We start from the raw sequence: 288,358 nt of genomic DNA, 5'->3' as shown, positions 1-288,358 counted from the left end.
GCACTTTATTTTATGTAACAGATTTATCTATTCCATAGAGAGTTTGGTATACATTTCCTAAATATGTTTATTGAATCTTATTTGTCTTATAATCATGATAAAATTTGATATGTATTTCTATTTAAAAATATTGTTTCCAATAAATCAACCTCAGAACAACAAACCACTTAAATAACTTAATGAAATGCCTATCTGACAAAATAGTGTTCAAATCAAACACTTTATTATAAAATATTGGAAAAAAGTGTTTTCAGTTAAAACTAGTCTTAAATCTTAAAGGGAAACTAAACACCTCACAGAAAAGAATTGAATCCTGAATTGAAGCCCTGCAGCTTCTGTTAAAACATCTTCCTAATATTTTACTACTCCAAACTCCCTTCAGGCTTGCATCTCACTAAGATTTTCACTAAAAAGGATATTTTTCTTCTTTCTTTCTCTTCTTTCTTTCTTTCTTTCTTTCTTTCTTTCTTTCTTTCTTTCTTTCTTTCTTTCTTTCCTCTCTCTCTCTCTCTCTCTCTCTTTCTTTCTTTCTTTCTTTCTTTCTTTCTTTCTTTTCTTTCTTTCCTTCTTTCTCTTTCTAGTGATACTTCTATTTTTTTTTAAGGATTTATTTATTTTAGACAAAGAAGTGGGTGGAGGAGCAGAGGAGAGGGAGAAGGAGAAAAGCAGACTCCCCCCCGAGGGTGGAGCCAGATGTGGATTTCATCTCACCACCCTGAGGCCATGACCTGGGCTGAAATCAAGACTCCAACACTCAACTGACTGAGGCACCCAGAATCCCCCAAAGGCAACACTTTTAGAAGTAGACGAATGAATTCAGACTAAATTCACAAATGATAAAAACATACCATGTGTCCAAACTGAAAATGCTCAAGCAAATATGCTTCATGTTTACAAAAAAAGAATGTGAAAATTCTGCATTCAGATAAATATGTAGTACAAAAGTTGTTTGGTTCATGGGGGCACCTGGGTGGCTCAGTGGTTGGGCGTCTACCTTTGGCTCAGGGCATGATTCCAGGGTTTGGGGATCAAATCCTGCATCAGGCTCCTTGTGGGGAGCCTGCTTCTCTCTCTGCCTCTATATTTCTGTATCTCTCATGAATAAATAAATGAAATCTTTAAAAAAAAAGTTCCTTGATTCATTTATCCAACTTAAAAAATAAAAAAATTAAAATTAATGGAAAAAATTACCCAAAATAAATGGTTTAAAACAAAATAAAATAAAGGAATGTTCAATAATATGGATTGATTTAGTTATTAATTTTTAAATGCTTTAATATCCATGAATTCTATATTATGAACACTCTAAAGAATTTCAATCTGTACTTTATGGTATTTATTAATGCTTACTTTAATTAAAATATGGCTAGAAGCTTTCTGTGATGAAAACTATCAAAATAAATAAAACAAGTGTTAGAATTTCTAAATATATTTTTTATACACATAGGATATTTCTTTTTATCTGGAATTTCTTTTATCTGAAGGATCTGTAGTCTGTATCTGAAATAAATTATAATTTTAAAATTGAGATAAGTGTACAGATTTGCTGTTTTGATTTTCGATGCTTCATGTTTTCATTTCAGCAGACAGAGAGAATATTTTCCACGTATCATGTATGCCAAGAAAAAGCACTATACGCTCCATGCAGAAACTAAAATTTCAGCTAAAGAGCTAGAAATCTGTAACTATTGTGAGCAAAAGTAGAACAAGAAATATCTGTCCAGTTAAACAACTCTCTTCAGAAAGGACTGTACAGATAAAGAAATTACCTTTTGGAATTAGCTTCAGAATCTGGGGAAGGATTATGTGTTTGGTGATTCATACTTTTCCTCTTTTCTTTAGGAGATCTGGGAAGAGGAATCTCAGTATCTTATTTTTGACATAACAGGTATTTTCACATGCACAGAAATGGAGGTCTTGTGTTCTCACAAGCATAGAAAGCTTATTTGATTTTTGGGTTCTGTGTCTGGATTCTAGATCAGAATGTAGGGGCTAAAATAGATCTTAGATATTGTACAAGTTAGTCTTTCCATTGTACTATCATTAAACTTCATTAAACTATCAGAATGATATGGCTATGTCCAATATGGCTCTGATTTGTGCAGGGTACAACCCACAAACAAAGGATACATTCTAGGGAATTCATTTCAGAAATAATACTGAAAAATGTCTCTACTTCTTTGTTGTTCCACTGGAAACCTTATTGTGACCCTAAAAATTTAATATAATATGGTTTTATCATCTCTCATCTCTCCTCTCTCATCCTACAATCTAGACAATTTTCACAACTGAAATGATTGTGAATGATGATTGATATTGAATACTTAGCAAGCTATTTTAAAATTTTTTTTTTTAAATTTTATTTATTTATGATAGTCACATAGAGAGAGAGAGAGAGGCAGAGACATAGGCAGAGGGAGAAGCAGGCTCCATGCACCGGGAGCCTGACGTGGGATTCGATCCGGGGTCTCCAGGATCGCGCCCTGGGCCAAAGGCAGGCGCCAAACCGCTGCGCCACCCAGGGATCCCAGCAAGCTATTTTAAATTAGGAGACTATAGTTCAACCAAAGTTTGTTGTAATAAAAACAAGTGGCTTACATGACTGATGGAACTCTTTATGTAAATTATAATTTCATAATTCAAAATATGCTTCACTCTTATTTGATGTAACGGAAAAGCTTAAGACTAAAAATCTTGTCTATTATTGGTTTCCCTAAATGAAGAAATTCACCTTCTACCAATTCATCATAACTGCATGTGACGTTAGTGACTTAGAATATTCAAGTTGGCCTTTTCAGCACATATATATCAGGTGTCTCCTTATCAATGATAGTTCATAGTTTACAAAAGTCATGTGTACATACATATTTATCTTAAGCACATCAGTATCTATGTTCTTCTCTGACCAGAGCTGGAGTCTAAGAAAGGCTGCTCTTTCTTCATGACCCCCAAAGGCTGAATTTATGGTGCTTGTTCATAAATACGAAATATCTTATCAAGTATATTTAAGCTTACTTCTCTATTTGCTTTTAGGTTTGGGTGATTGCTTACTTATTTAAGAAAGCCCAGGATCTAGATGAAAGAAAATACTCATAACATTTCTTTTTTTCTAAATTTTTATTTATCTATGATAGTCACAGAGAGAAAGAGAGAGAGAGAGAGAGAGAGAGAGAGAGGCAGAGACACAGGCAGAGGGAGAAACAGGCTCCATGCACTGGGAGCCCGACATAGGATTCGATTCCGGGTCTCCAGGATCACACCCTGGGCCAAAGGCAGGTGCTAAACCGCTGTGCCACTCAGGGATCCCACTCACAACATTTCTAACATTCTCTTCATTTAACTCATTTTTTTTTATGTCCAAAATCTGAATATCCAGACTTGTCATGAATTAGGCCAACCCAGTTACTCCAACCTGCTCACTGACACCAGGAAATGACTGAGGAGAAGGAAAGCCCTGGGTTTGCTGCTCAGCAGTCCATCCATCAGTCAAGAGCCGTGTAACTCAAGGGTGTGAGGGTGAACATTCCAGCATCTGTGCTGATCAATAGAAATAGTGCATAAAAGCTCACACTCTTGTCCAGAACATGATTGCAGAGTACATTTTATGAAATTGGATTTAAATTCAATAACACATTACATGTGCCTATGTAATCTTTTTCATTATTTATATGTGAAATATACATTTTATAAATAAAATGTCATTATTACTTTATCATTATTATGTTGTCATATTTATATTTGAGAATACTATATTGGGATTTATAAAGAAAAGTGTTCAATTTGTTTTCTTTCTATTTTTTCATTTCTTCACGTGTGTGTCCTACTATATAAATTACTCATTATTTAATGTTAATATTAATCTAATTTAATTAGTAATTTATGTACATGCATTTAGCTTTTGTGTCATGATGATCAAAGCAAGAAGCACTTTAATATGTAATATGAAGATAGGAGACAAAGTAACTGAGATATTACATTTCCGATCCATCACTATGCATAATAAGGAAGCCGGGTGAAATATAAAAAGCCTTTAGTGTCTGCTCCTTCTTTTGATTTTTAATTTAAGGAAATACAATCTAAGAATAAGTCACCAAATGCCAGATTCACTCTTTCCCCTGAAAAATTATATATTGTAGGTAATCATTCATAACCCAGATTTTGAACAAAATTCTAGTTGAACATTGACAATCTGTAAGACGTACATTTTAAATATTTCAGTTTCTTTTATCCTATTGTTTTTTTTTTAAGATTTTATTTATTTATTCATGAGAAACACAGAGAGAGGCAGAGACACAGGCAAAGAGAGAAGCAGGATCATGCAGGGAGCCTGATATGGGACTCGATGCTGGTTCTCCAGGATCACGCCCGGAGCTAAAGGCAGACGCTCAACCACTGAGCCGCCCAGGAATCCCTATCCTATTGTTTTAACAAAAAATATCAGTGTAAGACAACCAATTGTCTTTTTTTGTTGTTCTTTTGCATGTTAGATTTGCCCAACCTTTCCATAATATTTTTCATAATTCAATCCTAATTTAACTTTTGGTTTTTAAGATAGAAATACATTAAGGCATACTTCCTTAATTTTCTTTTCAAATATTTTTATGGGAAAATTATAGGGTAGTGTACATGTATGCATGTGTTTATTTATATCCATGGTTAATAGAAATGGATAGCACAATAAAGATTATCTTGATTATCTTTCTAATTTGATATATAAAGAAAGTAAAACTCAGCAGTATTAAATGAAATGTATATGTTTTTAAAGCACTGTTACATATATAATTAGAATGTCAGTTTCCAAATGTCCCCTTTCCTGGCAAATAATTGTGAAGAATCCAAAGGCACCTAATTGAAATACCTACCAGTCAACCACAATGACTGGGATTACGCCAGAGATTTTCAAGAACCTTCCTTAGTATTAGAAAATGGCTCTCCATCGAATTATTTTGATGTTTGTGTTGGGTAGCATAAAAAATATCAATTTTTTTTAAAGTTTCATCATTAAGTCTCTAATACTGCAGCACCTCGTAAAATGCATCCAAGTGCTAAACTCACCATCCATTAATCTAAGGTTCTGTAGGCACTTAACTCAAAGTTGTAGAGATCATGCCTAATAGCCTACTTGTATGCTCAGCTGATGCACTATAGATTATAGGAGTTCTGTGGGTAGTTCTCTAGGAATGTTATGCTTGGCTGCCTTTTATCTGAATTTATTATGTCTACCAGTACTGTGCAGAAGTCCATAAAGTAGTAGATAACTATTACACTTCTGAAATATATATGTCTCATGGGGTATCCACCAGCTGGATTTTTTCCAGATTTTATTTTGACACAAAATGGCCTCAATTGCTTGGGCCCGGCCTCTGAATTGTGGCTGTCTTGGCAGCCTAGAAAGTTTTGCAATTTGGTGAACAAATCATGTACATGGGAAGTTTTAAATGGTATTGAATTAAAACAGGATTAATATTAGTATAAAGGCAGTTGAGGGGAGTGGGGCTAAAAGGTCCTTCAGATTTTTCACTTTAACAACCTATTTTCAAGGATGGCAAGCCAACCTGATAAACTTGTCTCTAAACTAAAAGCAGGAGAGTTATTACTGGTGTCAGACTGGAAGCGACATTTACTGGCTGCCTCTGAAAATACCAACTTGATCTCTTTAATGGTGAAAGAGTCTAGTGCACAGAGTTGGTAGGTCTTAGAAGTTAAAAAAAAATAGTGTGTAGATTTAGTTTGCTGATGAAATTCTGAGATTTAGAGTTAAAGATAGTAGAGGTTCCTAGTTTATTACAAAATAATAATAAATAAGTGTATATAAGTATATTGTAGAATGAGGGGTCACAGAATTTTATGTCTTTACTGTGCATTGGTAGGCTGGTGGGTTTGTATATATGTATAATATGTATTTAATGTTAATAGATCTAAATGAAAATAATATTAAAATGATTCCAAGGATCCGTGATATACTTTTTGACAAGTCTGTGATGTAAACCTTCTATTAACCTAAACTTTAGAACATAAATATCCTGAGCCAGAAAGAATATAAATAGGGGATGGTTCAAGGAGGCAGTGTAGGAAGATCTTGAACTCACCTCCTCCCAGGAACACAAACCTACTGCAACCTATGAAATAAATCCTTGAAAAATGACCTGAAAACTAACTGAAGAGCAGCTCCACCACAAAGGATGAAAGGATCATGTTGAGATGGGTAGGAGAGGCAGAAACATGTCTCACCAAAAACCCACACCCTGCACAGTGACCCACCAACTGGGAGGAATCTTACAGAGTTTCTCCCTGATGAACAGAGTTTATGTCCCACACCAGGCACCTCAACCCTTGGGACCTACTCCAGAGTGAAAAGCCACCCAAACCTCTGGTCTGGAGAATCAACAGCGCTTATGTCCAGGAGATCCATACCTTTTGGGAATGGACAAACCACAGACTCACTTGCCTGGGACCCAGCACCAAAAGGAGCGGTTTGAAAAGTGCCTCGACCATATGTGAGGAAGATACATTTACTAATCTTAAAGCATTTGCTGAAGGGGCAGGAGCCTGCTGGGACCCTCTCTGGGAAATAAGGCACTGGCAGGCATCATTTTTGTGTTCTCCGTCTACCTTACTAGCAGCCTTGCTGGTGGGCCCCATTTTTCACCCTCCCCCTGACCTACTAGTGGCAGCTCCTGGGTGGTTGTTCTGAGCTTCTGCCCCATCCTAGGAGATAAGCTCTCTCATGCTGATTCTATGTCCAGAAACCAAGTCCACTTTGTCTGGTCAATAAACAAAAAGCAACACCCTAGCAGAGGTTCAGGGAGAGTGTCAACATCTGTCCACAACTGGGCTCTGGGGGTTCCCATAGCTGCTCCTCTCTGAAATGCTTTCTACACAAAGGCAGCTCAGGCAAGGGTCTGTTTGTCACTCACATTGTGTGGGCCCTCTGAGATGTGACGCTATTCTCCCCAGACCCCCTTCTCCTGGAGCTGCTTTCCCAGGAAGTTCTCTCTCCCCTCCTCACTACCTCCTGCTTACAACCTTTGTCTGCAGTCTTTTGGCTCTACCCAACTCCATGCTGACTCCTTCTGTCCCTAACTTTATTGCCCATCAATGGAGGATCAACTGGGTCCCTGTGCAGTGAGAGACATCCTGATTGAAAACCACTCAGGTCACTCTAAAGGCTACAGGACAGACTACAGAGCTACACATTGATGTCTCTGCATAATGCCTGGTACCCCAGTTCAGTGGGCTGAAAACAACAACAAACCCTGTGTTACCTTTGTGGCCCCGTCAGAGTCAGGCAGCCAAGTGCCCATCCCTGAGCCACCTTCATGGCCTCACCAAAGTCAATGGGCATATGGAGTTCACACAAGTGATGTCTCTTGAATGTCTGGCGCTGGTGGCCAGGGAGGATTGCAATCTGGGACCCATGGAATTGAAACAATTGGAGAGACATTTCTTGGCAGGTTACCATTCCCTGAGCATTGCCTAGATAGGAGAGGGAAACACACTCTCAGTATTGTGAAAGAGGCCTATTTATTTCAGGGTTTTAGCCTAGGGGTACTCCTCAAGATTACCATACACCTAGAGGCAACAGAAGTGATCTCAAGGACTATAGGCCAGAGGACACCATTTTTGTGCTTTCCCTTGACCTCACTATAGCTCATTTCCTCCCAGAAAGGAGTACATACACTTCTCTGGGCCCCTGATTTTTACAACTGTCACCAAGGGGACACCTCCAGATCACCTGGACTGGAGACCAGCAGGCTTTACAATTAGAGTTGTCCAGGACTATATATATTTGAATACCTTAAAAGCTCCTGCCTCAGGTTCCAGTTTTCAATCAGTCTGAAACTAGGAGCTGACTAAAATCTTTCCCTCTGGAACATTCATAGGACTTGGCACGGCCTAAAAAATTGGTCCCTATTAATAATAAATTAGGCCACTTAGACAATCACACAGGTTCAAGAGAAAACCAGAAGCTAGGACAAGATCAAATGATAAGTTTTATCTCCTACACAAGGGCACTCATTCAGGACGGGGAGAGATAGCTGTTTCACCTCACATGCAGAAACAAACACAGGAAGTCAAGCAAAATGAGGAGACAAAGGAATATGTTCCAAATGAAAGAATAAGATAAAACACCAGGAAAAAAAAATTAATGAAATGGAGATAAGTAATTTACCTGAGAAAGAGTAATGGTCATAAAGATGCTCACTGAACTTAAAAGAATAATGGATGAACACAGCAAGAGCTTCAACAAAGAGATAAAAAGTAAAGAAAGTACCAAACAGAAGCACAGAGCTGAAGAATATAAACTGAACTAAAAAAAAACAAAAAACAAAAAACGAAGGGTTCAACAGCAGACTGGATGAAGAAGAAGAACGGGTCAGTGACTTCACAGGGCAGTAGAACTCACCCAAGTAGCAACCAAAAGAAAAGATATATATATATATATATATATATATATATATTTTAAGATTTTACTTATGTATTCATGAGAGACACAGAGAGAGGCAGAGACACAGGCAGAGGGAGAAGCAAGTTCCATGCAGGGAGCCCAAGATGGGACTCGATCCCAGATCCTGGGATTACGCCTGGGTCGAAGGCAGATGCTCAATCACTGAGCCACCCAGGCATCCCCGAAAAGAAATAATTTTAAAAACTGAAGAAAACAAAAACACTAACTTATAAAGATATATGCACTTTTATGTTTATTACAGCATTGTTTACAAGAGCCAAGATGTACACACACACACACACACACACACACACACACACACACACACACTGTATCTTCTTTATCCATTCACCTATCAATTGTACTCTTAGTTTTCATATCTTGGGTGATATATCTATATCTATAGATATAATGGAATACCACTAACCATAAAAAAAGAATGAAATCTTGCCATTTGTGACAACATGGATAGCCCTTAAAGGCCAAGTGAAATAAGGTCAGACAGAGAAAGGCAAATACCCATATGATTTCACTTATATATACAATATAAAAAAAGAAAACAAATGAACAAAGTCATAATTATAATAAACAGATTGGTGGTTGTCAGAGGGGAGAGAGTGTAGGAGTAGATAAAATAAAGGAAGGATTTTCAAAAGGTAGAAACTTCCAGTTATAAAACAAGTAAGAGATGGCATAATGCTCAACATGATGTCTCTAGTCAATAACATTTTATTGTAAATGTGAAGAATTTAAGAAAGTAGATCTTAAAAGTTACCATTACATGGGAAACATTTGTTTTTGTAACTATGTGGTGACAGATGGTAATAGACTTATGAATATTTTGTAACATATACAAAGGTCTAATCATCATGTTGTACACCTGAAACTAATGCAATTGTATGTCAATTATACTTTAAAAGATAATATAGTCAGTGGATTTCACAAGAAAGTCTCATGAAACTTAGACTAAATATATTTTCTAGAGTTTCTTTCTTTCTTTCTTTCTTTCTTTCTTTCTTTCTTTCTTTCTTTCTTTCTTTCTTTCTTTCTTTCTTTCTTTCTTTTTCTTTTTTTTTTTTTAGATTTTATTTATTTATTCATGAGAGACACAGAGAGAAGCAGAGACATAGGCAGAGGGAGAAGCAGGCTCCCTGTGGGGGATCCCTATGCGGGACTCTATTCCAGGACCCCAGGATTACGACCTGAGCCAAAGGAAGACACCCAACCGCTAAGCCACTCAGGTGTCCCTGGAGTTGCTTCTTTCAAAATCAGGCCCTCGCAATCCTGTGCAGCAATGATTGTTAGAAAATTCTTTATGTTCAGTTGAAATTGTATTCTTAGTCCTGCTTGCCCCAGGAGTAGTACAAAAGGGCTTTGATTGTCCCCTACCACCATTTTGTTATTGCTCTTTTTCAAGTTTGATATCTACTGGTTCTTCTTCTAATAAAGGTGAGTTGGAGGAAAAATTGAAACTTGCAGTTTTTTGAGAGCTGATACCTGATACTGTGAGCATTTAGTTTGGAATTCTGAGTTTAAACTCAGGGGAAAGTCACAAAACTTTAAAATGACCATGTTATCTTAGTAAACAGATCCTGTTTAGAACTGCCACTCTTTTGTATATTAACATCTCACTCTTGCTTAGACTATTTAACTGCAACCTCTATATGCTTATCTGTGAAATGAAATTTCTCATCATTCATAACAAAGGTTTTGTGAGGCCAAATTAAATAACGAATGCACACTTTTAGCAGAGAAGCTTACAAAATATGAGCCTGATACAAGTTAACAGTGAACTATGATTTTTATTCTGAAACAATTGTTTAAATTCCTGTGAATACTGTTATGGATAAAATTGCGTGAAAAATATAAACACTGCTACTGGTTTAACTACTTTTTTTTGAGAAAAGTTTGATATTTTCCATTGAGATTAGACATAAACCACATTGAAGTGTATTTAATTAATTTTTTTTAAGATTTATTTATCTTAGAGAAAGCACGAGAGTGCACTTTTGAGTGGGGAGGAAGGACAGAAGGAGAGAATCTTCAAGCAGACTCTCCACTGAGCACGGAGCCCTCTGAGGGGCTTGATCTCATGACCCATGAGATCATGACCTGAGCCAAAACCAAAAGCTGGATGCTCAACTGATTGAGCCACCCAGACGCCCCTGAGTTAGCTTTTATTTTTTAAAAAAATAACATTTAACTAAAAGAAATTGTATTTAGGTTGTTAGGTGAAAAACTAAGGAAATGCATAAAAGAATGCCTTTGTTGATTCAGATGACCTTCAAATAGACTGAGGAATTTGTAAATCAATACAGATTCAAATACCGGTTAAAGTCTTGCTGGGTACTATATCTGGAGCCATAGGAGGTAAGTATTGATTTTACTAAAGCCCAGAGAACTATGTTGACTCATTCAAAGTCATTACACACCTATTATGTGTGAAGTGAAATTTCAACTAACTTTAGAACCCATGCATTCCAGTTGCTGAGGCTGCATAGAAAGCACCCCAACATTTTGGTAGCTTGAAAGAACAGTCACATTTCTTTTCCTCATGAGTCTGCAGCTTGGGCATGTTGTGGCAGATAGAGCTTGTCTCTGCTCTAGATGGGGCAGCTTGAAGGCTAGGTCAACTCAGAGTCAGCTGGGACAGCTGGAATCAACTGAAGCCTCATTTATTTTTAGCCCTAATCCCAGCACTGTGAAGACACAGGCAGCTGGAGCCCTCAGACATGTCTTTCTATCTCTAGACATAGGATGACTCTCCATGTGTAAATGTTGTAAATGTTGGTGCTCCTGCACTACAGTGAATTGCTTTCAGCTTATACTTCACCACGGCCGGTTGAGTCAGGGGTGTAAGTCTGTTCCCATTGCCTCAAGGGAGCTAACTCGGCAATATGGTTTATGTTCCAGAGCTCTCCTTCCGAGAACCAGGTCATGGGTGGACCACAGTTGAGAATACATTGTTGCTTGTTCACCTCCTCCTTTCCTAGCTGACTTTACTTCCTTACAGGTTTCTGCAAACGAGCACCTCCTCAGTTAGTCACATGCTCCTGACCCCCTGTCTTCAGCTCTTCCTTCGTAAACCCATCCTAAAACAGAACTTATACTAAACTCATACCCTCATAAGGTATAACCTCATAAGGTTTTCATGTGAAAAGATCATAAAAAATCCCTTAGAATGAATAAAGCAACAGACATTTTTTTTCATTGCTAACTTTTTTGAAAATACTATATTGACTCTTCTCTGATATTAATTAATTTGGTCTTGAGATACCAAGTTCTTGGGACTTTCTAATATCTCTTAGAACCTACTTTTTTCACAATGTTTGACAGTGCTTTTGTTGAGATCTGTGTACAAGATATCTCAGCGCCTATCTATTGCACAATTCATCTGTGTAAATTTGATTTTTATTCGAGCCTCCCTTTTAAGACACAAAGCACAGGGCATAATTTTTAAAAGAGATTTATGTATTTATTTGAGAGAGAGAGAGACAGACAGACAGACAGACAGCATGTAAGCAAGGAAAGGGGCAAAGAGAGAAAGGAAAAGAATCCTCAAGCAGACTCCTGGCTGAGCGTAAAGCCCGACACGGGGGCTTGATCCCAGGACCCTGAGATCATGACCTGAGCTGAAATCAAGAGTCAGACGCTTAGCCCACTGAGCCACCCAGGTGCCCCCACAGGACACACTTTTAAGGAAAAACTATCTTACCCATCTCAACATCATTAATAGTGGTTATAAGATATTCACACTAAGCATATATTTAGACAGCTTTCTGTGGACTCTGTGCCTTTACTTTCAAAGTCGAAGCTAAATATATCAATTGTAAATATTTTCTCCCATTTGGTAGGTAGGTTGTGTTTTTTTTTGTTTGTTTGTTTTGTTTTGTTGATGGTTTCCTTTGCTGTCTAAAAGCTTTTTATTTTGATGGAGTGGAATCTAAATAACAGCAACAACAAATGAATAAACAAAATGCAGGATGAGACCTATAAATCAGAGAACAAATTGATGGTTGTCAGAGGGGAGGAGGTAAGGGTTTGGCAAAGTGAGTGAAGGGCATAAGAAGATACAGACTTCTAATTATGGAATAAATAAGTCATGGTGGTAAAAGCATAAGGAATACAGTCAATGATACTATAATAGTATTGGGACAGATGGTAACTGCACTTGTGGTGTACATAGCAGAATGTATAAACTTGTTGAATCACTATATTGTACACCTGAAACTAATGTAAGACTGTGTGTCAACTATACTCAAAAAAAAAAAAAAAACAGTAGAGACTAAATTTACATTATTGCACAATATCACATAATACCGGATGATTCAAATGGAACTTTAAACAAAAACTTAAGAATTTAGAAAGTTTTGGGACACCTGGGTGGCTCAGTGGTTGAGCATCTGCCTTTGACTCAGGTCATGATCCCGGGATCCTGGGATCGAGTCCTGCATCGGGCTCTCTGCAGGGAACCTACTTCTCCCTCTGCCTATGTCTCTGCCTCTCTCTCTCTATGTCTCTCATGAATAAATAAATAAAATCTCAATAAAAGGATTTATAGTTTTCTAATTCTCTGTATTTATAGAATTTAGAAAATATTTCTCAGAAAGAACAGAAGAAAAGCCAAGTTGAGAGCATAGATAGATATAATAGCATATACTTCCACTTACATTTTATTATGGGAAAATTTTAGGTAGAGTAATCCCTTCAAAGATCTCTTAATACCTCCCTCCTTTTATGCTCTACCTCATTCTCTCACTTACATTTATGAGGGCCAGGAAACCAGTCATTCCTCCCACCCCTGGGTGCTGTTGCACACACTCGCAGCAAAAACCCCAAGAAGGCACTAGCCCACTAAATCCCCTTTTTGTAATCCAGCATCATTGTTTCAACTCTTTCCTGCCAATTGCTAGGAATAAAAAGCATTTTGTGTAAAATGTATTTTAAACCTCACTTTTCTTAAGAGAATGGGAGCAGAGGAAGGAAGCTGATGATTAATGACACCCATAAAAACTGAATGACAGTATTTTAATCTTTTAGGTTATACTCACATTCTGAAGCAATAATTTCTTAACTCACAAAATGAATTTCGTCAATGACATTATTTTAAACCTCCCAGTTGAGTTTGCACTTTGAAAGAATATTTTCTTAAACTATAAAGTAGACTGTATCGGGAAAATCATTAATTTATGAAATAATTCCTACTTTTTTTTAAAGTTAAGTTTTCTGGGAAAATGTGGTATGGAAATCACAGAGGTCTGAAACTATTTTACTGTTTAAAATAGCACAATAAACAAAAATAAGTGAACATAGGAAAGATTAAACCTATAAACCTCTGAAATAAAAAGAATAGATTTAATGTTAACAGCATAGTTTCAGAACAGAAGTTTTGGCAATTAATGAAAGGCTCTTATTCACTGCTCCAAAAATAATCTATGAATGGACAATATTCCAGTAATTAGAAATAAAAGGGCTAGGGGTAGGTTAGAGAAGCCAAATAAAAAGACACAGCATGTTTCTCTGGCCCAGCCGAGGAGTGGGATTTGCTCCATAGCAAATCTGAAGCAATTTGGCAATTCTGGAGATGATTTTGAGTGTCACAACTAGGAACAGGGACATTAGTTAATTTAGTGGGGAGAGACTAGGGACGCAGTTAAATATCCTGTAATGTACAGAACAGTCTCTTCCAACACAGAATTATCTGGCCCAACATATCAATAGTGCCAATGTTGAGAAAGTTGTTCTAAGCTAGGGCCTCTCTTTCCCACCAATGGAAAATGATGACCAAGGAAAGTGATTATATTGAGAAAAATGGCATTAACGTTGCCTTCTGTTTTTGTTTTGTTAATTTAGCCATATATCTAAGTAGATCCTGAACCGAGTACATTTATTTATGTGATCCTCAAAGTGGACCCATTTTTTTCCAAAATGGACATAATTGTATTATATATGTGGCCCATTATATACCTATTCATCATGATATTGCTGTTTCAGTGGGGGATGACTTGCCACAGCATTTCTGTTCTAGGGAAAACTTTTCTGGGCAGCCAGTTGTATAGCTATCATAGCCTCAGGGTGGCTCCTTGGCGTGCCATCGTGACTACACCAATACTTTTCCTCCCAGGTTAGCTTTGCCTCCAGGCTTTTCATTACTGTTTCTATCTCCTGTAAGGTAGAGTGTGTATATTTTTTTAAGGATCCTCCTGAAGAGTAACATTCAGTGGCAATTTCTCGTGTTTATTTTCCATATTTTTTATTAATGATCTTGATAGGATAAGAAAATTCTGAATAGCTGTAAATAATCAGTGGTCAATTTGAGCAGAGAAACCCATGCAGAGAGTGGCTTGATTTCCCTATATGACCAGATATATTTTTCAGAAGAACTGTCTTTGTTTTAATAATATCCAAGAGCTATGACTGTTTATTGCAGGCAGGCAGTGTTGGAATTGTTGTAAAGCCCGCTCCCATAGAGGATTACGTAAAACTTGCAATTGGTGTTGTGAGAAGGCTAGGCTAGTGAAGCATTCCTACGATGGTTGTAGTCCCTGTATTTTTCAGACATGCCTTGGGCCAGGTGATATTATGTTGTATACATTGCCTTCCTTGCATATATTAATAAGTGCCTGAGGAGGAGGTCCATGGTAAGATGCCCTCAGCCACTCGGTTAATGCAGTGTCTTTCCATCCAAATAAATGAGGTTTATACTGGAGGGGAAGAGAGATCATTATATTAGTAGGAAAAGAGGTCAATACTTGTAAAGGTATATATTGTTGGCAGGGTTTATATTTATAATCATCCTGGGATGAGGAAAAGCTATGATTCTGTCTCTATAATCCTATATGGTTTGTTGGCCTTGACGCTGGATTATAAAATTTTTAATGTGATTGCACCAATCATGAACATCCTGTTTGCAATATTAGGTGCATAGTATCTCTGAGCAGTGTCTTTTAATGATACTCGATAGGTCATGACCCACTGCTCTATTTGTTTGATGGCACTAAGTAATAGTAGTGGGCTATGTATGATTTTAAGTAAAAGTTAGCCCATACAGTTTAGAAAGCACTTCAAAGCCATGCATGACAACTGAGTCTGGCTCTGTAGGAATAGCTATTGCTAGCAGTGGTAGACATAGGAGGAAGAGTTCTACTCTCAGTGCTGATAGATGTGGTTATGTGTAGGATAAAGCAACACAATTAGCCAACAACACAGTTCCCATTATCCCCAGTATGACCCATGTTGTGTGTCTCCCTGTGGTATACATACATGTACTGCATTGTTTTTATACATTACTTGTCAACAGGAGGATCCAAATGATCAGGACTAGAGCGATCCACCAATGGACCCATAATAGCACTGATGAGAATGAGATCTCCTCAGATTATGAAGCAACAGCGTAGAGGTGAAAGTCAGAGATTGTTTGTGGTCAGCAATAGAAGAGCTAATTGTCCTCTGGGTATTGCCAAAATACTGTCAGGGGTGATTAGTTCCACTTCCTGGGTGTTGGGAGCAGGTTCAGAGTTGTTCCACAATACTCCTGTTGAGCAAAGTACATGGGCAGCAGTTGAAGATTTTTCTCTCTCTAGGTAATGTCACTGGCTTGTTTGGTTTATGTTGCTCATGATGAGGCTGAGGATGATCCATCATCAGTGGTTTACACCAGGTCCTTATTAGGCCTAAGGAGGAGCCTGCTTCCCCTCTGCCTGTGTGTCTCTTTTCTCTGTGTGTCTCTCATGAATAAATAAATAAAATCTTAAAAAAAAAGAACCTCAAACCTTAAAAATCCATATCAAAAAGGTTTATGCAGACAGGTATCCACAACCTCCTTTGGTGGCCGTTCCCATCTCACACACTAATTATATAGTATCCTTTACTAAGGACACCAGTTTTTCATCTTGTACTATGGCAGCCAATTGTCTAATTCTAGCCAGAATTAAAATTATTAGGATAAGGAAAAGTGTCAGGTTGAAAATAATAGCTAAGGTGGCAAACACTAGCATCGTTCATGTTAGCAAAATGACCCCCCAAAATTTAGTAAATCTGAAACCATGTTAAAAACTTAGAAAGTTGTCATCAAACTATCTGCCAAAGAAATGAACCCAGATGGCTTACCAGATGAATTATTTGAAGCATATAAGGAAAAGATCTCAGAGAAGAAAAACTTTCAGCTTCCGTTTTTATAAAGCCATCACAATCCGGAGGAAAAAATCTGCCAAAGATAATGCAATGATATAGTTATCTAGGTAGACTACTCTTATTTATGAATATCATTGGAAAATTATTTGATAAAACTTTATAAGTAGAATTCCATAGCATCTTAATAATCGACTGTGATGTATAATATGACAACCATGCAGGGATGGTTCAATATTATGAAATCTACAAATATAAGTCGACCATGTTATTAACTCAAAGGGCAAAAATATCTGACTAGTTTAATAAATGCCAACATCAGAAAAAGAAAGTAAAGGGCACCTGGGTGGCTCAGTCAGCTAAGCATCTGCCTTCAGCTCAGGTCATGATCCTGAGGTCCTGGGATTGAGCCCCACATCAGGGGCTAAGCAGGAAGCCTACTTCTCCCTCTCCCTCTGCTACTGCACCTGCTTGTGTTCTCTCTCTATCTCTCTCTCTAATAAATAAATAAAATCTTAAAAAAAGAAAGGGAAAGTAAGGTTAGTTATCTTTGTTTGCAGATGATGTGATGGTAGTGTTAAATAGAACAAGAGAATTAAATTTAAAAAAATGATACAATGAGAACATTTACTGGTTTACTGATTATAAATTAGTGCATTAAATTCAATAACTTGTCCTAAATAAAGAATAATCACTTAGGATATACATTATAGAAAATGAGAAGCAACAGAAGGAAAGATGTGAAAAAATGAAAAGCTGTACTTTATTTTTCCTAAGAAGTTTCAGTATTTAAAGAAAAATCAGGGCAGCCCCGGTGGCGCAGTGGTTTAGCACTGCCTGCAGCCCAGGGCGTGATCCTGGAGACCTTGGATCGAGTCCCACGTCAGGCTCTCTGCATGGAGCCTGCTTCTCCCTCTGCCTGTGTCTCTGCCTCTCTCTCTCTCTCTGAATAAATAAATAAAATCTCTTTTATGAATTTTGAATAATAAATATGAATAAATTATGAATAATAAATATGAATATTTTAATATGAATAATAAATAAATAATTTATTAAATAAATGAATAATGAATTATATAATTCATTATATATAATGATATATATCATTAATATATATATCATTTATATATATTAATGATATATATCATTAATGATATATATTAATATATATATAATGAATAAATAAATTCATTAAATAAATGAATAAATAAAATCTTTAAAAAAATAAAAAATTAAATTAAAAAAATAAAATAAAAATAGAAAAATAAAGAAAACTCATGCTATCTGAAATATTAGATGAATTAATATGCTCATGATCAAACCAGCTAAAAAATTTTTGCGGGGCTTTAATTCTAATACAATGATTCTTAATTTTATCTGAATGTAAATATACTAAAGTATTAAAAGAAAAGTGATAAAAACAGCTTAAAGCTGCAAAAAGGGACAAGCATTCTCTGAAAGAAAAAAAAAAAAAGAATAGGAGTTAACTAGGTGGATAGGAGCAGTGCAAAAAAGAACAGGACTAATCAGTGGCTCAAGTGTAGGGAATGTGGCTGAACAGGTGGGGACCAGAGTATGCAGCACCTGTGGGCACTGCCCAAAGTCTTTTCCCAAGAAAAATGCGAGGTCACAGATATTTTAACCAACAAGAGGATAGGGACAGAATTTGCTCTGAAAAGATCATAGCTGTAAGTATTACTTAACAAAACAAGTAAACACAGATAAATTAAGGGAAAAAAAGACATGAGGAAGTCCTAGAAGTTTGAAAAGATAGTATGTTTTTGAATAATTGTTTGAGAAAAGTCTTGTTATTATGTTCAAATAAGGAATTTAAGTTAATTGGACAAAAATCTTTTATTTCTCAATGCTTTTTGGAAGTTGCTCTGTTGTTTTTTGGCATTTGATATAGAGGAAAAATTTTGAAATATATAGATTTTGTTCATATGTTTGTTGATAAAAATGTGTTGTTCTTTTCAACTTGAATGCTTGTAATATTTGATTTCAAAGTCATAATATAAAATTCTTATCAAAGTACATATCTGGTATAGATATTTTTCTTGTAGTTTTCTAAACACCCATTAAATACTCTTGGTTTTCACATTTAGACTTACTTTTAGATTAGAAAACTTCTATTAATTTGCAATAATATTTCTTTTCTATAGTGTGTTTTGTGTTTCCTAAATCTATGGTCAGTCTGCTTTTAAAATTACTAAATATAATTTGTTTTGGTATTTTATTTGTTTTATATTTTTCTTGTTTTCCTACTTTTTGGCTTCTTACTATTTGGCTTTCTACCTATTTATAACTTGCTAATTTACTATCAAAACTGATTTAATTTGTTTACTTTGGTTTTCATTTTAATGGGCTCATTCCTTGACTTAGTTTTTTTTTTTTAAGATTTTATTTATTTATTCATGAGAGACACAGAGAGAGAAGCAGAGACACAGGCAGAGGGAGAAGCAGGCTCCCTGTGGGGAGCCTGAAGTGGGACTGGATCCCAGGACCCCAGGATCAGGAACCGAGCCAAAAGCAGGTGCTGAACCACTGAGCCACCCAGGTGCCCTTGACTTAATTTGTTACACGTTTATATTTTTCTCCTTTATGGACAATGCGAAACATTTTAGACAATGTCTCTTTAGGAAAGTGTTTTTAGGCAAGAATAGTTAATTCCAAATATTTTGTTCATCATTGCTCTTTTCCCCCTGATCCCTATGTTAAATACTGTCTATTTCTCTATTTCTATTACCTATATGTAGGATTATTATACTTGAAATTTCTGAAACACTACTTACTCAGTAAACCCTTAACCACATCAAATTAAATGAATGGATACCAGAATTAATCACATGTTTAAAGGCAAAAGAGAACAATCAATGATTGTATGAAATGGTCACAAATTATATATAAAATCTCTATTTAAAATAATATAAAGGAATCATTACCTTGCCCGGTAGAAGTAGTTATTGAAGAAAACAACATAAATACTGACAGATGCTCTCCTCAACCAAACTTTATTCTGGCTCCTCTGAGCCCTCTTCTTGGCTCCCATTTTCACTGTGGCTGCATAGCCCAGATTTAGCAAAAATCCCATTAAATGAGTTTAGCAGGACTCCCCCACCACTGATGTTTTGTTTTACGATCTTTCCATCCACCAACCCCATCCCTGCTCCTTGCCTGTAAATCTCCATTTATCCTTGCTGTATCAGGAATGGAGCCGAGTTCTATAATGAGGTCTCTCTTTCCCTGTTGCAATGGTTTCTGAATAAAGTCTATTTTTATCACTAACTACCGTCCAGCTTTAGTTTTCTTTAAAAGCACACTTTAATAACATATACAAAAATACACTGAAACTAGAGACAAAATGCTAAAATAACAGGAAATAAAAGTAGAGATTTTTTTTTTTTTTTGATAAAGGGAATTCTGTATGCTTCTCTCACAGGGAAAATAAAAACCAAAACAAACAAACAAACACAAAACTAGGACCAAATAGTTAAGGAAAAGCCAGCTCAAGCTGCAGCATCCTCCAGAAAATCTTGCCTTATTAAGCTAATTGGTTTCTGTTTGCTTCCTCTCTAGCCCCAGGTGCTCTGTGCTCTACTCTGTAGGCAGTCCCAGTTTTTTCAGGAGGGTGTGAGTGTATTACTCAGTGTGCAGTAAATACTCAGTAAAAGCTAACTTCCTAACTGCCAGGAGCTGAACTGACTTGCACAAAGCTTGTAGAATTGCTAAGTAGAGAGTACAGCCAGGTGGACCACCGGCTACTCGTTCTAGCCTTGATCTTTTAGTGACTATACGTGCAAGAGTGGGCAATCCAAATCAACACAAGGAAATGAGGAATGTCCTATTTTATATTAAGGGCATTAAAACCAAACAAATTTCCCAGGGTGTTTTTCACATACTTCTACCAAGGTATGCACTACCTTCATTATACAAACAGAATTTTAATAATAACAAAGAATGGATGAATATGTATTGTATTATAATTATAAACTATTTTTAAAAAATGAACATTACACTGAACTTCATGACTTAAAAAAGAACGTTGTTTCAGAGAATTCACTGGTACACTAAAAAAATACAGCCTCCGTGGAATTAGTTTTGTGAACAGGATTGCTTTAAGCTTAATTTTCTGATGCAACAAAAATATGTGAGTTTTCACAATCTTTGTTGTTATACGTAGACTTTAGGGCATAGAATCAAAATTATACAAAAGTGTGATTTTTGAGAGTGAGAGTCACAAATAAGAAAATTTTAACTTCGTTTTATCTGGGTATCTGGAATATCTTCCTAAAACTGTTGATTTTTTTCTACCTTCTTGGGAACATGTATAGCAACTTTAACTGCAGTTACGCGCTTAAGTGCCTAAGAGCTCATTTTATGTGGTTAGGCACTATCTCTAGTCTCTGTCAAAACACATACTTTAATCATGAATGTCTTTCATTTTTATTTTTTATTTTTATTGTGGCTGAGATTAGAAAATAATTTATGATTGAAATTTTTATGCAATGGATTTTTAGTTCGCCTAGATATCTTACTTGATATTCCAAAAATGTTATTCTATATTTGAGTACTGTAAACACCATCTAGATAGAAGTCTTCTTAGAATAGAAACAGATTGTTTGACATTTGGTTGTTCTTTATTTCGATAAAAGTGATGCATAGAAAAAAGTTTATCTTTAAAAAAAATTTGGCAAGTGAGCTTAGGAAAGAAGTTGATTTTGATCAAGGGTTTGTCCAAGCTTTAGTATTAGGCAAAAAAGCTGGAATTGATAATGGAAATAGAATGAGGTTACTTTCTTCATTTCATCAGTGCTTATAAAAAGATCAACTTCACACTAATACTTACTGAACAAAAATTAATAATTTCACACACTCTTTTTACCACAGGAAGGAATGATAAGATCCCAGTGTTTCTGAAAGTGGGATCCTAATGGCTCTGTACTATTTAATAATAAGATAGCAAATAGATTTCAGTGCGAGTTCAATTTTTGGCTATGCCAAAGAAACTAGAGTTAACAGCTAAATAAATAAATCATGTTCAATACCTTGGTTGAGTTCAACAAAATTTATTTAGCTGGTTGAAAAGATTGCTGGGGACATTGTAGGTAAGGATTCTAAATGAAATTGAGAATGTCAAAACGAATCATAATGAAATGTACAACTGTGCAGATTTCTGCTTTGTGCCAGGCATTCCTACTGCATGGTATAGTTACACACACAAAAAAGCCTTCGGTGTCAGTTATGGAATTGTATGATAGAGAAAAATTCATTTTTCTTTCCTTTATGATAACACTTTTTAATGGTGCTAGCTATATGAAAGCATTTTTAATACAAAGGCCATGAATTATATGAACCATGCATGAGAATTGAGTGGGAAAAAAGTAATTTTCAATATGCTAATGCCATGCTATATTGCTTGGAACAGTGCGGTCCAAGAGAAACATAATGTAAGTCTTACATTCAGTGTAAAATTTTCTAGCATCCACATATAAAGGAGTAAAGAGAAACAGGTAAAAGTAATTCTATGTTATCTAATCCCAAATGTCCAAAATGTTACATCTCAACTTTAGCATGTAATCAGTATAAAAGTTATTGATATATTTTACATTATTTTCTATACTTGTAACCCTGGTGTCTATTTTATACCTATGGCACATTTTGATTTAGATTAGCCGCACTTCAAACACATATTGGACAGTACAAGCTTAGACAGAAATACCTACATTTCTTCTTCATTTCATTTTAGTACTATGATTGTCCTCATAAATTTATATGCATCTGTTATCATAGGAAATAGTGATTAAAAGTAAAAATTCAATCATGGCTGAAATATTTATTTGTATTACTTAAAAGATTGACTCATAAAGTTAACACTTTTTTTTTCTAATGGAAATGCTTTACTTGTTTATAATAGTTGAGAACTGAAAGGCATAGCCTCCAAACATCCTTTTTATAATAATGGATTATCCTAATACTATAAACGTTTTTCTCTCTTGCATATAGCCAGTGTCTTAACATTTCTTTAATGTATAAAATGGATATACAGTCAAATCATTTCACGGTAGATATGCTTATAATTGAAATTTCATGTATCTTCTCTATTTTCAAAGGATTGAAAGATTCATACTCTCATGAGCACCAAAAAGCTATTTAATTTACCTGCCCATTTTCTGTCACAGTATCTTATCTTACTGAATGACACTCTAATTCCTCACCTTGTCTGTCACCACTCATGAGCTGACCCTTCTCTGAATGCCTAGCCTAGAGATAACACTGAATATTTGTTGGTGAGAAAAGTGGATAATAGGTATGTTTAAGAGATGGGCAATACCTGGACAGGGACAAAATAAATGGTGGGTGGTCTATGAGGATAATACTGCCAGTTCAGACAGGCTATAAAGGGAAGATGGAGAATAAAATCGTAAGAACAACTACTTGTATCACCTTTAAAAAAGCACTAACCAACTGATGTGGTATTACAAAAAAAAAAAAAAAAAAAGCCCGAAACACTAGTTACCCTTGATACAAGTAAAGAAAACTTGAGGTGGTTAATAGCAAACACTTCATCTCACACTTAAGGTTCATAGTCAAATTTATTTATTTATTTTTTGGTTTTATTATTTATTTGAGAGAGAGAACCACCAGGAGGGGCAGAGGGAGAGAACGTCAAGCAGGCTCCCTGCTGAGTGCAGAGCCCACCTCTACCTCGGGACTGGATCTCATGACTCTGAGATCACCACCTGAGGAGAAGCCAAAAGTCGGTCACTTGACCTACTGCCCCATCCAGGTGCCCTCCCAGTCAAATTTATTAAGTTAATTCAACTGATAACAATAGTTAAGTTCTTGAATTTAACAGTTCAAAATCACCATAAACTCATTGCCTTTTTATATAATATCAACATGTTCATTTTATCCCAACAGTGTAGTTACATCTGCTGCTAACAATTTTAATTGCCATTTTAGGTTTTAAATGTCATAATAATGGGCCACATTATTTGAAAATTTAAGCCTTCTATTCTTTCAAGGTTCATTAAACACAAACACTTCAAGTCATAATCATAACACACAGGTCAAGAATTGGTACTCTTATTTTGAAAATAGTAATTATTCTTCTCTGTTCTGTATTGCCAAAGCAGAATGGAATGAGAGCTAGTGTCAGCCCTTGAAAAATAAGTATGATGACTTGAAAAAAGTAATAGATAATATTCTGCCTAAAGAAGAAAAATATATGGTGACATTCTAAACTGTACATTGAAGGAATGTAAACACTATCTTATCTTAGGAATTATAATTAGTAAAATTAAAATATGAAACATAGATTAAATGTAATCTTATCATGAAACACTGTATTCTTTCAAAATTTAATAATATCCTTGACACAAATTTTTGATACACATTTTTAATGAGTTGCGTGTACCAAAACTCCCATGTGAAGAAATAAGAAAAATCAACTAATAGCCATGGTCACTAGATGAATGGTATATGCATAAAAGTCCATACTAATTTATCCACCTGATAATTTGAAAACTGCAGCTTAGCTTCTACATGGAACCAAAACAAAGCAAACAGACTAAAATCCTTCAGAATGATTGTTTTAACTAGATTGTAGTGTTTTAACCTTTTTAACCTTGTGTTTATATAATGTTCCCAATTTCAACAGGAGCCCCATGAGTCTTCCCTCTGAAGGGGATCCAGAGGCTTACAACGTGAAATAACAGAGACTCACAGAAAACATTGATCTCGAAGAGATGTTTGAAATCATCTACTATTATTTATGTTATAGATAAAGAATATCTGGAGATTTTGTTTGCTAAATAACTTTACACTCGTAAGTTCTACATTCACATTTTTTATTAAAAGAGAATTCTAGACTTCCTTCTGGGGCATTTGCCTCCTTTTATCAAGACATGTGTGTTTGGTGTCTAGGGTCTACCTCTCCTCTAGAAATGGGAGCTAACTGACTTAAGTCATCTTCCTGGCCAGAGTGATTGAATGAGGCAGAAGCGCCATTTGTGACAGCATGAGCCAACGTCAGGACCATTGTCCAACTTACTGTTGAGGGGGAAATGCTCTCTCTTTTTCCCCTGAGCTTGCAATTACAAAGATCTGCGATCTGAAGTTTTCATGGTCATCTTTTCAAAATTGCAAGGGAGAACTAGTTTAAGAAGCAAGATAACACTGAGTTATGGTAACTACTAGTCATCATTTGTCCAACTACTGCTCCATGAGAAGCCTCTGTTCCTGCTGTCCCTGAGGCCAATTCTACACCTAGACTTTTTAATTAGGGAAGAAAATTAATTCTTTTTTTAATAATACAGTTCTGATTTGGTTTTTCATTACTTCCAGTTGCAGGAAACTTAGATGATAAAGATATTAAAAATGACAAATCTTATCAAGGTCTTAAAATGGCCCACAATTAACTTGTGCAGTAAAGGTTAGTGTAGAGACCAGAGTCTTGTTTGCTGGCTTTCAGTTTATTGTCCTTGCGTCCATAAAATGTCATATCTCTCAATTATTCAAGATGATTCTGGAATGTGGGATGTTGACTACATAAGGAGTCTCCTTATGGCATCTGCCTGCCGAAATTTAGTTTATTTACTGACAGTACCTTCGCTAAATGGGGAAGACATTCATGTCACTCTGTAATGATATACAAAGTGTGGTTTTTGGATCTTCTTGAATAAAAATACAGAATATTAAAAAAGCAGTAGCATACTAAGGAAGAAAAAACAAATAATAAGTTTAAAAAGTATAACAGATTTTATCAGAGTTTGAACTTTCCCTTTCCGCCTGTGAGGTACCCCTGCCCCACAATTCCTCTCTGCAAAAAGATTATACACCCTTGCTCTGCACAGTTTAGTGGTGGTGGTCGTGTGACCTGATCTGATTGGTGAAAAGTGAGAAGTTATTTACATCAGTGTGATGGTAAAGTTTAGAGACCACTTGGCTGGGCTACACTTAGTGGAGAATTCAAACACAGATTTGGTGTTCTTGCGAAGGGGTTTTGTAGACATGATTGACAGCTGCAATCAGCTGACTTTCTGTAAAGAAATTATCCTGAATAATCTGAATGGCATAAACCAATCAGTTAAAAGGCCTTAAAAACAGAACTGGGGGTTCACTAAAAAAAAAGAAGAAATTTTGCCTGTAGACTGCAGTGCCAGCTCTTGAAAGAAATTCCAAGTTTTCCAGCCTGACCCACTTCCCCTTTGGGTTTCAGACTTGCCTAACCAGGGCAATAAATCTCTCTCTGTCTCTCCCCTACTGATTCTGTTTCTCTGGAGAAAACCTTGAAGCTTTGTCAAAGCTTCAGGTAGAAGTTTTAAGGACCAGCAACAAGTGGTACTCATCTCTCTTGTCTATCTCTCACAGCTTCAGCAATGTTGCAAAAAAAAAAAAAAAAAAAAAAAAAGAAAAAAAGAAAAGAAAAGAAAAAACCCCACAACAACCACAAAACAAGAGCCAGCCAGCCAACAAAACAGCATGAGCCAGAGATTCAGAGATTCAAGTGTGTAATGGTATGCAGTATTAGAAAAAAAATACGTTTTAATCTTTGCAAACTACTGAGATTATGAGGTTGCTTATTACAGCATACTTTAGCTTAAGCACACTCAGGAAATGAGGTAGAGTAAGTACAAAACTGAACTCCTCTATCTTTTCTGCAAAATCTTTTATACTTATAGTCTGTTTTACATCAGTTAATATTAACCTGAGTCGGCCTCCTGGCCAAAAACTTATGTGTGATCTTTCAGACCCCAGGATAGACAGTTTACAGAGGCTTGACCTGGCCAGACTAATGGGGGAGAACTGCCCTCCATTCCCCAGACTTGGGGCACTGCCTTTGCACTGAACTATCTGAAGGGAGTTGCAGTCAAGCACTCAGCCTCCCCCATGGCCCATGCACTTCCACATATTCCTAACTTGGGTGTCTCCAACCAGAGGGTCCTCAGTGCAGCCTTCCCCCTGTGCCCTGCCAAGATCTCTGTAGTGGGAGGAGGGGAGAAAACCTTAAAGATCTGTTTCCACACTCCTACTCAATACTTAGTACTTCACTTGTGGTCCTACCTCCTCTCTTCCCAGCCCCTGGGCTCCTTAAAATGACAAGAGCTTTTGTGTGGGGCAACTTTAGCAACACTGTTGCTGTCTCTCCAGGAGAGAATGAGACATTGAGGAACAGCATCTACTGCCCTTTAGCCTCTTGCTCATGTTCTTGTGGTATTTAAAGACTTGATGATTGCTTTCATTTTGGCTTCTTGTCCTGGCAGACTACTCCGACACCTGGCATCTCAGCTCCCTCCAGCTCCGTACAACTCGTAATAGTCACAACTGTCTACAAATGCCATTAAGTCACTTTTGACTCCTTTATATTTCTCATTCTCACATCCAACCCACCAGGGAATAATATTGGATTATATGTGAAAGAGATTGTGATGATTTTCACCATTTCTGCTACTGTGCCCATGGTCCCGGGCAACATAATCTCTCAACTGCATTTGTATTAATATAATTGTAGCCCGACCATTCTCTTGATTCCTACTGTTGTCTAACCGCAGCCTATTCTCAAAACAATAGCCAAAGTGATCCTGTGAAAATAGAAGTCAGATAATGTTACTTCTTAGATAAAATCCTGCAGTAGCTCTTATTTCCCTAAGAGTAAGAGCTGACTCCTTACAATGATTGACAAAGTCCACATGCTGTGTCCATCATTTCTCTGACCTTGTCCATTACTTCTCCTTCCATGTTCCCTGCTAGATTCTTTTCTGCACTCCCTTGTTAGATTAAATTCTGGCAGTTTTTTATTCTTTTTCCAGAAAGCCATACTACATTGCAGAATAATTTGATAAACCAATCACAAACAATGGCTTAGTAAGGCATAATGTATCACCTGTAATAGATCATGTTTAATTTTCACAAATGCTTTTATTTCTAACTCAAAGGTTGTCTTGTACAGCAATCTTAGTCAGTGATATAGGGCCAGATAGGGTATGTTATGAAGAACGAAGGCCTCTTAGGTCATGTTTCTACTCATAATTCATAAGGAAATTATACATAAAAAAAGCTATGAATAAGCAAATATCATGGATGAGTTTCTTTTTCTCAAATTATAGGAACATATTTGACGTTGGTTTACTTTTCGCTGAACCAGTTTACACAACCCGATGGATATATCAACAGGAGTATATGAATGCCAGGGGATTGTAACCATGTCTGGAGTCTATTTAATATTACATTCATAATGTATATGTACATATACATGCATATATGCACATACACATAGTAAGTTATATAAAATAAAAGGATAAAAGGATGTAAATACTCTTTTAATTATTAAGTGACAGCAGTTTGACCAAGTTTAGAAAAATCAATTGGGCCAAAGGAAAGATAGAGAAAACTAAGATGAAATTAACCCCATATTTCTACTTCCAATTAAAAAAAATTCATTACTTTTAATTTAATCACTTGTGATTTAAATTAGTATATTTTAAATTTTGGCAACTTGAAAAAATTATCATTTCTATTAAAATTGTGAGGACCTGTAGAATGAATGACCTGGACAATCAGATTGGAGCATGTCTGCTGAATTGTAATCCACAGTAAATGAAGAGATTAAAAATGCAGTCCAACATCTCTTTCAAAAATAAGAAAAGGATTTAGTTTACCCAGACTCTTTACTTTGTCCCATATCTAAGTGTTTATACAGATGTTAAACATTAGATTTTCCATTAGGTTGATTGATTCTAGTCATCTTAAGAATATTCCTCTTCATAGATGTCAGCACAATAGGTTTTTAAAAAGCTGTTGTTCTGAGTGATGATCATCAAGGGAAGGAATACGACATTTCTAGAAGATTTTTAGCATTTCTATAAAATGTAGGATTCACTCATGGTGGTGAACAGAAATGTATAATAACATCAAGCATATGAATTCTTATGATGAGATCTCAAGTAGTTGATCATAGGGGAAAAAACCTAAAGAGAAATTCAGAGTATTTTATGTATTTAAGGAAAAAAAAAGTTTCTCAGTGCTGTTGTAGTCCTCAAAACACAGTGAAGGTCACTGCAGTAGGAAATGTCTCTGCTGATTTAGATAAATGTGGCCTCATTCCAATATACTCTGTTTTTCCTTTTATCCAATTGAAAACCTACCACAGATTTTTACTGTAGGCTGTCAGAGAGAACAGAAATATTTCATAAAGCATAATGGGCTTATTAAGTTGGCCCCAATTTTAGCCTTTAGGGCAGTTGACTTCATGATTTAAAATGCTTACCCCCCTCCTTTCTTTGTTATGGAACAACAATACAGATGTTGCTGTTTTGACAACCTAATGTTGATGCTACTTTCCAATGCATGTGCTGCTATTAGTATACCAACCTGAGCTTATAGACCATATTGCAGGAATGAAAGATATGGAGATGTGCCGTTGATGAGTAATTTACAATTAAAAATACCTAAGATAAATTAGCCTTTTAAAAATTTGATGATTCTAATGTTTAATTTATGTCTATACTGTCTGCTTGTCATAATTAAATAAATATGGGAAAGTCAGAAATAAAAATCAATCATGTAATGAAAAAACTTTGGAGCCTAAAATTCCTTTTTTTGAAGGTTACTCCAAGCCATACACCTTTAGATAAACCTAAAATATACTCAGATCTTTAATTTGTATATATAAAAAAATCCTGTAGGTGAGGGATTATTATTGTTAACCATTTGACGGACAGGAAAATTGGGTTAGTTCCCCAAAGCCTCAGATCTACTGAGTATCAAGGGAGGACTTAAACCTGGATACAGAGATTCCAGAGGCTAAAAACTCTTAACTGCTGTATCATGATAAATTTGGATGAGGCATAAATGAAGCGGTAAAAAGAATTAGCAATAGATGAAAGAAAGTTGGAGGTAAAGGACTAAAGAAGCATTGATCAATAAAAAGTAGAAAAAATATAAAACGAGTTTAAGAATAATAAAATAAGACAGTTCATAACAAAGGTGTTAACATTTTATTTGAATTAGATACACACATACAAAAGACTGTTAAGAGAATGAAACCTGTGTTAAAAGAAAAAAATATAGTAAGGTAACAACAGAAAGTGTATGTCTAAACGCAGTGACCTAATTCAAAAGCCAAAAAGATTATACTGTGGCCAGGATTCCGGGTCTCTACCCGGTTCCTTCATTCTCTCCTGCATGCGCTCATTCCTTAAATATATCTCAAGTGCTTTCCACGCCATAGGTACTGATGCAAGCACTGGAGATCCAGGATAAACAACAGACCCAGGGCTCTTCCCACCGCTCCCCCACCCCCATTGAGTTTATGTTTTCATTGTTATGAAGGGAGACAGATCATATCCACATTTGTAAGTGACACGAAGTGTATTAAGTGCTATGGAGAGAAGTAAAGAGGACAGGAGTGCTGGGGATTGCAGTGTTGGACACAGTGATCAGGTGAGTGGCACTTCAGGAAAGAACTGGAGAGGCCATTTGGATATCTGGGAGAAGAATATTTCAATCAGAAAGAACTAGAGATGTAACTTTCCTGGGCCTGGAGTGTGTCTAGAGTCCTTCAAAGAGAGCAAAGAGGCCATATGACTAAAGCAGCAGTATTAGTCTCCTGGGTGCTGTCACAAATGATCACAGATATGATGGCTTAAAATAACAGGGATTAATTTTCTCACAGTCTGGAGGCTGGAATTCTGAAATAAAGGTGCTGGACACACTCTTTCTGAAGACTCCAGGGGAGATTCTACTTCTTGCCTTTTCTAGATTCCGGTGGCCACAGGGTTCCTTGGTTTATGCCCAGAACTCTCCAAACTCTGTCTCTGCCTTCACATGGCCTTTTCTTTGATGATATGTCTGCCTCTCTGATAAGGATACAGATAACTGCATTCATGGCCTTCCCAGATAATCCAGGATAAGCAGGTCCTCCTATGACCCTCAACTGAATCACTTCTTTTGCCTTATAAGGTAAAATGCACAAGTTCTGATTATTTGAGGTGCATAACTTTTGGGAGGGGGGATATTTTTCAGCCTGCCACAAAGGTCAATGGGACTAAAAGCTGAATGAGTGAGGGGAAAGCAGGGGGATAGTGGGGTGGGAGCAGAGGCTGTAGATGACATGATTACATTGGCCTTAACTCTTCATCTGAGTGAGAAGACACTGGACACTTTGAGTGGATAATTGACATCATCTGACTTCTATTTTTAAAGGAAAACTCTTGCTTCTGTGGTGAGAACAGGTTGGGGAGGACAGGAGTGGAAGCAGGTGACCAGTTTGAAGTTTTATTGCAATTAGCTGGGTGAAAGATGTATGCTGGGGTAGAGGAGGCTGGGCAGTGGTGGAAATAGTGAGATGGCTCTATTCTAGATATTATTTGAAAGAGTTCTGACTTCTCAAGGACTCTGGCTCTGCTTTCAAACTGGAGCACCATTTTGCAGGAAGTCCCTGAGAGAACTGGTTCCTGGGAAAATATCCTCACCGTGGAGAGTTTGCAAGACCAGAGAAGTTTTGGTCTTTCCCTAATGGTGCCAACAACATCTGACATCTTACAGCTAATAATGTATGTGAAGCTCTTCAACTCAAACCTGGCAGCTGACTTCTCTCTCGAGAATCTCAAAACAGTGTGTACTCCCTCACGTTTATAGACTGAGCTAGTAAATGAAGATTTACCACTGAGTGAACTTAACAGATCCAGACTTCCAAGTCATTTGTGAAAATAAAAAAAAAGATAATAATAATGAACAATTCTGTGATCATGAGGAATGGTGTCGAATAGATTTAATAAAATAAAATGAATGAATTAGCAATGGGTATGGAACATCTATCATCTGAGCCTTTCTTTTTGGCATAAAACACTGCCAGATCTGGAAAAAAAAAGGAGTGCTGTAGAGCAAAGCTGTAAACTGGTGGCATGTTGGTGGAATTCAGCCCACAGATTTGTCATGTTTATACAATAAAATGCTTGAATTTGTCAACATTTAAAAATTGGGCATTTCCACATAAAAATCAAAGTTCTCACTCTATTTCCAGCTTGAGAAATGGAAAAACTGAGCCCATGCTCCTATATAACACTATTGCGTTGGAATCTTGCTTTTTAGAAAACGCCCCCAGTCTCCTCCCTGCCTTCTTTTCTGTAACAAAGTTATGGGGCTCTCTGCCCTCCTCTTCTAATCTGGCTGCTTACAAAGACTTTCTCTGCACATCTGCCATCATGGGACGTCTCTTCTTTGTCATCCTCAGATTTTCACTCACTTTTATTATACCCTTCATTTCTAGGATCCCAACACGTACTGTTTCCCAATTTATATCTTCATTCAGTGGAGCATATTTGCAATAGAAAACTAACTAGAAAGTTTAGTGGGATCATAGTCTACCACCCTCACTTCTCACCCCAATTACAGGTGTGGCAGTTTTTCGAAACCACCTTAGTTTTGATAATTTGCTCTCAGGACTCAAAAAAATCATAGGAAGCTCTCTTACTCATGGCTATGATTTATTACAGGGAAAGAAACAGAGATTAGCCAAGGGGAAAAACACATAGGGGAGTTCAGGGAAGTACCAGAACTTCCTTGTCCTCTCCCCGTGGAGTCAGGATGCATTAGTTTCCAAGCATCCGTGTGTGACAATACATATGAAGTATTGCTGGCCAGGGACGCTGCCCTGAGCTTTGGTGTTCTGCTTGGCAAGATTGATGGATTGATCACATGCATGGTTGATCACAGTCTCCACGTTGATTGATATGTGACCCCAAATCCTCACCCTACATTGCATTATTTGTCTTTCTGGTATGGCCAGCCCTCACCCTAATTCACACTGCTAGCCTGTCTGACACGACCCACCGCCAGCAGGTAAACACAGATAATCCTGTTTAGGCACAAAATTCCAAGGACAGAAGCCAGAGCATCTCTTTGAACAAGACCAAATTTTCTACTATTCTAAGTTCCTTCTTAAGAATGGTACTGGGGAGTCAAAAATATGGAGAAAATCATTGAAATGTACAATGATCGCTAATTGGGCAGGATAAAGAATTCTACTTTCTCCCTCCACCTGGTTCAAACCAACATACACTTTGTACTTAGAAGGCATTGGGTTAGCTTTTAATGATGTTGTAAGAATTCCGATACCATTCTGACTCTTGATCAATTTTCAATGACTTTCTTTTGCTCTCTGATGTTCTTAGAATTTCCTCTGTATCCCTAGCATTCTGACATTTCAAAGTTAGGGGCCTGGGGGTGAGTCCTTTATCATTCATTAATTTAGGATTTGCTTGGCCTTTTTAACACGGAGCCTCATGTTCTTAAGGTCTGGAACATTTATTTGCATTATTTCTGTGATAATTCTACCTTGTGATATTCTTTTTCCCTCCTTCTTTTTGGGATTCTTGTTATTCAGGAAATGAAATCCTTGGATTGATTCATTAATGTCAGCTTTTTTCCTTACATTTTCATCTCTTTGTCTATTATGCCTTTCGGGGGGGGGGGTTTCATTCAATTCTCCCATTGAAAGGTTTTTTTTTTTTTTTTAACTCTACTATCATAGGTTTAATTCAAGAGTGTTTTGTTTGTTTTCTGAATGTTCCTTTTATAGTCTCCCAGTTTTATTTTACTGGCACACTGTCTTCTCTTCACATTTAAAGATATTTAAATTTAGAATTTTTGAAGTTTTATTTTTTTTTTCTTGCTCTTTATATTATCCTTTAAGCTTTTTATGTTCTTGTTAGTTTGTTTTGGCTTTATGATTTCTGTAAGTGGCTTTCCTCAAATTTGGGATATTTCTTATAGTTTATTCATTTTTGTTATCAAAGCAGTAGCATGATTATTGGAAATTCTATATGAATAGATGGTATTTGTTGACAGGTGGATCTCCCTGCAAGTGTGATCAGAGGAGACTCTGGCTTTTTCATTAGGAAACCTCTAGTCTTCCACAGGCTTTTGTTTTGGGCAGATCAGTTGCAAAAGGTTGGGAGTCCTTCAAACTCCTATTAGGATTACAGGCCTGGTTTTTTAATCATTTAGTGGAGGGGGGTGTCTACAATTCAGCTTAAATTTTAATGTTTTCTGGATAAAAACATCTGGATGCTACCACCCTTGATGATACCAAAGCTCTCTAAGATTATAAACTGTGTGGTTTAATATTTCTAGGAAGTAAATTTCCAGTCCTTTACCAAAGTGGAAAGAGATTTTTGCCTGTTTACTCATACTGGGGGTGGGGGGAGGGGGCGAGGAGGAGCATCTGAGAATCTAATTGTTTATCATACAAACTTTCCAACAATCTTTCCTACAACAAGTTCCATACAGACTTCTTACCCTGTGAGGTGTCTGATTTCCCCAGAAGCTGACTGCTGCATTACTCTGCAGGAAAAGAGTCAGCCTGCTTTTGTTGCCCTCCCCATTGCAGACCAGTTTCAGGTTTTCTCATGTAACTAGTCTAATTCTTTATCAACTTTTCAGTTTACAAAATACAGTCGGCATCTTTTATCTGCTATAGTATCCTATCTTGTTCTCTTTCCATTATATTTGCACTAGTTTTTTAGCTTCTTTCCTGCTATTTTAATGGGGTTTCAAAAACTTCTTGAGAAAACCTTGTATGTTCATCCTGCCATGTGTAAAGTCAGAAGTCAAAATTGGCTATTGAGCAATGTAATGAGCAATCCCTAACTAAAATGTGACTGTAGTAGAACCACTTCTGAGTTTATTCCTTCTATTCTAAGAGTGTATTAATAAATTACATTTAAATTGTATACTGTAGGACTATGTATGTAATATGAAATAATTCCATACAGATGGATTTTGTTATGACAGATTTATTCTGCATAATCTGGGGGTATTTATTTTAGAGGTACTTATACTTGTATATTTATTTTAGAGCCTTATACACATATATCTTCTTATACATATCCACTTACACATAGGCTTATCCAATTGCTGTTACAAATCACATTTATTGAGTGTCTCCAAAGACTCACATTTGGCACTGCAGCCCGGGAGTGCAGAGATTAACAAAATATAATTTTACCTTCAAGGAGCTCACAATTTATCAGAGTTCCTAAGTGTGCAAAAATAATTCAGATACTAGAAACTCGGGTATCAAACAAGCTTTACATATCAGAACACAGCAATCAACAAGTAAGTAATGAAAAGCTTTTGTAAACTAAAATAATCCTCCTATTGTTCATAAATTAAAGCTTGAATGCTGTATCCGTAGGAGTATCTCTAAGTCTTACATGGATTGTATTTGCCCACATTATAGATTTAATTCTAACAAGTTAAGTTTTTATTTCCCAGAGTGTATAATATTTAAAGTAGCAAATAACAAATGGAGTCTACAGCTAAGAGGGGTGGAACATGGCATTAAGCTGAAATGATGCCTGGCTCCTACATCAAGCAGTATCATGATGTGGAGTTTAAAGGCCAGATGTAATCCTGGTTCTGCGACCTGCTAACAAGATAGTCTTGGACAAGTTACAGTAACTTTCTACATCTCAGTTTCTTGGTTTGTGAGCTAGGAAAATGATCCTGCTGATCTTCTAGAGTTCTTGAAAGGATTAAATAAAATAATACATGTAAAATACATGGAAGTTAATTCACAATTGATGTTAAGCATTTATCATTGTTATCATAGTATAATTGACTGGGATGATTAAGGGTAAATGAAAATGTCTCAACACAGCCCTGAAGTCTCTACAATTCAACTCTTGAGTGTGGTATAGTATGCAGGAAACATGGCCGTCAGGGTTGAATCTACAAATCAGAAACTACTCTGAGTATTTAAAACCCAGTAAATTGTATGCAAAGGTTGGTTTCCACACTTCCACTTCCACCACTCAGCCCCCAATGATCTCAGAACCTAGGAAAACCAGTAACAAGTTGTCCCACACTAGAGAACAGAGCAGGAGCTGGCCAGGAATGGAGATGTGGCCAAAGAGGACCAGACATTCACAACGGATCCTGGTACTCACATTAAGTGGATGACCACTGAAGTGAGAGAAACTTCAGACTCAAAAGTGCCCACAAAATCAGTGCTTTAAACAATAATTTTTAAATTCTGCAGGAATCTTGCCAATAGAAGTTTTCAGTATTCCTTAGAGAGCCGATGTGTGTGTGTGTGTGTGTGTGTGTGTGTGTGTGTGCAAGGAGAGGGGCAGTGAGAGAGAGGAAAGAGAGGGAGAGGAAGAGGAAGGGGGGGGAGAGGACAGAGTGAGAGGGTGAGAGAGGGGGTGGAGAGAGAGAGAGAGAGAGAGAGAGAGAGAGAGAGAGAGAGAGAGAGAAAATGAGATTACTTCCAGGCTGTATTGAGAGTCTCTTCTCCAGGCTGCTAGAGCACAACATACCCTTCTGTTTGTGCCCAAATCCTTGTATTGCACTTACGCTATTTGTGTCTGTGTCTCTTCCCTTGCCTTCCCCTAGAATTAAGCTAGAATGGGAGAGTTGGAATCATTTGTTCTTAATTCCATTACTATACTGTGTCAGGCAGTATAGTAATGGAAATTACTATAGTAATGACATTAGCAGATGTTTAAAAAATATTTGTTAAACTGAACTGAGATTCCCCAACCAACCAGACCCTCTCTTCAACTTTTTTGTTCAAAAGTTGTTAGTGAACAAAAAAAAATGATACAGCATCAGACTGCCAGTTCTTGGGGAGTAGGAAAAGCAAGTTTGAAAATTAGGTAACCAATTTGCTTTAATAATATTGGGTATTTTATTATTACCACTTAATGGGGGGATTTTGGAATGAATTCTTAAACTGTCATGAAAACTTAAATGGGTTTTTCTTCCTTCTATTAAGATTAAATAGATCCTTTGTTATCCTAAATTTTGGTTTGTGGTGCTTTTTTCTGTTTTTAAAAAATACATATTTTTTAGAAATATTTACATAGTTATATCTTTTTTACAAATATAAAAATATATATATGACAATGCAAACAAACCAGATCATCAATTAATGTAATCTCCCCTATATTTAAAGAAATCTTATCTTCCAGTATAAGCCAGTAGATATGGGCTGTGGTGTGCGCATGTTCCAGCTGTGACATGTGCCACCACACCAATTGCCAGGTTGTAGCGCCAGGTTGGAGTCAATGGCTCTGAGTGACTCAAGAGGATATTTATTTTCCTCACTAATGCACACATGTCTCCCTAGAAGGTGTAGTCCCTGAAAAGAAGCTGCAGTAAAGAAAAGGATTTTTCTATAAATGAGGGATGCACTTAGGACAATGTATTACACAGAAATGTGCTTTCTTTCGCAGAAATGTGCTTGTTCTGTTAGGATGGCCCTATGTAATATGCATTAATTTCTTTGACCAATAAGAAAACAGAAATAAATGTTAAAACTTTGCCAAATTTGAAATCACTTTTGAACCAGGTTGCTTTAAGCATGCTGGTAGGAGTGTCCGTATTTTTTATATTTCTATATTTCTGTTGTCAAATACAAGCTCAACTCCTGGGGGAAGTGCTGTAGCTCCCACTTGCTTCAATAATGGACACTGAGAAGAACAGGTGAAAACCATCTCTGAGGCCTGTGTCTGGTCTCAGTTTCCAATTTTTCTCTTCAAACAACTCACAGTCCACAGTCAGCGTGAAGGTAGAAGGCACAGTGGGGGCGTCGACTTTCAGTTCTTTTTACCTTTTACAACTATACTGCTGACTGTGCATTTTTAAAAAGGTCTTAAACTGGTACCTGACAAAGTTATTTATAAAATAGTAAGACTTTGATGTTCTTATTTTCTTCCCTCTGAAGTGTGCAGTGGCAGTGAAAGATCGTGTAGGCTGAATGACCTTCCCAAGGGTAACTTTTATTAGGAACCAAATGAGTCTTGCCTTTCACAGATGTTTTTTCTAGGTTTTATATGTGCAGGTAACTCCAGAGACAAGCTTCCTGTAAATAGACATTCCTTTGTGGCCACATACTCATAATTCTTGCAAAATGAAATCAATGAAAGGTGGCTTAAAAGATCACCACCTCTTTGCTATGAAATAGCTTTCTTTATTTAATTATATCAACACCCCGATCAGTAATTAATGACTAAAAGTAATTTATATCTGCTGATAACAATAAGAATGTCTGTCATAGAGTTCTTCATGGGAAATTTCAGCTTTTAATTACCTTTGATGGAAAATAAAAAAAAAAAAAAAAAAAAAAAAAAAAAAAAAATAATTACCTTTGATGGAAACCAAACAAAGTGACCATATAAGAGTGACCATAAAATGAGCCAGGCATTTTTGAAATTTGAGAATGAACATTTATCAAAAACCAAAGTGTTTCTGGAATCTTTAGGGGATATTTCTTTGTCCCCAAATTTTCCTGCACGTTGATTTCTTTTTTCTGGCTTTGGACTTCTGGACATCAGTTACTTTTCTTTCCAGGGGGACTGGCCCTGCAGTTCCTGACCTGGCTTTTCCTTTTCCTCTTTCATCCTTAGTGTAGACAAAAGTCCTCTGCTAATTCCTCTGAGAGCAAGCTCTAATTTTGACAATAATTTACTGAAGATTTGGAAATGATGGAAGTTTAATGCAATATTTAGGATCTCACATGCCATCTTCATGGGTTAAACCTAAGAAGAGAGGCAACTCAAATGTAAGATATCATACTTACCCTGGGTATCAGACTGACATATCTTTGTTTTTGTGTATTTTATTTTATTTTTTAAAAGATTTTATTTATTTATTCATGAGAGACACGGAGAGAGGCAGAGACATAGGCAGAGGGAGAAGCAGGCTCCCTGTGGGGAGCCTTATGCAGAACTCGATTCCAGGATCCTGGGGTCACATCCTGAGCCGACGGCACACTCAACCACTGAGTCACCCAGGCGCCATCCTGTTTTATTTTTTTAAAGAAAAACTAACTTGCTAAAGAGATTAACTGAAAAACCAGTTTGCTTTTACCCTTACCCCCAAACAGATGTGCCAGCTTGTTGCCTTTATTGGCTGCTTTAGCCTCCTGTAGACACCACCTTGGAACTTTCCATTTCAACTGTAAGATGCATAAGGCAGGGCTTCATTCTGCACTGAACACTTTCCATTTCTTTTCTATGCTACATAAAACTAGGAAACAAGTTTTTTCTAGAAACATACTGATTTTATGTGCGAAACTGACCAAACTCAGGAACAACAAATACGGCCCAAAAAGATTATTATTATTATTATTATTATTATTATTATTATATTATTCCCATGGCTTTTTTGATAGTAAATACTATTTATAAAGTCAAGTTTCTGTTTTGTAGTGATTACCAGTTTTTTGGCCATTTGTTAAAATATTTTAAAATAATCGAACTCCAAAAAACATGTATATATAAAATAAAATAAAATAATTTATTTAAACAGTGATTTTTTCACATATTGTCTATTTAGTTTAAAGACTTAAAAGGAAATATAACAAGCATAATAAATTCACACCTGATTTGCAATTTATTGGTATTCTGTTGTATACTGTTATTCCCAGGAATTCTTTTTTTTTTTTAATTTTTATTTATTTAAGATAGTCACAGAGAGAGAGAGAGAGAGGCGCAGAGACACAGGCAGAGGGAGAAGCAGGCTCCATGCACCGGGAGCCCGACGTGGGATTCGATCCCGGGTCTCCAGGATCACGCCCTGGGCCAAAGGCAGGCGCCAAACTGCTGCACCACCCAGGGATCCCTTTTTTTTTTTTTTTAATTGAGCCTTGGTCATAAATATAAGAAGAGAAAGTTACAATAGAGAAAATAAAAAATAAAAATATCATAATTCCTTATTTAAATATATTAAATTAAAAAAAAGAACAGATATACACATACATATACAATTTAACATTTATCTGAAATTTACCCAAACATATCTATACTAATAGTGCTTGCCATTTGAGTTTTCTTTTAAAAAAGGATCAATATTTCCCTTTTAAAAAATTGCCTTAGTGGTTGTTTTTATATAATGTATTCAGGATGATTTCTAATAATTAATTTTATCATACATATTTAAATTGTGGACATATAAAATATGTACTTTAAAATAAAGGTAATATAGGAATTTTATTCTTGAATTTTAGTTGGCCACCATTCAAGAAATAGTGGAAATTTTAAAAAGGAGTAATTGCAAAAAACACATTACAGAAATTGAGTATGACTATACAAAGCAAATTCAAACAGAATTTAGCATTCTATCTGGAATACCATGCCAAAGAATACTATGTCAACATTTTATTTCAACTTAACTAAATACATTTATATGATTACCATCAAAGGTCATTTTAAGAAAAAAAGATTTAGAATCTCAATTCAGATTTCTAATCCCTTATGCCTCGCACAGAGTTCCATCAAATGACAAGGATCTGAAAGAAGGATATTTTAAAATTACCATTTGAATTCCTAACAATATTAATTCCTGGGTTAGGAGTGCATCCCTGTGTATTATTTAATAACAGCTGTGCTCAATTATCCAATATGTATCGAGTATCTACAATGCATACTGCATGCCAAAATCAATCCCACCCACAATGCACTTGCTGACAAATGGTAAAGGTCATCAAAACGTTCTAAGAGCTTGCCAAAATTGTAAGTTCATATTGGAGATGAAAATTAATAGTGACTAGCTGGCTCCTATGTGTTCTTGAAAAAGTAATTATCCATAATTAAATACACAATTTCCTTTTGCATGCATCCTGAGAACTCATCATAAAGTTATGTGTGTGGGTAGTAGCAGAAGTTTCAGGCAAGGTATGGTTGCTCTCTCTCTCTCTCTTTTTTTTTTTTTTTTGAAGATTTATGTATTTATTTTAGAGAGAGAATCTAAAGCAGACTCCATGCTGCTTTAAGACCCTGAGATCATGAGTTGAAACAAGAGTCAAGACACTTAACCAACTGTGCCATCCAGATACCCCTAGTTATCTACTCTGAACTTCTCACTATCCCTTGATCCCAAGTGAATTTCATATGTTTTAGTTAGCCTATTTTTGACTATTTAAAAAATGTTTTTCAAATTTAATAGTTTTCATACAGCATGGTAAAATAGTAATAAACATTATAAACAATTCATTTGCAAATTTTAATTATTTTTTAAAAGATTTTATTTATTTATTCATGAGAGACAGAGAAAGAGAGAGAGAGAGAAAGACAGAGAGGGAGAGAATGCAGAGACACAGGCAGAGGGAGAAGCAGGCTCCATGTAGGGAGCCCAATGCGGGACTCAATCCTGGGACCCCAGGATCACACCCTGGGCCAAAGGCAGGTGCTAAACCACTGAGTCACCCAGGGTTCCCATCTTTTATTATTATTAAACAATATATTTATTCCAATACCTTTTCTGACTTCATTATATCAAATTTTAATAGGATATCTGTGCACATTTGAGTTTTATTTCATACTCTAACAATGTATGGTGTTATACAGTATAATAAATATCAGCATTAAAACTTCATTATTTTTAAATGCACTTAATCAACATGTGTATGCTTGTTTATATCTATATCTATCTTTATCTATATATTAAATAATATTCCTAAAATAATTATCATCTAAATTCTATTCCAGATTCAATACCAAAGTTAAAAAAAAATTTAAACTGTCCAATTCTTTAATAGAGATCCTCATTATAAAATACTTTGTCTATTGAGTGGTTATTGATAAAGGAGGGAGTAGTTACACAATGTCAAAATATAAGAATAATAATTATAGCACAACTCGCTGATAGATTTCCTGTAGCTTTTGTGTCCTCACTCTGTAAAAGAGACCTGAAAAATTAGCAGTGCTTTTTTTTTTAAGCAGTTGTACGAACTCTAAAAGTGCAAAAATTATGATTATGGAAATGCAACTTTGGAAACATGCATGTATTTAAAGCTTTATGTACACAAACACATATATCTGACTTTTTGCTCTTTCACTGTATGAGAATTAAGAAAGAAAATCTAAGATTGTAGAGTGCAAGCATTCCTACCTGGGAAGAAAAGCAATCAGGAAAAAGTGTCAAATGCTAGGATATTGTCTATGACAGTGATTCTACATTAGCGCTTCTTTTGTTCAGCTACTTATTTATTAAAGGACACAGACATCCAGTACATTTTCAAGGGTTCATGTGAGCATCCACATCCATAGTTAACCTATGTTGTCAACAGTATTTGACAAGATTAATTTTTTACTTTCCCAGAAGCCCTTGGGACTCATGGAAATTGAACATATTTGCCAACAAATTTTCCTCAGAGTAGGTTCTGTTGTCTATATTCTCACCAGAAACCACAAATTGAACTTCATGGTACTAATACCAAACAATTGGACACAAACAGGAGTAGAAGAAAAACACCCTATATTCAGCAGAATACTATTTTAGGACAGAGGATTCAGGGAAACTTTGAGTCCAGTTGAAATTGCAGGGAGGATTAAAATGGCAATAAGTGCATATAATTAACCAAGCTGGAATTTGTTCAGAACATCAGGGCCAAGTGCTCTTTTAATTATTCAGTTAATGGGCCTGTTCATGCCAAAATAGCCACCCTACACTGAGTCTGGCAGCGTGTTTTGTAGAAGTATGCCTTCATTTGTGCACTCTAAAACCACACAGAAGCTAATTGCTTATCTAATGCCTTCCTATCTGTGCCAAGATTCCAGTTGCACTCATGAAGTTAGGTACATGAGTAGCTCATTCTTGGTATTTGGAAGATTACTTTACAGTAGATAAAATGGTTCTGCTTCATCAAAATGGTTTGTGTAGATAGATTCCAGAATGTGGAATCTTCATTTATATGGACATGTCTGACTTTAAACCTCACATAAAAGCTACATCTGACCTAACTAAAGGAGTCTCGAACAGAGGGTGAACATTATTATTTTTTATTTTTATTTTTATATTTTTTAGTAATCTACCCAGTGACGACGTCATGATGAAGTTAACTCTTCATAACTTTTCTCCCTCAGAAGATGATTTAGGTTGTTTTATTAGTTGGTCATTCAAATGTTCCCGCATATGCTTGGCTTCAATTTCTAGTCAATTTGCTGAATTTTTCACATTTTTTTATGTCTTGATATCCTTTAACTGAGTGAAATTCTTCTACTCAGATATCTCCTCCTGAAAGAAAGATTTACATGAATTATGAAATGCTTCCACTTTCCTGTAAGTCACTAATGCCCCCAAACATTAAAGACTCATATAAATTTTACTGAAGCCCTGCAGTACAAACAAATGTGTGTCGAGTATAGACTCCTCCAGGGAATTATGGGAAGTATAAGGCAGTTTGTTTCAATTTCTCCTTATTATTGCACTGGCTCTGAAGTGACTGATGCAGACGAGTGTTCAATTCTTCACTTGTGTTTCTCCTTCCCTCTAGCACTGCCTCCTCTCCTCTCTCTTTTCTACAATCTGTCTCTAACTTCCACTACAGACTCAGGAAAGTATTTCTACATTTATTGAAACAAGTTGCCTTCCTTAAAACACACCATAAACACAAGTTATGTAACTGCAACTAGAAGTCTTACGGCTAACACAGCTAGGAGACTTAAACTCTGATTGATTAATGGATTTCTTTAATATTGGCTAAGGTATTTAATTCCATTATGAGACATTTCTTTTGAGGATTAAAATGCCTACTTTATGTACCTTTTTCCCTTTAACTGACTTTAAATGTGATACAATCTATGAATACCTATACAGCTAACAGAAAATAGTTAAAATGTGCTTTTTTTTTCATTTCTGGATTTGACATTTAAGAGGACCATTGATAAGTTTCAAAGTCTTCAAACTGACGTGACAGAGATGGTGAGGCTCTAAAAACAATATTATATTAATCAAGTGTTTTTCTACATTTATTTTTCTGAGATTAAAAAAAAAACACTGTTTTTACCTACTTTATCTTTCTTAATCTTCAGAATCACCATTTGAATGAGAAAGGGGATCTTAAAAAGCTGGGAAGAGTGATACTCAGATGATATCACATGCATTAATAAGTGCCAGAACCAGAACTTAATAACAGATTTGTCAGACTAGCAATTTTCAGATTCTAATCTTTTCAAGATACCAATATAAGTCTGTAGGAGAACATACCAGTCTATTTTTATTCACTTTGGGAAGCTGAACTGGAATAAGTTAGTTAGTCCACAACATAAAGTCAGATTTGGGGTACATGCACAGAACTGTGAACTGAGGAGCTATGGTGACAATAAAATAAGAGATAAAGTCAAGAATCCTGATTTTTACAAAAGTTTTCGTAATAGCCCAAATCCGATGACATCAATACTTACCAAGCAAAATTCCCGAAGCAATTTTCCAGAATACATTAATGAATAAGTAAGGCGCACATAGAGAGGAACGAAACAAAACAACATAAAACATTTCATTGGGTACAATTATCAGAGGAATTTTAATTCATAAGGTGCCAAACTAAATTTCAAGAAAACTAATGGTTGTGCAGGTGTTTTGGACTCGCTAGGAAATGCTGCATTCCAAGTCGCCCTCCCTGGTTGATTAGTGCTAGTCCTCTCTGAAGACTAGTGATATTAGCATAACTTTTTCTCTTGGCAAAAACATGGTCTTTCAGATGTAAGAAAACTAATACTGCCATATTGTCTAATATAAAATTTATTGCTGCACAAAACCATGAGAATGGGTTGGCAAAGGAAAAAAACATTAAGTTGTGTATTTTGCTTTAGCACTTTTAAGAGTGCCACAATTCAACACATTTGTTTTCCAAATCTCCAGGGAATATTTATTTTCTGGGAAGACCCCGTGTGCTTATTTATGGTTTTATATGTATTTGTCATCATGGTAGGTGCCCAGAGGGGAGCATACCCTCATGTCAGAAGAACAGCTGCAAAATTTAGTAGTAGCGAGGGGTTTTATTGGTCCTTATAGTTGAAGGTAGGCTGTATTTTCAGTTATCTTTATCATTTTGACTTTCTAATAAAACGAAGTAGACACATGACAAAGGACCAGCCTTCCTTCACGGCAAATCTTTGAGAGCTAAGGCCTTGATGTCAGAAAAGGGAGAATTAGGGACGCCCAGGTGGCTCAGCGGTTTAGTGCCGCCTTCAGACCAGGGCATGATCCTGGGGTCCCAGGATGCAGTCCCACGTTGGGCTCCCTGCATGGAGCCTGCTTCTCCCTCTGCCTGTGTCTCTGCCTCTCTCTCTCTCTCTATGTGTCTCATGAATAAATAAGTAAAATATTTAAAAAAAGAAAAAGAAAAGGTAGAATTAAGAGCATGTTTAGTGGGCCATTATCAATGATTATCAATTGGCCATAAGTAAACCAATATTTTGAACTATTATACTCAGTTCAAAAAGTTTGAGAAGTTGGAAGAAAAGATGATAGGACATCTAAATTCCTCAAATATCTTTAACCAGGGTCACAAAATTAGTATCTCAAATTTCACTCACAAAGAGAACGGGCTTTGTTTCAGTGTTAATAGAAAATCCTTTCCCATAGAAGTTTACCTTCATTATATAAATAAAATGCCCATGACAATGATGATGATAATTTGAATTATTCCGAAGCTAGTGTGTTGTTAACACAATCGAGGGGACACAATTTTAACCAACGTATTGCTTAAATTAAATAATAAGAAGTAAAGGCACAGTGTGGGGTTCAATTTTCAAACATGTACTTGAGAATAATAAATAAATTATTTTTCTACTTAGAATATTTCTGTACCAGTTTTCTATTTACATTATTCATTTTTTGAGGACAGGGATGATTTCTTATTCATTGTCATATCTCTAGCCTCTACAATTTACTGGAAAATGTTTGTTGAAAGCATTTTTTATTTCAGCTACAAAATGTGCCATTGCTTTGGGGCACCTGGATGGCTCAGTTGGTTAAGCTTCTGCCTTCTGCTCAGGTCATATTCCCAGGGTTCTGGGATGGAGCCCCACATTGGGCTTCCTGCTCAGCGGGAAGTTTGCTTCTGCTTCTCCTGCCTGCTGCTCCCCCTGCTTGTGCTTCCTCTCACTCTCTCTCTCTCTCTGTCAAATAAGTAAATGAAATCTTTAAAAATATATATACCATTTCCTTTACAGTTTATAAGTCCATTTCCTTGTTAAATTGTTGCTTTCATTTCAGCAGTAATTGCAGGAAACAAATTGAATCAACAAAAATTCCTACAAATTTACCGATTTCAATTCTCTAATGTTAAAATCTGAATTTGCTTTATGCACATTTAAAAAAACTTGGGTTCATAATATGAAAAATGATGTCTTGCAAACACTAATTACATAGTTTTCTTGATACAAATGCTAGTTACCAACCTATTAAAAATTAAGTGCATAAACGTAAGCAGAGATACAAAAACATAGGACCTAGGTATTTATAGTCATATAAAAGTCTGAAAAGTCTTAAAACTCCTTTAACATATCTTCCAACTTCAAATTTCTACCTTCAACATAATATCCCCACAGAAAATCCAAACCCACAACCTTAAATAGTTTTTAACTTGGAGATAATGAAGAGGTTGAGGATAGCAGTGTTCAGGAATTGTGAATTTGTGAGGCTGACTTACATGAGAGCAACCTAACCTGTTGCAGTTTCATGGTCATCAGCAGAAGACAGGAGGCTACTGGGTCAGAGACAAAGGACATTGTAACTCACCACACACCAGTTCCTTTTGTCTTACAGATTCCATGGGACATTGCAGAGCGGGGCCTGGTTGGATGTTGCATACACAGTGAGGTTGTGTCATAGGTGAGATCCCAAGCTAAGGAAGTCCTAATCTTTTAAATGTGGCTTCTAGCAAACCTGCCCAAGCTTTGTCTGGAGGAAGACTACTAGTATTAAAAAATCTGCAGTCTTCCTAGGTGGCCCGCACTGTGTGTTCTGAGTCTTGTTCCTATACAGACATCCATGCAAACGTAGTCTGGAACAGAAGACATGCAGACATATGAGAGCCCCACGGAGAGTTAGATTTCAACAGTGTGGTTGATATGCATATCTGGATTTTGTTACTTTTCTCAACACCACAGACACCCCGCCCCCACTTGTTGGATCAAACAAGAAAATGGGGTCTTTCGCTTGACTTCCATATCTTTTTCTCTTCGCTCATCTACTCATCAATCCTGTTGATATATCAAGTGTTTTTCAATGCTGTTCACTTTTGTCTTTTTTCTGTTATTATTAGTTGAATTTAGTTCACCATGATTAGTAATTTGGTTTCTCGCAAGAGTCATTTTACAGGTTTGCCAGACCCAAGTCCTGTTCAGCACTAATGCTTTCTTCATAAATGCAGCCAGGATGATCTTTCTAAGATGCAAATCTGATGAGGTCATTTTCTTGCAGAAAAGACTTAGAACTTGACCTTGCCTTCAAGAAAGAGCCCATATTGCTTTAAATGTCTCACAGTGTACTGAGTTTATTTTTCTCTTCAATGTCTTCTCTGAACCCTGCACAATGTTGCAGCTCTATTGAAGTATTCAACATTCCAGGGTTAGGCACATCCCATCTTTCCTTCCTGGGATAAACTACCCAGACCTTCATTCCTTTTGCAAGGCTGATTAATGTCTGCTCTTTTTTTGTAAGACTCAACTTAGATGTCATTTCCTTCCAAAACCCATTTAGCACTTCCTGGTTCAGATTATACAACTCTATATTTCGCCTTTAGCATCTCTTATCACACAGTAATTAAATTTCCTATTAAACTCATTTTTACTGTTTCATCAGGCAATAAATTCTATGATGATAGATACCCAGGACCCACCCAAACTGGCATATGGCATTCATTCATAAATGTTTATTGAATATATAAATGAATGAAAGAATGAATAAATGAATGAATGAATACATAATGAGATAAATACTTTAATAGGAGGTATTAGAAATAAAAATGTATTCCAGGAATGATGGGAACCTATTGGCTATTACTTTTAATTTCTTTCTTTTTTATTTTTCTCCTGTGATCTCTACACACGACATTGTTTCGACCTTACTGGTATACACAACTATGTCACTTTGCAAAGAGGATTTTAAATGTCAGCCAACTCTGACTTCTTAGAATTTTATTCACTAAAAAGAAGCAGTGGGAAAATACGACAGGTGGATATGTGTTGAGGATTAGAGTACACCGGGGACTGAAATGGAGCTACCAATCTCATTAGCTGTCTTCTGAGCTGCTGATTTCTACCTAGGTCCCCAAGGTGAAAGGCTAATAATTAATTCAATTTACTATCTATTCTGTGGAAAGCTCCAAAGGTTAAGATTATGGAGGACCAATGAGGGCAATCTTTTATACTGTTTAAATTGCTATTTAAATTTGAATTAGATTCTAATGGTGGCAGTTTGAAACCGACACAGTTTAATTCATTTATCACATTCCAAAACCTGCCTACCTGAACTCACTTTAAAGTATGTCTTAAATAAGCAGTCCATCAGTGAACTTACTTGGCCATTTATATTATTTGCTTGGAATTTAAATATGAACAGCAATTGCTAGCCTTGTCAACTTTTTTGTTCACTTTCCATTGTTTTAGCTTTCTCTGTTCCAGGATCCCCACCTGCCATGATAAAAAAGAAAAATCGATAACATAACTCATACTTCCTGGGACACAGCATTCTAGGGGTAAATACTAAAAACAGCAGCAACTAACATTTGTATAGTGTTTATGATTTATATATATATATATACACACATATATATACATACATACACACATGTATATGTATATGCTGATTTAATCCCCCGACAATCCTACTCATTAATTATTATTATCACTCATTGTATTTATTTTTTTAAATATTTTATTTATTTGAGAGAGCTAGCGAGAGAAAGAGCAAGATCGAGGGGGGTGAGGCATAGGGAGGGGAGAAGCAGACTCCCTCCTGAATAGGAAGCCCTACACAGAGCTCTATCCCAGGACCCTGAGATCATGACCTGAGCCAGAAAGAAAAGAAACAAATTAAAAGCAATAGCCAACAATAGGCCAAAGGTCATCGTTTAAGCAGCTGAGCCACTCAGGTACCCCATCACTCATATTTTATTTTATTTTTTTATTATAAATTTATTTTTTATTGGTGTTCAATTTGCCAACATATAGAATAACACCCAGTGCTCATCCGTCAAGTGCTCCCCTCAGTGCCTGTCACCCAGTCACCCCCACCCCCCGCCCACCTCCCTTTCCACCACCCCTCATGAATGAACTTTACCTGGCTTGTTCATTTCCCAGAGTTAGGAGTCTTTCATGTTCTGTCTCCCTTTCTGATATTTCCCACTCATTTTTTTCTCCTTTCCCCTTTATTCCCTTTCACTATTTTTTATATTCCCCAAATGAATGAGACCATATAATGTTTGTCCTTCTCCGATTGACTTATTTCACTCAGCATAATACCCTCCAGTTCCATCCATGTCAAAGCAAATGGTGGGTATTTGTCTTTTCTAATGGCTGCCATCACTCATATTTTAGAGATGAATAAACTGAAGCCAAGACCACAACATTCTCCAAGATTATATAACTAGTGAATGACACAACTGCTGTTCAAAACCAGTAACAGGACTATTTGCCCACATTCACCCATATTTGCTTCATTGGGATTCTAACACTCTACAGATTGCTCCAAATCATTCTGTAAATTCTGAGGCAATCTGGTATTTAGCCCATAGACTTGACCTTAGATACTGTATGGCAGTTGCCATTTCTCCTCTATGCTGGTCCTCTGGTGATGCCTGTTGCTATGCCATGGCTGTTCCTCAAAAGCAGAAGGTGTGCAGGTACCTGCTTCCTCCATCATATATCTGCCATAGCCTGTGCCTGCCAAATACCAGCCTAAGTCCGCCATGGGCATCAGTATGATGGCAAGGACACTGGGGACTGCTTGCAAGCAGATTTTCTGCTGTTGCCAGAAAGTACTCAGACTGATCTTGCTAACCAGGATTAACAGCCTCCCAGTTTTTGGTTATCATTCAAGATAATCTTGCAGGTCATGATATTTGGGTTTAGCAAGGGCCCCCAAACACAGAGATTAAGTATGTGAGAAAAAATATTGGAATCTTGAATCCTCTATTCCTTTGACAAAGTAAAATCATCTGAAAGAAAATGTGTTTAATCTCAAATCTCATGATTAATATATAAAACAATTTTAGTCAAATGTTCTGGATATAGTCTTAGTAATTGAATTCTTTTTTAATAGATAATCACAGTGAGATACTAAGATTAAGCTGAATATTTTTTAAAACTTTATTTGCTCAGAACTTAGAATAATTGATAAGAACTTTTTTGCTAAATAAATGACCATGTTATTTTTTAGTTGTTATTTAGTAATATTTAGTTAATGTTGAACACTATTTGCAAAAGTACAGTGGTCTCATATTCCTCAAAGAGTAAGCCAATATTTTCATTAATAAAAGATCTGATATGTCACATTATTATCTCTGGGTTGTTGAATCAAGTAAAGATTAGCCTCACCTGGCAAGATCTATTCAAGGAAATAAACTCTATATGTTATTTTAGCTAAAAAGGTTAAATGAAATGTCAGTTATTAGGGAATTTCAGTACTTGGTTGATTTTTAAGGCTCCAATACAATAAATAACACTTGCACTGAACTTTCAGAATGGCAATATTTTGCAGAACATAAATTAAATCTTTGTAATGGCTCTGAAAAGTTCAGTGATGATATCATTCCCAGGTCCATGAACATGAGTGATTGTAGTAGAAAGATAATGTTTTTGTTAATCTATTTTTCTCTTTAAAAAAATAACTCATATTTTGAATATCATATGTATTATTATAGCTTCTGTTGGATTAAGATTCTGAGAATCCATATATACATATTTAAATATAATTTTTGAATATGTTGAATATTTGAAATTCTTACATTACTTATGTTAAAAGTAAATATTAATACGAATATTTTAAATATACAAATAAATGTGGAGAACATTGAATAATAAAGAAGATAATTAAGTGCAGTACCGTACAACTTAATTTCTAGTTCTCATTTCCTTTCATTACATCAATATGGTTTTAGAGATGTCACATGACTTTCCAAAAATAATTTGGCTTATACCAATTTTATTATTTTTTTTTTGGCTTATACCAATTTTAATAAAAATTCATAAACTGCATTTTATTTTTACTTATTCTTTCTTGAGGTATAATTGTATCTACATATAAAATCACTTTTACCTATTTAACTTCATACACACAAAAATAAAGCCAAAGTTATGAAGAAACTAGTTCAAAGATATTCTAATTTTCTATTCCTCTGGATCCTGGGAAATTTACCTGATGCTTTTATGGCATGAAATACAAGTAGGTTTTTGTATCTGTTCTTTTTTTTTTTTTTTTTTTTTTTTGGAACCTATTTGTAACAAATTTTAAAAAAATCAAGACTTTATTTTGTCACATAATCATTTTCTTTCACCCACTGCAAATATAATAATCAATTTTCCCCACTTAAAAAAATCAACATTTTGTATCGGAATCAGTGTTATGATCAGAGATCAGAGAGGCACAAACACTATTAGCAAGTATTCAGATGCTTGGACACTTCTTTCAGTAGTATATAATAATGTACCATCTGTTAAGTTATAGAAAATACAAGAACAAACTTAAAAATGAACCTGGCCTAATTAATTGGTATTTATTTATTCATCAATTTAAGAGTTGTTTGTTGATTTGAAATTTTAAGCAAATAGAAAATTAAAAATTCTACAGAGCAGCCATGTATCTTTTTCCTTCTTCTTGGTCCCCTAGTTATCTGACTCTCCTCAGAGCACACTTCAGATAGAAGTATTATCATCCATCTTTTATCTTGGAATTAATGTTTAAAATGCACCCCATTATGACAATAGAAAATAGATATGAATTTCTGTACTTGACTTTGAGCTCTTTGAAAAGCAGAATTTATTGACATCTTAAGTCTTTTATGCGTATCACCTAGGATGACTGCTGTATGTACTTTGTTCTGCAGATGCATAAATAAAAGTTATATTATACAGTCATAGATTTCACAAGACACAGAGATCCTAGAGATCATCTAATAAGAGCTAAAAATTTCCTTATCAAAGATAGGTACGATCTAAGACTGTGCTATTCATTGATAGAAGTTTGTTGATAGAGTCATCCTAGATATTTTGATTTGGGTTTACAAGTCTTTTCTATGAAATTACATATAAGATGAACTTTTAACATACTTTCATCATAGGACATTCAGCTCTATGGAAGTTGACAGAACTCTTGGCATATTTACATACAAAATCATACAATAATTACAACCTCATCATCCTTTATCAGTTTTCTATTGCTCAGTAGAGCGATAGTTTCCCTTCCCTCCCCCCAAATTCTCATTGGCAGTTTGCCCTTTGCTGTGTTCTTGTCTTTTCAGAATGTGATATGGAGTTGAAGTTCATTGTTTGTTCTGTTTAGTCCCCCTATCGGGGACAGATTTTCTTCACGTATGTTTGGCACTTGGTGTACATTTTCCGTATGGTGTCTAATATATATGGCTCTACAATTGGAAAACTATCCTCTGTAACCCAGGTGGTATTGTACAGAATGATTTCGCCAGTATTGATTTAAGCAGTTGATGGTTGCTTTGGAGAGGGAAAGTCATTCAATTGTATCAAAGGGCTTTCAGTAAAAAGCAATTGGTTAAGCTTGTACTAAATGACATTTTCAAAAGATGTCTTGAGTAATAAACTTAAATTTAATTCTAAGGTTTCCTCTATTTATTGCATTTTGCCTTCTCATTCATTTAAAACATTTTTAAAGAAAACAAAACAAAACAAAAAAGGGTTTTGCCACGGGTGCTTACTAAGCATTAAATTCACTAAGAAATATCTTTTTTTCTACTAACAAATTTTCTCAGCTGGCATGTGAATTTGGTGGATATAATAGTAGTCAGCTTTCGTAGAGAAATAGCACAGCAGTCTGTTCTTAGGTTCCTATTTTGGGGACAGTTTAGAATAGTCTCTTGCTACAATTTTCTTATAGAAAAAAAAAAAAAACCTTTATATTCTGGAAGCCTGTCTCAGTTTTTACACTTAAAATTATTCACATTAGTTTAAAGCCATTGTTTCAGCTATTATTTCTTTATTTCTCTGGATTCTAAGGTAACCAAAATCTGGGAAGTTTTATGTTTTAACCAAAATCTGGGAAGTTTTATATATACCACATTTGGACAGCTATAATACATGGCAAAAACTTCCTCATTGCCCATTGTTGATTGACCTTACATGAGAGGTCTCTCCTTTTTCTCTTTGTTCAGAATGGCCTTTGAATTGCCCTGGTTTGTCTTTTTTTTTTTTTTTTTTCATTAGGCTTAGTACATTTTAACTTAATTTTGCTTACTCTTTATGATTATTATTAACTGTCTAGCTTTCCCATCGAAATTTAAGTTCCATTAAAGCAGGAATCATCATACATTCAATTTAATCGTATATCGCAAACGAGCAGATGGATCTGTTCATTCACCCAAGTGTGAAAAATGATGGCATTCTTCTGAAGAGCATCATTTATTAAGCAACAACTAAATGAATATCTGTACACTATTTCTGAGGAAGAAACAATGATTATAGATGCTCTTATTGTAGAAGTTTACTAGGGTGAATACTAAATGAAAAAAATAAATAATCATAATATAGTTCAAGAAGAAAGTCAAGAAAGTTTCAATTTCTTCTGACAGAGATGTCAGGAAGAGTTTTATGGTGAGGCACCCAAGTGCAGCCCTGTGGTGAAGGTACAATTGTCATACTTTTTCCGTAGAGCTTTCTTCATCAACAGTATCTGTGGGAGGTTTAGTAATCCTCAGAGTCCTGGGGTCTCTTCTTGAGGGTAATGATCTTCCCAGTCTATTTTTGTGTGGCCAGCATACAAGAATAGTGATCATTTTAAAATTTCCTTTTAGGGGACACCTGGGTGGTTCAGTGGTTGAAAGTCTGCCTTTAGCTCAGGGCAAAATCCCGGGGTCCTGATATGGAGTTCTGCATCAGGTTCCCCACAGGGAGCCTGCTCCTCCCTCTGCCTATGTCTCCTTCTTTCTCTGTGTCTCGCATGAATAAATAAATAAAATATTTTTTGAACATTTCCTTTTGGTTTACTTTTTCATTTGTTACAATGGACATGACAGTTTATCTGTAGCTCATTGGATGTTTTAATATTGTGATGTTTACAAATGTGAATCTTTCTTGTCGTTAAGCACACTTCTAGATTTCTTGAGCATTTTCGTAAGGTTTTGCTTAATGGACTATATCTACTTCTAATTTATATGTCCATGCACTTATATTTACTTATATACACATATATAAATCTATACATTTACATATATATTATATGCATATATCATACATGTGTATCCATATTTGCATTTATAAAATTATATACTATTTATGAAAATATATTATTTATGAGATATATATTTGCACAAAAATACCATATGTATTTATAAAAGGGAGAGAGAAAGAGAAATGGAGTGGGAGGAGAGAGAAATCAGGAATCTCCAACCTTGCCCTTTAAAAACACCTACTCCTGGGGGGTCAAAGAGCTATTCTCATGAACAATATGCCAGGGCTATAAAGACCGCACAGCTAGAGTGTGAGGTAAATTGGATCACATGAAAAACTCTTTTTTTCTATGTTAGAAATAAGCCAGGGCCTAGAACAGATGAAGTGTTTTGATTGAGGCTAGCCAATCCTCTAAATTGATGACCTAAAATAACATGGAGTATGTGACTCTAGTAGGAAAGAAAGACTGTACAAATGTACTGAGAAAAGTCAAAGCACAAGAGACCCAGGAAGCCAGAGAGAGTGCCTCCATGCCCAGAGCTCTTGCCAAGCATTCTTGCCTAGGCATCTCCCGAGCAGAAGTGCAGTCCAGCTGTCCCTTGACTGTCCTGGTACATGGGAGGGACAGCGAGCAGAGGGAGGGAATATGCACCACAAAAAAAGACATAAAGACAGTAGATGATTGTGCTTTCATTAAGTAGCAGTTGTCCCCGGTCCCATTTATGTCTCCAGATCTCAGAGAAGAGGAAGGTCAAATGGAAACCATCATCCCTTAAATTCTGGATCCTAATCTATGTCCTTGAACTTGATCTGTAAAGGGCTGTCCTTTTCCTGGAAGGCAAGAAAGGAACCCGGAGAAGAGGATGGCAAAGAAGGCGTGTTTCACTGGACCCCGTTACTGACAATAAAAACGGAAAAAAATATGAATATATAATAGAATTCCAACTTATAAGATAAAATGCAGGGGGAAAGGTTGATGTTAAATCTTCAAAGAGAAAAGCCTCAAAGGGAACAAATAAAGAATGAAAATTAAGTTGTAAAGTCCTTTGTTCCGTTTTTAGGCAACAAAAATTCCATTTACATTGTAAACAAACACAAAGCTATTCTATATCTTTTTCATGTTGCAGAAGTAAATTTTATAATAGCAAACAGTGTATCTTTGTACATTAACAGCTTATGTGTTTTAGTTTATGTTGAAGAAAACAATTTCATTACTTCATGAGTCTGCTAATCTGCAAACTCCAGAATGTGTTCGGCTAAGTGCAGAGAAAAGTTAGGGCTTTAAAAATACATGGGAGGAAAATGAGCACTGGAGGATCATCCTCTTTGACTAGCTTTTTCTTTCATGCTCTTTCACCTGTTTTCTTCCTTTTGCATTGGCTTTTTTGTTGTTGTTGTTCTTGGAATGGCAAGATCTGAACACGGATTTCCTCCATAGAGGAAATTCACAAAAAAAAAAATTCACAGAAAACACGTTATGAACTTTCCTCAAGTAACTGTGGCTTTAACCTCTATATGCTAACACATTAACAGCAACAAATGACTGGTAATGACCAAATGACAGGTAATGACCTGTTACTTAATATTTTTTTACCTTACATTTATTTTTTTAACATCAAGTGGATTTTATCAGCTATTTTGTACATTTGGAGCTTCATAGTTCAAAAGATCTATAGATAATTTGCACACATCATCTTTAGTATTTCATTCACTGTTGATAACTCATTGTACTGAATCCATTTCTGATCTATCATTTATATAAACTAAAAAGAAATCGAAGTATACTATTTGTTTTCTTAGTGAGGTGTACTAATTAATGTTTTACTAACTCAAAAAAGTATGCATATTTTAAAGATTTATAATCTTATTATCAGAAATTGAATCATGGATATTGGGAATTAGGGTTCAGTTTTCCCTTATCTACTATATTGAGTGAGAAAAAAGTTCAGAATAGGTGCAGTAAAAGTGTGCGTTGTTCATCACTATTTAACATTTTTGGTTACTTCTTCTGTGGCTTATTTTATCTTCAGTGTGATAGAATAGCTTTTCCTTAAAATATGCTTCAATTTCTAATGAAAAAGGAATAATTTTTGCACTGCCCTTCCGGATTTAGCTCTGATATAAGTAGGCAAAGAAGTGTTGCCTAGGGAAAGTGTATTTTTAATAAAGGACAAAGTATTGTTTAAAGATTGTGGATTTTAGGGCAGCCTGGGTGGCACAGCGGTTTAGCACGGCCTTCAGCCCAGGGCCTGATCCTGGAGACATGGGATCGAGTCCCATGTCGGGCTCACTGCATGGAGCCTGCTTCTCCTTCTGCCTGTGTCTCTGCCTCTCTCTCTCTCTTTGTCTCATGAATAAATAAATAAAATCTTTTTAAAAATTTTGGATTTTATATAGTTATGTGGGTTCTGATTCATTTTTGAATGTGATAGGCAGCCTCTAAGATGACCCTACTAATCTCTTCCTGGTATTATGGCCTTTGGTGATCTCTTCCCCTTGAGGAACGGCTTCTAACCAATAGAATACAACACCAAGAAGATGTCATTTCCATAAGTAGACTACAAAGGATTGTGATTTCCATCTTGCCAGCTGAATCTCTTCATTGCCGCCTTGGTTTGAATGCTTTGAAGTGAAGAGCTGTGCTTTGGAGAACTTCATGTGGCAAAGAACTGAGGCCCGAGGTCCAATAGTTTGTGAGGAACTGTGTCCTGCCAAAAACTTTATGAACTTTGAGGACGATATTTCCCAGTCAAAACTCAAGACGACGACAGTTCAGGAACACTTTGAAGCCCTGTAATAAAAGATTCAAGTAAACTGGGCCTGGATTCCTACTCCACAAAAACTGTTGGTTTAAGCTATTAAATTCTGAGGTAATTTGCTGGGCAATAATAGATAATCAGTATGCTGAGATATAAATGTTTCCTTATTTTGCCTGTAAGGTATGTGAGATAATAGAATACTTCATTATAGTTTAACTAAAATCATTTTTTTAGAACCTATAATTCATAGGAAGATAAACATGGAAGTTTGTGATATATTTAAATAGTACAATTCCATGCTTAGCATGTGCTTTATGTGTGTGCTCACATTCTGATGTAATTTGCATTATTTAAGATGCATCATTATATATGACAATTGAAATGTGCACATTATTTTAGAATCATCCCATCTTATCTCTATTTGGTAGAAGTTGTTTAATAGTGCATAATATTTGAAGAAAGGCTATTATAAACCTTGCATTTATAAACGTTCTTAATTTCAAATTTCATACCATGTAGTTTAAAAAGAATTAGCATGGATTAATGGCTAGCTTCCAAAATAAACCAAAGATCAATTTATTTTAAGGTAACAACTCTCCCTCTATGTAAGAATGTTTTGCTTAGTTCCAAGATAATTCACTCACATTCTGAACACAAATTTGAAGGCTTTAAACCATTGTCATGACATGCAATGAATCCTAACATGTGCTTATTGCTTTGCTGAAACACAAGAAACAGCATATGTAGCAAGAGTATTTAAAATGCACAGCTTATGTTTGACTCTGGGTGACAAGCAAGTGACAATGATAGATCCAAATGCAATCCTGACTTAGAGCGTCAATTAGGAAGATGGCAAAGGCCTTTCCAACATTATAAATTACTCTGCGAATGCTAGTAACAAAAGCTCTTACTGCCAGTAATTTTGCATGATTACAGTTTGGACAAAAGATAGCTGATGAGGGTGAAGCCTTATTATTTATGATGCTGAAACATATTTCTTACCAGATGTATGACTCGAGCATGATCACAACAATTTCTATGACTCTAAAACACACCTATGTGAAACAAATTGCAGATTTAAGCCACACTTTGTCATGTCTTTAAATTACAGCACAAGTGATTTTTGAGATATTAATATCCAAGTTCTTAACATTCACATAACAGGTTCTTTTCTATGAAAAGACATATATGCATACCTTGATTATCAGTTACATCAATTACAGACTCTGACAAATGAATCATTATAAGATTAGCCGCCTCTTCAGAATGCCTTAGAATAAGTGTCAGTACCATATTCTATTAGCTTTAGATTTTCAGGAAAAAATGCACAGCTTACATTTTATTTTGTGTGACAAACAAGTGTGTGATTTCTTATGATTGAACTTGTAAACTACTTTATGTTACCCTTAAAACATAGTGCATTTCTGGACTCCCTATGGCTCTTGGCATGATATATTGTTTGCTGGTACACATGCTAACAGTACCAAGCATCTCCCAAATAATAGTGCTGTAAGTTCATCACTCTGACCTTTCCATCATTGGTCCTTGAGTCTCTCTTTAAACACGGAAAAATTTAAGGATTAATGAGGATCTAATAGCTCTTTGTTTAGGTTCATGAAATTTAAAGTTAAAAACTACCTTAAAGCTTATGAACTTCAAGCCCTGTGCTTTTCCACATAAGGAAGCAAGAGCTCAGAAAAGTTAACTGGCTTATTTAAGGTCAGTAAATTGGAAACTTCAAATAATGTCATGAAAAGTCAAGATCTATTAGTAAAGCAAAATGTCTTCTGGAAAGATAATTAACATCATAAATAATTGTTCTATCCTCTCTGAAGACTCAGTATCCAGTTAAAAAAAAAAAAAAAAAGGAGAAACCAGTCTACATATTTCAAACAGAAAGGGGTTTATCTCGGGGCATTGATTATGAAGACATTAGAAAGTGCTGGAAGGGCTATGATGAAGGAAGATACCACCAAACACAGAAAATAACTGGCTTTTCCTTTCCTTCTGTGCTTCCAAACCCCTATTAATTGTGCATTGCTGAAAGTTGAAGACAAAAGTCTTAGAAATGTGGTTTGTAGGCTTCAGTCCAAGAGGTACAAAAGGAATTATTAAATTGATTTGGAAGTGGATAGTCAACAGGCATGACATATTTGGAAACAGCTACTTCTGATTCCTGCAAAAGTAGTAGCTGTTCGGGATCCCTGGGTGGCGCAGCGGTTTGGCGCCTGCCTTTGGCCCAGGGCACGATCCTGGAGACCCGGGATCGAATCCCACGTCAGGCTCCCAGTGCATGGAGCCTGCTTCTCCCTCTGCCTGTGTCTCTGCCTCTCTCTCTCTCTCTCTCTCTCTCTCTGTGACTATCATAAATAAATAAAAAAAAAATTAAAAAAAAAAAAAGTAGTTGCTGTTCTGTGTTCTCTGTTCTATGGCATTTCCAAAGAAATATCTACATTTTAATGATTTTTCTCAGTGGTCAAGTTTGAAAAGAGAAAAGAAGACAGGATTAATTTTCAGTTCATATCTAAATTGAGAAATCATGTTTTCCAAATGAAGCACACATCAATATTCCTTCTACTTATGAAGGTCACCAGAGCCTATCTCTTACATACTGTAGACAGATGCTCAGCATAGAGAGGAATGGAGAGTTTTTTCTGTGCCATCAGGATTTGGCTTTGCCCCCATGGAGAGCTTCTCTTTCGTCTGTATGATTGCCTTGAAACGGGTCTCTGATATTTAGATTTCTACCAGATAGAATCTATTCAGCAAGGGATCAAATTAGCAATAGTGCTTTAAGCAAAAATAACCTAAGAAAGACTAAGGAGAGGTCTCCTTCAAAATTTAAATTACATATTTCTTTTAAGATTTTCTTCTTACTGGAAAGCCTGGGTAGCTTAGTTGGCTAAGTGATTGATCCTTGATTTTGATTTTTGTTTTTTTTTTTTGTTTTTTTTTCTGACCTTTGATTTTGGCTCAGGTCATGACCTCATGGGTTGTGAGATGGAGCTCCACTTGCACACATGCAGTCTCTCTCTCTCTTTCTCTCTGTCTCTAAATAAATAAATATTAAGTCTTTCTTCTTATTGTTTAAGAAAAGGTCTTCCTCTTTTCAATACAGCCTCTAATATCTCTTTCCTATCTTGTTGGAAAAATTTAGATCTTACTTCAAATCTTCAAATTATATTCATTAGCAGACACATAGGCCCTGCAGGTCCAGCTTTTTCCCAAGATACATGTTACAGTTCAGGTTTCCCAGGAAGAAGAGTTCAAAAACTAGATTTTTGTGTAGGAAGTTTACTGCAGAATGCATGTAGGATCAACATTTGCAAGGGGCAAAAAAGGCAGGAGTAGCAAGAGGTAGAAGGTGAACTCAGATGCAGTCACAAAGGCTTCAGTCTGTTTCAGAGGGAGCTCTGGACTTAGCACAGTCCTTCCTGAATTGGTGTAAAGCAGCTAAGCCTTTATACCTCTCACATGGACCAGTCTTGGATATGGCTGCCACATGATAGGGGGTGACTTTGGATAAAGATTTCTTCAGCCAAGGGCAACCACACACTGAGGAGGTACTTGGCTGTGAGCTGCCAGCCATTAACACTACCAGTGTCTGGGGAGAGGAGATGTTCTGAAGGAGAGTTCTGGGCTTGCACCCCAGTGTCCACTCCTAGAGGGTTGGTAGAGTCTCTATATGCTGGTTTTTTTAAAAAATGGGGGTTTTAGTCAATTGTTTGGACTTTCAGTGAGTAAATATTTTTACCTTTTGCAAAATCTACCAAAGTTTCTCTTAAGATGGTGCTAATGAGAAGACTTAAAACAACAATTACATTTGCCCCTGTCCACACTTCCCGCCTCCTGGCCCTCTTCCCTAACTCCTTATTTTGTGAACTTGGGCATAACTCATCATTCAGCTACCCCTTTGGAAGGCACATTACTTAACTCATTTCACTTATAAATACTGCTTAAATTCCTTGCTCTTCTCTCTGGGATGCTTTCTCTACCCCTTCATAGCAGGGTGGGGGTGCTCTTCTGTATCAGTGAAGGCTTCAGAGTTTTCCCTGGAACTTAAAGAATAATTCTTGATGGCTAGAGTCAACAGCATTAGAATGTAAAGATACCTCAGCGTACTGGAGAAATTCACAGTCTTGTTTTCTTCCACAGGTCCCTCAAATAAGAACTAGGGTTCACCCCTATGTCCCTGACTCAAAAAGAGAGACACAACATTGGTGCTAGAGTGTATTGCGTCTCTGACCTCTGGAAAGGTGAAAAAGAACTCACCTGCTGCCCTCCTCCGTGCTCCCTCCCCAACAACTCACGAAGCCAAGGCGATTCAACATACATGCTTCAACTCTTAGTTATCTCCTCCCCGGGGTATCAGGATAAAGATCCCCTCACAATCTCATCTGAAATATATTGCGAAATGCTCATCTCTGTATTGGGAAAAACAAACTGAGTGTTGGATATCTGTTTCACATATATTTTTTTTTTCTGAATCTCGGATGCCCCTGAAGCCTTTTATAGGCTTATTGGTAGGTGTAGCTTCCAGACATTATTTGGGGTAAAGTTATTCACACCAAAAGTGAATCCATGATCCTTAGCTTTGCATGACCCCAAGTTGCCAGCCTTCTCATTAGAAGTGGGGAAGCTGACTGCCCTGAGTTGATAGGATCTTACCTAGGTGGAAAACAGCCTCACTTGCCCTCTCATATGAAATGATACATCCAGTTCAAATTTTTCCACTAAGTTTTGCTGTCTGAGAGTAGCCAACGTTGTCTTCTACTTTTGAACCTCCAAAATAGCTCTGCTAACACTAAGAATGTGAGGGCTCAGTTTTGTCGTGGGAAAATCTAGGTTTCTTCAGAAAGACTTTGCTATGCATCAGTGTCAGAGAAGCTTGGGCAGCCTGCCCTGATTTTCCACATCCTGCCCCACTTTGCCTATCACATTTCTCCCTGTAAAAAACCTCTCAGGACTTAACATATATGTGCAAGTCTTTTCTCCTCGATGCTGATATCTGGTAAGAAACTTGACATACAAGTGCCTATAACGGTCCTCATTACCAGAAACACATTCAAGTGCTGTCAGCCACAGTGACAGACACATTTGTGAATTTGAGAGCATAGATAATCCTAATGGTGACCTCTAAAAAATGTATCAGATGTCATTGCTTCTCCCTCTGAGACCCAACACCTTTCTCATGCAGTGGCGAGTTCTTAGAACTTAGTCTTTCTAATCTCTGGCACATGTCTTTTTTACATTTTTGATATAGCACATAGTTTCAATCATTGGTCCCGCAATCTTAAAGGCTAACCACACAATTCTGTTTTAGCAGATAAAGAAAGCACAGGTCCTAGAATCAACCAAGGCATCACTGCCTTTGAGGAGAATACTCAAAAGTCTTCAGAAACAATGAGTCTTTCAAAACAGAGTTGAAGATCCGTTTACAGCCTGTGACTTGAAGGAGCTTTGTGGATACTATCAAGTTAAGTCACAAAATGTTCTGCAAACATATTGTGCTTAAACAGTGCACTTCCCTGGCCTCCAAAGCAGGAATGTGCCAATTCCATTTCTTCCTCCTCTTTTTTATGACATTGAAACCAAATATAATGCACCACTGTTCAAACTCTCAGCTGAGATTTAGCAGTCATTCTAAGAGATGCATCCTCATCAGTTATAGTGATCTAAAGCAAAAGGCTGCTAAATGCTGCATCTTCATTTGTGGATTTTAGTTGTGACCTTAAGTAGTCCAAGTATGCCTGTCACTTAAAGGCAGCTGCGATTTTTGCTCCATTCTAACTCTGAAGCTCAACCACGATGTTCTTGGATTATCCCCTAAAGCAAATTTCTGTCCAAGCCAATTTGTGAGCTGCATGGTTTCTACCAAAGTGTATCATAGAGAAAACTTAGGTAGTTTGCACTTAGCAGCACCTAAGATTTAATTCCTAAACACGCATGTGTGCACGCACACACACACACACACACACTCGAAATCAGGCTTCTTTCTAAATATTGTATCAAAGGTTTCTAAGAGCAGAGCCATTCTCTTTCCACTTTCCACCAAATTGTCCACCACTAAAATCTTTCCTTTCTTATGCAGTGCAATTTAACTCAATCTCAAACTGACAATACTATTCCCTATCTACCTTTTTCTGAAAATCCGGCTTCCCAACCCCCAAGAAGGCTTTTTAAAAATATTATTAAATACCTATTGATTTACCTATTATTAAAAGAAGCTTATACAATCATCACCCAACATGAGTAGATCTAATTCCAGGAAGTGAAGTAGGGATTATCCTGCCCGTAACCAGGAAGAGTAAAACTGTGTTTATAACATTATATCAAAAGTAAGCAACAACAGACATTGTACAAACAGACATTCTTTGTTGTAAAGAAAGAAAGTGTCCTTTAGCAATAAAGAGAAGGTTTATAAACAAACCTTGAGAAATTGCAGATTAAAGATGAAAAACCTTTACTATCTATATGTAGGAGGGGCTAGAGGATGAACATTAGAGAAGTCTGGATCAGTTACCACCTGTGACAAAAAAGAGACAAGAGGAGGAGAAGAAGCTGTAGCAATCCAAAACAGACACCACTCCCATAGCAGCACCTGCATAAGCATTCTTGTAGTTAACTCCAGACAATTATGCATTTAATAACTGCTTGGCAATATAGATCTTGTTTTCGTTTTATAAGTGAGGATTCTCAATTTTTATTTCAGTTTTATAGATCCATGGATTTTTTTTTTTTTTTAGATTAGTGTATAAACTAAATGGATTCCACATGACTATTGTAGTCAAGATTTGGAGTCTAGAGTGAAAAAACAGCATCTCGATGGAACAATTCCTGAACATGGCATATTTTTACACACAAGTATGTTACCTGTTACACAAACAAAGGGGATGCTTTTCACTCTTGGGACATGTTCTCTTACACATCCTTTCCTCCTCCTTTCTTTTTTAAATATTTATTCTATTCTATTTTATTTTATTTTTAAAAATATTTTACTTATTTATTCATGACAGAGAGAGAGAGACAAGCAGAGGGAGAAGCAGGCTCCATGCAGGGAGCCCGATGTGGGACTTGATTCCAGGTCTCCAGGGTCACGCCCTGGGCTGAAGGCCTCGCTTAACCGCTGAGCCACCGGGGCTGCCCCTCCTCCTCCTTTCTATTCACTTATTCAAAAACAATTTTACGAATTATTCAACCATAACTTGTTAATTGACATTGAGCACATTGGTTTTATAGGCAGGAAAGTTTGAGAGGCCACTATATAAAGAGAGAGGGAAAGTGCAAGAAATGATGAAACAGCCACAAAACCCATTAGTGACTTCAGGAAGTTTATAAATAAGATTATTCAATTACAAGTCATTTGGCTGTTGAAATAAGTTTCCTACATTAATTAATACTAAATTTCAGAGATCTTTGCTTTTACTCTATTATAGACTGTAATCCTAATTACCCTTACCTTAAGATGGCAGAAAGAGATAAAAGTTATGAGTATATGTTTAAAGCAGTGTCACGAACAAAGGAGAAATATAGGGAATAGGTGTTAAAATTCATTTTAAATGCATATACAATTAGATTGAACAACCAGAAAGAATGTTTTATCCAACTCTGTAGGACTATCCGTTTGTATTTTGTAAGAATTTGAACTTATTTGCCTTTTAGGAGGCAGTAAAATTTTTCTTTTTTACAAACTACCTATCAAAATGGGAGTTCTCTTTTTTAAAAATATGGACAGTTTGCAATTTTTAATTTTTCCTTTTTTTAAGGTTTTATTTATTTATTCATGAGAGACAGAGAGAGAGAGACAGAGAGAGAGAGAGGCAGAGACACAGGCAGAGGGAAAAGCAGGCTCCCCGCGGGGAACCTGATGTGGGACTTGATTCCAGGACCCCAGGATTACATCCTGAGCCTAAGACAGGTGGTCTACCACTGAGCTACCCAGGTGCCCCAGTTTTTCTATTAATAATGAGGCAGTATAGAGTGTGTAACTGACTATTATAAACCAATGATTTTAAATTTTGGTGTCTTGATTATATTTCACATCCTTTTGCTTCTCAGTTCACTTTTCCTTTAAATGCATTTCTAATGTGATCAACAGATATCTAAATTATATTATTTAAAATCACTTTTTGGTACTATTTTATTGAATTGCCTGTTGTATCAGCTCTGTCCTCCATTTTTATCAATCAAAACGTGAAACTTGAGAAGTTGTTAATGATGTCAGATTACTAAGGCTCATAATAATGAAATGGAGTGTGTGTGTGTGTGTGTGTGTGTGCAATATATCGGTGATATATATATGTATATGACCTGTATGTTTATATCTATCTATCTATCTATCTATCTATCTATCTATCTATCTATCTATCATCTATCTATCCATCCATCCATCTTTATATATTTTATCCCAAGAAATTTGTACCTTAAAGATAACTTCTATGTATGAGGAAATGGGATGTCATCTATGAGAATACATTTGTCATATATTCCTATTTTAAGGAAATTTCAGTTCCATCTTTCTTGGTTTGTCCTTACTTGAGTCTTGACAGTTTACAATCCATTTCTACCATGTTATCACAGAGATTTTTCTAAAGTGCAAAGGTTCTATGTGTCCCCTTTATGTCCCAAATCCTATGGGATAGAAATCCAAACTTTGTAGTGAATCCATAAAGGAGGAATCTGCTGTTTTCATAGGATCAACATTAGTCTTCCCGTATTGGATAACAGTGTTTCCATTTTTCCTCTGATTTGTAAAGCAATCTGTCTTGTTGGAATGCAAATCCCATGAGATATTAAATCAAATGTTATGTTGTATCCCCAAAGGAGAGAATCTGGTATTTACACCAGAATGATATCGATCCCCACTTATCCAGTTACCAGTACCTCAGCTGTTCTTTTGTGATTGTTTCTCCCACAATGCATGCAACATCCTAGGGGCAGGAACTAGGTTGAACATGAGACTCAGACTTGTCAAACCACTCTCTACCGTCTGGGCATTTAAGTTTTGAGATAAATGAGTGGAAAAAGTTTGAAGTATTGCATTCAGACTCCCAGACTATTCTTCAGTTCTGGTCACCTCTTACTTCTGGTTAAATCCTTTCATCATATCTTAAATATTTTTCTAAGGATTAGGTCTTCAGCTTGTACTTTGATTCTAAGGATGTAGCAGATGGTTCCAATTAGCTTTCTTGTTGTTGCTTTGACATAAGTAAGAGAGTCTTGTCTATTGTCTATAATCAAAAGACCTTAATTATTTTTTTAAAAGGACCCTAATTAATCCAGGGTTCAGGATGAGCACTCTGTCTACCTCTTCGGTTCTATTTCTAATTACTCAAAATAAGCTCTTATTGTAGTTCTTACTCATCTCTATACCTTTTTATTGGCTAATCCATTTGCCTGGAATGTCTTTTCTGGCTCCCTTCCTCTTTATGAGCCTACCTATTCTTATCTTTTCCTCTCAGTTGTTTCCCTTGGGAAGCCGTTCTTATAGTTCTTAACTACTCATGTTAGAATAGGTTCCTCTTCTGTATATTCCAATCGCAAGCAATGTGTGCAAACTTTAATCACAACATTGATGCTGTAGGTAATTGCTTATTTTTTTTATCAGTCTCCTTCACCAGAAATAGATGCTCCAGAGGAGGTTCTGTGCCTAAATCTTTGTGCCTTCAGGACTCACCACCTAATCTCTTTATGCAAAATATAATAAAATGTTTGTTGAATAATTAATGACTGGGTGATGTCTAGTTTATTAAAAATACAGAAAGTTCTAGATATTATAATAATTATATATTAGAAAGCTCTGATATGCATTTGCTTTAATCTCAGAGTTGTCCTTCACATTCCCATAAAATTTTAACATTGACATGCCAATGCAAATCATGGGATGTTGGATGATACCCTGTGTTTGAAAATAGTAAATAAGTCTGCGTATTCATCATAACTAGAGGGATCATGGCATTATTGTCCAAATTGTGATACTTAAAAATATGTTTATTTATTTATTTATTTATTTATTTATTTATTTATTTGAGAGAGAGCACTGCTGAGGGAGGAGTAGAAGGGGAGGAAGAAGCCGACTCCCTGCTGAGCAGGGAGCCCAACTTAGGACTCCATCCCAACTTAGGACCGTGAAATCATGACCTGAGTCAATGGCAGATGCTTAAGTGACTGAGCCACCCAGGCACCCTGACACTTTTTAAAAAAAAATATATTTATTTATTTATTTTATTGAGGAGGGGATAGGGAAAGGGAGAGCATTTGTGTAAGCCAGGGGGCAGGCAGAGAGGGAATCTCAAGCAGACTCTGTATTGAGTATGGAGCTGAAATGAGGTTCAGTCTCACTACCTTGAGACCAAACCTGAACCAAAATCAAGAGTCTGATGCTTACCTGACTGAGCCACCCAGGTGTCCCCAAACTATGACATTTTTGAAAGAAAAAGAGGATCTATTGTTCCAGGATAACTGTGATAAACTGAAACTGTTACGGCTAAACTAAAATACATAGCCATATTAGTTACAATTAACTGACTAGGCAGGGAGAGATCCAGCAAGGTACATATTTCTATGATCACTATTTTGATGGTTATGTGTGCCCTGAAGCAGTATTTTTTACCCAACATCTTCAGTCTGACTATGAAATAGATACTTAGCAATTTTTTTTAAATTAATTGCAGGTTAAAGAAAGTATAATTTTTGCTTTATTTTCCTTTTTAGGCTAACATCTATATAAATTATTTGAAAGACAGGAATCAACCCTTCTTCCCACTACCTTTTCTTCAGGCCTAACTTGCTGATGACAGATATTTTAATGGTGTTTCTTAGGGAAACTTTTGTTTATTCAAAGACGTTAAGAACATTAGTCTGTAATATCTCTACGTTCAGGCTATTTTACTTCCTTGGAAATACAGAAAATTCTTAAATTTAGAAAAGGCATCTTTTAATTTCACTTGGCTTACAGCCCCATTTTCAGTGAGCTGAATAAAAAATTTGTCCTAAAATCCAGCACTACTTAATCTATTATTAATGTGCAAGTGAGGGGTCCTTAGGGTGAAAAGCCAAGGATTCATACTACCAAGTGCTCAAGCAAAAATGCTTTAAGCATCCCTTGCCCGCCAGTCTCCTCTATTTCTTTCCTTATTATACATTCCTGCCCCAGTTTTGAATGAAGTCTGTGAAAAAAAAGACATTTGACATTGACTTTACCTTCTGTCCAAATTCAGAGCTTGAAGAAACATGTCGGAGACTATTCTGGTGAACTTTCCACTGACATTTAAAATCTGCTAGACACTACACTATTCCCAAGAGGAGCTCTGCCATTGGGGCTAAAGTCTAATTTGTCTGTCACAAAATGTGGAATAAATTTGGAGATTAAAAAAGGAGAGATCTTTAACTCTCTGGTTAGCAATAATATTGCCTCCAAATAGCAATCATCCTTTTTCAGGCATACGCAATAGGGCCCTGGAGGAAATCCATGTAATCTTTGAAAGAAATAAATGTTACCAGTCCAATAATACAGGAAAGAAATATAGAGTGCTATGAAGTTGGATAACAGAGTGGGTATATATGTCTTTGGAGAGCCAATGGAGCATAAAAACAAGAGTGTGAACCTTGTAAGAATAGTTTCCATTCTTCTGGGGATGTCAGAGAGGCTAAAAAGCCTCATGTATGTCCTTTATGGAAAGGAAATAAGATTGACATAGTCATCTACATGGTATGTGGTTCCTGAATATTGGAAGCAAAAAGAGACAGAACCACTGGTTTGCAGGAGGAGGGGGCAGGCCCAGAAATGATACAAAGAAGAGATAGTGGCTGTGTAGGAAGAACTGAGAGTTGATCTAGATACTCTGAAGGTTCAGCACATATCATGCTGGCCTGGGAAACCGGGAGACTGAAAATCAAGGCATGTAACCCCAAAACTTTACAAAGTTGAGAAAAAGTAATTTTGCTGCCATGATTGTTATGTGTGCATAGGTTTTGAATGAACAGAACTTCCAACAATTCTGTGACTACCTCCTTCAATTTTAGTAGATATGATATTGATATTTAAATATTGATCTTGTTAATTAAGTTTTGTAATTTCTTGCCATGATGGCATATTCTAAAAATAATATATAAAATATATTTTAAAATTATAGGATATTGTTTGTTTTTTCTAATGAAAACTTTCCCATAGAGTAGAATGTTTCCAAGTTTAAAATTCTGTGAAATCTTAATTCATTAGAATTTTCAGCATGCCCTATCTGACCATAAGAGAAAGCACTAGGAGGAAAGGACCATCTGTACTTCTATCTGCCTTTGCTACAATGAACAAATTAATATACTTTTGAGCATATCAGACACTCTTCATAAGTATTTGGTAAGCTGAGCACTATTAAAAGGATTGGAATAGGAAAATGGAACAATATCTCAGCTTAAAAATTAAATTCATTCATGTATTTTAACTATGTACAATAACCTAGGCACTTTGGTAAATGCCAGGAAGTGAAATATAAAACAGAATTTCCCCTAAAAAAACTAATTTCTCACCATCTATTAGGGAAGGTAGATGTAAGAAAGAACGAATAACAATAATTTGCCAAATACAATTAAAAATATGTCTAAGAGAATAGATTGTATAGAGGAAGTCTGAGTTAGGGAAAGATGAGGTCAGAAGTCTGTATTGGGAAAGATGAGGGAGTTACTCTTTACAAAGTAAGTGAGCGTTATGAAGAAATAACGATCAAGAACAGAAGAAGGGCATTTTTTTGAAGATTCTATTTATTTATTCATGAGACACACACAGAGAGAGAGAGAGAGAGAGAGAGAGAGAGAAAGAGAGGCAGAGACACAGGCAGAGGGAGAAGCAGGCTCCATGCAGGGAGCCTGACGTGGGACTCGATCCCAGGACCCTGGGATCAGGCCCTGGGCCGAAGGCAGACGCTCAACCACTGAGCCACCCAGGCGCCCAAGAGGAAAGGAATTTTGAATAGAAAGAAAGATTTATTTGAAAACAAATGAGCAAAATTACAATGTGAATCTCTGCAAGAATAATTAAATCATTCTTGCAATGAATCTAAAGATTATCCTCAAGGAGAGAGAAAGAAGCAGATCATGAAGACTCTTTGAGGCTGTGATAAGGATTGATGCCATTCACAATGGAAAGCTATTAAAATGTAGATATTTTGAAGGCACACAAGGCTGTTTTTTACTTTTTTAATCCCCAGAATCCAAAAAGTGTGTAGCACATAGATGAGCTACAGATTTTTGTTTATTCATTTTTTGTTATTTGTTTTCAGTGACTGAAAAAAATGGATAGGTGGCTAGATCAAGTGCTTTTACTGGAGTGAATACTATTAATTAGGTATGTACCTTAATTCAATCTATTAGACTGTAAGGTATAATATATAGTAGGAAATTTTAAGCCTGAGAATATGGAAAAAGCAGATTAAAAAGCTTAAAAAACAGAGTCCTTGTGAGATGTAAGATTGTGGATTAAGGTAACACCAGTGAAGGGGCCCAAAGAGCATGGGTATGTGACATGTTAGACAAATAAAGAAATGATATTTGGTAATTTGTTGGAAATGAGGTCGTGGGGAGAAAGGGAAGCAGAAGGTAATTCTCATTTTCTGATCCAAATGGCCTAAGAACATCACCACCCGAATTAGGGATTCCAAAAGAAAACTTTGGAGGCTCATGGAGAAAGAAAAGTTCAGTTTGGTTTGCGTGTTGACGCAAGTCATGCTTATTCTGTATCTGAACCCAAATTGAAGTATTTATTTCACCTGTCTGAATAGAAGTCAGAAATGGTAATTTATTCTGTTAGCACCAGGAAAGCCCAGCCTGTGTTTGAACGTGCCAATATGCAAGTGGCAACATGGCCACTTTGAGTCCCCCCTTGGATTTGTGACTTAACTCCTCAGCTTCATGTACATTGTGCTTGCTGTCTTTCTGCGGAGATAAAGCTGGGTTTCCCCAAACTTGGCACAAACACCGCACCAGGTCAAGAACTGTGGGCTCCAAACTCTTATAAATAGATTAATCGAACAGCCACTTTCTGAAGATGCTAGATTAGGTATTACTAATTCTGTGCACTAATTTCTGATTTGTGCATTTACTTGTTCATTCAAGGCAGTTCCTTTAGGAGTTCAACAATTCTGTGGCAGTTATGCTCCTTGGACAGTTGTCTCTGTGCTGCATCTCTGGGCTTAGAGCTGCTTTGTAATTTCAGTGAAGATAAAAGCCTATAAACAACTTTAGACTTCTTCTGTCAAGAGTTTGAAACCATTGTGAGAATTCAAGGAGAGGATGAGGAAAGGACACAAAAGATTCAATAAAAGGATTAGAAGACAAAGTCTAGTACAAAAAAATGTTAAGTACTCTGAACAGACAGAAGTAACTTCAGATAACTCGGAAATGCATTGCCGGGGAATCAGAAGTGTTATTCAGACAATACGAGAAAGAGGCTGCCACTAAAGCTCTGGCAGTTATTTTCCTTACTTTCACAAGGATTTGCTTGGATTCTTTTTTTGTACTAACATTATAATATCACATTAAAAACATTAGTCACACTTTATGGAGGCATTTATGGATAAAATATAGAGAAATTATTCTAATTTATGTAGACATTTATAGCAAAAAACAACAAAAAAAAGCACCCAGTTACTAAAGAAGCACAATGCAGAGCTGCATAACTTAAATTTGCATTATAATTTTCAATAAACACGAATTTTTGCATAGGAATAACTTTGAATCAGTAGCAATTATATTTTATTTTTGCATATTTCTATGAAAAATAGCATAATAAACTTAGATCTTAAAATTTCCACGAATAACAACTCAAGTTTGTGTGCTATACCAGAATAGTAATAATCATATCAATGACAACAAAAAACAAAATTTGAAATCTAGCAATAAACTTACTACAATGAGCTTGCTATGTTCAGGAGATATACTTTTGAGACTCAGGGAGTCCCATTGTAGTCAAAGTGCTAAGTATTTGTAAAAATGACACCATTATCCTTCCTACCTCACACAATTCCACAGATTTATGTAAGTGATTATAAAATGTACAAGCATAAGGGGGAAAGAAACTTCATCTTAGATTTTGTGTTGGGGTTGGCTGGGTGACTCAGTGGTTGAGCATCTGCCTTCAGCTTGGGGTGTGATCCTGGAGTTCTGGGATCAAGTGCCCCATGGGGAGCCTGCTTTTCCCTCTGCCTATGTCTCTGCCTCTCTCTCTGTGTCTCTCATGAATAAATAAATAAAATCTTTTAAAAAAAAGATTTTGTCTTTATATAGCTTTCTCTCTCTCTCTCTCTCTCTGTCTCTCTGTCTCTCTCCCTCCCTCCCTCTTTCTCTCTCTTTTTCTTAAAACGTTTTTTGGGGAATTTTGTTAGCTTATTGTTTGTTTGCAGTTCAGGCCCATTTGTATATCTAGTGGATATTAAGGATACTGCCCCTTTGGAAAATGTTAATATTTACCATATTTAGCTCAAGATTTAAAAGCAATTATAAAATCTCCTGAGCCCTATATAGAGAGCTCAGGTCAAGAATTTTTAAATTGCAGATTTTCCTTTGTGGGTTAGAACCTTCCTCCCCAACCCAGCAGCTTATTTCTCTTTTCTCAGTTAGTTTTCAACTATCTCATCTAGAAGTCTTCTTTTATAGTCACGCTGTTGAGGTGTTTATCCAAGTGGGATTTGGAATTGTATGTCCAATCTTGATGTTTTAGCTCATATCATTCCATAGAATCCTCTGAGATGGAACTAAGTTTTGAAGATGATAGGAGTTAAAATCTTCCACACAGTCAATGTGGACATGTCTGAGAATTAAAGACTTCATGAAGTCCTAGTTATAGGATGATCTCCTTAATGTGTGAGATTTACCTCCAGGAGCTTGATCCAGTCCTCACAGTAAACATCAGAGAAAAATTCTTCACACTTCTGAGAGGGGGAGAAGACAGGAAGATTTTGAAATATAGCAGAGCATATCATTCTTCTTAACAAAACCTGCCTTCAGGAGAAACCATTTAATCAGAGTCTAACATTCTGGGGTATTACCAGAGCCTAACTGTTCTAAGGGAGGAGAAATACTATAGCCATTCTTTCCCACTTAAGCAGGGAGAAAAAACCTGAGAAAAACTTGTGAAGTTCGTAATCCAGAGACATAGGCTCACTGAAACACTGAAACCCAGTCCTAGATCTGTGGAGTGCTTCTCCTCCCTTAATACCTCACACTACATTAATAAAGGCCTATTTCATCCAGTCCATCAAATCCAGGTATCAAGAGAGAATTACAAGACCTGTCGAAAGGCAAAACCACTATTTGAAGAGACAAAGCTAGCATCAGCATCAGATATGACAGGGGTACTGGAATTATCAGAGTAGGAATTTAAAATAACTATGATTAATATGCTAAAGCTCTAATGGATAAAGTAAAGAACAGGTGAACAATGTTAGAAAAGAGATGGAAATCTGAAAAAGGAACCAAAAAGATACACTAGAGATAGATAAAAGAAACAAAACAAAACAAAACAAAAACTCTATAGTAGAAGTGAAGAAGACCTTTGATGAGCTTATTAGAACACTGGACATGGCTGAGGGAAAAACATCTGAGCTAGAAGATATATCAGTACAAATCTCCAAGACTGAAAAGTAAAGAGAACAATAACTGAAAAGAAAAACAGAATTGAATATATAAGGGCTGTGGTAAAACATGGCAAATGGACTTTGCAGATGTGATTGACTTAAGGATCTTGAAGAAGGGAGATTATCCTGAGTTATAGGGGAGGGCCTAATAGAGGGAGGCAGTGAGTGAGGGAGTGAAAGAAAGAGGGGATGTGAGTATGGAAGCAGAGGTCTTGTGTGTGTGTGTGTGTGTGTGTGTGAGAGAGAGAGAGAGAGAGAGAGACAGAGAGAGAGACAGAGAGAGACAGAGAGAGAGGAATTGGAAGATGCTACACTATTAGGTTTGAAAGATGGATGGAGGAAGAAGCCACTAACCTACTAACCAAAGAATGTAATGGTTTCTAGAAGCCAAACAAGGCAGAGAATGGATTCTTCTTTCAAAATCTTCAGAAAGTACCATCCCCGTCAACACCTTGACTTTAGCCCAGTAAGAATGGTTTTGGACTCCAGATTTTAAGTGAATAAATTTAGGTTGTTTAGACTACCAAGTTTGTGTTGATTTATTACAGCAGCAAAAGGATTCTAACACACTCTCTCAGTATGTCACAGCATGATGAGGAGCAGCATGGAAGGGCATGGAATACATATTTGCACATATATAGCAATCATGAGACGTTGTGAAAACAAGATAAAATAAACTACAAATAATGCTTGTGGCATTAGTATGAGACTAATTGCCTGCAAGACTAAGAAAAAGCCCAAAGAGGCAATGACATTTGAATTTATTCTTAAGGAGTATCTAATAAATATGTGGTAAAGCATTCTGAGTAAATGAGATAGCTTAATTAAAGAATGGGCCCATAAAAGCATCTAGAAGACATGAAAGAAAGTAAAAGTTATTAGAAATATTTTTAAAAAGCGTGTGTGTGTGTCAGTGTGTGTGTGCGTGCCCACACACGTGTGTAGTGTGATAGAAAGCAGAAGAGTGGGAGTGGTTGGATCAAAACCAGAGTTAGATTCCTAAGGACTTTGGGTTATATGTCAGGAGATTGAACATTATTTCTTAGTCAATAAGAAAAAAATCAAGTTTCTTAATTTACTATTTTTTAAACAAATTATCCTCTGTCCACCGTCTGAAATGAGAATAATGAAAATTAATGTCCCATTGCTCTACTCTTTGCCATCACTGAGTCCTGCTTCTCGAGGTCAATCACTTCTGCTCTTTCGTGTTTCTTTCAATATTTAACTCAATCATTCTGGATAACGTATTAATGGTGCTGATCTATATTTTTCAGTATCGATTTTCATAGCTTCCTAAAAAAGGTATATGAAGAGGAAGCTCTCTTACATATATGCCTCCTCCAGCAATACTTCCACTCTAACTAAATTATAATTTCTTAGAATTAATAGTCACTTGTGATTATATCACATGACTGTACATATCCTCTATAGCTGAACCACTGTACTCCGATTACATGTCCTTTCTTTTTTGAAAGCTTTTCTTTTTTTTTTTTTTTTTTTTTTGTCTCAATAGGCTCTCTACCTGATTGAACAACAAGAAAAAAATTATAAAACTTCTCTTGAAAGGGCAGCACATCAGTTTCTCTCTCTCTCTCTCTCTCTCTTTTATTTTTTCTCCTGGGAGATATCCTACCTGAAGGCCTCTAACTTTCTGCTCCAATCTGGACTGGCTGAGCTTTTCTTGTAATACCTTTGTGATTTTATATTTTATCATATAAACTAGGACATACTTGAGAGTGACAATGTTTTATTAAAATTATATCAGAACAAGTGTAAACCCGAACTGCCTGGAACTAGCTAGATTCCCTCTGTGTCTTGCTTTTTTATTCTCCTGTTTCTTGTGTTGTGTCACTTCCTTTTTCTTGGTATTTTCATTTGTTTTTATTTGGTTGTACTCCAGGGTCCTCTGAGAATAGTGCATGGGAAAGTATTTCATACTTCAAATTGTGGTTTGCCTTGGTATGAAATAATTTCTATCAGAATTCTGAAGACATCTTTTCCTACATTTCAGTGTTGATGGGGAGAAGTCTGAGCCATGCGGATACCTTAGTCTTTGTAGTATCTACTTCTCTCTTTCAGGAAGATTTCTGTATCTTTTACCTCTGATATTGTCAAGTATTATTCCTTATAAAATATATATTTTTTTCTCTGAAGGCTTTACGAATTTTTCTACTTATATATGGTATTCATGTAAGTCATTTTGGTAAGGTTTGATGTAAGTTTTTCTTTTTTAAATTAATTATAGAAGGTAGGGTCATACAGTAACAAATACTGTACCATTTATTGCACTCCTCATATAATTCTGTTTCCTCCAGCCACATCAAATTACCTCTTCCTGTTTGTTTTTGACCTACCAATATTTTGATTGGTTGCCATATACCAACATTTTGCTTTCAACTTTTTGCTATTATCATCTCTCCATAGAGGTGGTTATACATTTTTTAAACTCACTTGACGCCTGTATAGAAGTTTTTTTTTTTTTTTTTTTTTTTTTTTGTATAGAAGATTTTGAGTGAAGAATAGAGCTTAACAATTGAGTTCAAGCCACCGTTTTAAGCAAAAGCTATTATTATTATTTTAGAAAATTATCTTTGGGACATCATGAAGACAGATAAATTAGGGAAAGAGTAGAACCAGAAAAATTATTTGACCAGCACAGGAAGAAAGTGATGAGAACCTGTGATGGCAATTGTGATAAAAGATTGATTTAGAAACTGTTCCACTATAGTTGACTGGAGGGAGCTGAAGCTAATCCTAACTCTGCAGTAGAATGAAGGATGTTCGTCCTTGATGAGAAACTGATAATGATTTTTTAAAGTTCCTAATCTCTCTCCCTTCTACGTTTCCTTTCTAATTAAGAGGATAATTCTACAGTACCCAATCATAATTGCATTTATATAGTTTGTGAAAATATAGGACAACTGATATCACTGTCAATTCATTTGCTAATAAGATCCCTATAATATACTATAAGCGACTTTAGAAAAGTTTCTGTATATCTCAGGATCATTTCTTCTCCATTTTCTTAAATTAAAACCTTGTGCTCAATTCAGCAGCATACCTACTAAAATTGGAACTATGCAGAAAAGATTAGCCTGGCCCCTGCGTAAGGATGACATGCAAATTCATGAAGCGTTCTGTATTTTTGATCTAAGACCAAGGAGGCACACAAGCACTGTGAAGAGTAGCTCCAGGCCAAGAAGGAAGAAATCATCAAGACTCTGTCCAAGGAGGAAGAGGCCAAGAAATAAACTCTCTCTCTTTTGTCAGTACATAGTGACCTCAGCAAAAACACAGATCAGTTGTTCCATAAAACAGACTTTTATCTGCCAAAGAATTATTAAGGATTAACTATTGAAGAGTGCAAAAATTGAGAGATGTCCCTTAGGTGATGTCAGTTTGCCTACTTAGAATATTTTGAAGAGATTTTTGAAAAGATGTTAATCTCCCATTAGTGTCCCAGTGGACTTAACTGGAGACCAGAGATCCGTGACCCACACATCCCATAACAATCTCTCTCCCTTCCTCCATGTCACTTCTCTCTCTCCTCTTCATTTGTCTTCTTTGTGGCTTTTCTTTATAAAGCATTATGAACAGATGGAGTCATAAAGAGGTAAAATAGAGATAAAACACATTTGTTTACATGGGGGAATTTTTTACTTGAATTTATTATGAAAAATGGTATGGTTTTGACAAGTTGGTTACATTCATCAGAACTCACTTTCCTTAAGGTCTTGGGTTAGAAGTTGGCCTACATTTGGAGGCAAAGTGATACAACAGCAGTTAATCTCGAATGATCTTCTAGATAGGTTTATAAAAGATGGGCATGGAAGTGCCCAGCACGGCAAAGCTTGTTTTTGCTTTCTTTTGTTTTGCCTTCTGGTCTTCCTCCTGTCTTCTAGCCTCACTGACCAACAGCCACCTCAGTGACACCATCGCGCTCTTGGCTTGGACCCACAGAGGCAGTAGCCACACAGAAACGACAGTTTTCCATAGACTTTTCTGCCACTCTCCTTAACATGCCTTGTATCCCAGATTTCTCTTCAAGGTCTCACTTAACCACATAGACTTTGAGAGGGCTGGTTTTAACTTTTGTTATCTATCTTCCTTTTGCCACAATGTATAGTGCCTTGTTTCTATTGTAAATTCTTCTTTTATATTAATCAATATACTTTTGCTTCTCTGATTTACACTGAAATAATACCTTCACCCAACTTCATTCTTAAATTCTTTTAAATTATTAAGGTTTTAGCTGGGCATGTAATTGCCTGCTAGAAATTATATTTTTTTCATAGCCTCACTTACAACTAGACCCTACAACTAAATTTTGCTATGGCAAAACATGTATAAAATTTCTATTTCATTTACTTAAAAGCAGTTAACTTGGTCTCCACATTCTGGAGATTATGACATTCGGATTATGTCATAAGGTGACATATGGTGTCACAAATCTTACCATGTACATGAGTTCCATTTTTACCCCATGGCAGAGCAACAAGAAAGAATGCACCCAGGTCACTGAATGCTGTCTGGAACCAAGGTATCCTCCCACCAGGTCCCTCACCTCTAGTATGTTATGTGAGCATTAATAAAATTATATCCTACTTAAGTGTATTATGGATTCCCTTAGCGAAAGAAACATAGCCATACACTAAATATTACAGGCAATACCACAAAACTCTAGTGACTTTTATGGCTTTTCTGTGGAGCTGTTCAAACATTCTCACGCTGATACTTTTCTTCCACTAGTCCTTCCTCTGTGAGCACCCAGGCATGCGGCCACACATGAATGGATAAAGACCAACTTACAGATGAACACATATGTCAACTACAGAGAGATAGGCAAAAAGTCAGGGACCAAGGCAGAGGTTATATTAGAACCAGGTAGGCATGGACCAGACATTTAGCCCAACGCTTTGGCTAGTCTTTCCCGATGAAATAAGCTATTTTTTACCAAGGACTGTTAAGTTTCTCCAAGAAAGCTCATTCTGCATAGATTTCCTTGATCACACCGGAGCTAGGCTAGTATCATGATCAAAGTATTTTTTTAAATAGTGTCCTTTCAATAGATATGCATTTATTACTTAGTTTTCATAGCCTTGGTTATACAAATACTCACTGTTCATTTGTATTTGGTTTAAAGTTTAGAAGAGACTTGTTTTCAAGGAAGAAAGAATGTCAATTCGAGTTTGAGTTAAAGCCAAGTTTTCCAAGTGACAAACTTGCTGGCAGCAAATTCAGCAGCAGAAAGTATATCCTAGAGCAGGAGAAAGCCTCCCTCTCTGTCTTTAGGATGAACACCCAGTGCCTGTGCTGTCTATACATAAAGCAGTAAGGAAAACAAAATAGAGGATATGATCTTAAAAATAAAGAGCGAAGTAGTGCAGGAGACCCGGATTTCTATTACACAAATCTTTGACCACACATGAGTTGAAGTCATATGCAAAAAAATCTAGATTATTAGAAATTGTGGCAAGAGCTGCAGAGTCATCAAGCACGCCTGCAGATAGCGGCAAAACCATGGGTAACATAGGATTGACGCTCGTGAAGAGACAAGAAAGATAAGCCATTGAAGCGAGTCCACCAAGCATGAGATGCGTATACTTCACATTAAATAGACTTGAAACACTAGAATGCACCGAGTGGCTAAAATAATTAAAAAGAAGCAATTGAGATGTAAAGACGAAGGTGAATGCTCTCAGTGAAAGCAGTGCAGCATTCATTCTCGCAGCCAAGGATGCACAGAAGGTTCTGTCCTGAGAGAAGGAGCTTTGCGCCAGGCCTTCACTCAGGGCTGCCTAGCAACCAGCTCTTCTAGGAGGGCAGTGCATAAGTTAATCTCTTTGGTAAGCATTTGTAGCTATTAATTTAATTAGCAAAAGCAGCGTAGCATGAATGATCCTGGTGCAATAGCAAAATATTAATGAAGATTTTGAAATTCTAACCTTGAATAGGCACATTGGAGACTGTTCCCTAGTCACACTGGGCCAAGGGAAACTCATTTAAAAATAAAAGTATTGCAGAAAACTTTTTCCTTCCGAGTTAGGTTCTATGGGCTTCCAGAAAGAGACTACAATTTAAATTTTCTTCTCTCTTCTCGTTGTGCAGACACTTACCGTCTGGCTTTGAAAATGAGACTCAACGAGGTTTTTCTAACTCTAAAATTCTTTTTTTTTTAAGTTAGTTTAAAATTTTATTTTTTTTTATTTTTTTAAAAAACTCTAAAATTCTTTGAATCCCAAATGCCTCTCCCACAATATCCTGGTTTTAATTGTACTATTCCTTAGAAGACCCGTGGTTTTACCAACATAACTGTCTTCAAGGCAATCTGTGTTGGGTACCTTTCAAAGGCTATTAATGCTCCTCTTGTTAGCTGGCTAGAAGGGCAACTGTTCAGTGATAACAAGAAATGTTTTAGGGCTTTGACTCTAAGGCTGAGTCTTCTGTCCCCACAAGACTCCTGCCCAGACCTCTTCATTTCAGTTTAATAAAAGACAGTTGTGTTTCAGATGTTTCAGAAAGTCAAGTTCCATTAAAAGCAGATCACCTAGCATTTTATGTACTTTCTAACAACTTTTTCTTCTGGCAAAATGCTTTAATGGGATACTGGATCTTGACCTTGCAAAAAAAAAGAGAGAAAAAAAATGTGTGATAAAGCTTAAATGTTGTCTCAGGCTTTAAGGAAGATACACTGGAAAAAAAAATTAAAACCTCCAAAATCCTTCTTTGGCTCCTCTTTCATCTTTTTCTAATGGAAGAGTGGAATTCAGTAATATTCTAGTTTCTGCAAAGTAAACCAATAATCTGCTTATTTCTTCATTGTCTACTACTACAATAATGAGGCCCATTCCATTTTACAAGATGATCTAAGTTAAAAAATTAGTTGTGTAGGATACTTGTGAACTGCTTATGAACAGGGTCAAGGATGTTAAATGCCTGGAGAAAAATCTAAGTCAAAAAGAAAGGGAAAACAACCATTTCAGTAGCAGAGATGGTTCTTTAAAATCATAAGATCGATGCATTACCTCTGAAAATTTAGCTTTTCCAAAGACAGGAAGGAAATAGGTACGTGTGTTTATGTCTTCATGTGTGTATGTGTGCGTCCGAATTCCTAACTCTACGAGTATGTTTAGAATAGTTATTTAATTGGAACTCACCTGGCTTCAATTCTTTACTTACTAACAATATATATGAAAAGAAACAGAGGCATTGAGGCAAATAATTCAGTGTTTTTCAGGCACTCGTTCGGCCAAAAGGAAGAATCAAATGAATTGATTTTTTGAAATTGTGAATCCAAAGTAAAATTCTTATCAGGACATGGATCTGACCAGCCACTTAATGTCTTGCTCCTCTAACTGTGATGTTGGGTCAGTAACCTCAGCAACACATGGGAATAGTTGAAATGAAAATCACTGGCCCCTCTTGATATCTAAGGAATCAGAGATTCAAGGGGTAGGGTTTAGTAATCTGTATTCTAAGAAGTTATCCGGGTATTATGCTGAGGTTGAAAGCACTATTTTGATCTGTCATGTGATATATGCCATACATCTTTCCAATAAAAGTTTCTTAATCCCAATAGCCTGGTAACTATTATAATAATCTTGTTACTTCTGGTAGGTTATATTGAAAATATTTTTTAAAATCTTGTTCTTATTTTATTTTTCTATTAGTGAAATTAAAAAAAAAACTACAAAATTCCCACATATTCACAAGTTTAGAGAAAAAGAATTTTTTTTAAAGATTTTATTTATTTGAGAGAGAGAGAGACAGAGATAGAGAGAGCATGAGTGGTGAAGAGAGGGAGAAGCAAGCTCCCTACGGAGCAGGGAGCCCTACGTGGGGCTCCATCCCAGGACCCTGGGATCATGACCTGAGCCAAAGGCAGACACTTAACTGACTGAGTCACCCAAGCGCCCCAAGAAAACCTATTTTTAAAAATGGCAGAAATACTGACACTCAGATAACCAAAAAACTATATATATATTTTTTAAGAAATGGTCTCGATGCATCTCTATGTGTGAATAAATTTGCACGTATATAATCATGATCCATGGTGTTTGTCGGGGGGAAGTTTTTATTGATTTTTTTGTCAAAGTATGAATTAGAAACTCTTTTAGTGAACTTTTACTAGGCTATGTGTAAGCTAACGAAATCTCAAAATCTCTACAGCACATAATCATGAACATTCATATATTTGTTCCTTGATTTACATGAATGCTACAGGGTCTTTGTGGCTGGCCTGAGCCCCATGAACCTACTTATATTGGGACCCATGTTGAAGCACCAGGCCCTATCCAGAATGTTCTGTTTTTATGGTTAGGAGCAGTGACACAAAGTGAATCCTACAATCTGCAAAAACCTTTTGCTCAGAAGTGGTGGATGTCACATTCAATCCCTTTGCACTGACCAAAACAAGTGACAAGGCCACAGCAGGCAGTGCAGTCGGGAAGGTCTCTGCCCTGTGGAATAGTGCTGAAGTCATAGGGCAAGAGCTGGACTGTGCCACCCCTAGAAGAAGGGGGTGGATGCTTAGGGAAGAGAACACAATCCGCCATAGGCATTTGTCCTTTGTCCGTTCTTCCCCTCAGAGTTAATGTCACCATTGTCTTTGTTCTCTGCATTTCAGCTATTATACAAAAATTATTTCACTTTCTTCACAACCCTCTTTTCCCTGCTTTGGGACTTTTGCTCAAGCTGGCTCCACTGACCAAATTGCTTTTTCCTTCTCTTCACCATCATATCACTGCTCTTTTCTCAGAGAACTTCCCTATGCCAAAACCATGTCACATGCTCTAGTTACATGCTTTTAGACTTTACTTTCATTATTTAGCTGTTATCGTAGTCAATAGTGATAATAATTCAATAGTAACTATTGACTTAATATTTTACTCCAAAATGATTTCAAGATTCCAGAAAGATGGGGACATGTTGATTTTCCTCTCTATTGTATCTCTAAACAAGGTGTAGAAATAATAGTAACCTCATAAATATTCACTGAAAGGCTGAATAAATATTTTTATTTTTAATCTTTTGCAATATCTCTATTTCTTTTTTGTTATGATAATTTGGAAGATATACAACCTATTTGTTTTATTCTTTGTAACTTTAAATAAAACGATGGGATCAATATGTATTGATTGATTAGTGTCACACTGAAGCAAAATTGTTATTCCTTATTTGAAGGATAAAAGAAGTAGTATCTTCTACTTCCTCTTCCAATTATCTTTCCAGTTTTTTGTTAGTGTATTTTGTGATGTCTGTCTCAGTCCAGTTTATTTTTATACCATAATATTTTATTTACGAACTTTGAAATCTGCATTCTGTATTATATATGTAATTTCTAAAGAGTTTTAGATTTAGAGAAAATTAAAACTTGTTCTTTATCCTTTATCATCCATGTCCCCATTTGTGTATTCTTTATGTTGGGATATCTCTGGGTTAGTGCTGGGTTTCACTAAGAAATAGGGCTTTGTGAAAAGGGTATATATAGGGTTGGACTCCTGAGTCCTCACATTTATGAGAATGCCTTTATGTTGATATTGCAACTAAGCTCTAACATCATTGGTATGGAATAGAATTGAAGCATACTCCTTTTAACTCAAATTCTCTACACATTTATTGTTTATTTTTTATTTTTAAAAATCTGTCATTATTAAAATGCTTTGTATCTTTAGGACTAATACACAGGTCTTTATTTAAAATCCTAGGCATCTATTTCTAATGCATGACTGATTGCTATAGGATGAATTCCCATTGATTCATATTTGACCCAAAGCTTCCTTTCCATGTAATATGAGTTATAAATCATTTATAATTCCTCTTAGAATAAAGACAAAAACCTTTAAGATGGCCTACACATCATCTCATCCCAAACTGCCTCTTCTGCTCAAATTTGCCAAGAGCAAACATAAACATTTCAGTCCCCAGTTACTTAAACAAGAGGAGATATATTACTTTTAGCCAAAAGATTTCTCTAATAGAGATACTATTTTCATCAGACCAAATCTATGGCCTTAGACATTCAATAAGGTTGAAATTCCCTGAACTAATAATGCCTCATCTCTCATCTCCACTCTCTCAACATTTGTCTGGGTATGACCATCAGTATTCACGAGAGAAAGGGAATCAAAGGTTGTTGTTCTTGTTTTTGAGATGACATGTGAATGAAACCTTAACCTCAGTAGCTCCAACCAATCTCTTTCATGCATTCCTTTTATACTTTCTGTAAAACTAGAGATCAACACTCAAAATGGTTCTTCTGTCTTCTTACCTGTTGTACATTCTGGGGTCCTGTTGAATTACTTCACTAACTGGCAAGCAAGCAAAAAGCAGTGAAGTCACCTAGAGATGGGGCTTCAGACAACTTCAGAAAGCCTTGGGTTGGCTGCTAATGTTTCAGGATTAGTTAATGTTGCCCTGGTATTGGGAACTAGCAGAAGAACAGGAATTTGGGATGGCATGTATCCTCCAAGTATAGAGAGGCTAGAGAAATGGAAATATAGTCTTTCCTCTTAACTACTCCTAAAATAAATTCACGTCTTTCTATTTTAAAGCATATTTCTTTATTTATTAATATTCCTTCACTTATTTTTCTATAGGAATTGACAAAAAACTAGTTTTTTGTTTGCCATAGACCAGGAAAGAAGTTGATTTTTTTCTATTTTCTTTAATCAATATATATAGACTACTTTAAGCATTCCATTATAACTTGAGATGTGGACATAAGCACTCTTTTTCTGAATACAAAGGCACATTACTAAGGCCAAGGCCCGAGTAGATATGATGCCTTTGATATTCAATAACGTGAACATCATGTGGTGTACATGTGTTTGTGTGTATGAATGCACATGTGTGTCATCAAGGAAAATAGTTGTGCCAGTTAAGTATCAAAAAACTTGAATCAAATGGCTAAAACAAGGACACTTTTACCTCAACCTAAAGCCTGAAAGTAGGATAGTTCCAGCCTCTAGCTCCATTTGTTTGCTCTTCCCTCAACTCAACTCTTCCCTCACTGGTATGCAGGGTTTCTTGATTTCTTCAGACAGCCTATTCTCATCATCATAAGATGGCTATTAGCAGAAAACAAGGCAAGGCACTTCCTTGTTCACTTCTAGGACAAGAAAGAGAAGAGTCTGTCCCAGAGCCATAGAATATGAAATTTTTCTGTTCAGTCTGACTGGTCCAACTTAGACAAAGTGCTCATTCAACAACTGTCATCAAAAAATAATATTCACTGATTAGTATAAGCCAAGATTCTTTAACCAGTCCCTGGCAAAATAGCTGAGATGCCCATGATCAGCTTAAGCTAATATACACCCACCCGCACTCAGAGTTGGATATGGGATTAGCATCTTCTGAGTCATGTGAACTGCTTGGGAGTAGGTGGCTCCTGAAGAAAATTGGGGCTTTAGGGGAAATGGTCACTGTGAAGGCAATAGACTATGTCTCCTCAAAGGAAAGTGTATGTCTTATTTGGAGAGATTTATGAGACCAAACAGATGAGAAGTAAATGAATTTATTTCCTAATATCTTATAGAATACAGACGATTGCCAACTTAACAATGGTTGGGTATATGATTTTTTCGACTTGCCATTTTCGAATCAATACATATTCTATAGAAACTGTGCTTCAAATTTGAATTTTGTTCTTTTCCCAGGCTATCAATATACAGAATGGGGCAGAAGCAGTGAGCCACAAAACCCAGATGGCCAAGGAACCATAAGGGTAATACACTGGCAATCATCCTATACCCATATAATCATTCTGTTTCTCACTTTTAGTACAATATTTGATAAATTCTATGATAAATTCTAGTATTTAACATTTTACTAACAAACAGGCTTTGTATTAGATGATCTTGTCCAACTGTAGACTAATGTTAAGTGTTCTGAGCATGCTTAAGGTAGGCTAAGGTAAGGATGATGTTTGTCAGGTTAGGGCTTTAGATGCATTTTTGACTCCTGGTATTTTCGAGTTATGATGGGTTTATCGAGATGTGGCTTATCCTAAATCCAGGGAGATCTGTGTAGAATGGTGATTCCGAACTCAGCCTTTGTAGTGGCATGGTCCTGGATTCTAAATTTAAATCCATTGTTCAATTACTGAATGAGTTTGGTTAGGATATTCTTTTATAAAATAAGGAAACATTATCATATAGAATTTTTTGTTATTATCTAAGTGAGATAATTCATGGGTTTGGAAATAAATGCTGACTTTATTTTTACAATCAATTTTCCTTAAATTTCGGAATATCATTTGAATAAATTGTTTCTTTATCATTTTCTATTAAATTTCCTAGAAGACTCTTCTCTCATTTTAAGAAATACTTTTTTTAATCTTCTATTTTCTATTTGATTTTTAAAATTTCCTTAGTTTCTAATCATCTTTATGTTGTATTCATTCATATCTGCCATTTTGGTTCTAATAATCATTTTTATTTGCTTTCACCGTGGTTTTTTCAACCTTATTCTATACATAACTGATTAGGTTTTGTGTATTACCTACCAGTGTTTCATTCCTCATTGTTTCGAATGTGTCTCTTGGTTGATAAAAGGTATTGTTTCTCTATTTCTTTCCTCATAGCTTCTTTTAAATTTTCTTCCGTTGTCTTAGCATGTAATCTTTGAAACTTCAGTTCATTAAATCCATGTTATTCATTACTTCTTGATGTTGCTAAGTAGTAACTACATTTGTTTTTTTTTTTTTTTGGGAGCAAATCAATTCCCAAAATCGGTGCTTCATTGGCATTCTGCATAATAAGCCCTTATCCTTATTTATTTGTTATTTACTTACTGTTCTATATTCTTGAATTAAATAGGTTTCATTTCTTCCTCATTACATATTTATCTTTGACTGGGTGGGGGTAACCTAGGTCTGCTGTGGCTCCATAAATAACAGAAATTAATTATCTTTGCTGTCTGATTTTTAAACCCTGCTCTTGAGTTGAGGGATTAGGAGCTGGATGTGTGTAGTTGTCACTCTTGTCTTCATTCTGCACTGGGCACTGCCCTACCTACTTTAATGAATATCTAACCTTGCTCAGCTTTCCCTATAATGCACATTCAGGATGTACTAGTGGAAATTATAGTGGGAATTCCTCACGGAGAGATTTGTATTTCAAGTGGTTATCTTTTTAACTATTTACTAATTTTTATTTTGTATTTGTTTGCTGCTGCCATGTCACTGGATGCCATTACACTTTGGAAATTATTCCCTCTTCTAATCTCATCTTCTGCTGAGACAAAGTGGACAAGTGTCGTCTTTTAGTATTTCTTCTCATATGAGCATTAGGAGGTTATTCATTGGCAATAAAAACAAAGGATGATTTGGGAACATTTAGAGTTTCTCTCTGGAGTGCATTTATTTCATTTATTCCAAATTTATTTAAGGTGTGATATAGCAGTTAGGAATGTTTGGCAGGAAATAATAGTAACAACAGCACTAGAACACTTTCTTTCCCAAATTAGTAGAATAGTGTTTCATGGCCAAGCTTAAGAGGCATTGGGACAATAAGAGAATTAGCTTTTTCATCTTCTGTGCTGGAGCCCAGTGACAGAGAAAAAGGTTGGGTTGGCCTGAACTGAAGTACAGTGTCTAATACAGGGACCCATCTGATTTGCAAGTTACTTGCACTCCAAGTTATGAAGTCCGTGACCAAGCAAAAACAGATTTCTTAACATCTCCTGAATCTCTGTAAATTTTATTCCAGACCATGTCCTCACTAATTCTGTCTCTTTGCCTTGAATATCCTTCACAGCTATTTCTACTTAAGGAAATTGTACTCAACCTTGAAGGTCATGCTGACATGTCAGACCCTCCATGAACACTTCCTGATTTTACTCATTACTCTTGGTCAGTTTCTCTCTTTCTACGTTGAGCTATTATTGCATTTTAAAAACTGTCTTTCAAAATGTTGTATTATCTGGTATGTATTAAATGATTTCTCTATGCTTATTATTATTCCCCTGAGATTGTGAAATATGCAAAGTTCATATTTTCTTTCTGTTTATCTTCCTTAAAACACATTGCAAAGTGCTTGGCACATAGTAAATGCTCATTTTTTTGTTTGCTCATTACAAAAAAAAAAAAAAAAAAGCTTTCAATTGGATGCATCTTACTCAACCAGAAATTTCATTTATATTTAAAACCACTTCTTTGGGGGAAGAAATAAGGAATATTGTATATATTATAGTTTGTAATGCCTCTCTGAACACTTAGGCTAAATTTATTAATTTAGATACTTTTACTTATTTATTTTCTTTAAAAATATGAGTAAATGTCAATCCTTGCATAATTCTAAGCACTTCAGTTACTGAAGAGACTCTTTAGGAGAGTGGATGCTTTACAAGAGGAGACGTAAATTTCATTCATCTTTTTTTGTTCAGTCTCAGGGTAGCTGTGCTTTATCAGGTGGACGGCCTATTGAACAAGGTTTCAGAGTTCTCCACTGACACAGAAGTCAGTGATATTGTGTGGGGACTGTGTCTACCGATGATAAACAATGCCAGGCTCTGTGTTGCCTTTATACGTCTTTTTGGAGCATGGACTAACCTTTAAAGCTCTAAGTTACAATTTCCCACTCTCCGCTGTACTGCTAACAATGGGATGGGTCCCCTGTGTTCAGCTGAGCTAACCACATTCTAAAGTTCAGAGAGGAGAGAAATTGAGATTCCTGCTTTATTGCGGCATTCTACTTTCCCTCTGAAAATCTTATATGTAGTTACATCTTGGAGTTTACATATTGCTGAGCATTCAATGCCCTGGTTAAGGTAAGCAAAATCTATTATAATCCTTTCCCAATCCCTTCTGATTAAATACTGTTCCACGACTCTGTCTAAGTGAGAGCAGTGGGGCCAGTAAAGCTGCTTCAGCTTAATTGTTGTTGGCATTCTTTTTCACTTGGGGCTTAATGGGATGTTTCTCTTTGACGTTTTTTAGCAGTGAAACTGCCTGGAATTCCCATACACTTTGTAGGAATGCTTGCATTAGTGAGAGACAGGATTTCCTCCTAAATTAATTCCTAAAACGGAGATAAGAATCAGTCATGGGAATACGGGGTGAGGATCACAGAGCACTTGATGCTATTTTTATATGTTTTAATTTTTAAATGTTACTTCTGAGAATACATATACATTTCATATATATAAATTTATATATCCATATGAATTTATATATTATAAGGCAATATACAAATATAATAAATTATAATATACTTATATTTGCATAAGTAGTTTAAGTAGTTTGCATAAACTACTTTAAGTAGTTTAAAGATGTATATATAATACATTTATATGTGTATACTGGATAAGATAATATTTCAATATTTGTATTGAATTTAGATCTATAGTATCAAATATATAAGACCCAAGGTTTTCATTTTGTTTTGCTTTGTTTGAATCATTTTTTAAATTATTTTTTAAATATTTTATTTATTTATTCATGAGAAACACACAGAGAGACTGAGAGAGAGGCAGAGACACAGGCAGAGGGAGAAGCAGGCTCCATTCAGGGAGCCCCATGTGGGACTCAATCCCAGGTCTCCAGGACCAGGCCCTGGACTGAAGGTGGCACTAAACCGGGGAGCCACCTGGGGCTGCCCGTTTTGTTGGTTTGTATTCAGTAAGATAAATAATTTATTTGACAGTTAAAAAAATTTTTTTTCAACAAAATGGCTAAAAGACTTCATCTCAAATGTATGCACCTCACAAAAATAAGAAAATATTCCAGTAGCATGACTCAAAATTAAAGAACATGTCTTTCTACCAACTCAAGTTTCTGTTCAGTTCAGCCAGAAAATGCCACTGGACCAGCGCTTTCTAGATAATAGAGAATGCATTAAGGACGGGGTCTTTAGTCTACTTGACTATAAATTGTACTCACGATGGAAAAATGTTAGAAAATGTAGCTCTATTTTTTTTTAACATTTTGCTGGCAATTCTCATGCACTATACATATGAATGTTTTTGAAAATTTTTGCACCTGTTCTATTTAAAGGTGTAGTTTAGCTCCTAAAATATCCTATTATCCATTAACAGCATCAAATCAGTAGCAGTATAAAATTTTACTTACAAAAGTGATTCAAAATGCCTCCTGAATTAAGAAGCAACTTACATTGACAACTTCTAAGTAGGAGCTTCATTTATTTATTTATTTATTTATTTATTTATTTATTTATTTATTATTTATTTTTAGGAGCTTCTTTTATTCAGAATACTATACAAACTTGATATTCTCTACCTTATTTTTCCTACAAATCCAATTACCTAACACAAAAACAAAAGCAAAAACAAAAAAAAACAACAACGATATTCACTCATTCACTCACTCTTAGTCCACATTTTCAGCTTTGGTTAGAAACATATTTCTTCAAAACACATCAATGACTTCCTGAAGTGTATTTTTTAAAACAATTATCCATACGAATAAAAATATGCCCTGTTATACCAGTCTGTGAAAAGACCATCAGGTATATTTCTTTAAATACCTGAATTACTATGGTTGACTCCCATTGTCCACATCTTAGCATGCATGTCTACTTTCTTAACTACTTAAGCAGCCCTCTGCTGACATGTCAGCACTGTTACCAGAGCCTTTCCTGCAGGCTTTCCTAGTATCGCACTCAGTTTTTTAAGATCTAGCCATGCCCTTTCACCCTACAGCCTGAATAGCTTCAATAAGTTTAGCAGTAAGTTTTTCAATCCTTTTTGGAAGACTTCTCTGGGGTCCAAAGTTAATCCCAGGAGGAGTGGATGAGAGCTACTTTTGGATTTTGCCATCTCAAAGAACCTAAACTCTTCCTCACTGGGAATTTCTGGTGAGCCAAACTCCCAGGAGCTGGTAATTTTCTATGAAAAATGTGATGTAGTTTTTTTTTTTTTTTTTGGTTTAGGGGTTTTTGGGTTTTGTTTTTGTTTTATGATAACACCTGGTTTAAGAAGTCTCTAAAAATACTAATGTTGCAAAGATATCCCTAAAAATCAAAGATAACTTACACTTTTTGAAGCAAAATGGTAGACAGATAGTTTTATTAAAGTTTTGACCTTAAGATTTATTCCTTCACAATATCAGACCAATCAGGAAAAGTCAATATTGAAAAATGACATTAGAGCTACTAGAATGTATTCCAATACTGATGTAATGTAGATTACTTACCTTCACAAAAGAATTATTCATCCTGGCACTTTAAATGATAATCTTTACATCTTTTATCTTTGGATTATAATCCAAAGACTTTTAATTTTTTAATTTTTTAATTTTTTTAAGATTTTATTTATTTATTCATGAGAGACACACACACACACACACAGAGGCAGAGACACAGACAGAAGGAGAAGTAGGCTCCATGCAGAGAGTCTGACACGTGACTCAATTCAGGGACCCCAGGATCAGGTCCTGGGCTGAAGGCAGCACTAAACCGCTGAGCCACTCAGGCTGCTCCAAAGACTTTTTAAAACTGTAAATAATATATGTAATTTAAGAAATCTGCATGACAAAGTCAAGGAACTCAACTTAATTTAGGAGAAACTAAAATCATATTTCTTTCAAAGTGCAGTGTTAAATTGAAAAAACAAGTAAATTTGATGGAGTCCATATCTAAAGGTCATTAGTAATCATACAAATATGAAATACAAAAAAAAGGGATATCTTGGTATTTTTAACTTTTGTGGATTTTGGAAGTTGTGATTATATTTGTACATTTTATATTCATCATATTGATTGAAATCAAAATTACACAGTTTAAAACTTGATTTATTTAGGCAAATTTCCTTCATCTGTAGAAAATTATGTTGTTTGCAGATTGAATTTTATTTTCAATTAATTTTAAACCAACAGAAAAATTTTAAGATTGGTTATAGAACTGTATACTTTTCAACCAAATGTCCCAATTATTAAATTTCCCACATTTACTTTAGCATTCTCTCTCCCTGTCTTTCTCTCCTCTCCCTCTATCCCCACCTCCTGTCCCTCTATTTTTGTCTTCATCTCTTTCTCTCTTTCTTTCTCTCTCTCTCTCTTTCTTTTTTTCTTTTCTTTTCTTTTTTTTTTTTTTGGCATCCCTAAACTGTTTTTCAGCTATTTAGGCTATTGAGAGAAGAGCCAGAGAGAGGAAGTAAGATTTAGGAAGAAGAATAAAACACTGCAAATACTTTAGTGTATGTTTGATAAAGAATAAGGATATTTTCTTACATAATTATGGTGGAATTATCAATATTAGGAATTTAACATTCATATAACATTGTAGTCTACAAACTACATTTAGATTTCACCAATTATATCAGTCTTTCATAGCAAAAAATTAATAATAATAATAATAATTATTATTCTAGTATCCTTTATTTTGAAACAGGTCATTTATTAACAGAATGTCTAGTGCAAGTTTTGGTGTGGTAATATATTTTCAAACATGCTAGATAAATACCTCAGAGCATGATTGCTGGATCATATGGTAAGAGTATGTGTAGTTATGTGAGAAACTGTCAAACTGTCTTCGAGAGTGGCTATCCCATTTTATATTACCACCATCAATGACTGAGAGTTCATATTGTTCCACATTCTCACCAGCATTTGGTTTTGTCATTGTTTCTGATTTTGGCCCTTCTAATAGGTATGCAGGGATATCTTAATGTTTTGATTTTCATTTCCCTGATGACACATGATGTGGAGCATCCTTCACGTGCTTATTTGCTCTTTGTATGTTTTCTATGGTGTTGTGTCTTTTAAGGCTTTTTCACCATCTCTTAATTGGGTTGTTGATGTCCTTGTTGTTGGGTTTTAAGTTCTTTTGTATTTAGGTAACAATCCTTTATCTGATAAGTCTTTTGATAATATTTCCCCCCAGTCTATGCCTTGTCTTTTTATTCTTTTGAGAATATCTTTCACAGAAAGAGATTTCCATTTTACTGAAGTCCATATTAATTTTTCTTTCATAGATTGTGCTTTGGCATTGCAGGTGAAAAGTCACCACCATACCCAGGGTCATCTGGATTTTCTCCTGTTATTGTTCAGAACATTTACAGTTTTGCACTTTAATTTAGATCCATCATCCACTCTTAATTAATTTTGTGAAAGACATTAGATCTATGTCTAGATTTAACTTTTTTTGCATGTGGATGTCCAGTTGTTCCAGCAGACTATCTTTTTTCCATTGTATTATCTTTACTCTTTTTTCAAAAATCAGTTGACTAAATTTATGTGGGTATATGGGTTCTTCATTTTGTTCCATTAATCTATTTGTCTATTGTTTCTCCAATACCACACTGTGTTGATTACTAAAGCTTTAAAGTAAGCTCTGAAGTTAATTAGTGTCAGTCTCCAAATTTATTCTTCCCCTTCAACCTTTTATTTCTTCATATAAACTTTAGAATCAGTTTGTTAATACCACAAAACAACTTGCTGAGCTTTTGAATGGGATTGCACTGAAACTATAGATCAAGATGGAAATACATCTTTATAATATCAAGTTTTACTATCCATGAATATGAAATATCTCTTCATTTATTTCATTCTTCTTTGATTTCATTCATCCAAATTTTGTAGTTTCCCTCATTTATACCTTGTATGTATTATATTATATTTATAACCTAAGTATTTCATATTGAGGGATGGTAAAGTGATACTGTTTTTACTTTCAAATTCTCCTTTGTATGTTTCATATATTGTTGATATATAGGAAAACAACAGACTTTTCTATAGTAACTTATATCCTACAACCTTGCTATAATCAGTTATTCGTTTTAAGAGTTTGTCGAATTTTTTCAGACTTTCTATATAGGTGATCATATCATTTGTGAACAAAGACAGTTTTGTTTCTTCCTTTCCAATCTGTATATCTTTTATTTCCTTTTCTTATCTTATCACATTATCTAGGATTTCAGTACAATGTTGAAAAAGAGTGGTGAGAGCTGTCATCCTGTCTTATATCTGATTTCAGGGGGAAAGCTTTCAGCTTCCTACCATTAAGCACATTATTAGCTATAGACTTTTGCAAATATTCTTTATCAACTTGAAGAAGTTCTCAACTATTTTTAGTTTATGAGATTTTTTTAAAATCATGAGTTGGTGTTGGATTTTGTCAAATGCTTTTTCCACATCTATTGACATGGTCCTGGGATTTTTTCTTTTTCAGTTAGCTGTAATGCATTGTATTAATTGATTTGCAAATTTTGAACCTGAGATAACTCCTACTTGGTTGTGGTGCATAATTCTTTTTATACATTATTGGATTAAATTTTCTAATATTTTAAGAATATCATTTAATTTTAATCTCTTTTAAAAAATTTTCATGGGGCTAGGTTATGTATTTATATTGCTCCTGGATTTAAACTTGAGTAGGTCTTAGGTCTTTTATGGTTATTTTTAAATAATAAAGTTTATAATTACTTTAAGTCACAAGGCAGTCCCACTGCAGTACTTTATATATTTGTTACTATGTACTAATCATAGCTGTAAACATGGGTTAAAGAAGATCTTTTTATTCCCATGGGATGTCTGAAGTCAAGAAAGAGATAGGAAACTATGGCATGGTCCTTTTCTCCTTTCTAACTCAGCACTTCACTTCTCATTTCCATATTGCTAGCTGCAATATGACTTTACTATGCTTATATCAAGGAGAAGTTGCAATAAAGTTTGAACAGATTGAGGGGGACAAGCAACAAAGAAAAGGGCTTGTTCAATGGGTATTGTTGTAATGGTGTAGAACTGGTGCTTCCAATTCTTCAAAAATATTTGTAGCTCATTTATCAGTCCTGGATATTTTCATTAGTTCTTTGGATACAACCACTATAAAGATTCTCCATTAATGCTTTTATCAGTATAATCATAATTATTTAAAATTTTGTTTTTTTCTTCTAATGTCTGTGTCATACTTGAATCTGGTTCTATCCCTTGACAGTGTAATGTTTATTTTGATTTTTATATACCTTTTAAGTTGTTTTGAAGGCCAGACATCTAGGTAAGATAGTAGAGATGGAGATAAATAGCTTTAATGTCTAATTTATAGTTTTCAATTGATCTTGTCAAAATTTGCTATAATGCTAGTGCCCCTAGCCACCTGCATACATGAATGTTAACAGTTAATGGAGAAATATGGCATGATCACAGATATTGAAATACTTTTGTAATTTTTCAAATGCAATATTCTTGGCAATAGAGAAATTATCAAGTGAGGAGTAAGATCAAATGAATACCCCAAAGACGAAACAATATCTAATAAGACATCCCAAAAAGGACACTAAGTATTTTAACTATCATAGGATGCCTGGTGGCTCAGTAGTTCAGCATCTGCCTTCGACTCAGAGTGTGATCCTGGTCTGGGAATTGAGTCCTGCATGAGGTTCCCTGTGAGGAGCCTGCTTTTCCTTCTGTCTGTATCTCTGCTTCTCTCTGTGTGTCTCTCATGAATAAACAAATAAAATCTTTTAAAAAATTAAATATTTTAATTATCAGATAAAAATTTTAACTATATTTGCTCTGCTTGTAGATTTAAATATAATTTTGACAGAGGATTGGAAAACAAGGATAAAAGGAAGGAAGACAAAACTCATTTGAAAAATAAGTAATATAATAATTCCAAAAAATAAATAAATAAATAAATAACCCAAATCAAAAGTTAATGTAATACATGAGTAGCAATTAACACACCCAGTACCTAGATTTTGGTTTCTTCAGTAATAGGAAAAAGGGCACCAAGGAGATGTGACTGTTCTAGAACTGGAGCAGGCAATTTAAGGTGATGCTATAGCATCTGGTAATGCCAGGAAATGAGATTAAAAAAAAAATAGCAAACACAAAGATGGGATATGTGAAAGGGTCACAGGAGCCAACAATGACCATCACTGGAACAATTTGACCAACAAAAAATAAAATAGCATTTTATTAAAACTCAATGTATACTCAAATATGTGACCCCATATTAATATAAATATATAATGTAATAAATGAAGAGGAGGGAAGAGACATGTTTCCCATGCAGAATTCTGAATAATTCATGGAGATACTGTGCCCTAAAGGAACAGGAGAATCATTTCTCCATCCTTCAGTATGGGCTACACATAGTTACTTCCAAGGAGAATGAAATGGGAAGAGGGTAAAAGGAGTAACTCTACAGTGGAGAAACCTGTCAAAAATGATCTACTTCAGTGAGATCTTCAGCATCAACATTCATAATAAAAAATCTTGTTAACAGTATGTACCCTTGATATAATGAGATGAAAAATGGTATTTTACCCATGTGATATTCCTCACTAAAACCCACAACACCAGTCTAATCATGACAAATCCCCATCATCAGACAAATTTTGGAGGGGCTTGCTACCCTGAACAATAATCTTCAAAACTGTCAAGATCACCAAAAACAAAGAAAATCTGAGGAAATATCATAGCCAAGAATAACCTAAGGATATAAGATGATTAAATAAAATGTGGTTTCTTGCATGGTATCCTGGAAGAGAAAAGATAAAACTGAGGAAATCTGATTAAACAGAAGACTTTAGTTATTATGAATGCATCAATATTGGTTTATTAATTATAACAAATGTACCATGTAAATATAAAATATTATTAAAAGGAGGAAGCTCTGTAAATATAAAACTATTCTAACAAAGTCTATTAATTTTTTTCTAAGTCTTAATGAATAGAGGTAATAACAAATTTAATGTGTTTGAAAGAGAATAAATGAACTAGAAGGTAGAATTGAAGAAATACCAGGGTCAAGAACAGAGAGACAAAGGGTTGAAAATACAGAGGAGAACAGAAACAGATGTCTGACATAAATGGAATTACATAACCGAGGAGAAAGCAAAGAAAGGGAAAGGGAATAAAAGCAATGAGTGATAAGAAATGGTTAATGGGGCTCGGGTGCTCAATTGGTTGAGTTTCTGACTTTGATTTTGGCTCAGGTCATGATCTTGGGGTTGTGAGATCTAGCCTGGAAAGCTCTGTGGTGGTGATGAGGAAGTGTGGAGGGAGTCTACTTGACATTCTTTCCCTTTGCCCCTCCTCCTGCTTGCTCTCTCTCTTTCTCTCTCTCTCTCTCTCTCAAATAAATCTTTTAAAAATGGTTAAGAACCCCTTAAGTCTGATATAAAATATCAAAACAGAATTTTAAAAGATACTATTAGCCCAAAGTAGTTTAAATATTTTTAAAAATTACACCACAGAAAATCACAGTAAAACTACTGAAAAGCAAACACAAAATGAAAATATTAGAGACATTCGGAAAGACAAATAATAGGCAAACTACTTTGAAAGGAGTGATTTGATTGGAAAAGAAAACCAAAAGCAGACCTCTTAACAGAAATAACAGAAACCAAGGATAATGTATTGATGTCTTCTGTTTAAAACAATTAACCGAAAACATAGAATTTTATATCCAATAAAAAGTATCCTTTTAAGAATGAAAGCAAAATACAAATATTTTTTAAAACAAAAACTAAGAAAATTTGTTCTAGCAAATCCACCTAACGCAAATTTAAAGTATATTTCTTAGGCAAAAGGAATGTGATCCCAGATGAAAAATTTTAAAACAAATGAAATGAATATAGCAAAAATTAAGGTAAATAAAATGCACACTGACAGGAAGGTTGTCCCCACATTCTGAGTGCATTTTTAGGTTGTTTAAGCTATTTAAACTTATAGCTGCACTTAGACAAGTGGGACATTCTTGTGATTTAACAAAAATAACAATTAAGGGAAAGATATGGTTCTGGTGATGGCCCTAAAAATATCAACCAATGTTTGGCTTTGTAAGTGAAGATGGAATAACAATTCCGACATGATTTTTCATGTTTGATCATTGACAGGATTTAGACTTTCACTCTTTCCTCCTCTGTGACTACACAGCTGGTATTTTAGATAAGGAAACCCCTGTGCACCCTCTTGACCTCTCGACCTCTCTGCACCAGCAGGAAGTTTCAGGTCCACGGCCCTAACCTACATGCGTGGACTCTGCTCTAGCCCCACCCCTCAAACAGGCTCATGTGTAATTGGGTTGAAATATGAACACCATACTTCATTCCTTTTTTCAAATAGTAATACATTTTAGTCTTTTAAAAGGAAAATTTCATTATTTAAAAAAATAACTAAATCTAGGTAGTATAGGATCCTAGCGAGCGTGTGTATTCCTACTCAATCAAAGTGATTATACGACATGAAGGAGAGAAGCTCTGCTGAAGAATTACAAACTGCTGAAATCAAACAGATGAACAGTATTTAAGTTCTGAAGCTTAATGATTAATATACTATAAATAGTATTATTTAACTTTTAAGGTTAGACATTTGGTATCCTAAGAAGTAGAAAGGTCATAAAAATAAATATAAGCCATAGAAATAGACCCCCTTGTGCGTATGTGTGTGTGTGTGTGTGTGTGTGTGTGTGTGTGTGTTCAAATGAGTATTTCAAATGCCTTGGAAAAGTTTGAGTAATTGAGGGATGTCATTTCATACTAAAAAACAATACATATTATTAAATACAATTATGGCAACTTGAAAATCTCTTTGTTCTTTAAATACTCTACCAAGAGAAAAGTTGGGTGCCTGTCTCAGTTCCAACAATAGCTATATAGTGCTGGTAACCGCTTCATGTGCACCCATACGTGGGGAACTGTCAAAACCATCAACCCTGAAAAATTTTCACTCCTACTCATCCTATTATTCTGTTTAATCTTTTGTTTTAACTATTTTTCATTCTTATGAGAGTAATAAATGCACATAATTTAAAAAGTCAACTAGTACTACAAAGCTATAATAAAATATTAGAACTCATTCCTCACTTACCCATTCTCAGTCTGGCTTTCAAATGCCTCACCTCCCTGTAAGGAAGTTTTGTTTATTTCTGTATTTGAAAATTATATAATTTACTGCTATTTTTTACATACTAACTTCAGACATTTATGCTGTCTCCTAAAATGTAAAGATGATTACTTTTAATTATTATTCTTGCACCCTTCCTCCATCCTTCTAAATTAGTGTTAGGATTTTTTATTAAATCAATATTCTGGCATCATGATAAACACTGTAGAAATTGTATTTACCATCTTTGCATTTCCTTTCTGCTTTTCCTGTGGATAATAATTGCTTTAAAATATCACATATTTTTACATATATCTATCACATAGTTTCCTAAACTTAAGGCTGCTGCAGAGCTGTCATGCTGAGAATTCACTTCCATTCTGGGCTTCTTGTTGCCATTGCATATGTTGAACACACTATCTATTGGATCTCATGTCTTTTACATTTTTACAATTTTATTTATCACTCTTGGGAAACATATTTCTAGTTGCCTCTTGAGATGAGCTGTAAGGTAAATAAATTCTTCAAACCTTCTCTGTCATTTTGACAATCCCTTTCTTATGTGTTCTTGCCTGACATTTTGTCAAGTTTCAGAACTTTTTGGTTGAAGTTATTTCTCTCAGATTTTTGCTGACTTTGTTTTGTTGCCTTCAAACCTCCAGTGCTAGTAAATATTAATGTCATTTACATCCAAATTTATTTTTATGTGACTTGTTTTATTCTTTTACAACAGCTTTAGAATTTTTTGCTATCCTTGGTATTCTAAAATTGATTAAAATGTGGATTTTATGGGCCTATTCAAATTCATTTTTTCTAGGTGTTGGTGAGTCATCTCATTCAATTTCTAAAAATGATTTGAATTATTTCTTTGATAATTTCCTTTTTTAATTTATTCTTTTATGTGGATTGTTATTCATTGTATATTGAACTTCTTAGATTAACATTTCCTTCTCATTAGACATCTCTCTTTTCCTTCTGGTTCCGTTTTCTGGGAGGTTTTCTCAACTTTACCTTCCAATATTTATATGATTTTTTTTCTGTAAGTGTGTATTTTATTTCTGCAAATTCTTCTTCCTTGGCTTGATATTTTTAATGGCATCCTTTTATATTTCAGAGAATGTAACATCTACTTTGTGGTGGTAATAAACAAGTTAACGTCTTATTAGATCTTCCACTTCAGACATTCTGTCAATTATTCACTATCCACTTTAAAATAAAAAAGTGAACAGTGGCACCTGGTGGCTCAGTCAGTTAAACGAATGAGTCTTGATTTGGGCTCAAAGTCAGGATCTCAGGGTTGTGAGATCAAGTCCTGCACTCAGCTCCAGGTAGAGGAGTGAAACTTAAGATTCTCTCTCTCTTTCCTCCCTCTCTTTCTCTCTCTGTCTCTGCCCCTTTCCCCCTGCTCGCTCTCACTCTCTCTCTCCATAAATAAATAAATAAATAAATAAATAAATAAATAAATTCAACAGACTTTCTTCTTAAGAGCAATTTTAGGTTCACAGAAGAACAGAGTGAAAAGTACAGAGTTTTCAGATACTTGTTCCATCTCACAAATATTTTCTTATTAATTTCTTATTAATATACCTTACACTGGTATGGTACATTTGCTATAATTAATGAACCAACGTTGACACATCATTACCAACCGAAGCCTATAGCTTACATAGTATTGCAGCAAACGTCCATCTTTTTAGTATCATACAGAGCAGTTTCACTGTCCTAAAAGTCCCCTGTGTTCCATCTATTCATTCAAACCCCTAGCAACTGCTGACCTTTTAATTGCTCAATAGATAAAACTTATTCTTTCTAGAGTATTTATAAGTGGAATCAAATACTATGTAGTCCTTTAAGATTAGCTTTTTAAAAAAAAATATTTATTTATCATAATCACACACACACAGAGAGAGAGAGAGAGAGAGAGGCAGAGACATAGGCAGAGGGAGAAGCAGGCTCCATGCACCGGGAGCCCGACGTGGGATTTGATCCCGAGTCTCCGGGATCACGCCCTGGGCCAAAGGCAGGCGCTAAACCGCTGGGCCACCCAGGGATCCATTTTTTTTTTTAATTTTTATTTATTTATGATAGAGAGAGAGAGAGGCAGAGGCATAGGCAGAGGGAGAAGCAAAGATTAGCTTTTGTTTAGAAATATGCATGTAAGTTTGCTCCGTGTTTTTTTGAGGCTTAATCATTTATTTGGAGGACTGAATAATATTCCATTTTATGGATGTACTACAGTTTATTTATCCATTTGCCTATTGAAGGATATCTTGATTGCTTCTAAGTTTTGATAATTATTAATAAATCTTCTGTAAACATTTGTATGCAGGTTTTTGTGTGTATATAAGTTTTCAACTCATTTTAGTAAATAGCAAGGAATATGATTGTTGGACTATTTAGTAAGAGTCTGTTCATTTTTCTAAGAAACTGTTGAACTATCTTCTGAAGTTGCTGTACCATTTTTCATCATTGCTGACAGGCAACGGATGAAAGTTCCTGTTGCTCCACAACCTCCTTGGCATCTGATGCTGTCAGTATTCAGGATTTTAGTCATTCTAATAGTAGTATATCACTGCTTTTAAAGTTTGAATTTTCTAATGATACCTGATATTGAATATCATTTCGTATGCTCAGTTGCCAACTATATATTTTCTCTGATAAGTTGTCTGTTCAGATATTTTGAACATTTTTAGTTTAGTTCTTTTTTTCTTATCATTGAGTTTTAAGAGTTTTTATAGATTCTTAATAAAGATCCTTTATCAGATATGATTTCTGCAATAATATTTCTCAGTCTATGGCTTCTCATTTTCTTGACAGTTTCTTTTGCAGAGTAGCCATATCCACTTTTCATCATCAAAATGTATTGTCTTCCTCCATTTTCTTTGATATGATATACATCTGTAAAGCTATGGATATGTAGTATTCATTGTATATTTATGTATAAGTATATATATGCATATATATAATTTTTTTAAAAATGTTCAACATCACTAGACATCAGGGAAATACAAATCAAAACCACCATGAGATACCACCTTACACTGGTGAGAATGGCTAAAATTAACAAGTCAGGAAATGATAGATGTTGGTGAGGATACAGAGAAAAAGGAACGCTCTCACACTGCTGGTGTGCAAGCTTGAATGCAAGCTAGTGTGGCCACTCTAAAAAACAGTATGGAGGTTCCTAAAAAGTTGAAAATAACAACCCAGCAATTGCACTACTAGGTACCTGGCCCAAAGATACAAATTTAGCTATCTGAAGGGGCACCCGCACCCCAATGTTTCTAGCAGCAATGTCCACAATAGCCAAAATATGGAAAGAGCCCAGATGTCTATTGACAGATAAATGGATAAAGAAGTGGTATATAGATATATACAATGGGATACTACTTAGCTATCAAAAAATGAAATCTTGTCATTTCCAATAACGTGGATGGAACCTGAGGGTGTTATGCTAAGCAAAGTAAGTCAATCAGAGAAAGACAATTATTATATGGTTTCACTCAAGTGTGGCACTTAAACAAAACAGAGGAGCATAGAGAAGGGAGGGAAAAATAAAACAAGATGAAATCAGAGAGATAGACAAACATAACTCTTAATAATAGGAAACAAACTGAGGGTTGCTGGAGAGGAGGGGAGTGCGGAGATGGGATAACCAGGTAATGGACATTAGGAGGGCATGGTATGTAATATAAGACTGACGAATCACTGATCTCTACTTCTGAAACTAATATACTATATGTTAATTGAATTTAAATTTTAAAAAATGTAATTACCTGTGAAAATAAAACTGCAATAATAAAAATAAATAAATAAGCTTCTCCTCAGAAAAAGATTACAAATAATAAATGTTTTTTTTACAAATACTAAACTTTTATTGAAGAAATTAATTATTAGCACTTACTGAAAAAACATTCATAAAGAGGTATACTGGTAAGGAGACTTATAATGTAATCAAGCATATTATCTGTCATTAAGAAGCTCATAGATATAAACAAATATAATGTATACACATGAATATTGAGAATACAAGGCAAAACATTTGTATCAAAAGGGGTAATATGTAAAGTGTAATGGCATTCAGAAATAAAAGTCTTTGCTTCCATATGTGATTTGTGCTTGCTAAATTCCAAAAAAAAATTCTTGCTTGTTTAATAAATACATTGCACTCCATAGTTCTCACTGTTTCACTCTTTTAAATTTGAACACAAGGAAAAACTCTCAGTGGTTACCTAGATTGAAGAATTAAAATAACTTGAATTTTGATTCTTTGCATTTATAATAAGTGGGCTATTTCTTATTCTGAATCTGGTGTTCACATTCAGCAATATTACTATCGCTGTGCAAAACCAACCTTAACCATAATGGACAGTTACAAGAGTAACTCTACCAAGAGTTCATTGAAAATGAACAGATTTAGCTGAGTCCAGAGTTTCCTGGCTGTCTACATAACTGGGAATTATTCAAATTAACTTCTTTATAGGAAATGATGTTCATTACAGGATAAGTAAAAAGTGCTAATTTGAAGCTTACATATATATACTAAAACTCAACAATAATTTCAGCAACTGTTTAGAACTTAGACCAACAAAAGTTTTGATTAACCTTTTTTTATGGAGAAGTATTTTCTTTCAGGCATCATTTAGAATTGAGTATAGTGATAATAAGTAGCAGATGGATTTATTTTTAGTTTATTAATGCTTAATAATTGCCTATAAATAATACACCCACCAGTACTCCCCTTCCCTTTTCTCCCATTGCCTACATCCAAGGCAGACTGCTCCCATTGCCTGCCCTTAACATGTCATTGCCATTGAAACTAGTGTCAGTGAAGAGGAGAACAGGACAGATCATGTACATCTTTTGCGAACATTAATATATAGTAAGAAGAATGGTCATATTAAGGCATAAAGCACTGTAGTATTTTCAGAAGACATAGGAAGGTAATGAAAACTTTTGTGCAGGGCAGTCCATAGTTACATGGCTTTAAAAGATGTATCTCATAGGAGTATGTAGGCTCTTTATTAGATATGAAGATACTGTAGAAGATGTGGAATTTTAGGCAATTACAGTATGAGAGATGAATAGGTCTGAGGGCAAACTAAGCTGCTAATACGGAGTGGACAAAAACTAAAGTGTTGCATAGAAAACTAAAGAATGAATAGAAGATTATTAATATAAGGGCAAAAAGAGAGATATGGATTACATGCAAATAAATAATGACAGTTTATATAACATTACTTCATTTTTTAAACAGAGCTGTTTGATTAATTGATGAGTCAAATATGTCGAACTCTGAATTTGGACTTGAATGGGCCATTTGGCATTTCTCATGATAGCTTTCTGGATAAGATAGAAAACTGAAGTAAGGCCATTTCTGTGAACTAACTTTGAATATGAATAGCAATTATTTACTAAAATAGAAAGGATAGAAGTTTTCAGAAACAGTGGTACCAGAAAAATACTACTATAATCAAACTCCATCTTAGACTTTTAATAATAATATTATTCCAAGAAAAGGTGAGTAGACTTCCATACTATGAAATTTGCAAAAAACCTAATACTTTCTGATGTAAACCCAAATATTGCAGCTGTGGAATGAAAAGTACAGACAGCTAGAGAATCAGGGAGTTTTATCAATAAATTATCTAATAAGCTCATATAATTAAAATATATGGTATAGGGGACATGGGTGGCTCAGTCGGTTAAGGGACCAGCTCTTGATTTCAGGTCAGATTATGATCTCAGGGTCATGAGGATTCCACACTGGCTGTGAAGTCTGCTGGGGATTCTCTCCCTCTCCCTGTGCCCCTGCTCCCCCTATATGCTCTCTCTTTCTCAAAAATAAATAAATAAAATAAAATATATGGTATAGAAAAATCAAACCTAAATAACTTGTAAGAAGATTGGCATCAGTTGTAAAGCCAAAGATGAACCATGGTTTAACAAAATGATCATATCAAAAATGGATATTTTGACTTTTTTTTCCCTAACCTCATTCTTCCTCGTCTATAATCTTTGGGGCTATGTGTTTGTTCAGTAATGATCTAGTCTCTATGGCTGGGGAAAATGATTCCCTGCCAATGGACAAACACATCAATTAATGCTTATGACAGTTTTTAATAACTCCAGGGAAGAGTAAAGTTGCATGTTATTAACATTATCATTAGTCATTCAGAAATGGTTCAGTCAAGGGTGTCATTACCTACACAAATAGACCAGTGACCTGTGATCTTGTCCAAATCAAACTACATGTAACTCACTCTTCAAAATACCATGCCCTTCTGTTTTTATCCCCATCCTGACTGCTACAGTTGGCATATTTCATCTACTTAATTTGTTCGGTTACTTTCCATTTAGTGTTCATATATGTGGATTTAATGTGTTTGGAAATTTCTTTATTTTTGTCTTTTAATGTGTTCACTTATTTGTAGTATCAAGTGACTGTTAGATTTATTTCACACGTCTTGATTCTGTACTTTGGAATATGCAGATGAAAAATAATGGGCATCACCCTTAAGGAGATTTAAGTATATTTGAAACAAAAGAGTTGTATGGAGACTACCACAGGTAGGCAGTAATAAAATCCATCAGAAAAATAGAGAGAGAATGATATGGGAGTTCAGATGTACAAGACACAATTTCTGGAATATATAATACATGAGAATAAAAAGTTTTTTTACATCTTGACTTTTGCCTAGAAGATTAAAAAAAATTGATGATTGCCTCTTTATCACTTTTAAGCTTTTGACACAAAATATCTACTTTTTAAGAAAAAGCTTTTAAAAGTTATTAAGAAGTAGGGGAAGATAATCAATAAACAGATTGTAAAAAATTGTTTCGATGAAATGGAATCTTGATTTTTATACCTTTTAGGAATTTATTCATAGTAAAAGAAGCAATATGATTTATTTTGGAGGCATATTTATGATTTATTGACTTATGATTTAGTGATTTAGATCACTTTTTTATACATTGGTAATGTATTTTAAAAATCTCCAAAATTAGCAATTAACTTCTCATAGTGAACCCAGTGAGTTTATTCCTCAATTTTTGTGTGATTTATTTTTAAATTTTAATTATTTTAAACGTTTAATTATGTTTAAATGGTAATTATTTTCTTCTCAAGCTCTTTCCTATATTGATTTCTATTTTCACACTGTTTTATTTCTCTCCCATTTAACTTTCGGTATTGCTATTTGTCTATTGCTATTGTTCTTATGTTGTTATTCCTTGTTGCTACATTGTGCCGGAATTTCCATCTCTTTATATTATACATATAATTTTAATATATAAATATTTAATATATTAAAATATTGTAAATATACAAATAGTCCTGAGTTCCCTAGCCTCACACCCTATCCTTGCTCTTAACTCTCCTTGGACACTTGCATTGACATTTTATTTATAACTTCTGATGCTGATGACTCTTAAATCTTATATCCAAAATGGACTTTGCTCTTGAACTACAAGTCTATGTATCCAATTGTCTATTCAATTGTTCCTGTGGTACATCTCAAGCTCAAAATATCCAAAAGCAAAGCCACTTTTTATACTTTACAGATCTACTCCTCCCACAGAATTTCAACTCTCTACTGATGGTTTGCAACATCATCAATAGCCTAAACTAGAAAATAGGATGTAATCCAAAACATTATCTCCTGATTTTCCACATTTACTTGCTCAACAATTTCGGTGATATCATATCCCATCTATTTTTTAAATCAGTACTAACTTCTCTACCTCCAATGACACTATCTTTGCACTGTGATTCTTTCTCCTCTGGGTAGTAATGAGTTCTGTGCCACTTTTATAATCTATGAACAATCTCAATCTTTCTTTCGTGGTGGTAACAAAATAATCTCCTTAGACTACAAACCTTATTATGTCACATTCATACTCGTGCTTAACTTAAAGCCTTCAGGATGAGGATTAATTCTTTTTGCCTGGCGTACAGAGTCTTCCAGGATCTGAATGCAGGCATAATTTATGCCTTCTCATTCTTTATACTTTATGGCACATTTGTACTAAATTACAAGTGGGTACCTTGATGCACTGTTAAGATGCACTGCATTATGTTAGTGAGCTTCAGCTTTTGTCTGACACAATACCTTTTCTTCCTTATCAATCTAGCAAACTACTACTCATCATGGGAGAGCCTATTCCCTGAAGTCATCTCCCTTATCTTTCCAGGCAGATTTTGCTTCTTTCATTGCTTCCCTAACATAGTCTGCATACTATTTATATAGCATTTTTACTGTCCTACTGTGATTAGAGCTTTTCCCAGCATTTGTATCCCAGAGCTTAGCACTATGTCCAATGTACAGTAGGATCTCATTTATAGTTTCTTGAATGTATGAATGATTAATTCTACTGAATCATTTTTTTAAAATAAAATAAGCTAATAAAACAATCTCTGGATTTAATGGGGGCCATCTCCTCTGGAGTGAAAACTAAAGCATATGGCTAAGTTGACAGAAATGATTAAATAAAATTAGGATTCTCTTTAGAAAGGGGAAAGGTGGGGAAAAGAACGGTGAAAAGGCAATCAACAGTATCTGCCACAATGGCATTGTTTTGGTGGCAGTTTCTAAGTGATGTCAAATATTGAATATTTATGACATTGAGATTATAAGAAAAGTGGACCAACATATATTATACATATAGATATACATATGTGTGTTTTATATACATATATGCACAAAAGCATACATAATACACACCTTTGGGTGTTCCTATATTATAACATTATTATATCATATAAAAATGTTCTTTTTTGTTCAAATTTATGCCAGCTGTTTCTCACTACTAGAGAAAATAGACTTCTAAATAAAGAGAATGTGGGGAGGAGGGAGTCAATAATATTCTGCTGGTGATTCAGTGGCTGAGCCAGCTGATGCTCAGCTATTCAGCAAGAGAACAACTCTTGAAGAGAGTTGTGAATTAGGCTGGCTGAAGCTCAACAATTCTGGGGTGGGAAACACATTTAGCCAAGAGGAAGTAAAGGACCTAGCACTGTTAAAGACTTAATGAAACAGATGGCCCATTGTTTTGCAATGGAGCCACTACAATCAAGTCTGTTTTTAACCCGTTTTAATGACTTGTGTATAGATGTTTCGAAAAGTAGACTCTCATCCTAGAAAATCTATCAAGCAATAACATTTTTGTCCCGAGCAGCTGAGTGATAGTGATGAACTAAACAACTGCTCAGGAGAATGAATTTGCAAAGGACTCTGTTGTTACTGTTGTTTTATATGAGATATTTTCATTTCTCTTGGATTAATTTCTTAATAAAAGAATGGAAGAGCAGATTAGAAAATATAACGTTAATTATTGGTTATCAACTTTCAGGTTGGTAAAATTGAAATCACTACAAACTATGATATCCTTAATAATTGAGAATAAGATTATTCAATGACACACCATTTTATAACTCATTTATGATACAAAACTAACAAGAGTGTTTGGCTAGACCAAATTCTGACTTCTCCATTCACAGAGAGGAGGTATAGCCCTCAGTCTGGGAAAGAAAATCAGGCTGACATTTGCCTGCTGTGATTAGAAATATACTGACAGCTCATTATTGCTCCAGAATATTCTTGATATATGTTTTTAACCTTTCTTATCACCTGCCTTAAAATTTTAATTGTTTTTAAGACAAGTTTTATAATACTTAAATTACCTATTGTTGGATTATTGCGATTAAATATGCTATTTATTTATTCATTCAGCCATTTCTTTTCTTTCTGAAATGAGTAGTAGAGTCAAGCACTGACCTCTTCCTTTGCTGAGAATAAACACTATAGATTTTTCTCGGTTAATACTATAACATACAATAGTTGATTGTCACCTTTAATTAAAAAGAACAATGTCTTTAGGAAGTGAGCTACTGACACAGCGTTGATGATGGGATTGCTTCCCTATTCACTGTTCTATATCTCCTCTCTCCCCACCCAGCGTTTTCTTGAAAGGGCCATCTCTACTTATTATCTGCACTTGCGCAAGTGCCATTCTTTATTTTTAACTATCATGATTTTGTCTCAGCCACTGTTTTGAACTTATCTTATTTAGTTCTTCAATTTATTTAATTGCCCAAAACAAATGTTTCTTTTCAGACCTCTTCCTCTGGGAAATCTCTGCTGCATTTCTCTTAGTCCCTGGCTTTTTTGTGTCTTTTCAATTGGAAAGTGTTGTAGCCCATTTGAAGGATCAGCCCCTCATCTTCATTGAGCCAGCCATCTACCTCCAGGGCAGGCTATTTATCATCAGCTCCAGCTTTCCAGTCTTTGAGCTCCAGCCTTGCTTCTGCAGATCTATTTTTTGTTTGTTTGTTTGTTTGGCTTGTTATTGTTTTGTTTTGTTCAGGGTTTTTGTTTGTTTGTTTGTTTTGGTCTTGTTTTCTTTGTTTTGTTTCATATGAGGCCTAAGCAGTCATGCACCCACCAAGTTCCAGGTTTTTTGGAAATTTGTTACCTGTCTGAGAAGCTCAGATCCCTGTCCAGCTCTCCCTAGGTTGGGAGCTGTTGGGATTTGCATCCTAAATTTACCTCTTGCCTGCCTTAACTCTAATCTTCAGAAGAATTCTTTGGGGTGGTTTTCAAAATTCATGCCCCCCCCCAAAAAAATAAAATAAAATAAAATAAAATTCATGGACCCCTGTACATTGGGAGTCTGAAAGTGATAAAGCTGATAAATCTACATTTTGACAAGTATATTAAGGTAACTATGATTCTCTTATCTTGGAAGCTACTTAGACACTAAATAAGCTAGTGATAACACACTAACTAGGATGCTTTCTAAAACTATGGTGTTTGTGGCTGCTTCAATGTGAGCACCACCTACCATCTTTTTTTTCTTACTATTATCCCTCAAATTTGAAAGCATGTGCACTCTCATATTAAAACATGCCTAAATCAAATTTGCTGCCCTTTTGCTAGCTTTTTGTCCTGCTTTATTGCATCATGTACAGCACTTTGATTTGGAGGTTGTCTGACTAGAAGTATCTTGAACAATAAGGATATCTATTAACCCTCACATCAAAATGTTAAGGTATTAGGGTCAGATTGCTGGCTCATTAATGTTATCAAGGATTCATATTCATCCATCGTTTTTTGTTATTTCATCACAAATATGATGATAGTCATCTTCAGGTTTGAGCCTTTCGAGGTACAGACAGGAAGTTACACACAGCTGTCACAGCTTCAAGCATCATGTTTTCAAACAACTATGTCCAAAGGCAGGAAAGAGAAGAGGAGCCTTTTCATCATATTCCTTTCCTGTTTTATCTGGGAATGTTTTCCCCCAAGGCATCATAATTGACTTCTTTCTATGCCTGAATGTCCAAAACCATTCTATAAGATCACCCCGATGCAGTCAGTGTGGGGATATCAGGATCATTTTATGCCAGCGACTATAGGAAGATCCCAGTCTCTCTGAACAAAATTATCCACGAATTTAAAAAATCAACATTGTACTCGTTTATTTTTCAATATTATCTAAAAGCCTAGACCTTTTACAGTTAAGTTGGCCAGCAAAATTTTTAAAGGATCTTCTCTAATGGGAAAATGAGATTCACCTTATATTTGATATTGACAAATGATTGAGGTTGTTATATGTGTCATGTGTCATGTGTCATATGTCATATATATTGGAAGTCTTTTTGAGACTTGACATATTGGGCATACCTAGAAATTTATTGATAAAACTCTTTACAGGCATATCTTGTTTTATTGAACTTCACAGATACTGTGATTTTTACAAACTGAAGGTTTGTGGCAACCTTGCATTGAGCAAGTATATTGACCTAATTTTTCCAATAGCATCTGCTCACTGTCTCTGTGTCACATTTTGGTAACTCTCACATTTCAAACTTTTTCATCATTATTGTATTTGTTATGGTGATTTGTTGTCAGTGATTATAACTCATTGAAAGCTCAGATGATGGTAAAGTTTTTTAACAATAGTGTTTTCTACTCAAGATATATATATTGTGTTTTTAAATATAACACTATTGCACACTTATCTACACTCTAATATAAGCAAACCTTTTATATACATTGGGAAACCAAAATATTCATTTGACTTGCTTTATTATAATATTTGCTTCATTTCAGTGGTCTGGAATCAAACCACAATATCTCCGATATTGTACAGCTATACTTGTATGCATAACCCACCTTCTACTCTAGTTGTCTTCCTACTGATTCATATCTATTAATAATCTCACACATGTTGCAAATTTTCAAAGTGTGGGGGTTTTTTAGTCCTCTTTGCTTTCTGGTTATTCATTCTCCACTTAGGAATCTCATTTAATTACATTATTTAGACTAAACTATGGGGAGAATTCCAAAATCTGTTACTTTAGCTTTGATCTTTCTTCATATTTCCACTTACCAACAATACTAAACATATTCCCAGCTCAAATTTATCCAAAGCAGGACTATTGTTCTTTCCTGATGTTCTCACTTTAATCTGTTTCTTGTGTCACTTCTAACACCATGATGATGGTTCTTCAATCATTATTATCATCTAAAATAACATTCTTGAGTTTTCCATGTCTCAAAAAGGAGATAAGCTATTCTGGAAATTATAATAACATTTATTCAATTGTTGGATGTGATTATCGGTTCTTCTCTTTCTGTTGTATCCTGCATACAGTGAACTGACAAATACATTTGGCTTCATGCAAAAAATAAAATCCAGAAAAACACATTCCTCAGGACATTCCCCACTACCACTAGGTAGAAACTACCATCACCTGTGACAGGGTGTTGTCATTAGCTCCTAGCTAGTCTGGTTTTGTCACACACACACTTCTCTAAAGCAGCTAGAATGATCTTTTTACTCAAAGTCTAATGATTTCCATTTTTTCTCAGGGTAATAGCAAAAACCTTTACAGTGGCTTGAAGACTTTACATGAACTTGGCCTCCACTCTCTTCCCAAACTCAGTCCCTAAAAATTCAGCCTTGATCACTTTGGCCATACAGGCCAACTAGTTTTAGAGCCTTCCTATGGCTATTTTACCTGTGTTTCCTATTTTTCCTTTCCTCAAGGTTTTCTTCCTTCATTCCTTTAGGTGTTTGTTGAAAACATACCTACACAAGAAACCTTCTAAAACCTTTATCTTCAAAATAATACAACTCACTTCCATTACTTTCCAATTGTTTTAACCACTTGTATTTTGTCCTTTGTATTTATTAACATCTGGTGATTATCTATCTATCTATCTATCTATCTATCTATCTATCTATTCATCTATCATCTATCATCTATCATCTATCTAATGTCTCCCCATAGAGAATATAAAGAATGGAAGCTCCATAACAATGGCATTTTTTTTCTATTTCTTTCACTATCATATTTGTAGTGTGTAGCACAATGCTTAATATGTAAAAAGTACTCATTAAATATCTGTTGAGTAAATAAATGAATAAATAAATGTTATGGAATATACAGACAACTTCCAAAACTGGGTAAGGGAAAGAAAATGGAGTAAAGAGAATTTATATCTTATGAATTCCTCCTCAGGTACACATACTATTTTTTACATAGTGTTACATGAAATTAGAAGCATATGCCAATATTGACCATATGACATCAAATATAATATAATTTCTATCTTCCCATTGAAATGACTCACTAAGTTGTTTTTTATATATTAAATGTATAAATTCCATCATTGTGATAATATTGCATATATGTAATATTTAATTTGTTCATTTTTGTGTTAATTAAAGTAACAATGTATTAATTTTAAATTATTACTTTTTATTCTCACAACACGTGAAATAATTTTATTCAACTGCTCATGCTCCTTTTTGACATTAATTTCATCATCTAACACAGCCCTTGTTTCTTTTTCTTTCTCACCTAAATTGTTCAAGATGAATTCTCTATGTGTGATGCAAGACACTGTAACTCAAAATCACGAGTTCCCATAGTACTGAAATTAGAGCAATGATTTTCCTCTAACATCTATTTTCTTACACATATAACTGTGATCTTCCACAGCATAACAACTTATTGTATAGTTTTCAAATAATTATTTTTACAAATGTTTGCCTTCTTTCTCCCTTTCTTTTTCTCTTTAATGATTATAATGTACACTTCCAATTATGAGAGCATGTACCCAGTAGTGATGACAAAATATGTGTTGTCTATTATTTTTGTTATTATAGTTTGACTCTTGTTTTACTAATTATGTCAGGTTACCTCTCAAAGTATCCTGATCTAGCTATGACTGCTGTGCCATTTCTCTTAGAAAAAAAAAAAAAAGACACCCTATACAACAAGTTTGTAGGAGCCCACAATTAGGTGTTCCCTATTTCCTAAGGGTTAACTTCAAAGAAAAAACCTCCCATAATATTTGCACATACATAATAATTTATTTCATTCAATAGAAGTCCAGCATCTTTGATTGTGGTTCTATAAAATGCTTGCTTTTTGCCCATAGATCACATCATTTAATCTTTATAATAATCCTGAGAGACACACATTATTTTAATTTTACAGATGAGAAAAAGCCTATATAGAAACAAAATAATGTTCCCAAGTCACAGTGAAGTAGACCAGAAATACCTTCTCTATTTCAGGTTGTCTTCTGTCTCTGCCTTAACAAGACAACAGCATGCAGAGTAGTTCAGAGGGAGAAAGCTAAAGAGAAGCAAGGAAGGCTAGCTGAGAAGATACTGAGATAGCCTACGTTAGAGGGGATGGAGAATTTTAAGGCAAACTAAGGTGTGAGCCTGAGGGTATTTTATATCTGATCGCTAGAGGTGAACATTTATCTGCCGTTAAATTTGGTCGTGGAGAATATTGGAAAATAATTATGATAAGATATCTGATGATTTAATTTTAATCTTATGGGAAATGTGCAAGATATTTTACTCTAATATTAACCTCATTTAAAATTGTTAAATGTCCCTGCTATTTATCTCAGTCACATGAAATAACAATGTTAGGTAGAGTTTTATATTAAACTCTAATAAAAATGTGTATATTACCAGGTTCCTTTTTGTTGTTCACACACTAGAATCGTAGAACTAATTTTCATATAAATAATATTCTAAGATGTATTTTTCTGTCATCAGCAATGTAATAACATCTATAATCAGTTTATTTCAAAAGCTCCTTTCATCCAAAGAACTCAAAGTTATCATGAACATTAATTACATTTACAAGTCTCTGAGGGTTAGATTCATTTATGTAAGCTTCTCTGATAGAATCACTTACAGATAATGGTGTTAAATAACAATATTCCTGCTAATAAGACCTTTTGAAACATAAGATTAATAAGTCTTAATAAAACAGGATGCCGATAGAGAATTTTATTTTATGTTGACACTTTCTCATTGTCCACACGGTCTTCATAAACCTTCTCTAAATTACAGTGAAATTCTCAAAAAATACATACCATGAATCAGAGGCATATTTTCTCTGTAGCCAGTGAAATGCAAGCTTTTGGGCTCCTCACTTGCATATCCACTTCAATGGACCTAGGAGGTACCCTAGAAATCTATTGCTCACAAGGTCATAGGCAAATCATAGCCAAATCCATAAATTTATGTGAAGGATGAAACTCCTTTGATATTACAGCCTGACTAAATGAGTTTACATTTCTGGCCCTGATATAAAAAACAAAAAAACAAAACAAAAAAAAAACAAAACAAAAAAAACCGGTTACATTCCTTTCTTGTGTCATGAGAAATCATACATTCCAGTCAAAACTACCAAACAACAGGTTGTTCATTAGAGCAATTTCAGACATCATATAGGGAAGCAAAACAAGAGAATAATGGATTTCCAGTATAGGTGGAAAATATTTACCTTCCTGGAAAAGTAGTTTCAAGCTCTGTATGTGCTATTGTCAACCTCTTTATTTAATTTTGGAGTAAAAGTAATACAAGGAAAATATTGTGGACTTTTTCCAGCTAATATATATATATATATATATATTAGGTGTTAATTCCCAACCTAACATACAAACTTAATAAAAATGCTAGCAATAGGATTAAGAAGCAAGGCCTCTGTTCCTTTGAAAGGAAAAAAATGAACAGTAGTAGAGAAGTTATAATCCTGTGAAACTTGGACATTTTGAAATGGAGAAAAAAGCATTAGTCCTTGCTGCCCTACCCACATGCCATACAAAATTAAGCAAGAAATCTTTCTCTTCATCAAAGGTGACTGGACCAGGGGGATGGGCATCTGATTCTGGCAGGAAATAAAGAATTGCATGAAATGTCTCAGATTATTTGAGGAATCAAACAAGTAGGCATAGATATTACAAATAACACATGATGGGCAAAGAAGAATTGGAATAGTACTGTTCAATAGAACTTTCTGGAATGATGAAAATGTGGCTATTGAAAATCAGAATGTGGTTAATGTGAGAAAGAGGAACTAAATTTTGTATTTTATTTTCTCAAAAAGATTTTAGTTATTGATTTGAGGGAGAGGAACAGAGGGAGAGGGAGAGAGAGGAAGGGGGAAAAATTCTCAGGCAGACTCTACATGGAGCATGGAGCCTGATGTAGGACTCAATCTCAGGACCCTAAGATCATGATCTGAGCTGAAACCAAGAGCTAGACGCTTAACTGACTCAGCCACTTAAGTGCTGTATGTATTTTTATTAAATTTAATTAATCTGAATTTAAATGTAGCTAGCCACATATTTTAGACAGCAAAGATCTGGAAGGCCATTAGTAGTCAGATTCTGTAGCTCTGATGGGCTAGATATACATTAACTTAAGGGGGCCAATCGAAAGAGAATACTACTGACATAAAAAATGTTAGAAAAGAGAGAAATTATGTTGGAGAGAGAGATTATGATATTGATTTCTGCTTTTTAAAAAAGATTTTATTTATTTATTCATGAGAGACACATAGAGCAATGCAGAGACATAGTCAGAGGGAAAAGCAGGTTCCTAGTGCGAGTCCAATGCGGGACTCAATCCCAGGACCCCAGGATCACGCCCCAAGCTTAAGGCAGACACTCAACCTTTGAGCCATCCAGGCGTCCTGATTTCTGATGTTTAATTCCAGTTTGCATGGAATCTAGTTCTTCACACTTTCATTGAGTTTGGTATGAAATCTGTTCTCCTTCTCTGTAAATCTCACATATTTTGAATTAATTTATGTGAATTACTTTTAAAAAATCTAGACTTGGAGAAAGAATCATACAACAAATGGTAAAATGTCTCCAGAATGCCAGGGAAACCAGAGAAACAATGCCAGTCCTGCATTCTTCACATGGGTCTATGGAGTTTTGTGCTTTCCTTCCAGTATGAATTAGTAGGGAGAGCTTGAGTTTCTATGTTGTATAGATCTCAGCTCGTAGTTCAGCTCAGTCTCTCAGTTCTGTGAATTTGGAAAAATGCTTCCATGTCTGTAAGTATCACTTCACTATCTCTAAAATGGGATGAAGGACAGTTAATGACAATACCAGGTTCACAGAAATGTATTAGATACAATAATACATATGCAGAAATTGTGAAAGTGACTGGCACGCAGTAGCTAGTGTATGTTCTTGCTCTCACCTGCTGTCCATGTGCAGAGCCTGCCAGGCTAATCCGATAAGCCTGGAAGGTTCAGATGAGACCACTGGCCACAATTCTTATAAAATGTATTGTCATCTTTGTGAGATAAAAAGGGAGGGAGGTAGCATAATTGTATTCACATTGTAGAGAATAACTTAGAATTTGGAAGCTGTATATAAAAAATCTTCATTATGGACTGTGTTTTGTTGCCTAATTAATGGTGAAAGATCACTGATACATTGAAACGAGACATCATAATTAAGTTTAAATTATCTGAAAGTTTCCACAACAATCTTAAAAATATGTCTGTTTTTGATGCATTGCTATCTCCTTACCTAAATTTTGGCAAAGCTAAATAAATAAATTCATGAAAAAGAAATATCCATATAAAGAAACATATCTTTCTTGGGCAAGATACAATCTTTCTGAAAATGAAAAGAATCACATTAGAAATTATAATGTGTTACTTTCATTCCAATCTTAAGCATGTTTGAAACAACAACAAAAAAAATTCCAATTTCTACAAAAATGTTCTCTAGGCTATCATTTGCATACAATTGCAATGTATATGTGATATGTATAGGAAATAAATGTTTGACTGTCAAGATGGGAAATGGAAATTCTAAATATATTCCTGCTTCTACCTTGGTCATATTATCAATTAGATAAACGAAATGTGGTTTACATCTTTTTAGAGTTTTAGATAAGTATCCCACAATATCACAATCCATTTTTTTAACAACTGTAGCCTCTTGTGGATGGGGCTGTATCTATCACTTTTTCTCAAAACATGGCTGTCTCATCTTGATATGGAACATTAGGTTAGGTGTTTTAATGTTTGCTTAATTTAATAGAAGCAATTTCTCTACTTATTTGTTAAATGCATTTTAATATTTTCATATGCCTAGAGGCTAAACAAATCATACTTAAAAAGGCAAACTGAACATCATTTTTAATTGATTTTAAAACATCAGAGCTTATATTGCATGTAGACTTGTGTCTAGCTCTAAAATAACAGAACTAAATGAAAAGCATGTATCTAACAACCACCTGCACATCTCCCAGGAACGTCAAAATCCATGTGATTAAATGAAAATTGTTTTTTTTCCTCTAAACTTCCCTTCCTCCTACTAGGATGCTTCAGCTAGATAATAGAATGCCATCACTTGTCCCCAAGATCAAAAGTAGGCATCATCAAATTCTTTTACTTTTAACTTCTGTAACTTCTCTGCCTCTAACCCATAATCAACTCCAGCTTCTTTTCTTTTTAGTGTCTGTCAACTTGCTTTCTCTTCTCCATCACACCTGCTCTTCCTCTAGATTGGGCTCTCAGTATACCTCACTTTGGATATTATAATAATAACTTCAATCCATTCTCCACCTGCTGTCTAGAATAATTTTTATGAAACATAAATCCAGTGTTGTTACTGTTTAGCCCACAAACCAATCAAGTTCTGTCTCTACATACCATGGCTTCCCTACTCTTATAATGGAACAAATGTTACCTTCCATGTCTGATCCAAACCCCTCTCCCCCTGAACTCTGGGTCTCTTGCCATCTCAGAACATTACTTTCTTCCATCTGCAAAAATTGAAAGTTTTTTCTTGATTTAATTCTCCTCTGAATGCTCTTCTATTTGCATTGTTTTCCCTACTATACAACATTCTTTCGAAATTTGAGTATGAACTCATTGTCTCCACTTCTTCATGGATCACTCAATTTCTCTCTCTCTAACCAATCCACTGAAATTGCTTCTCTCAAGATCAAAAATTATTTTTGTGTTGCCAGGTCCAATGACATTTTTTTGATTATGTCCTATTTGACATCTCAGCAGCATTTTTCTTGCCTCCCTTTCCTTAGATTTTATGTGATCAACCAGTGCCGATTTTTTGGCTCACTGTTTCTTTGTCTCTTTCATAAGTTCCTTCTCCAGGAATATCCCTGGGACTCCTGCCCCCTTTTCGCTATATACACTTGTTTCTCAGGGGATCTCTTCCAAGACTACAGTTTTATATATTATGTACCCAAATTTAAATCCCCAATACTAACATTCCCATGAACATGAGTTGTATCCAAAGTAGGCAGATAAGGATCGTTTTAAACCTACCATCTTCAAAGTAGTATTTTGATTTGTCTCCTATTTCTACAGTTTTTACCATTACAGTAGATGATATCACTGATTAAATAAATGTACCAAAACCCCAGATGTTATTCTTGATTTTTCTTTCTTCATCTGCTACATCAATATACAACCCAGAATTATTCCTTTTCCTTTATTTACACTTCATGACCTTGAAATAGGCAAGGAAAACACTGAAAACCTTGTATTTCATTAAAATTGCAGATGTCTGTTCATTAAGGTACCTAATAAGAAAAAAACAAGCCACAGTGTGAGAAATTTTGGCCACATATATAACTGACAAAGCACTGATCCATTAGATGGAAAGAACTACTATCAAAAACATATAGACAGTGGTATAGAAGATATCTTTATTGCTTTTTAGACCAATTATAGCAACATAAAAGTATGATAAAAATAATTTTTACTGTTCATTTATTAGCACAAGACATTATTCTTGTGTATTACTTCAAGATTAAAAAAGACAATTTGTATTACTTCAAGATCATTTAATCCTCATGAAGTTTTAGTTGAAGTAGATGTCACTGTTGTTTCATTTTTACAGATGGAAAAACTGAGTTTCAGAGAACATTAATGAATTAACCAGAATCACACAGCTTGGAGCTTGGTTTTGGGTTTGGAGTGTTCTAACCATAGAACCGAAGGGATTGTTAGGTCATGATACTGTTTTGTTTGCTTTGAACTATTGTGACTATGTCTGATTCACAGAAGTGGTCTATCAAATTTCTTTTTCCTATTATTTTGTTCCTTTGAACTTTCATATTTTGGCAGAAATATTAATCAACACCCCCAGTGACAAGATGACTAGCTCGATTTTGAAACTATTAACTGGGTTTGATATTTAAATTAATGTCAGCCTCTGGCTAACTTCTGGATTAAGCATGGGAATATGACTTTTATTACACAGATGACTCACATTTCCTATTAATGTTGGGATGTTTTCCATATTGGATCTGCTGGGCTTTTGATTCAAATTTTCAATACATATCTAAGCTAGAGACTATCTGGGAGTACAACGTTAGGAAAATCATGTTATATTCTATATATGTTATATTTATATATTACATATATTGGAAACAAAACTAGCAATCATAGAGATTCCAGATTACCTTCGCATGAGGGAAATTAGACTAATGGAATAGACAGCCCTAGCATTTTGGGGAAGAATAATACTGAAAGGAGAAAAATTTTGGACAAAGTGTAGATAATCTACAAATATATAAATGAAATGAAATGAAATAATGAAATGAAATGAAATGAAATGAAATGAAATGAAATGAAATGAAATGAGCCTGGCCAGAGCGCCACCCATGCTACCTCTACAGCATGAACACACTCACAGAACCACATAAAACACTTCTATCTTATCTCTATCTCAATGAGTAGCATCACTCAGCTGCCAATAACAAATGTGGTCATGTCTGTAGATTCACTCCCACATTCAGATGGTCACTAAGTACTCTACTCTCTACTTTTTCAGTGTCTCTCATTAACGTTCTCTTTCACTTAGTTCAGGATTTAATTATTTTTTGTTGAATCCTTCCAATAGTCCTAACATCTCCTTGATGACAGAGTTTTTCTCGTTCAATTTCACTCACCAGAATCTAGCCTCACTGATTTATCTAAGATACTTATGTGGGAAGAAAGAGTCATAGGTAGTCACAGAGGATCAATAGATAGGGGCAGGATAAGTTCTACTAAAGAAATGTTTTCTAGAATATGGGGAGAGAACGTACTCACATTCAGAAATGTAGGAACTAAGCTTAGTTATGAAGAATGAATACAAAGTCAGAGTTTAAGACTAGTGATTGAGAGAGAGTTTATAATTGCTCTTGATTTTAAAAAATCCTATGACAATCCTGATTAAAATAGAAAAAAATGTCCTCACATTGAGGCATTAATAATAAGTTATATAATAGTTTCAGAATCAATAGCTGTAAGAATTATTTTGTTAAACTTATATCTAAATATTTAGTTATATTTCTCTTTAAATCTACTGCTGTTACAAAAAAATAAAATACATCTACTGCTATTTAGGTTTTGGTCTTGATAGTATTGCAAAGATTTTTAATAAAATTTTGCCTACTACATTTAAATATTTTACATTTAATTCTGTTACCTCACAGATAATGTGATTTTTTATGGAAACTTGCAATCATGCAAAGCATGACTTTATAAACATCATATATTTCAGAAAATGACTTAGAATGTTTTACTTGGACATTGCTTTAACCTACCGGGTGAGGTTGTTTTTTTTTTTTTTTTTTTTTTTTTTTTATATGAAATCACTTAAAGGGTTTTTTAATCAATAAAGTGTTACAATTGATAGAATTTTTAAACACAATAGTCTCTCTTTAAAGTTTTCTAACATTTTTAACTTAGAATAGACACTCTTACCCTCTAACATAAGGTCATCAATGCCTTAGCAATAACTTCTCCTGATTTTCAGAATGCATGTACATTAAGCAGACACAACAGGCCACTTTAAAGCATCTCTTCAGGGGATCCCTGGGTGGCTCAGTGGTTTAGCTCCTGCCTTTGGCCCAGGGAGTCATCCTGGAGTCCCAGGATTGAGTCCTGCATGGAGCCTGCTTCTCCCTCTCTCTCTCTCTCTCTCTCTCTCTCTCTCTATCTCTCATGAATGAATACATAAAATCTTAAAAAAAAAAAAATAAAGCATCTCTTCATACCTGAGAAGTAGTTGGCAGACTAATGGTTTAAAATTTTTCAACAGAATGATTGAGTTGCCTACTATGTTTTTATAGAATGGCGTTCAGGGTAGCTTGAAATTTTACAGGCTGCCAATTTCATTCTCCCTATAGGCCCTAGGCCCTTCATCTCTGAAAATTTAGTTTTGTGGTTGAAGCACTTTTTTTTCTTTGAGGTAAATGTGGCTTCCGATGAATGCAATATGCCTCCTTTCATACCATGGTCCCCTCCAGAGTGTAAACTTTGGTTCTATCTCAGAAGGAACTTGAGGGACAAACTTGTGCTTTAGGGCATCATGTAAGTGTGTGCTATATGTAATGTCCAGCACTCCAGCCTTCTATGTGATAAGCATCAGCCCTTTCATATAGTACATGCCAGTCAGAGCAGGGACAGCATTCATTGCTCTCATCTCAAAGTGCTGTTCTCTACCCTTGACTATTTCCCCCTAAGACCCCATTAGTATAATCTAAAAACTACAGGTTTTTAGCTCAAGTTATTTTTATTTCTTTAAAGAAATGGTTAATAAGTCTAATTCTTTCTCTTCCTTCTTTGACCCTTTCTAGCATTCAATATTTCTCTGCCCTGCTGACCTAATCTCTAGTTGCTATTACCTCTGACTCTAGTTCTCTGGTTCCAGACTCTCTGCACTTATGCACATGCATGTAGCAGGACCAAAGTACTGGGCAAAGGACATCCTTTTCAGGAGAGCTTTTAACCAATAGCTGGAGAGAGTTAATGAATAAATACCCTCAAAGAATAAAAATGTTTTCTCTGTCAGGTATAGTTTTCATTTCTACTTTGCTCTGTATATCTCTGAATCCTGCTTCTCTCTGCTGAACAGAGACTTCTCATTTTCGTAAGACTTCTCTTTCTCCTCCATAAGTATATCCTACATAATATGCAGGATTCTAAAGAGTCATAGCCTTGACTTCATCCTTGATTTTATATAACCATGAGATTCTAGTGCTCTTCACATTCTAACTGGCTAACTGGCTCAGTCAGGGTGTCCTAATTACAGATTTTCAAGAAAATTCAATATAATCAACTTAGCCTATGAATTAATACATTGGAGGTGCAATATCCACCCAGATCCAATCATTGAAGATCTGGCTGTTGTGGCCCTGTAATATGATCACAGTAAATGGATTATCTTTTTTACAGTAGATTAAAGAAGTGATATTCTTAGAAGCTGATTGGATCAGGAAGCAATAATTAGAATATCTAATACAGCCATGAAAAAATAATCTTTTGTAAGATAAACTTTAAAAAAAAAATACTTAGGCTTTCCCCAACCAACATCTGAATGTCACTGAAGGGCTAAGTCATTGGGTCTAAGGGTATATATATATATATATATACATATATATTATATGGTATGAATTTTCGTCAAGATGTACAAGAAAGAATATGTTTCCTTATTACTCTTTAAGTACCCTCTTCAGCAAATGTAAAGACACACACAGTCCACTGAAATAATAAAAAATGTTTAATCTCATTATTTCGAGTAATCCCCTAACAATTCTGTGTTCATGTTAACAAATTGCCAGGCAGATATTTTGGTTCTCTTTCCATGATCTTTCCCCAGTTTTCTGCTATTTCCATGCTATCCTTGGGGCACAGGACTCTTCCAAACCCGAAAATTCCAATGGCTAAAATCTCATTTCCTTAAACCTGAAATATCCATTTCTTTTTAAGATTCACTTCCTGTATACAGAGTATTGTTGGGCTTAGAACCTTTATCCAAACTTCTCTAGAGCACACAGAACTGTTTACCTCCCACAGCTCATGGATTCTCTTCCCACTCATGAAGGAAAGTCTTCCATATCTTCTCTATGCCTTTCTGCAAGCTATGTCTTATGAAATAAGCTTCGATTTTTGTAAAATCCAAACCAGGAAGGCTTAGAGTCTTTCCATCCTGCTATGAGATAAGTAAGGTATACTTCTTGGGCACAAAATTCAAGGGGCACCAAAAATCTCAGTAATGAAGATGAATGTTTAATGGAATTTTTAAAATTAAAAAAAGCAAAAATGCACGATAAACAAAGTTCTTAAATTTTAAATGCAGACAGGATTAGTATTACTGACTTTTCTTTTTGCTGCAGGTTCCAACATGGAGCAGAGTATTGCTGCTGTCCCTAAGTACTGAATATGCTATTTATTTACAGGAAGGAGAAAGGAAAGCAGGAACTGCATATGTTACCTCTCAAAATATTATACAGCAAAATATGGAGGAGATGCTCTTTGGAGAATAATCTGTCAAGAACAGCAGCCTGAACTCAAATATTTGGAATGTAATTTTCTTGAAATTCCATGTTAGGATGAATCACATGCTAAAATATTTGATACCAACTGTTGAAGCCTGGTGAGAAGCTTGAGACCTCACATTGTTTGGAAGAGACTACTCCTGGATGTCTTTATTTACAATGCCACAAGTGGCCTGGCAACACAGTGCCTTAGTCAGAGACTCATTACACCTTTGAGCCTACAAAGATGTCCACAGTCCCCAACTCTGTGGCAGAAGGTTGGGGAAAATAAGCTGACTCATGTACTTTTTTGCCGAGGTACTCATGTACCTTTTGGATACTCAGAATTTTCACCCATATAGCCCTTATTGTATGTTACAACATGAGCTAATGATGGCCTCTTCAGAAAGTTCCAGAGGACAGAGCCAGCTCTCTCACTCTCAAGCCACAAAAAATTGTTCCAGCTTTCCAAACTATTTTGGCATTGCTTCCTAGATAAGTCATTAAACAAACTAATAGATAAACAAAGAATCTCTTCTTTATCTTATAACCCACTAGAATGACTGAGTTTTCAATTTCTAAAAACAATTCAGTGCTGTTTACCTACTCTGCATTTTTCTTTTTCTGGAATAGATGTTTATTTACTTATCATTGAAAAAATGAAGGTGGCTAAAATAATCTAGTACCTTGCTATTCAAAATGTGGTTGTGAGACCAGAAGAATCAGTATTAACTATTAGAAATGTAGAATTTTAGGCCCCTTCCCATTGCTAGTGATTCAGAATTTGCACTTAACAAGAGACCCAGTTGATTTGTATGCACATCAAAGTCTTAGAAATGCTGATACAATGCAGACTTTTTCTTTAGTTTATATTTATCTTGTTCTACAGTCTCTAGTATGTGTTTTGGTGCCCAATTCTTGCTTTCAGTTTCTTATTATTTACTCCACATCTTTTCCTTGATTTTGTTCTAAGGAGAATATTGAAAAACAGATTTTCAGCATTTAAATTCTACAAAATACTATCTCTCCTCTCCACTATACTCTGCAAAATGCTTTTTAGATAATAAGACTAAATCTGAGCCATTTGTGTAACTGGTTACTCCAGAATTTGCAGACTTTGTGGAATCATGAATTTTTTTGTGGATGTTGTGGTGGGGAAGGGTTTTTGTTACCCCTAGGGAAAGTTACTTCACACAAGCTAAGAATCCTCTACTGGATAGAAAGTGATGTGTTGGAGCCAGTTTATAATGGCTTAAGAGCCAAATGAATGCATCTTTTTCCAATGCCATGTTCATTGACAGGATTATGGTTGCTTGAAATTACATTTGGTGTAGTTATTTATAATTTAAACCACAGAAATTGGCAAATGCCAAATCAGGGTTTGGTTTTTTTTGTGTTTTGGGGGGTTCTTTGTATTATATTGCTTGAGTATAAACATCCCAAGTTCTCCTAAGTAGTAAAAATAAACATTTTTCCTGTAACAGTAGTTTATTTCATTATTACTGACTTATTTCCTTTATAATATTCCCTGGAATTTATCTCCAAGCCACAAAAAATATCTCCAAAGGTGACAGAAGGTTATAGAAGTATAATCTCAAATAATAGTAAATGGTAGATACATAAATGTTTAAAACAAAGAAAAATGAGTCTTAGGCATGATAAGTAAATTGTTCAAAACAATATAACAAATAGTGAAATGAGTAATGACATATTTATCTCTATTTCTCCAAAACCTCTGCTGTTTTTCATATAAGTCAGTATATGACTTGAGACAGGTTCACAAGGGCTTTGATGTTTGAGTATTTTGCCAATCTACTCATGGCATGGAAAAATATTTGCCAGGACAAGTTCCTCAGCAATGCAAAGAAAATAATAGCTGATACTTGAAAAGTAAGTATCATGAGTCAGGTAATATCTTAAGTATGCCATAGGTATTCACTTATTGAAGCCTCAGGAGAACCCCAAAACGTGAATATCTGCACATTATAAACGTGACTGAGAAAACTTAACTAAGATCCAATAAGCAGTATGTGGTTGAATTGGGATTTGAATCCTGATCATTCCACATCACTGCCTTCAGTAACAGATCCTTGATTAGAGAGGCTCAGCCCCACAATGTTCTAATCAGGATGGCCATTTGTTTTGGCTAAATGAGATTTCAGAGATGCTTTTCTTCATAAAGCTTCAGTAGCTTTTACTTGTAAAATGTCAATTTTCTTAAATTAATCTATTATATGTTAATATAAAATTAATCTATAATTATGTCTGTTATAATCTATTAGATCTTAGTTTTTTCCTATTTCAAAAAATGAAAGCTCTCCCAATCCATAGCTTGAATATTCTCTTGTTCATTTTCATGTCATACAAAAGTATCTTAAATTTTTCTGAAAATTTGCTGAATTTTGAAATAAAAGCATGCCCATTACTCATAATTATTATCAATAATTTTAAAAGCTAAATTTTAATTTTATAGAATCACTCTGCCTCTTCTTCTTCTTCTTCTTTTTTTTTTTTTTTAAGCCTTTATCCAGTAAAACATTTGTCTTGAGATATATAGAGACACTTCAATATCAGGCCATATGTAGCCAGAAATGTATTCCGATGAAAGAAAGGCAATATACATAAATTATCCTGCAAGAAAACATTCCATTAACTATAGACAGCTGACCTTCATTGCGTACAAAGTGATTTATAATGTAGGCTGTTTTTGCAAAAGGCATACTAAGAGAGGCAACAGTTGTCTAGATCTTGGCAGTGGTTTGGAGTCATTTTGTAATTGAGCATTAGATTTATGAAGTCAATAACATCAACAATGTATTCTGATTTTATCTTAATTGGATGCAATTAGACCTAGGTGTGCTTTTCATAAAATTAAAGATCTGAAGCACCGCAATAAGAAAGACGCCAGTGTTCTTTGCTTTGCTAGATGAAACAAATTGAGCTTTTATATGCTACTGGGATTTCTACATATTTATGGAGATAAATGCTAGGAAGTGGTGCGTATTCTCCTTGATTTTCCCTTCTCAGGATTTACAAGAAGAAAAAAAACTATATATATAAGAATTCAATTTTCATTCATTTATCCAACAAATATATTTTGAGAATCACTAAGTGCCAAGAGCTAGTCTATTCTTTAGGGTTGCCCTGGTGAACACTAATGGACTTTCTTGACTTTGGGGAAGATTAAAAAAAAATATTGATTATATATATAGATAATATACAATATAGAATGTTTTATATATAGTGTCTCTGTGTAGGTACTGTATATAGATTATTTATGCACACACACAAAATATGTATATACTGTCTATAGTCCCTGCTTTGAGATTCCATGGTGAAGGAGTTTAGCAATAAAAAGGAAATACAGCTGAAAAATGCTGGAGGAGGAATAGTCAAATTTCAGTTGAAGTTAGCAGATAGAATTAATGTGTTTGTGAAAAGGTAAATAGCATCAAGAAACTTGTTTATCAAGAAAGTTTCCGTAAGAACAATGAAATGTCTGAAGCAAGGTTAACAACAGACTATTTGGTGAAAGACAATCAGAGAGCACTTGGCAATTTAGAGTACTAGAGAAGCTAATGAGCCCTGGGTGTTGTATGGAAGTGTTGAATCACTACACTGTACACCTGAAATAATATTACACTATACGTTAACTGACTGGAATTTAAATAAAAACTTTAAAAAAGAGAGTGCCATGGAGGTTAAAAACATGACAAGAGAGATGGGGCTTGTAGGTGACTTAATATAATTTTCACAATAACTAGCAGGCAAGCAATAGAATTTCCCTCTGTACATAACTAGGATAACATGGGGTCTGGGTTTTGACCTTTGTTTATGTAATTATGGGACACAGTAGAACATAATTTTTAAAGAGTTGGCTTTCAACTCAGACTAAATTCTGGTTCTGCCACTCGGTATAAAAATTTGATCAATTTTCTTTCTTTTTTTTTTTCCAATTAATTTTCTTAATCTCTCTGTATCAGAGTTTCATTATCCGTAAAATGGGGGAATAATAGCTCTTATTACAGGAAGCTGTTGTGAAGATCAAATAGGTAATTCATTTTCTTTGCTGAGAAGAATGTCCGGAATGTCATAAGTGTTCAATTGAATTTAGCTGAGGATCTTTTCATTAATTATAAGCTCAGCCCTACCTATGTCTTCTAGTCACGTGAGGAAAGGAATCCATGCCTTGGGGGGATAAAGAATCATCTCAGCCATGAGAGAGGGGGTTATTACAAGCTGGTTCTGTCTGGATTGTGGCTATGCATGTTCAGGGAGAGAGATTGCTGATGGTTTGTCAGCGTCTAATTGGCCAGTTAGTAGTCAAGTTTACTGATGAATGAAAGATGAACACCTTCTATTGCATTTGCCTCTTCCACATGGTAGGATGAGCAAGGCAAGGCCTGGAACTTTAGAGTTGAATAGCTATCTTTATCTTGTCTCTCTTTCTATATTCCTTTTGCATATGGCCTGGTGAATGGCTATTAGATCAGGTCATTTTGTTTTTGTTCACAACTTGTTAAGTTCTGCTTTTTTTACTTTTTTTGTTGTTTTTTTTTTTCTCCCATATGTCCTGAGACAGTGTGTTGAAATCATATGATCTAGATTTGGGCTCAAGAGGAGGTGGATGCTGTGCAGTTGGCTTGGGGCCATGTATTTCAAAGCAGCCTTGATATAGCAGCTGGTTTTGGAAATTTGACTCCCATTTTAATATTCTTGCCTGTGTGTTCAGGACACTCAGAAACTCCATGGAGATGGTGAGACGCTGGCAGGGTCTTACCTACTCCTCACTGGCTCCCGCTCACCTCCTGAATATGTGACAGGAATTTCCCCACCGCTGGCTGACCCTGTCAAATTTCATTTTTCTCTCTTTCAGAGTGCCTCAACTAAATAAGCAAATTTCCACTGAGGGAAACAAGTCTTCCAAGAACATTTATGTGTGTGCTGGAACTTGAATTGAATTGAACTTTAATTGAATTCCATTAAAATAATACCGTTTTTTTTTTAAATAATATCGTTTTTAATAAAGAAATCACAGTTTATTTTTTATTTGAATATTATTGTTTACTTACCATACAAGATCTGTTAGGGTTTTTTGTTTGTTTGGTTTTGGGTTTTTTTTTAGCATGTAGCTACAGGGTTTTCTTTTTTAAAAAAATTATCAGATTAGGGAAGCACGGTTTATCTCAAAGTTTCTCTTGACTTTCTTTTGTCTCCTCAAAGTTTAAAATACCCTTTTTATGCATCATCGTCAGAAGCAGAACTATTATTATCATTAGCAATTACATTTAAGACAATCTTCAGTTCCCACTCTTTTCATTTGTAACACAAATTCTACATGTACCCTCCAAATCACCACCCTTGAGAGAATCTTCTGTAGCTCTGTCTGCCTCAAAATGTGCAGCTCTTTCCTCAGAACCACTTATGCTAACCAAACTATTAGCACCTGCTGAACCTCCTCTCCATCAGTCATCAATCATCAGCAATCAGGCAGCTACTTGATAATTAGTTGAGAGGGGGAAAAACACTTCAAAGAACTAAAAATATTTTCCACAGTGACTTTGTGCATAAAATAATTATTTTCCCTCTATTAATCCACTTACATTTCACTGTGCAGTAGGAAAATTTTAAAATGCTGTGCCCATCCATCAATACAATTCAATTCAATATATGAATTTACTCAGAGTTACTAGGAAGGCAATGCATAACGGATCCAGACAATTCCAAGGTATTATATATGTAATTTAATTTTTTCATTTTTAACATATTGTCTTTATCACCTTTCTTGATAGAAGAAGAGTTTAAATAACAAAACGAGGCACAAAGGCAGGAAATAGCTAAGAGCTATTTGGTGCTCAGTGCCAAGCACTACACTAACATGGTGACATATTAACTCACTGAATCCTCATGAATATCCTTTGTGAAAGGTACTATTTTTATCTCCACTTTACAAAGGAAATCTGAGACAGAGAGATTAAGTGACTTGCCCAAGATCATACAATTGATAAAGTGGCATGGCTGAGATTCCAACTCAGACAGCATGGCTCCAGATCCCATATTCTTGACCACAGGGGACTGTAAGATATAAAAATATATGAAATGATGGACAAGCACAAACAAATCAATGGGAAACACGATGTGCCTATTTTTTTTTTTTTTTGGTGAGTATCCACATAATTATAAGCCCTATATATAGTTTCACAAAGGATCATACATGGAGATGTCCTCCAACAATAAGATAATATCAACAGCATCAAAGTAATAATGCTTTGTATCAATAACTAATAATTACTGAATTTAACACTGATCAAGAAACTATGCAGTTCCTTACATGTTTCATTTCCTGTGACAGGTTACTGGCCCAACTAAGAATCTAAAGCCACATTCTTTTTTTTTTTTTTTTTTAAGATTTTATTTATTTATTTTAGAGAGAGAGAGAAAGAGCAAGAGAGCAGGAGCTTGGAGGAGAGAGAGAGAAAGGAGGGGAGGGGTGTGGAGAGGAGGGAGTGGAGAGGGAAAAGCAGGCTCCTCGTTGAGCAGGGAGCCCAATGTGGGGCTTCACTGGATTCTAGGACCCTGGGATCCAGACCTGAGCTGAAGGCAGATGCTTAACTGCTGAGCCATTCAGGGACCCCCCCACAAAATCTACATTCTTAAGCAATGCTCATTACTTACAGGAATGGATAAACTAATTACTTTTAAGTCATCAATTTTCAGAAACTGCCAAAAACTAGGTGAGATATTTCCAGCATGACTAGTTAAAAAAATATTTCACAATCTTTCACCTTTTTTTGCTGAGAACTATATGTATCTAATTTGAGACTTTGCCCACACAGAAGTTGTCTTTACAAAGTACCAAAACTGTGGAGAAGCCTTTGGTGCAAGAACCAAAGGCTTGAACAAACCTTGAACAAACCTTGATTTTTGTCCACACTTCACTAACAGTCGTAATTGCTAAATACATTTATACACATACAGACATATCAACTTTGCACTCGGAAACTGTAGAGTCCAGTGCATGTATTGGATGATGATATATAAGTTTGCATGAAGTGTGAATTAGAAAAGCTGTAATGAATATATACACTTCACCCCATCCGTTCCCATGACATTAGAAAAGTTGAGCATGTACTTTAGCTCTCTCCCCTAAGGTTTTAATAAACTTTACTTGCCCAACAGCTGTGCAGACTTGCCTAATGTGGCTATTTATTTCGGCAACCAGTATCTTTTACATAGAGATGCAAATGAAAAGGGAGCAGAAGCTTGGAAAGGCTAAAGATGCATCTCACATGCATATGGCAAGTATTATTTTCTACTCTCCTGCACTCAAAGCTTGATTCCATAATCATTCCATTTTTTGTAAATGAACACAGTCTTTGCTGTATTCATTTGTGACCAGTAATTATTTTTTATAATAAATAAATAAATAAACACAAAGGTGCTAAGGCAATGAAGTGAAACATTGCAGTGAGAGAAAGAAAAGAGGAATAAACGGTGCTGTAGCACGCTGATACTTTTTATTCTTTGACTCACCACTTATTTTTAGAACAGGAGACTTTGAAAATGAAAGGTCTTTAAATATTTAGGCTTGGAAGTCTTTCTGAGTAGAAACCATTTCCAAAAATAGAACTTTAAAAGGGAAAATATTGATTATTTTTTGTTTTGTTTTCTGAGACAGGAATCATTTATTTTTTATCCTTGCATATGTGTGTCTGTAATTATACGGATCCAGAAGCGGAGCCTCTCTTGATGTATTTACATGTGGAGTAGTCGCAAAATAAAATCTTCAGGCAGAATTTGAAGAAAAAAAAAGAGAAAAGAGAGAGAAGGGAGGATGCCTGAGTGGCTCAGCGATTGAGCATCTGCCTTTGGCTCAGGTTGTGATCCTGGGATCCAGGATCCAGTCCCTCATCTGGCTCACTGTGGGGAGCCTGCTTCTCCCTCTGCCTATGTCTCTGTCCTCTCTCTCTCTCTCTCTCTCTCTGTGTCTTTCATGAATAAATGTTAAAAAAAAAAAGAAAAAGGAAGAAAAGTAATGTAGAAAGTGAGAAATAGCAAAGTCTTATAAGTCAAACACTTATACTTCATTCATATATACATTATAAAATGTATTTGTACATATCTTAAATGTATCTCAGGTATATATATTTGGTAGCAACAAGCAAGGGGAGAAAGTCTCCTTATGTGCTTTAAAAATGACAACAGGGTACATAGAACTTAATTCTGCACTTTTTTTTCTTAATTCTGTACTTAACCAAAAATACTACCACATTTTATATAAAGCTACTCAGATAAAGATCAAGGTTAAGAGGGTAAGAAAAAAGAAAAAAATGAGAAAGTAAAAAATCAGAGGAAGCACAACCAACAATGTACAGAAAGTGAGAACAAGAAAATCACCAGGATTGGGGTAAAAATAAAGAAATACAGTCATTCCAAGGGATAGATCAACCTTGGGGAAATTGGGAGGAGTACAACACTAGGGGTTGAAAACACATACACACTTGTGTCTGACAAGTTCATCCCTTACTAAAATGTATGCTGTTTTTTGATGTATCTGAGCATCATTTTTAAATGATGTAATCATCATCATCATCATCATCATCATTTTAATATCAACTATTTTAAAGGGTTATTGTGAGAATTAAATCATATAAATATGTGAAAGCACCCAGAACAGAGAACATTTTAAAAATACGTTATTCGATTATTTCATGTTACTGATTCATAGAAATGGAAAAATAACACCTAAACCCATACCTAGAGCAAAGACTCTGAAGAGCAAAGAAAAATGAAAGATGAAGACAAAAAAAAAAAAAAAATCATTGAATCAGACACAAGTGTAAAGAGAAAAAGACAAAATTAACTTTAGCTCAAGGGATTCATTCTTGAAATCACAGAAAATCAATATTATTTAATTTTACAGATGTCATCTTAGAAAGTACAAATTATCTGGCAGAATTTTGTATATACACAATTTTAATGTTTGTTAAAATACTGACAGGCCAAGACCAAAGTCATTTTCATTTGATTCCCTTTAGTTAATGGAAGTAAATTATTCCTTCAGAATAAAAAAAAAATAAAAAAAAGACTAAGTTTTACAGGAATTTGACCTTAAAATTCCTGTCCTCACACCTGTGACCAGTAGCTCTCAAATAGTCAGAAAATTATTTTGTTTTCCTTGTTGATAGAAAAATATTAACATTCTCTGCTTTGAGAATTAGAACGTGTAGTTTGTTTCCCCAGAAATGAAAATGATAATGTATTCAAAGAGAAGCCTTCAAGCTCTGTCCATGAAAGGCCTTTGATTCATTTTTCATTTCCACATTTATAAATTGAGCACCTCCCATTTTCACAAGTTTTCCTCAGTCCATTTCAAAAGTTTGAAGTTTCAGTCCTTTTTGAAATGTTTAATATTTTTAAATTGACCATTAGTACATAATCTCCAAATTTTAGGTGAGAAGCTATACAAATCACTAAAAGTTAAAGAAAAGTCTTAACTGGTGCCATATACTGAATAGATGATGTCTATCATAACTTTCATGATGTCTATTTAAATATCATATAAATGTTGAAGCAGAGGCATATGATCCACAAAATATTGCATTTAAGTACATGAGTAAGCTTATAGAACCACTTAAGAATTTATTTTACTAAAGAACGGTGAAAATTCATTGACAGGCACTTTGATTTAGCTATCAAGTTGTGAGTTAGAATTAGACTTTTATCAGAATCCTTATTTCAGGTGATAAAAAGTTTTGGATGAAAAGTACACATTCTATCAATACTCTCTGGTATTTACAAATTATTCTTGCAAATAATGCATCTATTGATTATCCAAACTGAACGACAGTTCAGTTAATTTATTTCATTTTTCTATGCAATATGCATATTTTTCAAAATGCCTATTGTACTGGGTTTTTGGCAATAAAACTCAAACATTAATTACTCCCTAAAAGTTTCATTTTATTTACATGCAAGTTGGCTGCATGGAAACAATCAAAATAGCCCAACTTTTATAACTAATACCTGCATAATGCTTCCCTGGTTTTAAATTGTTTCACATACATTATTCATTTGCATATCTTAGCAAACCTATAAGTATTAATAATCCTTTTTGAGATAAAATTTTATATCAGAGTAACTTTAAGGGACTTTTGCAGAAATTAAGCTGAAGGGCAAGGAGTTATCTTCAGTCATGATTTTAAATCCTCTGTTATTTCCACTATACTATGCTGTTAGATACAGTGATTTGGATTATAGTCTGACACTTTACCACCTGGCTTCAAATTCTTCCATTATTTACTAATTGTTTAACATTGAACAAGTTAATTAATCTCTCTGGGTCTTCGTTTCCTCAACAAAACAGAGAAATCATAATAGTAGCATATTCCTACAGGGCTAGCTGAATAATATGTAAGATCCACTGCACAATAAAATTGCGAGGCCTCCTGTTTGACAAACAGGAAATAAAGTGTTCTTAAAAGTACTAAAATATAATGCTCTCTTTTCTTTTATAATCCATGTGTCTGGACTTGTCTGGATATTTTTTATATCTTGTTTATTATTTTAAGTACAGAAAAATTTAAAATTTAAATTATCAGCACAAATTATATCATTCGTCTTTATGTTATGCAATGCCAGTTTACATACAAATTTGAGAACATTTAATCTGTATACGGAATAATTGATATTAGACAATTTTTATTCCATGGCTCATACATGTATATATATTTTGCTCTTGATGATATAGGAAAGATGTTAGGGTTTGAAGCCAATGGCCAAGAAAGAATTCTTGATACGTCTTCGGTGCAAAAAGGTGGTTTTATTAAAGCATGGGGACAGGACCTGTGCACTGGAATCATGAGGAGGGTTAGGGATAGTGTAAGTCTCTAAAGAATTTGGAAGCAGGGTTTCCAGGATCCTGAGGGGGCTAGCTACTATTGGGAAACCGTCATTTATTACTGTCTAATGACACCTTAGTCATGAGACCCTTTAGCTGTGTATCAGTGGGCCATATGTTTGGGGGATGATTGCCAACACGTGTCTTGGCGGTGTGAGGGTAGAGATAAAGGAAGTTTCCAAATGAATATCATAAAGTAGACTTAACAGGGTCCTGAGGGTTGGGCTAAGATTGCCTTTTGCCCTCAGCAAAGTGTCAACATCGAGGCAGCTGAGTTCCTGGAGGAACGTCACTATTTCAAGGACTTGTCAGTGGGCTATATAAGTAGTAAGACAATTTAATTTTTTTTGCCTTTGTTTCCCACATCATTACCAGATGAGTAGAAATACCGTACAAAACTAATGCACCTGTTTTTGTTTTATTTCTTGATAGGTCACATTCTCCCAATACTCTCTAGCCATAGAGCTTACTGATGAATAAGGATGTAACAAAAGGAAAAACGGGCTGCCCTATCTTTTTCTTCCTTCGTATATCATCCTTTTAACGTAAATGGTTAATTAATACTGGAAAGTGGACATGATTAAGAAAAGATATTGCTAGGGCTCATTGGTTGTTCATGTTTCTTTCTTTCTTTTTTTTAATTTTTTTAATTTTTTTTAATTTTTTATTTATTTATTTATGGTAGTCACAGAGAGAGAGAGAGAGAGAGAGAGGCAGAGACATAGGCAGAGGGAGAAGCAGGCTCCATGCACCAGGAGCCCGACGTGGGATTCGATCCCGGGTCTCCAGGATCGCACCCTGGGCCAAAGGCAGGTGCTAAACCACTGCGCCACCCAGGGATCCCCTCATGTTTCTTTAAATACCATTACTTCCTACTGGGTTCGAGGTAAATTTTGGTTTAAAGAGAATGTGTTGCCTCTTGGCACTATCAGAACCTCTGCTCACTCACATAGCTGCAACCTGCTTACCTTGCACTTGGTTTGAATCTCTTGGACCTCCCATGCCAGTGTGAGTCCACCGGAATTTTATTCTCTTAGAACATCTTGAATGATGTATGCAAATAGGGTAGCAAAAAAACGTGGTGTGCATATTGCATGCACCTCCTTGGTTCTTGTGCATGTTTCAATGTCCCATCATTCTTTACTTAAAAGCACATGTTCACTGATTGAATTATTCAGAATATCAAAATGATGATGGCATATCATTACACCAAATCCAGGCCCTTTGATGCATGAAGCTCTGTGCAGCCATATGCATCATGTGTCCATGAAGCTGGCCCTCTCTGCCTTGAAGAGTTATTGGAAGGACTCCATGAGTTAATACAGGCAGATTATGTAGAAGAATTCTTCATTCTCAGTCAATGCTTACCAAATGTTAACCTATTATTTAAAGTAAGCAGCATAAAGTAAACAGAGGTAAGTTATTGCTCTACTATATTAAAAATATCTAAATTAAGTTAATGAACTTATCTGGAAGACCTCAGATGAGATAGGTGACCCCAGATTGCACACACAATAAAAAATAAGAAGCCCATGTAAATTGTACAGGAGCCATGGAATCAGGGGTCCATTCAGAGTTCAGCCACACATAGCTGGCAGCACCAGAACAGCAGCAGAGCCTCTTTTAAGAAACCATTCTAGGGACGCCTGGGTGGCTCAGTGGTTGGTGTTTGCCTTCAGCTCAGGGTGTGACCTGGAGTCCTGGGATTGAGTCCTACATGGGGCTCCCTGCATGGAACCTGCTTCTCTCTCTGCCTGTGTCTCTGCCTCTCTCTCTCTCTCTCTCTCTCTCTGTGTCTCATGAATAAATAAATAAAATCTTAAAAAAAAAAAAAAGAAACCATTCTAGATTACAGTATAAAAGTCCAACACAGAGGTTGAAAGTACATGCTTAGGAGTCAGACAAGCCGATGCTCTTAACCTGCAAAACCTCGGTTATATCCTGTGTGATCATGGACATCAGTTTCATTGGCTATAAAAAAATTCTAATAATAATTAAACATACTTGAGATTTGTTTGAGAATTAAGTCAAGTAATGTGTGAACCATTTATTCAGTTCCTCATACTGTATTATTTTTATTGTCATTATTATTATATTTAAAACCTGATAATTAGAATCTATACCACAAAGTGCATTTTACTGGGAGAAGTGAGAGGGCAATTAGAAATAAATAAATACACACACAGGAATATAGATTTCTAATTTATTTTTATCTTTGGTTCAAGAAATTTGCTGGCTGTAGAAAGACTGGCAATAGATGCAACTTATTGTTTCCAGAATTCCTAAATCTCACACACTCCCTTTCTGGGCAGGACTCCCTATGCCCACACAGTGTAGCCTTTGTCATTGGAGCAGAGCCAATTCGGTGTCATCGTAATGCGAAGCTTTGTTCCGCTCTGAAGACTTCACAAATGAGGGATAAAGGTAATTCATGCACCAGAGATGATATCAAGTTTTAGGAAAAGAACTTAAAAAAAAAAAAAAAAAAAAACCTGATGTGTATCTCTTTTGGAATATATATCATTTTATCTGAATTCATTGATAATATTTTAACTATTTCTCCAAATAGAAAAAGCAAATTAAAGTATTCAAATTATTTGATTTGGGTTTTTGTTTTATTGTTTCTTTGATTTTTTTTGCTTATTCGCATAACAACTCCTTGGAGAGTTTTGTGTACAATGCTGTGTTCTCATTTCTTTTTACTCACCAGTGATACATAGGGTTTCTTTACTTTAGATCTGTATTTTGGTATTCTACTCAGGAAACTTCCATTTGATCTGATTTCTCTCCACCTTTCACTCAATCAAGTAATGTTCTCATTTTGAAATGCTAATGTTCAGCTTTATATAGCAGTTAGTTGAGAACCTGTGACAATTCCATTTAGCCTATGATAAATATTTTAGTTTTTTTTTAAAGGTCCCTCACCTTACAGCTTAATAAATAGTCTCAGCTGATACAAAAACACAACACTCAACAGTTTAAAATCCTTTTATTTCTTTTTATTTTGTGTTTTATGTTGTTCATCAATATTCAGAGCCTTTTTTCCTAGATCTGAGCAACTCTCATGTACAGTCATATTAGTATCCCCAAATAAGCGCCAAATATATCAGTCAACTCATGAATATTTTAAATAGTAGATATCTTAAGAAACATTTTGTCAAAATAACTTTTTTAGGCCCAAAATGTTTCTTTCTGCTCCTGCCGAGGAATGCCACTTCAGCAAACTAAAACTTAGATGACTTTTTATCCCTTAAAAATGCTCTGCTTGACCGGCCATCCCTAAACACCAAGCCTACTCTGGGCTCTATACTTCTCTTCTTATTCCAGCCCATCAGTTATCTTCCATTTTTCTCTTCCTTATGCTTCTCTCTTTATCTTATAAAAGCTTTCTGCCTTCCACTCATTTTGCAGTTCTCCAGGTGGAGATGGTCTGCTGCAAGCAATGTCAAAGTTTGTATCACCTAAATTGTCTTCTTTAATCATTTTTAACAATGTTTACATTTCCTTTTTCCTTTTTTTTTAAAGGGTTTATTTATTTATTTATTCATAAGAGACACAGAGAGAGAGAGAGAGAGAGTGTCAGAGACATAGGCAGAAGAAGAAGCAAGCTCCATGCAGAGAGACTGACGTGGGACTCGATCCCATGTCTCCAGGACAAGGCCCCTGGGCTGAAGGCAGTGCTAAACCGCTGAGCCACCTGGGCTGCCCATGTTTACATTTTCAACCAATAAAATGTTTAGCTATAAGTTTATGTCTAATTAAAAGTTTCTTCTCAAGAAGAAATTAGAAATTTTACAGCACCCAAATTTTGTACTATACCATGCTAGAATTTAAACATTTTAACAGAAATGCAGGATCCATCATTCCATTGGAAGTTACTTCATTTATTTATTTAAACCTTGTTTCTAGAACATCTACTAGGTATCAAGTGTTTTAGTAGAAACTGGGCTTAGCAGTGAACATATCAGAAATGTTTCTTTATAATGCTTATTTAGAATTGACTCATTTATTCATTTTCTAATGGGTGGTGTTTGAGATAATTCATTATAAGCCTTTTTATTCAACATTAATCATATAAATCATGTACAATACATATATATTTTTTGGTAATTCATTTCAGCCAAAAATGCATGAAGGTCAAATCTCCGTCCCAAGACTGGTACTAAAACTGTACATTTGTGAAATCAGAAGCAAAAAAAAAAAAAAAAAAGGAAAACAAAAACTAACAACAATAAGAGCAACACAGCACAAAAGTTCATTTAATTTAAATTTCTTATTTCTAATTGTGTCTGCGGTTATTCCATATTTTGATATGAGAATATCCCTTTTTTATGGCATGGATAGTGATACGCATAGTAGTTTTGTATATGTATAAATTAAACGTATGGTTAGCCCATCAAGAAAAATAACTTCCCTTGAAATTCAAAGCAAATAGGCAGGATAGTAGTTATCTCATTAAAAATGAAGTAAATAGCTCTGTAAGATAGAAATGAGTTTGTAAATTGAATAATTAACCTCTATTTTACGGATATGTTTATGTCATTAATGCCAAGGACATTGTTTTATTTAAGGACAAATAAAATATCTTGAAGTACTAACTCAAATTAACGTTCAAACCCTAATAGCTTAAGTCAGTTTTACTGATAGATATACTCACGCCAATATTCTCTTAAAGTAATGATAATGAGGACACCAGCAGACCAGTCATATTTAATTAGGCATATGGTCTTGATGGCCTATTTGGGAATTTGAATACTGGCATGTTTGGTTGGCACGGAAGATATGGGATAAAGCCAAGCCCTTTTCATACACATGAAAAGTGCCACATTCATGATCCCCACACCGTCTGTCAGATATTACTGAGATGGAAAATACAGCAAGGTTAAATGTTTTTCTCTCAAATTAAAAGAACATTAGGCCAAACAAAAGGTCTCATTATCCCTTGAAACAATGTCATTAGAAAGATTTATGCAAAGGCACAAGATATTCCATTTCAAGTAAAAAGGCTGACATATACATCATTGTGAAAATTTAGCATGATACATGCTAATATACTATTATAGAAATTTAAACAACCATCTAAAACTCCTTTTCTCATAGAGATATACTACATTTCGATATTTCTATGACTGTAGGAAAATTTTCCTGTCAAGCTTTAATGTGATAAGGATAAAAAGTAAAGAGGAACTTCACTCTAGAACCTGGTCATTAGCCATATTATAAATTTCAAAATTTTAAAACAAGTCATATGAGACATCTTCTGGTACTGTGGGATTTTCTTTTTAATTCTCCCATTCCTCAAACATTACTTTTCTATGCTTTCCTCTTGCTTCAATAACTCTGATCACATATGTTATTAATTCTGTATGACTCAATTTTTTATTCTAAACCCATTGGTTCACTTCCACTTAAAAATATCTTATATATTAGCAAACTGGCTTCAGCATTGCTCTTGAAACACAGCCACACATTTCCCATTTGTACACTCTTCCCTAATTTCTCTTTAGTTTCTTTTTTTAAATTTTAAACTATTTATTTATTTATTTATTTATTTATTTATTTATTTATTTGTTTGTTTATTTAGAGCAAGCATGCAAGCAGCAGGAGGGACAGAAGGAGAGGGAGTCTCTCAAAGGAACTGTGCTGAGCACAAGATCTCACAACCCTGAGAGCATGACTTGAGATCATGAGCTGAGCCGAAATCAAGAGTTGGAGGCTTAACTGACTTAGCCACCCAGGCACCCATCTTTTCGACTCCATTTCTATAGGGTCAGAGGCAAATAGAATATAATGGTACTAGAGGGAAACTCCCTTAGTTTGATTTCTAGTTCTATTACTTACCAACAGTACAGTGTATCAGAATCAGTATCTTTGTCTGCAAATTATAGGATGAGGTTTACAGTGAATAATATGAGTAAATGACACAAAGCAGCTCCTGACACACAGTAAACACACTACAAGTTTAGCAATCATTGTCTGTTGAGGTCCTCCTATCCTTCACGCTCTCATGAGCACTGTTTCCCGCACTGCCGACTTGATCCATCTTCCTGTGTCCCAAACACCATTCTGTATTCTCCGTGGTATCATAACTTCTGTCCTAGCCTTTTCTCCTTAAGGTTAGTTACTTCCTCTGGTAGAGCTTTTATCTTCTCTTTATAAAATTCTAAGGTATGTTCATGTGAGCAACATATGGCAACATGAAAAATCGAAAGTCCAAAATGGGCAGGCAATGTTAATATGTTGTTGAAACCTACAGAGGCATATAACTTACTATTATTTGCTCTGGTGCATATATGCAATTATTCTTTTTCTTTGGTCATATGGCAGAGAGGGCAAGTATCTTCTTAATTGTTTCAAAATTTTAACAAAGTTATACAAATTTGCAAGGTTATAAACTGATGGTTCTGCAGGGAAAGAAATACTTTTAAGGTGGAACCAAAGCAATAGCTGCCAATATTGCCAACTATTTCATGATCAGGGCTGCTCAGGCACGTTCCTGGTTCTCCTCCTTCTGGCCACAAGGTTGGATTTTACTTCTCACTATTTTGAATTTAAGCATTGACAGCTGACCTACTATGGCCTATGAAATATGAGCGGATATGATGTCTCAGGTCCTGGTGGAAGTTTTATTTTATTTTATTTTTCTTTTTTTTAAATATTTTTTTAACTGAAGTTCTATTTGCCAGCATATAGTTTCCCATCCCATCAAGTGCCCTCCTGGTGGAAGTTTTAAAGGTCAATATGTAGGGGCACCTGGGTGGCTCAGCTGGTTAAGCCTCTGACTCTTGATTTTGGCTCAGGTCACCTTTTCAGAGTCATGAGATCAAGACCTTCCTGGGGCTCTGAGCTGAGCAGAGATGCTTGGGATGCTTTCTCTCCCTCCCTTTCTGCACCTTCCCCCCTCACACATACACTGTTTCTGCCTCTTTGTCTCTAAAGAAGTTTTTTAAAAATGAAAGCCAATATGTAACTCTTCATGTACTTTCCACCACCTGCTGTCAGCAAGGAGGTATTTATTGAGAGAAGGCATCTATTACCTTGAATCCCTGGCTGATTATTATGATCAGGATCTCTATCCTTCCACCCAGGCACTTGTATTAAAATATCATGTGAGTGAGAAATAAATCTTTGTTGGATAAATCATTGAGGTTTTTGTTATTCATTTTTCTGTAGCATAATCTAACATCCTAGCCAAACCTCAACCTTTCTCAGATTTTAGGTACTTGTGGCAGCAGGTGTTGTAATACTACACGTACTATTTCTTTCTTTCTTTTTTTAAAGATTTTATTATTTATTTATTTATTTATTTATTTATTTATTTATTTGAGAGAGAAACAGAGATAGTGAGAGCACGAGTGGGGAGAGGGAGAAATAGGCTCACCCCTGAGCAAGGAGCCAGACAAGGCGCTGTATCCCAGGGCCCTGAGATCAGGACCTGAGCCCGAAGGCAGATGCTTAACCAGCTGAGCCACCCAGGCACCCCACCTGCTATTGTGACATTATCACCACCATCAGCTACCTCTAGCATCTGTTATTAGAGTCCTTGGTTTGAGACAGGCACTAACTAGTTCCTGGAGACATGTTTTTCCCAAATCCACAAAGTAAGCAATTTTCTAAACAAATACCCTTGCCCTGCTTGGCACCACTGTGCTGTTTGAATGAGATTGTGATTGTCTTCCTGAAATTATGAGAAAGGCTTGGAAAGGAAGGCAAGGGGTCCTGTGGCAGGTAAATTTGTGTATGCTTACCTGGAGAAAGGAGACTTATTCAAAGCCTCTTGTGGAAATCATTAGTCAGCATAGCTGAATTTGTTTCTGATGAAACAAATTTTCATCAGAAATAAGAACTTGGAAACTAGAACACAGATGCAATCTAAATGTTGCTTTATAGCAATAAAATGCATATTCCAGAGATATGGGCAATTTTGTATTTTATGACCACAAAGTTATGAAAAATATGATATCATTACAGATCAAGAGCATAAGCAAACAAGCTTTTAGATTATGATTCGCTTCTACCACTTGTTTTTATTGTAAGTTGTGACATTAGGGTGAATAGTTTGTGAGGTTGGAGGTCGGAGCTTAGGGTTAATTCCTGGTTCTTCTCTTTGTTAGCTATGTGATACTGAGGACTTATTTGTCTTTCAAGTGATAGTTTCATCAGCCATCAAATGAATATAAAAATTCTTATTTCGCAGGTTTGGGGTAAAGAGTAGAAGAACTTGATTTAATTAACATTGAAAATGATTTAGCTTCGGAACTACTACCTCTCTGAAACTCCCTCATTTATTCATCTAATATTTACTGAGTGCTTCTTCTTTTCCTCTCACTCACTTTCTTTAAGATTTCGCTAAGTGAACTTTCCAGAATCATTCACACTCACTACTGCTGATTTATTATTTGCCAAGGTGGATCTTGTATTCTTAAGCAGAATCTCACTGCAAAGCATGAAGATGGCCAAGTTTACTTTTGAAAAACATTTCCTGGCTATACCAAAAGGCAGATATATACTATATTAGAGTGCAAAATTTCATGTAAATTCAATCCAGATGAATAAAACAAACAAACATGCCACCTATGTGTCTTAAACACACACACACACCCCATACCAGGACCTGTGGATAAAAACATGCTGCTTATCTATCAAGCCCTCTCCCAAATTTCTATGACCTTTTTTAAAAAAAAAACTTTGTCAGTATATACAAGAGATGTATTTTTAACAGTTTTTAGAAGTCTGCTTATTAGTTTCTTTCTTTATGGGAGATAATGATGATTGAAGCTATAAGTACTTAGTCAAAAATAAAATAGTGATTTTTACAGCATTATCAAGAGTTATTTTTTTTTTCAAGAGTTATGAATGAAGTAAGGTACACTGTTATATCATACAGCTTGGACTTCCTGTATCTTTGCTTTGTAATACCATTGCATCCTTGAACAGTCCCATTAATATGATTAGAAACATACACTTTGTGTCTCACCTATGAGAGTAAATATGAAGGAGGTATGTAATATGCAGCACATAATATAACAAAAATAGCAAAATATATATATAATCATATGTATTGTATATAATATATATGATTATACACACACATACACACACACACATATATATATGTTTCAAGAAGTGTTTCTTTGCAAAGGCACAAAATTTGTGTGATGATTCATTTTTGCCAATCTGACATTCTCAACATAGAGTTTAGCACCGAGGATGTTGAAAATATTTGTTTAAAAACTAATTAAGAGTTTTAACTCTTGTTATACCTGCTATCTTTATATGAGTATTGAAAGTCTACAAAATTATTTAAAAACTAATTAAGAGTTTTAACTCTTGTGTTATACTTGGTATCTTTATATGAGTATTGAAACTCTACAATTGAGCAGGACCAAAGAGCAGAAAAAGGTTAAGGGACCTGGTCTCAGCAAATGGCCCACAGTCCAGGTATCCTCCTTGAATCCACAACCAAGGCTCCCTCACCCACACTGAGATAGGTAGGGAAAACCTGAAAGGGACTGACCCACCAACAGTAAGCATGTAAGAGGCTGAGGAAGCCTCTCATCCAGTAAGAGGCTGAGGAAGCTTCTCATCCCAGGGGACTGAGATCCTCTTTCTCTGCCCAGAGACACTGAAGCAGCTGGGAAGCATCAGTAGGGAGATTTCAACACCATCCTATGAAGATACCTTTGTGATATCTTCCTTCACTAAGATACTCAGACGTCTACACTTGAGACTCAACTTTTGTCACCATGGCTGGCAGCAGCAGAAACCAGTGAGACTCCAGTTGCACCAGATAAACACAAGAGATCCAAATAACACATTAAATGCTCTGAAAATTAAACTGTCATTAGAACCACAGCCCACAAATGTAGATCAAGATCTGCGTGCTAACCCCACAGATGGTAATTTCCTACTTGTATGGACTGAATGCCTATGTCCCTCCAAAATTGGTATATTAAATTCCAATATCCAGTGTGATATGGTAGTGGGGACTCTGGGAGGTGATTAGTCATGAGAGTGGTATCCTTATGAATAAGATTAGTGCCTTATAAAAGAAACTCCAAAATGTTCTCTCACCCTTTCTGCCATGTTGAGGACACAGTGAAAATAAAGCTGTTTATGAATCATGAAGTTAACCCTCACCAGACACAAAGTCTTCTGCTTTCTTAATCTTGACTTTTCACCTTTGGGACTGAAAAATAAATTTCTGCTGTTTATAAGCCACCAGATCTATGATAACCTGTTAAAGCAGCCTGAACAGACTAAGGCACCTAATAAAATACAAGATTTTAATAGAAATTAGAGACTAAAATAATAGACAAAATGTTTAGCATGCAATTGAAAATTACCAATCGTACCAATAACCAAGAAAATCACAACTTAAATGAAAAAAGACAACTCATGATAACAGCAGGATGAATTGTATGGCAGAAGTATCTAAAAATATTTTATTTTTTAAAGAGTTTATGTATTTGTTCATGAGAGACAGACAGAGAGAGAGAGAGAGAAAGAAAGACAGGCAGAGGGGGAAGCAGGCTCCATGTGGGGATCCTGATGTGGGACTCGATCCAGGGTCTCCAGGATCATGCCCTGGGCCGAAGGCAGATTCTGAACTGCTGAGCAACCCAGGTGTCCCCTCTAAAAATTATTTTAAATTAAAAGTCATATAAGTACTTCAACGATCAACTAGGAGTTCTCTTGATACAAACAAAAGAAAATTTCAGCAAATAAATAGAAGTAAAAAACAACAATCAAATGCAAAGTATAGAATTTAAAAAACAACAACAAGTAAAAACTTGCTAAATGAGCTCAACAATGAAGTCTAAATAACTGAGAATATATTCACTGAAGTTAAGAATTCTAACGTTTAAGAAAATAGGAGGAAAGTCTTTCCAACTCACTTTATGAGACCAATATTTCATTGCATATTTTTAAGATTTTATTTATTTATGAGAGAGAGAGAGAGAGAGAGAGAGAGAGAGAGGCAGAGACACAGGCAGAGGGAGAAGCAGGCTCCATGCAGGGAGCCAGATGTGGGACTCTATCTCAGGTCTCCAGGATCACGCCCTGAGTTGAAAGCAGATACTCAACCGCTGAACCACACAGGCGTCCTGGGACCAGTATTTCTTTGACTCTAAAACCAGACAAAAATAAGGCAGAAGAAACACACATTCACACACCCACTTGTCAGAAAACTATGCACCAATATGTCTCATTAGATTAGATATAAAAATGCCTAATAAGGTATGAGAAATCAAATCAAACAATGTATAAAGAGAATTATATACCCAGACCAACTTGGAATTTATTCCAGGTATTTAAGTCCGGTTTGAAAATTGAAAATCAATTGATATTTAATAATATCAACAAGCCAAGGAAGAAAATCATATGATCATATCATTTGACACAGAAAAAGCATTTGAAAATTTCCCAACACATATTTTTAAAAACACCCCCAGCAACTTAGAAATAGAAGGGAATTAATATCTCAACATGATAAAGATCATCTACAAAAACCTTAAAGCTAGCTTCATACTTAAAGGTGAAAACTAAATTTTTACTACCTAAGATTACTAACAAGTCAAGTGTTTAGTCTCACCACTCTTATTCAACATCATGCTTAAAGTTCTAGCCACTGCAATAAGTCAAGAAAAAAAAAAAAAGCAAGACATGCAGATGGACAGGAAGCAATAAAGGAAGCAATAAAACTTCCTACGTCTGAAGATGACATGGATTATCTACTTAGAAAATTCCTCCTAGGTGGCTCAGTCAGTTAATAAGCATCTGCCTTCAGCTCAGGTCACCATCTCTGGGTCCTGGGATCCAGCCTTGTATCGGGCTCCCTGCTCAGTAAGGGGTCTGCTTCTCCTTTTCCCTCTGACCACCTGCTTCCTGCTTGTGCTCTTTCTCTCTGTCTCAAATAAATTTTAAAAATAAAAGAAAATCCTAAGGAATCTACAGAACATTACAGTATAGTAACAATATAGTAAGTGAGCTCAGAAAAGTCACAGGATATAAGACCAGCACACAAAACCCAATGACAGAAGCCAAAAATAAAAGCACACTATCACTTAGAATGGCTACAAAAAAGATGAAATTTTTAATATATATTCAACAAAAGATGTACTGAATAGGTATGATGAAAATTATAAAATTAAAAAAAAGAAAGAAAATAAGATAAAAAAAAATACCATGCCCATGGATTAGAAGACTCTACATAGTAAAGATGTCAACTCTCCCCAAGTTGATCTATTGGTTTAATGCATTCTTATCAGAATCACAGTAAGTATTTTGGTGGGTATAGATAATCACACTTTAAATTTATATGAAAAGAGATAGATGAGCTTTCTCTCTCTCTCTCTCTCTCTCTCTCTCTCTCTCTCTCTTTTCTAGAGAAAGAGAATGTGAGTGTGCAGGGGAAGAGGGAGGAGAGAGAGAATCTTAAGCAGGCTCATGCTTAGCACAGAGCCTGACTCAGGACTTGACTTGAGGTTTGATCTCATGACTCTGAGATCATGACCTGAGCCAAAATTATAATTCTGATGCTTAACTGACAGAGCCACCCAGGGACCCTTGAAAAGGTATAGGTCTTTAAATAGCTAAAATAATCTTGACAAAAGAAAATAAACTGGGAAGAATCTGATGTTAAGTCTTACTGTATAGCTACAGTAATTAGGACAGTTGGAATGTTATTGGCTGGACATTAGAAACATAGATTAGTGAAACAGAACACACAACCCAGACATAGATGAATACACCCGAACCAGTATACTCAACGCATTTTTGACAAAGGTGCAAAAGCAGTTAAAGAAGGAAGAATAGTCTTTTCAACAAATGATGCTGAAACAATTGGATCTCCATAGATAAGAAGGAGAGAGAGAAAAAGAAAGAGGGGGGAGAGAGAGAGAGAGAGAGAGAGAGAACTTAGACCTAAACTTGTACCTTTTATAAAAATTAACTTGAAATGGATTACAGATTTAAATTTCAAATATAGACTATAAAACTCTTTAAAAAGGAGGAAATCTCCTGGAACTATGGTTAGGCAAACACTTCTTAGACTTAACACCAAAAGCACCCAATGTATAAAAGGGAAAAAATGATAAATTTGATCTCGTCAAAATCAAAAACTTATGTTCTGCAAAAGTGCATACAAAAAGAAAGTAAATTCAAGGTATAGTTCAGGAGAAAATATTTACAAACCTGTATTTGATTTTTAAAAAATTAGTATCTAGACTATATAAAGACCTATTAAAACTGAACAGGAAAATATCCAATCAGAAAATGGGTAAAAGAGGCACAGACATTTCACTGAAAAGGATATACAGATGGCAAATAAGCACATGGAAAGTCACTAGGCATGAGAAAAATGCAAATGAAGACCACAATGTAATATCACTATATGCCTGGTGAATAGCTAAAATAATAAATATTTGCAATATCAAATGCTGGTAAGATTTAGAGAAAGTAAATCACTCATGCATTGTTGGTAGGCATGCAAAATAGGATATTTACTCTAAAAATAGTTTGATATTTTTGTATAAAGCAAAACAGGCACAGCGATTGTACTATTGATCATGAATCCCAGAAAATGAAAACTTATGTTCACTCAAAAACCTGTGCATAAATGTTAATAGCATTATTCATAATATTTATTTTATTTGCAAAAGCCCAAAATGAGCATCAACCTGAATGTCTTTTAACAGGTGAATATTTAAACAAATTGTGGGAAATACCCACCCAAATTGTGGGAACATTACACAGCAATAAAAAGGAATTGGCTGCTGATTCATGGGACCACCTATACGTATATGGAGGGAAGTAGTCTATGGGAAAGAAAGTGACCCCAATAACATAGAGCGTATGTTTCCATATATATAAACATTTTGAAATGACAAAATTTTATGAATAAAAGAATGGTGTTTGCCAAGTGTGAGGTAGGTGGGGACAGAAGGTAGACAAGTGCTACATGAGGGATCCTATAATAATGGAGCTGTTTCATATCTTCACTCTGGTGATACATGAGCTAGCACATGGGAAAAAACTATATAGAACTTAAGTCACACACATAAATACACACACACACAAGGCCCAGAAAGTACAAGTGAAGTCAGGAAATCTAAATAGATTTGTGGATTGTATCAATGTCACTATAATGTTGGTGATGGTCCACAATTATTACAAAATTATATCATTAGATGAAACTGGATAAATGTACATGGGATGTCTCTGTATTATTTCTGATAACTGCATGTGAGCCTACAATGATCTCAATAAAACTTTTAATTGAAAAAATTAAATGCATATTGGGGAGTTAAAGCACTATATCATAAGAGTGTTTTGGAATTCAAGTATCTATTCTTAATACATTTTCCTATAAAGATTATTCCTAAAAGCTGAGGAAATGTTGTATTTTGCTATGATTTATATAATTACATTAGAAATGCTGTAAAATTTACCTCGTTAAGAATAGTTTCTAGTAAGTTAAAGATGATCATTTTTAATGATTTTCTGTATTCTGTAAGCTTCCTGATATAGAATAACCCAGGCTGTGGAATTTTATTTTTCTAATTTCAACAAGGAACGTAACATGTTTATAAATTAGTGCAAAATGTTTTTATCAATGAAAAGGTGTGAAGTAATTGACCTTTCATGAGAGAGAGGGAGAGAGCAAGAACACAATTTGATTATTTGATTTAACTTAATTCCTAATTTTGCCTCTTGCAAAATGTGGCTTAGGAATCTAAGACTATTTTATGTAATCTGTATTTACGCAATTTGTATCTAAGGCAATTAAAACATTTACAATAATAAATACTGAAGGCTATAGTATAATGGCCCTCAAAGGTTATATTAGGAAACATCTATAAACTGAATTTGCCAATAATATACAACATGAATACAACCACTTGATAAATTTGTTCTACTGATAAGAACATATAGTACACCTATAAATGTATATATAGATATACATTAGATATAGATACGTTAGCTATATTCTTTTTCCTTTGGAAAATTATTTTGATTTTCAAACTAAATTCCCAGCCTCCAGGTAGTGTTTAAAAACAGATTTTTGCCATTGCTCCATTGATATGTTCATTTTTACCTGTTTAACCTTTGTACTTAATCAGTTTTGTCTTTTCTACTCACAGCTCCTCATTTTTTCCCTAAGCGTGGTGACAAAATTTAAGTCATCTTTTCTCTTTAAAGACTCAATTGCATTCACATAGCATACAGCTGAGTGATCAGAATAAACTGAAACAGAAAAAAAAAAAAAAGCCATTTGTTGCAAAATGCTGTGATTATGTGAGTATTTGTTCTGCCTACAAAGAGCTGCTTTGATAAACTCTTCTGCAGAGCTTTTGAACTTACGTATTTTCTTTTGGAGTCCTGAATCAGCTCTGGGGAACTCTAAGCTAAAATGGAGATTTGAACAAATTAGAATCGCTGCATTAAAATGGAACCAGTCCTGTATCATGAAAAGAAGAGTTGAAAGTACTGAGAATGTTTTACCTAATGGAGAGAAGGCATCATGACCATACATCCCAGTTTCCTTGGGATAGTCCAGATTTATCCCTGTTATCCTAGCATAATTTTTAACACTACTCCTTTTACTCACAAAACTGTCTCAATTTTGGCAACATATTATATGACAACCCTACTTGTGAGGTACATAATAACTGCCTTTAATTGTCTGAAAACTTGTCAGATGGGGAGGGCTTAAGTCTAAATTTGCATGAACCAGAGATAGAAATAGTTCAATGATTAGAATTTTTAAGAACCCACCTCTTTGAATCAGAATAAGAAGGACAGTATAAAGTTTGGAAATAGCCTCACTTCAAAAGAGGAGAAACTACTGTCATTGGAGGTATTTAATGTAGAAGGATGACAACTTGACAGATTTTGTCAAGGGAATTCAAGTATCAGATAAATAATATGATTAAAGGATATTTAAGTTTCTTTACAAATTTTATCGTCTCTAAATAATAAATAGAAGAAAAACAGGGCTAACACTATTTCTTGAGTACTGTAAACTCTCCCTTGTATTTTCGTATTCAATTATCCCCTTAAATTTATGAGATACAATATCATTATCCACTCCTTCACCTCATTTTAATGAAGAAGCCAGAGTTCGTTGTGATTAAGTAACTTGCCCAAAGTCACTATCAATTTTGTAGCAGTGATTATATTAAAATCCTGGCATCCTGGTTCCCAGAACTATGCTATTGACCATGTTAATCATCATTAATATGATCAGAATAATAGCATACATATTTATAGTATTAATATTCTGTTGAGTACACACTGTATCCAGGTACCCTGGTAAACACTTTTTGTATCTTCTTAGAATAACCCAGTGAAATATTGATCAAGACTCTCTTGCATGCAAGTGATGAAATCCAATTCAATTTGGCTTAAAATGCTAGTTGTGTAGATCACAACTGAAAGCCCCAAAATGATGCTGGCCCTGCAACTATTGGATTCAAGTTCTTCAAGAAGATTGGCACATATCTATATTTCTTTGATTATCTCTAGGTTCCATTTTACTCTCTATTGATATTATTATTAGGCTTTCTCCATGTATTTCAGAATAGCTCTGACAATTCTAGGTTTGTCATCTTCACAGGTAACAATACCAGGAAATGACAGACGGCCCTGCTGTAGGTTAACATTGACTCCTGGATAATCGCTATGTTCAGGTGTGTAGGATAATATAATTAGCTGGCCTGTAGCATGAGCACCACTTATGGATGTTGAGGCAACAAAATTGACAAGTCCACCAAAATCCCATGGATGCAATTCCTTAAAGGAAATATGTCATTATCAGAAGGGGAAGATTTGCTGGATTATATACCAAAAATATCACATACACATTTGATGAAAAAATAATTATTGCACCTGTCGTACTGAACCTAAGTTGTCTGTCCAATGGAATGATGAGTTTTGAATTTAGGATTTTGTACATTTGGTTATTCTTATACCCACCTTGCAACCACTATGCAATGTTTATTAACAGCAAGGTAGAATTGTTTGTTAAATATGTATAAGTTCTTTTTTTTATTTTATTTATTTTTTTAAAAAAATGTATAAGTTCTAGTTAAACTTTTTTGCACGTGAATTCCTCTATTTTTCCTATTTTACTTTTACAGATTTATTACAAAAATGGAAATAAAATACTGTATATTAATATTATAAAAATTGATAATTCACTTGCCCAAAACTTTAGCTCTCAAAATGAGAGTATAGAGTCAGGATTAGTTAAGCAAAAACCAAACAATAAAAAACAAAACAAAACAAAACAACAGCAACAATAACAACAACAAAGGAACCCCAATGATATCTGGAATACAAATTGGTTCAATTTTTAAGGATGGCAATGATTATAATTAATCAAATATTTGATCATTAATCAATATTTATATGCCATGCAGATCTCATATGCTATGCAGATAGAAGCATACATTGTTCTCAAATTGCACTCTTATTTGAGTTCTCTTGTTTGCTAGAATATTGAACAAATATCTTTTCTATGATCTCTCTTATTTCGAGTAAACACTTGCAACAAATTGTTTTCATTTTATCAAGCAAACAATTGCCTTTGTGTCTCTAATAATTTTAGAAGTGTTTGTAAATGATTCATTCTTCTTTTAATAAAATATAAACTAGAAAATTTGCTTGAAGTATGGGGAGCTTTTGGGAATGAAATGCAAGTAAATCCCTTTCAAAGGAATTTACTTCCATCTCCCTTTTAGAAATGAGAAATATTTGTCCTAATTCTAAATTTCTTCTGTTCAGTCTGGTGAAAGGAAAATTAAAAGTATAAACTTGAAGGGAAGAAGTGTTTCACATATTCATACATATATGATAATGTTGGATACAGACTTTTGAGGTCAAAATCTCAAGAAAGGAACAATAGACACCATGATTCAATTTCCAGAATGAGAAATTGAGGGTGACAATAATCTTGTCTGACTGTCCTTGTCAGAAAAAAAAAAAAAAAGAATACATTAATTAAAAAACTTGAGCAGTAAAGGAGTTAGAAGGAAAACACCAACATACTAAAATTAAAATGAAGAAGTTAGAGGGGTGCCTGCGTGGGTGGCTCAGTCAGTTAAAAATCTGACTCCTGATTTCAGCTCAGGTCATTAACTCAGGGTCATGAGATCCAGCCCTGCAAGGCACTCCCTGCTCTGTGGGAGTGAGAGTCTGCTTGAATTTATCACCCTTTGCCCCTCCCCCACCTTGAGTGCACACTCAATTAAAAACAAACAAACAAAAAAGAATGAAGAATTTAGAGTAAATCTAAAATCACACACTGTTCAACATAGACTAACCACATTTGGTTGACTTTCAAGTGATTTTCAATGAAATTATTGGAACTAATAGATCCATTTATCTTCATTATGGATAAAATGCTTAGAGGTAGATATAAATGGAGTATATCATTCTAGACTATTATGCACCTAAAAAAAAAAAAAAAAGCTTCAGAAAATAATTTGATTCAAAGACCAAAGACTTAGGGACGCCTGGGTGGCTCAGCGGTTGAGCGTCTGCCTTTGGCTCAGGGTGTGATTCTGGAGTCCTGGGATGGAGTCCCACATTGGTCTTCCTGCATGGAGCCTGCTTCTCCCTCTGCCTATGTCTCTGCCTCTCTCTCTCTCTCTCATAAATAACTAAAAATCTTAAAAAAAAAAAAAACACAAAGACCACATACTTATAATCAAAGACAGCCCTTTTTTCTTAGACATTAATTTCCTATTGACTTAGTATTTTTATGGACAAGTCATCTAAATTAAAAGCATGAGAACAAAACATTATTCTGCCCCTCTGAAAATGTGTCCTAGCATTGTAATTTTTTTTCCCATAAGTATTTTCTGTTTTTCATGCTTACTTCTATACACTGTGGTTACACAAAGAGTATGGTTTACACAATCACTACAGGACTCTCAGATTGCTTCTTCAACCCCCCTGATTTTGGAATTCTGGTTCATTTGTCACTCTAGCTTCAACAAAACGTAGAGGATCTTGAGTGCATTAAAAAACAAAATCTGTCTCTGTGGGGTTCAGTTACAGGCTGAAATCCTAAAAGGTAACAGCAATATAAAAAATAAAGAAATAAGAAGTCAAGTGGTAAATAAAATTGAAGAGTTTGATGTTTTATCCAGAAAAGTCAGAGTGCACAGTGATTCTTTGCAATATCCCTGTTTCGGTTTCTATCAAATTCCTGACAACTTTGGTTCTAAGAGTTTGATATGATTTATTCACTCATATCTTCTCCAAAGCATCTCGGTAGATGATCTTGCATTGTGTTTTCTTCTATAGGGACATGTAACTTACCAGAAGAAGCATCACTCTTTTTTGCCAAAGATAAAACCTCTATCTGTGTTCTTAAACCTATCATCAGGTGGTCCCACCTAAATACAGCACTTTATTTTCTATCAAGTGCTATTTTAATCTTGAGTTTCAGTTTTGAACGACTGTATCTTATCCAAAGATCTTTATCTTGTGTGATATCCATTAATGCATCTACATGATTTTTCCAAGTTAACAATAACACGCTAGCTTTTTTTTTTCTTTGCACTTTGCACAAAACTATCAAACTTTCTTTTTCAAAGACAACATACGCAGGGGTATTCATTACTCCACCAAAATAGATCTGATATTTTGGTACCCACAATTCTCCATCTGTATGCCAGATGCTTGAAGCCACGTGGCACTGCACATATTTTAAACAAATAAATGTGAAATATACAAGATGGGTAAAGGGCAGTGTTAATGTTTTACACGTGTGCCACCATTATTCTGTACTATATTAATCTTTTCTGAGATTTTAAATATCATTTGAAAAAGGAATGCTGCAATCCCAGGGAAATGATACAGAAAATAAATCAATGTATTTAACTCCTCAGTACTAACCCCATACATAATAACGTTGGGAATATTTTTAAAGGAAAATAATAAATACCTTAATTATATGGTCATGAAACACAATATGTAGCAGGTCATTGAATTGTGGACACATTTTAAACGAAGCATTGGCTTCTTGATCTCAATGAAATTTTTTATTATTAATTACCGGAATATATTACGTTACATTAAAGAAAGATTTTGATAAATCCAATTTCAAAATTTGTCATGAAAATGAAATCTTAGATCAAATGCATATATATATATATATATATATATATATATATATGGGGTAGATGCAACTTAAAATCATTGTAAATATATATCTTTGTGTATCTATTTTCTTACTATTTTGTTCCATTTGCATGTTGAGATTTCGCTGCTGACATCTGATAATAAGCACAGTTGTAAGGATAAGTTGTGTATCCTATTTATTTTTTGTATACCTTTACTGCTTTCTTAATTCATTTTCTCTTTGTTATATCAAAATTAAACTATTTAAATATCTTCTTAAATGGTTTCCCTGCCTATAGATTTCTTTCTTCCAGAGAATCCCCTATGGATAATTTATCATCCTAAAATATTACTATTTTTTTTCTTGCTCCCTGTTTCAATTAATCTTTAGTGATTTCTTGTTTTCCAGACATAAAGTTCAAACATTTTAACTTAGCTTTCATATTGCACCAGATTATGGACAACAAATTTTCTTACTCCTATTTCTCACTATATCTTCAAATCACAGGCTACTCGACATGTTTAGAATCTCTCTTGTTCATTTTATTTCCAGCATCCTTCCAAAAGCATGGCATATCTGTCTTCTCAGACAATACTAACCATCTCTGATGCTTATCAATAGCCAATCACTGTTTATCAATATTTAAGTTTAAAACTATACCTTTAAAAATTGGACGTAAGTGTATTGATTGTTCTATCATCTGGTATGGAGAATCTACCTACACACATACAGGAAGGGGCACACACAAGCACATATGTATGAAAGAAACATACAGAAAAATATGAGTCTCCATCTAGTATAGCGATATGTGTATGTTACATTTTACATAACATTGCAAATTTTCCTTAATAATTACATAATATACATTGAGAGAAAAAAGAAAATGTATGAAAATATAGAGAAATCAAAACACTTGTGAAAGATTCTTTCCAAAATACCGAACTCTTTACAGCTATAATTAATTCAGTAATTATGTGCTTTACAGGAAAATCTTTGTGTTGTTGAAAGTAACTTGTGTTCTTAAACTGATATTTAAGTCCTCTCTTGTTCATTTTCAGGTACAAATCTAGTATCCCCAAATGGATTGTTAGGTCCTTAGGGAAGGTGACTTTTTTTTAAGTTATTATGAACAATTAAAAGTAACTCATAGTGTACTCTGTTAGAGTAGGAACTCCATAAATGATTTTTTATTTGATACAATTTGATCTTTTTTATTATTTCCTATGAGGATTCAGTTACTAGCGTATATAGTTTATTGTTCTACCTCTTAATGTATTGGATGTAGATCAAAACTTTATCTGACTTTTGTGTGTCAGAAGAGGAGATCTATACATTTATTTCTGGGAGTTTAGACAATGTCCTATGGATTATAGATTTATTAAAGCCAGAAGCTCCCTACAACAATCCTCTTTTCTCACCAGTATTGTATATTTAGCTTAATTCCTGGGGCTAATAAATGAATATTTTAATTTCAGCGAGAAATATAAGTAATATATATTCTCATGATACATAAATATAAAGTTTCAGTTTTAACGTCCTATCATAATTGAGATGGAAACTCCATAAATTCCGTAATAATCATTGTTCAATCCTCAATCCTGATATGATGGTGCCTGGCTCCTTGTAATCACTCGAGCATCATTTGTTGAATGCATAGAATCAGATGAATCTGGGATCCTACCTATAGGATCCCAGGGCCAGAAAGTAAAGGCTGTCTTTCCTGCTTGCTTCTACAGAAAAAAAATATCAAAGAAGGTTAACTATGAGGCTTGCCCAATTAATGTCTTTACTCCCCGGGGTCACTTGGGGCTATGAGAAAGTTGAGTCAGAGAACAGCTGGGAAGTCCTGTCAGAAGCCACAGGGAACTACTGTAAAGCACATATAGCTGTGTCTCTGTCCTTTAAGTGTTTGTTCAATAACAAATTTAAACACAATAGTAAAGAAAAACACAAAAAGCTCAGTCGGTAGCAAAATGTATAGGTAATACAATTTTTCTTAAGAAAATGTGTATGCTGCAATCTCTCAGCAGGGGAAAATTAATTCTGATTCCTTTTTTTTTTTTTTTTAATTCTGATTCCTTTGAATGTTGTTCTCCATACTGTCTCTTTGAATCCCTAAACTTCTCATTAAAGTACTAGAGTCCTCCTCTCCAGCACTAATCATTCCTTAAAGTTTCTTGAACTTTTGGTGAAATGGTAGAGAAAGTAATGTTTCAAGTCATGCAACAGATACCTAATGAGAAATCTGAGCTACAACTTAAACCCTGAAATACGTTATTTGATTTCAAGAGGCCTTACTTGTTGTAATGTATCAGAATATGGATGATCTGTTTAATATTAACACCAGGTTACAGAAATAGGGACCCAAATTGGAAAGCTAGAAAGCAGTTAGGCTAGCTCTAGGAACAACATAAGCAGAAAAAATAAGGGCTTCAATTCTATCTCTTAAAAACTATCATTCTAAAATGAAAGTATATGTTTTCCAAATCTGTCTCACTTTTTCTGTACTTTCAATTTTCTAAACTCTAATTAGGACTGAAACAAAATTTTGTTGTTATCTATGGAACGATTTAGAAATGAATATTATTTTGTTGTTATTACTGAGTCTGTACTTGTTATAAATATGACAAATTCTTATTATTCCATCGAAAAAGTCATAATTTAAATTACTCTTCACACATTTTAATGCTGTTCTGCATTGTTCTTAATGAAGGTCAGGCCTGTGAGATAATATGCTATTATTGGCTGAATGCTAGCTATTTTGTATGCATTATACATTTGACAAGAATATAGCTTCAGAAGAAGCAATTCATTTACATAGAAAATGTTTTCCTATAAGCAAACCAAAGCATGCCTGCATCCAAATATAGAAATGTGTTGGTGGATTGATAGTTTTATTTTGTGGAGAATATATATGTATATATATGAGAATATATATTGTATGTATGTGCATATGTATATTCTCGCAGGCTCAGATGGTGAAGATCAGACGTATTTTGTAACTGAGGGTATCGACCTATCATTCTCACTTGATCTTTTGTTCATTTGTTTTATTTATCTTTTGATGTCTTTCATAGCTATTTAATTATTTAGTTGATCAGTACTTAATAAGGACACTGTACTTAGCAATCCATAGGTATTTTCTTAAGCATAATAAAAAAATGAAAGATGAATTTTGCCCTGTTTTACTTCTTATGCTAAGGTTTTGAGTCTCTGCAAGAGTTTAAGTGACAAAGCCAGGCTAAATTAACATACATCCCCATGTTATGAACATAAATGCTATACTTCCTATACCAGAAAGAAAAGATGAGAAAGATAGGCCCCCATTTTTTTATCCTCTTTGAAATTAAGTAATTGAAATTATAGTTCCATAGTTTACAGACTTGTCTTATTAAGCATTCATTATTTAAATATCATATTTCTTGGGGGCATATAAAGAAGCATGCTTTAAATAATATACAACTTTTATGGTGAAACAGAGCTAGAACAAATTGTTTTGTACTTTTAGATTATGTTTATACATAGGAAAGAAATCTGATAGTTGAGTAATTTTCCTATTTGTCCCCAAACAAAGCAAATCTGTAAAAGAAACATTAAAATCCTTCACGTTAAAACTGATATGGATAATTGATTTAATTTTTCATTTTAACCCTTGAAAGCAGACCAAATCAGGGTGGAATTATAAAATGAATTCTCTTGGAGTGAGGACAGATACTTGAGATCAGTTCTTATATTTCATTTCATACCGATACATCTTTCTCACACCTCCTTAAATTTGTTGTCTTCCTTGATTCATTTTGATTTTCAAAACTGAGCTTGATTTACTTCAATGTGTTCTCAAAGAGCATGGAAAGGGAAATACTTTTAACTTTTATTCATTTTGGCCAATTGAAACGAAAAAAAATCGGTCTATTGCTACTCAATCCATAACCATCAACATTGACTGGCATATATTTTTTAGATAGAGAAAAAAAGGAAATTATACAAAATTCAGATGCCATGGTTTAGAGCAAAGTTGGTGGGAATAACAGTTCCAATTTCTCTATTCAGCCTGGGCACACATGCCTTTACAACTCTGGGAGATAGGACAGTTGTCAATGCTGCAGTTTGTTCAAAGAGACATGAATATGAAAAGATAGAAGTAATTTTTAATAAATAAAATTATAAATAATATTACTGTGCATTCATTTCAATTTTGGCATTCTTGTCTATCCCTTAAGTGGGACATATTGAAGTATGTAGAAGAGAGGAGACAAATTGAAAGTAATGTGTATAAGAGAGAGAAGTCAAGGAAGATGTATTTGGTGCTTTCTACTCCTACTTTTCACCTCAGATCTGAGAGGTCATGAGAAAGAGTAGAGTGGCAAAGAGATGCAAGGAAAGAGACATGGGGCAAATTTTTCTTCTTTGAGGTTTTGGACCAGGAATGAATAGCTTTAGTGTGGTAAGCACACTTTATTCAGCTAATCTATGAGTCTTATACACTCAGTATAGGAAATTAAAAGAAACAAAACCAGGATCTAGATTGAGAAATCTGTTTGTAGCTTAATTTTGACTGAAACATGAACGAGAAAGCTCTGATGGTATACTGAGAAGTTCGAGAACATTTCTTACCTTCTGATGCTCAGAATTCCCATAAACTGAACTCACAGTGTGTTTATCCACGCTCTTCTTTTTTTCATAAGAAATTTATGCATACAAATAGACATTCACGTTATATTCTAATTTTATCCTATAGCAGTTTTTTAAAAAGCATGTACTCTATATACATTAAAATTCCTTTTATCTTTAGAAATTAGTACTAAAAAATAAACTTGTAGTTCTCTGGTGTCTGATGATGAGGATATGTGTCCCTTATTTTTATTCATCTATTGTTTCACGGTTGTCTTGAAATTCCTCATGCAAGATATATTTCAATACCCACTCATTCCGAATAGAGAGATTATAAATAAATTTAAGCATGCTGTTGAAATAGTACACATCTATAGCCAAATCCAGGTAGAGATCAGCTCCTAACGCTCACCAATTTCATTTCTGATCTTGCCAAATTTATCATCTGGACAATGAACTACCAGGTGCACACAGAGGCCATTATTGACACATTCATTTAATTTCTTCTTCTCTTGCAATCCAAACCACACACAAAAAAATATAATTCTGATTGCTCTTCTGTTTGCAGCTGTACTGAGGTTGATTACTGGAGCTCTCACTTCCAGCTTCATCTATACTGGCAGGCTGAAGGTGAGATCACTTTCCAATTCTTTGAAATGCTCTGACAGATTCTGTTTTCTAATTTTCTGTCCACAACCCCCTTTCCATGGTCACTTATTTCACTTTGCTGCTGAATATTTCATCTGAAAAAAAAAAACAAAACACACAAGTGTGTGCCTGCTTTTAGCCTTATCTAGTCAAGTGTTCTCTAGCTGTTTGTTTTGCAGTAAAGCTGGCAGTAATGCACTCACTGGCAATAAAAAGGAGTGTTTTCCTTCCTTTTTATGTCATCACTTCTACTTATTTCTGAGAATACCGAATGATCACATTCCCTTGCATTCTGTTTTATTACTGTTTTCTTCTTATAAACATTTATATGTATAAATGGTGGGTATCAAAAATGTATTTAGGATTATATCTTTATAATCTTTCTACTGATGGATCTTTCTCAAAATAAGGACTCCTTCATTAAGAGAAAAATCAAACTTCATTTTACATGCATTAAGTAAGTTTCTGTTAGGAAATATCTTGATATTTCCCCATTTCCCATCTCTTTGCAAGAGAAATAGAGGTCTCATGCAGCAATTATGAGCATGTGCTGGAACCAGGTTCTCTGGTGTTCATTCCCTGCTCTCCCATGTATTTTTCATGTGACCTTGAGCAAGTTATTTCAATTTTCTATGTCTCAGTTCCTTCATTTGTAAAAGCAAGAAAACTATCAATCTCCAAAGGTTAGGGTGAAGAGTTAATTAAGGAATTAAAGAACTGAAGGTAGTCCATGGCACCTATCAAGCATTAAATAAATGTTAGATGTGATGCCTGTAATATTGACAAGCTTCTCACAAATAATGCTGATATATGAAGAATGCCTTTATGACTCAATGTTCCTAAAAGAAATGTACCAAATGTGAAAAAATATGTTTGTTCTGTTTACTTTTGCTTTTTCTAGCATCTAGAACTGTCTTAGACATATAACTCATACTCAATATATATTTTTGTGATTGAATGAAAGAATGAATGAATGATGGATAGTATTTAAAATGGAATATATGTAATTTGTTTATATTTAGTATATATAGGTCTTTAATGTATTTTGTGCAAAATAATGTAGCCAAATTATGAACTAATAATTGATTAGCTACTTTGAAAATTCGAGCACAAGGAAATTTGAACAACAAAAAAATAAGGACAGACAACTAAGTGTGAGTTAGGAAATCAAATGCCTTGAGAGGACTTCAGGATCCGAGATGCAGCACTATGGAAAGGAAAAGCAAATCCCATAAGGCCTGGCATGCTGCTCTTCATCTGCTGTGAGATGTTAGTTAATGCACGTAACAGCTCTGAAACTCTGATTTCTATTATATCATCTGCTGATTTCAGTGGCTTGCTGAAATAAGTATATAATTGTAATATTCCACCATGAGGAAAAAAATGTGATATTCCTAATTCATTTCTGATGATCTAGAATGAAGCAGCTCCTTTTGCTTCCCCACTTTGTTTGCCCACAAATTTTCAGTGCTCCTCTATTCTGAGAGTCTCATAAGATTGTGGAAATCACGCATCAGCCAGGCTTCTCTAACCTAAGTTAGGATAAACCCAGGCTAGGATAACCTGGATAAAATCCAGGTTAGGATAGACTTGAATCTTTATCCCATTCCCTTTTCTATGGAAAAGCCTAACGTCCTTCTTAGAAATTGTACATATTCCTCAAACTGTCATGTTTTGTGTTTTTCAAACACTCCTCGCTCCTCCTGGGTTCTTGTCTCCATTCCTGCCCCTTGCAGCTGTTGCTTTCTCTGCATTTCAGTGTTAACCCAAATACGGTCTAGGCTCCTTTCTCTGAATTCTCACATGAGACTTTTGTGAGTTTGTTCAGAATTTTAAAGGAATTAGAAGCAAAGAATTACAACAGGAACACAAGTTATTTGGCCTTGAATATTTGATATTCTTGCGTTAAAAAAATCTTTTTATCTTGTATGTGGCTCAATGAATTCCTTTCAGCTTTTATATTCTCCCCAACCCCAGATCCTTTTGCATTTTGGTAATGTGCCTTGATGAAGCTGCTTCTTTGGAGTTTTTTTTCCCTACTACCCAACCTCAGAACCTAGTTCCCTTCTACCTCAAGTTCCTTATCAAGACATTTTCTGGAAAATGACAATTTTTCTCCCTGAAATATTTTATTACTGACAAGAATTTTGCACTCCCAAAATCTGGCCAAGCAAATTCACTTTTCTGTGCCAATGAGATGTAAGAAAAAGTGAGGTGTTCATTTCTTTGTCATAAAGTAAATGGCTATGATTTCTCACTTACTTTTTCTCTTCCTGCACTCTTATTGACAGATGAGGTGCTCACCGGTCTTAGATTCTCATAAATAAGGAATGACATACCATAAGATCAAAGCCTTGATGCTTTTGAAAAGCAAACCTACCACGTGGCGCCTGGGGGCTCAGTTGGTTGAGCTTCTGCCTTCAGCTCCTGTCATGATCCCAGAGTCCTAGAACCAAGCCCTGGGTTGGGCTCCCTGCTCAGCAGGGAGTCTGTTTCTCCCTCTTCCCACCCCCCACCCGTGCCACCAACTCACTCTCTCTCTCAAATAAATAAAATCTTAAAAAAAAAAAAAAAAAGTAGAACTGCATACTATGTAAGCTAGGGCTTTTTTGCAATTGCTACATTCCTTCTTTAAGGCAATTAGCCAAGAATTACCAGTTTTTTTGAGTGAATGAGGTGCCTGGGGAATGAGGAAGACAAGGATAAGACAACTTCAAGATAACAGTTGTATAATATATGTAACATAGGATCCTATTATGTTGTCAGCAATGGATTATCTATATTGAAATCTGAAAGGACTGCCACAGGTTCATCTGTAGGAAGAAAGTGAAGGAGAAGAAGAAAGAAGAAGAAGAAGAAGAAGAAGAAGAAGAAGAAGAAGAAGAAGAAGAAGAAAAGACAGCACAACTTCTCTGCCTGCAAATGCCTTATTTCTCTTTCTCTTTCTTTCTTTCTCTTTCTTTCTTTCTTTCTTTCTTTCTTTCTTTCTTTCTTTCTTTCTCTTTCTTTCTTTCTTTCTTTCTTTCTTTCTTTCTTTCTTTCTTTCTTTCTTTTTCTCGGCTCTCTGCGTGGGGCCTGCTTCTCCCTCTGCCTGTGTCTTTGCCTCTCTCTCTCTCTCTCTCTGCATCTCTATGAATAAATAAATAAAATCTTTCTTTTCTTTCTTTCTTCTTTTTTCTTTCCTTCTTTTTTCCTGCAATAATGCATGCCATTTAAAATGTTTTAAGGATTAAATTGAGACAATTAAAGATGGTGAAAATAACAATTAAAAAAACATTCTTCTATTACAGAAAAGAAAGGTAGAAACATTTTACTCAACTTAAATGGTTTCAATAGATGAGTTGCATGTAAAAAAAAAATAACTAGGGTACCATCTCCTGAGCCAGCTAGAACCAAATTTATACATTAATTTGTTCATCTCCCTTTATAGCAGGCTAACAGTATAATTCTTGCCACCTAAAGAAACAAAACAGGAAAGATACAGCTGCATCCTTGGATAGTTCCAGGACATTGAAGGATATTCCCAGTGATAAACCGTCTACTAAGAAATGATGAATACACACAAGCATGAGAGGCAGTGAAGAGTGAGACTGGTGATCTTTGTGTACAGAAATATTTTTGTTTGAAAATTATACATGATCTGTCTAGTTTAGCAGAATAACCATGTAGTTAAAGCAGAAGACACTGAAGGACTCTGGCCATCAATCAAATATGATTGATAACCACAATCAAAAATTAAACAATGGGTTATATATGTCAATCTGTTCATCAGAACTAAATCTGAGAGGACAAAGGTGACATTAAAGTGGGCTGTGAGAAGGGATGTTACTCTTCAGGCATCATGTCTTGTCAAATGTGTGTCACAGAGAGTACTCTCGTCACTCAAAAAGGAAAATAAAAATCATGTCTTCAATGAAAGTACTTCTGAGATGTTTGCTTTTCATTGGCAGGTAAACATTAAGACATGCTTAGAAAACCAAAGGGTAAATGATAAGGAATACTTTTTAGTAGTGGCTATCTGTTCTGCAAAAACTATAAAACATATTCATACATAAAACCTTGTAGGAGTCATGGGAATTGAGGAGTATAGATCTGAATTTTATGAGGAGCCACTACTCTATAATTTCTCTTGATTTGTTTCACAGTGAGAAATAGTAGGCAAAAAGGGGTGGCAGCAAAGGAATGTCATTGGGAAAAAAGGAAGTCTCACAAGTCATAGATAAGAATGAACCTCAGCTCTCCCACTAAGTGTCTTGTGAGAAATTACAAACCACATATTCATTTCAAATTATCGATATGTCCATATACTAAGATAACCAAGGAAATTTAAAGAGACACATCGAATGTTCAAAAAATTGCAAAATTTTACAACCTCTGTTGGCAAAGACAGGGAAGTGGTAAGGAAATAATACATTGAGATGAATTCAGACTTGGACAGATAAGTGACTGAGGTAAGATGACATCATAAGGACATTCAAGATTTAAACATATAATTATAATGCACTCTGAGCACTAATAAGAGGAATCAGCTCTTCCAAAATGATCAATGATTTGAAAAATAAACTTGAAAATTTTTCAAAATGTGAGAAAATGAGACAAAGATGAAAAGAGAATGATTATAAAAGATGAGGCCAAAAAAAAAAAGATATCCAAAAAAAGGTAGAGATGCTGTGAAAATAGTATTTTTCTGTGAAGACAGAAAAAAAAAAGAAACAAATGAATCGAAAATAACAGTAACAGAAGCATAAATAGTAAATCAAGATATAGCAAAAAAAAAAACAAACACCTTAAACTAAGAATTAGATATGTACAGACATGTATATGTAATATGGAATATGTCATGAATTCCATTATAATACAGGTATAATTAAATGTAATTTAATATACACACACAACAAAATAAGAGGCAAATTTCAAAGAAAAACAAATGTTCAAAAATCATCTTTTGCTTAAATGTAAACTGAAAAATGTCTATAATTTCAACAATAAGGAAAAAATCCAACAACATTTAAACATAAGTAAGGGATCCCTGGGTGGCGCAGCGGTTTAGCGCCTGCCTTTGGCCCAGGGCGCGATCCTGGAGACCCGGGATCGAATCCCATATCGGGCTCCTGGTGCATGGAGCCTGCTTCTCCCTCTGCCTATGTCTCCGCCTCTCTCTCTCTCTCTCTCTGTGTGTGTGTGTGACTATCATAAATAAATAAAAATTAAAAAAAAACATAAGTAAAAGTTTTACAGAAGAAAGAAATCAAACAAGCTTTCTGTGACTTTAAACATCAGGACACAGTGGAATAATAGAACACAATGGAACAAAGTGTGGGAGAAAGACGTTGGGATTCAAGATTTCTAGAAGGAATACATTGAATTTCTACTCAAAGATAATTGAAAGTCATTCTCAGCTATGTGAGTCTCAGATAATATATCATTGGTGTTCTTCTTGAGGAGATTTCTGGAAAACATATAAAAATCAATATTTAAGGGATGGAAAAATGTAAGTATAATGTTATAGGTGAGTAGTAATAACCTAAGTGTAAAGATTTTAAAATTTTTACATTAGCTGTGAATGACAAAATCATTATTATAATGTATGATGATGCAGTAAAAGAAAACGATAAAAATATATTAGTTGACTGACCCATGGTTAACTTGATGACATTTGAGAATGTTTATGTAGAATAGAGAGGTTAAATAAAGGGTGGGAAAAGGATTTGGAGAAGTAGAAGAACAAGGCAGGTGGGAGCAGAAGGAGCTGTGTGCTGGCTGCCATTGGAGGTTAACATGATAAACCAGAGATCAGATACAGGTATCAGCAATGCCTGCCCTACATCCAACCTCAGAACAGAAAAAAAAAAAACTACTTCTTCATTTCTATCTTCCAAATCTCATGTTTCTTGTGACCAACTTTAACCTGGGATAATACAAGAAAGGTAATTTTTCAAAAAATTCTTGCAACATAACTAACATTGACACAGTACAAAGTCAACATGGTTCACACATACACATCACTTTTAAACATAGTTAAATGCCAAATAAAGTCAGTGGAAAATTTCACGTTACATGATACAAATAACCTATGTACAACCAAAAATATGCCAGCCTCCATTTAAAGAAAGTATGAAGTCCCTTGATTCATCTGTGGTTGTTTATTCTCTTCTAGTTCAGTCACTTTGGCTTTGGTGTGTTGTGACATGAATGTGGAAATGTTACTAATTCATCTTATGTTAATGCTAGGTAAATTGTGAACAAAAAGAAAAAAATAGAAAATTTAATTAAAGCATACTTAAATATAGTTATATCAAAATAGAAAAGAAATACTTGTAATTGTTACAATCTTAGTTTTTGTGATTTTTCAAGCCATTTCTTCAGGTGGGTAGTCAAACACAGTATGAACATTTTCTACCAATTCCATGATAGAAATTTTTTTCTTCTATCAGCCAGTCTATTTTCCCTTTGAGATCAGAAAACATGAGACTGAATATTTCCTTGCCTATGGATTTGTCCATGAATTCACTGAATCAGAATAAAAATGATTGGAGAAAAAAGCTGATGGAAATCCACCAAAGGATCCATCTTGTCCCTTTTATTGAGATCTTCATCTGCTCCTCTTTAGTGGGCATTAGTATGAGAAATAAATATTTTTACATTCAGGGCCCACTTGAAAAGGCCTGTTTGCATCCTATTCTTTCTACTAACTTTTCTCCAATTATCTAATTATCTGTGTTCTTCCAAGTCCCCAATCATCCTGCCAAAGCATTGGCCACGGTTAATGAGTCAGTAAGGCCTACAACTCCACTCTCCATTTTCAAGGGAAAATGAGCAATCAAGTACATTATAAGTTCCATCTGCTGACAAAATTTCTCTTCACTACTGTCCGTCCTTCAGGCCACTACAAAATTGTCTTTTCATTTGTTTGTTTGTTTCTTTTCCAGCCAGCATCACCAACAATACATTTTCACGGTCGGTCCTACTTCAAGGCATCTCAACTCCCAACATCCATGTCATAACCTAGTCTGCAAGGACTTGATCACCTTTTCTTTCCACAGGACATTATAGTTTTATAGCCATTAATCAGGTACTGAAAACATATCTAGCAGAACCAGTTATCAATCAGACATGAATACTTTCCTCCTCAAACAACTGATGAATGAGAATTTTCCAGAAGACCATATGTGTTTGTCTGAGATATAAGACATTGGAGCAAAAATAAGTTCACGGGTTTTTGGTCCACTTACTCATGGAACTTGTATCTTTTGGACATGCTTAGGCCTGCTCTCATGTTTTATTTGAATAGAGAGTGTAGTTGTACATGAAAAATGTATAGCTTGGCCATGATTTTTTGTATGGCTTCTTGGTGGCTCAGTAGTTATGGTCAAATTCTCAGTCTCTACTAGAGTCCAATAGAAAGTCAGAAGCTATTTCTCAAAAGGAGAATTATTGATAGGGCCTGGCATAGTTCCAATCCAAATTATAAAGGTATACACTTTAATTCACCTAGGAGTGCCTGTCATAAACATTTCTATCTGCCACTAACATTTAGAGCACCATGACTGTAAAACTCAAGTAGATCCATTTTAGACTTGTTGAAAACTGTCTTAAAAGGTGATCAACTCCTTGCAGACTAGATTATGCTATTAAGGTAGGAAGTTGAGATGGTCTTAGAGTAGGACTGTGAAGATGTATTTTTAGTCATGCTGGCTGAAAAAAAAAAAAAAAAGAAAAAAAAAAAACAATTTCAGAAGATCTTTATCAATAGCTATAGAAAAAAAAAAAAAAAAAAAAACTTGGCCAGATCAGGAGGTATAGATTGTATTGTGCACATGCATGCAGGCACACATACACACACGTATCTATATTATCCAGAACACACATCCAGAACAACAGCTGTTATCACATCATTAGGTTCATAGTAATCCATTCCCCTTCTTTAAATACTTCTGCCTTCTGCAAAAGCCAAATAAGCAAGTTGAATGGACATATGGGGTAATCAATACTCCTGTATTTGTCAAGCCCTAGACAGTGACACAGATCTCTGATAGGCCTTGGGGGTGTAATATTGCTTTGATTTACTATTTTGATAGGTAGAGGTTTCTACTTGGCCTTTCTTGCCATCACAGTCCCTACTCCATAGCTCATGCAACCAGTGCAGTAATTCCACCATTTGTTAAATGTGTCTTTTTCAAGTCTGCATTCTAGAACTGGGGAAATAGCCACATACCACCCATGGGCAATAATAATTACCCAGAAAATATAGATAATGTATATATTTCGATTCTTTCTATTCCTCCATTCTTGTCTTAACTATCAAAGGAAAGAATTTTGTATCTTGATTATATTAAGAGTTATATCACCATCAATGAGTGTGTTAAGTATGCAAACCAAAACATAATGAATTTTACATAAGTTGTTTATAGAGCTACTGACATAAAATTTTCATCGGCATATTGACACAAGGCGATAAATGGAATTCTAGGCTTATAATGACATTTATTAGACTTAAACATCTTTCTATCATATGACTTCAATCTATAAAATACTATTTTAACTAATATTTGAGCATCACACCAATATTCAACAATTTTTATTTGAATTAAAGTTCTAAGAAGAGTATGAATATAGACTTTAATTTCTGTTCTAAGATACTATTGTTAGTTAATTTAAAGTCCTTTCCATCATCATTGCTAACTGCTGTAGTCTGACATCCATTCCCCAAATGAAATGTGACTTTGATGGATAAACTCAATTAAAGCTCAGGCATTAGATAAGTCAAACAGAGAATTGGACTGATCTTTACCAATCTACCTTTAAAAATACAATAAGTATTTGAAAATGAAGCAGTCATAAATTATACTGAAAATATGTTAGTAAAATTGGATTGAAATTCAAATCAATTACTCTATGTAAATTTCTATTGCTTAGAGAGTAACATTTGTTTTTCCCCTCAATATTGTATCTAGAGATACTTTTAATAAGCAAAATCAGAGAAATACCTGTTGTCTTTAACTTTCTTAAAAATTTCTGCCTCTTTTATGATATTTGTTTATTGAAAATCTAGTTTTAAGAATAACAATATACATTTCATAATAATCTGAGAAAGCTTATAAGTAATTATATTTCTCTTAATACATTTAAAAATTACTTAGTGAATATTTTGCCTATGACAACCTCTAATCTCAACATAGATGTCCCACTCATTATTTATTTAATCATTAAACTAAAACTCATTAAGTAAAAATTGTACCTTCTCTATATAAATACAAAAACGAAATCAGGCAGGATTGCATAGGTAAATAAAACATGTACAGAGAGATATGTAAAGAAATAATTTGACTTGATGTGATAAATCCTTTATAAGACACATATATAGGTTGTAAAAGGAATACAGATATATAACTTGGGAAATTGGGAAAATTATTGAACCATACCGTTTTCAATTTAGAAGACCTTTAGGATTTGCAATAATTTATATGAAAATTTAGAATTCAGAGGAATCTTTAGTTAAATCACATCCAACTCCATTATTTTGATGTAGAAATAATGAAGAACATTTGATTTTTTTCCATCACCAATATAGCCAAGTAGACAATATTTGTAGGAATTAAGGGTTTGTATTTGTGAATCTGACAACTCTGAATTGAAATCCCAGAATTCTATCTTGAAATTACTAGACACATGAGCCTCAGATTCAGTTTTTTCATCTGCCAAATGGAGACCATAAAAACTAACTACTCCATGGTGTTTTGTTGTGAGCATTACATAAGATATTTAACAGAGGACCCATCAAATAGCTCACACTATCTTTTAGGGTTGTTGTCAGAATTAAATGAATTAATAATTCAATTCAATTAATAATTGTTAGTCACTTAAAATACTGTCTATAAAGATGCAAAGTTATCCTACTATTTTTCTTACTCTTGGTGTTGGGATTTTGTTTTGTTATATAACAGCCTATAGTTCTGTTTCATTGCAATTTCAGGTAGAAAGCAAGGCATTTATTGTTTTAGAGAAGGATATTAAGACAGAAGACATTTAAAAAATACTTTTCATTTTAAAATGTCTAGATTTTCAAAGCTCCTTGAAGAAATAGTTAAGTCTAGGACTGGAGTGAGGAACATAGAAAGTGAGCTTGGAAAACTTTGTAGTGCCAGGGTGTAAGAAAGTGCTCAAAAAAGAAAATGCAACAAAAATTTTCAAAACTCACAATGACAGGTATATGTCAACAGGACACAGGAACCAACTGAAAATGCTCCTAGTAAAGAAAGCTGCAATAATGTGAACAACAAAATAAATTGTGCAGTATTCCATTGTAATGCAAGCTATTAAATAAACATCCATGGGTTTGATAAAAAACAAATAAGTGGCTAATAAATAAATAAGAGTTTATAGGTAAACCTATGCAGAAGAAAATTTATATAGATATTCTAACAAAACAGGGTTAGTATAACTCCTTACTCCTTATATGCCCACTTGTGCATGATGACCTCCTTTTAAAGATTACAGAATGGGAAGACCTGAGTGACTGAGTCAGTTAAGCTCCAGTTCTTGATGTTGGCTCAGGTCACAATCTCTGGGACAGGAGATTGAATCCCACATCAGGCTTTGTGCTCAGTGGGAAGTCTGCTTAAGATTCTCTCTCTCCAAAAAAAAAAAAAAAAAAAGATTCTCTCTCTCCCTCTCACTCCGCCCTTCCCTTCCTTCTCTCTCTCTCTCTCAAAAATAAATCAATAAATCTTTTGTTTAAAGATTATACTATGAAAATAAAAAAATAGGGGAGAAATTTAATAAATACTGCTCCCCTGGGTGATCAAGATTAACACCCACAACGACATCAATATAGTGTGCACACAACAATAACCCTGGTATCCCAATCAGAACAAATCAGAGAAATTTCAGCTGAAGGACTTTCTACAAAATAGCTTAACAGTAGTCCTTAAAACTGAAATGGTCATCAAAAACCAGGAAAATTGACAAGAAATATAACTAAATGAAATGTATTTTCCTAGATGAGAACTTGGAACAGAAAAACATAGGTAGCAAAAACTAAATAAATCCAAATACATGTTGGTGTTTAGCTGATAAAAAATGTTTCAGTATTGGCTTATTAGTTGTGGCAAATTTTAACATTCTGAGAAAGTGATTGTGGAGTATATGTGAATTTCTATGTAGTGTGCTAACATTTTTTCTGTAAATCTAAAGCTATTCTAATATTTAAAAAATTAAATGTCAAACATTAAGCTTCCTACTGTTTAAATTAGACCCATTTTTCCAAACCAGATGAGAAGAAAAATAGAAGAGAGAGGAGAATGTTAAAGCTCTGGGCTATTTAGCTATACCACAGCCTTTGGCAAATCCACATCTTTGTCTACTCTCTACATATGATTTTGCAGCTAAATTGCACTAGAAAAAAACATACTATGGTACTGATAAATTTATGTTAAATCTATGACCAATAGACTCAAATGATTCCTTAATTCTCCATGTGACATTATTTTTCTCAAATCATTAACTTTTCTTCTCCTGTGATTATATCTTACCTTCTTCTTCTCTCTCCTCAAACCTCCAACACATCTTCTGCATTCTTATTCTTCACTGATGATCTTGTTCCTTATATTACTGTAAATTCCAAAGTATTCAGAAACAACATATTCCACAGAATATCTACTCACCTATCTGCATAAGCTTTTAAATAGTCGGCCTTTTTTTCCCTTGATTGGAAAGAAATTTCCATCCTTCCACCTTTGTCATTTATCCCTTTTTCTTTGATCTACATGGAGCTATGGCTCAAGTCAAACTGGTCTTTTTTTGCCTTTCCTCTTTTCCTGCATCATTGATGTTTGTTTGTTTGTTTACTATTACTATTTCTTTGTAATTGTACCAACATGCTTCTGTCTTGGAGAAAAAAAATAGTCTTTCAATCTTGCTTTCCTTTTTAGATATTGCACCAGTTTCTCTAAAGAGAGAGGCCTAAGGCAAAGGCCTTTATAGAAAAATCTTTTGAAAGTGTTGTTTTACTGTCTGTCTCCATTTTCTTTCCTCCCATTTTCACATGAACCTGTATGATGGGAGCTGTCATAGCCACAACTCCAGGAAAACTACTTTTGTCAAGGTCACCAATGGTTATTTCTCCCTGTTCATGTTACTTGACTGAGCAGCCTCACTAAACAGTTAATTATCTTCCTTTTTTCTTGAAATGCTTTCTTCACTACCAGGATACCATAGTTTCTCTGGCAGCTTCTGCTCAGTCCATTGTTCTGTTTCACCCTCATCTCCCAGACCTGTCAACTTTATATCACCTGTGTCTAGCCAGTGTTTCTCTGTGATTTCATTTTACAATAAATCCTTTCATGATGTCTTCATTCTCATGGCTTTACACCTCATAAGTTCTTTATGTGCTAATAATTCCCAAATGTATATCTGTCTACGGACCTCTTCTCTGGTTTCTGGTCTCATATACCCAATGGCAGATTCAAAATCTTCATGGGGATGATTAATAGATATCTTAAACTTAACTTGTCCCAAACCGAGCTCTCATTTTTCTACAAAAAACTCACTCTTAGAAGTTTTACTGATTTCTGTTATTGACCACTTTATTCTTCTAGCTATATTTATGCTTTGGTTCTGAGATTCTTACTTCGCTCTACTCTTTTATGCACTACATCAAATTCTCTCTTCCTTATGTTTGAAAAATACTCAGACTCAGAAAATTTTTTACCATCTCTACCTCTACTTCCCTGGTACAAGCCACAATTCCCTTTCACTTAAAGTTTTGCAATCACTTCCTATTTGTTCCCTGACTCTTCTTTTGTCTACATGCAATTCAACATTCTGTACTGATGTAAACTTAATTCTGTTACTACTCTGCCATAAATAGTCCAATGGCTTCAAATGTGGTCTCCTTGTAATGATTTTCTTCTAAATATCTACATGGTCCTGTTCACACACCTACCTATCCAGATATTTCTTTTCCTCTGGTGTCAACTTTGTCATAAGGACTTCCACGTAGACCCTCTGTAAATTGCCAACACTCCATTAATATAACTTAACTTCTTGCCACTTTTTTTCCTTCAGTACATATCACCATTTCTTATTCTATATAATTTACTAACATTATTTTTTCACCCCTATTATCACCCCCTCCCAAAACTAGAATATAAAATTTAGGAGGTTAAGGATTTATTTTGCTTTGTTTTAGTTCTAAATACCCAGCTTTGCAAATAGCACTTGGGGGACACCTGGGTGGCTCAGGTGGTTAAGTTTCTGCCTTTAGCTTGGGTCCTGATCTCAAGGTCCGGGGATTGAGCCCCACATCAGGCTCCTGCCCAATGGGAGTCTGTTTCTTCTTCCTCTGTCCCTCCCTCTGCTCACGCTTTCTCTTTCTCAAATAAATAAATAAATAAATAAATAAATAAACAAAATCTTTTTTAAAAACCCATAAAACCCACAAAAAACAAGTAGCCCTTGGTTAAAGTAGTCACATGAAAAATATTTATTCAATATTAAATGACAGGTCTCCTTCTCTTCTTCCTCCTACTTGTGGAAGACATTTTAAATTAAGCCTACGCTCTTACACATTTCACTGCTTATTTGTTTATATAAACTTAATCCTCAGCATTAATTTCTCCTTGTTCAGACTCCTTTTGGTTTTGGAGTGCTTTTGACAGATCTGGAATATTTCTGCTTATGATGTAAATTTTCTCAAACTTTGATCACATCATCTTGAAACTTGACAAAGTCACAAACTGTAGGCAGTATCAAACTATAACTTGAGAAATCTGATTGAAAAATGTCCATTTGTTTAGTGTTGCACTTGTAGATGTTGGGATATTATAAGACAAAAAATTATGAATTTCTTCTAGATTTCTGAAGGTAACTGCCTTAAGGAAAATATAATGGAAGAAGTGCTAAAGTCTTTTGCACAAGGGAGGATTATTACAGTATACTTCAAATCACTCAAAGTTGCTAAACTGAATACATTATTTTATGTCTGTTGGAAAGCAAAACTAAGTTGTGACAATAAACTAATGATGCTTTTAAATTCAAAATCATAACTCATATCATTTCTAACATGTTTTCACACAGATTACTTACCGCAGTATGAAAATAAAAACATTGCTTATTGAGTGATTATAAAATGGCTACAAAATGGGCAGCCTGGGTGGCTTAGCAGTTTAGGGCCGCCTTCAGCCCAGAGTGGGATCCTGGAGACCCGGGATCGAGCCCCACATTGGGCTCCCTGCATGGAGCCTGCTTCTCCCTCTGCCTGTGTTTCTGCCTCTCTCTCTCCCTCTCTCCCTCTGTCTCTCATGAATAAATAAATAAAATCTTTAAAAAAATTTTAAAAAAATGGCTACAAAGTGTTAGCTCTCGTCAGATCTACTATATCAGCACTGGTGAGCCATGTATATTTTTATTATAACTTTACTTATGAATTGTTTATTTATGAAACAACACTATATTTTTATTCTTTTGATTGTAAATTAACTAATTTTAAAAGCATAAACAATTCAAAGTGAAATGAGAGGAATAGTAGTTGCATAGGATAGCTTGATAACAGCCCACTTATGTGGCACAGAGACCACAGTTGAATATATAGCAATTCCTTCTTTGAAAGAGAACTCTTACTGATCTCACTTATCGTGTTATAGAGACTCTATTTTGTCAAATCATCTTATTTTATAGATTACAGAGCTATTGGAAAAAGTGGCTGCTTGAATATCAGTTTTATATTACTGAGCTTTGCAATGTTTTGGTTTCATGTGTTTTTTGAAAATTTTTAGAAATGGTAAGAATGAAACAAAGAAATACAGAAATACTGGAATATGTAGCCATATGGTAATCAAATGCAAACTTCTTAATTTTTTTAGAACTTTCTTTAGATTTTAATTTCAAATAAATTTGAGAAATCATACATTGATCCAGAGTAGTTTGTCATTATTCATGGTTTCCTGGAGCTCCTAAATATAGAATAATTTTCTTCTAAATGTCTGATATTTCTTAAAACTTATATTAGACTGTAAGCACTTTGAGGCCATGGTCTTTTGTTTAATTTTTTTTTTTCATTTTATATATAGAACTTAGATGCCTGACAAATACTTGAAATAGTTAAACAGTTATTGAATGCACACATAAGTGAAAACTAATTTATAGACCCAATTAACAGTATTTTATCAATGATATCAGTAATTACATTACCATAATTGATTCTATATAATAGACACATTTCTATGTCTTTATATGTTTCAGAATATATCTATTTGAAAAAGAAGTGTTCCATTCTATAAGGCATTTCTGTAGAAATATTTTTGCATGTTGGGTGCCAATATCAAAGTCAATGAGATTTTTATCAGGCATTGACAACATGTCCAGCACAAAGCCTATTAGGCTCAGTGATGTCTGCTTGACAATCCCAGGGGGGAAGCAGCAGAAAACTCAATATCTTGATAAGTAGAACTATGTACTACCTAAACAGGGATGTTTCTCTACTCTTTGAGAGTAAAGAAATCTACTGCTTATTCTTTATTTAGCAACATTTATTGATTGGCCACACGTTAGGTACTGTTACGTGTTATTTTATCTATACTAACTTGTAGTGAGTTTTATTTTCAGAAACATATAATCCACTAAACAAACAAGAAAAGCTGTTTATTTTTTATTATTTTTTTAATATTTTATTAATTTATTCATGAGACACACACACAGAGAGAGAGAGAGAGAGAGAGAGAGAATGGCAGAGACACAGGCAGAGGGAGAAGCAGGCTCCATACAGGGAGCCCGATGTGGGACTTGATCCTGGGACTCCAGGATCATGCCTTGGGCTGAAGGCATGCGCTAAACTGCTGAGCCATCCAGGGATCTCAAGAAATGCTGTTTAAATCAACTTTTCCACTTTTCCATTTATTGGATTTTCTTTATTGCGCTAATAATTAGTAAACAACTACTACTCTATGTCAGGCATTATTTTAAGCCAGGGATACATCAATAAGCAAAAGAGATAAAGACTTTCTGTGGATATATATTTCTTCCTAATAGAAAAATCTAGATATTAAACAATAAACACAATAAAGGGACATATTGCAATAATCTCAGAAGAGGATAAACGTTTTAGGGGGAAAAAAAGTCAGAACTTCTGCTTTTGCTACTGGCAAGCTGGACAAAGCTGAAAGACCTCTTCTACTGGTAACAACTCAAATATTTGGACATCATATTTGTTTAAAAATAGGCTTAAGGACACATGAAAACTAAATAAAGTAATGAAAAATTCTGAGGCAGAAACACAAGAGGAGAATCCATAATAGAAATCCAATACTTAGTTCAACATTTTTTCTAAAAGTATCTAGAGGAGATAACCAAGAAGCTGAAAACGTGAGCAAATCCTTTGTCAACCTTGCAAAGCCAGTGAACAAAAATTGGAATTCAAGGCCTTTCTAGTAGTGGAACTTGTCTTAAAGCTCCAAAAACCTACAGCTAACATCACCCTCAATGGTAGGAAATGAAAACCTTTCCCCACTAAGATCAAGTTCAAGGCAAGGATGTCCCTGCTCACCACTCCTTTTCAATATTAGAGGATCCCATCCTCATGACCTAATCTAAACATAATTATTTTCCAAAGGCCTCACTTCCAAATATTATATTGAAAGTTAGGGCTTTGACATAATTATTTTGAGGGACATAACATTCAGTCCATAACAGAGAGTAAATGGAACTAAAGTTGCATAAAACAATGTTAGGTAATATGAACCTAAACAAGGGAAATTAAAGAAATCTAAATACGATCTATAATAAAGCTACAATAATTAAGACTGTGCAAGTATAGAGTCTAAAAACAGACCCATTCGTATTTAATATACCTCACTGTAGTATGGAAATGACAATGGAGAAAGTAGTCGATTTAATAACAATGTAGGAAAATAATAAATTTATAACTCTAGATCACTTCATACATAAAAATAAAGTCCATCTGGGTTTTAAATATAAATATAAAGGGCACAGTAGTAAAATTTCTAGATGTGCCTGGATTGCTCAGTGGTTGAGCGTCTGCCTTTAGCTCAGGTCATGATCCAGCAGTCCTGGGATCAAGTTCCACATCAGGCTTCCCAGAGGGAGCCTGCTTATCCCTCTGCCTATGTATCTGTCTCTGTGTGTCTCTCATGAATAAATAAACAAAATATTTAAAAAAAAACAGTAAATTCCTAGGAAATATTATCTTCAGGGCTTTGGGATGGGATAAAATTTCCTAAATAGGGCACATAAGCACCTAACCATGAAAAAGTAGACATCATTAAAATTAAGAATGCCTTTATTTTAAAAACACAACTAAGGCATTGAAATGCAAACCACAGAAAGAAGATATTTGGAAAATATAAGAATAACAGAAGTCTTATTTGCATAAAAATATCCAAAGAAAGAGAAAATCACAGAAAACCCTATTCAAAAATGGGTAATTTTGAAGAACTAATTCAAAAAGGCTAATACGCAATGAATAATAAACCTCATTAGTGTTATATTTAACTCCATAATAAGATACTACCTCATAAGAACAAGAATGATTAAATTATGAGAGAGAGAGAGAATCAAGAGAGAGAGAGAGATTATTTCCAAGTGCTGATGAGTATGTAGAGTAACTAGATTCCCCTACTCTAGTCATAGGGAATCATTTACACATGTTGGCCTTATCTACTGAAAGTGATTATAGGTCAATCCTGTTACTGAGGAATTCCATTCTTGGGTATATATTTTTAAAATGTATGTGTATTTGAACTCAGAAATGTGTAAATATGTTTACAGCAGTATATTTCCTAGCAGCCCCAAACTGGGAACAAATTAAATGTTCATGAAGTGTAGACTGCATAGATAAATCCTGGTGTAGTCACACAATGAAAAACTATACAATGATTAAAAAAATAATGAACTCTGCATATAAAAGTGTGGATGAGTTAAACAAATTGTTGAGTAAACAAAAAGATTCCCATCCAAAAACCATACTATAATATTCTATTAATCTAAAAGACATAAACAGGAAAGTTGAGCTATGGTTCTAAATCCAAAATACTGGTACATTTAGGGAAGATGGATAAATTTTTAACTTTACAGAACATTCAATCAGGAAACAACAGAATACACATTCTTCCCAAGTGCACATGGAACATTTTCCAGGATACATCATATGTTAAGCCACAAAACAAGTCTTACTAAATCTAAGAACACTGAAATAATTCCAAGCATCCTGTCTACGATGGTATGAAACTAGAGATTAATTAAACAAAGAAATTTGGAAAATTCACAAATATGTGGATATTAAACAGCACGTTATTAAACTATCAATAGGTCAAAGAAGAAATCAAAAGAAAGATCAGAAAAGGCCTTGAGACAAATAAAAAATAAAATGCAACAAACCAAAATTCATGGGTTTCAGTAAAAGCAGTTCTAAGAGAAAAGTTCATAAATAAACTTTACACCTTAAGGAACTAGAGAAAGAAGAATAAATGAAGCCCAAAGTTAACAGAAGGAAGGAAATAACAGGAATGAGTGAAATAGGGCAGAAATGAATGAAATAGAGACTAAACAACAATGATCAATGAAATTCAGAGATGATTCTTTGGAAAGATAAAATTGGTAAAACTTTAGCTATATTTATGGACAGAGAGAGAACTGAAGTAAAATAAGAGACGAAAGAGATGTTACAACTGATACCATAGAAATAAAAATTATCATGAGAGACAATTAGGAGCATTGTATGCTAACAAATTAGACAACCTAGAAGAAATAGATAAATTCCTAGTAATATACAATGCACAAAGACTAGTTCATGATAATATTAAAAACCTGAACAGACCCTATAGTAGCATGAGATTGAATCAATAATTAAAAACCTCTCAACAAATAAAAGTCCAGGACTAGATGGCTTCACTGGTATATCTATCAAACATTTACAGAAGGATTAATACTAATTTTTCTCAAACACTTCTAAAACTCTTAAAAAATACAAGAGGGGAGACTCTTCCAAACATATCTTCTGAGTACAGCATTAACCCTGACACTGAAGCCAGACAAAGATGCCACAAAAAAGGGACAATATCCCTGATGAACATATATGCAAAACTCCTTAACAAAATATGAGCAAGCTGAATTCAACAATACATTAAAAGGATTATACACTTTGATTAAGTAGGATTTAATCCTGGTGCAAGGATGGTTCAACACTCACTAATCAATTAATCTGATATACCTCATTAACAATATTAAGGATAATAATCATATGATCATCTCAATAGATGTAGAATAAATGCATTTGACAGAATTCAGCATCCATTTCTGATATACGGTCATGTTTTATTCAACACTTTTATTCAACATACTGTTAGAATCCTACCTGGGGCAATTAGATAAGAAAAAGAAATAAATTACACTTAAATTGGAAAGAAAGAAATAAAACTGTCATTATTTGCAGCGAGCATGATACTATATATAAAAGTCCCTAAAGATTCGATCAAAAAACTGTTAAAACAACTATTATTTCATAAATTTTAAATGCATCTGATATAAAAACTTAGACTTTACAAAACACTAAAACATGTGAACATCTCTCCACTAACAGCTGCTTCTCTTAAATTCTTACCTCTAGAGAGACACATTTTTAAATTTTTTTCAGCTTTTTAGTTATGCTGTTTAGAGTTTTTGGCGATAAATACAATTTTTTCCTTTTTTAAAACTTATATGATTTTAAAATATTTTATTCCCTGTTGTTTAATTCGTTTAAGCTATTTCCCTATATACACACTCCCTATTTCCTGCTTTTCAATTGTTAGGTCATTCATTCATTCATTTATTCAACAAATGTGCCAAGTATGATTCTAAATCCTGGGGACTCATTTGTGAACAAAACAAATACTCTGCTAAAATGGAAACTTCTATAGATAGGTGAGAAAAAAGTTTAACCAAATGATATGTACTAAGTGAGACTCTGATGGATGTTATAAAAACATTTTAATTTAATTATTTAATTTAAATTTATTTTTTTTCACTGAAAGATTCTTTTTAATTTTTATTTATTTATGATAGTCACACAGAGAGAGAGAGAGAGGCAGAGACACAGGCAGAGGGAGAAGCAGGCTCCATGCACCGGGAGCCCGATGTGGGATTCGATCCCAGGTCTCCAGGATCGCACCCTGGGCCAAAGGCAGGCGCCAAACCGCTGCGCCACCCAGGGATCCCTCACTGAAAGATTTTAAATAGAAGTGTGAGTTCCACGGTAAAAGGTTCATTCTGGTAGCTTTCTTCAGGATAGATGGGACCTGGTGTGTGTGTGTGTATGTGTGTGTGTGTAGTTTTCCAGAGACAAAAGTGATGATAGTTGAGAGTAGAATGGTAGCAATGAAAGTGGCATGAAATGGTATGTAGGGATCTTTTGTTGTCATTGATATTGTTTATTAGCTGTTTTTTTAATGGAAGTATACGAAAAGTGTAAAAGTCATACATGTGCTGTTCAGTGATTTTTAACAAAGCGAACATAACTGTGGAAGTAAGATCCAGATAAAAAAATAGACTGTTGCCAACATCCCTTCACCCCTTTTGTTGCTGCTTCTCTGAAGATGAATCGACATCTGACTTTTAACAATACAGAATAAATTGGTCTGTCTTTAAACTTCAGGTATGTGGAATGATAAAAATGTTTCCAATTTCTTTTTGCTCAAAATTGCTTGCTAGAGTCATACATGCTTTTGCTTGTAGTTAAAAGTGTTTTGTGTGTTTCATTTTGGTGGCTTTATATTGTCCTTGTGTGAATATGCTACAGTAAGTAAAACTTACTGCTAGTGGGCATTTGGATTGCTTACTATTGGGGACGGTTATTAAGAATTCAGCTGTGATTATCGTTGGAAATGCTTTTGGGTGAATGCACTGCACATTTTTTGCTGTTTATATCCTACGTGTAAATTTCTGGATCATAAGGTATGTATATTTTACCTTTAGTAAATATTTACAAACACTTTCCAAAATATATGTACAAATCCATTCTTACCTGCAGTACATGGGCATTCTAATTGCTCTATATCCTCACCCATACTCAGTGCTGTCTTCTTGGTTAACTTATTCATCTAGGTGGACAGTAATAACTTAATGTGTTTTTTTAAGATTTTATTTATTTATTCATGACAGACACAGAGATAAAGAGAGAGAGAGAGGCAGAGACACAGGCAGAGGGAGAAGCAGGCTCCATGCAGGGAGCCCAACGTAGGACTCGATCCCAGGTCTCTAGGATTATGCCCTGGGTGGAAGGTGGTGCTAAACTGCTGAGCCACCCAGGCTGCCCTACATACTTTCTTCTACAAGTTTTATTTTTGTATTTTTTACATGTAGAACTGAAATATGTCTGAAACAGATTTTTTTTTTTTTTTTTTAGGTAGTCTCCACACCCAGCATGGACTCCATGGGCTTAAACTCATGACCCTAGACCTGAGTTGACATCATAAATATGACGATTAACCAGCTGAGCCACCCAGGCACCCCTGAAACTGGTTGTTGTATATGGTATGATGTAGGGGTCTTTCTTTATTCCTGTATGGAACCCAAATGATGTACAACCATATATTGAAAACACAATTGTTGACCCATTGGACTGCATTGTCTCTTTTGCCATAAATCACAAAACCATATATTTTTTAGGGCTGTTACAGTTTCTTTTTTTTAAATTATTTTCTAATTTTTTAAAAAAAATTTATTCATTTATGATAGTCACACAGAGAGAGAGAGAGAGGCAGAGACACAGGCAGAGGGAGAAGCAGGCTCCATGCACCTGGAACCTGAGGTGGGATTCGATCCCAGGTCTCCAGGATCACGCCCTGGGCCAAAGGCAGGCGCCAAACCGCTGTGCCACCCAGGGATCCCTGTCCACAGTTTCTATATTTTGTCTGGCTATACCATTTGTATCTTTCCCAAAATATCAAACCATCTTGATATTATATAGTTCAACACTGGTGACAAAGATAGATATTCAGAGATGCCTGGGTGACTCAGTGGTTGAGTGTCTGCCTTTGGCTCAGGGCATGATCCTGGGGTCCTGGGATTGAGTTCCACATCGAGCTCCTTGCATGGAGTCTGCTTTCCCCTCTGTCTGTGTCTCTACCTCTGTGTGTGTGTGTGTGTGTGTGTGTGTGTGTGTGTGTGTCTCATGAATAAATAAATATAATCTTTTTTAAAAAAGATAGATATTCAATATTGAGTCTTTCAATAGATGAACAAGTTATAGCCCTCTGTATATAACTTAAATTTATTGCAATGGTTTGTAATTTTAAATGTACAAGTCTGGAACATTTTTGTTAGATTTACTCCTAAGTCGGTGATAATCTTTTGTCTTATTGAATTGTCTGTAACTTCTAGTTTAGTAATGAAAGGAAGTTGATTGTCATCTTATCATTAAGCATACTTATTGAAAGCTGTTTTAATACTTTTAATGAGATTGTCAGATTAAGAAATTTCATGTTGTCAAAAAAAATTCATGTCTCTGGTTTGGTAGAATCATTTCTTTAATTATTGATAGGTTATTAATATTCCTGAAGACATTCATTCATTTACCTACTTTATCATATTATGCTTCTCTTTTTTCTGTTAATATGATAAATTATGTTGTTCAATTTCACTATGTTAAAGCATCTTTGTATTTTTATTTTTTTAAAGATTTTATTTATTTATTCATGAGAGACACAGAGAGAGAAGGCAGAGACACAGGCAGAGGGAGAAGCAGGCTCCATGTGGGGAGCCCAACGTGGGACTCAATCCCGGGTCTCCAGGATCACACCCTGGGCTGAAGGTGGCACTAAACCGCTGAGCCACCTGAGCTGCCCTATATTTTTAAAATAAACTTACTCGGGATCCCTGGGTGGCGCAGCGGTTTGGTGCCTGCCTTTGGCCCAGGGCGTGATCCTGGAGGCCCGGGATCGAATCCCACGTCGGGCTCCCGGTGCATGGAGCCTGCTTCTCCTTCTGCCTGTGTCTCTGCCTCTCTCTCTCTCTCACTGTGTGCCTATCATAAATAAATAAAAAATTTAAAAAAAAAATTAAAATAAACTTACTCATCATGTATCATCCTGTCTATATATTGTCACATTTTATTTTGCCTATATATTTTATTTAAGATTTTTATATCTGTGAAAAAAATGTTCTGTAACTTGCCCTTATTGTAATATCTTTGTCAAGTTTTTGTATGTTAGTTTTGTTTTGTTTTGTTTTAGCTAATATTATACTGTTCTTATAAAAGATTTGGAGTCAGGATCTGTTTTGCAGTTAGAGCTGACATAATTCACTCACAGATTTAAACTAAGTTATGATGCAGACTCAATGATAAATCCAAGATTTTCAATATTTTAAGATGATTCAGATAAACTGGCGTGGATTTTGTGAAATCCTCTTCTAAGTTTTTCTGCTCCTTCAGTGAAATAAGGAGCAAGGTTATCAGCTAAAAGTGTCAGTGACAGTGCTACAGATGAAGGTGGAGAAGTACGGAATCATCACCTTGAAGATTGGTGAGTTCATTGCGTAAAGAACGAGGAGAGTAATTACAGTGATGAACAGTGAAATCCAAATTATGTGTGGGGAGCAAAGGTCTCAAGGTTAAGAAGTATTCCCATGGAATGGCTAAACTTTATTTAGAGCTAAGAAGTGAAATGAACTTTGAAAATAGTTTTGGAATGTAAACAGTTTTGCTATGATCTGGTTAGAAAGGTACAGTGAAAAAAACTGACATTTGGTTAGAAGGATACGTGATTATTTGAAAGAGTGTTCAGAATCATACATCTGAATAATAAAAGATTATCTGAGAGTCTTGCATTCTGTGTTGACATAAGTTATCGTAGATGTAAACCATCATGGGATTAGTTCCGTGGTCTCTTCAAGGAACAGAAATACTCAGTTTAAATTGTGGCAGTTTCATTTTGGAGACCGATCTCTTTCTTTGTATCGATGAGCTAGACATTGTTGAAGGAATCCGTTTTGTCAGAAAAGTAGGAAATCTATGGATCTTCTCTTTAACTTTGAGATGGTGTCTTAGTCTATTTGGATTGCTACATGAGAATATTATAGAATAGGTGGTTTATGAACAACAAAAATTTATTTCTCTGGGTTCTAGAGACTGAGAAGTCCAAGATCCAGTGCTGGGAGCTTCCAGGTCTGGTAAGGGCCTGCTTCCTGTTTTGTAGACTGCCATCTTTTCAGTATAATCTCACCCCGTGGAAGAAGGGAGGGATCCTTCTTGGAGCCTCTTCTGTAAGCATTTTGACCTTAGGAACTAATAACATCCTAAAGGCCCCACCTCCAAATTTCATACACTGAGGGTTAGGTTTCAACATTTCAATGTTGTGGATTCACAAATATTCAATCTATAGCAGATGGTGATGATGTTGAGGAAATGGGAATACTTGTCTTAGTAAGAGAATTTCTGTGGGTTCATCCTAATATTGCCATGGTTGGTGTTATAAAGACAGGGGGTAAGTAGCCTAGCTAGGACCTCTCAGCATAGTTAATTAAATATTTTTTATTTATTCAAGTTATTACACAAATTAGCCTCAGGTTATGTATAAATCTCATTCTTAATCCATTAACTTACACATCTACTAATTTCTGTCAGTTTTACTATTATTTTTATTTAACCAAGTTTTTTTTATATTTAATTTCTGTAAAACACTTCTTTTTAATGTTACACTCATATTGATCACTGTAAATGCTGAAAAATTCTAAACAGTATTGAAGCTATGACTATGTCAATATTGTTATAATTGACCTCCAAAGTAAAGGAAATATAATCATATGTCACCAAACCCACACTACTTGGAAGTCTGTTTCAAGTATTTAGGGTAAATAAAGTCTCATTATTTATATTGTATACATTGATTACAATAAAGCCATTCCTTGGGTTATTTCATTAGTAGACTAAGACTATATTAAAAATTTTTTTCTGTGTAATCTCTAATCTTCTTTCTTTGACAAAAAATAGCATAGAATTCATATAATTAATATTGTTTTATATGTAATATAAATGTAATATGTTAAATGAATTATATGTTAAATGTTAATATGTAATATTATAATGAATGTATGTAATATGTTAAATGAATTATAGTTTATTTTTAATACATTTCTCATAAAATTCTGACTTCTTTTTTAAATTTCTTCCAATTTAAAAAAGATTATATCACAACTTACAAATTGGAGATTCTTCATTTATATTTCTAGGATTTCCACTGTGGAATTTCTTACTTTGTTACATTAGATCCCATTTTTATTTACTGAGAACATTTTAAGAAAATCAATCTACATTTACCTACTTTTCAAATGTATATAAAAATATTTGCTGAATAGTTTCTTTCTCTTGCTATTTATTTTGAAATCATGTTAGATTACAACTTTGAATAGCTATAGAGTTCTTAATTCAGAATCTTCTTTCCTCAGAAATCCAAGGCATGGTTTTATTGTTTTTTTGTATCTTGCAAATCTAATGTAATACCAATCTTATTTCTTGTTAAGTAACAATTTTCCCTCCTCATTCTTCTTCTCCTCATCATCCTTCTTCTTCTCTGTGAATTGTCTTCTAGATTTTTACCTGGGTGGATCAAGGTGTTGGCTGCTTTTTTTATTTGTTTATTATGGATACTCCTTTGTAGAAATAATTTCACTCTGAATATCTGGTCTTTGTTTGGCCCAGGAACATGTTTTATTTCCTTTCTCTTTCTTATTTTCTCCTTTTCCTGTTTCTCCCAATGCCTATGGAATATGTTTAGGTAATTGCTAAACTTTGTGTATTCTCTAGCTGTTTTCTTGATGTTCCAATATTTTGACTGTGTTGTCATAGCTTATTTTGATTCTCCCTATAACCTTCCAGTTTGTATCTCCCTGGAACCCAACCTAGACAATTGGCACCAGCCTTCTTGGCAGTTTTCTCCAGATGTTCTTTTATCTATTTCCTTTATCTTTCCCACAATCCTACTTGCTTTCAGTTTTCCAAAAATCCATTGATATCTCTGGCTAGATAATGGAATGGCCAGATAATCCACTAATGGATTATTCTTTTGTTACTAGCATGGTCAAAGATTTTCTTTTCTTTTTTTTTTTTTTTTTCAAAGCTGAATAGGAAGATTGATCTGTAATTCACAGGCTGTATTTTATTTGCATAATTGTATCTGTGTAATGATAGATTGTACCACACAGAACAGATAAAAATACCTTTAAAATATGCTCATTGAATCAAAAACAAAATTGTCAATTGAATAAACAAGAAAATATTGAAATAAGAGTACCAGGTATTCTTTGGGTAATTTCAGTTACACTATTCATAATAGTGCAATATAACGGGACATTAATTTTGCAATTCTAGTAAAATAGAGATAATTCAGGGACTAGAGAAGACATTATTTATTGTTCAATTTCTTATATAGTATATGTGAGAAATAAACTTAAAACTGTGGTTATAAATTGAAACAGCATTTTGATAGTTGAGTATCTTTAAATGTAGACTGATAAAGTAGTAGCCTGTTCCTACTTAACCTCATGGATACATATAGAGAAAGTCTTTTCGTTTTCTTGAAGTTGCAGTGGGACAAGTGAGTAAAGTTACTTATTATTAATGATACTCAAGGGACATATATTTGATGTGTGCATGTGTATGAGGGTTTGTGCATGTTTTTAAGTAAGTATGTGAGCTGGGTTTGAGAGTTTAGAATTTCTTTCATTTAGAGAAACTAATTTTTTTTAATTTTTTTTATTTATTTATGATAGTCACACAGAGAGAGTGAGAGAGGCAGAGACACAGGCAGAGGGAGAAGCAGGCTCCAGGCACCGGGAGCCCGATGTGGTACTCGATCCCGGGTCTCCAGGATCACGCCCTGGGCCAAAGGCAGGTGCTAAACCGCTGCGCCACCCAGGGATCCCGAGAAACTAAATGATTTTAATAATTAAGAAGTAACCTCTTCTTTCATTTCTTTATTCAAGCAATATGAAATATTTAGTTTAAGCACTTAATTTTTGTATTTTTCATTGATGTGAATTAATTGTTTGAAGACTGGGCCAACTCATCCAGTCATTTTGGTTCTATATATGTGAGAATGTGGTGTGAATGACAGGAAACAAAGGTCCATTTTTTTCTCTGCAGGCACATTTTCCCATTATATGCTTAGTCAATATACTCACTGAAGTAACAGTGAGCTTCAATTCACTCTTTTGAAAACTAAACCTATCCAAGTTTACATTTCCTTCTTACATTGTATTACAGCCTGGAAAAGCAGCCTAAACATCTTTCCTAGCTATAAATTGATACAAAGAGAGGGACAAGGCTGGTGCCAATTGTCTAGGTTGAGTTCCAGGGAGATACAAACTGGCAGGTTGTAGGGAGAATCAAAATAAGCTATGATGACACAGCCAAAATATTGGAAAGTCAAGAAAACAGCTGGAGAATACACAAAGTTAAGCAATTACCTAAAACATATTGTTCAGTATGTTGGGAGACCCATGTAACAGCCCCATCTGACAGTCGCCTTCCATACAAGGAGGTGACCCTCACGCTATGATGCCGTCCACTAACTGAGGAAGGATAAATCCATATTAAGCTGGAAAACAAAGTAAATATTAAAATTAATACACTACAACCTCTCTAAGAGATAATCAAATAAGCCTTCATAGGCTTATAATGACTCTCTGGTAAAAATAAAATTTTCATCATAGGTAAAAGGGGGTTAATAAAAGGAAAGGAAACGCGATGAAAACAAAATGAGCAGGGAACAATCTAGCAGTAAAAGAAATTGAAGAACTATGTTTTGTTTTGCTGTTTCTTTTTTCTTTTGTAATACCTGCTATGATAGGAAAACTAAAGTTCTTTATAAATCAATATTCAATTCAATATTGAAAATTGTGCACATATCTTCTAAAACTTTCAAATTAATAAGTTGATAATATATTTATGCACAAATTTATAGATGTGTATTTATATATCATATATAACACACATATGTATTCACATGCAAAACCATCTTGTCTTCTTATTTTAATGGCTCCATATTTTTGTAGGTTCTACAGTGTATTTGGTATGCCATTGAAATTAATCAAATCAATTACAGTTAATCTTACTAAAATATAATTTTACTCTATTTACTCCATAGTGATATATAATTTATTTCTGTCACAAAAGTAAAAGGCATATGTTATAATATGTTCAATTGCCTCACTAATTGAGTCCTCTTATAAAAAGCTGCTTTTACAATTTATAGGACTAGGGATAATAAATTAGTCCCTGGCAATTATACAAGAAAGTAGATATAGCAAATGTGATAGATAAAATTTACACTTTAGCAAAAACAAACATTAAATCCATTCTCATGCAATTTTTCAAAATTCATCAATCCCAATTGGGCCTTTTATTTTGAGTGTGTGTGTGTGAGAGAGAGAGAGAGAGAGAGCACTTGGTTGATATAATTAAAAATTTCTACCCTATCACTATATTAAATGTCTATTGCCTTATTGTAAAAATTTTCTTACCAGAAAGACAAGTGCAATTGAAAAATCATGAGTAGAGGCATGTATTGTCATATTGACTAAATAAATTGCATAAATATGTGTATATGTAATTTTTATAAAGATAAACTACCATGTGACACCGGCAATGGTATGCTGTCACAGTAAAAGAAAACTATGAAAAAGTCCTTTTAAATTAACTTTATCAATAGTTTCTTAAATTGCAGAGGGGATTATGTTTCCAATACCACATAATTTTTTCTAAAATCTTCTTTTTCTTGGTGATTTAGTTAGAAGTGGAAACGTTGGAGTCAGGTGTATGTATGAACTCATTGTGGTGACCATTTTTCAATATATGCAAATATTGGATTATTACTTGGTGATTTAGTTAGAAGCGGAAACGTTGGAGTCAGGTATATGTATGAACTCATTGTGGTGACCATTTTTCAATATATACAAATATTAGATTATTACGTTTTGTACCTGACACTAATATCATGTTATATTCTGCATGAAGAATTTAATCCCCCAATGTAAGTAGTTGTGAGTTTGTACACTTTATGCAATTTCTTCGTGCATCCAATGTGTTATGTCAAAAGTAGGAATATATATATCTCTATTTTAGGATTCTCTGAAAATGAAATGGCTTCTGGTATGAAAAGTACTTCAAACCAAGACACATACTGATCTTAGATCATGGATAGTCATAGATATTGGTCACTATTAGTTCTCACATCTTGCCATCAGTCTAAAATGAACTGAGTTTTTCTCTCCTCCCTATTCTCATTTTTCCATTTTTGAAAATATGCTTCTTTTTTTTTCCTGTAAATTCCTGCCTTCTCTCTATCTATTAGAGAGAATAGAGAATATCTTCTATTCTCTCTGTGGATCTGTGTCCCCCATCCCCTCTCTGAGCTTTCCCGGTAACTTCCCATCTCTGTAACTTCACAGGCTCTGCCAAATAAAGTGTCAGGAATCTATCAGGCAAGGACTGGATTTTTCTTAACTGGCCACTTGAGAGGCCAAGGCCACATTTGATTGTAACTATAATTAAAAATTATAGAGAAAGCGAAACACCAATTTTCATTTAAGCTATTCATATGTTGAAAGTATTACATATTGTTGAGAATCACATCAGGTTGAGGGACAGCCCTTCTTTTTGATCACTTTGCTGCATTGCAGATTTTTCCAAAGGTCACATATAAGCTAGATGTACAATTCATTCAATTTAATGTTCTTAGAATGTAAATAAATTTAGATACATTCCATTCTCTTAATTACTTGTACAAGGTGTCCTTATGTCAGGAACTTAAAAGGAAATGAAAGAAGTGTTTTTGTAATATAGAGAAATACAATTTTCAACCATGTAAGCAATTGAAATAAAGTAGTTTATTATTAACACATCATAGACATCATTTTTAAAAAGATTATGGAGAATTAAAGATAAACGTATTGGGTTAAAGGACTGCATTAAAAATGCGGCATGCATTACCATTTGAAGCACACTTATCTTTGCTCCAAATCCTTCCTATAACTATCAGTAGGTCTTAAAAATACATGATAACACTCAAAAATGCATTCATAATTTAAATTAACATAATCAGAACTTGAATTGGCAAATATTCAATTTTGCTTTTAAGAAATTTTAATTATTAACTTTAACAGAGTTATAAAACTGTGGGACAATTTTCTATTTCAGGAAAAAAAATCAGATAATCAGCTCTCAGTTATCTGACTAAAAAGTAAGTTACAAAGCCTTTGTTTTCCTAATAAGATATTTCATATTGCAGAAGGATACTAATTGAGATGAAAGTATAAAGACCTATAAGCAAAAGAAAATAGTCTTTAATACTGACCTTTCAAATTTAAAAGTATAACGTAAGCTAAGTTTCTCTTCTGTGTCTCAATATCATTGTCTGGGAAATGAAGGATTTGGTCTAGTGGTTCTGAAACTTTCCCTTCTCTTGGAAATAAGTAAGTTCTATTATAAGCTCAATTATCTCATTATCTTTGATGGTCCAAAGCAAGTGTGATTAGCAAATATATTAAAGGTGTTGAGTTGATTGTAGATTGAGTCTTTGATTAATTTCTCAACTGAGCTTAGTATCTAGAACAAAGTAGAGTATGGTAAGGCTTGTGAAGCAGGCATAAGGAGTGGGAGTACTTTGAATCATTACTTTAAGTATATTTACAGATTATGTCAAGTATTGAAGATACCAGATAAAGAGGAAATAGCTTTTCCTTAGGAAGACTTAAAGACAGCTGGCCCCTTTCATCAGTCCTTCTTATGGCCACTCCATCATAATAGTTTGAGCTAGGAATATCTGTCATCCAAGACATCTGTCACCTGTCTTATGATTAGCCAAGAGACTGAAATTATTTATTAAAAATAAACCTGAAAACTAGTTTTGGTTATGCATTGATTTAATCAAAATAGTTTTCTGAATAGCGTCTGTATCCATTTTTATTTAGCTTTTTATCTGGAGAAAATTTAAAATTTACAGATGATGATGATATTGTTTTGAACTGTTCGTGCATCATATAAAATGTGAAAAAATATAAAAACACTCTCTGTAGTAATACGAAGATTTACATTTCATTTAGGAGAGTGGGTTAGTAGAAAATTTCCAAGATCTTTCTTTACTTTTTTTCACTGTTATCCACCCTGGAGAGATAAAGCACCTACTCATGAAAAATACTCAGAAATTATTACTACCTCCGATTTTGGCTGGCATCAGAGGCTTTGATCAAAGTATAGAAAAGACCTAAGATTCCTCAGAAGGATGAGCTCATCAAGTCAATGCAAAATAATCTTGTACTTTGTTATTTTAAGGCTAATTTATTGAAGACTTCATAGCCACAACTTGAATTTTATAATAAGAATAGATAAGGCAGGTGGGAAATTTCCATTTGAGCTAGAAGAAACTGCACATCAGAAGTTTATAGTTAAAATCCTGATGCAAACGTAGCTTAAAAACATAGATTGAATCAAAAAATGTCAGGACTCTAGATAAGTATTTGAAGATTTAAAAGATTTAATAGACTGAAACAATAATTGATTCAATTAAAGGGTAAGATATAGCATGTGCAAATAGGATATAGATGTTACCTCTTCTTCCACAAAAGGAACTAGAGGATAAGTAAAGATTTAGAATCCTTTGAAGCAAACCCGATCTGACCTAAAGACAGTTGAGAATGAAGTCTTAGACTGGATTTCTTTCTTGCCTAGACTTAAGAACAAACGAACAAACAAAAACGCAACAGATGTGATAATGAAATAAACATACAGAGAGCATGGAGGAAAAGGCATGAGGTTACTTTCCATGACAAAACTATTGCTTAAAAAAAATGAAGAAATGAAGTAAAGAAAGGAGAAGAAGGGGGGAAATAGGAAGAAAATACGACAAGAAAGATGTTAATAAAATAATAGTACTTGGAGTTCACAAACATATTTATTATAGCTTTTAGCACTTGCATTGGTCAGAGTTCTCCAGAGAAACAGAACCAATAGGGTGTGTGTGTGTGTGTGTATATGTGTGTGTGTGTGTGTGTGTGTGTGTGTGTGTGTGTGTGGAGAGAGAGAGAGAGAGTGAGCCAGAAAGGGATTGAAAGATTTATTTTCAGCAATTGGCTCACATAATTTTGAAGGACAGCAAGTCCAAAAACCAGCAGCTTGGAAACCTAGAATCCCATGGAAAAACTGATGTAGTTCAGGTTTGAAGGCTGTTTGTTGGATAATTTCCTCATGGAGAAGTTGGTCTTCTTGTCAGGATTTCAACCTATTGGCTGAAGCCCACCCACATTATGGAAGACAATTTGCTCTACTCTAAGTCCACTGATTTAAATGTTAGCATCACCCAAAACGCATCTTCTCAAAACATCCAGGATAAAATATGATTACATATATGGGCACAATGACCCAGCCAAGTTGACTCCTAAAATTCATCATCACAGGATTGCTTTTTTTTTTTTTAAGATTTTATTTTTTAATTCATGAGAGACACAGAGATATAGGCAGAGGGAGAAGCAGCCTCCCAGAGGGAGCCTGATATGGAACTTGGATACATCAAGACTCTGGGATCATGCCCTGAGCCAAAGGCAGACACTCAACCACTGAGCCACTCAAGTGCCTCCACAGGATTGTTTTATAAGTGGGCATATATTAGGGTGCTTGTTTGGCTCAGTCGGTAGAGCGTCAGACTCTTGATTTTGGCTCACGTCATGATCTCAAATAACTTCATGATTTTGGTTCATGGTGAGAACCAGCCCCAAGTCCAGCTCTGTACTAGGTGTGAAGCCTGCTTAGGATTGTCTTTTTCCCCTCTCTCTTTGCCAACCACCCCCCACCCCCAACTACCTTTGCATACGTGTTCACTCTCTTTCTCAAAAAAAAAATAGAATAAATAAAATAGATAAAGTGGACATATACTGAAAAAACTGAGTTGATGGAATCACACTTTACTGGCTTTGCCTCTTATAAATAATGAGACATCAAGTTCTTTCACCTGTTTCTTTTCTGTTGATGATGACGATAATCTCTATTTCATAGTTTTCTGAGGACTGAAGGGGGTAATCTTTATGTAGTCCCAGGCATGCAGTAAGCAGTCAATAGAAACACCTCTCATTGTATTATTAATATGCCTACAGTATTACTGTTATTACTATATTGAAATTGCCATTGCTTAAGTTAGCCTTTCTTGGGTAGACATTGAAAATGAAGTATGTATTTGAGGGATATTTCAAAAAGAGAGATTAATTGATATTTTGAAAAGAAAAATATTTTAAAGTTTGATTTTTAGAATTAATTTACCTAAATTAAACAAATTAATCTGAACAATGCATGTTATTTCTTTCTGTGTAGACAGAGATAATGTGTGACTTCTGAGTAGAGCATATTTGCTAAGTTTCTCTATCTTCTGAGGTATCAACATATTTCAAAATTTAGTAGGCAGTTATTTTCCTAACCTTTATATACTATCAACATAAGTATTTCCCAATGAATAAAGCTATTTCCTAAGTGTTTCATATCATTTAAGTATGGCAATTCCTGACACAGTGGACTATTTTCATGAAATTTTCAAGATTAATTTCCTAAAATTTTCTTTCATGGCATTTGAGATATGATACCACTAGGTGACAGACACTAAGGAGGGCACTTGACAGGATGAGCACTGCATGTTATACCATATGTTGGCAAATTGAATTTAAATTTAAAAAAATAGCAAAAAGAGGAATTAGTGAAAAAAAAAACAAGTTTTGTCACCTTAGAGAAATATCTAGATATTAGTTTCCATTTATAAATATCTATTTTATTAACATTAGGTGATAAAAATTTTAATATGTGAGCATTGATACAGGAACATTTTTTGTTTTGTTTAAGATATCCCTTTTGCATGTTTTCTCCTTAGCTTCATCATTTTTCTTCCACTTTAGGTTTTTAAAAAATATTTTATTGATTTATTTTAAAGATTTTATTTATTTACTCATGAGTGACACAAAGAGAGAGAGAGGCAGAGACATAGCAGAGAGAGAAGCAGGCTCCATGCAGGGAGCCTGATGTGGGACTCGATCCTGGAACTCCAGGATCATGCCCTGAGCCAAATGCAGATGCTCAACTGTTGAGCCACCCAGGCATCCCCATGTAGGTTTTTTAAAATCCATAAGAGATACTGCATTAAACATCAAAATACAAATAAAATACTATCTTGAGTAGAGATCCAACTATACACAAGAACTAAACCTATATACTATGTGTGTCTAAACACAGGCATCTGTGTTTTGAAAAAGTCTAATAGGAGTGACCATTCTAGGAAGCCATTTGGACGTACCTAATAAATTTAGTACCAAAAATATCCCTGGCATATGCTCATGGAAATATAACATTGCTTGTGGTAGTAAAGATGTGGATACCATGTTCGTGTTTATTATCAGTTGAATGGATAAGTGAATGATGATATATGCTTACAATGCAGTACAGTGTAGCATTCAGAAATTATAAAATTATGTCAGTTAGGTCAACTAAAATATGGGCATATACACTAATAAACAATGCTGTGTATTTTTCAAGTACCTCAAAAATCTAAATTTTAGAGACATCATACTCAGTTGTATGAATTAGGATCACATAGCTTGGAATAGTTGACATTTTTGGTTTAATTATGGATACTTGTATATAGAGAACAGACTACCCTTGCTCATTTCACATTTCATTATCAATACTACCTGATATGGGAGAGACTTGATACTACATCCTGTATTATTATGAAAAAAAATCAAGTTCATTTGTGCCTTGTTCTGAAAATTCTGTTTATTTGAAATATAATTTACAATTTTTTGTCAATAGAAAAATCACTTACCTAGAAAAGAGAAAAGGCCTGAAATCTTTTCATTTTTAGCTTAAATATATATATATATAGCCTTAATATATATTATATATGTTAATCTACATTTAAGCTAAATATTTAGATTTATTTATTTATTTATTTATTTATTTATTTATTTATTTAAGAGAAAGTGTGTGAGGGAGGGAGCACAAGCCAAGGGATCAGCAGAGGGACAGGAAGAAGCAGGCTCCCCACAGAGCAGGGAGCCTGATGCAGCGCTTGATCTCAGAACCCTAAAATCATGATCTGAGCCAAAGGTAGCTGCTTAAGCAACCAAGCCATCTAGGTGCCCCTGTATGTCTCTTTGATATCTGTATCTTTATTTTGAAAGAAAAATAATTAAGAGATATTATGGGAGGTGAAGAACATTATATGCCCAACAGATACAAAGTGTCTACTAAAGAACAAAGAAGAAGATTATATGAAAGAAAATATTATACATCAGGAAACAAAAGCTTCCTTCTTATTTAGAAGTAAAGAAAATAAAGGCTCACTAAGGAGAAATTGCCTAATATAAGAAGTATATTGGCTTAAAAAAATTCTAATGGTGTTCTGACTGCCCTTTACCTGGCCAAAGCCTAGAATAAAGTGTACCATTTGTCAGAATTAAAGGGGAATTTTAGTGCATTCAATATTCTTAGTATTTATTATTAAATCCAGAGGACTTGGAGGGCATATGAAGGAATAAAGAGTCCTTTTAAGGTCTTATAGGAAATAATAGCTTAATTAACTTTGTAGAATGATAATATTTGGCCAGTTATCAAGATTTTTTGGAACCTGATATTAAGGAGACCAAGGACATGAGTTCATCCCTCAAGAAACATGCAACGATGTTCTGTGGGCTAAAGATTTCCTAATCATACTTCAGGGTATCTCTCTGGTTCATGCCACTCATCTAGGAGGATTGACCAAGGGAATGTGAAGGAATCACTTCTATGGGAAATTAAAGATAATAAAGCCAGTAATACCCTGGTGGCCTTATAATGGCAATGAATATTGAAGATGAAATGCTCAGTAAATTGTCAAAAGTTAATGTTTCTTTCTTTTTTAGTTTTATTTCAGTTTCAGTTTGGTTTTGTTTCTGTGCGGAAGATTTTGGTTTGTTCATTTTTTGGCCATTCCATAGCCAAATCTGCCAGGGTAAGTCTATTCTCTGTGCCTATATGTTCTAGAGGCAAATAGAGTCTGCAGTGACAAAGACAGATAATTCACATTACATAGAATATTCCTTATGTCATCCTCTTGCGAGGACCTCCAGTACAAGTGTAGTGGAGAGATACTGTTGCCTAAAATCTCCAGAGGCAAGATAGGAGGTCAAAAAATAGTTTTTTCTTGTGAGCTCACATTACTTGAATCACAAACCCAGTTCTTTACTTACTTATATGATTAAAACTACTTTTGTGCCATCTTATTTGATCTGAAATAACTACTTTGAAAGATAAGATTATTACAAGTAATAAAAAATCATTAATTATCTTTGAGTAGAGAATCTCCTTGATATTAATTTATATTTCAAATTACTATGATTCTATTATATTAATAAGAATTTACAGCAAAATGTAGAATATGTGTTGCTGCCTTACCCATAATGTATCATGTGTGGTTTTGTAAGCATTATTATATGATACCAAAGAAAAGTTATTTACATTATTTGTTAAGATCAAATTAATTACAAACCAGTGTGTAATTACACACTGGTTGTTCAATCTTGTGGAAAAATAATAATACCAAAACTTGCATAACCTTATATCTTGAGACAGTGATGCAAAAAGGCGATACAGAATATCAGAGATCCATCTACAAGAATCTGAAGATATCTTTCACCATGTTCCTAAGCCATCTTTATAATTGCAATATTTCAAAATATTGAGATAAATAAGAGATATTTTTATTTGTTTAGGAATTAGATGTCTTGGATAATCAAAGTTTTGCTCAAAGCCATTCCCGACACAGCCCCAACAAACAGCTTCTTAATGTGTTTTTGTATTTATCAAGAAGATTCAAGTCTTGTCATGGTCTGTTGAACTGACTGACTTTAAATCTCAAAGCCTCATGGGTTTCCCTCTGGAAAGGAAAAGAATGAATTCAGTACCATACCTCCCTTGAAATCCAGCCCTTATGTCTAATAGCTTTAAAATTAGCAATGAGCCCAAGGGAGTCATTTAGTGCTGCTCCGAATGTTAAAGCATGAAACGTCTTTTGATTTGAATCTTAGGAGGCTTAAAAATTTTGTTTTATCTTAATATGAATTCAAGACTTTATTTTTAATTTGACAAATGTGAAAGGCACGATGCCATTTCTTGTCAACTACTTCTTACAGATGGTATACCATAAGAAACAAACTTTCTCTGCCTGAAAAAGTCCTGACGTACTGCTTATTTCTATATATTTTTTTAATAAGAAATATTGGTGTATGTGGAGCTGACTCAGTCAAGTAAGCTATATACGTAAACACTCAACCTTGACCAACTACATCTTGGATGCTCCAACTCCTATCTTGATATTATAAACAGATTCTGACTTATTTCTGTGAATGACATGAACTTGAAAAATATTTTTAATGAAAATGGAAAGGTTATCACATTATTTAATGATTGTTAGGTTCAAGGCACTAAATATAATATATCACATGTGTATCTTGCTTAAAATTTATTAATAGGAGGTAAGTATAGTTTTCCCTATTTTATTAGCAAGGAAACTAAAACAAAGAAAGTTTAGGTTACTGCCCAGACACTTAACAACAAGTTTGAGCCTGATCCTATATCTGTAAGATAAAACCATCTGTATCTTCATCCCAGATTGTTATAAGGATAAAATACTATATATAAATTACCTGGCATGTCGTAGACACTCAGAGTGAAGAATAGTCATGTGTTACTCTGGTTATAGTGGCCATAGTAGGTGGGGGTGCAGATTTGAATTAAAATCTGTAGCTTTGAAATCCATTTATCTTCAAGTAATACTTTTTGAGAAAAATCTGAGTTTGGTCTCTAATGATTAATATGGAAATTATGTGTGAAGGTTTGATTTAGATTTTTCGTAAGGAATAAGAACAGCACCAAAATGGAAATTGGGCTTATTTTAGCATAGCTGTAGTTTATAGTATTGTCTTATTGAAAAGAAACTTCAAAAAAGTTTTACAATTAGATTTATCTATAGTTAAATATGCTTTTTCCTGAATTTCAAAAAAGCTGGATTGACTACTAAGCTACTGAGTATGGCCTAATGAATTCTTAGTGAATTACAAACTTTGCAAGTCAAAATGTGCTCTCATTCTTTTTATTTAATATCAACCATAATTAAATGTTCAAATCATGAATATTAAAAACATCTTTAAAAAGAAATGACTTTTCTAAAATAGAATACCACTTGAATCATACTGATGACCCAAAATAGTCTACCTTTTTTTTTTAAGTGCAGGTTGATTGATTTTCACTGACAAATAAAAATTACCACATGCTGATCTGAATAGGTAATGAACACAGGCATTTATTTAAGAAAGATGAACTGCCCTTTTTGTATATTAAGTTTCTATGGGTATGTATTCTAGTTGACATCATCCCACTTCTTGTTACCTGCCTCTACTTTCACACTACCAGTATTTGTTACTCAGCTTTATATACACACATGTGCAATATTGATAAACTAGAGAATGTTCTAATTTCTTTTTTTCTATGACAATTAAAAGTGATATACAGAATTCCTTTTCACCCCAACTTATATACTTGAAATAGTCTCCTAATATTTTTTTATGTTAGAGTTCTCCAGAGAAATGGAACCGGTATTATATATGTATATAATAATAATAGCTCATGCAACTGTGGAAGCTCAGAAATCCTAAGACCTGCAGTAAGCCAACTGCAGACCTAGGAGAATGAATGTGCACTTCCAGACCACGTCCAAAGACCTGAGAACAAGAGCTGATGTAGTTCTAGTCTGAACACCAGCAGGCTTACCACCCAAGAATAGCTAGCATTTCCATCCCACTCCCAAGGCCAGAAAAGTTCAGTCTCCCCTCCTGTAGTCAGGCAGGAGGAATTTCCTCTCCCTTAGACTATGGCTCTATTAAGTCATCAATTGTTTGGATAAGGCCCATTCACATTAAGGACTGATTTCTGCTTTATTCAGTCTATCTATTCAAATGTTAATCTCATCCAGAGACCCACAGAAATACCCAGAATAATGTTTGGTCAAATACTTGAGCACCCTGAGATCCAGTCAGGTTTGCACATTAAATTAATCATCACAATTTTTAAAATCGTTTTTGATTAAACTTTCTATTCTGAGATTATTGTAAATTCACATGTAATATTAATGAATAATACAGAGAAGGGGCACCTGGGTGGCTCAGTGGTTTAAGCATCTGATTCTTGATTTCAACTCAGTTCTTGATCTCGGGGTCCTTCAAGCCCTACATTGGGACTTTTGTTTTTTTAAAAGAACAAAGAAATAATAATACACAGAAATCCCGGAGATTCAGAGAGAAACTGACCTTTGCCAGTTTCCCCTGGTGGTAGCATGTTGCAAAACTATAGTGCAGAATCACTACCAGGGTATCAACATATACAGTGAAGACAGAACATTTCCCTTGAAAGAATAATCCCTCCTGTTATAATTTTAATGGCACACCTACTTCCTTCCCTCCACCATACTTCCCAAATCTGTCAATTACTAATGTGTACCTACTTCTAAAATTTAAAGAATATTCTATGAATTGAGTCATACAGTATGTTATGTTTTGCTTTAGCTGTTTCACTAACATAATTCTGGAAATTCAACTAGGTTTTGCATGTATCAATAGTTCAGTCTTCATTCTTTTTTTCTTTCTTTCTTTCTTTCTTCTTTCTTTCTTTCTTTCTTTCTTTCTTTCTTTCTTTCTTTCTTTCTTTCTTTCTTTCTTTCTTCTTCCTTCCTTCCTTCCTTCCTTCCTTCCTTCCTTCCTTCCTTCCTTCCTTCCTTCCTTTCTTTCTTTCTTTCTTTCTTTCTTTCTTTTCTTTCTTTTTTTCAAAGTATTATTCCTTGGTATAGATCTACCACAGTTGAAAGACATCAGAATCAGCTCAAGTTTTGTCTATTGCAAATAAAGTTGATATAAATACTTGCATCTAGGTTTTTCTTTGCGAACAAAATTTTTCTTTTTTCTGGGATGAATGCCTAGGAATGCAGTTGTTGGGACATATGGTGATTGCATGCATAGCTGGGGTTTTCTTCTTTTTATTTTTTAAGAAACTTTCAAATTGTTTTCCAGAGTGGTTGTGCTATGTTATATTCCCATCAATAATGTATGAATGATCCAGTTTATTTATATCTCAGCCTGCAAAACCTCAGTATGGATTGTTTTGGGTTTACTCTATTTGGGATTTGTTCAGTTTCTGGAATCTGTAGATTTGTTTCTTACCAAGCTCAGTTTTCAGCCATTACTACTTTGACTAATTTTTTCAGCTCTGATCTCTTTTTCCTTTCCATTATGAAATTCAATGACATGACTGTTAGATATTTTGTTTTGGTCCTACAGGTTATCGAGGCTGTGTTTTGTTTTTATGATATGCTATTTGCTCTCTGTTATTCAGGTTTGGTGATTTCTCTTAACCTGTCTTTTATTTAACCTATTCTTTCCTGTCCCCTCCGTTCTGCCCAATGAACATTTTTATTTCAGTTGTTATATTTTTAAAATCTAAACTTTTCATTTAGTTATTTTTATCTTTCTATTTCCTGTCTGGGACTTTGTATTTCTTTGTTGAGGCTTTTTTTTTCATCTGTTTTGAATATGGGTATAATTTCTCCTTGAAGAAATTTATGATGGCTGCTTTAAAATCTTTATCAAATAATTGTAATATCTCTGTCACTTTGGTGCTGCCATCTATTGATTGTCTTTTTTTCATTCAGTTTCAATAACTAAATTTTCCTGGCTCTTTGTGTCATGAATCATTTATAGTTGAAACCTGGATTCTGTTGTTATTTGATGAGACTTTGGCTCTGATTTAGAATGTACTTTCCATGGCTTCCTTTGGCATAGCTCAGACAAAGGAAGTATATGTGCTGACTCATAATGCCAGGTAGAGGTATATATCAGTGGTATATAAGGCAAATGTAGTCTTATTGTCATGAGATGTATATGTTATTGTATATATGGACATATATAATCATAACCTTTACCCACCAATACTTTCCTGCATAAGTGTACACACACACACACACAAAGATACACACACACATAAATACACATAGTAACACAATCCAGGTGAAAATGAATGCTCTAAAAAAAAATGAATGCTCTAGTAGTAGAATCTGTTATTTGCCAAAGATGGGGGAAATGGCTAAGTCAAAAAGACAATTTCCTTTGCTTGACTAAAGGGCTAATTAATACTATCAACTCCATTACTTGTAATATTTCATAGTTTCTGGGTCTGGATCTCTCTGGCTTACCTTTGGTTTCACAGCAGAGCATGTTTCAAAATATCTTCATATTTTTCAGTGCAACTTGAGGCTGCATGACATTTTTAATGGAGATGAGATCCCTAACACATTCCATCTCTTTCTCTCTCTCTTCCTCTCTCTTTCTGCCCTCTCATTGTCTCTGAGTCACTAATGATATGGAGCTGTAAAATAAAGTATGTTAAGGATATTTTTTTCTTAATAGGATATAATATTTGTTTAGTTGTATTCTTTCTTAAAGCACAAGATTTTGAGATATATTTTATTGTCCGAACACTTCTCTAACTCAAAGTCAATCATGTAGATTATAGATTACATGCATCTCAAGAACAAAGGCTATCCTTCATTGGCTATTTTATCATCAAGTCCAATCACTGTAACTCATGTTCACTAGACACTAGTTGAGTCAAGAACTGAATGACAAGGAGTCAGCCAAGATCTGGTGGCAGAGTGTTTCAACTGAAAAATATAAAGGGAATGTGAGAGAGGATGATGAGCAAGAGCCAAAAGTGTAATATAAGGACAGAGAGGAAGAAATTGTAGGGGAAGAGCCTAGGAATGAGCTTTGGAATATTTCAATATTTGCAAAAACATGCATTAAGCACACAATAGTTCTCAAAAATTTAAAAGAACTAACACATTTGCTTAAGAAATATCTAGAGGGGCCCTGGGTGACTCAGCCAGTTAAGCCTCTGCCTTCAGCTCACTCAGGTCATGATCCCAGGGTCCTGGGATGGAGCCCTATGTTGGAGTCCCTGCTCAGTGGGGAGTCTGCTTCTCCTTTTCCCTTTCCCTGCCACTTCCCCTGCTTGTACTTTCTCTCTCTGTCAAATTAATAAATAAAATCTAAAAAAAAAAGTATCTAGAGAAACACAATTTACTTTAAATCGCTTTGTTTATATAAGTAATATCAAGCTAAAATACAGAGCAATCAGCCAACTCAAATTTTACTGGTACATATATGATTGAGTTTAAATACCCCATGTTTGTTTTTCAATAACACTTAAGGTCCTCCAATTATATTAATAACTTTTTCCAAAAGGAATAATAATAAATGTGTGCTTTGGAGTTCTTTGGAGTTCTTCCTTTCTTATCTCTTGTATGTTTTTATATAAAATACAAGTGATGCTCTGAATCTGTTGGAGATGGAGTGGCAGGGCGTTGACAATGCCTGGCTCTACGGCCTTTATTGTATCTCTTAGTGATCCTTTCCTTAGGTTGACTGGTGGGGATGGGGAGCAGGGTCACATTCCTATCTTTCTGCTGTGCCCTACACTTACTCTCCTCAGCAGGGGAGTTGAGAGGAAACAGATTTCTGCCTGAGAGTCTATCTGACCTGCTGTGTTATTCCAAGGAACAAAAATAGGTTTTTGGTGTCACAGTGGTCATGAATGGTCATGGAATTCTGAGATGAAGGAAGCAGGGAAGGGTCATTACTTGGTAGAATTATGTTTAAAAAAATAGTGCTAGAGGACCTTTGTAAAATATTAATATGCTACTAAAATTAAACCACGCATTTGTAGTTTTTAATCTCAGTTGTAACTTGAAACTACCAACTTTTCTTCCTGCCAGGCTCAGAGCTCTGCTGTTTCAGCCTTTGATATGCTCCAGCTGCAGTCGCAATGCCTGGGCGACTTGAAGTTTTAAAACCCTCTATGATCTTGTGATACATTTTATCAAAAAATGACACTTGTGCCTCTGAATTAGCAACCCACTGGCATTCTTTCAAATTTCTTGAATGGCTGCTGGTAATTCTCACAATTGTAAACTATTCGGTGCAGACTTAGGTTGTTAATAGCTACCCTTTGACTACTTTTTGATTCCCCTGGATTTTTTTAAAAAAATAGTTTCCTATATAACAACCAAGTTGGAACAAAGACTACCCAAAGGTGAGAAGTTTAATACATGTTGCATAAAGCTTGAGGGTCTCAGGTCCATAATGCTTTTGAAACGGAAAGTATTACAATTCTTTATGAGTGAGCTGGGGTCACTGATTGATGGAAGTTGATTGTTAGAGCTGTGCCGGTTCAGTTTCCCAGTATCTGAGATTTAGCCTGTCACCTACCTGACTTCTTATTTTAGGCTATTTGTGGCCACTAAACTCCTCTTAGAAAGCAAAAGACAAGAACCTCCCTATTATTTGCAGTGCTAGGCTAAATCAGAAATGAAAACATGTGTTCTTTGTCTTGTCGTATGTTGGCATTCATGCTTTAATTCTCCTCAAAAATTACTGGAACTTTATTGTCATTCTCTTCTGCTATTACGTGACACTTTATGGTAACTTGTGCAAAGAAAGAAACACCAGAGCTCTTCACAACAAGTGGAATTTATAAATAATTAGTTGTAAGCTTAGGAATTAAAACTACGGGTCTCCATATTTTCATTGTCAGGAATTTCATCTCCTCAGATGGTCTGTTTTCTAATTTGGAAGTACTGCTAGTAAATCAGTGATTTTTAAATATGCCAGACCCTCAAGAGGGATAAGAGAAACAGGATCTCACTTCAGAGGGAAGGGTTGGATCTAAATGAGAATGCTCAAGAAAGATAGTGTCTATCACTATCTTCCAATAACCTAGAATCTAAGCAACTATCATGATCAGATCCTGCCATTACTTTGATATGAACTTGAAAGTTGTCTTGTCACTTCCCCCTAAAGCATTAGTGATCTGGGACTTCAAAGACACTAGTAAACTGCTAGTGTAAAATATCAGGCTAATTTTTACTATGAAATGTTTCACAGAAGTAGGCATGATGAATTCAGGTTTGGTGGTGACACATAATTGGGTAAGAAAGTAATGTTTCTGATCTCAAAGCCCGATAATGAAGATGAGAGATGGAAATTGAGAAGGTCAAGGAGGAGGATCAAGATTAAGAGATATTACCGCTGTCCGGTCATAAACAAATTGTAATCCCATATAGTGATAATTCAACTTCTTTGCATCAGCAAAGATAAGCAAAAACTTAGAAAATAGTTTTTGTGATCCTTTCTCATGACACTTCGTATTTAGTTTCTATCAATAACTATAGAATCTTGCCATTCAAGTTAAAATGTACATATGTCTTGGCATAAAAATGGGGGAAACTCTGAGGATTGCTGGTTGCCACTCCTCTTTTCTCAAACAAAAATCAATGGTTTTGGAAAGAGGATTCAGGGTTTTGTTCTTTAATTGAAGTAAGGGTACTATACAGTCAAAACAAAACAGAAATTAAAGAAATTAGGATTATTTTGAGTTTTTTTTTTTTAGTAAAATTTCTGCTATTCTCGGGTACAGCACCTCCAAAGAAGGATACAAGATTTTTAAATAACATTATTTTCTAACACTATGAATCATTATTCTCCACAATTATTGAGAAGATTATTAGCGATAACTCATGTACATTTAACTCAGGGAAACTACACAGAGTTTTAAAATACATCTTTTAGGCTTACAGTAGTGCCTTCCCACCAATGCCAGAATTGAAACAAGTATGAGATGTATTTTTCAGCAGTCAGTAGTAATATCTCCAGTGTTAGAGAAGCATTACAGAGACAGATTAAAGATGGTTTCAGTAAGAATCACTGTGCCGGCTTGGTTCAAGAAAAATGGAGGTTGCTTTCCAATCCAATGCCATCTCCACTTGTGACACTGAGTATTTGGAAGCACTTGGATATGTTTTTGTGTTTTACCAAGGATCATCTTTGTAAATGGGTTTCTTGAATAGTTCTGCTACAATTACATCTCAAATCTGAATTTTAGACAGAAAGGAAACACAAAGGGAAACTTGCATAAAAATGGAGAGAGCTTTTATTTACACTCTCAGTATCTCAATGGAAAGATTCGATTTTCATTTCAAACTTCAAGAACATGTAAAATATTGTAATTTCTCCCTTGCCTCTAATCAATATTATTTTGTAATCAGTTTCACATCCTTTCTTCACAATAAATGACACTTACCTCCTTATCAAAAAAAAATATTGTATGAATTACAACTGAATGCAAGTAAAAAATTACTTCATGAAATGTAGGTTGTTCTTTACAGAAGCAAACGTTGTAGTTGTGGATGAGCTTTTAAGCTTATAAATGCAATTTAAATTGCAAATGTAAACTATCAGAAGGAAACACCTGTAAGTTTTCAATCAAGCATCCACTGATTTTTAACCAAATCAATAAATTGTAGCAGGACAACGTATTTGTACCACCCAATCAAAACAAATAAGAACTATCTTCTTATTATCATAAAAGCAATAAAAAAGGCTTGCACAGCATTCTTCCCTTAATTTGTCTTTCACTCTGCACCATAAAGATAACAAAGTGCTGCATTTCCAAGGAACATATTGTTTTACGCTGTATGTTTTTCATCACTGAAGTCTAGAGAGTATTGTTTTTTAATTTGCTGATGGAATCCATCAATTAGAATTAGTTTAAATGTTGTGGGAGGATAATGACAATGGGTATGAAAGAGAAGAGGAATGTGTAGTATGAATTAATGGTGGTTTTATGGCACTTCTCATTGGATTCATGGCCAGGCTTATCTGATGAGTAAATAACTTATGGTTCTGTCAAAGCTGGCAAAGGAGAATGTGGTTACAGTCATACAATTAGAGACATTTATGTGAGAAAGATGGAATCAATGTCTGTGATTAACTGTTATTAAAGCTTTATATATGAATATCATTTTTAAAATTGCTGACATTGTCTCTAGTTCCTTGACCTCAGTGTCAGCTAAGCCAAGTTTTTATTCCTGTCTGCCTCTAACAAGCTATATCACTTAGAAAGGTTTGCTGTGGTGACGTTTATGTTTTCCCTCAGGAGAAAAAATCTTTACATTTTCTTCCATTTTTAAGGCTCTATGATTCCAGTCATTCTAATGTGTGGTGATCCAGGTGACCAAAGTTCACTGCCTTCAAATCCTAACCACAAGTTGACTGCCCTGTGTCATGAAGATGCAACATTTACTAAAAGGTAGAATTAATCTGATTTCAGTGTGGTTCTCTAAATTGTAAGCTTAAGCAGCGGTCTCGGGTGGAGTTTGGAGTGAAGCTTAACACTACCAAATTTTAGATATTTTCCCTCTGCCTTCTTCTCTGAATCTGAAACGTTATCAGCAATGATCAATATGACAAAATAATTAATTCCTGCAACACATAATTGGTACACAAGTGTGGATGTATTGGATACTGAGACATGAAATACTGGAAAGTCAGTATCATTGGAGTGCAAGTTGGTTATGGAAACGTAAGAAAAGATGAGAATAAGCAACCTAAAATACTTGATCATCCTCTAGAAAGGATCTAGCTTAATATAAAATATGTTCCTGTATAGAGCCTCTCAACTTGGCCAGCAAATAGAACAGAATGGAATATGAACAAAATCTTGTCTAAATTTGAAAACTAAAAATTAGATGCAAACATTACTATTTTGCATTTATGTCGTAGCACAGACCTTCTGTGAACCACAAATAGTCCTTAATTCATAACCTGGAGAAAATTGCTTATAAATATAAATGAAATGACTATATGGTGACATTCAATGAACAAATTAGATCATTATTCTGCATTTTTACATAACATGTCAATAATATTTAAAATCTACTATGAATTGTGCTGTTATTTCAGGAAAAAATAGTGAAGTTTTGTATATTTTAAATTCATCAAAAGAAAGAAAAAAATATTTGTTTCAACCAAGTATGGCAGCATAATTAAGTCAGTCAGATTGAATTAAAGCAGCTAAATTAACTTGAAGCCCTTTCTGCCATCCGCTTTAAGTCTGCAATTTTTAATTAATGTTTAAAATGCAGTTTGCTTGTAGTTGATATTTAATTTATAGATATAAACAAAATATGTAAGTTTATGGTAATTTGAATATTTTTCCAATGAAAGATTCTTTTGGCCTTAAAATGATAGAAAATGAATACAAATACAATTTAGCTCTTTTGTAATTAAAATAAATGTTTCGCTTTCTTGTTGTTTTACTTTTAAGTAAATTAAAACTTAATCTAACATAAACCCAAATAACTGGAATATTAATAGTCTTTAAAAAGTGGCTCGACAATCTATGGAGTCTGAACTAAATGGTGGTTTATTTCCCAAGCATCTCTTTTGACAATCTTGGGCAATTCCATATCACATTCCATAATCAATTATGAATAAAATGATGGGCCCTTAGGGGATTGTAAATTCACAGGGTACATAAAATATATAATCTGGGTCTTGTTTCTTTGAAAAAAGGTCTATGAATTATTTAGATACTTATTATAAAAACTTCATTGTAAGCAAAATATAAAATTCAGTATTAAAATCTACATTTAGTTTATATATTTTAAAGGGAATGTAACATCTCACTGTATCATAATTTTATACATATATGCTAAAATTTTTATATATAGAAGTAAAGAATGATTTTTTGAAAGAAATAAATATAATCTGTCTGGAATTAAAAATAAATATAGAAAAATCAAATGCTCAGAAACCAAAAAGTGAACTTATGACTATGTTATTGATTTATTGTGCTATTAGAATAGGTAAAATGTAAAATAAAAACAATGGAAATCCTGTTTGAACTAATTAACAGTCTTTAGAAAACACCAAGCAATCACTCTTTCTATGTTATAGGAAATATCAAATTTTGATGAAGCAATTCTGCAGTGAATGAGATAATATGCTTTAGGTGGTATTCTTTCTTTTCTATTTGAGAGAGAGCGCATGTGAGAGAGTGGGGATAGGGCTGTGTTGAAGGGAAGAACAGCAGAGGGTAAGAGAGAAAGAGAATCCCAAGCAGACTCTGCAGAGCCCAATGCAGGGTCCTGAGATCATGACCTGAGCCAAAAGCAAGAGTCAAGCAAAAGAGCCACCACGGTCCCCTCTTTTTTTTTTTTTCTAAGATTTTATTTTTAAGTAATCTCTACATCCAAAGTGGGTTTGAACTTAAAACCCCGAGATCACTGAGTCAGTGTGCCCCCTGTAATTTCAATGAAAAAAAGTATACAGTTTTTATTTACTCTTGGCCCTGTTGAAATAGTATCATTGGGCATATTATCTGATCTTAACATGCAATTTTGAGTGCCATTTTCAGCTAGTGTTTCCTGGATCTAAATATTTATCTATAATAAATATAAAAATATAGCTACAAATTAGAACAGATAAATAATACAGTGTTTACTAAAGTGTACTTATATTAACAAACTATACATTAAGGTTACCCGACAAGGCAAGGGTGGGGGTACTTTAAGTATGCTGATCAGTGAAGACTTTCTGAAGAAGTAGCATTTGATCTGAGTTCTTAAGACCTTGAGGGAGCAAACCAAGTGCATATTCAGGAAAGAGCCAAGAGAATAGCCAGTGCATGGGCTCAGAAGCTTGAAAGGACTTAGAATGATAAAGAAACACAAGAGACCAACCCAATGGAACCTATGAACAAATGGCCGGGGAAGAAAAGAGTTTGGGAAGGTAGTCAAAACCCTGGTTATAGAGAGCTCTGCAGGTCATAGGAATCTGAATGCTTATTCAAAGTGTAATGGAAAGAAATAAATTTGAACCAGTTCTGTGATGGGTGGGCAGGATGGAGGTGGTGGTCAGTGGTTACTGACATCATATTTTCAAAAGAGCTACTGGCCAATGGGTTGTAGTGAAGTTATAGTTGAGGCTCGGAGAGCTATGAAACTCAGGAATGGTTAGAGTGATATCTTCAGAGAGTTAATATTTTACTAAAAACTTTATAATAATAGCATTTTATCACACTATGTATGAGATCTCCTTGGCAATATTTTCCATGTATTAAGTCATTCGGTTTTTATAATAGTTACGTGAAGCATCCCATTTTTAACAGTTAAAGCAAGTAAAGCACAGAGAGGTTAAGAAACTTGCCAAGGTTTATACAGCCAGGAGGGGGTGGAATCAGGAATGGAACTTATAATGCTTAATTTCAGATTTAATTGTATGATATGATATTTTAAAATTTATTTTCCTCTCAAGCATGCTAGATTCTAAAATATTGCTAAGCAAATATTGGATTTCCATTCCTTTCATATATAGCTGCTTAGTTACCAGTTCTCTATTTTAGATACTAGACTAGCTACACCACATTAAGAATAAGGAGCATGAACTTTTTCTTTTCCTATATACTCCACCAAGACTGGGAACCAAAATTAAGAATTCAATAAATGTTGTTAACTGACTGGTTAAAATGAAGTCAGCCAATATACCTTAGAAGTGTCTGAATGACATACAGAGATTTAGAGAGTTTAAATACAATTTTAATATCTTTTTTTATTGCTTTTTCCCTTGATATTAAATGAGAAAGTTAAATATACTTAAGTTTAGTTTATCATTGTAATTATAGACAATTTATACAGATAGGAATATCCATTTTATAGAAGAAAAACTGAAAAGCAGTCTAACCCACCTGAAGGTTTGAAGGCACAACAGAGTTAAAAACAAAAAGTAGGAAGTATGCATGAGAGTATGAAGGTAAAGAAACTTTTACACATGTGGGCATGTGAATTTAACAATCACTTTGAAGAGAAATTAGCAGTAACTATGAAGTTGAAAATATGCCTGTATATATATATATATATATATAGATATACAAAAACTAAATCTAACATAAACCCAAATAACTGGAATATTAATAGTCTTTAAAAAGTGGCTCGACAACCTATGGAGTCTGAACTAAATTTTAATATATATATTTGTGTGTCTGTGTGTATACACATGTATATAAGAAAATACATATATTCTAGGGAAAATTTAGATCATGAAGAAAAGATATTCACTGCAGTATCATTGACAATATATAAAAATTAGAGACAACTTAAATGCCCACCAATATGGGAATGGATACAAAATTGTAATTGAATCATACCATGGAATAATTAACAACATTTAAAATAGATATATCTATATATCTGTCAACATGAATAGATCTGGAAAGAAGAATGATGAATTAAATCAAATTATTACAAAAAGATTAATAAATTAAGATAACCTGTATTAAATATTTAAATATTCCCAAATAATATATATGTATACTAATAATAATGTATGCTATTTAAATAAAATAAATGTAGAAAAAAATGAAAAGAAAATATGGCTTCAATCCAGGATAAAAATGACCTCTGATAAGGATGAATGGGATAAGATAACATTAAACATATTTGAATCCTTTTATTTTTTACAAAAAGTAAAATATAGTATGAGAAAAATATTAAAGTGTGTGGAGATATATATATATATACATATATACATACAAATTACATTATGAAGTTTTACTATTTGCAATATATTACAAATGAAAATTCCCCCACTTTTCCCAAATTAACAGAAAATATCAATTTGATTACTTGATAAATAGATCAAAGGGTTATGAACATGCATAATATTAAATGTGGTTTTGATTTTCTTCAGTTTTTCCTTTAAAAAAGTAGTACACATTTGCTATTCTCTATGTAGATTTATAGAAGCCCATGATTCAGAAATTCACATTAGAAGCATGTCCGTACCCTATATGTTAGACAACTTAAAGGCCAGAGACACTTTTAAGGAGAATATTATATTCACGAAAGGAGTTATATCCAAAGTATTTACCCAGTCTTAAAAGTCTATCATGCCATAATTACCCTCCCATGAAAGCACTCCAGACTAGTGTCATGCCAGCCTCATAAATTCCATATAGAGTAGACATTATTGTTAGCAATACAGGCAGAGGATCCAAGGCTTAAAGAGGTTAAATAACTTGATCAAACTCATAAATCTAGGAAGCTCCACAGTGGTTTCCAACCTATACCCATCTGATTCCAGAGTCATCATCCTTAGCACCCATATCACACTGCCACACAAGCAGAAGCCTGCTGAAATTGTTTACTTCACTCAGATGTGTGCAATTAATATATCATCAAAGTATATTTCTTGGTCATCTGTGTCCAGTACAACTCAACTCTTGTTCATGTCTACTAACTTAGTAACCCACTCAAAGAAAGCACCTAAAGCAATTTAAATTTTTTTAACATCAGATTAATGCCAATGAAAACTTAATATTGAAAGGAAATGAAAACTGAGTAATACATCTGTACAGTTGGATTTAATTAATATTCACAAAATACCCATTTTAAATTGAGAAACCAAATGGAAGAGAATTTCCCAATATAATTGACATTTTAAAATATGCTTTTTATTTACATTGAATAATTGCAAGACTTAAAAATGTCTATATTTCTCATAGTAAAATCCACTTTTAAAATGCTGTGACTGGAGCACCTGGGTGGTTCAGTGGTTGAGCATCTGCCTTTGGCTCAGGTTGTGATCCCTGGGTCCTGAGATGCAGTGCTGCATCGGGCTTCCCACATGGAGCCTGCTTTTCTCTCTGCCTATGTCTCTGCCTGTCTCTCTCTCTCTGTGTCTCTCATTAATAAATAAATAAAATCTTTAAAAAAATAAAATGCTGTGATTTACACTGTATTGATACAATAGTACAGTGATCTTCACTCAATATTTTAACAAGGATCAAAGAAAATGAACAAAGATTAAAAGTTTATACAAAAATAAATATGAAAGTTATCACATGGGTGATTTACAAATATATATGCGCATGTATATTTTAGAAGCTATAATGTTCTAATGTCATTGTTTATTTTCGTTATCTATTAGAAGCCTCATACTATAAGATAAATCATTATCTATAATAATCCATTGTACTATTTCATATGTAAATATAAATAATATATTGTAATTAACTTCCCACTTATACTTGTAGACAATATAATAAATTAAATATCATAATTAAAATGAAACATGCATATATATTTGAAGTATGCAATACTTAGATTCTTACAAAAGTAATTACATTTTTCAGAAAATAATGCTGTGCTTATAGCTATATGAAATAATTGAAGATAATTTAACATTTATAATATTGTAAAGATATACGATAGATTTATCCTGCTTTCATAAAAGTTGTTCTGTTCTGTTTGTTTTGCTTTATGTTTATTTTTAGACCTTTTTTTTCATCAAAAAGAGGTTTGTGGTGAAGCATTATTTATTTCCTCTTGTCTGGCAGTTCAATTTACAGGTAGAACACTTAGATTGGCACATTTCTCTTTCCTTCCTTTGTTCTCATTAGCAGGGAGTCTTAATCTCCTCTTTCCTGTGCCTTTCTGAATAATCACACTATATCACTATCCCAGTGGGATCTAAACAAAGATTGAGTAGAAAATTAGGATCACAACCAAGTAGGTTTAAGAATAAGGTCATAATAATGAAAAATCAATAGAACATGCAAGGAGGCATTTTAAAATCAGTTTGATGCTTGTTTGTGTGTTGTTTATGTTACAATTTCCATGATTCCACTACTTTTCAGCTGAAATCTATGACAATATAGTCCATTTTCCCTCACTATAAAACATATCATACTGGGCTCTATATGCTCTCCAAAATTGATCTCAGTCCTCCTGAACCTGGTCAGCACTACTCTTCATGATCATAAGGAGTCCTTCTGTGCTTATAAATGAATCTATTTATGTACAAAGAACTGTGGTGACCTGTTCTAAATTATGTAATTGCTTTTTATTCTTCTTGCTCTGATTCAGAGACGCATGGGTAAAATAACATAGGAAAGATGAGTTTCCATCATAGTTAGGCTGACGTTAAAATGCCTTGGAGATTCCAGTGTAGTCATTTATGGTGACGGATGATATTCCTGAACAACGAAATACTGGCCCACTGTCACCCTAGGTATTGGTATTGTATAGTAAGTGCCCAGCTTTGTGTGAGAGAAGCTACAGATGAGATTAAAGAGAGAAGAAGTGCAGCATTGTGCAAGGATGTCTGCTTAGTCATCCAAGAAGGCAAGAATTGTTTCATAACACAAGTTGAATAATGCAAAGCCTACCATGAAAATCATAATGAAATTTTAGTTGATAAAGTGCCTGTTTAGCATTTAAATTTCAAAGACTATGAATATTTTAAGAACTTCAAGTAGAGGGACACCTGGGTGGCTCAGTGGTTGAGCATCTGCCTTTGGCTCAGGTCATGATCCTGGGGTCCTGGGATTGAGTCCTGCATCAGGCCCCTCGCAGGGAATCTGCTTCTCCCTCTGCCTATGTCTCTGCCCCCCTCTCTCTCTCTGTCTCATGAATAAATAAAATCTTAAAAAAAAAAAGAACCTCAAGTACGTCCAGACAGTGAAGAGCAAGAGCATTGCAGGATTGCAGAAGAGAGGTCAAAGAACTTGAAGCAAAAAACTGCAGTTTTGATTACGATCAATTGTTGTTTTCACTTCTTCAGGATGGCAGTAAAGTCTTAGCAAATTGATCTCTTAATTTGTTAATATTTGAATAAATATTGGCAAAATGGTAAGCGGTGAACTATTTTACTTGAATTATCTTATTTGACACTCAAAACAATCCTATGGTATAATATAGAATCTTTAGTTGAAAAAAAAAAAAAAGGAAAAAAAAAACTAATAAATGGTTGAGTCACAAACCTATTCTCAAAGTCATTAAATCATATTGCCTAAAAATATAGTAGAATCAAATCAAATCCCTCTCAATTTACAGTCTGTGACTTGAATGGTAAATAATATATAGTCTTAATTGGAGAGTAAGGATAGAGTTGTTCTTAGCCACATTTTTGTCATCTTGATGAAATTCTAAGCTTAAAGAAATCTCAGATTTTGTTTTATATCTATGTATCTATTAATATCTACAACTTGGCTAGTTTTACCCTACCTGGAAATAAGAGCCAAAATTCTATGGCCCAGAGTGGGAAAACCTGGCAAACAGGCCTATCCTCTGATATTTTTATTCATTCGCTCATTCATTTATGAAAAACAGCCTAATGATAGAAAGTACTGTGAACTGTAAAAACACGGTCCCTCTTGTCATGGATATTATGGAATTTGGGATTAATGAAAATTAAACATCTCGCTGTTCAGTTCATCTTACTAGTACATTACTATCTTTGTACAGATCAAAAGCACAATTCCTTAAAAAAGATTTCTACTTTATATTTAGCAGATCTATTGTAGGGGAATCAAATAAGCAGAGATGTAGGCCAGAGAAAAACTATCAATATTACTGAAAGAAGAACCCAAGGTTATAACTTACTACCGATGAAATTCACTACAGCCATTGAGATTGCATTACTGCACTCACTGTATTAGTGCATGATGGGGAGAGACATTCAAGGACCTCAGACTGAAAAGGCTGAGAATTTTCCAGTGTGGCCTTCTCATGTCTTTATGCCCTGCCAGCTGTTCCCCTCTATCCACATTTGCTTCTGACATTTGGTCGCTAACTATCTCTTGCCATTCCTCTGGATAAAATCCAGTTTGTGCAAACAATGAATGCCACTTGCAAGATAATACCTCTATTTCCCAAACTGGATGAATTTTGGCTGAACTTTGCACCTCCTGCTAGAGCCCTATACAATATTCTGCCCTCGGGCTCCAAGTTAGAAGTTTCCTTAGGAACCTTCTCATCCCAGCTTTTAAAAAACGTTCTGCTTGGTTTTCTTCTATGATACTCATGGAGCCTTTTTTTTTTTTTAAGATTTTATTTATTAATTCATGAAAGACACAGAGAGAGAGAGACAGAGAGAGACAGAGAGAGAGAGCAGAGACACAGGCAGAGGGAGAAGCAGGCTGTCATGGAACCTTTTGTACTTTGCCTGAAAAACAAAAACAATCTAAAATATTCATTGTTAACTGTTGTTTATAATTAGGACTTCTTCTCCTGTGATAGCATGTGCTTTTGTTCCCCCTCTCTTCTTATGTTTCCCTGTAGCATTTTGAGCAGTGGTTCTCAAACTAGGGACATTTGTTGATATCTGGAGACATTTTTTTGCTGTCATATCTAGGAAGGGGCAGTGCTACTGGTACCCGGGGATAGAATCCAAGGATTATGCTAAATATCCTATAATGTACAAGATGGCCCCCCCAACAAAGAATTATCTGTCCAAAATGCCATAGTGTTGATGGAGATATTTGATTTAGAGGAAGAAGTTCTGTACTGTTACTGTAGAAGATATGCAGTTATTAACAAATATTGAAACCCAAAAAGTTAGAAACTCAACATAGGATATAAAATTTATCCAAAGGTGATTTGGTGTTCAAGCTTTCTTTTCCATCATAGTAAAACATAGTTGACCTTTAAAAACATGCATTTTAAAATAGATTCCTTGCCTCTAAAAAAATTTTAACATTCTCAAAACCCTTACGTATTTCTATTCCATTTAGCACGTCTCTATAATTAACTCCATTTTTTCCAAATATGCAATGAGATTGACACTAATAGTATGACTTATTTGTACTGATTAAATTGTCTCCTAATTATAAAAGGATTTCTAAAAATAGAACTAAAATTCATTTTGCATAAATATTTTTTAAATAACAAAACTGATTTTCCTGTTCAATTTAAAAATGATTACTTTTCCTTTTGATTGCATATGTACATTTAAATATTCAAAATTGTTTGTGTTAATATGTATTAATATTAGACCCTTAAGAAGACAATCTTTTATTTCATATATATATGCAAGTTATTAATCTCCCATTTTTGGCATCAATATTCATATTACTTACTATAAGCACAATTGGCCATTTTGACAAAACTTTTTAGTTGTCAACTCATGGATATTTAAAAACTATAATTCGGCACAGTTTAAAATGTAGAAATGATACAAATCTAAAAGTTGCAACAACAAAAAAGGGAAAGAATATACTTTTTTAAAGTTTTATTTATTTCTTCATGACAGATACAGAAAAAGAGACAGAGAGGCAGAGATACAGGCAGAGGGAGAAGCAGGCTCCATGCAGGGAGCCCCACATGGGACTCGATCCCAGGTCTCCAAGATTACACCCCAGGCTGAAAGTGGCGCTAACCCGCTAGGCCACCCGGGCTGCCCCGGAAATAATATTTTGAACTAAAATTCTATGTTTAAATTTGGATAAAGTAATATTAATTTAAAACAGTATACATTATACAGAAAATGTGGTCAAAGTCAAGAATGACAAGGCAGTATGTATGAAAAATTAGAACTTTTCTGCAGAATATAATTCATTTATCTCTATAGCTATGATGCTTTTCACTAAATGAAGCAGTCCAACAAAATTTATCTAATATAAGAAGTTTATTGACCAAAATGAACCAAAACCCCTCTAATCTATTATCTTAAAAGAATCCTTCAAAAAACTGTGTATGTGTTTGTGTATCTTGATCTGAAGATAGAGCAGAAAAGTGTGTTTGTGTGCATATGGCTTCTTAATGTCCAGCATTGTTATATTGCAGAGTGACCTCATGGCAACTTGAAAAAGGGTGGGATGGTGGAGCAAGGACAAGACAGGACTCTTAGGGTAAAACAGAATATAAGAATTTGAACAAAATCAATATCCACATTTAAAATTCATTTATAGTTTCTTAAACTGAGCCCCTCCAATATGACATAGGAGTGACATGGGTCCTGGTATTTCCCTGACTCACATGGTTTAAAGTTTGTGAAGTCACTACCTCATGGACAGTGTTAACCAAGTGTAGGACAGTGATGAAGACCAATCCATGCCATAGGCAATTAGCGGTATCTACTAACTATGGAAAATATTGAGATTTTAAAACAATAATAAAGCCAACCAAACGATGGCCTGCTTTTTATTATCACCATGTTCTGACAATTCTGAATAATGTGACAAAATATTTCTGCTCTGGAAACAGATTGTTGTCACTGTTAACCATCCTTCTTGGTTGGCCTTTGCTCATGAACAACTTCCCTAATCACCACAGAGTAAGACAGATACTCTTTTCATCTATTTCCTTACATTCCTTACCTTTAACTTAATGGTACCCACATTTAAAATACATAATTATTTAATTGATTAATCATATGACATCTTTCTCCCTCTAGATTATGATCTTTAAGTATGTAAAGCCTTTTTCATATTTTCCAGTATATCCAATGTACTCATATTCTGAGCCTTATTATATAGGTCATCAGTGATGCTTAAGAAATACACACATGAATGATATTGATAAAGAATGAATAAATGGATGAATAAAACATAATGGTTAACTGAAACACTCCTAAAATTTTTCAAGAATTGTGTGTGGATTTTAAAATTCTGAATCATAACTATTGTTTATCTCAGCATCTCCAATGGATCAGATAATGTATTATCAATAAACCTTTATTTAGATGATACACTGTCAAATGAACATAACCAAGATACAATGGTCTTTATGCTTTTTCCTGTAACAGAAAATGAGTTAACCTGACCACTATCTTTTTTCTTCTATTGAAGATATCAAAGTGAAATTATTTTAGCACTTATTGTGTCATATTTTTAAGAATATTTTAAAGGTTTTATTTATTTATTTGAACAAGAGAAGAAGAAAGAACACAAGTGGGGTCGAGAGGCAGAAGGAGAATCAGACTCCCTACTGTGCAGGAAGCCTGACATGGGGCTCCATCTCAGGACACTGGGATCATGAATAAGTAGATGCTTAACCTACTGAGAAACCCAGACACCTCAAGAATTTGTTTTACTCATATAATATTAAGTTTTAAGTCATTCTTTACTTACACATTACTATTACATCTTTTTTTTTTTTTTTTTTGGTTCGAGAGTGCTTTAATGGGGAGCGCTCCTGGGCCTGTTACATCTTTAATTGCTTTCTTGTTGAGTTACAGTCAGCTATATTCTCAGCTTATCAAGTATTACATCTTCAATTCCAAGTAACAGACACCAGTAATTTTTAATATATATTTTTCATATAACTGCAAGTCTTGAGGTATGGGAGGTGGGTGGCAAGGTTAATAATATTACATATAGTATCCAGACTCTTTTTTTTTTTTTTTTAGATTTTTATTTATTTATTCATGAGAGACACAGAGAAAAGAGGCAGAGACATAAACAGAGGGAGAAGTAGGCTCCATGCAGGGAGCCTGATATGGGACTTGATCCAGGACTCCAGGATCACACCCTGAGCCAAAAGGTAGATGCTCAACCACCAAGTCACCCAGGCATCCCAGTATCCAGATTCTTAAACTTTCTCTTATCAAGCATCTTTTCTTCATTATTGCAAAATGGCCACAGCATTTCCCAACATCACCTCACAGCAATCTTCACTAACGAATCTCAGAAGCTTTAAAGGCAATTTCCCTATGAGTCTTATTAGCCAGAACTAGGTCACATGTCTACCCCTGAGCCAATCACAGGCAAAAAAAAAAAAAAAAAAGTCATCTTGTCATGGTAACTAGCTCAGGCTACTCAGGATCTTTTTAGAGTTGATACTGTCAATTACTTACCTCTAAGTCATGTCAGAAATAAATATATTTCTGAAAAAAAAAGTATTTCTTCTATGAGGGCCCTCAAAAGTGGGCATTAAAAGTATCTGCCATCCTAAGTATCTTGGAAATTGTTCTTATTGAACAAGTTATAGCAAGGAACTTAGAGACCATTATTTATACATTATAAATCAATGATGTAAATCTTTATTTGCATTTGATTTTTGAATTTTAGAATAGTACCCTTATTCTCACCATTTTGTTGATATTGTAGGTTAATATCATCCAAATTTATGATAAAAGTTTTTGAAAACATGGAAGGTGATTGAAAAACAGAAATAACTTTTTAAGTCTTTACATATAAAAAAGAAAACTATCTGTAATTTAAAAAATGACCATTGAACCATCTCTTTCCATTTCCATGGACTTTAATCTCTTTTACTGTGAAATATTTTAAAGGATTTCAATGCTCTCTTACAATCAGGTTTTAGAAAGATAATGTCTAGTTTTTTAGAAATGGAATTTTTGGAATGAGGTCACTCTTTGATAGTATGATTCACTCTCTGGGCCTTGTTCAGCTGTATAATTCAGTCTCTTCATGGTAATGGCCCTTGTACTAAATGGTAGGCTTCACACTTTACTAGTGGAAAATTTATTATGTTTTTCTTAAAATCCCCACTTTCTCTGATACTTAAAAATCATCTTACTTACAATAAATTAAAAAGAAATATATTTTGTATTTGCCAGTTATTGAAATGTTGGATGATGTTTAAAATATCCATTAGTGAATAACAATATGCATTCATATCTCTGCAGTGGTACTTCTCAGAGCAGAGAAATATTATCCAATATGAAGCCATTCATTAAACAGGAGGTTTATCACAAATGTAAAAAGTGTTTTAGAAAACAAACTTATTTTGGAAGCCAGAAGTACTTCAGAGGCTTAAAATACTCTAGGATCAAAAATAGAAAACTCTAGGTTGTTAACTATAGTTATCTTTCTTCTTGGTTCTAACCAATGGAAACCAGATAGGATTCTCAGTAGATGAAAAGATTATCTTTTAGTAATTATAGACGAAGGTCCAATAATTGTTTAAATTTGCAGATGGCAGTTGACAATTTGTATTACTCATACACCCCATTTGAATTTAATCAAGTACCCAAGCATTCATGTACAACCAAAGAGACTGGGTTAAAGAGGATCTGTAAATAAAGACAGGGTTTGGGGATGCCTGGGTGGCTCAGCAGTTGAGTGTCTGCCTTCAGCTCAGGGCATGATCCCAGGATCTGGGATTGAGTCCCACAGTCGGGCTCCCTGCAGGAAGCCTGCTTCTCCCTCTGCCTTTGTCTCTGCCTCTCTCTCTTTCTGAGTCTCTCATGAATAAATAAATAAATCTTTTTTTTTTTTTTAATTTAAGGCAGGGCTTGCCTGGCATGCTTATTAAAAAGGGAGCAGATGCCCAAACTAATGACCTATAGGAAAACAGGCCCTAAATCAAATGAAGAGAGGAGACAGGAGAACGTATCATGCATAAAAGGTGATCTTTAAAATGTTAATTTATTTTAATAGCTTAATCATTCCAGTATCCAAAAGGAAGAGGGAGTGAGAAAGAGTGAGGAGGAGCTCTCCCTTAGTACTGCTTCCAGATGTTGGTAGATTTTCCTTTTTTGTGAGCTCAGGAAGGAACATGAGAACTGGAGACAATCCCACATACCTAGATCATTAGTAGAGTACTTTGTATAGCTTCAAGGTACAAGAGAAATGAAAATACATTTGAGATTTTAAAATTTAAAATGCAGGGCAGCCTGGGTGGCTCAGCGGTTTTGGGGCCGTCTTCAACCCAGGTCGTGATCCTGGAGACCGGGGATCCAGTCCCAGGTAGGGCTCCCTGCATGGAGCCTGCTTCTCCCTCTGCCTGTGTCTCTGCTTCTCTGTCTCTCTCTCTCTCTGTGTGTGTCTCTCATGAATGAATAGATAAAATCTTTAAAAAAATAAATAAATAATAAAATAAAATTTCAGAGCAATAGAAAATTGAATCTAAAAAGATTAGAAATGAATTTCTTATTTCAAGAGTAGATTAGCCTCAGGCAGTTTAAACGCCTTGCCTAATGTTATGACAATGGAACAAATGATAACCAAACTCTGGTCTGGTCTGGTAGGTGCCTCATCCACTCTGTATTCCTATTTAGCTTAGATTTGTTACCATTTGTAAAAACTATAGTTGGAAAAAACAACTATTTTAAGAGAGAAATCCTATGTACTCCTTTGTTAAGACTTGGAATATAATGTTTTATAATAATATAATTTTTCAGGTGTTTTATGGCTTCTTCTATGTTTTATGATACTTGATATACTTCTTACAATGCTCTCTAAAGTATACTGTAACTAGTGTGTTTCATTCTCTGCCTTATATTATATGATGTTTTAAAAGTTTCTAATATTTTTTCCATGGCACATGATTTTCTCAGTGAGAAATTGCTTACATTATTTTCTTTGCCAGGAAATAATCTTTGACTTTGATCTGGTTTCAGATGAGCATCTCTTTTTGATGTTATTGCATCGATTGCTGTAGCAATAATGACAAGACCTAGAAATGGAAATAATCTCTTAATAAATCTGACTGTAGGTAAAGCTGAATTATTGTATTTCAAGGAAATTTATTTAGAAATAAATAAATCCCTGTCAAGTAATGTTAGTAGTGGAAATGCTAAATTTTAGAAATGCTAGGTATCAGATAAAAAAAAACACAAAATGATGAATGAAACTGGACCGCTTTCTTACATCATACACAAAAATAAATTCTAAATGGATGAAAGACCTAAATGTGAGATAGGAAATCATCAAAATCCTAGATAACACAGGCAGCAACCTCTTTGACATCAGCCATAGTAACTTCTTCCAAGACAGGTCTCCAGAGGCAAGGGAAACAAAAGTGAAAATGAGCTACTGGAACTTCATCAAGATACAATGCTTCTGCACAATGAAGGAAACAATCAACAAAACTAATGTCATATGGGTGACAAAGAAACCATTGTATATTCTGAGACACAGATGTTTATCATTTGTAGCTAGCAATACCTTAGCAGGGCTAGCAATCAGTGTCAGTAAACAACAATCTCTTGATCTCATTCCCTAATTTTGGGATCAAGCTTTGGGCGTCCATTCTTCTTGGTTTAGCTGTAAATAGCCTGGGCAGTGTTAAATCCTGACCTAGACCTACATGGCTCCACTGGCTCCACTGGAGAGCCCAGTGATGGGACTGACAGCTCTCCCATGGTGAAATTATTATTGGAGTTATTCTCAGTGGCTTATTCACAGTCCTTCAGTTTTTCCAACAATGTATAAGTACTTAATTCCCTCTATTCAGTTCCTTTCTGCTTAATGCAACTAAATTCTCTTTTCAAACTTTCTTCAATGAAACCAACCCACTTTTAGCTTTCACAATGAACTTAAATATACAAAAATAATAAAGAAAAGTAGAGTAGCTAATTATGAAAAAAAAGTGAAGATAGAGCTGACAGATTGAAAGGTAGAAAAATATGAGGCATTGATAAATGGAGATATATATCATATTTAAGTAGTATGACATGTTAAAAAAAAACTAGATTTCAGAGCTTTACTTAAATGTATTTTTATCACATTATAGTCAAAGGTAAATTATAAAACAACTCTCCTTTTTATAGTCATTTAGAGTTTCTATTTATTTTCTCATTTTGGCTACTCTTCCTAGTATCCTGTGTAGGAAGGTCAATCATCCTGGTTTGCCCAGGACTGAGAAGGGTTCCTGGGTCACAGAACTTCATTGTTGATACTGTGTTATTCCAGGCACACTATGGAAATTGTTCACACTAGTCCTAAAAATTCTCTTCTTGAATATGTGGATGGAGAAAGAGAAACAAAGCCATGCAGAGGATGTTTTCATGGACCATGTCTGGAAGTGCCACACATCATTTCCATTAATATTCTATTACATACTGTATTGTAAGTAAATATAAAAAAATATATAGTACAGTGGCAACTAGAACAATAAGGAAAAAAAAATCAGAGAACAGAAGCAGTGTTCTCTTTACCAAAATCAGTCTTCTCTTTACCAAAATATGGTTCACATTTTTCTATACATCTCCTCTTCATTGGAGAGGATCCAAAATCCTAACAAATCTCTGTACCAGCAAAAAGCCCAAGATTTCTGGATGATGGACATCAGTCCTAATATAGTCCCTTGGCAACCTGTGAACTAAACAAATTATCTACTCCACTATGAAATTAGCCAGACAGTAATAGGATCCAGAAATTGGATGAAGGTGGTCAAAGGTACAAACTTTCACTTATAAGTTAAACAAGTAATAGAGATGTAATGTACAACATGATGACTAGTCAATGGTGCTGTATGATATATATTAAAGTTGTTAAGAGAGTAAATCCTGAGAGTTCCCACCAGGAGAAAAATTTTTTTTCTTTTTGTTTAAAAAAACATAAATTTGCTTTTATTAAGGGAAAAAATTGGACATACAACTATTCATTTATGACAATTTGATAATTCCTTTAGGTAAAAATTATGAATACTCTCTACACATGGAACTAATTGGAGATCTTTGATCAAATTTAGATTTATGAGGAATGGAAAGGTTCTTGATTTTTGTCTAGTTCAATTTAATTCAGTTTTGTGTGTGATGGTGTGTATGTGTGTGGGGTGTGCTAAAAAGCATTGTGTTAATTTCAAAGGGCTGTGGTAACAAAGTACCAAAGATTGGGTAGCTGAACAAAAATCTATCTTCTTTTTTTTCTGGAGTCTTGAAGTCTGAGATATAGGTGTTGTCAGGGTTGATATCAAGTGAGGAAGAATCTATTCTATTTCTTTCCTCTAGTTTTTTTTTTTGTTTTTTTTTTGTTTTTTTTTTTTTTGTTTTTTTTTTTGTTTTTTTTTTTTCTTTCCTCTAGTTTTTTGTGGTTTGCTGACAGTCTTTGGTGTTCTTCGGCTTGTAGATATCCACCTCTTCTTCCCATTGCATTTCCCTGGGTATATGTCTCTGTTTCCAAATTTCCCTTTTGTGTAAGAACACCAGTCTCATCGGAGTAGGAGCCCATCCTATTCCAGCATGACTTAATTTTAAATAATTACATCTGAAATGACGTTATTTTCATATAAGGGTCACATTTTGAGGTGCCAGGGGTTAGGATATGAATTTGAGGAGGATACTATTCAACTTAGTAGAGGCATAAATAGACCACAGATAAAATTTTGTTTATTATTATTATTATTATTATTATTATTATTAATTTTAAGCTTAGGCCTATGGTATCTTTGGAAATGAATTCCTTTGAAAGTAGTAGAGTTATAATCTTTTTTTTTTTTTTACTTCCAGTTAGTCCTATGTGCCAGTAACCACACCCAAAGTGTCTTCTGCACATAATTCTCAAGCCTGATTTACATCTTTGCTTTCTCACCTCTAAGAATTTCTTTTAACATAGTGAAGTCTGGCTTCAGACTGGCTTCGAGATCTGGCTTAGGTGGAGAGGCCACTCTCTTCAACGTTCTTTGCAGCAACACTTTGTTTTAATAGACTCTGTGGCTCAAAGGCTTTTTAAACTCTCATTTCATATTTTCTGGGTGTAGAAACTGCCAGCTTTTTAAAGCTTTCAGAGCCCCAACTGTCTCAATTCTATTTTATTTTTATTTGCAAACCAGCCAATTCTTTTCCTGAGTTTATTTCTTTCCGATAATACATTATTAAAAGTCAGCTAGTCATAACCAACATACACTATTATCATGATTCTTTTCAAACATTTCCCCTTAAGCTGGTAGACCTGTGATCTATCCCCTTCCAAGTTACTGTATGCTATAGTTCTCCCAAACATTTGGCTAACAAGGCTCTCCAATGCACTAGTTTCCTTTGACCCTTTACTTTCCATCTAGTACCGCACGTTTTTGTTTAGTAGTACTGAACTCTGAGTTACAATATCTATATTGGCCAGGCCAGTGTGGGCTGAATGTTATAACATAATCCACCTAACACTAAGACTTACTTTGACCAATGAATGTCATGGAAATTATGTGAGTGCATATCCCAGCCTTTGTGTTCTTGAGTTCCTTTTCTCACTTTCTGGAGCTCTGAGATCACCAGGCTATGAAGAAACCCTGTCAATTTTGCTAGCAGATGAGAGGCCATGTTGAGGAAAACCGAGGCACCCCAACAGATAGCAAGCAGCAAGGCTTTTAGACATGTGAGAGTAGGACATCATGAAATTTCCACCACTGAGCTTGAAACAGCTCAGCAAAGCTGCGTTAATGAACCCCAGTGGGACAAGCAGAACCAACCAGTAAATACATAAAATTTGAAAAAAGTAATTGCTGTTTTTAAACACTAAGTTTGGGACAGTTTTCTATGCAGTGAACCTGATAAATTAAGTATTGTAAACTCTAGGCAACCCCTAAGAAAAGGAAGAATATTTAGATACCAAGTAGAGTAGACAGTCTCAATACACCAAATTAACATACAGTATACCTCACAAACCAATTTTTGGAGAATACTTATGTAAATTTAATTTTTAAGATTCTAAATATTATTGGCCTGCTATGACAAAAGAACAAAAGAATTTTTTAGTAGAATTGTGTTTCTTTTACTACAGTATAGATTCATTCTAAATTCCAAAGTAAGCTATTATCAGAAAACTCAGAAAATGGTGAAATTTGCACAATTACCTACTAGCCTTATTTTTCTTTAGAGACATATTGCACTTGATGAGCAACCTTTGAGCTTTCTTCCTTTTTTTTTCTCAACATATAACTTTGTATTAGCTGTAATTATAGAATATCATAAAAGTAAGATGATAAAACTTGGAATCTCAGGAAATATAAAAAAATGTGTGGTAATCAGACATTTTTATAGAGAAAACGTGACAACCCCATTAAGCTGGTAGTTGACTATGAAGAACGTAGAAAAAAAAAATCTAAAATTGATCATCACTCCCTCTACTTTCCATTTTCACTAGATTCCCCTGAAATTTCATCTCATTTTGTAAAAGAAGAATTGGAAATGTGGTATAATTATGTATATAGTTAATTTTTCTCTACTGGCATCTTCCTGGAACTTTTTCCCCATTGTTTTTTGTTTTTGTTTCTGACAGCCTTTGAGAGGTAATAAGCCTTTAAAACTTTCTGAATTTGGTAGTCTTTAGGGAGGTGGGGATGAATCTCAGTATGATTTTTGAAGAAAGTAGTTACAGAAGAATATTAGAATTTGATGGTTAAGGAAATTACACTAAGGAACCCTTGGCTTTAGTCGGATTTTTTTTTTTTATAAACATGGGCATATGCTGTTATGTCCAAATGCTTTCTATATCCCTCTTCTTTCATTTATTTACAAGGTGATTGAAGATAAAAGACTAAAAGTTTTGACTACTAATCAGAATTCTCTGTTATAGAAAATTCCCTGAAGAAGAATGGATTTCCTGGTTTCAAAGTATGGATACATAGTAAAGTGAATTGCAAATGTGTGCAACTGTGTATATAAAAAAATGCCATGCAAACATTCTTTACCTATGGGACACCTGGGTGGCACAGTCAGTTGAGCATCTGACTCTTGGTTTCAGCTCAGATCATGGTCTAAGGGTTGTGGGATCAAGCCCCAAGTTGGGCTTTGAGTTCAGCATGAAGTCTCCTTGGAATTCTCTCTCTCTCTCTCTCTCCCTCTGTACCTCCCACTCATGTGTTCTCTCTCTCTCTCTCTCAAGTAAATAAATAAATCTTAAAAAAAAAAAATTCCTTACATGTTGATTTGGACAAATAGTTTACTTAATTATTTATATTTTGTGTTTAGATTTGATAACATTTTGTACTACTGATACACTAAAAATGGAAAAATAGCAGATTTTCAGAACAGTCAAAATTGCTAATGTCATCAATTCATTTGAATTTCAGGAAATGATATAGTCTTAGATTTGGAAATATAGTTTAAATCATCTCTTCTGATCCCTATATTGCAAAAGTATACAATCTGTTGCCTCGTTGGAGAGATTGTAAGACCTACTACAGATCACGAAGTCTTTCTTTAGTTTTCATCAAATATGTAGTTTCATGTTTAGGAATGGCTGGAGGCAGAAGAAGCAATGTTTCGGAATTTTGGAAAACAACACATAGATCAAGCTTCCATGTGACAGATTTCCTAACAGCTGTGATGTTTGCCAAGGAAATTCTGCTGGAAGCCCCAGATACTGAATTCAAAGTAAGTCACACATCCCATTCAAAAAACAATCTAAATATGAATAATGTGCTTTGGAGAATAGGGCCTAGAAGAAAAACTCACTCTAGCCTGCAATTCTGAATAGTGCATTGATGCATATTCCATTCATGAGGGAAATTTATTTATTGACTTATGTACCTTGATATTATGTTACTCTTTTAGCAGATAGTACTCATTCCTGAGATAATTCTAAAATAAAAATCATTAAGAGCCTACTAATTAATTACCCTTAGAATTAAAGAACTACATTATCTGTAATTTATGTTCATTTGACCTAAGTTCCCTTTTTTTTTTTTTTACAGATACGTTGGAAATTAAAACAGAGATTTCCAGCTCTTGATTACATTAAATTCAAAGCTCACTTAATCTCTGATGTTTTGTTTAAATAGCAAATCTTGACTTGATTTGAATAAATAACTTCATTTATTATTGGAGCCTATTTTCTTCTCTTCTACTTTTTATTTTGTCAGTTTGATAGGTCCTTCTTTTTATTGTTATTGAAATGCTAAAGGAATTATTCCATCTGGCATCTGCAAAAATCCATAATCATTTTCTCTTTCAAACATCTCTATCTAAAATGTGTGTCGTAACTATGAAGCACACCAAAGCCTTTCGTATTTTCTCTTTGAAGACTTCTCTTTTTTTAATAGCAGAGAAAATATATTATTCATTTCTATCAACTTGCAATTATTTGAAATATATTCATTTCTTTATCAAGTCTTTACTGAACAACCAATGTCTTGCCATAGGCATCTGTATGAACAGATATGTATGAACAGATACATATCTAACATGATCTGACCTTTGATTGTTTCTCAAGAATCACTTTTTACCACTCTTCCTCATTTATTTCGGACACACTGGTCTTATTTCTGATCTTGCCAAGCATCAAATTCATCTGTTCAAAGAGACTTTCTCAAAGGACTCTGGAATGGCATCCACCTCTGTCATTCTCTGTCCTCTTATCCTGATTTATTTTTCTTCAGTTTGTATCACTGACTTATATTTAAATATGTATTTCTCCTTCTTTTCCACAATGTAAGGTTCACAAAGGAGAAATTTTCTTTGTTGTGTTACTATTTCTACATAAGCAATAATTAGAATAATGACGGGCATAGAAATGAAAACATTTGAGTAGTGACTGTTGAATAAATGTAAAAAAGAATGGGGTCAACGGGTCAGGAAAAAACATATTTGAGTTAAAATAAGGAAAACAAATTAGCCAGATGATGAGGCAAACCAGGATGATAAATTACAAACAGTAGAAGCAACAACAGTATTTCTTAACATTTGCACACAAAGTTGATCTTAACCAAATACCTCCAGTCTATAAATATTTGTAAATGAAGATGTCAGAGACAGGAAAAGGGCATTGTCTTCCCCAACTATTAACCAAATTTCACTTATAACACTATTTGAATAATTTTAATACATACATATTATCTATTTCTTATAGGAATCCTCTCAGGTAAGAAGATAATTATCATAACAGTTTAATGAAACACATATATCTATATTATACATTTTTAAGGTCATCAGTAACATGAGACTTTCTTATGCAAAGTATGAAGTGAAAATTCATGGAGCAATATAAGTCCATAACTGCTTATCCTCAATTGCAAATTCAAAAAGATATGCACATCTAGAGCTTATTTCTTTTGTTTGTTTAGGCAACATCAAAAATCCTTTGGAGGACCTGACATGTTATATGGAGGCTGGTGTATGAACATACATAGTTTTTACCTCAGAATGTTAACGTGTTCAATTATGTGATGCCATAGGGGAAGGAATGCTACATATTGTGTAGTTAAAAATATTTATTTCTTCCTAAATTTGGATAAAATTCTGAATTTTGGTTTCAGGGATATCAAATAAAAGATGTGGATCCATAGAAGCAAAAAATATAAATTAAAATCTCTAAATTTTTAATTTTCCAATAGAATTAAAAAGAAAACTAAATATTTTTCTACAGTATGACATATTAAGATTATATAAAATAGAGGTCAATAGCACTGCAGCTCAACCTACGAAAACTAAGCTACATTTTATATATATATATAAAGAAAATGTCTCCTTTGTGAACCTTACATTGTGGAAAAAAAGGAGAAATACATATAAATATAAATATAAATATAAATATAAATATATATTTATATAGAGAGAAAGAAAGAGAAAGAGGGAGAAAGAAAGGGAGAGATAGAGAGGAATGGCCACTAAATATATAAAACATTTAACTGCATCAATAATAAAATTAAATTAAGATGCTATAATTACCCTTAATTTATCAAATTAATACAGATTTTCTATTTTAAACATAGGCAGTAGACAACCTCAAATTTTAATGAAAGGATAAATTAGTACAGGATTTCTGGAAAATATTTTGAGGGTATATATATCAACAGCCTTAAAAATGTCCATCCCCCTTTATCTGAAACAATGACACACTTCCAAAATGAACTAAAACACTCATCAACAAACTTTGTTGAAGACATACACACAAAGGAAGATTCTTCAACACTGTGTAACAAAAATACAGCAACTGCATACAATGAGTTTGTTAAATGTTCTCTAATTTAATCATGTGATCAATCACAGTGGATATTTAAATGATTATAAAATATTTTAATAATATATTAAAATTTATATTAATTGAAAAATATAAGCTACAGAAATTTATATATAAGAATAATGGTTAAATATGAAAGTTAGGTTAAATATGAAATATGAAAATTAGGTTAAATATGAGATATGAAAATTAGGTTAAATATGAAATCGTAATTTTTGTATTGAAAGTGACCTTATTTTGGCAATTTTATATAATTCACTTTGATATATAGAGTTCAAAAAAAGACTGTAAGTAGATACACCAAAAATGCTATTAGAGGTGATCTCTACAAGGTAGAATTTCGAGTATTTTCATTTATCCATTGTGTCTTTAGTAGTTTCAGGTTTATGAAGTGAGAACAACACTATTATTATTTTAAACAAAATATTTTGTCAAGAAAATATTTTTTAAAGTATGACATTTAGCAATATTGATAGGTTTGTATACAAGGCTGTCTATTAACAACTAGCTTATTTCCTACTAAATATTTTCTTTTTTTTTCTTTTTCAAGTCTTTGTTCCAATTTCAGTTAGTTAACATACAATGTAACATTAGTTTCAGGTTAGATTAGATTCATTAGATTCATCACTTACATACCAGTGCTCATCACAAGTACCCTCTTTAATACCATTTTAACCCATTCTCCCACCCACTTCCCCTCCAGAAACTCCCAGTTAGTTCTCTATGGTTAAGAGTCTGTCCCATGGTTTGGCTCTTTTTCTTCCCCCTGCCCCTTTGTTCATCTATTGTGATTCTTGCATTCCACATATGAGTGACATGATACAGTATTTGTCTTCCCCTTCACTTAGCATAATCCTCTCTTGTTCCATACACATCATTGCAAATGGCAAGACTGCATTCTTTTTGGTGGCTGAGTAATATTCCATTGTATATATAAACCATTTATTCTTTACTCATTCATAAGATGATGCACATTTGGACATTTTCCATAATTTGACAATTGTTGGGAATGCTGCTATAAACATTTGATGCATGCATTCTGACAAGTATTTTTGTAATCTTTGGGTAAATATCTAGTATTGCAGTTATTGCATTAGAGGGTAGTTCTATTTTTAACTTTTTGAGGAACCTCAATACTATTTTCCAGAGTGGCTACATAAGTTTGCATTCCCACCAATAGTGTCAGAGGATTCCCCTTTCTCCACATCCTTGCCAACACCTCTTGTTTCCTGAATTATTAATTTTGGCCAATCTGACTGGTGTGAGGTGATATCTCATTATAGTTTTGATTTGTATTTCCCTGATGATGAGTGATGTTGAGCTTCTTTTCATTTATCTGTCGGCCATCTGGATGTCTTCTTTGGAAAAAATGTCTTTTCATGTCTTTGTCCAGTTTCTTAACTGGGTTATTGGTTTTTTGAGTATTGAATTTGATATATTTTTAAAGATTTTGGACGCTAAGTCTTTATCAGATATGTCATTTGCAAATATCTTCTCCCATTCCATAGGCTGAATTTAATTTTAGTGATGGTTTCCTTCACTGTGCAGAAGCTTTTTATCTTGATGAAGTGCTAATAGTTCACTTTTGCTTCTGGAGCCATATCTAGTAAGAAGTTGCTATAGCCAATTTCAAAGAGGTTGCTGCCTCTGCTCTCTTCTAGGATTTTGATGGTTTCCTATCTCACATTTAAGTTTTTCATCCATTTTGAATTTATTTTTGTGTATGGTTATGGTATAAGAAAGTGGTCCAGTTTCATTCTTCTACATGTTGCTATACAGTTTTCCCAACACCATTTATTGAAAAGACTTTCTTTTTCCATTAGATATCCATTGAATATTCTTTCCCATGTCTGTTTTTGTGCCGGACCCATACTGTCTTGATCACTACAATTTTGTAATATAAAGTCTGGAATTGTGATGCCTTCAGGTTTGCTTTTCTTTTTCAAGATTGCTTTGGCTGTTCAGGGTCTTTTGTGGTTCCCTACAGATTTGGGATTGTTTGTTCTAGCTCTGTGAAAAATGCTGGTGGTAATTTGATAGGGATTGTATTAAATATGTAGATTGTTTTGCATTTTAACAATATTTCTTCTTCCAATCTATGAGCATGGAATGTTTTTCCATTTCTTTGTGTGCACTTCAATTTCTTTCATAAGTATTTTAGTTTTCAGGGTACAGATCTTTTACTACATTGGTAAGGTTTATTCCTAGGTATCCTATTGTTTTGGGTGTAATTGTAAATGGAGCTGATTCCTTGATTTCTCACTCTGCTGCATCATTATTGGTGTATACAAATGCAACAGATTTCTGTATGTTGATTTTATATCCTGTGACTTTGCTGAATTAATGTATTAGTTGCAGCAATTTTTTGGTGGAGTCTTTCAGGTTTTCCATATAGAGTATCATGTCATCTGCAAGTTGTGAGAGTTTGACTTCTTCCTTGTTGATTTGGATGCCTTTTATTTCTTTTTACTCTCTGATTTCTGAGGCTAGGACCTCAAGTACTATGTTAAATAACAATGGTGAGAGTGAACATCCTTGTCTTATTCTTGACCATAAGGGAAAGGTTCTCAGTTTTTCCCCATTGAGAATGATATTAGCTGTGGGTTTTTCATATATGGCCTTTATGATGTTGAGGTATGTTACTGTGTCCTGACTTTGTGGAAGGTTTTTATCAAGAATGGATTCTATACTTTGTCAAACACTTTTTCAGCATCGACTGAAATGATCATGTGGTTCTTATCCTTTCTTTTATTTTTATATCCTTTCTTTTATTAATGTGGTGTATCACATTGATTGATTTGTGAATACCGAACCATCCATGCAGCCCAGGAATAAATCCCACTTGATTGTGGTGAATGATTCTTTTAATTACTTGGATTTGATTTGCTAGTATTTTGTTGAGAATTTTTGCATCCATGGTCTTCAGGAATATTGACCTAGAGTTCTCTTTTTTTAGTGGAGTCTTTTTTTTTTTTAAGATTTTATTTATTTATTCATAGAGACAGAGAGAGAGAGGCAGACATAGGCAGATTGAGAAGCAGGCTCCATGCAGAGAGCCCGATGTGAAACTTGATACTGGGTCTCCAGGATCACACCCTGGGCTGCAGGCAGCGCTAAACCGCTGAACCACCGGGGCTGCCCTTTTTAGTGGAGTCTTTCTCTGATTTTGGATTTAGGGTAATGCTGGCCTCATAGAATGAGTTTGGAATTTTCCTTCCATTTCTATTTTTTGAAATAGTTTGAGAAAAATAGGTATTAACTAATCCCTAACTGTTTGGTAGAATTCTGGTCCTGGACTTTTGGTTTTTGGGAAATATTTCTGATTGCTGATTCAATTTCTTTGCTGGTTACCAATCTGTTCAATTTTTCTATTTCTTTCTGTTTCAGTTTTGATAGTTTGTTTCTAGGAAGTTATCCATTTTCTTCCATGTTGCCCAATCTGTTGGCATATAATTTTTCATAATATTCTCTTATAATTGTTTGTATGGTGTTGGCTGTGATTTTTCCTGTCTCATTAGTGATTTTATTTCTTTGGGTCTTTTTTCTTTTTGATAGATCTGGCTAGGGGTTTACCAATTTTATTAATTTTTTCAAAGAACCAGTGCTTAGTTTCATTGATCTATTCTATTATTTGGGGGGATGTGCATGTTTCTATTTTATTTATTTCTGTTTTAATCTTTATTATTTTGCTTCTTCTACTGCCTTTAGACTTCATTTGTTTTTCACTATCTATCTCCTTTAGTTCTAGAGTTGGACTGCATATTTGAGATTTTTCTTGCTTCTTGAGGTATACCTGTATTGCTATACACTTCCCTCTAAGGACGGCTTTTGCTGCATCCCACAGGTTTTGGACTATCATGTTTTCATTTTCATTTGTTTTAATTTTTTTGTTTCTTCTTTAATTTCTTGGTTAACCCATTCATTGTTTAATAGGATGTTCTTTAACTTCAATGTATTGGTGGTGTTTCCAAATTTTTTCTTATGGTTCAAATTTCATAGCATTGCATTTGGAAAAGATGATGGTATCTTTTTGTATTTGTTGAATCCTGCTTTATGACCTAGTATGTGATCTATTATGGAGAATGAATCTTGTGCACTTGAAAAGAAAGTGTATTCTTCTGCTTTAGGATACCTTCTGAATATATCTGTTAAGTTCACCTGGTCCAGTGTGTCATTCAAAGCTGTTGTTTCCTTGTTGATTTTCTGCTTAGATGATATATCCATTGCTGTAAGTGGAGTGTTATTGTTATTGTATTGTTATCAATGAGTTTCTCTGTTTGTTATCATTTTATATATTTGAGTGTTCCCAATTTGGGGGCATAAATATTTACAATTGTTATAGCTTATTGTTGGGCAGCCCCTTTTATTATGATACAGTGCCCTTCTTCATATCTTGTTAGTCTTTGGGTTAAAATCTAGTTTGTCTGGGATGCCTCGGTGGCTCAGTGGTTGAGCGTCTGCCTTTGGCTCAGGGCGTGATCTTGTGTTTCCAGGATCGAGTCCCACATCAGGCTGACTTTATGGAGCCTGCTTCTCTCTCTGTCTATATCTCTGCCTCTCTTTGTGGGTCTCTCATGAATAAATAAATAAAATCTTTAAAAAAATTCTAGTTTATCTGATATCCGTGTGGCTATGCTGGCTTTCTTTTAACCTCCATTAGCATGATAAGTGGTTCCTTATCCTCTCCTTTTCAATCTGCAAGTGTCTTTAGTCTAAAATGAGTCTCTTGTAAGCAGCAACACAGATAGGTCTTGTTTTTTTGTTTTTGTTTTTGTTTTTTAATCTATTATGATACCCTTTGTCTTTTGATTAGAGCATTTATTCCATTTACATACAGAGTAATTATTAATATCTATGAGTCTAGTGTCATTTTATTGCTGGTTTTGTCATTGTTTCTGGAGATTTTCTCTGTTCCTTTTTTAGTCTGTGTGGCTTTTGATCTTCCTTTTCCACTCAAAGAGTCACCTTTAATATTTCTTGCAGGGCTGTCTTAGTGGTCACAAACTCTTTTAGCTTTTGTTTGTGTGGGGAGCTCTTTATCTCCTCTTCTATTCTGAATGATAGCTTTTCTTGATAGAATATTTTTGGCTGAGATTTTTCCCATTCAGCATATTGAATATATAATGCCATTCTCTTCTGGCCTGCCAAGTTTCTGTGGAGAGATCTGCTGCTAATATTTCTTGCCTTCCCTTGTAAATTAGGGACTTCTTTTGTTTTGCTGCTCTTAGGATTTTTTCTTTACTGTACATTTTGCAAATTTAACTACAATCTGTATTGGTATTGTCCTGCTTTTGTTAATTTTGATGGGAATTCTCTGTTGCCCTTGGATTTGGGAGTCTATTTCTTTCCCCTGATTAGGGAAGTTTTCAGCTATAATTTCCTCATATAAACCTTCTGTCCCATTTTCTCTTTCTTCTTCTTCTGGGACCCCTGTGTTATGAATGTTATTACACTTTTTAGTGTCACTGAGTTCCCTAAGTCTATTTTCCATATAATTAGAATAATCAATAGACAAATGACATTACTTTGTTAATAGTTTCAATAAACTTCTAGGAGATAATCATAATGAGATCAGTTTAATTAAATTACTTCTTATTCACATTTCATACAAAAAGTGAGTATTTTAAAATATATATGGTGATTTTTAAGAAAAAATTACACAAAAATACACTTATTAATTGCCATTTAAATTAATCTTAAGAGTTTTTAGTTACTGCTTTATACCCAGTTTTGATTGAAGGGATCTTAGACATAATGTTCAAAAGCCTTATTGATATATCTATAATAAATTATTTATAAGTAATGATAAAATTAGTAATTAATATGTATGCAATAATTAATACATTCAATACATCTTATATGGTATGATGTATGCCTGCTCTGTGCCAGGGGTTGGTCTAATCTGAAAATTCAAAAGTTAACAAGACAGGTCCTTGCATTTCTTGAACCAAAATACAGAGGAGGAGACCAACAGAAACCATCCAACAAACCATTAATAACATAATTATGAGAATATGGGGGTTATAAAGAATGTGGACAAAAAATAGAGATAGAGAATAATAGTTCCTACTTAAGATAGGATATGAACAAAGCACCTCTCTCAAATGACATTTAAGAGAGTTAGTTTGACACCCAGAATCAAGAAGCAGTTTTCAACATGGTCTGTTACTTAGCAGCAAAATCAGGGTGCGGCCCCAGGTTCTCAAGTCAAAATAATTTATATTTTAAAAATAAAATTATTTTAATTTTCTGTTACTGTAACTCAGAATGGATAATATCAGAGTAGAATGTCTGACGTTAAGGTTATTAACAATTCATCAATACAAAAGTATAAAAATTTGGTGAAAGAAAATTTAACTAATTCTAGTTTATCTCCCTTGTGTGTAAATAGAAAACTTACAAAGTCTTTGTAATGCCATTTTCAGTACATTTGCTAAGAAATTTCAGAGTCATGGCTGAAAGAGTTTGATGACTTGTTTGATGAAATGAAAATTTCTTTGGTAACATTAAGGCATTTTTTTCTACCTTTGAATTTAGTCTACTTTTTATTTTTTGGACTTCAAATAATGTTTACTAGGCCCTTAATTTCAGAAATTCTCTGGATATAAACTTCAAAAAACTAAATATTTAGTGCCATTATCCTGAAACTAGAAACATATGACTTTCATTTGGATTTTCTATAAGCATTTTTTCTTTCTTTCTTTCGTTCTTTCTTTATTTCTTCTTTCTTTTTTCTTTCTTCTAACAAGCAAGCAACAAAGAAATTGTGAAAGGAAGGATTATGAAAGGAATATTTCTATTGTCATATATTTTCCTTTATTGCTCTTCTTTTACAAGAGCAAGTCTTGCTGTACTCCTGTACTCCTTTTGCTTTCTCTTTTTTTAAACCAATTATATTAAAGGCGATTCAGTAGTATGACTTTGAGCGAGGCAGGTTAGGTTAAAAAAAATTATCATCTTCCTATAGTAGCTGTGCACCCTCTATGGTTTATATTTTCACCATAAATTCTCAAGGATGATCTTCCATAATGCCTATCATGACCATTAACACACTAGGTATAGAGTAATTGAGAGAGAAATCAGAAAGTTAACAAAAGATTGGATGAAGTACAAAAAGCTTCATTTCATTGTATCAGGAAAAATAGTACCCTCAGGAAATTTGAAGCCATACACCAAAGCAGAGTTGTCTACATTTGTAGCATACCTCCTTATTTTCTCAGTGGGAAGATCAGTTATTTTAATTTTTTTCAAAGGAGAGGAGAAATGCAGACTGGAGAATAAGTTTTGAAATATGAATAACTACCAAAATAAAGTCATCCATATTTAAGATGACTTATATTAGTAATGCTTGCTCATATACATTGTATATAACACTAATGCAAGACTGAATTTTTTTCCTCATGAGTCCTACACTCCCAGAGTGAGAATATTGCTTCATTAAATTATTTGAAGTTTGTCAAATCCCATATAGAATGGCATCATAACCAAAAGCAGTATCTCTGTGCTGGGAAGAAGTGAAGGGTTGCATTACTATGATTCATTCATAGAAGTAGGAAATGCACTGAGATGCATCATGCATACATCTGTTAGAGAGGTAGAATTACTCCACACAGAATAAAGAACCTTTTGAAGAGGAGTGTAATGTAATGCACACCAAAGTTTATAGCTAGGTGGCTAGAGCTAAAACTTGGCTGATGTTTTCATTACCAACTTTGTTTTTCTGGAACTTTCTGTTTTTCTAGCTTGGCTCTAACTCAGCAGAAAAAAAATCCATATCTAGGAAACTTTAGAAAAGGTAAAATTTTAAACACATTCAGGTAAACTGGATTAAGGACAGATTCCCAAGTAGAAAGTAATCCATATTTTAACTGTTTGCTTTGGAGAGAGTAGGCCAAACAAAAAAATGATGACTTTGATTCTAAAACTGAACAGATTGATGACTCCAACTCTGTTTATGATTGCTCTCTAGTCAATTCACTAGCAGACCAAGAAACAGAGTAAAGGATGTAGCTAGAAAATAACTGACATGAGTTGGCACAGCTTCCCAAAGCCTCTGCTTGGCAATATGCTTAAGTTTGGTAGTCAGTGCAATGTGAACAGGTGAAATACCTCCAGGCCAGAGGAATTTCAGGGCTGAGTAGACAGGAGAAAGACTGAAGCCAGGACAGAAACTTCTATCTTCTAACAGCACTCTCTAATACAGTAGGATCTAACCACAAGCCACCTGTGGCTAATTACATTCCAATATATTAAAATGAAATTAAAGATTTAGTTTCTCAGTTTCACTAACTAGATTTCAAGTACTCAATATGTATGATTGGTTAGTGGGCCATTTGGCAATACATATAGGACATTCCCATCATCTTGGAAATTTCTGGTGGGCAGTACTGGTCTAATGTAAGTTAATTCTTACTATGCCACAGTAACTTGCTCCTGTGTTCTGCTTCCTATTGGGCTATTTGGTCTTTAGTAGGTCTGAAACTTTGTGAAGATATCATACTGATGAATATATCAAATCCATGCATATTGTTGAAAATTTTTGTGGGAAGCACATGATTTTCTTTTCTTTGTGAATTAGAGGACAGAGTCATTTTACTAATGATCCAGAATAATACAAACAACAAAAGACTTAGGAAAGTGGCAAATATTAGGAAGAGCCAGCATGGGGAGTGAGAGGAAATCACCTAAAAAAATTGAGAAAAAAATTCCGAGTATCACAGGGGTACAAACAGATAGGTATAGACCATTTATTTTACATGAGTTGGCTCAATTTCTAACATGTAAGGCCATATTTTATGGGTATTACACTTTATTTGGCATTAGTCTTCTGATTCTAGGGTTTTAGCAGAAATAAATTCTTCCCATTATCCAGAATCTTACATTTGTAAGAATATCCAACTTATGTTTATAAGACTCAGCATAGAAAAGCATTATAATATATAATATTTATATATCATTAAATATGCAGATTAAAACATGATCCTCTAAAAATGTTCTTGGCCTAAACCCTGGATCCTGTGAATACATTGTAATAAATGATAAAAGGGACTTTGCAGATGCAATTAATGTTCCAGACCAAAAATAAGGTTATATTCTAGACCATATGAATGGGTCCAGTTTAACCAATTACGCCCTTAAAAGTTGAGAAATTTCTGCAGTTGGAGTCAGAGGAGATGCAACAGAAAAGATACGGAGGATGAAAACAGAAGGGAAGGTCAGAAAGAACGGAACTGTGAGAAAGACCTGATGGACCTAAATTATTAACTTTGAAGATAGAGAAAAAGGATCATAAATCAAGAACTGTAGGTGGAATCTAGAAGCTGAGAATAGCCCTTGGCCAACATTCAGCAAGGAAATAAGCATCTGGGTCCTACAGGCAGGTAGAAATGAATTTCATCAACAATTTGGATAAGTCTAGAGGTGGATTTTCCCATAGAGCTTCCAGATAAGAACCCAAGCTGCTCAATAACTTAATGTTAGCTGTGTGGGACCATAAGCAGTGTAACTAGAGAAACTTAGTGGACTTCGGAACTAAAGAACTGTGAGATAATAAATGCATGTTGTTTTAGGCCTCTATGCTTAGTTTCTCATAGCAACAAAAGAAAATTAATACAGATTTATATATGAAAGAATGGAGTCCACCAGTCTTGTTTCTCATGAGTCCCCTCAAGCATGACAACCTTCCCAGTTCATTAAGGACAAAGAATGGAAAAGAGTGTGGAATCTCCTCTTTCTAGATGTCATCTTCTTTATAAATCCTTCTCCTTCTATAACTACTTTCTATTCTCACCAAACTTGAAGGATTTGATTCTTATATTTTATCTCTTATTCAAACATAATAATATTCACAAAAAAATTGTGAGCAAGTGGAGTTTTCCTAGTATTTTACAGGAGTATGAGACATTTATACTATACCCAGTTTTAACCATTCCTTCCCTACATGTAACTGTCCACTAGTCTGTCTCTAGCCACATCATCAACCTCACTCTCTTTGACCTTCAGCACACACTATTTACTGTCCCTGGATCCAGGATTTCCTATTCTTATATCTGTCCACAGATTTCTCTCCCTTTTCTTTCTAAATTGGAGTTATTCATCTGTTTCACCTTTTATCTCTAGAATAGCGTATTATAAGAGATATTGAAAGACTAGACAGCAAAGAACTGAGAATTTTTCTTTGTGGCCTTCATATGGACTAGCTCTCCACAGCTTTTTCTTACAACCCTCTCTTAAAAATAAAACAAAAAAATTCATTTAATCTAGAGAAAGAGAGGGAGGAAGGGCAGCAGAGGGAAATTTCAAGCAGACTCCCTGCGAAGTGTGGAGCCCAGCATAGGGGTGATCCCAGGACCCCGAGATCATGACCTGAGCCAAAACCAAGAGTTCGACACTCAACCGAATAAGCCACCCAGATACCTCTCCCCACCCTCCTCTTAAACATGACTTTAAACCCTAACTATTCTTCTCCCCCTTGATAAAATGGAGACTGCCCTCAAATTGGCTGCAAATGCATACACATTTCCTCTATTATTGAATCTTCTTTACGTTCCCTCCTGGTAAAGTCTTGTGAACATTTTATCCTTCATCTCCATGTTAGAAACATTCTTTTGGAACCTTATCATGCCTGGCATTAGTTTCATCAGAATTCATACATGAGTACAAAGCAGGTCTCAAGATCTCTCATACCTGAATGCCTTAGATAAGTCCTGGGACTAGAAGTGAAAGGTACAAGGAAGCACGAGGCTAGGCATTGCATAATAGTGTCTGCATAAAGTCCTCAAGGCCCATAGAGACTATGTTGCCTGTGATGGTTAATATAGAATAAGCTGCCATGGATCTTTAAGACAGTGAGTCCTAGAGAAGTGGACATGATGTTTATATGTTTGCTACAGGTTTATATTGAGGGTAATTTCTAATTAAACTTTAGTCTCAGTGTATGTGCTCCAGAGAGCACAACTTCTATGCTGTAACTACTTTCTTTATCTGCCCACTCATATCCTTAATAATTCTGGCTTTTGTTTAGGTTCTTAAAAGAAACCTATGGAAAATAACAGAGCTCTTACTTCACATAACAAATTGAGTAGAATCAGGCTCAGGTCAGATCTATACAACATTTCAGTACAGCCATCTGAATAATTTTAATGATGTGGGATGTTTGTTGCATAATCGAATTAGTTAAGGCAATTAATAATATGAATCATGGACTGACTTGAGAGGGTGTATAATAGTCTCTTCTGATTTAATAGCCAGATATAGATCTGACACTTATCATAATGATTTTTATATTGTGTCCTCTATCTCTCGACTCTGTCCTACTGCATTTGAATTGATAATGTCATTGCCTATTCTAAGTTATTTATGTGTGAACATGCAAGTTATCACTCAAACTGGGACATTTTTTGAGACTACAAGGAGGCATTCTTCATAATTAGTCTAAGCCAACAGACATAAATCAGGATGATACCAGGTACACTAAAACACAAATACACCTGATTGCTCACACATTCACTCAAGAATCATGATCAAAACCTTCTATTTGACTGGCTTAATAGGCAGAAATTCTGAGATTAATTTAACCACTGAAAATGCAATATTACTAATTTATATTAAAAATGAATTGTTTCTGGGATCAAGTCCAACATCGAGCTCCCTGCATGGAGCCTGCTTCTCCCTCTGCACATGTCTCTGCCTCTCTCTCTCTCTCTCTTTGTGTCGCTTGTGAATAAATAAATAAATAATCTTTAAAAAATGAATTGCTTGCTATCATAAGATGTTGCAGAAAGATTGATCAAAGTGCAGGTATGATGTCAAATGCTTATCTTGTAGTCTGAATATTATAGATGGTTAGAGTAACAGGTTGTTAGTGGTAGTCCACCTAAGACACTGGGATTGAGTGACAGTTTTTATCAGGTAATGAGGTTTTATTTAGTTTAATGAAACATAAAATAAGGAATAAAGGCATAGTAATAAGCAGGTCTGGTAGACAGGATATTCCCAAAAGAGGTAGACATAAATAGATAATAATTAAGCCTTTCTGATGATCATAAACTTAGTATAAGCTCACATTTCAATAATGTGAAAAAAAATGAAATCTTGTCAATTTAATAAAGACTAAAATAAGGTAAATGGCACCCTTTCTTTGTATGTCAAATCCAACACTGACATTTTTTTTATGGAAAATACTAACACAGACATGAGAGAGGGCTTTCTTTTTCCCCCTTCTCTCCCACCTTTGCCCAATTTTCTTTATTATCATCTACCTCCCCTGTCCCATAAATTTGACTAGATAGGAAAACCACAAGCCTTGTGAAAATAGTTCTAAGAAAATACTGATATGATGGCTGTTGAGACAGCATGTTCACTTCTCTTGGACTCACTGTCTTCAAGATTTGTGGTGACTAATTCTATACTAACAAACACAGGCAACCCAATCTCTATAGGCCCAAAGGAGCTTCATGCAGACACTCCTACACAGTGCCTAGCCTCATGCCTGTTCCTTAGTCACATACTCTACATCACCTATCCTATAAAAACCCTGAGCCTACATCAGTTGGGGAGTTACCTGGTTTTTAAGTACTCACTTATACATAAGCTGGATAAATCCTTTAACTCTGATTTGAATCACCAGATCATTTTCACCTACCTAATTTTCTATGCTTTAAAAGGGAACTCTGACAAATTAGTCTATACCTAAAGTCAAATAACTAAGACATTATAACGAATGAGATATTAAGAACTGGCAGGAGAAACTCTATTGAAAATATTAATCTTTAAATCAGAAGATTTATTGAAAAAGAGTGTTGATTTGTTCTATATTTCTCTATAGATTAAAAACAAAAAAAAAAGAAATACTCTAAAGATAGGTGCTCAATTTTAAGACTCAGATTTAGAAATTCATTTTGCAAAGCAGTGCACTGCTCATTTTTGTGAATGTTCAGAAAAACATTGGACAACCATCTTCAAAAATATTGTTGAATGGCAGACTTCTACCTGCAATAAGGAGAGTGCCCTTCTCACTATAGTCAGCAGCCTTTAGTTGATCATCATTGACAGCTTAATAGATGAATGAAACTTTATCCGGTGAAAAAGCCTAGGAGCAATGACATCCCAGTAGTAATGAGCACATCTAGCACCCAAATCTTGGCTTTAAAATTTCAGTCTTCAGACTAGGATGAAAACATAGGAGACCCCTGAATTTCTCTCCTCCATGGGCACACCATGGAGCAATCCCCTCTGAAAGGAATCCAGAAACTAATTTAGTAGTTAGTCCTACACACCAGGTAACTGTGAAAATACCCACATCAAGACAGAGAAGAAAAGGTTGTAATACTCTCTCACCATAACCTCTACCCCCAGCACTGCACCATACAATCAGGAGGGAAGCCCCAACTCAAACTTCTCTGGCAGAGCAAAGGCCAGGGACCTCATCTAACACTGTAGTTTTTAAAGCTGCCACCTGAACAATGGACTCTCAAATCACCCAGCCCTGATAGCTAACAGGGCTTTGTTCACAAGTCCCATAGGACTATAGCAAACAAAGAAGCTTTTGTAAATGGCCAAGAAAGCACTCACCTCAGCTAGCCTCCCAGGGCTCAGCATAGTGGAACAGTCAAAAACACCCATTTCCCGGGAAGCAGTTTGACTGTGCCATTTACTAACAGCTGCCTGAGGGTCCAGCTTCTAATTAGCATGCATTTAGGTGCTGACTGTGACCTTCCTCAGAGCTCAAAAAAGCAGGCAGGTGTTTCCACCACTTTTTCCCTCCAGCTCACTCCAATAATAAAACCAAGTTGCCAGTGTTTTCCTGGAACGATCTTGTTCACACATCTAGTACCCCAAATTTTATAGCTGCCTCTCAAGGGACAGGCCCTAAAATTAGTTCTTATGGCCAATGGGGCTTGAATTTATGATCCTGCAAGACTACAGTAAACAAAGAAACAGTTTGTAAATGGGTATGGAAACACTCCCTACAACTATACACTCAAGCTCAGTACAGAGGGAGCAGGCAAAAATGCTAATCTCCCAGTTTGAGTGCACACTTTCCCAGCTGCTGCCTCAGAGTCCAGCTCCCCACAGCCTCCATACAGGTGCTGACTGTGATACTTCCCTTTGGAACGCTCACAGGTTTTGTAATGCACTGGATTAACAATAATGAAGAATAAAGATAATCTGATTATCTCAATAGGTACAGAAAAGAATTAGACAAAATTCAACATCCATACATGATAAAAACTCTTAATAAAATGAATATAGAAAGAATGTACTTAAATATAATAAAAGCCATATATGACAAGTCCATGGACAATATCATACTTAAGTATGAAAAACTGAAAGCTTTTCTGCTAAGATCAGGAATAAGACAAGGATGCCCACTCTTGTCAGTTTTGTTCCACATAGAAAGGGAAATAAAAGACATTAAAATTGGAAAGGAAGAGATAAAATGGTGTCTGTATAGACAATATAACCTTATATATAGAAAACCCTGAAGATTCCACCAAAAAAAATCCCAAACTGTTAGAACTAATAAATAAATTCAGCGCAGTTGCAGTATTCAAAAATCAATATAAAAAATCAGTTGCAGGGTTGCCTGGGTGGCTCAGTGGGTTAAACGTTCAACTCCTGAATTTAGATGGAGCCTTTTGTGAATCTATGCTCTGGGAGGAGTCTACTCAGGATTCTTTTTCTCTCCCTCTGCCCCTCCTTTCACACATGTGTGTGCATGTGTGCATGCATGTGCATGTGCTCACTCTCAAATAAATAAATCTTTAAAAAATCAGTTGCATATATATATATATATATATTAACAATGACTGTCAGGAAAAATTTAAGAAAATTGTATTATTAAAAATAGATTTAAAAAGAATAAAATACATAATAAATTCAACCAAGAAGATGAAAACTCTGTTCACTGAAAACTATAAAACATAGATGAAAGAAATCAAAGGCACAAATAAATGGAAAGATCTTTTGTACACATGAATTGAAAGAATTAATATTATGAAAATGGCCATACTACCCAAAATGATCCACAATCAATGCAATCCCTATGAAAATTCCAGTGGTACTTCTCATAGAAATAGAAAAAGCAATCCTAAAATTTGTATGGAACCAAAAAAGATCTCAATAGTCAAAGCAATCTTGAGTAAAAACATAGTGAGACGCATCCTAGTTTCAAACTAGATCACAAAGCTGTAATAATCAAAGCAGTATGATATTGGCATAAAGACATACACAAAAATCAATGGAACAGAATAAAGAGCCTAGAAATAAACCCATGTATACATGACTAATTTTTTACAAAAGAGCCAAGAATATACAATGGGGAATGTATAGTCTCTTCAATAACTGTTGTTGGGAAAACTCGATATCCTCCTATAAAAGAATGAAACTAGACCCCTATAGTATACCATACACAAAACTCAACTCATAATGGATTATAGACTCCAAACCATAACAGTCTTAGAAGAATATATAGGAGGGATTTTTAGATTGACACCAAATTACTTTCTTAGATTTGACATCAAAAGTAAAGTCAACAAAAGCAAAAATAAGTAAGTGGGACTATAATAAACTAAAGAAAAAAAAGCTTCTCAGCAAAGGAAGCCATCAACAGAATGAAAATATAACATACAAAATGGAAGAAAATATTTGCAAATCACAAATTCCATAAGGGGAATATGTATAATTCTATACATATTCTATAATGTTTGAATATCTTTAATATTCAAAAATGTAGAAGGAACTCATACAACTCAATAGCAAAAAAACAAATAACCCAATCAAAACCAGGCAAAAGACCTGAACAGATATTTTTCTAAAGAAAAATGGCCAACATCCAAGTGGCCAACAGGTGCATTGAAAGGTCTGCAACATCACTCATCATCAGAAAAATTCAAAACAAAACCACAATTCTATCACCTCACACCTGTTAGGATGACTTTATCAAAATGACAAAAGATAACAAATACTGGTGAGGATATGGAGGAAAAGGGACCCTTGTACACTGTTGGTGGGAATATAACCTGGTACAGCTACTCTGGGAAACAGTATGGTGATTCCTCAAAAATTAAAAAAATCGAACTACCATAAGATTCAGCAATCTCACTTCTAGGTATATATTCTAAAGAAAGAAAAACAGGTTACCAAAGAGATACAGGTACTCCCATTTTCACTGCAGCATTATTCACAATTGCTAAGGTGTGAAATGGAAACAACCCAATTGTCCATTGAAGATGAATAAAGAAAGTATGAAAAGAAACATGTAAAAGAAAATACATGAAAATACAAAATAAATTATCATTCACCCTTAAAAAAAGAAAAAGGAAATCTTGCAATTTGCAAAAACACAGATGAAGCTAGAGGGCATGATGCTAAATGAAAGAAGCCTGATAGAGAACACAAATACTGCATGGTACCACTTACATCCAGAATTAAAATTTTAAAGAAAGTTGAGTAGAAGGTGGTTATAAGGGGCTAAGAGGAATGGGAGATAGAGATTGGTAAAAGGTTACACACTTCTCAGTTATAAGATTAATAAGGTCTTAGGATCTAATATATAACATGGTGACTATAGTTGATAACACCGTATTGTATAATTTGAATTTGGTAAGAGATTAGAATTTACGTGTTCTCATAAAAAAAAAAAAGGTTAAATATGTGAAGTGATGGTTATATTAATTAATTCAGTGGTGGAAATCCATTCCCATAAATCCATAGTTTATGTTTATATCAAATCATCACATTGTACACTTTAAATATACTAGAGTTTTATTTGTCAATTATGCCTTAATAAAGTAGAACAAATATTGAATTGCTAAGTAAGAATCTCTTAATAGCCATCTGTATCCAAATTTCTCAGCCTTTCATGTGATGATCTCAGGACATATTTTCAATAACTGCTTCTTATATATTTTCTTTGAGAATTTTAACACGTTTTGCATATGTATTAAACATTTACACATATATAATTTGGGGGAGGATGATTCTGTTCAGCAAGTTGTTCTCATTTGCTACACGCATTTCAAAATGAGACATGCTTCCAATTATATTCATTCTCAGGAAATGATTTATGAATAAATATTACTTAAGAGGCAAAGATAAGTGACAGTGTAAGACTTGATTCTGTAAGATATTTTTATATCTTCTTGTGTTTTACAAGAAATTAGAAAGAAAAAATCTTTTGGAGCTCTATAATGTTAAAAATTATGTAAGGTACTTTTCTCAGGGGACTAGAAGATTAGAGTTTATTCTAATTTTGGGATAAATGCTGCCTCTTATTTTTAAGCTAGGTGAGTGAGATCGTAGTTCTTCTGACACGGACATTTTACTGAGTAGAATCAACTACAGTAGATGAAACACATCTGCCAAAAATACATCATTATTCTGGAATGTTTTTTTCCTGGAATACACCATATTCCATATGGGTGGCTTCAATTAATTCTCAGCTCAATAAAAAAATATCTTTGGATAATTTCATTGCATCCACTATTATCATTATATTCAAAAACATTTAAAATACCTAAATCATCATTATATTCAAAAATATAGTTATTATATTCAGAAATACATAAAATATGTATAATTTGAAATTATGCTTTGTCCTCTGGTGTGTACCAATTTAACTCTGAAATTAAAAATTTTATCCCTTCAAGGATGCCTGGGTGTCTCTGTGGGTAAAGTTGGTAATGCTCAGTTGATTTCGGCTCAGTTCATAATCTCAGGTCCTGGGACCAAGCCCTGAGCTGGGCTCCACACTCAGCGGGGACTTTCCCTGAGGATTCATTCTCTCCTCCTCCATCTGCCCCTCTCCCTGCTCATGCATGCTCTCTCTCTTTCCCTCAAATAAATATATCTTTTAAAAAATTTCTATCCCTTCCAAAAAAAATTTCTATCTCTTGCCATGTATTATTTTCTTCCCTCAGAATGCCTATTCTCATGCTCTATTTCCCCTTTCCTCCTCCATGATTTTTTGCTTCTTGAAGTCACATCTGTAGTCTAAAATTCATATAATTTAATATCATTTCTGCCTCTTTAATGGCATTTCTTATGCTTGTAGGTTAAGTCTAAGATTTAGTGTTCTCCTTGCTTTTATACCATTATTTCCTCTACTTAATTACAGATCCGTTTTTGTTTGTTTGCCAGTGCGAATAGCTTTTAGTTCAATTTATACTCCCATAAGCATAAGTATCTGCTTTGTGCATGTACATCCTCTGTAATTATTTATTGATTAACTGATTTTCACCATTTTTTAAGTAAAAAAAAAAAAAAGGCAGGGATTTGAATACAAGCAATTCATCAAGTTCAGAATATCTATAGGAGGGATTGGTTGGGAAATTTGCCACACTCCAGGCTTAAAATGTCAGCTTACCTAGGTAGAAACTGAATCTTGTCTGGGCCCCAGATGTGACAGGAATCCAATTCTTGGATTCACTTTGACTAAACTGAGAAGAGGCAGGGATATATGAACTAGAATTCAAACTATTCCTTTATATTGAGAGATAAAGGTTAGATTAGACCAGATGACTTGACTGTGTTTCTTATGGTGCCTTCTTCCCCATAGAGTATTCAGTGCATACTGCTATAGTGCTCTCTTTATGTGCCGCAATTATTGAATGAGCCTTCATATTACTGACTCAGTCTATCTTCAGCTATGTTAATATTTTCTCTCTTCAATTTTAAGTTACTAAGATTATAAGCAAACCCCAAGCTTTAGAAGTACAATTTTTTGGGGGAAAATACATTTAAAAAATAAAGGAAAAGGAATAGAAACAAGAAATACATGTTGTAATTTAAAAACACATCCAGGGACCCCTTGTCACTCAGTAGGTTAAGCATCTGCCTTTGGCTTAGGTCATGATCCCAAGGTCCTGTGACGGATCCCTGTGTTGTCAGGCTCCCTGCTCAGTGGGGAGTCTGCTTCTCCCTCTTCCTCTGCTACTCTCTCTCTGTCTTTCAAATAAATAAATGAAATCTTAAAAAAAAAACACACAACCATCCAGGTTCTAATAAAATAAAATAAAATTTTGGAAAAAATGTTTCAGTCTAACCTAAGGCAAACATTGATCATTAATTGGTTTTCTCTCAATTCTTATTATACTGATATATATATATATATATGAATATATATGTACTATATGTGTATATATACATATATATGTGAATATATATGTATGAATATATATGTATTATATATAATCTACATATATATGAAGAGATTATATGGAAGAGATTCCATATGTTTTCTTTGATGTCCCATGGTTTAACTCATATAAAACAGTCATAATTTCCTTAAGCTTTTTGAGGCATCTGTTGAGTCCCATTTGTCATCTAATTAGCTGATGTCACCACAAACACAATTGTACATAGTTTAAATGATAAATTATTATTATTCTCTATTGTTACCAGTAGTTCTTCTTCTATATTAGTTTCATAATTTTTAATAAAAACATTTTATATTCTCCATGTAATAAAGTGATTTCATATTGAAAGTTTGCATTTTTAAATCTGCACAGAAGCCCTTCATGTCCAGCCAGTATGTTGCTGCAGTTCTATAATTCTCCATGCATTCTACAAGAGAGGAGCCTTACTTTACATCACTATCATTGTCTAATTGTCCCATTTGAACACTGCCTGGAGAATCTAGTTTCCTGTATGTATGTATGTATGTATGTATTTATTTTGGGGGGGTATTTTTTTATTTTTTTAATTGGAGTTCAATTTGACAACATATACCATAACACCCAGTGCTCATCCCACCAAGTGCCCCCCTCAGTGCCCATCACCCAGTCACCCCCACCCCCTGCCTACCTCCCTTCCACCACCCCTTGTTCGTTTCCCAGAGTTAGGGGTCTCTCATGTTCTGTTTCCCTCTCTGATATTTCCCACTCATATTTTCTCCTTTCCTCTTTATTCCCTTTCTCTATTTTTTATATTCCCCAAATGAATGAGACCATATAATGTTTGTCCCCCCGATTGACTTATTTCACTCAGCATAATACCCTCCAGTCCCATCCACGTCAAATCAAATGGTGGGTATTTGTTGTTTCTAATGGCTGAGTAATATTCCATTGTATACATAAACCACATCTTCTTTATCCATTCATCTTTCGATGGACACTGAGGCTCTTTCCACAGTTTGGCTATTGTTAGTCTCCTGTATTTAATAGGTATTTTTTTGTTAGTATTCCTTTCAATTCAGTATTTTTTGCTGTAATTACTGTAGCCTGTGTTAAAAACCACACTGAGTTTAGAATCAATTTATTTTGATTTAAATAATCTTTTTCCAATAATGATACTGTTATATATAAGACCTAAATAAATGGCCCTTTGGACCTGATTGCAACTATAAGAAATACATTCTACCTTGCATTTTAACATTATAAACATTAATTTTTCATGTTCTATATAATGGCATCAGAAAATAAAATTCTGATTTTCAACAAAATTCTGATTTTCTGAAGAACTAGATCAAATGAAGAGTTTGACTCTATCACTCTTATATCCTCTTGACAATTTTCATTTGCCTTTGGATAATGTATTTACTTCTCCACATCTTTGTACTTTCAGTACTCATGTTTCCACAAAAGAAGGAAATGTCTATAGTAAGTTTTATTAATGGGGTCTCAAAATTATATTTTAAAAAACTTGCTTTCTCAGTATTAAAGGAAAAGAGTAGGCTGACTTATTTATCCAGTTAGAGTTTTTAGTCTTGTCATTCCAAATTATGTTATCTAGTTTATATTCTTCGCTTTAGAGTTAGGAAGTATAGGCTGATGTAACATATTGCAAATTTACCAGTGCTTCTACTTCTCCTCAACCTTTTTGCTTTCTTTTAAACATCATAAAATAGTAAAAAAATAATAAAAATCTTAAAAATGTTTCAACTGTTACATAATAAAACTATTTCCTCCATCTATACTTAATCCTGATTATGTAAATAAAACTGATTTTTTATAAGAAAAATGCCTGAATGTAGATGTTGTTTCTATGATTTTCTAATTATGTAAATACAGTTAAATCATGTAACCTTCTGGAGAATGTACATTTGGAATAATAATTTATATTTACCTTCATAGATAATTGCTGAAGTATTTTGCAAAATCTTAAAGTATATACATATTCAAGGTAAGATTTTGCTATGGTTTTCTCTTTTCTTGTTCTGATAGAGTTGATCCCATTGCTTGTTCCATTAGGAATTTTTCAACCTTTATATTTGTTTTTCATATGTAAAAATTTTGCAATGACATATTGCTAGAGCATATTTCCTGACAGTGCAAAGAAACTCTGATGTTTGATCTTTCTGAAATACGTCCTGAGGATCAATTTAAATTTAAGGCAGCGCTGCAACAGATAAGCAAATGTCCCTTTTATCAATGACTATTAACAGAACTGTCCTACAGGTTTGTCTCTAATACATTTGAATTCCTCTTTAATCAACAAAACAAAATATCAGTAGTTTTAGTCATTTGTCGTAGAATTCAATATTAGATTGACTTTGAATCATTACTTGCCAAAGACTTGCTTGACTGAGTCACCTGGTATTTTGCTCTGCCACCCATGTTAACTACACATTTCTTTAGGCTCTGTACTGAGTGAAAACAGTAAGTAATGTGAAGGGACCATTTTACTTCAGTTCTAAGAGAACCACTTTTATCATCATCACTTTCTAAAATATATACGCAAGTCATATGAAAACCTAGGTCACTCCTGGGAAGAAGAAAGTAACACTTGAACTAGAAAGAATTCAAAGGAACTTTTTGGAGGAAAGGTAGTCTGTGCTTTACAATTATCTGATTAACTTTCAAAAGCACGCTTTAAGTGAGAGGTTGGTATGCCCATTTTACAAATGAGGAAGTTAAGACTCCTAGATACTAAAAAACTTTATATGCAGTATGTGGACTGTGGTAGGCAGAATGGTCCCCAGTGATGACCATGCCCTAGTTCTCGGAACACATGAATATGTTATGTTAGATGATAAAGAGGACTTTGCAGCTGTAATTAAGGTCACCAACCTTAAAACTTGGAAATTACACTGAATTATCCCAGCGTGCACAATCTAATCATACAAGCCCTTAAAAGAAAAAAAAATTATTTGACTGGAGGCAGGAGAGAAGAAAGAGAAGTCAAACAGATTTAAAGCATGTATCACTAGATCATGGCACTCATATAGACTTATTAATGGCATTTAGCGTATTATCTATTATACTGCAATTATTAGTTTCCACAATTTTAGTTTTCTTCCTAAAATGAAAATGATTAATGTAATAAAGAACACCTTATTCAAAACTTTATGATCTGTAGTGTTAGTTAAATTCTCAATTAAATAGATGACATGTGTATAATTGTTTAAAAATATTCTATTTCACTTTTGCAGTCAGTATAGCAAATATCCATTTGAACATCCTAACTATGTTTTGTCAGCACTTTATTTTAAAATATTATTACCAATTAATAATGGTTATATAGAGAGAATTATATATATGCATATATATGCACCATACATTTATATATATATATATACACACACATAACATACATATACATATATATACATATATACACACACACACACACACACACACAGAGGCAAAGAGAGAAGAGAGAGAGACTGAGTGAGGTCATGAGCATAAAGTTTCTGGATCTGAGAAACAGTTTATTATTCACAGAGTGGTATCTTGTGCCAGTTCCCCATGTTCCAAATTCCCACAGAGTGACATCAATGAGGATCATGTTTCTCTTGCACATGTGGTTGATTTACATTACAGTAGAACAACCCCAAAATTATGAGACTAAGAGCTTATATAGGTGCTGCTGACAATCTTTCCCCCTTTCCCAGGCCCCCACAAAAAGACTTAATCACTCTTCACTGAAAAAAAAAAAAAGCCTCTCTAGGAAGGAGTGGGGAAAGTCTTTATCCTTATTTATTCTACTGGAATGGAAGCAAATGTCTCTGGGTAGACATCTTCAAAATTCTAGCTTCCCAAGACTTTGCTATTCAGTCATTTTTCTTGATTAGAAGTCTTCAACCATGCAAATCATGAAATATTCATAGAAAATTCTCTTTCAACACATAGTCATTCTGAAAATCAGTAAACATGTCCAATTATTGCTTGCAAAACTAATCAGATCACTGTATCCATTCTACACCCCCCAATTGTTTTTCTAGTTCAATTACTCTTCCAAATATCCACAACCAAGTTTAATATTTGCTCTGGATTTTCAGCATACTAATTTTATGCATCACAACCACATTATAATGTGATAACTGATATAAAAAATTAATCACATAAACATATGTTTGGATTATTGCTAGGTTTAGGGAAAGATTTCAAAACTCAATATCTGGGAGTTCTGAGGTCTCTTCTGCACTATTCAAAACCACTCTGGGTTCAGCTACAGTTTGGTCCTTCCTGGATGTGGTATCTACTCCCATTTAAATATCGGTATGGGTAATTATTGGTCCTATGACTAGCCAGAAATTCTAGGAAGTGATTCCAAAAATCTCCAGGTGATGGATATCTATTTTACTGTCATTGACTCTATAGGGCTAGGAGCAAACAGGGTTAATAACAAGCATTATTATCTTGAGAGTTTTTGAGACCGTAAACTTCGTTGCCAATAAAAATCTCCCTTCTATTTCCAGAACTTTCATATCTAAAATAAGCTAAGACCTTCAACATATGTGTATCATCAGGGTATCGAAATAATACTTTGTGTGTGTGTGTGTGTGTGTGTGAGTGCATTCGTATGTGTGCATATATACATATACATACAGTTAGTTATAAATGGGGACTTTATACATGTGCGTGTATATGTAATTATATATACATATATATTAATATACTTAAAACATATATACATACATATATGTGTATAAACACACATGTAGAAGGGGGGAGATTAATATCAAGGAATTGGATTGCATGATTGGCAGCTGGCTACAGAAATCTGTAGGTGAGGTGGGCAAGCTGGAACTTTTGGGCTGGAACTGGTACCATTGTCTTGAGACAGAATTTCTTCCTCCTTGTGGACATCTTAGCTTTATTTCTTAAGACTTTCAACTGATTGAATGAGTTCATATTATCCATATTATCAAGATAATCTCCTTTACTTAGAGTCAATTAATTATAGATTTCAACTATATATAGAAGATACCTTAAAAGCAACACCTAGATTAGTGTTTAATTGAATAATTAAGTGATATAGCCTAGCAAAACTGACATGTGAAAGTTATAGTCACACATTTATGAATGTGGTCTGGGTAGAGGCCTAATTGAAAGTCAATTCATTTTCTATCTGAATTCTTTATATTGTGATGTTTTATATATATACATATATATATATATTTGTGGACTTATGGATGATACTATAAAACACAGTGATAACAATCTGATTCCAAATAAGGGGCTACATTTACAATTTTACTGTTAGGCCCAGTAAGTCGTCCTGTCCCTCTCTAGGTGCTTATACACTTGTTGATGGGATATCATCAAAAAATTTCCATCTCACAAAAGACATGAATAGAAATCTCACAGAGGAAGACATAGACATGGCCAACATGCACATGAGAAAATGCTCTGCATCACTGGCCATCAGGGAAATACAAATCAAAACCACAATGAGATCCCACCTCACACCAGTGAGAATGGGGAAAATTAACAAGGCAGGAAACCACAAATGTTGGAGAGGATGCGGAGAAAAGGGAACCCTCTTACACTGTTGGTGGGAATGTGAACTGGGGCAGCCACTCTGGAAAACTGTGTGGAGGTTCCTCAAAGAGTTAAAATAGACCTGCCCTACGACCCAGCAATTGCCCTGCTGGGGATTTACCCCAAAGATACAGATGCAGTGAAACGCTGGGACACCTGCACCCCGATGTTTATAGCAGCAATGTCCACAATAGCCAAACTGTGGAAGGAGCCTTGGTGTCCATCGAAAGATGAATGGATAATGAAGATGTGGTTTATGTATACAATGGAATATTACTCAGCCATTAGAAACGACAAATACCATTTGCTTCAACGTAGATGGAACTGGAGGGTATTATGCTGAGTGAAATGAGTCAATCGGAGAAGGACAAACATTATATGTTCTCATTCATTTAGGGAATATAAATAATAGTGAAAGGGAACAGATGGGAAGGGAGAAGAAATGGGTAGGAAATATCAGAAATGGAGACAGAACATAAAGACTGCTAACTCTGGGAAACAAACTAGGGGTGGTGGAAGGGGAGGAGGGTGAGGGGTGGGGGTGAATGGGTGACGGGCACTGAGGGGGGCACTTGACGGAATGAGCACTGGGTATTATTCTGTATGTTGGCAAATTGAACACCAATAAAAAATTTATTATTAAAAAAATTTTCCATCTCTGCCAGATAAGAAACATGAGTGTTAATTTGAACTCCATTAAAATGTGAATGCTCATTTTTATTTATAAACCATACATTCATAAATGCAATTCAACAAACATGGCAAGTAGTGACAAATATGCACATATCTAATATTTTTTGAATGCAGTCAAGATGAGTAAAAATTGAAAACTAATCCTTATAATAACTCTACACTACTTCATTGGACAAAAAGTTTACACTTTTTAAAAACATTACTTTTCTTTCATTAGCAATAATAGAGTATTTAAAATAGAAAAGTAAGAATTTTTAGTCATTCAAAGGCTTTGAATATGAAAACCTCTTAGAGATGACACAATATTTTAGCATAAATTATTTCATATGCTATATGTATTTGAAAGCAAGAGAGGGTCATTTTATTAGCACATACTTCACTTTTACTTAATATTGTGAATCATAGTATTTGTTCCACAAAAGAGTTAAGATTTAAATTAATGCTCTATTTCATGTGTACTGGTAGCCTTTTCAATGTACTGCTAATTTTAATTATTAAAATATAATCTACCAATTTATCACAGTCTTTTACTCCCTTAGTATTATTAACTGTTAGTAATCTTGCTAAAGATTTAGTAAATTTTTCATTTTATAGTTTTACCAAAAGCTTAATTACTGACCATAAAATTAAGTATATATAATTTCCCAGAAATAGTCTATAAGATTAGGATGTATATACCTAAATAGTGATGCACTATCATTGCCTGAAGGTTGCAGTTTATATTAATCATATAAAAACCAATAAACAAAGACTAATGTTATTTTCCTGTATTTTATTAAACGATCAAATTTTAACATAATTTTTTAAAAAGAGGAATAGTTTATACATTCTGCAATCTGGGAAAATGTACATCTAAAAACAATATAGATGAATGATATTTTAAATATCAATTACCTTTTGATTTAGTCCTTCATTGTGAAAAGCTTTACAATACTTTTCTCTCCAGCCCCCAAATGAGTTTGTATTAAGAATGCTGATACAATATTTTTTTTTCAAAAACGTTGATGGATTCCTGTCATAATCCATGAGATTTTCCAATGGTTTTTAACTCTGTAAAATGACTGACCCCCCCACTCCCAACTGCAGTTATGATATCTCCACAGTGGGTGCCCTTTAATTCCTCCTTGAGCTCTAAGAATCCTTCTGTCAAGCAACAAATGGAAGAACATACACACTCAGCTGTTGTGTGTCATGTAAGTGACAGCAAATATCTCACTGCCTGTTTTCTTGATTATTTTTTCTGTTGTAGAATACAGCATTTAGGAATACAAGAAAAAGCCTATCTATCCTATAATTAGAATATGTTTTAAATCTTTAAAATTACTAACCCATTGACAGGTCTCTACACAGGATCTAATTCCCTAATTTGCAATCTACTCATAGATAGAGTTGGTAAAAAGGGGATGTATGATTACAGGAGACAGAAAAGAGTAGAATCCAGGTCTGGAAAATACAGCTGATTCCTTTCATGCTTTGTTCTGAATAACTTCTCTTTTCAAATTCAGAAAACCTGGAATATGTGCTCATTTTTGTAATGTAGATATATGAGTTAAATACTGTCTTCTCTTCAGAAAGTGTGGTAAGTTTAGAAATTATTATTGTCTTGGGTTATGTTTCCCAGAAGTATATCCTGAAGCAAAGATTCTTGTATGAGTGATTTATGCAGGAAGTACTTCTAGAAGAAACCACAAAGGAGTGTAAGACAGGACAAGCTAGTGGAAAAAAGAATAGTATATTAGTTAACACTTGCTGTAAATCAAATCACACTAAAATTTACTAATTTAAAATAAAAACCAGGGGGAGATTAAGATGGTAGAGAAGTAGGGTGACCCTAAGCATGCCTCCTCCCTTGAACACGGCTAGATAAATATCAAATCATTGTGAACACCCAAAAAATCAATCAGAAGTTTTAGAGAACAAAGCTCCATGTCCACAAACAGAAAAAAAATGACCTGTGGAAGGTAGAAACTGCAGACAGTTGATTTGTGGGAGAAAGGAGCTGCAAGTGCTGTGGAGAGGAGGGAGCCCTGATCCCAGAGAGGGTAGCAAGATAGAATGAGAGACAGAAAGACTGGGGGGCGGGGGAGTGAAAACACACACACACACGGAACTGCACAAGATAATTGTTTCCCAAAACCATAAACAAAGAACAAAAAAAAGGATGTCAATACCTCCAGTATTTTTATAAATGATAGAGTGCAGAGTCTGAAGTTTTAGAGGTCAGTGCCATCACCAGGGTCGAGCCTGACAGTGCTCTGGTTGAGAAGCAGGACTGAAAAAAAAAAAAAAAAAAGAGAAGCAGGACTGAGTCCTGGGAGTAGGCAACTGAAGATACCCCTGGGTAGTGGGGGAAAAGTAGTTCCCCTGCTTTGAGTGCATTTGGTAGAGGTGATAGGCTTTCCCACAGGCAAAAGACCCTTTGGGCACCATTGAGCTATTCCATTCACCAGCATAGGAACAAAGACCTCACCTGAAGGCAACAAACTCAGGTGCTGCCTGTGTGTTGGGATTACCATGAATTCTGAACTGCTGTGCTGCATGTTCACACAACTGCTTTCTAGTACAATCTGGCACCAGCTACAGCAGAGTGAGACAGACCCTTGCCCAGAAGCTCAGAACAGGTCCACACCTCAGGGGTCTCTGAAGTGTGGGGCTTTGAAGCACAGCTGAGACTGAGCTAAAACACAGTACTGTGCTGGCTGCCAGCTAAGCCCACAGCTTGGTCAAGAACAGGGTGAAGGTGGGGATCTAAGGGAAGCCTGGGACTTAGGAGGGGTGATTGTGTGTCTATGAGGGCTTCCTATGGAGCAGTGAGTGGGAACTTCCTGTCCTGGAGATGAGAGTGGGGCAAAACCATTTTCACCCTTGTCTACCAGCACTGATCAATCTCAGTGAGCTAAACAGCCCCACCAGGTGGAGAATGTAACTGCGACATCAAGCCCTGCCCCCTGTATCCTGCAGGTGAGTAAAGGACAGGCAAGGCTAGGTAGGGGGTCACAGAATCAGACTCACAAAAATCCCCAAGATTTGGAGATGAATGGAAACCAGAGATACATAAACCAGACCATCTTTTTTCCCCAGGTGATAGAGGAGGGATCTTGTTATAACAGCTACTTGTGACCATCAAAGAATTATGGGACCCTAAATAGGAAGTAAGCCATTAAAGATGTTATCACGGTCCTTATTCAGAGGTATCAATAGAGATATTAAAAGGATTTAGGTTCCCTCATTAGCTTTCAATAAAAAAAAAAAAAAAAACTCTACAAGCCCCCCAGTGGCAACCCCGTTGGGACCTTTCTAACTTTTGAGAGCTTTCTTTGTATCCTTGCTTAATAAATTTACTCTCCTATGTATGGGAGATTCCGTGAGACAGGAACCAAGCTCTCCCACTTCACAGGCACACATTCATTAGGGCAAATCCACCTGAGAATCAGAACAGCAGGCCCCTCTCACAGAAGACCAGCATAAACCCCTCATCTGTATCAAGTGTAATGATTATAGAGTGGTTTGTAGTTTCAGCTCTAGGGAAATAGGGTCTTGCTTCCTTTGAGTTTTTTTGTTTGTTTGTTTGTTTGCTTCATTTTTCTTGTTTTTTGTTTTTTGTTTTTTTCTTGGATATAGGAAGAACATTTTTTTATTTTGATTTTTAAATTTTTTATCTTTTTTCTTTTAAATATTAAGCTTTTCTTAATAAGCAGACAAAAACACACCTAAGTTCTAGCTTCCTTTATTATTTTTTAATTTTAATTCTCTTTTGATTATTTTTTCCCTCCAAAACAACAAGACAAAGGAATTCACCATAAAAGAAAGAACAGGAAACAATGATGGCCAGGGATATAACCAATACAGATATAAGTAAGGTGTCTGAACTAGAATTTAAAACAACAATTATAAGTATACTAGCTGGTCTTATAAAAAACATAGAAAACACTGAGAATCCTTTACTGCAGAGATAAAAGAACTACAGTCTACACTGGCTGAAATTAAAAATACTGTAAATGAGATGCAAACCCAAATGGATGTCATAACAATGAGGATGGAGGAATCAGAGGAATGAACCAGTGGTATAGAAAATAAAATTATGGAAAATAATGAAGCTGAAAAGAAGAGGGAAACCAAGGTAATGGATCACAAAGGTAGACTTAGGGAATTCAGTGACTTATTGAAATGGAATAACATTTATATCAAAGGAATTCCAGAAGATGAAGAGAGAAAAAAAGGCAGAAGGTTTATTGGAGCAAATCATAGCTGATAACTTCTCTAATCTGGAGAAGGACATAGATATTAAAATCCCAAAACACAGAGAACTCCCATTAAATTAAACTAAAGCTGGCCATTGCCAGGGCATATCACAGTCAAATTCACAAAATACACAGACAAGGAAAGAATCCTGAAAGCAGCAAGGGAAAAAAGTCTTAACCTAGAAGGGAAGACAGATCAGGTTTGCAGCAGATCTGTCCACAGAAACTTGTAAGGCCAGAAAAGAATAGCAGGATATATTCAATATGCTAGATTAGAATATGCAGCCAAGAATATTTTATCCAGCAAGGCTGTCATTCAACATAGAAGAAAAGATAAAATTTCCCAAACAAAAACCAAAGGAGTTTGTGACCATTAAACCAGCCCTGCAAAAAAATAATAAAGAAGATGATTTGAGCAGAGAAAAAAAAAAAAAAGACCAAAAACAACAATGATTAGAAAGGAATGGAGAACATCACCAGAAATACCAATTTTATAGGCAACACACTAAATTCATACCTTTCAGTAATCACTCTGAATGTAAATGGACTAAATACTCCAATAAAACAACAATGATTAGAAAGGAATGGAGAACATCACCAGAAATACCAATTTTATAGGCAACACACTAAATTCATACCTTTCAGTAATCACTCTGAATGTAAATGGACTAAATACTCCAATAAAACAACAATGATTAGAAAGGAATGGAGAACATCACCAGAAATACCAATTTTATAGGCAACACACTAAATTCATACCTTCCAGTAATCACTCTGAATGTAAATGGACTAAATACACCAGTAAAATATAGGATATTGGAATGGTTTAAAAAAAAACAAGACCCATCTATATGCTGCTTACAGGAGACTCATTTTCAACATAAAGACACTGGCAGATTGAAAGGGCAGGGATAGAGAACCATCTGTCATGCTAATGGACAAACCATTTCTTTTGTCATGCAAAAGAAAACCAGGGTGGCCACACCATCCTTATATCAGACAAAGTAGATTTTAAAATAAAGACTGCAACAAGAGATGAAGAAGGACATTATATCATAATTAAAAGGTCTATCCACAGGAAGATCTAACAATTTTAACTACTTATGCCCCCAACTTGGGAGCACCCACATATATAAATCAATTAAAAACAAACATAAAAAAACTCATTAATGATATTACAATAATATTAGGGGACTTTAACACACCACTTACAACAATGTGCAGATCATCTGAGCAGAAAATCAACAAAGAAACAATGGCTTTGAATGATACAGAGAACTGGGTGGACTTAACAGGTATATTCAGATTTTTCCATCCTAAAGCAACAGAATATACATTCTTTTTGAGTGCAAATGAAACATTCTCCAGAATGAATCACATACTGGGTCACAGATCAACCCTCAACAAGTACAAAAACAGTGAGATCATACCATGCATATTTTCAGACCAAAATGCTATGAAACTTGAAGTCAACCCCAAGTAAAATTTGGAAAGACCACAAATACATGGAAGTTAAAGAAAATCCTACTAAAGAATAAATGGGTTAACCAGGAAATTAAGGGCGAATTTTTAAAAAATACATGGAAGCAAATGAAAATGAAAATTTGACAGTCTAAACCCTTGAGATGCAGCAAAGGCAGTCCTAAGAGGAAAGTATATTGCAGTACAGGTCTACCTCAAGAAGCAAGAAAAGTTTCAAATGCATAAGCTAACTTTATACCTAAAGGACCTAGAGGGTACACCAAATAAATCCTAAAGCCAGCAGAAGAAGGGGAATAATAAAGAAGACAACAGAAATAAATGATACAATAAACAAAGAAAAAACAGTAGAAGAGATAAATGAAACCAAGAGTTGGTTCTTTGAAAGAATTAAGAAAACTTATAAGCTCCTTGCTAAACTATCAAAAAGAAAAGAGAAAAGACTCAAATAAATAAAACAATAAATGAAAGGGAGAGATCACAATCAATACCATAGAAATACAAGCAATTGTAAGAAAATATCATGAAAAATTAAATTCCAACAAAGTGCGCAATCCAGAAAAAATGGATAATTTCTGAGAAACATACAAATTCCCAAAACTGAAACTGGAAGAAATAGAAATTTTAAATAGAATTATAACCAGCAAAGAAATTGAAACAGTAGGGATCCCTGGGTGGCTCAGTGGTTGAGGGTCTACCTTTAGCCCAGCATGTGATCCTGAGGTCCCGGGATCAAGTGTCACATTGGGCTCCCTGCATGGAGCCTGCTTCTCCATCTGCTTGTGTCTCTGTCACTCTCTGTGTTTCTCATGAATAAATAAATAAAATCATTAAAAAAAAAAAAGAAATCGAAGCAGTAATAAAAAATCTCCCAACAAACAAAAATTCAGGGACAGATGGTTTGCCAGGGAAATTCTACCAAACAGTTAATGAAGAATGAATATCTATTCTTCTAAAACTGTTTCAAAAAATGGAAATGGAAGGAAAACTTCCAAACTCATTCTACAAAGTCAGCATTACCTTGAGTCCAAAATGAGACAAAGATCTCACAAAAAGTAAGAGTTAAAGGCCTGTATCCCTGATGAACATGGATGCAAAAATTCTTAACAAGACACTAGCAAATTGAATTCAGCAGTACATTAAACGACTTATTCACCATGATCAAGTAGTAGCCCAGTAGTCCTGGGCTGCAAGGGTGATTCAATATTCACAAATCAATCAATGTGAGAGAACACATTAATAAAAGAAAGGATAAAAAACTATAAGAATAAGAACCACATAATCACTTCAATCGATGCAGAAAAAGCATTTGACAAAGTACAGAATCCATTCTTGATAAAAAACCTTCAACAAAGTAGGGACAGAGTAAACATACTTCAACATCATAAAAGCCATATATGAAAAACCCAAAGCTAATGTCATCTTTAACGGGGAAAAACTGAGAGACTTCCCCCTATGCCATGAATAAGACAAAGATGTCCACTCTCACCACTGTTGCTTAGCATAGTCCTGGAAGTCCTAGCCTCAGCAATCAGGCAACAAATAATAAAAGGCATCCAAATCAGCAATTAAGTCAAACTCTCACTCTTTGCAGATGATATAATACTTTATATAGAAAACTGGAAAGAGGGCAGCCCTGGTGGCTCAGCGGTTTAGTGCTGCCTTCAGCCCAGGGCCTGATCCTGAGACCCTGGATCGAGTCCCACGTCAGGCTCCCTGCATGGAGCCTGCTTCTCCCTCTGCCTGTGTCTCTGCCTCTCTCTCTCTCTCTCTCTCAGGAATAAATAAATTAAATATTAAAAAAAAGAAAACTGGAAAGATTCCACCAAAAAATTGCTAGAACTAATACATGAATACAGCAAAGTCAAAGGATAAAAATCAAAATACAGAAATCTGTTGCAGTCCTACACACCAATAATGATGCATCAGAATAAGAAATCAAGGAATTGACTCCATTTATAATTGTACCCAAAAAACAAGATACCTAGGAATAAATCTAACCAATGAAGTAAAAGGTCTATACTCTGAAAACTATAAAACACTTATGAAGGAAATTGAAGACAACACAAAAAAAGAAAAAGAAAGAAAAAAAAACATTTCATGCTCATGGGTTAGAAAAACAAATAGTGTTAAAATACCACAGTACCCAAGTAATCCAAATATTTAATACAATCCCTATCAACATACCACTAGCATTTTTCACAGAGCTGGAACAAATGATCCTAAATTTGTACAGAACCACAAAGGACCCTGAATAGCCAAAGCAATCTTAAAAAAAAAGAAAAAGAAAGAAAAAGAAAAAGAAACTACAACAAACAAAACTGGAGTCATCACAATTAGATTTTGAGCTACACTACAAAGCTATAGTCATCAAGACATTATGGTATGAGTACAAAACAGACACATAGATTAATGGAACAGAACAGAGAGTCCAGAAATGGACCCAAACCATATGGTCAACTAATCTTTGACAAAGCAGGAAAGAATATCCAATGGAAAAAAGACAATCTCTTCAAAAAATGGTGTTGGAAATACTGGACAGAAGCAAGTAAAAGAATGAAACTAGACTATTTTCTTACACCATACACAAAAATAAATTCAAAATGGATAAAAACCTAAATGTGAGATAGGAAACCATCAAAATCCTAGAAGAGAACACAGGCGGCAACTTCTTTGACTTTGACCAGAGCAACTTCTTACTAGATATGGCTCTAGAAGCAAGAGAAACAAAAGCAAAAAATAAACTATTGGGACTTCATCATGATAAAAACTTCTGCACACACACACACACACACACACAAACCTTCTGTACAGCAAAGGAAACTATCAACAAAGCTGGACCACAACCTTCAGAATGGGAGATTTGCAAATAACATATCTGATAAAGGGTTAATATCTGAAATCAAGAAAGAACTTAACAAATTCATAGCCAAAAATCAAATAATCCAGTTAAGAAACGGGACAAAGGCATAGACATTTTTCTGAAGAAAACATCCAAATGGCTAATGGACAAATGAAAAGATGCTCAATATTACTCATTATCAGGGAAATACAAATCAAAACCAGGATGAGATACCACCTCACACCTGTCAGAATAGTAAAATTAACAACACAAGGAGCAACATGTGTTGGCAAGGATTCAGAAAAAGGGGGGAATGTAAACTAGTGAAGCCACTCTGAAAAACAGTATGGGGTTTCCTCAAACAGCACTGCTGTACAATTCAGGAATTGCACTACTAAGGTATTTACCCAAAGGATAAAAAAAAACACAGATTTGAAGGAGTACATGCACCCCAATGTTTATAGCAGCGTTATCAATAATAGCAGAAGTATGAAGAGAGCCCAAATGTCTATTGACTGATGAATGGATAAAGAGGTGATATATATATCCATTATATATATTTATCCAATGGAATGTTACTCAGCTACCAAAAAGAATGACATCTTGCTATTTGCAATGATGTGGATGGAGCTAGAGTGTACTATGCCAAGCAACATAAGTCAGTCAGGGAAAGAGAAATCTATGATTTCACTCATATGTTAGCTGCACCTTTACAAGCCCATTTCAGTGCTCTAAGAGGATACATCTTCTGTATCTGGTAATACCCATGAATCCCATGGAAAGGTGCCCATTGTTGTTCCTCCCTAGTCTTAAATTAGTCCCTTTTATCCAAGTAAAGCTCTGCAGGATCTCTCAATAAATCATACAGCCTATGAGCCTGCAGATATTGATGGGGTCAAGGCTGCATGAGTGAAATTATTCCTAAGTTTCCTTAGGAAAACCTTGGTTCATTAAGCACTGCCAAGATCCTTGTAGAAAGATTTTCCACTGGCTACTTTGAACTAGTTGCAGATTATAGTAATTAAATCTATTTTACTTTTGACTTTAAATACTGCCAACTGGTTTCTGCATTTCCAGCTTCCTATCATCTTTTTTAATACTAAGGAGCCCAGTTGTAAACAGCATCTCTTACTGTCAGCACCAGACAAATACCATAGCCATACTGGGCTTCTCTATGATGCATTTTTTTTTTTTTTATGATAGTCACAGAAAGAGAGAGAGAGAGACAGAAGAGGCGCAGAGACACAGGCAGAGGGAGAATCAGGCTCCATGCACCGGAAGCCCGACATGGGATTCGATCCCGGGTCTCCAGGATCGCGCCCTGGGCCAAAAGCAGGCGCCAAACCGCTGCGCCACCCAGGGATCCCTGATGCATTCTTTATCATTGTTGAAAATAGTGTCCTCTCTCTCTCCCAAGAACCATGATCATCAGAGGAGGGTGTAGTGGTATAACAGATTCATTCTATCAAGCTCACTTCTGTGTGCCTTGGGAATCTTCTCAACATCCTGCCAAGAAAAATCTGACATCTCCACTTTATTTAATAGAAATCATCATTTTTCCCCAAGATTCACAGAGACACTCCAGAAGCATAATCAGACCTGTTCCAGGTGCCTTTTGTTCAGTGTTAAATCCTGAAACATGAGAAAGTGGTCCAATATTTAAAAACACTTCATTACTTAGCTTCACAGGATGCCTATAGGACTAGGTCCTGGAAGATCTATTCCAGATGTGATTCCATAGTTCTTACCAGTACATAATAGCTTTGTCCTTAAGCTCCTTTGGTGATTGATCCTTCTTGGCCCCTAGGAGGAACAAGAATCCTTTGACTGGGTGAGGCCAAGACTTAGTTGAGAGGGAGATTGTTATCTCTGAGCAAGGAGGAAGCACACCAAATCTATAGACCCAGAATGTTGAGAGAGACTTAGGGTTCCAAGACTCTGAAGCACATCCCTCTAAATGTCCCCATCTGAAATGTCAGAAGACTTAAGACACAAAGGCAGTCCTTTCTGAGGTTCTTCTTTCTTATCATTAGTCCTTAGCTTAGTCAATAGAATAATCTGTTCTTGGGCTGTATCAGATGAGGATCTCTTTCTGTGAAGGTGTTCCTTTATACCATGCTGCAAATTGCCACTCGAATAGACTGAGGTTGCCATTTTCATTTTTCAATGCACCACTTGAATTCAGCAAATATTATTTTTTATAATCACTATTTTTTATAATTACTATTTACCCTCTCCATATAATCTCAAATACTAGAGATATGAGACAGAGCATCCATTTCTACCTCTATTGCATCCAACCTTACCACAAGTGAAGGTCTTAAAAGCATTGTCCCTGTGGCCGTCTAGCCTGTGAGTGATCCCACTTTATTTGTTTAAAGATTTTATTTACTTATTTGAGAGAGAGAGAATGAGAGAGAGAGAGAGAGAGAGAGAGAAATCACAAGGAGGGAGGAAGGGCAAAGGGAGAAGCAGACTCGCTGCTGAGCAGGGAGCCCAACATGGGACTCAATCTCAGGACCCCGGGATCATAACCTGACCCAAAGATAGATGCTTAACTGAGTGACCCACCCAGGCACCCAAGTGGTTCTACTTTAGAACTCCTCATCTTTCTACTACTATGAAATAAATTATCACACTTAGTGACTTAATTAGCAATACCTATTTGTTAGCTCATTGTTCCTGTAGCCCAGAGTTCTAGGCTCGAATCAGCTGGGTTCTCTGAATAGAGTCTCAGTCTTGCCCTCAATGTGTCCTTGGCCGCTCTGCATTCTTATTTAGTAGCTCTGGGGAAGAATCTGCTAACAACTTATTCAGGTTATTAGCATTCAACAAACTTGATTATTTTATTATTAAATTATTTTGTTATGAATTCCTTGAGGCTTTAAAGCTGAAGTTCTCATCTCCTTGCTGGTTTTTGGTGGAGGCTGCTCTCAGCAGCCAGCAGCTGCCTACATTCCTCTCCACTATCAAAACTAGCATCTGATAATCCTCCCTCAGGTTGAATTTCTTTCATGATTTTAACCACCCCTATTGTTTAATGCAATGAGATTCTGTGCTGTGGGCTTGCATCCAAGAGAACTGGGGATATGATAAGTAGTACATTGTTATCACTTAAAAGAAGAAATTTGTAGCCATTCAGTCCTGAATTTGAGTCCTATCTATGTGATACTGGGTAAGCCTCTGTGGCTCAGTTTCTTCAGCCTTAAATATGGAAAATATTATCTTTCATTAGATCGAAGACTACACATTTCTTTTACTACTAGAAATAAAGGCAACAATTAGCAGTTACAATATTACATACAATTTAAGATACATCCTAAATCCTGAGATTTTAGAATGTCAAAATTACACTATGAATCAGTGAGCTAAAGTAATGTCTATCTCATATGGCTACCCTAAAGGATAATTTATATATTCCTATAAACTGTTCAATGCTGAGTTTGGGGATAGTATTAGACTTAGTCAAAGTATAGGTGTAACTGTAAAGTCTGTATGAGTCTGCTTGCTATTTCCTTAACCTAAGATCATTTCCTCAAGAAGAGAAGGGGAAAATGTCACTTTACTTTCTTTCTAATTCTTCAGCTACCACTGCAGTTGTTAAGAAGATCTGAAATGCAAGGGAGTATGGCTAAAATCAACAACACAAGAAACAACATGTTGGGGAGGATGCGGAGAAAGGGGAACCCTCTTGCACTGTTGCTGGCAGTGCAAACTCGTGCAGCCACTCTGGAAAAGAGTATGGAGGTTTCCTAAAATCTTAAAAATAGAACTACCCTACCACCCAGCAATTGCACTACAAGGTATTTTTCCCAAAGGAGACAAAAATATTGATTCAAAGGGCCACATGGACCCCAATGTTTATGCAGTATTATCAACAATAGCCAAACTATGGGGAAAGCCCGAATGTCCACTGACTGATGAATGGATAAAGAAAATGTGGCATATACACACAATGAAATATTACTCAGCCACACCAAAGAATGAAATCTTGCCATTTGCAATGATGTGGATGGAGCTAGAGTGAATTATGCTAAGCAATATAAGTCAATCAGAGAAAGACCAATACCATATGATTTCACCCATATGTGGGATTTAAGAAACAGAACAGATGAATACAGGAAAAGGGGGAAAAAGAGAGGGAGGCAAACCACAAGAGATTTTTAATTATAGAGAACAAACAGAGGGTTGTTGGAGGGGAAGTAGGTGGACGATGGGCTAAATGGGTAATGGAGATTAAGGAGGGCATTTGGGATGAGCAGTAGGTGTTATATGTAAGCTCTCAATGACTAAAGTCTACTCCTGAAACCACTACTACGCTATATGTTAACCAACTAGAATTTAAATAAAAACTTGAAACAAAAAAACTTTAAATTTAAAAAGAAGAAAAAGAAATGCAAGGGAACAAGGCTTCTACCACGACGGAACATTGACCAACCATGAAAGAAAGGCAGGGACCTCTCAATGTTGCATTGTAACTTTCACACTGGCACTCCAAACATGCTGCGTCTTCCTCAATGGGAAGGCATGTGACTTCTTTATGCAGATCTATAGATGGATTTGCCTTCATAGCTCTGCAGTTACCTAGCCCTCTGACTCACTGAGGGTGAGTATTATTGAGTCCGAGCCAATACTTTAGAGGATTCATGCCCTTCATGTGGTACAAATGGACACAGGAGTTTTATTATCTAGTAACCACTAGATATGCGGGGCATGGATTAGAAGCATTATTGTGTAATTTTGAAGGAATTTTTTTGAAGTATAGTTAAAACACAATGTTAGGTATTATTATGTAATCTCTAGCAATTTCTCAGCTGATCTTGGATGAGTGTATTAAACCTCATTTTAAAAAATTCTATAGAACTGGAGGTGTATATGTCACTAAAACCATTTGATGAAGACTTGTTAACATTAGATCATAGCTAGATCATTGGCTAAATGTGTGTGAGTATATGTGTGAATATTCCACATGTTAAATGGCAAATAAAAATCAATTGACCTGGTTTATTTCTTCTGTGACTTTATAATTTAAAAATGAGGACTTTTTTCCAAGATTTTATTTATTTATTTATTTATTTATTTATTTATTTATTTATTCATTCATTCATTCATTCATTCATTTATTTATTCATTTATTTATTTATTTAGAGAGTATGTGTGTGCACACACAGGAGCAGGGGAGCCACAGAGGCAGAGGGAGAAGCAGGCTCCCCACTGAGCAGAGAACCCAACATGGGGCTGTATAACCCTGGGATTATGACCTTAGCCAAAGTCACATGATTAATTGACTGAGCCATCCACATACTCCTAAAAATGAGGATTTTTAACTAATACTCCATTCCCATGATTCTCATCACATCAAATAGGGACATTATAAAGGCAGAACAGAATACTACAATGCACAGAAAAAGGAAAGAGTTATTTTAGCTTTTCTTTGTATAGGTAACATTCTTACAGTATATAATTTTCCTTTCTGCCTAAATATGTAAAGTCATGAGTCTCAAAATATATGCCCTGAGATACATTTTTTAATGCCCTAGGAGATATTTAAGACAATTCAACTCTTGTTTTTATCAGGACAATTCAAATTATTTTTTAGAAATGTGTTCAAGCAGATACAGAAGGGGGCACCCAGGTGGCTCAGTGGTTAAGCATCTGCTTTTGGCTCAGGTTGTGATATTGGGGTTCTGGGATCGAGTTCTGCATCAGGCTCCCTGCAGGGAGCCTGCTTCTCCTTCTGCCTGTGTCTCTCATGAATAAATAAATAAAATCTTAAAAAAAAAAAAACAGATACAGGAGGATGGGAATCTTAGCCATTATCTGTATCATATTTGGTGTACAGGATTTCAGGTACAAATCTGTGGCTCATCTTATTCAATGGAAGATGATGAAACTGGAATATTATGGTCTTTTTCATCTTATTGAGCATAATAATTGATTTCAGACCTCACAAAATAAAGAAAAACTAATTTCCTGGATTTATGTCTCTGTGTTGGGTGACTCTGACACTTCTCTGGTAGTATGTGTTTGGACTCTTTGGGTGTGTGACAAAGACAAACTTTAGTGACACTTTTAAAGATGCTTTTTACCATTCTCCCTCCAAAACTCCCCCCAACTTGCTCTACAATATTTCTTATTTTTTATCAAAAAAGTTTAATGCTAAATCCAACATTAAAGTGCTCTTTATATTTCTTCACAAATATGGGGTATTTTATCCTTTTTCTTTTCTTTCTTTCTTTTTTTTTAAGTCTATCAACTGAATTCAGAACTACAAAGTAACTTGCACATAACTTTGCATTGAATCAAAGGGCAGATTTCTTCCTGTTGTTAATTCTGCTTTGATTCCTTTTCCGTCAAGAAAGGTAGCCCACTAAATTTGCTTTTGACAAGCTTCGGAAACAACTTCATAACCAGCCAGGCTGTATCAAAACAAAAAAGCATTCTGCATAAATGTGCTCTTTTAAATGAATTTGATCACAGAAAACAAACCTGACAGGAAAACTTCCCTGCAATTATCTCCAGGTCTTCAATTACTATTAGAGATTTTAACTGTACAGCAAGTTCCTTTAGCTCCACTAGAAGTGGCTGCCTATATACAGACCAGTGTTGATAGGTCATTTCCTCTTTAGATTATGACTTTTCCTCTTGCTATTAAAATTTTGTAAACAATGAAAATATATCACTCATTAATATGATTTCAAACAATTTAAAAACAATGGGTATGGTATGTTGAATTACATTTACATAACCATATCTTACCTCTTGCAGTTTTTATACTTTGATTGCTATGTATTTTTGACAGTGAGAGAGTTAACAAAATGTACTATATTTCTTTAAGACCTCAACATTTATCTGCCTATGGTTAGGTGACCAAAAATAGATAACCCTTATTGAGAAACCATTACATTTATTTTTAGATTTATTTGGGCTTTAAACAAGTTACTGGTTTTAGTTGAAAGTATTCCATTGTTTCCATAAGGCCTGCTTTTAGATACGATAAGAGGTTAATTATTGATTGACTTGTTTAAGAAAAACATGTTTGGTATCCTAGGGCTTTGAGGAAATCTTGGTAATTACAATTATTGAAAAAAAATTAAATGTATAGAACAGTTAATCTGTCATGTTAATTTCCCATTTAACAGAACAAAGAAATTTGGCTTATTTCAAAATATTTCAATACATTTAAACAATGTTAAATATAATATAGATGTATATTTTAATAATCATTCCTATAATAAGTAAAAACATACCTACATCAGAGCTGTTGGAATCAACACTTAAACCTCTCATTTTCTTAATTCTTTAGCTAGAAAAAAAATCAGGAATATGTTCCCAAATCATAAATTTTAAATCATAAATCTTGAGACTTAAATAGAAATTTAGGAATCAAAAGGATGTTTTAAAAGAGAAAAATACAAAAATATTTTATGACTTAATCATACCATTAAACAAAAGCTATTAAATCATCTCATCCATATTGCTTTTATTTATTTTTTAAATAATTGTATTTATTTATTTGAGAAAGAGAGAGAGGAAGTGAGAGAGAGAGAGAGAGAGAGAGAGAGAGAGAGAGAAAGCACAAACTAGTGGAGAGGCAGGGGGAGAAGGAAAAGCAGGCTCCCCACAGAGCAGGGAGCCCGATACGGGGCTCCAACCCAGGGCCCTGAGATCATGACCCGAAGGCAGATGCTTAACTGACTAAGCCACCCAGGCAAACCCCCCACCCATATTGCTTTTTAAAAAATGTGTAGTCACTGAAAAAGAGTAAAGAATTGCCCAAATCCCAGATTTGAGATGACAAAGACCAGCAGCTCTCTAACCTTTACAAAAATCATTCAGATTATACATATTTACTGGCAAAGTAAGGTTAATGCTACCTTTTACCTACCAATTCCAAAAATGTTAGAATATAAAATGAAAGTAGTACCCTTTTAGGGATAGTCATACTTCTATATCTAAATAATACTGGGATACCTGGGTGATTCAGTGGTTGAGCACCTGCCTTTGGCTCAGGGCATGACCCTGGAGTCCCAGGATCGAGTCCCATGTCGGGCTCCCTGCATAGAGCCTGCTTCTCCCTCTGCCTATGTCTCTGCCTCTCTCTCTGTGTCTCTCATGGATAAATAAATAAAAAATCTTAAAAAATAATACAAAAACACAGAAAGCATTATATCATTTGGGGAATTTCTGCTTTATGATTAGAATACAAATTACTGACATATGTTACATTATCTCATATTGGAAGCTCCATAAAGGCAAGTTTTTGTTTTGTTTTGTTTTGTTTGTTTGTTTTATGTTTTGTTGACAGATGCTTCTCTAGCACCTAGAACAGGGTCTGTTAATAGGAAGGAAAGGTTTCCATCCCCCTCTCAGAAGTGGAGGTGGGATGAGGAGCTATATCATTATCCTCTCTCAGATTCAGTTTCATGGTTCCTTTCCTTGGTATGACCCATATATGCGCAACATTGTCCATCTCGCTCTCATCACATCACCCAGAGTTTGGAAATTTAGGGCAAAGGAAAATAATATGGTTCTTGCTCTGAGTAATAATTAATTTTTCCCTGTCCCAGAAATCTTGTGTCTGATTTCAGGATGATATGAATAAACATAGATATTAAAAACATATTCAGCTACTGCATTAGCACTGACAATAGAAATGTGTTTGATATACACATGCAAAAATCCTTAGTGCATTTTAATAGATACCTTCATGGTGGACTTTGGCCAGTGGAAAGTCCAGTGGAGGGAACCTGACCCTCAACACTTATGGCTGATCCATCCTCCCATCCTCCTGTTTTCCCTCCCCTGACGTGCATGAGAAGGAGCAGAAGGCCAGGCCAGCAAGTGGAAGAGAGCCACTGACACCTCTACCTGGCACAAACAGAAAGAAGCTTTACGTAGAGGGCAAGGGGAGGCCCCACATTTGCATCCCCTTCCTTCCCAGTCTAGATGGATTTTGGGAATTGGCAGAAAGCTCCAGTGTGGAACACCTGGTGGCTCAGTGGTTGAGCATCTGCTTTTGGCTCAAGTTGTGATCCCTGGGTCCTGGAATCAAGTCCCACATCAGGCCTTCCCCAGGGAGCCTGCTTCTCCCTCTGCCTCTTTCAATCCTGTGTCTCTCATGAATAAATAATATCTTAAAAAAAAAGCTCCACGGTTTGCAACTTGAACTGGTGCTGGCCCAGGAAGAGATGTGGACTGTATATAAATGGTACTTCCTTTGGTAATTTATTCACACTTTCAGCAAATAAATTGTATTCATTGTGTTTTTATTTTCTATATATTATGATGTTTTGACAGCTTAAAAAAAAAAAACCTTTCTGTCTAGGGAGAGACACTGCCCCTCCCAGGGCTAGCCAATTTTTAAAGATGGCAAAGGGCCCAGCCAGGAGCACATCCGACATGCAAACTAACTAATCCAAAACATACATGCCCCAACTGGCCATCACCCCAGGAGGCAATATTCCTCACTTTAGTCATCCTAGGCCCATGTGCCAGACAACTAAGGACCACCTCTATAGCCCAAAGCCTGCTGAAAATTTTCACACTAGCCAGTCCACCCTATTCACTCTACTCTGCGGCATCTTTCCTGAGGAAACCCAGATAAAAGCAACGGGGCTAAGATCTCCTGTTGCTCCTGCTTCTATTTCCTGAACAAAACCTGATGTTCCTCTTGTGGCCCTATGAGGATAATTGTGTGTTTTGTTTCCAGGGGAACTGTGAGTAAAATTGAATTTCTTTCAATGGTAGTGACCTCTATGTGTCATCACTCAGTCACTTTTACAAAATAAGACCCAGGAACAGAGCAGAAATGCCTCTATGCTATGGCTACTGTGAGACTACCTCTCCTGTTTTCCAAGACATGGGATATTCATCTAATCATATAGTGTCTTTACCATCTGTGGATTTCCTATGATGCTACAATGTGTCTAAATTGGAACCTACCTTCCTTCCTTCCTCCCTTCCTTCTCCCCTCCTTCCTTTCCCTTTCTTTCCTTCTCAATATTGCTTTGGGTTTACTGGCCATTTGAATTTGAGGATTAGTGTCTCTTTCAAATTATGTGCATTCTCTGCCTTCTCTCTCTTTTCTCCTAGTGGCACTCAGATTAGAATATGCCATACATTCTCCACCTGCCATGTCTTCTAACCTCTCCTTCATATTGCCTATCCCCTTCCCTTTCTTTGTCTATGCCTACATTAGCCAGGCTGTGTCTTAAAAAGTCACTTGTAGAAAACCTAAGAACTACACACACATACACACACTTGCACACACACACACACACACACACACATTCAGTGAGGTGATGGTGAAAACACCAGCATCAGAATTCAGTTCTCTTTCTTTGACATTTTTTTTTTCTATGAAAGCATATGATGCAGTTAGTCTCTGGATGTACTTCTTGCAAATCTGAAACAAACAAAAAAATCTCAAGTTTCATCAAAATCCTGGCCAGCGTGTAATTAGTTAATCAATTTGGTCCATCCATTTAGAGGTCTCCAAAGAGCCCTGGGAGACCGGGTAGTCACAGTATGTTGCCAACAGTGGCACTCTGGATTCAAATATGGGAGTGGGGGTGGTTGGAAGACCTACTAGTCTATAATCCAATCTCTGCTCTTCCCCTGGGAATTTGCCGGTGGGAGATCAGATTTAGGAGCTGGAGACATACTGTTACCTAGTATCTGACCTCTGTATTTAGATCATATCCTTATTCTCAAATTGTCCTCACCAATAGATGTCAGGCAACTTAAGTTTGTTCAGTAACTCTTTGCCGTGAACTCTGCTGTAGTGATTCAGTTCTGGAGTATATGCTTCTCCAAAATTGCTCTTTGCCACCCCCTTAGATTGTCACTTGCAACAATTTCTTTTCTAGACAGAAGGTTTTTCAATTTGCTGTCGACAAGTAGTTATTCAGTTAACATACCCACCCTATATTAGTCAGAGTAACTAATAGGAGCAAGCACAATAAAGAGATCTTGAAGTGTCAGTGGCCTAAGAGATTTACATATTCATAAGGTCCGATGTAGGCCTTCATCAGAAAGTGCATCAACTTGAATATCTGGCTTTTAAATTTTCCATGGAACTGTAAGAAAGAGATGGAGCCTGCCTATCAATTTCACTTCTTTTGCCCAGAAATAACATACACTGATGTTAGTCTCTTAGTCATCCAGAACCAGTCACAGGACTCCTACCTAACTGCAAGGGAGGCTGGAAGAATAAAATCTATCATAGCAAATTCACAGAACATTAAGTATTTCTTCCACAAATCCCATCAACTATTCACTCTGCCACATGTTTTGTTTTGTTTGTTTTTCTCAGTACCTCAACCATGTCTGTGACAACAAAAAAGGACATTTCCTATAAATTAGGATCACCTGACAATCCCCAACACCAGACTCTGTAGACTCTCTTACAAGCAGTGGAATTCTCAGACTCTGGGGACTTCCAACTTTATAGTATTTTTATGGCTCAATTTTTCTGTGGTCCTCTCTGGTTTCTCTCTCTCTCTATCTCGTAGTGTCAAATATCTCTTTGTCATGCATTGCACAATAGCAATCTAGTATCTTGAAGACCTAGTTTGAGTTTTTAGAACCAGGCAAAATCTCCAAAGTTCAATACACGTCACCAATTTCTTTCAATTCTAGGCAAGAATATTAATTGCAACAAAGGCCCACAGATATTTGCAGAAAAAAAAATCATTTCCAGAATATAATTTCCTGAAGCAGTTTTGTAAAGAGTTCTTCAGTTTAATGAAGTCATGTAATGTAAAGTCTAAATTACTATTCGATTCATCTATTCCTAAACTATATTTTCTCTCACCTATTGCAATTTTTGTCTAATCAATTTCTATCATGTCCCTTTGATTTTAAGATGGTATTATTTAAACTCTGATGAATAATTCTTCTAAATTCTTAGTGATTTAAAAAAATCTAGCTAGGTAACTTTATTGTACGTGGTTGTATATTCACCCTGCAATTGCTGTCATAGTCAGATGTTTGCTGTTCCCTGAAGTGTCCACTGGGCACATCCACAGATTCACTAAAGAGGGAAAAAAAAGTTGACCATTATTTGTATTAGTGGAGTTCCATGGATGTTCCATTGGCACTATTCAGTTCACTTGCTTAGACTATTTTGTTTCCATGTGAATGCTTATATATAAACCTAAGTTTTTATTCCAAATTTCCATACATTTATTATGTTTTGCCATATATTTAATTATTCAGAAATGAGAAAAATTCTTTTTTTTTTTAAGATTTTATTTATTCTTGAGAGACACAGAAAAGCAGAGACACAGGCAGAGGGAGAAGTAGGCTCCATGCAGGGAGCCTTACGTGGGACTCAATCCCAGGTCTCCAGGATCACGCCCTGGGCTTGAAGGCTGCGCTAAACCACTGAGCCACCTGGGTTGCCTGTGAAATTCTTTATGAACCAGAAATATGCACAATCCTTATTAAGTAACAATAACTGCTTAGTTTGTGAGAAATCTGTCTTTGTGATCACAAATAGGAAAAGTTTATCTTAACAGAATTAGATGAGACTAAGCATACTTATATGAATGAATCTGTGTATCTCTTGGATTAATATCTGTAAATTATATTTTTCACCACTATTAGATGTAGTAGGCTTATTCTTACTAGATACTCACCTCAAATATATATATTATTTAAAAATGAATAATACATCTAAATTTAATCATTTCAGTTTGGATAAATTAATGATTTCATATAACAGAGGTGGGCAAACTTCCACCTATAGACCAAATCTGGCCTGCTGCCTATTTTTAAAATAAAGTGTTATTAAAACATAGATAAGTTCATTCATTTGCATATTCACTATCACTGGTTTTGTATTATAGCATCAACAGTGACCATATGGCATGCCCAATGGAAAATACTTCTTTGCCCTTTTGCTAAAAGAGTTTACTGAACCAGGTTATAGAATAGCATATTTATTTTACAGGATAGATTTAAGAACTTGTCTTTGATACCTTTTCAAATGCTTAAAATGCTATTTTTTTAAAGATTTATTTATTCATGTTAGAGAGAGAGAGAGAGAGAGGGAAAGAGAGTGCAAGGAGAGGGAGGGGCAGAGGGAGAAGGAAAGTTTCAAGCAGGCTCCTCATTGTGTGTGGAGTCTGATGCAGGGCTCCAACCCAGGACCTGGAGATCATGACCTGAGTTGAACGCTGAGCCACTCAAGTTTCCTTTTAAAATGCTATATATAAAAAATAATAATTTGTTTTTATTGTTAAACAAATTCTATTGTTGGGGCACCTGGGTGGCTCAGTGGTTGAGCATCTGCCTTTGGCTCAGGTCGTGATCCTGGGGTCCTGGGATCGAGTCCTGCAACAGGTTCCCCATAGGGAGACTGCTTCTCCCTTTGCCTATGTCTCTGTAGCTCTCTCTGTGTCTCTCATGAGTAAATAAATAAAATCTTTAAAAAATTCTATTGTTTTGATAATATTTCAAGAAGGAGAATTGCCACAAAAATTAAAAAAGATGAGAATTATCACTGTTCCAAAAGAGGCACTGACTGCAAATTTTACTTTGTATGACCATATAATATGCTATAAACATTGTACAAAACCCTATGTTTCAAAAGTTAAAATAGAGTTGGGGGTCATTCTATTTAATATCAGTGTAAGACTTTATCTAAACTCTAAGGTTTCAGATATGTATACATGCATACATACAATGTTAAGGCCACACATAGACCTATATTATGGCTTTCATATTGCTTTTGTGGTTACCTATACGAGTGTGTGCATATGTATTGTAGGGTTATATACATACGTGTGTGAAAAGTACTCATTCTGTCCCTATGTGCTATTATGTTAATATGAATCAGATATCAGTGACTATAATCTCTTTATGAGTTCTTGTTCATATATTTTTTTAAATCATGTATTAGAATTTTAACAAAAACAGGGGCACTTGGGTGGTTTTGTGGTTGAGCATCTACCTTTGGCTCAGGTCATGATCCTGGTGTTCTAGGATTGAGTTCCATATCAGGCTATCTGAAGGGAACCTGCTTATCTCTCTGCCTGTTTGTGTCTCTCTGTGTGTCTCTCATGAATAAATATATACAATCTTCAGTTTAAAAAAAAAGAATTTTAACAAAAACAATGAGGAGCCTCAAGTCATATTTGGGATAGGTTGTATGTGACAATGTGGTTATCTTCCTAGCATCCTTTTCACCACGCTCATCAGCCACAGTATTTCTAAGACTCAAATTATAATCTCATTTTCATACCATAATGAGAACCTATCCACTCCCTCTTGCTATGGTCATCAACTCAGATACCCATGCCTATGCTAACCAGCACATGGCATTTTCCAAGATAAAATGACATGTTCAACAATGAGCATTTGAGTCCATTTGCATCAATAAGATATCTGGAGCAGTTTAATGGAGAGAAAATGGATATAAAATTTATTCTCTCTTCTGGCATGACTCTAAGAATTTTCTTGTATGATATATAGATAGGAAGCTGGGAACAACCGTAACTACTCAGAGGAATGTTTAGGATTAGTAGAAAGCTGGCAGTATGGAATATAGAGAGGAGTAAAATTGATTGAGTTCTTGCTAAAATAAATAGATTTCACTTGCTAACATGAGTAGACTTCTACATCATTAAAAATAAGTAGATTCTTCATTAAGCATGATCTGAAAAATTCCGTGTCTCTTTGTCTTGAAGTTAAAGGAGCCAGCAAATATACATTTATGTTTTACAGTTTGATTTTAGATGTGACTTCTGTATCAAAGACTTTTAGCAGATACAGATATATTTCAATTCTCCAGTATAATTCAAGATTCATTAGCTAATCCATTAATTTATTTAAAGAAATCTTCACCAACTATTTATCATGAACAAACAGATTGTTAGTCTTAAACATGATTTTCATGATTCTTGTTTTACATTGTGACAAAGTAGTACCTATATAGTGCCCCATGCTTTCATATTAGGATGAATAAGAAATATTTCAACGGACAAGTTATAGTTTTGATTCATAAATTCCCCGAACTTTGATAATAAACTTAAAATAAATTTAGTCTTCTACATTGGCCAAAACATAATGCTATGAAACAAAAACTATAGATGTATTAATACTTAAAGAAGCATTTAACATTTTTAATCGCATGTTTATAGGGGGCGCCTAGGTGGCTCAGCTGGTTGGGCAGCTGCCTTTGGGTCATGATTCCAGGATCTTGGGATTTAGCTTCATGTTGGGCTACTTGCTCAGCAGGGAACCTGCCTCTGCCTGCCTCTCCTTCTGCTTGTGCTTTCTCTATATCAAATAAATAAATAAAATGTTTAAAACTGGTACATTTTAGCAATACAATGAGTCCCTGAAGGAAATCTTTTGGAAAGCAAATAAGATTCTATTCATCAATGGACTCTGATCAGACCAATTGGTCTGTAGCTTGTTTGAAGAGGAGACATATCACTTCTAGCTCTACTGGCAGGGGCTTAAATTTGATTGGTCTGCTTTTGCTCCCTGCTGGACCCTGTGGAAAATGAGAGGAAAAGCTCCACCCCTATGTATTAAAAAAAAAGATAGATTATATAGAAATGATTAAATACATCAAGAATATAACATCTTTAAGCTGTAGAGAGGCAATATTGACAATTCTAAGCAGCTGCCCTGGTCTTCCCCCAGCACACTCCCCCCTTCTCCAACCCCCACATCAGTGACTTACTGTCAGTTAGAGGTCATTGAGCCCTTCTGCTTCCTAAAGTGTTAAATACTTTTGAGTTAAGGGCTTTCCAACCCTAAAGTATTTGCATTTTAATAAGGAACTACTGAAGATTGAAAAACCTTTAGGACTTAAAGGAAAACAATTCTAATATTGCAAGGTGAGGCACTTGCAATTTAATTCACAGTAAAACAAAATTCATGATGTGGTTAGGTGCATAATTTAACCTTGTGCAATGCCAACCCTGTTTGAGTAAAAGGAAAAGGAGAGACTTGATAATATTTCAATGTTGTTTTTATTTCAGTCTGTGTAAAAGGCTTAGATCAAGTATCAGGAAAATTTCCTTTCCTCAACCATTTTATTAAAATTTTACTTCAGCCCAGTTTTCCTTCCTAAATTATATATTCATAAACACAGGAACTAACAATCATGTATCCACACAGAGTAAATCATGCTCTCATTTTCTCTCTGATGTCTGAGTGCATAGACTGTTTGGTGCCCTGTCAGGAATCTGTCCAAATACCACAATAAGTAAACTGGCAATATGCACCTTGGTGCAGACTTGTCTTTCAAATAGAGATTACTAATTGTCTGGAAGGAGCAATACCTGCTATTATCTTCTCTGAAAAATATTTCAAGCCCTAAATAATTCAAATATAAATGCCTTCCTTATGCTTGGTCTAGTCTTTAAAAATGACATGCTTTTATAAGTTCCACTAAAGTTTAGGGGGATGAAACAAATGACAAGTAATAAATAGGAACTAAAAACAACACAGAAAGAAACAGAATTTGAAGCGACTATACGGTAAATAAAAAATATACTTTTAAGAGCAATGGAGATGAATAGCAGTAATACAAAAGGGGATATAAGTAGAAAAGGCAAACATTACATTTTGTAAAGACTGTCAAGAGAAAAATATTGAGGAATAGAACAATCATATTTGTGTGAGAATAATTTAATTTCATTGCTTAAACAATTAAAAATTATGTTTAACGTGATTAATGATGGTGATTTGATTATTGTTTAGACAACGGGTTTCAAGAAAGTAAAAACATATAAGACCCAGAGATGCTATAGGAATCCCTTTGGAAAAAGAATTAATACTTATATGATCTAAATTCAAGCTTATTGAAGATTATGAACAGTTAAGAATGATGATTTTTGGAGATGCTTAAAGAAAACAAATAATTTAGATTTTAAAAAAAGGTGAAATTTTCCTTAAAAACTAACCAGAACCCACCAGAAAATCATGGAAGAGCAGCTTTAGTAGGATTGGCCTTATGCAAGCATGAAGTACAAGATGGCTGTAGAAAACTATGCAATTTGTTGAGTACCCTTCCAATGAACTAGGATGAAAGTTTTTTCATGGAAAGTCATAAAAATACCATTGAATAAGCTTTCAGTTTTCTATCTAAGATAAAGAGACATCAGAAAATATCTGTATATAAGTTTTAAAGTGATATAGAGCTAAAAGCACAAAACTAAAAGATTTGTAGCCATTTCCAAATTTAGCCCATTTTATATGCTTACCTACTAAATGTACAGGAACTTACTTTTCTTACCACATTGTATGATTTGTTGTCATCAGTAAAATCAGACATTTAAAAAATATAGTTTATTATTAATAAGATATTCAAACAGTGGAGATAACTTACTTCAATTAATGTTTATCTGAAAAGCTTTTTACTTTTGAAAATATTTTTGATTATGTAAATGGATTCAAAGTTTGATTTTTATTATTTAAAATTCTAAGGACAATGACAATGAACAATAAGTGACCACCATTTCTGCCTGGACATTTATAAACAAACTTTATCATCTCAACCTTGAGAATTACTTCCTTATGAAAGGAAACTAATGCTATTTTCGTCTCCAGTTGACCCTTGAATTAGCAGGATTTGGGGACACTGAACTCTTATGCAGTTGAAAATCCACATATAACTTTGAACTCCCCCCAGAATAACTATTAATACCCCACTCTCGACCATTAGCCTTATTGGTAACATAAAGTCAATTAACACATTTTATGTATATGTAATATACACTATATTCTTCCAGTAGAGTTAAGCAAGAGAAAAAAAAATGTCACTAAGAAATTCATTAAAAAAGGGAAAATACATTTACAGTACAGTCTTGTATTTATTTATAAAAAAATCCACACAAGAGTGGACCCATACAGTTCAGACCCGTGTTGTTCAAGGGCCAACTGTATATCTCTTCCAAGTATTTTTTTTATGACTCTTATTTTACTAGAGGAACAACAGTATTGTGTATTACAGAACATCTATTACTTTACTAAGTGAATTGTGAAAAAAAAGAATTCCTCACAGGACATTTGATTTAAAATCCTGGGTTCAATCACATTACTGACCTGATGACAGTGTCCTGAACCAATCCATTATTTAATTAAGCTCCTATTCTGGCTAGGTCTTCTGTCAGTGCACTACCCTCAGGTTCTTGAAAATCAGCCAGATTGAGAAAAAGAACTTTGTATTAGTTTAACTATGGCACTTATCTAACTGGGTTTTAATTGTTTGGTCATTTCCCAGAGTTCCTTAAAAAACTTGTCCAGTGGGCAACCAATTATTTCATCTTGTTGTCCATTAGATCTATTCTACTTGCTAGTGAAACTGACACATACTAGGTGTCCAATAAATCTTTGTTAAATAAATGAAGTAACTTTTCCCAACATAGTGAAAGATAAAAAAGAAGGGTAAGCTCTCTATGAAAACAGGCTGTTTTCAACCACATGCGTGCCAGGTAGGTCAGGAGTAACCGAGAACCACAGAAATGCTAAGTAAACAGGCTACAAAAATATTACATGCATGAAGGTCACTCTAATGGCAGCTATTAAAAAAAAAAAGAATATATTTTCACAGTGAAATTTTATTTTTATTATTTTTCAGAGTTAGATTTTAAATTTAGGAAAAGGAGAGATGCAAACAGGCAGCTCCAGCATTGTTGATAATGTTCAATTCTTAATTTGGATGGTGGGTACACGGTTGCGTATTATTATTTCGCATAATTTACATATATACAGCTTAAATTATTTTGCATGTGTATAACAGTACAGATAATTTTTTAAAGACAAATATAAGATAGTCTAGCCTTTTATGCATTAAAAAGATTAATGATACCAAAAACATGTAAGGAATATATATCCCATTTAGATCAGAAATTTTTCTGCTCAGAGAGAAAGTCATTGTCAGAAGGTGGCAGTGTAGCACTTTTTTTTTCCAAATGAAATAGTTTTTAAAATACTAAACGTAGTCCTTTCCAGATGCAGGCCTTAGAGCCATGTTCAGTCCTGCAACTTACTTTTCGTTGCTGGGGATGTCTCATTAGGAGATTAACTGTTTAAAATGCAATGTGAAAGTTCTAATTGGGAAATCCTACGAATGTTAAATTAACCTTAAGTAGTTTTATCTAGAATTTGTTTCCTTTCTCTGATGTTTGGCATTTCCAAATGTTGCACACTATTTCTATCTATAGAAAATAAATTGTATATGGGATAGTAATGCACTTAAATATTTTAGATATACAGATTTGCTTTGCAATCCAGAAGTAGAGCATTCCTATTGAAACTTTGGTCAGCCAAAATGTCATAAAGTGAAAAAGCAATTACAATTAATTTATATGGAAAATTTTTTGAGCAGTCCCAGACCCAAAGAGTAACCTCTCTAGGCTTCTCTGCTACTTAGGATGCACAGAATACATTGAGATAAAGTGCAGATGCTCACAGACATAGTTCGAAGCTATGGCCACTTGATGTGAGATGCTGAGTGTAGTTCCAGGAAAAGAGTGTGGCGATGCAAGTCTCTGTACTCTGCTCTCTGCAAACCAAGCACTGAATTCTATTTTCACTTTTTATTCCTCCCCCTCCCTGTAAAAGTGCAAATTCTCTTTGAATTTCTTTCAGTTAGCCAAAACAGATGCTTCTTTGGGTCTTTCATAAAAGCAAACTGGCATAGCTCAGATTTTCAAAAAGCAAGGGAGACCCATATATTAAAATGCTGTTCAAGTTTCTTTGTAATCATTTAATGCATAGCTTTAGTTTAAACAAAATATACATCGCTAGCCATTTGTTTCGAAGTAACAATTTCGGCAAACATTAAAGTATAATTGATTATGGAGAATAAAACCACATGGAAGGAAGGAGAAGTAAAATCTGGCTCCCCATAAGGTAGAGAATGGGGTAACATTTATCTGAAGGAAAAATAACTTAAGCTTTTATCCAGGACTCAGCATTGCACATTAATAGAAAATAATCAGGAAAAGGTAAGACTTTAAAATGGAGTAATATCATGTCATAATATTTTTTAAAGTGATTAGCTTTGTTGAAGATGTATAAGGGCATATAGACATGAATATGAGTTGCAATTTCTAATTTTTTAACTCATTTTAAAAATATATTTAGTTATTGCATATATACATTAGAAAAATTGATCACTCTTCAACCAATAAACACATTAATCATTAGAACTGTAAAAGTAGTTTTTGGATGGCTTTAGCCATTCCGGTCTCAGGGATATATATTTTATAATTTTATAAGTATGGTTTTATTGACATTAAGAATATGCATTTCACAAAATGACTTAATCACACTCATATTTGTGTTTCTTAAAATTGCAGTCAGAGGAGATTTTCACTTAAATCGTTCTTAAGGCAGGTCATTAACATTTAAAAATTACAAATTGTATAGAGCAAGATAACTGGACTTGAAAAATATGCATACTGGTCAAATTTTACATGCCCTTGTATAATAGATGAAAATGGGGGACTATTTTATTTCTCATTATAGTTCTATTAATAAGCCATTTTTATGAAGGTGGTCAAAGATAACATATAGCCCATGTCCTTTAAGAGTAATGTTTATGAAGTAATTAGCAAACAGAACAAAAGAGGTAATTATGCACTAGTCTTAGTGCTACCTACATGACCTATGGGAGAAATGGGAACAACAACAAAATGAATCAGGAGAGGCATATATATGAAGGTGGATCTTTAATTTTAACATTTTTAAGGTCCCTCTTATCAGTGCAAAATAATGCAAAATGCTTGTGGATTATAGTTATTCCCCTGGGGGGGGGTCAGAGACCAAAAATCATAATATTTACTCCGAGATATAATGATATTTGAATTGGAAGCAACAAGAGCCTCTGCTTTCATCACTGCTCTGCCAGTCTCTTGTCTGATGTTGAGCTCTTTATTTTTTCTAGCATAGCACAGCACACTGCGTCAACTATGGTGACATCGATATGCAAGGTGTAACCTACCGTCTAGTGATACATGACAAGCAAGACAGCAAAGTCTGTCTTCCAAAAGGTTCTCTAAATTGCCCCATAATATAGCCTTGTCTACTCTAAACAGAAAAGCATTCAAAATTTCTTCTAACTTCTGTTATAAGCTCCTCCTGCCACCTGCTAGGAATCATTCAAGAATCCCATAAATTATTATTTTTTTCACTCATATTGATTTGTAAGACCATTTTCTAGACGCATATGTATTCACATCACAGAACAATGGGTAGTTTAAAGGCATATACAAGGAGCACAAGGGTGGCTCAGTGGTTGAGCGCCTGCCTTTACCTCAGGTCGTGATCCTGGGGTCCTGGGATCCAGTCCTGCATCAGTCTCCCTGTGGGGAGCCTGCTTCTCCTTTTGCTTATGTCTCTGCCTCTCTCTGTGTGTCTATCATGAATAAATAAATGCAATCTTATAAATAAATAAATAAATAAATAAATAAATAAATAATAAATAAATAAATAAATAAATAAATAAATAAATAAATGCATATATAATGCTCATTTTCAGTAGTGGGGTTTAATTTGCTCTTTTCCCTGACATTTTGGAGTATTGGCCTTAAGAAAATAGAGGAAATATTCTCTTAGCAAACATGAGAAATTCCAGAGAAAGATTTCATCTCTTGGTGACAAAAATATATTCATGCCTATCTGTTCATGGCTTTATTGACTCAGAGTTCTCCAGAGGCAATCATAGATCTATAAAATATCCCTGAGTGCTACATTTTGTCAACTGCCACAGTTGTCAGGTTTGAGGAAGCCCAGAATCAGACTCAACCATCTGATAGCCCTGCTGCACAACACTGTGGAGCATAAACTAATTCAGTTAAGGTCAATATTACTCAATGCTCGAAATAGGAATACAGCTGTATGGTAAGAGTCATATTAATAATAAACTTTCTTCACACATTTTGAGGCTTTGCTCCAATATTATGTAGGGATGTAATGCTGAGAAATCATAAGATACCTTTTTTGTAACTTTACAACATAACTGTGTTGCAACGTGGCTCATCTCTATATGGTCATATCCTCTTCCTCACTTTCTTTTCCTCAGTTAATTTTGAACCCATAGTAAGTACAGAATTAGGCTATTGTGACTTTTTTAGGAGCATTGCTCCATTTTCATTTTTGAGGTGGGGTCTGGTCTGGAGGTGGGGCCAGAATAATGATGGTTTTCACCAATTGTATTATTAGAATGACTCATGTAAAAGGCTTATTGGAATGGCTTCTGTTTTAAAGGAGATTGCATTTTTTAAAGGCAGTTTTAAATAATTTTTCTTTGGAAAAATTATTATATTAATTAAATTATTATTATAAATTATAAATTTAATTAAAATTATTATATCCTTGTCACTTATTTCATAGACATCTGAAGATGAAGTTCTAACTTTATTATGTAAACTTGCTTATTATGTAAAAGTATATTACTTTTTCTCTGTCATGTACTAGGATTTTTTTTCATGATTATACATATTCTAGATTCTGGCTTCTAAGAGAATAAAAGAAATAATGAATATGTGATATTCATTATTGGGTATGTGATATCATTTGGGAAAATACTCTTTAACTTCCATGACCTTTCAAATTGATTTGCCATCATGAAATATTTTTACACTATTTTGAAATACATTTAAATTAACTGAGAATTTCTGAACAGTAGCTTTGATGACATATTGCCTAGATCAATGTATAATCACAGGGTATTTTAATCCAGTTTAAAAATTATGGAATGATTTTGCTTTTGTTTGTGTTTGTATAAAGTTTCAATCTTATATCAAGAGTAGTGGGTGGAATGATTCTCATCTCAAGAAGAGTCATAAGTTCCAAATTAAGGCTAGTGACCACTATGGTAGGCTGAATAATGTTCTCCCAAAAATGTCCATGTCCTAATTTCCAGAATCTATGAATATGTCACATGACATAACAAAAGCGGCCTTGAAGATATAATTCAGTTAGAGACCTGAAATGGAGTGCTGGATTTGTTGAGTAGGTCCAGTGTAATCACAAGGGTCATTAGATAAGAGGGAAGCAGAAAGGTTAGAGTCAGAAAATGCAATAAGGGAAGCAGAATTTTGGAGTAAAGCTGCTAGGAACCAAAGAATGCAGGTAGCCTCTAGAGTTAGAAAAGATAAGGAAATAAATTCTCCCTTAGAGCTTCTAGAAGAAACACACCACTTCTGGCACCTTGATTTGGGCATACTGAGTATCATTATGACTACAGATCTCTAGAAGTTTAATATAATAAATTTGTGCTGCTTTAAGCCACTATATTTTTGGTAATTTGTTGTAGTGGCAATATGAAACTAATACAGTTACCTTTGAATTCAATTTTATGAATGAAATTTGGTCATATATTACCCCTTCTTCTTTCTCTTCCTTTAAATATTTAATTCTGATACTAAGATGTCAGCATAAACTACTCTGCAGTTGATATGGCTGACAGAGTCCTAGACAAGGAACTACCATAGCTTACTGCTTGTCCATCAGCAAACAAGACAGATAAAGTGTCAGCAGTTGCTAATAATTATTTAAATACATTGTGATTTAGCCCATTACACTTACAGTTAAAATTCTCTCAGTTGTTCATGACATTTTAAAGATATTGCATATTAACAGAGGAGGGAATAGAGTTAAATTTGTCTTTCTTTGTTATGTTTTTATTTAAATTTGTTTATGTTTTTACTTAAATTTATTTAAATTTATTAAAGTTAAATTTATATAGTGTAATATTGGTTTCAGAAGTAGAATTTAGTGATTCATCACTTACACATAACACCCAGTGCTCATCACAACAAGCGAAATAAATCTATTTTTAATCTGTGGAAATACATTAAACCTCCAAAAGGTAATGGATGCATAAATATTTCTCATCTGATACTCTTACCTTAACTCTATCTCTAACAGGAGACATAAAACATACAAATTCAAGCATTAACCTTGTCTAAGTAATGCTCCTCATCTTTAACCATTGTAGAAAATCAATTCATTATTTACAAAATTGTCCCTTCAGTTGGAAGGTTCCTTCCTCTCCCCACATCGTGACTACAGAGGTTCAGAACTGTTCCTCTCACAAAGACAATCCACCAAAGTAACTTAGAAATTATGTAAAATAGTAGAGATAATCATGCAATTAAGCTTAGCACAACACATGATAACAAAAGATATGTAAGCGTATCTATTAATAGTGAGTTGAAGGAAATATCTTTAAAGGTAATATAAGATATTGAAATTTCCAATAGAATATCAAAGTTTTGTGCTTTGTATAGTTTTTTGTTTTGTTCTGTTTAGGTTTTTGTTTTGTTTTCCCACTTTATTATTTAAAATATAGACATATAAATGATGTTAGGAACATTACGATATAAGATTAAATCAGCTTTAACATTACTTCTTCTTGTCCTTTTGGCTATTCCTGGTGTGAACTTTTGTAGTTGTAAATGCTAAACAACATTATGAGAACTACAGCCTCAGTTATTTAACAATTCACTCTGAAGGTCATACTATCTCCATGAGGTTGCCCCTCAACCCCCATAACAGCAAAAACAACAAAAATCTAAAACATAGAAATAAAAAGAAAAATTCTACTTGTCACCTTTGGTAGTGTATTCATGCTCTGAAATTTACCCATGCCACATAGATGAATTCCAAATTTGTAGATACTCTCCAAATGTTCTAATATAACCTTGTATTCTTAATGGCCTTTGAGATAACACTACTCTCATGTTTTATTGTTTATTGAAAGCAAGAATTAAAAACACCCACAATCTATGAGTTCACTCCCAAATTCTACCTTTGTCTTCCAAACATTTAGTCCTCTCACATTCTCTCTTTTTGTTAATGGCATCTTATATTTACACATTTATCTTCACGGTCCGCTCAAATCTATCTGTTCTTCAGATGTGCAACATTCATTATTTTTCCGCCTTTAGCAAGATACATTTAATATATTCCTTCTCAATTTATTTGTGCCCTGGATAATTTTATCAAGTCTCAAATCTTCAGATAATTTTTTTTTGCTGATGACACCCACATTTTATCTCAAGACCCTAATGTACCAATGAACTCAGGCATCCAACTGTCTACTTGTCATTTCCATTTAGATTTAAAAAAAAAATCAAAGTTAATGAGATAAAACAGAACATTTGATTTTCCTTTCAAATCTACTTTTGTCTCTCTTTACCATCTCACTAAATGTCACCACTATTCACTTGATTGCTCAGGTGAAACTTCTCAGCTTTATTATTGATTAATCCTTTTAAACATACTCTACATCTTTTATAGGAGTACATTCTCTTGGGTTAACTGAATAGCCTACAACTTCTTGTCACTTCCTCACTTCCTCTGGTTCAAGCCACTGTAGTGTTTCACCTGGACTATAATAATGACCTCTCTTCTGGTGCTCCCTCTTTTACACTGCTCCCATGCAATGATTTGTCCACAAAGCAGTCAGTATATTTTACAAATGAATTCTGATCACTCAAAATCAAATTCAAATGTCTGACACGGCTAATGGGCCTGTGCAATCTGGTTCCCATGTATTTATTTCTCCAACACTTCCCTCCTCACTCCCTTTCACTTAGCTCTACTCTCCCTCAGCCTAGTCCTCATTTCCACTTCAAGGCATGTGCCCTTGCTGATTTTCCTGCTAGGAACTCTTTTCCTGCTGATATGTACCTGACATTTCCCACTCCCTCACTTAGTTCTTTGATTAGTGGACATCTCCTCAGAGAAACCTTCCTTTACCACTCAATCTAAAATATCTACTGCACCTTTACATCTTATAGTGCATGAATATATAATCTGGCTTCCCTATAAAGGTGTAAACACTGTAAGATCAGGGATTTTACATATTTCACCTCTGCGTTTCTGCGCCAGGGACAATGTTCAGAACCTGAAAGACACAGAGTTAAGTATTTGGCAAAAGATTAGGAAAATTTACATTAACTAAGTAACTATAACATTTGTATGATATTCCTAATAATATTTGAATCTTGTCTATTTTTTTTCTAAGTTAATTTCTGACTAGAAATATGTCCTTTGAGTGGGGTCATATGACAGAAGGGAGAACTATGGCAAAAATACTCACTTACCATGCGGGAATTGTATCCCATTTTGATTAAATGAATTGGTACAAGAGTTAGTACGTTGCAAGTATGATAATTCATAAGTGGACTGATAAAATTGTGGGTCTGGAATTGCATGTTGATAAGCAGA

The 288,358-nt window shown here is 34.7% G+C and overlaps 1 long non-coding RNA gene and 1 other non-coding gene across 4 annotated transcripts; both read left to right on the top strand.

Moving 5' to 3' along the window:
- Positions 1-76,157: 76,157 nt before the first annotated feature.
- LOC119864538 lies at positions 76,158-76,264 on the top strand. Its single transcript, XR_005374366.1, has one exon. It is a non-coding gene; the product is annotated as a U6 spliceosomal RNA (small nuclear RNA).
- Positions 76,265-77,580: 1,316 nt separating this feature from the next.
- Positions 77,581-226,052, top strand: LOC102157193. Of its 3 annotated transcripts, none has more exons than XR_005373909.1 (7): positions 77,581-77,657; positions 84,775-84,842; positions 158,748-158,809; positions 180,222-180,349; positions 204,956-205,073; positions 225,462-225,601; positions 225,922-226,052. It is a non-coding gene; the product is annotated as an uncharacterized LOC102157193 (long non-coding RNA). The 3 variants fall into 3 exon arrangements; XR_005373908.1 differs by having other exon boundaries at positions 225,450-225,601; XR_005373910.1 differs by lacking the exons at positions 158,748-158,809; positions 180,222-180,349; positions 204,956-205,073; positions 225,462-225,601; positions 225,922-226,052 and adding exons at positions 122,454-122,650; positions 124,286-124,421; positions 127,408-127,540.
- The last annotated feature ends 62,306 nt before the right edge of the window (positions 226,053-288,358 follow it).

The sequence above is a fragment of the Canis lupus genome, chromosome 19, assembly GCF_011100685.1.
Source record: "Canis lupus familiaris isolate Mischka breed German Shepherd chromosome 19, alternate assembly UU_Cfam_GSD_1.0, whole genome shotgun sequence".
In the NCBI taxonomy this organism is placed as follows: domain Eukaryota; kingdom Metazoa; phylum Chordata; class Mammalia; order Carnivora; family Canidae; genus Canis; species Canis lupus.
This window is presented reverse-complemented; position numbering and strand designations above follow the sequence as displayed.